General features: G+C 42.2%; 6 protein-coding genes, 1 long non-coding RNA gene and 1 pseudogene across 27 annotated transcripts; 5 read left to right on the plus strand and 3 right to left on the minus strand.

The window, feature by feature from the left end:
* The first annotated feature begins 3,043 nt into the window (after nt 1–3,043).
* Nucleotides 3,044–4,245, plus strand: LOC118388384 (DNA-binding protein inhibitor ID-1-like). Its single transcript, XM_035777405.2, has 2 exons — nt 3,044–3,538; nt 3,739–4,245. The coding sequence occupies exons 1-2, from the start codon at nt 3,182–3,184 to the stop codon at nt 3,772–3,774; spliced, it is 393 nt and encodes a 130-aa protein (XP_035633298.1). The 5' UTR covers nt 3,044–3,181; the 3' UTR covers nt 3,775–4,245.
* A 3,066-nt stretch (nt 4,246–7,311) lies between these two features.
* Nucleotides 7,312–40,395, minus strand: LOC118388385 (nuclear receptor coactivator 3-like). Of its 10 annotated transcripts, none has more exons than XM_052526687.1 (23): nt 40,264–40,337; nt 21,634–21,693; nt 18,715–18,835; nt 17,812–17,916; nt 17,414–17,574; nt 16,137–16,237; nt 15,791–15,962; nt 15,486–15,680; nt 15,194–15,280; nt 14,796–14,939; nt 14,457–14,604; nt 12,722–14,294; nt 12,503–12,626; nt 12,145–12,345; nt 11,697–11,930; nt 11,462–11,579; nt 11,095–11,266; nt 10,620–10,976; nt 10,371–10,472; nt 9,920–10,145; nt 9,499–9,679; nt 9,238–9,409; nt 7,312–9,107 (listed from the first exon to the last, which is right to left on the minus strand). In XM_052526687.1, the coding sequence occupies exons 4-23, from the start codon at nt 17,895–17,897 to the stop codon at nt 9,096–9,098; spliced, it is 4,566 nt and encodes a 1,521-aa protein (XP_052382647.1). In that variant the 5' UTR covers nt 17,898–17,916; nt 18,715–18,835; nt 21,634–21,693; nt 40,264–40,337; the 3' UTR covers nt 7,312–9,095. The 10 variants fall into 10 exon arrangements, with proteins under 10 accessions (XP_052382647.1, XP_052382648.1, XP_052382651.1 ...); XM_052526688.1 differs by lacking the exon at nt 21,634–21,693 and adding an exon at nt 40,042–40,149 and having other exon boundaries at nt 40,264–40,331; XM_052526691.1 differs by lacking the exon at nt 21,634–21,693 and having other exon boundaries at nt 11,697–11,927; nt 40,264–40,395.
* A 10,849-nt stretch (nt 40,396–51,244) lies between these two features.
* On the plus strand, nt 51,245–77,619 carry LOC118388386 (protein kinase C-binding protein 1-like). Of its 8 annotated transcripts, XM_035777416.2 has the most exons (23): nt 56,606–56,759; nt 56,872–56,919; nt 57,354–57,498; nt 63,755–63,825; nt 64,182–64,333; nt 65,142–65,363; nt 65,658–65,771; nt 66,909–66,974; nt 67,307–67,399; nt 67,495–67,582; nt 67,677–67,732; nt 67,816–67,893; nt 68,167–68,282; nt 68,406–68,917; nt 71,462–71,599; nt 71,806–71,964; nt 72,089–72,622; nt 72,726–73,220; nt 75,092–75,291; nt 75,578–75,658; nt 75,768–75,846; nt 76,007–76,246; nt 76,369–77,619. In XM_035777416.2, the coding sequence occupies exons 4-23, from the start codon at nt 63,801–63,803 to the stop codon at nt 76,536–76,538; spliced, it is 3,618 nt and encodes a 1,205-aa protein (XP_035633309.1). In that variant the 5' UTR covers nt 56,606–56,759; nt 56,872–56,919; nt 57,354–57,498; nt 63,755–63,800; the 3' UTR covers nt 76,539–77,619. The 8 variants fall into 8 exon arrangements, with proteins under 8 accessions (XP_035633310.1, XP_035633309.1, XP_035633308.1 ...); XM_035777415.2 differs by lacking the exon at nt 57,354–57,498; XM_035777417.2 differs by lacking the exons at nt 56,606–56,759; nt 56,872–56,919; nt 57,354–57,498 and adding an exon at nt 51,245–51,385.
* Nucleotides 77,620–79,060: 1,441 nt separating this feature from the next.
* Nucleotides 79,061–107,536, plus strand: LOC118388388 (death-inducer obliterator 1-like). Of its 5 annotated transcripts, none has more exons than XM_052526694.1 (17): nt 79,061–79,272; nt 87,061–87,181; nt 88,394–88,512; nt 88,789–89,770; nt 90,471–90,804; nt 91,128–91,352; nt 95,072–95,282; nt 97,868–98,399; nt 98,600–98,759; nt 99,059–99,175; nt 99,344–99,499; nt 99,919–100,072; nt 100,237–100,880; nt 101,147–101,236; nt 101,333–101,528; nt 103,025–106,182; nt 106,327–107,536. In XM_052526694.1, the coding sequence occupies exons 3-17, from the start codon at nt 88,431–88,433 to the stop codon at nt 106,987–106,989; spliced, it is 7,704 nt and encodes a 2,567-aa protein (XP_052382654.1). In that variant the 5' UTR covers nt 79,061–79,272; nt 87,061–87,181; nt 88,394–88,430; the 3' UTR covers nt 106,990–107,536. The 5 variants fall into 5 exon arrangements, with proteins under 5 accessions (XP_052382654.1, XP_052382653.1, XP_035633313.2 ...); XM_052526693.1 differs by having other exon boundaries at nt 79,062–79,272; nt 103,025–106,230; XM_035777420.2 differs by having other exon boundaries at nt 79,062–79,272; nt 103,025–107,536.
* Nucleotides 107,537–108,904: 1,368 nt separating this feature from the next.
* On the minus strand, nt 108,905–143,791 carry LOC118389641 (opioid growth factor receptor-like; annotated as a pseudogene).
* Nucleotides 143,792–172,959: 29,168 nt separating this feature from the next.
* Nucleotides 172,960–184,097, minus strand: LOC118388147 (opioid growth factor receptor-like). Its single transcript, XM_052526047.1, is given in 9 exon segments — nt 172,960–173,095; nt 173,097–173,336; nt 173,726–173,874; nt 174,032–174,098; nt 174,209–174,287; nt 175,511–175,571; nt 178,728–178,872; nt 183,544–183,861; nt 184,054–184,097. Coding segments are annotated over 9 exon segments (1,239 nt in total).
* Nucleotides 184,098–202,613: 18,516 nt separating this feature from the next.
* On the plus strand, nt 202,614–206,515 carry LOC118388389 (potassium channel subfamily K member 15-like). Its single transcript, XM_035777424.2, has 2 exons — nt 202,614–202,912; nt 203,259–206,515. The coding sequence occupies exons 1-2, from the start codon at nt 202,630–202,632 to the stop codon at nt 204,242–204,244; spliced, it is 1,269 nt and encodes a 422-aa protein (XP_035633317.1). The 5' UTR covers nt 202,614–202,629; the 3' UTR covers nt 204,245–206,515.
* Nucleotides 206,516–212,736: 6,221 nt separating this feature from the next.
* On the plus strand, nt 212,737–216,829 carry LOC127932169 (uncharacterized). Its single transcript, XR_008144411.1, has 2 exons — nt 212,737–213,559; nt 213,838–216,829. It is a non-coding gene; the product is annotated as an uncharacterized LOC127932169 (long non-coding RNA).
* The last annotated feature ends 71,529 nt before the right edge of the window (nt 216,830–288,358 follow it).

Here is a 288,358-nt window from a genome sequence, read left to right on the forward strand (position 1 = left end):
GCCTTTTTGATAGTAATAATAATTTATTTGTAAAACACAAACAAAATTCAGCAACAATACATTAAAAAGTAGAAAAAACAAGGTCAGCAGCAGAATTTAAAATGTGATCCTGTATTGAACAGGAAGCCAATGGAGGTTGAATAAAACAGGGGTGCTGTGAGTTGTTTGTGTAGTTTGTGAGAGCATCCTGGCAGCTTAGTTCTGGATCATCTGGAGTTGAGACAGAAGCCTTACTGCGATTTCTGTCAGCTGTGCACTACAATAGTCAAGCTGAGATGTTACCAGGGCATGGACAAGCTTCTCAGCATCCGCAGTGGACAATAATATCCTGATTCAAGCAATGTTATACAGGTGGAACATTTTAGAAAGTGCTCATCTTACTCTGTGCACTCTTAGAGCCAAAGGGCACAAGCTCTGTTTTGCTGCAATTAAGTTTTAGGAAGTTCAACTGCATGCATCTCTTGGTTGCATCTAGACAGTTCTGTCAGTTTGGTTGTTACAATCTCAGTGTCCCCTTTTGTTCTCAAATATATTTCTGGGTCAACAGCATAAAAATGAAAGTTTACTCCAAATCTTTGGATTAGTATATCAAGTGGCAGCATGTATATAGTTAACAGGAGTGGCCCCAGAACAGAGCCCTGTGGGACCCCTTGGGTGACTGTGGCAGGGTTGGGTTCATAATTTCCAAGTGTCACAAATTCTTGTCTATCAGTCAGATAGGAGCAAAACCACTGGAGTGCTGTGCCAGAGAATCCCAAAAAGTTCTTAAGTCTGCTGATGAGAATCTCATGATTCACTGTGTCAAAGGCTGCTGTCTTGTCCAGAAAGAAGTTTAAAGGATGCTAGTGTCTCCGTCATCAGCTGCCATCATCAAGTAATCTGATTGCATGTGTTGACATTGATACATACAGAATACAATGTACAAAGATGAAATACAATGTGGGATCACATTTTTACCACAAATCATTATAATTCATTGGTGCAATTACATGTCAGTTTGCATTCCAGCATTAACTACAATGAATAACTGGCCATGGAAGAGGGAATTGTGGATGGGTGGGTGATGGTGGGAGGCATTGCTATTCTGTCAGTTAAAATCAGGAGTTAATATGTTTCACCTTTCTTTTCCCTCCTCTGCCTCTTCCCTCTCTCTTCCATTGCCTTGATGTGCTGCAAACAGGCTGAAAAGGGCCCAGCTGTGTGGAGTTATTGTTGGTGTCAGTAGGAAGTGCTGATAGCTTTTGCAGCTGAACAAAAGCTGGATAAGGGGGATGGAGGGGCGCTCCAGACACTGTGGCTCCAGTCTAGATTCTCTCCCACAATCCCTGCACCGCACTCCCATTGTTCTTGCTGCCCCCCCCTTCTCCCTCTGCCATGTCATCTGCGACCTGGGACAGAGGGCAATATATATATATATATTTTTAGTTTTAGGGGCTACTGCAGCAAGTAAAAAAAAAAAAGGTTCCTTGTTAACTATTATTTCTGGTAAAAACAAAGTTAAGTCATCATTTTTGCTTGTGAGGCTGGTTGCTTACTCATATGGGTAATTTATTTGGATCCTTATAACAATAGGTTTAGTTTATAAATGTAATATTTAAAAACAATTGCAATTATATACATAAGCAAATTAACCTACATATCACCAGAAAAACTGGGGGAACATTTTTTTTTAAACAGAAAATATTACCTTTAGTTATTTTCGCATATGGTCTTAAAATGTTGCATGACATATAATTGCACTAGAAAACACTGTTTGCAATCAATAGCTTTGTTAATGAATACATCACTTTTTCTTGGACATTGCAGCTTTGAGAAAAGCTGCATATTTCATATAACACATTTTGCTGGTTGCTAGTGTGTTCATGTGATGAGACATCCACAGAGAGACAGACTCCTGCATATAGACATATTTCCATGTGAAGGAATGCTGCCACAACTTATCCTATCAACTTGGTAAAAATGCGGTACAAATGCATGCTTTCACTTGACAGCTCTCCATTTTTAGCTTTCTTTCCCTAAATAGTCTTCGAGTAAACTGGCAACAACGGCCGTTTGCAGGTGCGTGGGGCGGTAATATCATCAGTGACTTAAGGTGATAAATGAATGATGATCACCGCAGCCAGTTTGTTCTCAGGGTTTGCGCGCTATGCAGGTGAATGAGGGAATGAGAGCCTGTTGTTTGAGGTCTCCATAGCGACCGCCCGCTCGGCGCCAGGCTGACAGGCGTCAAGGCTCGGATGAATGGGTGACGTCACGGCGCTGGCGCCTGCCAGTCTGCCTCGGCTTGTTTGGACAATCTGGGGGAAGATTCAGAGCAATGCAATCTCAATGTGCATACAAGGCTGAGCACACACGGAGAACATGTGAAGGAATTCGTGAAGTTGATCACAGGAACTTCACTTCACGAGAGGAAAAAAGAGTCTGTACTAAAAAGTGCAGTTTGTAAGTAGCCAATAAAGAGACAACAGATTCTCTGCCATCTATGTTAACAGGAGAAAGTGCACCAAAGACAGACATGTATAAATAAACCGTTATAATAAAGAAGTACTGCTAGACTCAATTGTGAATGTGCGTGTTAGGCCTATAGATCTATAGTCTAGGTAGGTATACGTTTATGGCACCTTAATAACATGGTCATATCTGTGGTGCACTCTAACAGTTATTGGGGGAGAAAAATCTCAAGCGCTATGGTTATTACCATCAGCCATCCAATCAATTCCATCCCACACACATTCACAAATACAGCACACATACCCAACACCACACCTTGAGTGTCCCCAGGAACTTTACACCTGCAGAGTCCCTAAACTATGGAGAGCTGGATTCCCACATCTCACCCGTAAAAAGACAGAAATTTGTTTCAATTTGTAACGGCATCCCTCAAACAGAATGTAAATCCCTATAACCAGCGCGCGCTCCCATTGGCCAAGAACGCATTTGTGAACCGTCCTTCTAGCGCTAAAACGGCGGTGCTATTGGCCCTCGCTCTGCAAACAGGAGAGTTGTGGGCGCCCCCAAATAGTCTACTATAAATTCAAAGCTGTACACTCGTGCGTTGTTGAGAACTGTCAACATCACTGAGACAACATTCACAAGACTACTAACAAGACTTTTGTAGCCTTCGCTAATCTATTTACGCACCATATTTTCATTATCCTTGGAAACTACAACATCAGCCAATATGAAGGTTGTCGGACCTACCTGCGCACTGAAGAGCAAGGTTGGAGGCAAGGACATGGTGCGGTGCCTATCCGACCAGAGCCTTTCCATCTCCAAATGTAAGATCCCGCTGCTGGACGAGCAGATGACCGTGTTTCTGCAGGACATGAACAGCTGTTATAGCAAGCTGAAGGAGCTGGTCCCCACTCTGCCTACCAACAAGAAGGCCAGCAAGGTGGAGATCCTCCAACACGTCATTGACTACATATGGGACCTGCAGGTTGAACTGGACGAGCCGGAAAAGAACCGTCAGCAGAGCAGCGTGCCCCGCACACCTCTGACAACCCTGAACGCAGAGCTGGCCAGCATCACTGTCGAGGTAAATATCACTCTGACACGTCTTTATTAGTTTTTACAAGAGCTACCTAGTGTCTCCCTTCTGACCTAACTGTAAGTAGTAATAAGAATAGTATAACTGCGTACATTGGTTTGTTTATAACTGCGTAAAGTTCAGTTTCAGTAGGCAAGTAATTTCACTGCAAACACTGACTTAAACGTTTTTATTTTCTCTATTTCCAGAATGGATTCTCGGATGACAGAATCACGTGCCGCTAGACCTCTCGGCGTAATGCCCCATCATTCCAGAGCGACCACCACGATGAATGAACAAGGTTACATTATGTGACATTTTATCACTACCAAACCTTGAGCCAAGTAGGAAAGTTGCAAACTCCCATGCTAGAAAATACTTTCGATGGACATTCTAAAGAAGCGAGGAACTGTCACTCAAGGCATTCGATCCATTTCGAGATCTCATAGAGACGATTGGGTCCGAATAGACTGTGTTTGCCAGGGGACCATGGCAGTTACTGCAAACAGCTTTGCCTGTTGTGTAGTTGCTCAAGAAGTTGTGTGAAACATGTAGAAATTCAACATTTTATAAAGAAAAGTACATTTTCTCAGATTCCTGAGCGACAAACTGTATTGTATATTACAATGTCACATTATGTGAAACAAATGTTTATTTTTGTATACAATGTACCTTAAATGGTGTTTTTATTAAAACAAAACTATTTTTTAAACATGGCTTTTATGGTATGTGTGTCACAGATAATTCCCATTCCACATCACATTCAGTTAGGCATAATACATTCATATAGTGTTCATATGTGCACAGGCTTGGAGAGAGGGAGACAAACATTCCCTGAACTGTAGTTCAGGAATAGCATCAGTTTGTGTAAAATGTAAGTCTTACTTCTTAAAATATCATTCAACCTTAAACTATTCAAAATACTTTTTTTTACTATCAGAATTAAGTCATTTCAGGAGCTGAGGCAGTTATCAGTTAACGAGTCCTACAACAGCAAATTACAAGTTAGCATACAGTATAAATAATATGGAGAAGTCTTGAGTGTTGAGTCAAGAGGTCGTTACGGATATTGACAATGATATCTAGTAGAAAATATTTTCAAACAGACTAGCAGAGTAATAGGGAAGCATTTGGTCTAATCAGTAATTAATAAACATCTATTCATTTAAAAAAAATGTAATAGTAATTTGGAACATGCTAAAAGTAAATTGTGTTTTAGTTGAGGATCCTCTACACTAGCATTTTCTATTTCAGCAGAGCAGGGGTTAAATTGTTTTTGGAAAGGCAATTCGTTGTAAGATTTATTCTGTCTCCCTGGTGCAATGTTTTCCCATTTCCCTGCATTGCGATGCGCACAGCTGCAGCCCCTGCGTTCTGAGACACGGCCAGTATGGGATTGTGTGTGTTATAGCTTTGTGAAAAGGGCAGGGGCGGGCGGTTGGGCCCAGACCGAGAGGCGCCTCGGCACACCTGGGGAAGTTCAGGTTAAATAGCTCCACATTCCTCAACACAGCTGATTGAAACATTAACAAACAGTAATCCACGAACCAGGCCGCAGATGGGTGGGGTGCTCTACCAAGAAAGAGACTCACTGTTATAGATTCTATTCCCACACAGAGACAAAGTATATAGTAATAGCAAGTTTATACTGTAACATAAGTACTCTAAATAATTTAGACTATCTTAAATTAAATCTGCGTAAAATATGCCTAGCCTAGTTGTGGATGAAATAAGCCACGTTTTCTGTTATTTTTCCAATAATACATTCCTGTTTGTATGATTGAAAAGTCAGTTCATTTTGTCAGAGGAAAGTTAAAGAGCCCTCTTACAGGCTACAGACATCAATTCAACGTCGGTTCAACATACTTTCATTAAAATGAGGTGGAAACAGTGTTGATTGAACCAGTCTTGTGGGTTCTGACTGGGAAGGTTTTGTAGGCTACAGATGGGGTCTAGTTTACACAGTAATATATGCTTAACATTTGTTTGCCTTAATGCCAAACAATCACAAAACAGCAAAATTATATTGTATCTTTCCTGAATACTTTAGGCATGCATGCGTATTGTAGCCTGTTTGTCTATGTTTTTTTGGAATACCTTATAATATACCGCACCCATGTGGCCACTTGGTAGACTGCAGTCCACCGAAAATCATCAGGCCCTAATCTGGGAATACAGATATACATCTGTTGGTCACAAATATCTTTAAAAAAGGTAGGGGTGGGGATAAGAAAACCAGTCAGTATCTGGTGTGACCACCACTTGCCTCATGCAGCGTGACATCTTTCGCATAGTTGATCAGGCTGTTGATTGTGGCCTGTGGAATGTTGTCCCACTCCTTTTCAATGGCTTTGCTTAGTTGCTGGAAATTGGAGGGAACTGGAACACGCTGATCCAGAGCTTCCCAAACATGATTAACATGTGACATTTCTGGTGAGTATACAAGCCATAGAAGAACTGGGACATTTTCACCAGGAATTGTGTACAGATCCTTGCGACATGGGGCCATGCATAATGCTGAAACATCAGGTGATGGTGGGGGATGAATGGGACGACAATGGGCCTCAGTATCTCATCACAGTATATATCTGTACATTCAAATGACCATAGATGAAATTCAATTCTGTTTGTTGTCCGTAGCTTATGCCTGCCCATACAATAACCCCACCATGGGGCACTCTGTTCACGTCGACATCAGCAAACTGCACGCCCATGACGCCATACATGTGGTCTGCGGTTGTGAGGCTGTTTGTATGTACTGCTAAATTCTCTAAAACTACGTGGGAGGCAGCTTAGGGTAGGGAAAATAACTATTTTATCTGTCAATAGCTCTGCTCTGGTGGATATTCCTGCAGTCAGCATGCCAATTGCACGCTCCCTCAAAACTTGACACATCTATGACATTGTGTTGCGTAACAAACCTGCTCATTTTAGTGGCCCTTTATTGTCCCCAGCACAAGGTGACCTGTGTAATGATCATGCTGTTTAATCAGCTTCTTGATATGTCATACTTGTCAGGTGGATGGATTATCTTGGCAAAGGAGAAATGCTCACTAACAGGGATGTAAACACATTGTTGCACAACATGAGAAATACGCTGTGTGTGTGGAACAATTCTGGGACCCTTTATTTCAGCCCATGAAAGCAACACTTTACATGTTGCGTTTATATATTTTTGTTCAGCACACACTCTACCTGGGTTGCACCTGTGAAATACGCCAGTGAATGCAAATTGAAGCAGTATATATATATATATATATATATATATATATATATATAAATAAAATCATGGGCCCCCAGATAAGTAATAATAGTATTAGGCTTGAGGTGGAGTGTCAAGAGCGCCACCCTCTGGTGTTATTGCGCCATGAGAAGGACAAAGCAATTTGACCCTGATTTGAACCTTGGTGCACGTGTTATAATGCCAGCACGATTCTGATTTTTAAAAATTCACCAATTGGTATTTTCACCCATCAGATCAGCTCTGAAAAAGATCTGATGTTAAAGGATCAAAAGACCAAATCGTGGAAGATTTTTTAAAACCAGGATTTGGCTGCTTATCTAAACGCAGCCTAAATGAGGCATTACTTACATATGCTCATCAATCCATTGGTAGAGTAGGCCAATATTAACCTCCATTGCTGTCTTTTCCAGCTTGTTCCACCCTATGAAAAGTTATTGGTATCCTGTCTCAAGATCCAGAGATGAGCCATGCCTCAGACAACCCTCAATTCTTCTTGATTAATAAATTGTGGACAAAAGACAACTGTTGGAGCCATGAGTGTTTAAATAGAAAATTTGTATTTACATCAATATCAACATCAGTTAATGCTAGCCAGGTTCCTTTGGGATGTCACTAACCATAACCATTAAAAAAAAAGTGTTAACTTAGAGATGTCCCAAGGATCCAGGATAGCATGGCCCTATCAACATAGAGAAAAAGAAACGTCAGAATATACATCCTGTAGAACAAAGGAAAACTACAAAAATTAACATAACCAGGTGAATCCTTTGTTTGACTTAAGTAATTTCATTATGTAAAAATGCAATTAAGTCATTAAACTGGACAAAACAGAATGTTATTTTTAGAAGAAAAAAAAAGTAAGAGGTTGATATGCCTTTCATTCTGTTGCATGCCACTGCAAAGGTTTCGCCAGTCACTGAATCACCCATCCACATATTACTGCTACTGTTAGCTACTGAACAACAGTACTCAGTCCCCTATGCTATCAGTCCAATATCATATGATGATATGTACCTAGTTACTGTCTGCATATACAAAGCATAGATAAAAATGTACACTGTCAAAAACCATACAAAGAACTGGAAAAATATCTTTGGATTGCGCAAGATTTAAAGGTACATTTCTTGGAGTCAAGAGTAACAGTCAAAGGACATAAAACACTAGTGAGAGCGAGGACAGAAAGGAAGAACTACTTTATAAACAGTCCCTAGTCAATAACGCCACCCTACCTCTTTCCTATAATACTCAGACACGCCAAAACAGCAGCTTGACAGGAAGCTCTGCTCATTTGAGACTGTCCTTTCTTCATTCACTGCAATTTCAAAGCTCCAAACTGTCAATGCACCATATCCAAATAAAAGTGTTTCTAAAAAGAAACACATGGCTGTTATCACTTAGAAGAAACATGTTCAGAGGATAATGACAAAGTTGAAAGTGGGAAACCCTCACTCATCAGTCCAAAACGTTAAAATAAACTTCAAACTAAAATGGTATTGACCTTGTAGACAAATACACAAGTTAGAATTTGACCAAGTCGCATACTCTGTGCAAAAAAAGTTATCTATAAAAAGCATGTAGGATACTTTTGTAGCATATTTACATTTCATATTCACATAGAATAAATTGTGACATTAATACTGCAGTACCGTTTGCTTGAGTTTTACACTCCGTTTCCATCTGAAGAAAGTTGTATTGCTTGAATCTGCATAATATAGAAATAATCTGCGCTAACAGCTCCCCAATTTTTTTAATTAAAAAAATAATAATTAAATAGAGGGGCATATCCAAAGGATAAAAGAAAAAGAAACCAATGCTGTGAATGCATTGAATCTAGTAAGGCTGTAATGACTAAGAAATATTGCAACAATCCTTTTACATAGAAGCCCTCTGGTAAAGTGCAGCCATAGCTAGTTGTACCGTATCCCATTCTGTATCAAATAGATTCTGTTTCCCAGCACACATACTATGCGGCCTCCTCTGGTGTAGCAGACACTCCCATAGGAAGAACAAGCAGGGCCTCTTCTTGAACTAAGTCATACACACGCCACCCAGAGAGGGGCAAGCCTACAACGGGTGGCTGCATTAGGTATGAGGTGTATCTTTATTCCAGAGTCTCTCACTGTGTAGTTGGTTTGTTTTCACTGTGGCTTATTATGAGTGTCCTCCACGCGCAAACTGGAGAACAGTGGAGGGATAAGATCTTGGGGCTGTGTCCGGTGACCCCTAGCCATCCCTTCTCCCACCCACACTGCAGACACATAGGTGGGGCACTGCAGTCTTTGCTGACCTCCTGGTGAGGGCTCTTATAGATTACATACGTTTTCAGCAATATTTCTGTAAATGACAAATTGGATGGACAGATGTTACAATAAATCCACACTGTTCAGGCTGAGCTATCAAACCACTACCAGGAAGTTATTACCTTTAACTATATTAATGTATTAACACATTTCAAACCATCTACCTGTTCAGGTCCCATTGGCATCCGGCCCATTCCCATGGAGTTCATGCCCATCTGTGCTCCACCAGCACCACTGACCGGGCCTGGCCCACCCATGGAGCCATTCATCATCATGGGCCCCCCAAACTGGCCTGGGTTCCCCTGCTGGGTGAACTGATGATGCTGGGGGTATGAGCTGAAACACAGAAAGAACAGAGTAGAGAAGATCGAGAGAACAGGAAATTATGTTTTTTCCCCACATTATAATTAGCTTATCAGACATACTTGTTCCGTGGAATTCCACCCTGTGGCCAGCCTTTCATGTCTGCTGACTGGTACATGGGGCTGCTGTGGGGGTGGTGTTGCATCATGGGATTCTGAGGCCCTCCCACACAACCTGGCATCATGTTGCTGGGCGGGCTGCTGCCTGCACCTACAAACGAGTGGTCCCCCTGCTGGCTCATTCCTGTAATGACAGCCAGGTCTTAGAATGAACAATGCATACTTGTAATGATGCGTTAGAAATAGCAGTTAGAAAGAGGACAGTTAATATTACAACCCCTTTGAATGGGCAAACTCCTCATCAGGAAGGTATGAATGGGAAAGGGAGTAGGGACAGGAGTATAGAGCCCTCTATTTTAGAGAATAGACAATGGAGGAGATGCTTCAAGGCTAATAAATAAATAGAAATGTATCCTGGTCAGACCATAGTTCCCGCCGTATTTGAACTGCTGCTGTCCTGGCTGGTTCATGGGGGGTCCTGCCATTGGGTTGTCCATGCCTGCAGGGGCTGTGATGTTAGGTGGGGGGCTGAAGCCTCCTGCTGCAGCCTGTTGCTGCTGCATTAGCATCATCATCCTCTGTCTCCTCATCTGTAGTGTCATCATCTCTCTGCTGCGCTGAGCCATCATCTGAGCATTCAGGAATCCAGGCTGCCCAAGCAGACAGGGGAAAACACTGATATGACTACAAGCATTTCACTACTCTCGCAATAACAGGTGCTAATCATATGTATGTGACCAATAAAATGTGATTTCCGACATGGCAACGGGATGGGTTTAATCAGTGTGTGTGTGTGTGTGTGTGAGAGAGGGGTGGTCTGCCCTACCAGATGTTGATTTTATGGAACATGACATGGGAGGGGTTTGACTACCTACCTGACTCCCCATACTGGGCTGCATCCCAGGCCGCAACGCAGGGTTTCCTGTAGGGGTATTCTCCACCTTGATGCCCATACCCTGACGGGTCTGGTTCATGAACTGCAGAGGGAGAGAATAAAGTTAGTCACATTTGCCATCCATATAGGTGATCCACCTGCCTGCGTTCAAGTACCTCTACATCTAGACATCACAATCAAATATAGCATTTTCTGCAACTTTGAAGTGGCGTGTGCCATATGCTCATACCTGCTGGCCCTGTAACCTCTGCACCAGCTGCTGTCTAAGGGGCTTGATGGCACTCATCATGCGGGGTCTCATGTTGGCGCGGGGGTGGCCCATATCCCCCATGCCAGGGAAGCCCCCTGAGCCTTGCTGGCCCCCCATCTGGTTCATCATGTGGTTGAAACCAGCAGGGGACTGGCCCTGCATGGGGTTACCCCCATAGGCTGACTGCATGCCCATAGAGGGGGGTCCTGGGTACCCCTGGCTATACATGGGCTTCTGCTCCATCCCCATGGAGGTGTCTGGTCCTGGGCCAGCGAAGGGCTCTGATGGGGGCCTCCGCCCCGGACCTGGCTGTGGCTGCTGCTCTGGACCATGAGTCTGGGAAGGAGAGAGGTTAGACATGGTCAATATAACAGTATGATTCTTGTCACATGGTTTAAAGGCACTGTAAATAAAAGACTCAGCTCCATGTTATCTGGAAGTCCTCATAAGGTACCTGTCCTACGAGGTCGGGGATGCCCAGGGCCCGGTCGATTTCCTCCAGGGCAATAACATCAGTGTTGTTGAGCAGAGAGTCCAGCTGGTCCAGCAGCGCCAGCTCATCACTCTGCCCCTGGCTGGTGGAGGGCGGAACCAGGAGCTCATCCAGGGGGTTCCCAAACTGACGCCTGGTACACAACAAGGAAGGGGGGTTAGTACAGTACAGGCAACAGTTGTACTGTATACAGAGGAGCCAACACAGACCAGACCAAGTGCTAATTATGTTTGGGTTAACAGGAGAGAGCAAAGAGATGAGGGGGGAACAATGAGGCAGACAGCGAGTGTGTATAAATGTGTGCTTGTTTATGATGATGGTTTTTCACCTATTTGTGTTAGTGGGTGGTCTGTCCATTCCCATGGCACTGTCAGGCCAGGAGGGGGAGTGAGGTGGAGGACCCTGCCCACTGAAGGGACTCATCCCCATATTCACCTCATTGGAAGCTACAGAGAGTAGAATTCAGCATGAACCAAATCATATACAAACACGCATACAGTTGGTCATAAATACTCAACCAAACTACATGTAATATTCACTCACCCCGCCCACACACTACATACCCATTTCCATGAGTTGCTGCTTCAGCATAGACCTGGTGTTGCCAGGTAAACTATTGGATCGGTTGACCAAGGGGCCTCTCATTATGCCCTTGGAGTTGAAGTCCATCCCTGGCCGTCCCATTGAGGCGTGTCCTGGTGCCCCCACAGGACTGCCACTGGACCTTGGCATCCCCCAGTCACCTTGCCCTGCCATGGAGGGCCGCTGTGACATCCCCATAGCCCTGTTCATACCTCCTAGGGAACAGTCTTGTTAACGTCCATTAATTAAATACATCTAACTGTAGTACTGAACAGCAGTGCTGTCATTGGAGTGTAGTAAGGAGAGGCCAGAAAGGTCAATAGATTGAGAGGTTAAGGGGCAAAATCTACATGCTGAAACCAATCAACCCAACGTAAGTGAGCAAGTACATTTTTTGGGGGGCGGCACCACCCTGTGGTGGACACATACCCATGCCTCCAGGTCCTGGAAAACCGTTGGTTATGCCTGGCCGGATAGGGGCCTCCATGTTCTCCAGTTTGATGAGGGTGGGGCAGGGGACGTTCCTCCTCCCTGCCAGGCCTCCACCACCATCCAGGGGCCTAGCGTCCAATGACAGAGCCCTTTGGAGGGGACCACGCTGGGCAGACATCATGGCTCCTCTCCCCCCATCTGGAACACACAGAGGAAGGGTCAATACAGGCTAAGGACAAACACTATACATATGGTAAGGATGTGTGGTTTGCTGCATAAGTCATTTAAAATGGGCAACATATTAGCACTTCTGGAATTATCTATTCAGAATTAGCAGAAACTCATGCTAGTTTACCATGCAAACTGTCTGGGCCACCTCCCCGCTGGTTTCCCCCTTTTCCTGCTCTGGAGTCGGGCTCGGGATAAAACCCAGAGCTGGCGTTCCTGCAGCCTCCAAGAATTGTCTCCAGGGTTTCCAACTGGGAAGGAAAACAAAGAAATGTTACTGTTAACAAGCTGCTCTTTGCTGAATAAATATAAATCAATTAACCATAGGCACAACGTCTCTCCCTACCTCATCAGGTGGTTCAGTCTTGACCTTCCCCACCATGGGGTTGGGTTCAGAGGTTGTGACCCCTGAGGCTCCCCTCCCCTCTAGCTCATCCAGCTTTGGCTTGACATCACTCCTTGCCCCTTCAGAGTCATCCTTGTTGAGGAGGTAGTGGAGGAGGGCATGGGTCTTCTCCTTCTTGGGGCTGTGCTGCTCTTGCTTCATCTCAGCCCCCCTTGCTCCTGGCCCCAATCCTGGACCTCCTGGCCCAGCCTCTGGAACACCATCAGCAACCTTTCCCGTGGCCTCAGCTGTGATACGGGCCACCTCATCTGGGGTGTTGCCATTCTGCAGCAGCTTGTGGAGTATCTTGTGCTTCTCCTGCAGGGACTGGTTGGCAAAGTGTGCTGCTGCAGCTCCTGTTCCTAGGCCTTGCTGTCCCACTGCAGCAGTGGAGGACGACACACCCGTGGAGGGGCTGGGCATACCCTGCATGTCGTCCTTGGCCTCAGAGCCCATGGGGGTTTTGCCAGGGCCAGCCTGGGGGTTATGGGGCACCAGCTCCTCTGTAGGGGAGGTGAGGAGCTGCAGGAGCTTCTTATGGCCCCCCTTGTTGTCAGGGACCCGTCGGTTGGCTTCTCCCCAGGCTGGGCCATCCCTGTTGGCCTGGCTGTCTGGCTTGTCTGAGGTCCCCTCTGTGGTGGGGGTGTGTTGCTGCTGCTCCCCTCCACTGGCCAGTAAGCTACTCGGGCTCTTGGAGTCTGAACTGCCTGGTTTACAGACCGCGCCCTGCCACTGGCTTTGTCCCTGCTGGGTAGAGTTGACGCTTGGAGAGCTGTCAGGCTTGTGTGCGGGGGGAGAGGTGAGTGCAGGTATAGAGGTGCCCACCCCCTCACTGATGGCCTGGAGGGCATTTAGGGAGCTGCTGGAGAAGCCAGTGCTAACTCCAGACCCCCCTGGGTGACCCGAGCTCATGGGAGAGTGCATACCTCCTGGGGAGAAGGGGCTAGCGCACATTTTGGGGCTCCCCCTTACTCTAGGGGAGCCCATGATGTTCTGCTGGGGGGCATTCATACCTGGACTGCCCTGAGGGGGGCTAGTCATGGCCCCCATGCTGTACCCCGCTCCATGGAACGGGGCCTGCTGCTGCTGAGGATGCTGTAGATGCTGCTGATGCATTACAGGGAGGCTCATCTGACTCCTCTGGTTCATCCGATTTATCTGGTTCATCTGACTCATAGAATTAATCTGGTTCATGGAATTCATCTGAGAGCTCATTGGATGCATGGAGTTTGTTTGATTAATGGAATTCATCGGACTCATATTGTTCATTGAATTCATTTGAGAGTTCATTTGATGCATCGAAGGGTTAATTTGATTAATCGAGTTAGTCTGATTAATACAGTTCATCCTGTTGCCAGCTGCATACGGGGGCCCGGCTCTTTGACCCATGTGCCCCTGCTCTGCCCCCGTGCCGAAGCCCCTATTCATGCCACCCATGCCCACTCCAGGAGCCATGTTCATCTGGGTGTTGGGGAGGCCCATGCCCTGGTGCCTCATCACACCCCCCTGGTTGGTTTGGAAGCCATTCTGCTCCCTGGCAGGGAGAAGGAGAGGTCAGGAGTGGAAAACACTATCTACAATACAGTAAAAACCTCAATCTGGCCTACTACAACTGGACAAAGAAAACAGTCAAATCCTACACTGAGTGGGTGATGGTGATGCCATGGTTCTGAGCGCACCAAGCTGACATACTAACCTCTGTAGCAGGTGGGTAGAAAGGAAGGTGGGTGGCTCATTGGAGGTGTGGTTACGACACAGTTCGCTCCTGGTTTGAGCAGTGACCGGGGTGCCGTCGGAGAGAGAGAACCGGTAAGATGGCGTCTCGGCACGGCCATGCAGAAAGGCTGGAGAGAACCATGAAAACAGAAAATGAGACTGATCAACCAACATGCTTATCACCTAATAGTAGTCTGTTATAAATTAGGAGCAGAGATGCTTTGTCGTTGTGCATGTATTGCTCAGTATCAAGGTGAGACATTGAGAAGTCATGGTTATATTGCAGGGAGCCAGAAGAGAATAGCAGAGAGAGACGTACCCTCCTGGTAGTGACGTTTGTAGGACCAGGGCTGGCCCTCGCTGCGATGGAGGAACATTTGCATGCAGCGCCTCACCAGGTCCTCCCAGCCTGGATGCATGGTAGTGTGGAGAGAACTCTGCTGTTCGATCTCTATCAATTTACCTATCAGACAACACAATCAAAGGGCATGGGTCACATACATTGCAACTGTATTCTTATTTCGTTCTGAAAAACAAATGTTCTGTGTGTCCCAGACTCAAATTCATGTTCTAAAACGGTACAGTTCTCAATATATGCAGATCAATAGACATTCCCAACGGTTCGAGAGCGTGTTCGGTTACTCAGATTGAACGAATGGCGCGAGCATTTGAATAGAGAATGAACACGTGACTGTAGTGCGTTTACAGTAGTCTCACCTGAGAGCTCATGACGGGTGCTGAACCTCTCGGTCCTCTCCACTGCATTGACGCGACGGGCCACGCAGATCATACACGACTGCAGGTCTGGACATACACAGCCACAGCCCAGTCAGTATACACAATCATTCTCAAATAAACCTAGATCAAGCTCTACAACACTTCTGTCCCAGTTCCCATAATACATTTACAGAAAGTCAATGTGAGAAGTACAGCAGGTCTGCGTCATAAATAGAAAATACACATTTAACTGTTACACATGATTGAGGATATCCTGCCCCTAGTCCGCTACCTTCTTCCTCCATCATGGCACGGGGCTGGGTCAGGGCGAAGCACTGCATGGTCTCGTAGCGCTGCCTGTTGGGACCCTCAGACTGCCCATGGTTCTGATGGTTCTGTCCGTGACCGTATTTCACCAGCATACGGCAGTTAAAGGTGTGGCTCTTCTGCCGCAGTGCCTCTCCTCCCCATGACCCACCATTGGGTGCTGGATGAGATAAAGGGACACAATAATTACTTTCATGCCATTCTGCAGTGCCACTAAAAAAAAGTGAAATGGCATATGTTCAAGTTTTATTGGGACTGTGTGTCTCGCACTGTTCTTGGGCAGGTTCTTGTGCAGCTGCTCCCGGTCATCCTCATGGAGGATGTTGTAGACAGAGGTATTGATGAGCTCCTCCTGTTTGTACTGTAGGTACTGGGTCACGTTGTCAGACACAAACACGACACTGCCCTCCCGGTTCACCACAAACAGAAACCCATCCAGGGCCTGAGGCAGAGGAGAGAGGGGGAGATAATTGTGTTTGTCAATAACTATCAATACTAAATGTTTATGACCAGCTGCACATAAGAGCTATTCACAGTCTTGTATGTCACCGATTCAACATAAGGAGGTGAACCTAATTCCACTGCCCTTTGACCCCCACCCTGTCCACAGGCTAACCTGTAGTAGCAGCGGTCCCAGATGGTCCTTGTCAATGACCCCTTGACCAGTGGAAGACACATCTGCCTTCTGGACATCGTCATCGCTGCATGAACTCTTCCCTGCAGAGGGACAAGGATCCACAGTCACTTCACATTAGATAAGGTAAATCAAGTTATTATAGTGCAACATTGCAGGACATAACTCTAAACAAGCAGCTTGATATCAATTGTGGAATTGTGATGATAAATTAGAAACATAACTGCAAAAGAGATTTGCAGGAGACCGAAATTAGCCTACAGACACCAGTTATCCAGCCAACCATGTCACAGTAGAAATTACCAACTGTCAACCACCAGAAGGCAATATTAACTAAATTTATACACTTCTAAAAATACTATTAGAATAAATCATGATATAGTTCAGTGTTCAACATATTCTGATTCGAAGAGAAATTCACTTGGACGGAAGGGAGAGCTTGAACAATAGATTTTCGTTCTTAATTTAGAGTCACAAGGCTAACAGTAATGTGAGGGAAGAGATGAAAGAGTATAACTAAATTAGACAGGAGTAAATGAATTGGAGAAAGAGGGCAAGAGATGTGTGGTTAAAAGGTAACAGAAAAAGAGGGCCTTCATCATTCACTGCCTGTAACTATGGCAACTTGGCTGTACAAAGTTCCAAGCAGCAGCAGCCAGCTGTGGCCCTGGGGTGGATACAAATCCAATAACTTTCCTTCCTTCTCACCTTCCTCACTGGTCTAATCCGAGTGGATTGCATCGGTATAAACTGCACATAATTTACCTGAAGGCTAGGTGGAGCTAATACCATACTGCTTACATGATCCAACCACTTCAGAGCCACAAAGGACAAAGGGGGGGTTTATGGTGCTGGAATCTCTCGCTTGTCTTGAGAGCCCTCCCCTTTCACCCTGCTCTCCAGTCCCATCCGTCTCCCAGGCTGGGTCTGCCACTCCAGTGCAAACAGACACATGAGCCTGGAGCACCATGGCCTTGAGCCATCACGACTCAATTACAGGTGTTAATTTCTCCCAAACACAAACACTGAGTCCAGGCGAGGCAGCCACCACCTAACAGCTTCATCACTGACAGTCTCTACAGCCCAGTTTGACACAGCATCCTCCTAATCATAAAACCATGCACTGAGCAAATACTACAGCAATGATTTATGAATAACTTACCATGTTCTCCCGACCTTTTTTTGTTAAGCTAAAATCAAAAACATGCTGATATTAAGAGCACACTAGTGGCATCAGTAGATCATTGGGGAGCTGGTACCTTGCTCTTTGATTTGCCTAATCTGCCGGACGGTTTCCTTGAGGATGGCACATTTGTCTGGCTTCACGTTGAAGCTGACCATGTTGCTGAGGTTGGCAGAGATCAGCTCGGCCAGCTCCTCGATGTATTTACTCTCCTGCTCCCTTCTGCGCTTGTCACACCTGCAGGGTGGGGGAGGGTACGGTCAAACGTCACCATGACAACCACACCTATCCCTCCATAATGAACAGAAATCCATGGGAATGAAAAATAAATATTGAAGCCAAGGAAAGGGGCATTTCACAAAGGCTAGTGAGCAAAGAAAACTCTTTGCTTGTAAACACACTAAGACAGGTACACACAAAAAGAGAGAAAGGAAGGAGATGCAGACGGAGGCACAGCTCCCAACAGTGACTCGCCCAAGGCCTGGTGTATCACAGGTGGAGATCTTGCGTTTCCGTTCGGAGCACATGGGCGCCATGGAGTTGTCTGCCACGCCACTCATCCTCAGCACATATCAGCACCTGGGGAGACAAGACAGATCTGAGACGCAGACACTGACTGACATGTGACCCGTGCTACTGACTGGCTTATTGTACTTCATTCCGCTCTGATTTATGCATTAGAGGAAGGGTTTCCAGACACTTTTACTCAGGCCCCACTTCCAGCATTGGGGATCATCTCATCTATTTCTATGGGCACATGCACTGTTAATGTCACACACAAGTTATAAATAGCTACGGTATGCAATGACTGATATGACAAGAGGAAAACTGATGTACTAGCCAATTTCGAAATTGCACCTTGTGCATTCTACTATTACAACTTTTAAGATTAAGTTGAAAGCCGTTCTGAGCCCCCCCACTGCGTTAGGCCTCTTCTTCGGGCACCTTGTTCAAGAGGTTTGTCCTTTACTACTATTATTCCATATACTAACTACCAAAATCCCTTTGCTATTTCTTTTGAATTGACATATTAACAAAGGCGATTCAGACAGTAAGCCGAGTTAGCTAGTAGCTATACAAGTCTCCCTACATAGCATTTGATAGGAGGAAAATCACATCTGTTCCAGTGTGAGGGACTGATGATGTGATTTAAAGCCTCTGGAGAAATGGGTCATCCTGCGTTCAGCCTGCTGCTGCCTGCTCTACTCCTCCTTCTCTAGCAGTACAGTAGTCAAACACCAGCACAGGGACAAGCTGAATTGTGTTCATGGAAAGTAATAGAAATGTTGGTCCTGAGATTAGACTATACTGCATTCACATTTCCAACAGCCCCTGCCTCCACTACACACCTCTTCCCTTCATGTCCACTTCTCTTACCCCGGATCCTCCCTCTACAGCTGCTGTTCCCTTCTTCGTAGACACTGCCCTTGTTTTCCTCCCCTGGACGGGCCTTGACCCACTCAGGGTTCACACCAGAGGAAGACGGCCACTACTTTCCCTTTCCCGCACAACAAAGAAAGAAAAAATACAAGTTCATTGTTCCAGCGCTTGAGAGGTAGGCTACGACACACACACACACAGAAACTGAAATGGGCAGGCAAGCACACTGGCACACAGACATACTGTCTTTCACACAATCGTACACACACACCCGCTATGAGCTCATCATTCTGTAGTGGAAAACTGCAGAATGGATGAGAGCCGTTATGCAACCTCAGTCCAAAACTGCAGGCTTGGACATGTAGAGCACCACCTCTGACACTCCTAGGGGGTTTCTCAATATACATACTACCGTGCTCCACACGCTCATGCTCCAAGTGCATTCTCCGAAAACGTTTTTGCGAAGATCAGATAGTGTGGAGAACACACAAAACATTTGAGAAGCACCCCCCTACTGTATTACCTCATGCTGCTAACCCCATTCACTGAACCTTCTTCCAGCCAGGACAATGGCAACAATAGTTACAGTAGCTAGCTGATGGTTATGGAGTATGTGAGAATCATAATATAACCAGATGGCAAAAATGACTAACTAATGTTAATGCAGATGTTAATTCTTCATGGGTAGCTAGCTAAATTATTTGTGGCTAAATTTGGCTTGCTAACTAATAGAAGTTGCTAGCCTGTTAGCGCTATTGACTGAAAGGGTATAACAAAAATATTTTAAAAAAACACTAGGCAAGTCAGTTAAGAACAAATTCTTATTTACAATGACAGCCTACCACTGCCAAACCTGGGCCAATTGCGCGCCGCCCTATGAGACACCCAATCATGTCCGGATGTGATACAGCCTGGAATCGAACCAGGGACTGCAGTGACACCTCAGATGCAGTGCCGTAGACCGCTGCACCACTCGGGAACCCGGACTTACGACCTACGCACACTACAGTGGGTATTGGGGCGGCAGGTAGCCTAGTGGTTAGAGCATTGGACTAGTAACCGAAAGGTTGCAAGATCGAATCCCCGAGTTCTGCCCCTGAACAAGGCAGTTAACCCACTGTTAACTAGGCCGTCATTGAAAATAAGAATTTGTTCTTAACTGACTTGCCTAGTAAAATTATTTTAAATTAAAACATTGTAGGCAGGTAGAAAAAGAATATGCCCAAATTACATGTATTTATTCACTTATCAAGATGAAATATTGTAGCCAGGCAACATACAGTATGTGATGTGATTGGGCAAGATTATAATCTTGAAGTCAGTTTATTTTCTCTCGCTTCAGCTCAAACAATGGCCGCTATTGATTTCAAGAAAATGTGCATAATTTTTTACTTGGTTGCGTATATATATATATATATATATATATATATATATATATATATATATATATATATATATATACAAATATATATATAATAATAATATATATATATATATACGCAACCAAGTAAAAAAAAAAAAAATATATATATATATATATATTTCTGTGCATACTTTGTTGAATCTTCAAAATATGCATAAACGGAGTATGCATTTGATTTCTGCTTCTCCTTCGCATACTTTGATCTGGACTCTTACACCGACGCTGCCATGCTAGGAGCACAGTAGTATGCATTGAGAAACACTCCTAGTCTCCTGTAGAGTGCCACCGCGGACACACTCCTCGTCTCTAAGCCATACGTCTCCACTTCATGCTCCCTGTTCAATCTCCTTTTCACCATCCCTCTAAAATCTCTTTCCCTCATCCCCCCCCACACCTTAGAGCAGAGTCCCGCTTGTCGGTACTGAAAGAAAAAGGTCAAGCTATATAGCTTGACTGTATACAAGATATAGGGGGAAAAGAACAAGAAAGTGGTTGTATAGGAGACTGCAGTGAAATGTTTTATTTCCTTGTACAAATCTTTCCGTTGCACAATATCATAAGGTGGTACTGGTAAAGCATATGAATATTGGTTTCCTCAAATATTTTGACAACCATGCTGCCCAGTGGCATCAAACTGAATATATTTGCATACATGCACAAAACATTAAGAACACTTTCCTAATATTGAGTCACACCCCTTTTTGACTTCAGAACACTCCATTTGTTGGGGAATTGACTCAACAAGGTGTCAAAAGCATTCCATAGGGATGCTGGCCCATGTTGACTCCAAAGTGTCCCACAGTTGTGTCAATTTGGCTGGATGTCTTTTGGGTGGTGGACCATTCTTGAAACACAGGAAACTGTTGTGTGAAAAACCCAGCAACGCTGCAGTTCTTGATACTCATTCAAAGGCACTTAAATCTTTGGTCTTGCCCATTCACTCTCTGAATGGCACGCATACACAATTCATGTCCCAATTGTTTCACAGCTTAAACATTATTTAACTTGTCTTCTCCCCTTCAGCTACACTGATTGAAGTGGATTAACAGGTGACGTTAATTAATAAGAAATCAGATTGACATGGTGAATCCAGGTGAAAGCTAGGTCATTCCATTTGTTGTTCGCTTTTACTTCAACTTTTCGACAGACCTATACTCTGAAAAGGAAGGAAACAAATGTACAACAGATAGATATACCCTTTCTATTTCAGAGAGTCGTCTCGTCTGAACAGAAGCCCACCATGAACAAGTCACAACACGCCTGGCATTATGTAAATTATCCTGAATCAGCCACTTCTGACAATGTGAAACTTGCCCAGAGATTGGGAGATGTTTGTTCCAGGTACGGGGCAGGTTTTAAAGTGATAGGAATTGAAAGCGGTTAACGGTTTTATAAGACAGCATAGGTCTACAAAGTTTGTTGAACTAGATTGAGAATCTGGAGAATGAGGTGCAGTGTAAATGGCATGGACTCCACTGCACATGTTCACACACCTTCACCTGATTGTGTCCAATCCCAATCCATTCAGTCTATGACCTCTGTCTCAGCACAGCCTGTTATGAGAGAAGAGACCAGTTCACACACTGTACACTGGCAGGTCTAAAGCATGTTCTCTGACCCCCCCAAAAAACTGAGCAGTAAAAGGTCAATGGATGCTACCAGTCAGTCTGACAGATAAAAGGTGAGAGTTGGTGAACAGAATTAACCAAGCCCAATGTGGCTCCTGAAAATTGTAACGTAACAAACTGCAAGATAATTTGGCTATTTTGAGTTTGTTCACCAACTTGCTTTTATTAGAAATGTTTTAATGTGGACTATGTCCCGCCTTCTAGGCACTACAGTAATGAACGACCCCATTGGCTGGCTGATACTATTTCGAACAGAACCCACACGCTTCTACTCCCTGTTAACTTCTAGGTGACAGGGGGCAGTAATTTTCATGTCCGGATGAAATGCATGCCCAAATTCAACTGCCTGCTACTCATCCCCAGAAGATATGCATACTATTAGTAGATTTGGATAGACAACACTGAAGTTTCTAAAACTGTTTGAATCATATCTGAGTATACCTGAACTTATGTAGCAGGTGAAACCCAGAGGAAAAACCATTCAGATTTTTTTTAGGTCACTCTTTTCAATGGGAATCCAGATTCCTAAGGGACCTTCTTGCAGTTCTTATCGCTTCCACTGGATGTCAGTCTTTAGAAATTGGTTGAGGTTATTCCTTTGTGTAATGAAGAAGTACAGCCATCTTGAACGAGGGTCACTTGAAGTGTACTGTTAGATAGAGGCGCGTGACCAGACAGCATGCTTCAGTTTGTTTTCTTCCTGTATTGAACACAGATCATCCAGTCTTCAATTGTATCGATTATTTACGGAAAAAAATACCTAAAGTTGTATTACAAAAGTAGTTTGAAATGTTTTGGCAAAGTTTACGGGTAACTTTTGAGATATTTTGTCGTCATGTTGAGCAAGTTGGAACCTGTGTTTTTCTGGATCAAACGCGCCAAATCAATGGACATTTTGGATATATATATCGACGGAATTAATCGAACAAAAGGACCATTTGTGATGTTTATGGGACATATGAGTGCCAACAAAAGAAGCTTGTCAAAGGTAAGGCATGAATTATATTTTTATTTCTGAGTTGTCGCGCCTGCAGGGTTGAAACATGGTTTCTCTTTGTTTACGGAGGTGCTATCCTCAGATAATAGCGTCGTATGCTTTCGCCAAAAAGCCTTTGGAATCTGACATGTTCGCTGGATTCACAACAAGTGTAGCTTTAATTTGCTATCTTGCATATGTGATTCAACGAAAGTGTGATTTTTAATAGTAATTTATTTGAATTTGGCGCTAGCGTCCCACATATCCCAGAGGTTAATTAAAATGTTTAGTATGGTAGAACTTCATGGGAACATCGATTCTAAAAAGAAACAGGAAGCCACAGAAGATAGCATCCTGTTTGCATCCTCTCATCGTCCCCTGTATCATCACTTCCTGGATGTGGCCACCGATCCACAACATTTACATATTCTGTGCATCTGTCCCTTTCTTGCTCCATCTGCATCTTTAATACCCTCAGTACCAAGCAACGGTAAGCTTTCCCCTGTCCGTTTTCTTGGTAACCTAGTCACTTAATTTCCCCATCATCCCCTAGCCCCAATTGGAGGGGTCACCTGCATTATTCATAGGTCAACTTCCTGCCGACACACGAGAAAGTAGGCACTGCTAGCATGGAAACTGTGTGCCTATGGGATCTTCCACGTAGATCACATCCTAAGGGTCTCCCACAGCAACTGAGATAAAAAGGTACAGCTGAAGGCAGCTGAATATGATGGGGGAGGTGCAGTAGAAGGGAGGAAGAGAGGAAAAGGAGGTATATTAAGGAGAGGAAGAGCGTTGGGCTGAGCTCTAGAGCTGCAGTGTCCCTGGGTCAGGACCAGAATAGCGAGGAGCCGGGGACATTCCAGCAGAGCCTGAAATCAAGGCTGTAATCTGAGCTCTGTGAGATGCAGGCTAAATAACAAACATGTCCCACCCAAAACAAAGAAAACACAAACGGCTTACCATACCACAGCTTTCACACTCACAGCTACGCGCAAATGTATACATAACCACAACATACTAAGCCGACAAGCCATCAACCAATGATGATACCATCCTGAGAGTGGGATCAATCAGTCTTTTGTCTTCAAATATAAAAATTGTGGCAGAAACATTTGGAGCCTTTCTTTAACCATGTATAGCTACCCCCCTCACCCACCTACTAGACACACCCTTCCTCTTCCACACAGTCTTACACAAACAAAGGCATCTAATGGATTTTAGGACAAGTGCAAAAGGAAACAGAATTACTTCCTGTTTTTCTTCAAAGACCAGCCCCACCTCGGGAGCATGCTTAAGAGTTCTCACACTAGCTACAATAGCTGCTGCTCACACTGCTGGAGCTTTTCTCCCGTGTCAATCCAGTGGCATATCCATTTTATACAATTGAACTAGACAGACTTGTGCACATCGACAAATTATGTGTTTTCACAACCATGTACAGAGACTTCAGAAAGTATTCATACTTATTCCACATTTTGCGGTGTTACAGACTGAATTCAAAATGGTTTAAATATATTCTCACCCACCTACACACACACACACACAAAATACTCCATAATGACAAAGTGAAAACATGTTTAGACATTTTAGCCAATGTATTGAAAATGAAATACAGTGACAAATATTCCCATCCCTGAGACAATTCATGTTACAATCACCATTGGCAGTGATTACAGCTGTGAGTCTCTGGGTAAGTCAAAGAGCCTTGCACACCTGGATTGTACAATACTTTGGATAGTGTATTTATGCACTATCCAAAGTGTAATAAATAACCTCACCATGCTCAATGACTGCTTTTTTTTCTCCAATAGGTGCCCTTCTTTGCAAGGCATTGGAAAACCTCCCTGGTCTTTGTGGTTGAATCCGTTTGAAATTCCCTGCTCAACTGAGGGACCTTACAGAAAATTGTTTGCATGTGTGAGGTACAGAGATGAGGTAGTCATTAAAATGCATGTTAAACACTAGTGTTGCAACTGATTACAAGACTTAAGCACATGTTAACTCTTGAACTTGAAAGGGGTTGAATACTTTTTGACTGAAGACTTTTTATTTTACCTTTATTTAAACTAGGCAAGTCCATTAAGAACAACATTCTTATTTTCAATGACGGCCTAGGAACAGTGGTTTTAACGGCCTTGTTCAGGGGCAGAACAATAGATTTTTACCTTTGGGTTAGTAGTCCAGCGCTCTAACCACTAGGCTACCTGCCACCCAGGCAGGCTTTCTATTTTTTTATTCAATATGTTAAAAGTCTAAAAATAGAACTCCACTTCGACATTGTGCGCGCACGCGTGGCAGTGACCCAAAAGACTAAAATGAAATCCATTTTAAATTCTGATTGTAAAACTAAAAGGTGTTAAAAAGTCAAGAGTGTGAATACTCTGAAGGCACTGTAAATGTGCCAGAGTTCACCACAGAATCCTAACAACCGTTTCATCCATTTGTGAAAACGCATACAATTCTCATGAAAACAGAGCGAGTGAGCCAGAAAACTGACTTGAGATAAAGTCAAAGAAATACGATGCACAATGGGACTAAAGTGCAGCGAAGCAGACAAATGCCAAGTGTGTGTACATGTGCAGACTTCTAAAAACTCTAGGAAAGCCTCTATTATGAAGTACACTGGCAGCTCCAAATTCCAGTCAAACCCTGACGCAAGAAAAGCATGGGGGAAAACTAACTGTTCCTCATCTGCACTTCAGAGCAGGACAGTCTGGAGTTAAATCTGGTTGCTCTCTCCTCCTCTGTCTATCCCAAGAGCCGTAACACACACCCCACATGTAAAGTTTGTCCCATGTTTAATGAGCAGAAATAAAAGATTCCAGTAATTTTCCACACGCACAAAGATTATTTCTCTACAATGTGTATGCATCCCTGTTAATGAGCATTTCTCCTTTACCAAGATAATCCATCCATCTGACAGGTGTGGAATATCAAGAAGCTGATTAAACAGCATGCTCATTACACAGGTGCACGTTGTGCTGGGGACAATAAAAAGCCACTAAAATGTGCAGTATTGTCACAACACAATGCCACGGATGTCTCAAGTTGAGGCCGCATGCAATTGGCATGCTAATTGCAGGAATGTCCGCTAGAGCTGTTGCCAGATAATTAAATGTTAATTTCTTGCATAAGCCGACAACGTCATTATAGAGAACTTGGCAGTACGTCCAACCGGCTTCACAACCGCAGACCATGTGTAACCACACCAGCCCATCCGGCTTCTTCATCTACGGGATCGTCTGAGACTAGCCACCCGGGTAGCTGATGAAACGGAGTATTTCTGTCTGTAATAAAGTCATTTTCTCGGGAAAAACTCATTCCGATTGGCCGGGCCTGTCTCACAAGTGGGTGGGCCTACACCCTCCCAGGCCAACCCAAGGCTGCGCACCTGCCCAGTTCATAGATGAAATCCATAGATTAAGACCTAATTAATTTATTCATTTTTAACAGTTCATAAGGAAATCAGTCAATTTTAAATAAATTAGATTTCCTTATATTAATATAAAATAACTGAAATTGTTGCATGTTGTGTTAAAATGCTAATGAGCACATAACAAACATTTTGTACAGTTTGACCTAAACTATACAAGTAACTAAAAATACTCATTGATCTCTTGATCCAGGAGGGGATTATTTGCTGTTACCAAGTAAAATGCTTGATTTTGGAAGTAGCTAACATGCAAACCAAAAATGCACAATTGTAGAGCATTTAACACATTTTAGAGAGTTACCTTAATTTATTTTTATTTTACTAGGCAAGTCAGTTAAGAACAAATTCTTATTTTCAATGACGGCCTAGGAACAGTGGGTTAACTGCCTGTTCAGGGGCAGAACGACAGTTTTGTACCTTGTAGCCGGAAGGTTGCAAGTTCGAATCCTCGAGCTGACTAGTCCAACGCTCAAACCACTAGGCTACCCTAGTTGTGAATTACATACCGTAATTAGATCACCTGAAGCATGCTGCACAACAGTGAGTGACACAGAAGGCTCTGGACTCTCATTGTGTGCTTGTAAACAAACATGACTGGGAACTACCATAAACGCCATAATAATGTGACAGGTGAAATGAAGAACGCAATGTTCTTTATCTACAAACGTATTGCACAAGTTGACTGCAGTTATTTACTTAAAAGGTTTCTACGAACATAGAATTGTGTTGCACAGTATACCAGTACCACGGTAATATCACAGTACAAAAACATGATACTGACATTGTAGAATACCGTAGTACAGTTTCATATGATACTACAGACTTCAGCCCTACCGATCTAAAGAATTTGCTGGCGCCAGTTATAAAATGTTTACCAAGTTTTGTTTATAAACTCAGTTGAATTGAAGCAACAGCCTCTAGTCTCTTGTACAGGCATGTCAATAATATCCACTTCACTTCATGTACATATCACGTGTGGCAGCTGGAATCAGCCAGCCTCATCCCCTACCAGCCATCACTCACCTGTTTCTCTCCATCCACTCCTCTTGTGTGTCTATTCCTCTGTCAGTTAAAATATATCTGGCCGTGATGGCAACCAGGGATGCAGACCCAGACAAGTCTTCTGTTAGATTTATTACATTGGAACAGCGCGCAGAGGGCAATGTTGATGCATTGTGTAATTTCATTACCTGTTATACCCAAGAGCACATACCAGTCTGAGTAGACTTTGAAAGTTCACGGTCATGCATCCTCAGTGTCAGAGGGAAAATGGAGCACAGCTTGGCGACAGGCATGCAGCTTCACAGCGGAGAAACAGCTCGTCTCCAGCCTAAACAGTCAAATATTAACCATATTACGAGATGCCTTCCTGGATTCACAGGCATTTCAGACATTTCACAAACCATGTCGCTAATTATTGGTTTGACAGCACACATTGTTCAGTCGTGTTGTCATCTAGCTAGCTAACAACCTGGTAAGTTGACAGTTGGTTTAGGCAAATTTGATCGGCACTGCCAGAAAGGAAAAGGGTCTGCAACGCATGAGATGTGCTTCAAAAATGGTAGGACTCAAAGGCCTAAACTATATGAAAAATATTTTCTTCTGGTGCTCCTTAAATTCTGTTTTGTGCCTAACGTTTTAAAAGTTGGAAGCAATGTGTTTGAGAGGGAGAGAGCGAGTGTGTGTTAACTGAAGAGTGAAGGTTTCATGCCGTTTCCCTTATTGACAATGACATGCATGTACATTCCTTCCTCCCACTCCTCCAGCCAAATCATAGGTAGGCTTTTGCAAATGAGCAAATCAGTCATTCTATGCAGTATTTGATTATACTCAGAACAGTGTGAAGCTAAATTCAATATGTTGTATTAAGTAGAAGTGTGAATTTCAATGACAGGTGTTTGGAGAATGTTTAGAAAACATGAACAACCATCCGAGAGACGGGGCAAACAGGATGCTAAGCCACCAATTTTTTTCCACCCTGGTATCATGACACTACGCCTGGTATCGTCTGCAAAAATGTTATATTGTGACATTTGAAAAATGTATTTAAAGAATTACTTAAAATAAACGGTTATGATAAATCATCCCGTGGCTTTTTATAAATACCCCAGTACATGTTATCCTACCCCAGACAATGAACACAATTGCATTTTATTGATGGCAACTTGAAAGCACCGAGATACTGATGTACCATTCAGCCACTGCCATCCCCTCATGTTTCAGAATGATAATGCACAGCCCCATGTCCCAAGGATCTGTACACAATTCCTGGATAGGGCTGTTACTGTGAACGTATTCACACCGGCGGTCACGAGTCATGACGGCAGTCAAATTCCACGTGACAGTTAAGTCACGCTAATCAGGCTTCTCCAAGCTCTGATGTTGCTGATGGTCATTAGTAGCCTACCAAACTTGATAACTGCCTGGTACTCAGCACTAATCACACTGACATCAATGCAAAAGTAAACAAAAATCTAATCAAACACTTCATGAGTGTATGAGCTTGTGTTGCGCAACATTTCTATAGGCTATGCAATTGCATGAGAAAACAGAGTGATGACCTTTATTAAAAAGAGGATCCCATCAGCTTTCTATAGGCTAGGCCTAATATATTTATCAACTTCCCTAATGTCAAGCACGTTGCTTCTCTTTACAACAGGAGTAAAGCCTATCTGACTGGCATGAAAATGAACCACGGGGGCAAAACTATAATTCTCCATTCGCTATTTAAGTGCGTAGATTACATGCATGTTTTCCCCTGCCCGTTTCGAGGTGCATAAGGGTCCATTCTAAATCAAATTTCACACATTATTTAGTATATGTAAAGATTAAATAAAGAAGTCTGATAAGTGATGGGCTAAAATTGTCACCTGTGAATCACACCCAGCTTGTGTGCAGTAAGGCAAGAAACAGTGCATGCCTTTTTTTCAACTTAAAAAAATCAGTCATACACACAACATGTAGCATAGCCCGTAGGCCTATATGTTTTGATAAGGTTTGTATCACAAGTGGCTAAATAACTTAAAATTAATCCACTTTACAACGGGTGTAGAGCTTAACTGGCATACATATACAGTGCGTTTCAATTTGGGGGAAGAATTTATCATAAAAAAAATGCAGATTTATAATACAATCATTAAATACATGGTCACATCTGCAGTGACTTGAGAATAGTGTTTTCCCGCTAATTGATTGCATTTTGGAACATTCGTGCTTATAGCCTACTGCCGAGTGCACATTGCTGCGCTTATGTGAAGAAATATCCTTTATCAACATTAAGCTAAATTCTCTGGTCTGTTGCGTCAGCCTCATTGCTTAAACATTTGAGGCTAGTGGTTGTAATACTTTGGGATCTATCGCGTCACACAACGGTCCCAGACTGTTTGGAATATTTTGTTCTTACACAGAATAGGTCAACTTTTGTACTACGGGGGAATGGTAGCTCATAGGCCAGTGTTTTCGCTGTTCGTTAGGCCTATATCTTGTTGGCTAACGAAATGTGGACAGTCCCAGTATCTTCAATATGCGCCTCAGAATTGGATAAGGCTCAAAGTTGCGTCCCCGATGTGTCTGATCACGTGACGGACATTGGCTAATAAGAATTGAGCTATCAGCGAGCTATGTGAGTGAGAGGCACTTCGGAGCATGCAGCCGGGAGAAGGGAATTATAAATATTATATCTAGCCTAAGGGCACAACGTTCACTGGATGCAAAAGGCAATACAGAGTAGCCGCATGTGCGCTCTCCCTCAAATCATTGAGAAAATATATTTTATTCAGCTACTGTATGTTCAATTGTATTCTTCATACTATAAAATAATGCCACTGAATGCTAATCTTATCCACTAAATGAGCTAGCGTAGCCCACAGCCATAGCCAGATCAGGGCCTAACATAAGGACAACTCAAGAGTATTGTAATCAATAAATTGACTTATCGTGGTGTATGCTATATTACATGGATTTAGACTTATTTAAATTGTAGATGTTCCAAAAAAGTCTGCATCAGTGGCTTGTAGGCTACGCCTGGATGCTAAATGTGTTTGTTAATTACCGTGAGATCAGCAGTTATTTGCTTGACAATCACCAAATTACAACATTTCATGGCCGCCACAGCCCTATTCCTCAGACATGTCACCCATTGAGCATGTTTGGGATGCTCTGGATCACTGTGTATGATGGCATGTTAAAGATCACGCCAATAGCCAGCAACTTCGCACATTCCTCGGGCCACAAATCAACTCTATACAAAACACCAATGTCACACTGCATAAGGCAAATAGTGGTCACACCAGATACTGATTGGTTTACTGATCTGTGACCAAAAGATGCATAGCTGCATTCCCAGTCATGTGACATCCATAGATTAGGTCCTAATTGATTTAAAATAAAATCTTTGAAATTGTTGAGTCCGTTTCTTTTTAAAATTCAGATCAAAACCAGCCTCATAGCGCTGTTGATAGCCACACTCCTATCAACAGGAGGCAAGGACTGAAAGGAAGGGGGGGGGCAGAGATTCTACACAAGAAAACCATACCTGTACTTCCTTGTTTACAGCATAGCGTAAGAAAAGGGAACAATTCGTAGACTAACCTCCAATGGCTTATTCAGAGAGTTGCAACAATTAAGGGATATTCAACTAATCACAACCCCACTACATAGCACCAACAGTGAAGGTGCGTCTTCTCTGCATGTTTTTTCTGAAGAGGTGAGTGTGCACACATTAACATTGAAGAGTGAATTATTGGTGCTGCAGTGCAGGTAGTTCAAAGCTGAAAGGAGCAGACATTCAAAGCACAGCAGCTTTTCCTCGAGAAGGCACTCCCCCCTCCATCCCCAGAGCCACAGTAGCACAACGCACACATTTTCCTGCTTTAATTTTGAGTGGAGGAAAAACAGGGGGATATAAATGAAGGTGAAGACAAAGAGAAGAGATTAATCTCACTGTGTGTGTGTGTGTGTGTGTGTGTGTGTGTGTGTGTGTGTGTGTGTGTGTGTGTGTGTGTGTGTGTATATATATATATACAGCAGAGGGAGAGACAAAGAGAAGTCCTGCAGGAACATCTCTTCCATCATTAAAATAGACAAAGAGCGTCAAGGAGACTGGACACGAGCACACTACACAAACACCAAATGAAAGTGTACCATAATATCATAATCCCCTATATTAACTTCCTTAGGGCATTACTACAGTCTCTGAACGTGCTAGTTAATAACCTAACTACTACCCCATCCCCCCCATACACACACCATCTTGCAACCAATAGAACACAGACCATGGCTAAACATGATCACAGGGCTAATATTATGCTAATGAGATAATTAATCAATGGCCAGAGACTTATCTGACAGCACAGAGTCAAGCCTGCAATGCCCCCATTCTGCCTTTGAGATAACATATCAGCATCCTCTCAGTCTCCTATTGAAGAGGCTATGGAGAGGGAAGCACACGGTACCTTAACCATATTTTCAAAAGATATCCATAAATCTATACCACCAAGTTTCAACTCTTGAATTGAGGGTAAATGATATGAACAATAAAAATGTAGAGAAGAGTGCTAATGTTATACCCCCACCAACCAGGCAGCAGCAGTGTGGTGCTCAGTGTGGTGCTCAGCTGAAAAGTCAACATTCATTTCAGACCGCAGCTCAGCAGATTTCCTCCTTACTCGCTCCTCCCTCCATGAATCGGTGGAGTAAACACAGGAAGAGAACAGTCTCTGTTCCACACCAGAGCTGGGCGTTCCTGCAGGGTCAAAAGTTTAGCATAGTTTTAATTTCACCTTTCCTCAGCCAATTGCAGCAGCTGAACTATGACCCCTGCAAAGAATTATACTCAAATGGTCTGATGCCAGTTTCACCACTCATTTTTTATTTACTGAATCTTGTATTTTTTTGTGTGATTTAAAAATTAAAAAAATACACTCGGCCAGATAGCATCAAATAAGTTCAATTTCTCTCCATAACATCTCCACTGGAAGTGGGAACCACAATTCTACACAAGTGGAGGTTAAAGAATAAAACCTCTAACATTTATTTATAGGACCATTTATGTCAAGCCATCTCAATAGTTATCATTGGAGCTGAACGGTCAATTTTTCATTTGCAATTCTGGGTCAGACATGTGATGTTTTTACTAAATTTCTTGTATTAGATCAACAGTAAAGTCCTGAATCAAAGTACAGCATAATAGTGAACCCAATTAGCCCACAATTTATACTCACGCCAATCTCACTCCCCTCCTTCTGTCCAGCACTGGGTCAACACCACATGCTGCACAGAGTCAGATTAACACTATTAAAAAGTAGAGGTCGACCGATTAATTAGGGCCGATTTCAAGTTCATAACAATCGGAAATCGGTAATTTTGGACGCCGATTTTGCAGATAAAGGTGTACATTTTTATTAATTTTATTTAATCTTTATTTAACTAGGCAAGTCAGTTAAGAACACATTCTTATTTTAATGACGGCCTAGGAACGGTGGGTTAACTGCCTTGTTCAGGGGCAGAACGACAGATTTTTACCTTGTCAGCTCGGGGACTTGATCTTGCAACCTTTCGGTTAACTAGTCAACGCTCTAACCACCTGCCTCTGCCTCACGAGGAGCCCGCCTGTTACGCGAATGCAGTAAGAAGCCAAGTTACTAGCGAGCATTAAACTTAATCAATCATAATCACTAGTTATAAATACACGTGGTTGATGATATTACCAGTTTATCTAGCGTGTCCTGCGTTGCATATAAATCGATGCAGTGCGCATTCGCGAAAAAGTACTGTCGTTGCTCCAACATGTACCTCACCATGAACATCAATGCCTTTCTTAAAATCAATATACAGAAGTATATATTTTTAAACCTGCATATTTAGCTAAAAGAAATCCAGGTTAGCAGGCAATATTAACCAGGTGAAATTGTGTCACTTCTCTTGCATTCATTGCACACAGAGTCCGTGTATATGCAACAGTTTGGGCAGCCTGGCTCATTGCGAACTAATTTGCCAGAATTTTACATAATCATGACATAACATTGAAGGTTGTGCAATGTAACAGGAATATTTAGACTTATGGATGCCACCCGTTAGATAAAATACCGAACGGTTCCGTATTCCACTGAAATAATAAATGTTTTGTTTTCGAGATGAGTTTCCGGATTCAACCATATTAATGACCTACTTCTGTTTGTTATGTTATAATTAAGTCTGATTTGATAGAACAGTCTGAGCAATGGTGGGCACCAGCAGGCTCATAAGCATTCATTCAAACAGCACTTTTGTGCGTTTTGCCAGCAGCTCTTCTGTTTATGAATTCAAGCCTATCAACTCCCGAGATTAGGCTGGTGTAACGATGTGATGTGAAATGGCTACCTAGTTAGCGGGGTGCGCTCTAATAGCGTTTCAAATGTCACTCGCTCTGAGACTTGGAGTAGTTGTTCCCCTTGCTCTGCATGGGTAACACTGCTTCGAGTGTGGCTGTTGTCAATGTGTTCCTGGTTCGAGGCCAGGTAGGAGCGAGGAGAGGGACAGAAACTTTACTGTTACGCTGGCAATACTAAAGTGCCTATAAGAACATCCAATAGTCAAAGGTATATGAAATACAAATGGTAGAGAGAAAAATAGTCCTATAATAACTACAACTTCTTACCTGGGAATATTGAAGACTCCTGTTAAAAAGAACCACCAGCTTTCATATGTTCTCATGTTCTGAGCAAGGAACTCAAACGTTAGCTTTTTTACATGGCACATATTGCACTTTTACTTCTCCAACACTTTGTTTTTGCATTATTTAAACCAAATTGAACATGTCTAATTTATTTGAGGCTAAATTGATTTTATTGAGGTATTAAGTTAAGTGTTCATTCAGTATTGTTGTAATTGTCATTAATACAAATAAATATAAAATTAAAATCTGCCGATTAATCGGTATTGGCTTTTTTTTTTTTGGTCCACCAGTAATCGGTATCGGTGTTGAGAAATCATAAAAATCGGTCTAATTCAACCTCTAATTAAGTGTGTTTAAATGACTTGAGGATAGGGTGGATACAGGGGTCAGAAGGACCAAGCTTTTTAAAGGAGGGAGGGGGCCATACGTTGGGTATTAGAACACTCAGATTCAAAGATCAACTCATAAACCCACCCGGCTGAGCAGTCATCTACTGACAACCCAAACGTGGTTGTTTTTGACTCAACGGCACCACGCTCTACTCCATCTGTTAAGTCAAGCCTTTACAGCTAATCACAGCTCTCATAGGTCAAAACACCACAAATTATATGACTGTGAAAAAGTATAACATATACATTCTACCATGGTGGTTCTCTGTTCTAGCACAGAACGACCCAAACACTGGACTCTGAATCTTGTCCCCTGAATATCTGTATAAAAGCCCTGTGGCAGGGTGAGCGAATGTTCTTCAAAAGGCAGCAGAGAAACATTCAGCTTTCAAACCATTTGGACGAGTGAAGCGGTAAACAACATTTGTTTTGTACTTTGAAAGATAACCTCTGACCTCAACCCAGGTCAGAGGTTGTCTCCACATGTTAATGGCATTTCATTAGGTAATATAAAGCATGAGGGTGGAGCCTCAATGTTGGGTGCCTCTTTTACGCACAAGGAAAGACTAGCTTAAATTGCCAGGCTAGTAACAATATGGGAAAGAGAAAATAAAATCTGATCAAACAGGAGTTTATTCTTTTGCAATTGGGTTCCCATCTGCACATTATTAATCTCTTCTGACCACAGGGACCTATCAAAGCAGTGGTAGAGTACTGACTTTTGGTAGTGCCCATCAGTTGAGGTGCATAAATGCAGAGCCAAGACTCAAACACCATATTCAGAATCAAAATGGATTTACTTGTGTGTCACCCCATTGCTCTGAGTATTGTGAAAATGACAGCAGTGCTGAACTGCTCTTAAAACAGGGATTGGCAGGTATCGGAAAGCAATCCTTGGATTGGGTGTAAGCTTAACGAAAAACCATATAAAACAAGTGCAACATCATGGTAACAAACGGGCATAAGTGACAGCTAAGAGAATATGTTAATCTATTCCGCAATAGTCCCCCCCACCATCACACCCCAACCTCAAGTCAATTAACACTATTTAGCTGCAGAAAAACATTACAATAAATATATTATCATGCTTTGGTGTTAACACAGTGTAGTAAATCTGCAGTCTGCTCGCTGATCGACCCAGAATAGCAGAGGCATCTCACTTCAGGGTGGAAGACTTAACTCTCCTCCGAGCTGTGGAGGGGCAGAGACTGGGCAGAATCAAAGCAAGGTGGCCGTGTAGCAGTTGAGAAGTTCATCCAGAACTGACACGCTCTCTCCTCACTGCCTGCCTGACGGAGAAAGCATCTGGTAACATTTATCTCACAAACCTAACTTTTTTTCCTATTCCTCTTTTTCCCCCCCAGACTTTATAAAAGGGGGCCCTAAACAAAACACAAATAGTCTCACTAACATTTTACAATAGTAACAAAACCAGGGCAGGGAGCTACCCTCCCATTGGCTTGTTCAGGTGAACCAGTTTAACGAGCATTCTTCAGCCAAGGGAGAGAAAGTAAAGACTGGTGGAGAAAAAAAAGAGCTGTGCCCCCCCTCTCTTCCTCATAAGCTATTCCCTCTGTCGCCCAACCAGCAGTGACTACAGAGTACTAACTGTTCCAACGCCTTAGTGGTTATAAATTGGAATTGGGTGCAATGATTACTTCAGGCTGCACATTTGGCTTTCATAAATGTGCATGGCTCAGGCTCACATATGGCAGAATTACTCCGGCATTTGGGTATTACCTCAGAGTTGAACGAGAGGGGAATGCATGACTACGAAGTGATACTAGCGGAGCCACACTGCAATCTGTATGAAATTATTGAGAGCAGGGTTTGGTGTCATTGAAGGGGAAACCTCTGTTTTAGTTGCTCTACAGTTCCTACTCTTCTGGGCTTTAACACACCATCTGAGAAGTCAGTCCTAAATATTTAATCAGCAGGAACTAAAGTCTCTACTCCAGTTCTATCTTGGGCTCTTTCCTGTCAGGGGAGAGAGAAGAGTTTTGCTTTAGTTGATTCAACAAACTAACCTGTTGCAGGTATTTGTGAAGCGTGGGGCTTTGAGGCCCCTCGGGTATGTCACGTGCATGTCAGCTGACATGCACAGAGAGTTTACCGTCACCAAATTAATGACCTTGAGGTTGTCATTTGGGCTTGTCTTCTTGGAAATTTAACTTTATAGCGCTCTCTCCAACAAAAACATTCAATGCTGTAAAAAAACAAAACCGTTTTTACTTACTATTACAGATGTGGTTGTCATACCTAGTTACCTAAAGATGGACGCACTTCACTGTAAGTCTCTGGATAAGTGTCTACTAAATTACTAAAATGTAAATGTGTAAACTTTGTAGCCCAAGTGTGATTTAAACCAAAAAAGAAAATTGCACACAGAAATCATTCAACTTAAAACTGCACAAGGGAAAGGTCTACTTATAACAGGGTAATAAGGACCACTTATGCTTTCATTTCAAACCCAGCGCCTCACCATCACCCACAAAAAAGGTACAAAGGCCAAGGAATCAAATTTCAATTAGGGAAACAATCAGGCTTTCCTTACAGCTCAGTGGGTCTCCAAGAGCCCTCCCATAGCCACTGCTCTTCTCTCCCCATTAACAAGATTCATTCTACACACAACCTCACCTTTACCTTCTTTTTTTTAACATTTCTCCCTTAGTCACAACCTTGACGACAAACAAAAACAAAGCAATCTATTCAAACATCAATGGAGCAGAAATGCAGCTTGACAAAGAGAGTGGAGGCAGTTATCATAAAGTACCTCTCCACCACACAAAAGGTGAGGCATTTGCTTATTTCCCCACTCATTCTTTCTGCTTTAAGTCAAAATACCTACAACCTGATTTTAAATAACTGAATACTTTCAGAAGTGACAAGGACGAAGACAGTTGTCTGAGCAAAAACAATATGACAGTTAAATATTAGGCCAAGTTTGCATCATCAAACCCTAAAGTCTTACTGCTGACAAATGCCAATGCACAAACAGTAACAATATCCACTCAATATGACATGGAAATCAAGGGATTGGTTAATCTGCTACGAAGCTCTGACACCAGAGAGATGTTCCTGCGCCCATGAGATGAAGCGATAAGTTAATGACTTATTGAGAACACAGTAGTAAACGGACAAAGAAAAAGCCATGCATCAAAGTCACTTCTTCAACCCATCTGCAGTTAAAGAATCTCCCAGAAGATTGATTCATTGTTAACGCAGCCTGACACCCTGTGTGAGAGAAAGGGAGAGATAAAGAGAAGGGGGGGGGCTCAATTTGCAAAGAATCTGAGTAGCAGCAGCAGCTCATTGGGTAGTTCCACACAGCGGCCACTGTTCCCTTCCTACAAACATATACACTGATAGAGAATACGGAGACAATGTAGATGTGCATTAAAAAGTATTCATGATAAATAAAATATGCCTAATCCTAAAATGAGACCATGAAGACAATTCGCTAGTCAGGATAGCTCAGTGGCCTAATTCTTACTCCACACACATAGCTCAGACACCATACATACACTACATGGCCAAAAGTATCAGGATGTATGTTAACACCTGCTCAATCATTTCATTCTAAAATCATGGGCATTAATATGGAGTTGGTCCACCCTTTGCTGCTCTAACAGCCTCCACTCTTCCGGGAAAGCTTTTCACTAGATGTTGGAACAGGGGACTTGCTTCCATACAGCGACAAGAGTATGATTAAGGTCGGGCACTGGTGTTGGGTGATTAGGCCTGGCTCAGTCTGCTTTTCAATTCCTCCCAAAGGTGTTCGATGGGGTTGGGGTCAGGGCTCTGTGCAGGCTAATCAAGTTCTTGCACACCGATCTCAACAAACCATTTCTGTATGGACCTCGCTTTGTGCACAGGAATTGTCATGCTGAAACAGGAAAGGGCCTTCCCCAAACTTGCCACAAAGTTGGAAGTGCTGAATTGTCTAGAATGTCATTGTATACTGTAGCATTAAGATTTCCCTTCACTGGGACTAAGGGGCCTAGCCCAAACCATAAATGACTGCCCCAGACCATTATTCCTCCTCCACCAAACTTGACCCTGTCCATTATGCAGTTGGGCAGGTAGCATTCTCCTGGCATCCGCCAAACCCATATGTTTGTCTGACTTCCAGATGGTGAAGCGTGATTCATGACACCAGAGTGCATTTCTACCGCTCCAGAGTCCAATGACGACAAGCTTTGCCCCATTCCAGCCGACAATTGGTCTTGCGCATGGTTAACTTAGGCTTGTGTGTGGCTGCTCAGCCATGGAAACCCATTTCATGAATCTCCCGACGAACAGTGCTGACATTGCATCTACAGGCAGTTTGTAACTCGGTAGTGAGTGTTGCAACCGAGGACAGAACAATGTATTTTTTTCTTCTCTCTCTCTCCTTGCTTCAGCACACATCGGACCCATTTTGTGGCCTACCACTTCGCGGCTAGACGTTGTTGCTCCTAGACGTTACCACTTCCCAATAACAGCACTTACAGTTGACCGGACAGCTCTAGCAGGCCAGAAATTTGACATACTGACTTGTTGGAAAGGTGAATCCACTAATTTGTAGGTGTGTCCACACAGTTCTCTCCAGATTTACATGCCACGTGTATGGTTGGTAGAAACCCATCTTCAATAACACCCAAAACTTGATTGTTATTTAATAATTATTCTCGGGCAAATTCAATTAATTTACCCTTAAAAATGTCTTAAACCAGACGGAGCATTGAGTCTTGCATGTTGGGATGAGTAGGTCCTCCTCCTGCACATGTGTGGGTATCAGAAAGGTTTCTTGTGATTCACGTGGTTTGCCCCCAAGCAAAGACTGCACACCTAGACCTTTAAATTCAAGCGAAATTACTCACTCTCCATTGTCTGTCGAGAATCCATGAGCAAGCTGTCGAAGAATGCTCCCTTATTGCCTCAAAGTAAATGCTCAGCATACAAACTCATCAGTAGTTCGTTTTGTTGCCATTTTTTCAAAACAAAAATTCGGTCGAGTCGCTTAAATGAGCCCTCTCTCTCGCACACACACGTGAATGAACACGAACATTATCCTCACCATGCCCTGCAGTAAATTAAATGTATGTGAACTTGAGACATATGGTATCATAAATAGCCTTTTCTGTACCAATGTTGCATGTCGCCTACGAGAGGGTTGAGCCGGTGGCCTGACGTACGTATCCAATCCTACGGCGTGGTGGTAGGTCATTAACTTCACCGTTATGATCACAGATAGCTACTTAACCTAGCAAAGGTGAACCATAAATAACAGCAAATGTGCGGATTTTTTCAATGGCCCGGGCTACTAATTTTAACACTAGCTGCATTTCAATCGTAGCTGACCATTAGGCTACGTCATGTTGAGGTTGAGTCACTTTGCCAATGTTCATTTTCTTTTTCAACTGTCACAATCATTACGAAGTAGCAGATTGATGAAAACAGTTATTCCTTGTAACCATTAATACCATAAAGAACTACACTGAACCTCGGAATCTAGGCTGTAGATTCAGCTTTAGGCCAATGTTATCAAACTATGGATATTTGATCTTAATTTTAAAGAGTATCAAAACGGAGCCTAAATATTTGGGCAAACTAGTACTTAAAAAAAATGTACTTCGACTTTAACAGAACCGTTGCAATACCAAACAGGTATCTTGCCTACAAAATAGAAGAGTTAACTCACAGTCGAGATGGAATAGTTTCTGAATGCAATGTTATCAATTTGCCCCTCTGATAAACTTTGTAACAAAGATGAGCATAAAATCCTCCACGAGGAATGCAAATATTTTAAACAGCCAATAGACAAAAATGGACTTACATCATCAGGGAGAGAGAGCACTCTTCATGTTGCCAACAATTCCAAAATAAACGGACAAACTCAGAACTACAAGGTAGGTTGGTTGTAGACTACGGGTGAACCCTCTGCCTATTCCAAGAAAAGCGTTTAAACTACATCAGGTCAACTGGAAAATGTGCCACATGTTTTAAAACCCTATCAGTGTTTTCAACAAAACACCGGCTACTAGCAGGAAAAACTCACCCGCTTCAACGCATTCATTGAGTAGGCTACACCAGTTTCTTTCTTGTCCCTATTAACTCTCCGCCATCTTCACCACTGTGTTTGTTTAAATGGGAAACACTCCCAAAGCGCAAGAAGCCAGCTTGCAAAAGAGCAATAGGGCTTCTGGGTAGAGTAGTTGTCTTCCTCCTCTTTCATAATTAAGATGTATGGATGTTTCTGAACATGGACTACACGTAGACTAGAAATAAGTATATAGATGAGACGGGCAGCAATACCGATGCTATTATATTAGGGGAAATACATCAACATGCATTTATTTATAGCTCACCAAAATAGCCCATGGAGATTTATGTGAGCGTGGACGTTGTGACGTGCTATTATCCATTAGTAAATAAGTGACAGTCCCTAGAGGGAATCTCTTTAATTGAAATATTTTCTAAATATAGCCATAATTCTGATGCCTCAAATACTAATATTGACAAATTAAGTGTTTAGATCTGCAATTATAACATAAGCCTGCATATTCTTCTGAGATTGTTTGATGTACATTTTTCAACATTATCTGTTACACTCATCATTGCTGGTTCCCAATTATGCATTTTCAAAGAGTCATAGGCTAAATGGGTTTAGTTTACCTTTTTATATAATCCTCTCCAAAAGATTAACAAAAATACAAAATCAACAGAATTCAAATTGAGCAGTAACATGGAGAAGGATAAATAGACATGATACAAAATGTGTGCTTCCTCAGCCTCCTTACAATTGCACAGTGACTGGCAGTCAAGCTCAAGTATGCACTCACACAGAACCCTCAGACTTTCATACATGTTATCCATCTGTTCACTAACACAAGAACAGGCCAATATCCATATGCCACATGGGGAATGGGGAACAGCGGTATTCAGGGTACAATTTGCAATTGTGTAGCACACACTATGAAGTGCAATCGCCCTATGGGAGACTGACGGGGCTAAGGAGGCCCAACTGCCCTCCGGAGAAGAGTCACGGAAGATAGTGCCGAATCTGTCTCCATGGTGATCTCTCAGGCACACCAGCAGTAGAATTTCAACTGTTGGGAAGGGAGTCAGGGCTAAAGATGGAGGGGGGGGATATATACTGGAAAAAATACCCAACCTGAAATACAGTGTGGCGATGCATCTTTGATGTTACTTTCAAAGGGGTGTTGTTAAAAAAATCTGTGAAGTTCATAGCCTCAGCTGTGTCCCAAGTTTCAAGCACACAGAGATTTATGCAGTCCAGTCACTTTTATACCGATTTTAACTTCTAAAATACCTATTTGCTTCAGGCAGTTGATATGCATATTTAAGCTCATGAACTCAAAACACAAATGGAAGTATTATTTGTCACTTGATAACGACAGATGTATTAGTCTTAACAGAGAACGTTTGATATGGATCCTTTCCTATAAAATTATGTTGCTGGAGTTCACTTGTATTTGATAAACAGGATTCAACTGAGATGATGTGTTTATAACAGAGATCACCACAGCCATAAAGCTAACACTGCTATCATGAATCATCTGTTTGCCTGGTTGGGTGCTTGTGTGTTAAAGAGTGAGCCTCAGTTACATTCCACAGAGTCCTTAAGGGGGGCCCATGGTCCTCTGTTTGTGCCCCCTCCCCCACAACACACCACAAACTGACCTCCCCCTCTGTCAGTGAGTGTGAGACGATACATCCCAACCCCCTTCCCACTCTGCCTTTCCAGTATGAAAGGACAGGAGATAGCCCCTAATAATTCATGTATTTCAGATTGCTTTACCTGCAACAACCAATCTGGTGCCTCTGCTCCTCACCCCTCGATTTCCCCCACTTCATTTGAATTGCACTCAGGTTCAAGGCTTTAGGATCATGATGAAGACAAACAGATATATATTCCAGTTTGGGCCAAGATGATACCAGTATCACGATACTCGTTGGTATCATGCAAAGGAAACAAAACATGAAGCAGATTGAACTTCTTTTGGAAAAAAGCCCTAATGTTGGAAACAATCATCATTATGTTGTCATCCAGAGGCACATTTTTTTATTTTCCAAGCTATAGCACACAACATTTTACATACAGCATGTTTGTAAAGGACCAAAGAGTTTGGTTTGAAATGCTGGTATCGTCACAGCCCTAATTACAGTACATGTGCACAATTTATTAATTAAATTATACAACAAATTGTGAAATGCATAGATAAAGCAATCACACACGAAAAGGGCAGAGAATGTTCAATATTTAATGAATTTGTTATTTTCAATAGGAAGAGTGAGTTAACGTAGAAAAAAGAGAGAGCGATAGAGAGAGCGAGAGAGCGAGAGCAAGAGACAGACAGAACCAATTTGAGAAGTGTCTTTTTATCCACCTGATATAGAGGTAGTCATATAAACATTTCAGAATGATAGGTGTTTGATGGTTTGCTCTAGAGCCCTCGTCAGTGAAACTCAAACGCAAGTATTTAATCATTGCCAAGTTAATGATTGCTGAGCGTATCTCATGGGTCGCCTACATAACAACAAAACACTCACCTGACATTTTACTGTGTGGGTTTCCTTTTTTTTCATTCTCCTTCTTTCAAAAACCTTTTACTTCAGTGAGAATACAGTAAGTCTGCTTTTAGGCTTCATCATTGCATGAAATAAAACTACAGAAGTAATGAAAACACTTAAATACAAGTATATTAATTAAACAAGGAGACACACATCCAGTGTAGATTAAGTGGGAAATGATCCCTATATGATCAATATTTCCTTAAATATATGCCAAGATTTTCCATAGAGAAAATAATACAACTCTTCAACTGAATTATCACTGGAGAAAAGTTTGAGAAGCATCCATGTCAAATTTTCCCCACATAGAACCTTTTCCCATGAACTACATATGGATGAAGTCAGATATTTCTCATTTCAGATCTGTAGATGGCTTATACTAGTCCTGCACAGCGCTTCTATTGCATGGGATTAGGCCGTGTATAATATTTTATATAGAGCAAAGGTGATGACCATGTATCTACACCCCTGACCTGCGTCTATATAGAGATAAAGTGGATCATGGCCATAATATTGTGAGTTCTACTTCTAGCACGGGGAAAGGGGGATTTGAATGCTGCAATAGCACTGGGCTTTCTTTCTTGACAGTTCAGAGAAAGCGGCTTTTATAGTTAACTCCGCATGCACTTCTTGTCACCTGGACAATTTATCTCAAATTGATAACTGCTTTTAGAGGGTGAGCCATTCCTCTGTAGTTATGGGATGATATCCAATAGGGTTGGATTGGTGAGATGTAGATTGTAGATTGGTAAAGAAGGCTACATACAGTGTGATTGGAAAAAAAACATGCACTCGTCAACCAGTGCTCTTCAATGATCAATAGTATACATTAATAACTGATAATGTTCCTCCTTTTCCTTAAGAGCATTGGATGTTTTTTCTGTCCTTTACACAAGAAAGCTTTTCCCGGGCATTATGCGATTGTTGTGATTTATTAATGCAGCAAGGGGTCCATAGCAAAACTGTCAAAATACAGTATCTAATATGAGGCAAGCTGGAGGGTGACATCTAGTGGAGTGCTTTCTAACAGACACGTAGCCTTATACCATTATAGTAGTGGTACGCGGTCAGCTGTTTGTTCACCTGCCTACAGTTGCTAATAACCCATCTGCAACCGCACGACTATAGGCAATGTGATAAAGTGAAAATCTGAGGCTGGCATCGGACCCGTTAATAATATGGAAAATGCGTTGTCGTCAGAGACTGCGGAAAGATTTTTTCACAGGTATGCAGAATGTTTTAGATATGTTTCTGTTTGGTAGGCTATTTATTTCTTAACTTGTCTATAATTAGATACAGGCAGTTTATCTCCTGCCATTATGTTGCCATAGAAGACTAAATTAACCATTGCTCACCAAAATAATGTCATACATCGATAGAATGAATCGTTCAATCTGGTTGACATTGGTCAAATTCTGTCATATTTACTTCTTTCGCGGAGTAAAGAAGTTTACCACCCAATATGTTTCTGATAAAATGTCAGTTCACCTTGGATGCATATTTGACGTGGTTGAAATACTCTCAGATTATAGCCTATGATGCTGATGAATATACCCCTACAGATGGTATCTAACTGTGCATTTGTATTCTCTCAAGATGTTAAAGAAATAAATCATATTTCTCCACTCCTGTTCCCCAGTCAAAATGTAGGGAGAGCTGGGACGAAAGTAACAAGGGGAAAAAGTAACACGGTGATTTTTTTCAGAAAACACAAAAGCTAGAATGACAGTGAAGTCACCGTGTTCCTAATGTGGAGGATGACCTCCCTGCAGAAAACAGACCAGACTGACCATGTTTCGCAAAGTTATTATCAACCAAAAGTGTTTTTGAGTGATGTATGTCAAACAAAACAGGGTGTTTTTCGGTTATAACGTTGCATTAGAGAAGAAGAGGTAAAGAGAGAGGCCCAACTCTCTCTTTACCTCTACACCTCTTGACCCACCAAGCAAAGAGTTTTTGTATGGATGTCAATGAGTGTCGATTTTGGTCAATAAAAAAATGTATGGCTTATTTGCTACATGAGGTTTATTTGATTGAATAGAAGTTTCTTAATGCTTAGGTTGTTACGAGAGTATACTGACATCCTGCAACAACAACAAAAAACAACTTTATATCGGAGTTGTCTTGAGATGGTTATGTATATTCATGGCTTGAGGCTAGTAGTATAGCATCTCTCAATTGAATACAGGCGGTTGCTGTCAACACCCCTAATCGAATATCCCCAAAAGTATTAAAATCATGAGATATATCCACCAATCCAAAGAAAGGATAGGCAGGACCGAGATCGCCCGCAGTGCCACTTTGTGGACAACGACTCTCATTGTCAGGGCGGAGAGACAAGTATCGTGTCTGTATATCGATAATCTTTGGTTGCGTTTAGTTGTTGAAGGTTCCAAGCATATGTAATTTTCTAAACCCATCTAGTGACTAAATGACAGCACAAGTTTCAAGTATCATGCTAACTAGTATTGGGTAAGTTACAGGAGAGATTGGTGGGACGAAAGTAACCAAATGTAAAATGATGAACTTTTAAGCATTGTCTACTCTAGTTCATAGTGCTTTTATAACGTTAGAAAAGTATCAACAAGTGACTGAGTGTTTGAAAATTATATATGACATCGTTAGAATTATGCCCTGGATCAGCTTCTCACAAACTTTTATCAAAAGGTTAGTGGTTAAAAATATATATCTTTATGATTCTGGTCGTCAATTACCTTATGTCAATTCATGGAAATGTGATGAGCATGATGAGTTTGCCGTTTGTTATTTGTTATATCAAGACACAAGGAGCGCGCATGACAAGGATAACATTGTCAAATTTATTTATAAAGCAGATGTCACAAAGTCCTGTACAGAAACCCGGCCTTAAACCCTAAACAGCAAGCAATGCAGATGTAGAAGCACAGTGGCTAGGAAAAACTCCCTAGAAAGGCAGGAACCTAGGAAAAAACCTAGAGAGGAACTTGGCTCTAAAGTGTGGCCAGTCCTCTTCTGGCTGTGCCAGGTGGAGATTATAGGAGTACATGGTAATTTAAGGCCAGACTGATATTCAAGATGTTCAAACATCCAGCAGGGTCAAATAATAATCACAGTGGTTGTAGAGGGTGCAACAGGTCAGTACCTCAAGAGTAAATGTCATTTCGGTTTTCATAGCCAAGCATTCAGTGGTCGAGACAGCAGGTAAAGAGAGAGAGTTGAAAACAGCAGGATAGATATTGTGCACTTCTCACCAGCTGTTACTTCCGTCCCAAGGCTGTGTTACACCCGCCCCATAGGCAGGTGCAAAATTAACATTGCGGTAGATCTCTTCTATTTATTTAAACTCATTTACACTAGAAATAAAATTACTAGTAGAGGACATGTATAAGATATTTGTCATAAAATATGGTGTCTCTAGCTCTATCGATCTCTGAGTAATTAGGGGAAAAATAGTTACTTTCATCCCAGTTCTCCCCGATGACAAGCATACTCATAACATGATGCAGCCACCACCATGCTTGAAAATAATTCAAATCAAAATGTATTGGTCACATACACATATTTAGCAGATGTTATTGCGGGTGTAGCGAAATGTTTGTGAAGAACTGTCCTCAGTGATGTGTTTTATTGGATTTTCCCCAAACATAACGCTTTGTATTCAGGACAAAAAGTTAATTTCATTGACACATTTTTGGCGTATTACTTTAGTGCCTTATTGCAAACCGGATGCATGTTTTGGAATATTTTTATTCTGTACAAGCATCCTTATTTTCACTCTGTCATTTATGTTAGTATTGCGGAGTAACTACAATCTTGTTGATCCATTCTTAGTTATCGCCTATCACAGCCATTAAACTCTGTAACTGTTTTAAAATCACCCTGAGTATGTCCCTTCCTCAACGGCAGCTGAGTTAGGAAGGGCGCCTGTATTTTTGTAGTGCCTGGGTGTATTGATACACCATCCAAAATGTAATTAAAAACTAACTCCATGCTCAAAGGGATATTCAATGGCTGCTTTTTAAAAAAACAATCTACCAATAGGTGCCCATCTTTGCGAACCTTTGGCAAACGTCCCTGGTCTTTGTGATTGAATCTTTGCTTGAAATTCACTGCTGGAGTAGACATTTAAAAATCATGTTAAACACTATTATTGCGCACAGAGTGAGTCCATGCAACTTATGTGACTTGTTAAGCACTTTTTTATTCCTCAACTTATTTAGGCTTGCCATAACAAAAGTGTTGAATACTTATTGACTCAAGACATTTCAGTTTTACATTTTTTATTTGTTTGTAAAAATGTATCAAAACATAATTGCACTTCGACATTATGGGGTATTTATTGTGTGTAGATCAGTGACACACAATCTCAATTTAATACATTTTAAATGCAGGCTGTAACACAACAAAATGTGGCAAAAGTCAAGGATTGTGAATACTTTCTGAAGGCACTGTACCTATTGAAGAAAATTCATGTCAAGGCTGCATCTCACACACACACACACACACACACACACACACACACACACACACACACACACACACACACACACACACACACACACACACACACACACACATACACACACACACACACACACACACACACACACACACACACACACACACACACACACACACACACACACTTGACATTTACATTTTAGCAGGTACTCTTATCCAGACCGACTTACAGAAGTGATTGCATACAACTCTGTAGTTCTACATACTGGTCCCCTGTGGGAAATGAACCCACAACCCACTCAATGCTGCTGTTCTGTTATACATTGTGAATTCGGAAAGCGTGGGACATCATAAACACTGGGACAGCTTAATCCTGATGCATTTATTTCTTGGTCTGACAAGAGAAAATCTCAACTATTGTCACTAAGCCCTTGCAGAGAAACCACATAATCAAAATCACATCACTTCATTGGTATGACATCATAGAGGTGGGCAGAGCAATATTCCAACAGGTTGCTCACCCCCCAAAGTACATGGTAAGATCAGTGACATAGCTTTTTTTTCTGTTTTAATGTTAAGGTTATAAAGCCATGTCATAAATAATGCACAGTGCCACATTGTGATTGTAACGTGCGTTGTTTGAAGGAGACCAAGGCGCAGAATAATTTGTGGTCATCATATTTATTAAATGAGAACCAGCAGCAAAATAACAAAGTGAAACCAAAACGACCGTACCGTTCCGTAGGCTACAAGAGCTGTACAAAAACAAGATCCCACAACATAGGTGGGGAAAAAGGCTACCTAAGTATGATTCCCAATCAGACAGCGATAGACAGCTGCCTCTGATTGGAAACCACACTTGGCCAAACACAAAGAAATACAAAACATAGAATGCCCACCCCACATCACACCGTGACCTCACCAAATAGAGAAATGAAACGTCTCTCTAAGGTCAGGGCGTGACAGTGATGTAAATGTGCATACTATGTACTGGTTACTCAAAATACATGAAAAAGTTGCCAATTTTATATCTACATTTTAGAATTTTGTCATTTTTTTAGTTGTCCTGCGTTCCCAACCATAGCTACAGTAGCTAAAGTAGGACAACATGAAGTAGATACATTGGGACAGTGTTATAGGCTTTTCCAATGGAGGTAAGAGATCCTGTACGTTGGTTAGGCAAGGCTCTGGTTCTTGAAGTACTATATCTTGTCAAATGTTTTTATTGTGGTACTGTTATTAGTACTGGTATTTGAGTGAATTCAGAAGTGGGACACTTTTTTCATTGCTGTCTTCTGTAACTTCTTCCGGCATCTATCCAAAATATTAGCCAACACATTATACATGTCTGAAATCCTCACTGTTTTCTATTCACACAAAATGTAATTGTCATTAGGGTACAATTAGAACTACACTACCGGTCAAATGTTTTGGAACACCTACTCATTCAAGGGTTTTTCTTTAATTTTACAATTTTCTACATTGTAGAATAATAGTGAAGACATCAACACTATGAAATAACACATATGGAATCATGTAGTAACCAGAAATATGTGTTCAACAAATCAAAATATATTTTACATTTGAGATTCTTCAAATTGCCACCCTTTGCACACTCTTGGCATTCTCTCAACCAACTTCATGAGGTAGTCACCTGGAATACAATTACCAAGTTAATTTGTGGAATTTCTTTCCTTCTTAATGTGTTTGAGCCAATCAGTTGTGTTGTGACAAGGTTGGGGGGGTATACAGAAGATAGCCCTATTTGGTAAAAGACCATATTATGTCAAGAACAGCTCAAATAAGCAAAGAGAAACAACAGTCCATCATTACTTTATGACATGAGGTCAGTCACTAAGAAAATTTTCAAAAACGTTTAGTTTCTTCAAGTGCAGTCGCAAAAACCATCAAGCGCTACGATGAAACTGGCTCTCATGAGGACCGCCACAGGAATGGAAGACTCAGAGTTACCTTTGCTGCAGAGGATAAGTTCATTACAGTTACCAGCCTCAGAAATTGCATTCCAAATAAAGGCTTCACAGAGTTCAAGTAACAGACACATCTCAACATCAACTGTTCAGAGGAGACTGTGTGAATTAGGCCTTCATGGTCAATTTGCTGCAAAGAAACCACTACTAAAGGACACCACAATAATAAGAAGAGACTTGCTTGGGCCAAGAAACACGAGCAATGAACATTAGACCGGTGTAAATCTGTTCTTTGGTCTGGAGTCCAAATAGGAGATTTTTGGTTCCAATCACCATGTCTTTGTGATACGCGGTGTGGGTGAACGGATGATCTCCGCACGTGTATTTCCCACTGTAAGAATGGAGGAGGAGGTGTTATGGTTCGGGGATGGTGACACTGTCTGTGATTTATTTAGAATTCCAGGCACACTTAACCAGCATGGTTACCACAGCATTCTGCAGCGATACACCATCTCATCTTGTTTAGGCTTAGTGGGACTGTCATTTGTTATTCTACAATGTGGAAAATAGTAAAAATAAAGAAAAAACCTTGAATGAGTTGGTGTTCTTAAACTTTTGACCGGTAGTGTATAATAATGGTGTCCCAGTTTCTCTAACCTGCTGTCCCAGTCTACCAAATGTGAACTGAAAACATGGGTTTGACTCAGCGTACACAAATGTGTCATCTGTGAATATATCAACATGTTGTTTTTATGATTAGGAAACATGTTAAGGATTTCAGAAATGTATCTTGTGTTGGCTAATATGTTGCATAGATTTCCAAAGAGGTTACAGAAGCTGGAAATGCAAAAAGTGGCCCACTTAAACCGAATTCACCCTACTATTTGTTCAACTGCCTTTAGACACTTTATATTTGAAAGTCATACTTGACATAGCATATAAGCATTTTACTGCATCTTTTATACCTGATGTAAACTGTACTTGACAAAAAAATATTTGATACATACTTTTAAATATTCAATTAGTCATTTCATCATGTTCAACGTGATATTGGCATCAGTAACTGAGTTGTTAGGCTTCAGCATGCTTCACTTCGGCTGGCGAACCGAGCGAGAGTGCTCGCATGAAAATAACTTAGCTTGAAAAACGATTTAAAAAACGGCAATAGTGCTGCTTGTCCATTTTAAGACGCGGTAGCCAGTATACACGTCCAAAAACAGACTGAATTAATCTGATAACTAAATAAATATTTCATTGATTTTTACGTTTTTGCCGAGGAGATTTTAGTCGCGCAATTTTATATCGAACTAACATGTTTGGTTCAGTATTTATCAAGGAAAAAAGACGAGTCGTCTCTCGTTAAAGAGGAAGGCTTGCGCTATGGGGGCGAGCACATGCGCAGATCAAATACACCATTAAACTGTTTACATGTCCTAATAATTCGAAAGATCGATTAAAACACCTGGTTTTCTAAGCAACCTATGCTTACTTCGATTTTGACTTAAGGCCGATTAAGATAAGCAGATCACGGTGTTTACATAACCATTTCCATACTCGGCCTATAGCCATCAACAGTTTAATATCGAATTATTAGTTCTGTTGATAAAAAGATATTAGAAGGGTGAGCCGGTTAAGGATCGATTCAGACAAGGTGTTAAAATTGTACGACAAGCGACAGTTTATTCCGAGTGAGAATATCTGGTACACGTAAATACAGCTCTCCCATTCGCTCGCACAGAACAGCAGGAAAAGAGAAAGAGTGAACCGGTACAATACAATTTATACAAAACAGAAAGTAGGTTGATCCTGGAAGTTCGATTCTTCGGATTGGTTCACACTGGAGGTAGTCTTCTTGCATTGGCTCAGCTGGGCCGTCCGTCACTCTAGAATCCCGCCGTCACACAATGTTCAGCTAAAGGGGGAAATTTGGTGTGTGCGCTGGCCTAGCAGTTATGGGTGTGTGTGCGTGAGTTATCCTGTAGGGGACCCCACAGGCTTTACTGTGAGTTGTAGCCATGTATTTAGCAGTAGGCTGATCACTTGCATAAGAAAATAGCAATTCTTTACAGTGTGCATGTGAAATCTAGCTCAGACAGCCCATAGCATAGTGCAGATCTAGCGCCCATGAACTATCGGTTGCCTAGGCTAGTTCAAATTATATTCAAATGTTGGTCGAATAGTAGGCATAGCCCAGTCTAATTTCAAGTGAGACTTTTGGTGAGTATTTTTTTCATATCGCCAGCGATACTTATGAAAAGCTTTTTCAGCAGTTTAATTATTCTCATAACTGGCCAAGTAAGATTTCAGTTAATTATTTTTTACCTGGCAATTAGCCTACTGCTAACGTTACCACTTGAACTAATTAGCTTGGCCTAGTGTGGCTAGATATCCACGTGTGTGTGTGTGTGTATATATATATATATATATATATATATATATATATATATATATATATATTCAGCAAAAAAAGAAACGTCCTCTCACTGTCAACTGCGTTTATTTTCAGCAAACTCAACATGTGTAAATATTTGTATGAACATAAGATTCAACAACAGAGACATAAACTGAACAAGTTCCATAGACATGTGACTAACAGAAATTGAATAATGTGTCCCTGACCAAGGGTGGGTCAAAAGTAAGTCAGTATCTGGTGTGGCCACCAGCTGCATTAAGTACTGCAGTGCATCTCCTCCTCATGGACTGCACCAGATTTGCCAGTTCTTGCTGTGAGATGTTACCGACTCTTCCACCAAGGCACCTGCAAGTTCACAGATATTTTCAGACTTGCTCAATGGGATTGAGATCAGGGCTCTTCGCTGGCCATGGCAGAACACAACATTCCTGTCTTGCAGGAAATCACGCACAGAACGAGCAGTATGGCTGGTAGCATTGTCATGCTGGAGGGTCATGTCATGATGAGCTTGCAAGAAGGGTGCCACATGAGGGAGGAGGCTGTCTTCCCTGTAACGCACAGAGTTGAAATTGCCTGCAATGACAACAAGCTCAGTCTGATGATACTGTGACACACCGCCCCAGACCATGACGGACCCTCCACCTCCAAATCGATCCCGCTCCAGAGTACAGGCCTCTGTGTAACGGTCATTCCTTTGACGATAAACGCGAATCCGACCATCACCCATGGTTAGACAAAACCGCAACTCATCAGTGAAGAGCACTTTTTGCCAGTCCTGTCTGGTCCAGCAACGGTGGGTTTGTGCCCATAGGTGACGTTGTTGCCGGTGATGTCTGATGAGGACCTGCCTTACAACAGGCCTACAAGCCCTCAGTCCAGCCTCTCTCAGCCTATTGTAGGCAGTCTGAGCACTGATGGAGAGATTGTGCGTTTCTGGTGTAACTCGGGCAGTTGTTGTTGCCATCCTGTACCTGTCCTGCAAGTGTGATTTTCGGATGTACTGATCCTGTGCAGGTGTTGTTACACATGGTCTGCCACTGTGAGCATGATCAGCTGTCCGTGTAGCGCTGTCTTAGGCATCTCACAGTACGGACATTAAAATCTATTGCCCTGGCCACATCTGCAGTCCTCATGCCTCCTTGCAGTATGCCTAAGGCACGTTCACGCAGATGATCAGGGACCCTTGGCATCTTTCTTTTGGTGTTTTCTAGAGTCAGTAGAAAGGCCTCTTTAGTGTCCTAAGTTTTCATAACCGTGATCTTATTGTCTACCGTCTGCAAGCTGTTAGTGTCTTAATGACCGTTCCACAGGTGCATGTTCATTAATTGTTTATGGTTAATTGAAGCATGGGAAACAGTGTTTAAACTCTTTACGATGAAGATCTGTGAAGTTATTTGGATTTTTACGAATTATCTTTGAAAGACAGGGTCCTAAAAAAGGGACGTTTCTTTTTGCTGAGTTTATATACTGTCCCAGTCAAAAGATTGGACACATCTACTCATTCAAGGGTTTTTCTTGATTTTTTACTATTTTCTACATTGTAGAAGACATCAAACCTATGAAATGAGACATATAGGATCAGGTAGTAACCAAAAATGTGTTAAACAAATCTAATAATATTTTATATTCTTCAAAGTAGCCACCCTTTGCCTTGATGACAGCTGTGCACACTCTTCATTCTCTCAACCAGCTTCACCTGGAATAGTTTTCCAACAGTCTTGAAGGAGTACCCACATATGCCTAGCACTTGTTGGCTGCTTTTCTTTCACTCTGCGGTCCAACTCATCCCAAACCATCTCAATTGGGTTGAGGTCGGGTGATTGTGGAGGCCAGGTCATCTGATGCAGCACTCCATCCCTCTCCTCTTGGTCAAATAGCCCTTACACAGCCTGTAGGTGTGTTGGGTCTTTGTCCTGTTGAAAAACAAATGATAGTCCCACTAAGCACAAACCAGATGGGATGGCGCATCACTGCAGTAAATAATTATCTGTTCTTAGATGGCTTGCCTAGTTGAATAAAGGTTAAATAAAAAAGTTGTGGTTTCTTTGCAGCAATTCGACCGTGAAGGCCTGATTCACGCAGTCTCCTCTGAACAGTTGATGTTGAGATGTGTCTGTTACTTGAACTCTGTGAGTCATTTATTTAGGATGCAATCTGAGGTGCAGTTAACGCTAATGAAATTGTCCTCTGCAGCAGAGGTAACGCTGGGTCTTCCTTTCCTCATTAGAGCCAGTTTCATCATAGTTCTTGATGGTTTTTGCGACTGCACTTGAAGAAACCTGAAAAGTTCTTGACATTTTCCACATTGACTGACCTTCCTGTCTAAGTAATGATGGATTGTGGTTTCTCTTTGTTAATTTGAGCTGTTCTTGCCTTAATATGGACTTGGTCTTTTACCAAATAAGGCTTTCTTCTGTATTCCACCCCTACCTTGTCACAACACAACTGATTGGCTGAAATATGTTAAGAAGGAAAGAAATTACACTATTTTGCTTTGAACAAGACACACCTGTTAATTGAAATGTATTCCAGGTGACTACCTCATGAAGCTGGTTGAGAGAATGCTAAGACTTGAATAATCTCATGAAATATATTTTGGTTTGTTGAACACTTGTTTGGTTACTACATGATTCCATATGTGTTATTTAATAGTTTTGATGTCTTCACTATTATTCTACAACATAGAAAATAGTACAAATTAAGAAAAACCCTTGAAGTAGTAGGTGTGTCCAAACGTTTGACTTATAATATATATACAGCTGACTAAATTGTTAATAGCCTTTGTCGTTTCAAAGAAGTAGGACTTTTAATGGAAATGCATTTTTCAGTTGCAACTCGCTAAGAGGTCAGGGAGGGGTGACATCATGCAATGCCCTTTCACATTTGGCTCCACAAGAGGTCACTGTTCTCTTTCAGGTTCGGCAGAACTACAGCTCTTGGCTACACCTATTAATATATATACACTGCTCAAAAAATAAAGAGAACACTAAAATAACACATCCTAGATCTGAATGAATGAAATATTCTTATTAAATACTTTTTTCTTTACATTGTTGAATGTGCTGACAACAAAATCACACAAATTATCAATGGAAATCAAATTTATCAACCCATGGAGGTCTGGATTTGGAGTCACACTCAAAATCAAAGTGGAAAACCATACTACAGTTGGATCCAACTTTGATGTAATGTCCTTAAAACAAGTCTAAATGAGTCTCAGTAGTGTGTGTGGCCTCCACGTGCCTGTATGACCTCCCTACAACACCTGGGCATGCTCCTGACAGTCTGTGGTGCAACGTGGCGTTGGTGGATGGAGCGAGACATGATGGCCCAGATGTGCTCAATTGGATTCAAGTCTAGAGAACGGGCGGGCCAGTCTATAGCATCAATGCCTTCATCTTGCAGGAACTGCTGACACACTCCAGCCACATGAGGTCTAGCATTGTCTTGCATTAGGAGGAACCCAGGGCCAACCGCACCAGCATATGGTCTCACAAGGGGTCTGAGGATCTCATCTCGGTACCTAATGGCAGTCAGGCTACCTCTGGCGAGCACATGGAGGGCTGTGCGGCCCCCCAAAGAAATGCCACCCCACACCATGACTGACCCACCGCCAAACCGGTCATGCTGGAGGATGTTGCAGGCAGCAGAACATTCTCCACGGCGTCTCCAGACTCTGTCACGTCTGTCACATGTGCTCAGTGTGAACCTGCTTTCATCTGTGAAGAGCACAGGGCGCCAGTGGTGAATTTGCCAATCTTGGTGTTCTCTGGCAAATGCCAAACGTCCTGCACGGTGTTGGGCTGTAAGCACCTGTGGATGTCAGTCCCTCATACCACCCTCATGGAGTCTGTTTCTGACCGTTTGAGCAGACACATGCACATTTGTGGCCTGCTGGAGGTCATTTTGCAGGGCTCTGGCAGTGCTCCTCCTTGCACAAAGGCGGAGGTAGTGGTCCTGCTGCTGGGTTGTTGCCCTCCTACGGCCTCCTCCACGTCTCCTGATGTACTGGCCTGTCTCCTGGTAGCGCCTCCATGCTCTAGACACTACACTGACAGACACAGAAAACCTTCTTGCCACAGCTCGCATTGATGTGCCATCCTGGATGAGCTGCACTACCTGAGCCACTTGTGTGGGTTGTAGACTCTGTCTCATGCTACCACTAGAGTGAATGCACCGCCAGCATTCAAAAGTGACCAAAACATCAGCCAGGAAGCATAGGAACTGAGAAGTGGTCTGTGGTCACCACCTGCAGAACCACTCCTTTATTGGGGGTGTCTTGCTAATTGCCTATCATTTCCACCTGTTGTCTATTCCATTTGCACAACAGCATGTGAAATTTATTGTCAATCAGTGTTGCTTCCTAAGTAGACAGTTTGATTTCACAGAAGTGTGATTGGCTTGGAGTTACATTGTGTTGTTTAAGTGTTCCCTTTATTTTTTTGAGCAGTGTGTGTATGTATGTATGTATATATATATATATGTATCACAGCCAGATGTGATACATCTGATACACATTATATATATATAATATGTTTTACAGTCCATGGTCTACAAAGTGCCAACAATGAACAATGGAGCTGTCTATTTAGGCAAAAGGGACGAGGCAAAATGTCTCACGGTGAATAAACTGGTACCCTGTGTAGTTTCAACAAATGCAATGTGCCATTCAGTGTACCGATGAGGGCAAAAATGAAATGTTATCGGCACAGGGACCTAGGCACTACTGTACATTGTCAAACTGCAGAGAGGAATACCCTACATTTAAACATTTAATTTCATTTGATTTCTCCTTTCTGCTATAGGCTCCCGAGTGACACAGCAGTCTAAGGCATTGCATCACTACAGTCCCTGGTTTGAATCCCAGCTGTATCACATCTCGCTGTGATTGGGAGGTCCATAGGGCAGTTTACAATTGGCCCAGCTTCGTCTGGGTTTGGCCGGAGTAGGCCGACATTGTAAATAAGAATGTGTTCTTAAGTGACTTGCCTAGTTAAATAAAGGTAAAGAAAAAAAATAGGCCACAGTTTAGTCTGTTTCTTTAAAGAAAATGTCCCTTAGGAAAGCAGACAAACCACAATTATAGTATTGTGTTAGTGAGGTAATAACATTGGAGTATTGGCCTACTGTACAGGTTTGAAAACCTGATTAGTCAGACTTGCCAAAGAAACATAATTGGTAAATACCCATAGCATCACATAAAAAGTTCCTGCAATTATGTATTTATTTTATTAGATAAAATCATCACTTATCTGTTCATAAAAAGTATATGTTTATGTGACCACTTTAGAATGGGATGGCGTATAAGAACTTGGTGTTAACTTCTGTCTTCAAAATAGTAAGTCATCTACATTTTTTTTCTCTGTTTGCACTGTTATGTAATGTGTTGATGTTCAGTTGGCTTTTGGACAAGTTCATCTCAGTTACAAGAGGAGGAAACTTTGCAGATCGACCTCACTGACTGTCTCACTGTTTGTTTGCTCTCATGTATTTGTGCAACACTTTTTCACTGCGGAGGATTTTAGCTTGCGGGTGGGATCTATGAAACAGGCCTTTTCTGAAACATGTGGCCTTGGGCCTTTCCAGTATTCATGCCCCTGTTGCTGGAATTTGTGAAATACAACCAAATGTCCTTGTGATATAGACGGGTCAAGCACGGATTGCAGCACCATGTGGTTTTATTGGAAGTTCTGTGCTGTGAAATGGTTTATTTTGTGATTTGGGCCTTGTTTCTCCCTCTGTCCACAACGCTTCTCCTGCCTGCCTGTGCAGAACAAAAGATTAGCAGTCAGGAAATGCCCCAGCCAATCAGCTGCAGCCTTACATCCTGCCAGTGAGAGCAGGCCACTCACAGCTTGGTATCTATCCTAGCAGCCGATCGGCCAGCCTGGAGAGCCGTGGCTGTGCTCTGAGCAGGGTGAGGACAGAGGGCTGTCCTCCATGTTTTAATAAGCATTGACATAAAACACTGTGTTTTTTAGCCATGCATCCACAGAGGTAAGCTTGCTTTTCATTATTTCACTTTAATAAGCTACCAGCTACTGTGTATGTTCTGTGCCTTGGGAATATAGGTTTGTCTCAGGGAGAGAGGGGGAAGAGTCCCCACAGCACAGTAGTGGAGCCTGGCAGGAGAGCAGAGTACAGCACAGCAGGCTGCCTCTGCTGGTTATGTCTCTGATCACATACGGGTCAGCCTGTTTTACTACCTTTTTACAGAATATAGCATGGCAAGAGGAATATATTCCTGTTGGAATAAGGAACAGGATTGATCTGTTTGGCTTGGCTGTCAGGTCGTAAGGGTTTATGACTGTCACAGGCCTGTACAGTCAAAATGGAAGGTGTGGGGAGGTGAGAGCTGTAACATTCAAGATGGGATCCCAGTGGATTTAACAGATGGTAAAGAGACAGCTCAGCAATGACAGCACAGCAAGAATGATTTAGGCCTTAGTGGTATTAGAGCAGGGCACTGCTTTTAATCATATGCCCTTTTAAGCAGGAAAGCAATCTTTATCTTTACAAGAGCAACTATTAAAAAGGCATATTCTCATGGCTGTACAGTCTTTTTCCAGACTACTGTTTATATCTACAGGTTTTAGCATGTTTAATTATTGAACGGGATTTCTATATTGAACAACTAACTAAAATCTCTCTGAATGTTAGATTATATTCCTCAAAGGTTTAGTATCTGGTGAGAAAATCTGCCTAATGGTCTTTTTCAGTTCACTGCTTTCTCTTTGCTGTGAGTGGCAGCCATTTCAGAGAGCTTCCCCTTTCTGTGCCTTGGCTCTTGGCACTCTGGGTGATATCATGTGAAGCCTGACGAACGGAAGCAGGGCTGTTTCAGACAACCTTGGACATAAAAATATCATTATCCCAAGAAGGATATAAGAATATTTAATTCTGTAGTGGAACTCATATAATTCACACACATAGACCAACGCTGTATGTCGGCAGATGTTTTGTCAACAACCATGCAAACTATCATATTATTCCTTTATTTCTGGCATGTAACGCCAATTGCCTCTAATTCATGGAGTCAAAACACATGACTTTTTACCGTACAATGGTTCTTCTTAATGAATTGAATGGAGAGCAAACCTTTTCATCCAGTCCCTTTTTGTGAATGGTCTTTGGTAATTCCCATAATCTCATTAATTCCTGTCTGGTGTGAGGATTTGAGGTGCTGCCACCTACTTAACCCATTGATAGACGCTAAGTACCTTTAGCGCCCATTGATCAATGTATCATCTTCTTGGCGGACTTTTGTTAACTTTTACAGCAAGGTCAGGTATAACAGTTGTTTTGGAAACATAAGAAACATATATTTCATATCAGCGAGAAATACTTTTCTAAACACAAAAGGTTCAATTAATACACACCTTTTATTAGTATTCCCACACGGCCATTTCGCCATGTTACAGGGCTTTTTAAGGAAGACCGACAGAAAACAAAGGTGACCACCTGTGCTAAATAGCTATCTACCGTGCATCTGTGTGTCAGCATAACTGGAGAGGAAGTGTAGTTAGTCAACTGGAGGCACACAGTGTATGGATCTGTGAAAATCTGATAACGTTACAGTAAGTGTATCTTTTTTATTTGAAAGATGCTTTATCACTGATATGAAAGATAAGGGCCGTATGTTTTCGAAAACCACTTAGCAAGCAATGATTATTGATGTTTCTAATACGGCGTCAGAATTGTAGTGGCCAGCAGTGGGTGAAGCTAACAGCTGAAAACCCTACGGAGAGAAGGGTTTTCTAGAGCTACGACCAACTGTGCTTTGTAATAATGGTCCAAACAAGAAAACCAATTCATGCTGCCACTTTTGCTTTTATTCACCGCACCTGTGTTGTCTGACCTTTTCTAACGACCTTCATGTCATTCAGATTTGTTCTCCATATCATAATCTTTTTAATGGCAGCATTAGTATTTATTTAACTACAAATAGAAAGTATGGTTCAAAGAGGCACTGGCAGAATAAAATAAGTAATAGCAATACCACTGTTGGTTACAAGTATAGACACATTGTAAAGGTCCAGAAGAAAAGTCAGTAGGAAAGTGTTGGACTGGGAAGAAAAGGGTGTTGGCAGCATGTTCTCCAGTCTTAACCATAGCCGACCATTTTGATTTTGAGGCCTGTGACATTTTCAGCCCTGTCTTTGTGCTCAGTGTAAGGCCCTTCCTGCATTCCTGTGAGCCGGTCTACTGGTAAGCTGTGTGTGATCTCTACAGCAGCTCGTCTCGACTGGAGCTGTGTGTGCAGTGTTCTCAGCAGGCAGGCAATGAGGGAATGTCTTCAAAATGGACGCCACACACACTGCCTCATAACTGTGGAGTGAGATTGGAGGGAATCTGATACGCTCCCTTTTTGCCTGTGTAACTGCATCCCCCATGTTTTAGAAAATGCACACAACCAGTGAGGACTATGGGCTTTGAGGGAGTGAGGGACTTGGTTCCAGAGGTTTTGTGATAGTGATGAGAAATCCTCTCTGCATTGCAGCACTGTGTCTGAGGAGATAGGGGAGAAGAGAGCCTGTGTGGCACTCTGAGCCAGGCGCCCAATCAGGCACCTCCGTGTGGCGCTCAAACCAATCGGCAGTCCACAGCTGAGGTTAAAGATTGACAATCGCAGAGAGAGCAGCAGGGAGAGCAAGGCCCTTCTGGGAAATTCTGCACCAATCTTTGCCTCATCCCCCACCGGCCTCAAAAAAATACAAATAAGAAAGAATAACAATTAAAAAAGGCTGAAGAATCTGTATTCTGTGCGTAAAGAGAGAAAAAAGGTATGCTGTCAATTTCCTACATTGAAGCATGGGTGTTCTGTCAGAGAGGGTGTGGGAGGGATTATATCACTATATTAATGAAAATAATGTATTTTCGGAAATGTTTTAATTACAAGAAGGGTGTTTGAGGCATTGGTTTAGTGTGTTTTCACTGTCTCTTGCTCTGCGTATCTGACCGGATGAGAAGGGGATGTTGCTGAGGCAGACTCTGTCTGTGCTGAAAGCCTTTATCAGAGGTGGAGGCCAGTAAAGCCAGTGCTCTGCTCTGTCTCTGTAATTTTCTGCCCCCGAGATGGAGGAGAGAGAGACAGAGAGGGCTGATAAAGAAATGGTGGAAAAGGGGCTACATTTGCTTCTCTAACAGGGAGCTGCTTTCTTTGTATCCCACACTTTCGCATTCTAATTATGCGCTCTCTCCAAGAGCTAAATAAAAATCTGGTGAAATTGAACCCATCTGAGCTGTGAGACAGTAGCTTGTGCCGTGGCGTAATTTTTGTGTGTGTCTGAAACAAGGGTATCGACACATTGGTGTCTGAAGAAACAAGGATGTTCATGTTGAGCTGATACTGCGTAAAACCTGTTTGACCGTTTTCTTATGAAGCAGTGGCTTTCCCACAAGAAAGTACCTTTTTTAAATTCAAGGAAGTGTGCATTTAAATGATGTGTCCATAGGGCTGGGGCTGTGTTTGTTCAAGACAATGAAACAGTAATGTTTAAGTTGCTTCTCTCTTGACTTGAGGGATATAAAACGCATGAGACTGGGGTAGTCCCATTTTAGAGGGAAATGACTATGGCATTGTAGTCACCATGCAGTTTTAGAGCTGATGGTTCTCCATTGCCCCTGGCCTCAGTTTAGCCTTGACCTGTCTCAGTAGGTATTGGGGCCCAATGGTTGTGGGCTCAGGATTCATGACTGATGCGAACAGTTGAGTGTGATATCATTTTTAGATTACCAACAGGTTTGTCAAACTATTCTATGATTTATTGAAAAAGTGTTTAAACAATTGTTATTTTTTTAAGCTTTAACATTTATCTAAAAAGGCATAAACTCAAAATTTGAAACCCTATTTTACATTATCTGAAGTGTTTGTTCTGCCCACCATTGGTTGAGACATAGCATTTTCTTTAATGCAGGGTGAGTGTCATTTCAACCATAGAAATAGTGGATCTATCCCTTCAGACCCCTGCATCCCGACATCTCATTCCAAAATCAGGTCCATTAATATGGAGTTGGTCCCCCCTTTGCTGCTATAACAGCCTCCACTCTTCTGGGAAGGCTTTCCATTAGATGTTGGAACATTGCTGTGGGGACTTGCTTCTATTTAGCCAAAGGTATTAGTGAGGTTGGGCACTGATGTTGGGCGATTAGGCCTGGCTCGCAGTCAGTGTTCCAATTCATCCCAAAGGTGTTTGATGGGGTTTAGATGGTCTGTGCAGATCAGTCAAGTTCTTCCACACCGATCTCGACAAACCTTTTCTGTATTGACCTCGCTTTGTGCACGGGAATTGTCATGCTGAAACAGGAAGGTCCTTCCCCAAACTGTTGGCAAGACATTGGAGGCACAGAATCGTCAATAATGTAATTGTATGCTCTAGTGTTAAGATTTCCCTTCATTGGAACTAAGGGGCCCGAACCATGAAAAACAGCCCCAGACCATTATTCCTCCTCCAGCAAACTTTAAAGTTGGCACTGCATTCGGGCAGGTAGCGTTCTCCTGGCATCTGCCAAACCCAGATTTCTCCGTCGGATTGCCAGATGGTGAAGCATGATTCATCACTCCAGAGAATGTATTTCCACTGCTCCAGTCCAATGGAGGTGAGTTTTACACCACTCCAGCCGACGCTTGGCATCGATTTTTACGCGCTTCAGCACTCTGCGGTCCCGTTCTGTGAGCATGTGTGGCCTACCACTTTGCAGCTGAGTTGTTGTTGCTCCTAGACATTTCCACTTCACAGTAACAGCACTTATAGTTGACTGGGGCAGCTCTAGCAAGGCAGAAATTTTACAAACTGACTTGTTGGAAAGACAGGCATCCTATGACGGTGCCATGTTGAAAGTCACTTCTGTACGGTTCATTCTACTGACAATGTTTGTCTATGGAGATCGCATGGCGGCGTGCTCGATTTTATACATGTGTCAGCAATGGGTGTGGCTGAAATAGCCAAATCCACTAATTAGAAGGGGTGTCCACATACGTTTGTTTTTGGGTAATTGATGCTAAAGCTGAAAATTAGTTTTTATTTAAAACATTTTTAAAAACATGTTCAATCATAAAATAGTTTCACAACCCTGTTTGTAAACTTTCAAATTATATCAAACTCAAACGTTTATCTTTTTTAGGGAAGACACGGATGTCTCATGGTAGAATGGGGTATGCAAAATGGGTCTTCTTTGAGCCCCTCTCGCTCCTGAATGTTTTAGTGTTCAGGTTCAAAAAGGCTCTTTCTACCATGGGCAAACATGTATGGAAGGTTTTGTTCAAATCAAAAGAGGTGCAATCAGAGTAATTGAAATCATATGGAATGACCCCATGTTGAGTTTGAAACTAGAACGCATTTGGCCGTTAGTTAATAATAGTTAGTTACATAACATCCATACCCAGTCAATTCCAGTACATGTGTCTGTGTGTAATTTGTCCATTTGAGAAATCCACTTTTGACATCAATGCATGATTTATTGGTTTGAGTTCATGCGTAGATAGGATTCAACTCCATGTTATGAAATGCATGGCTCCAGAAAAGCACATCTAATCCCTGGGACATTGTTCTGAGGCACTGACAGATGATTGTTGACCTTCAACCTAATCACATTCTGTCAGTTTCACACTCTGGAACTCTGAACATTAGAACACTGCTTTACTAGACATTGTCCTTCTCCCAATAAGAGAGGGACTCTTGCTGGCCATAGCCTGTAGATTTATGATACCTCTGCACCAAAGCGAACAGTGTGTGTCTGTGTCCAGTCAGGATTGGTTTAGACAGAGTTTGCCTCCGGGCCAAATGGACTCTCACTCTAAGAATAACCCCATTGTACTGAGACTGAGAGAGTAGGTCAGTGTTGAAGCAGACCTTTACAGCCAGACAGGATTGTCTTTCCTCTGAAAATGATACTAGATCCACACAAATCAGATTTGTGAGACTTTGGTTTCACATTTACACACAAGTATTTCAGCAGATGCTTTTATACAGTGTGATTTATGATTGTTACTTAGTAGATGGTGTTGCGAAACCATGTGCAAACTGAACATACTGTAGATGAAGCAATGTCTGGTGTAAACATTGTGCGAGTCAAACTGTGAAAAGGCATTGGATGAATTGATTTATGTTGGGAGTCTTTCTGTAGGTATTGTCATAATAGGGCTTTAATAGTACATCTCTTTTCTCTGCCAGTTTGGCTGAGGAGGAGGTGAAGACTGAGTCGGATGCAGTAGAGGGGATGGAGATATCTACACGATCCAAAGGTGAGAAACACTGAAAGCTGAGCTGTACTTTCACCTATTTATGCCTATGCCTATGCCTACAGGCAGTATGTGGGGGTGTTGAAAGGCTTTATTTAATTGCTCCCATGTTGAGTGTAGGCTACTGTATGTATGTGTCTGGTACAGAGCTGAATCACACACGGTACAAGATGGAGGCTAATGTGCTGCTTCTGTTCATATCGCTGTCATGTCTTATCACTATGGTAACCGGTTTTTATCTTCTGTACTGTATGAAAACAATGAACATCTACTATTCTATGGCCAGAACATGCACTTTCTTCTGGGAAATAATACATCTGTCATGTTGGCTTGCCTGACACTTGACCCCCTCCCTGCAGTTTCGGACCCTGGGTCAGTGGAGCGGGCGGCCCAGAAACGCAAGGTGCCCAGCCCCCCTCACTCGTCTAATGGTCACTCCCCGGCTGAAACCTCCCCCAGTCCGGTCAAAAAGAAGAAGAAACCAGGAGCGGTCAGCAGCAGTAAAGACCAGGTGCGACCTCCCCCTGCACTCTCCTCTGTACTTACACTGTTGTGCTTTCAGAGGCTGCTGGGTTTCTGTTACACTGAAATATATCCTACTAAAAAACCTGTGTATAACATTTTCTGTTCCGGTTGTCTTTTGGTATACCATGGGACTATTTTATGTTTGACACCATGAGGTTGATCTTTTCTTATAGTGTTACAGTAAGCCTATATGGCCTAATACTAATGTAATAAGATGTATCTAAATAATTGTTCCATTAATGTGTTTGAATGCTTGTTTTTGCTAATTCTGCCTACTGAAATCAAGTGATTGGTGATGCTTCGGTTGTTGCTCACTCACACTGAGACTATTAATGATTAGCACTTATCTTTATAAATGGTAAATTACAATAGCAACCTGGGCTTAAAAGCCATGGATCAAAGCTTGTCTCAATGCAAAAAAAGTAACAGGTGTGGACCAAAACACAGACTGCTTATCAGATCCAATCTGTATGCGATACTAAAGGCTAGTTTCTGAAACGTATCCTATTCACTGTCTTGACCTTTGAAAGGGGATTTGTAATATAATCTACAGTAATGATTCTCTTCCAGTCTGATACCAGGAACGGTCAATTAATCAATGTTTTAATGCCTTATGTCGCAATACAGGGTTCTAAGCAGTCTGTTTTGGACAGTTACTATGTAGATTGTCTTTTTTGAAAAACATATTTGTAATTGTTTTTTTGTTTTTTTTTCAAGTCTGCAATGCTGCTCATGTAATCTCACACCTGATTTTTGAAACCCCAAACGTTCTCTTTCTCTTGCCTGCATTTCAGTCAGAACTAAGACATGGTCCCTTTTACTATGTGAAGCAGCCAGCACTCACCACAGACCCTGTTGATGTTGTGCCGCAGGACGGCAGGAATGACTTCTACTGCTGGCTGTGCCACCGCGAGGGCCAGGTGCTATGCTGTGAGCTCTGCCCGAGGGTGTACCACGCCAAGTGCCTAAAACTACCCGCAGAGCCCGAGGGTGACTGGTTCTGCCCTGAATGTGAGGTACTCGCTTGTGGGTGGGACCGAAAACCAGTTGTCTACCAGGAAGACAACTTTAGAACCTTAAAATGCATGGGAGGCAGGGGCTTGAGGCTGGACCATGATGACAGACATCCCTATTTTATGGAATTTACTGAGTTGAGAAAAATCTTGGAGTTACAAGAAATTCTGACCATGTTGGTATAAGATGTGGTCAAGGTAGTAAAATGAGGCTTGATACTGGGAATACCCTTTGAAATGGGAATATACATTTGAAGCTAACATCGTGCTAACAAAATATTATTTCTTTTCTTTCAGAAAATAACAGTTGCAGAGTGCATAGAGACTCAGAGTAAAGCAATGACGATGCTAACAATAGACCAGCTGTCTTACCTGCTAAAGTTTTCACTCCAGAAGATGAAACAGCCAGGTGTAAGTGCACTGACCTCCCTCCAACTGACTGATCAGTAACATTCTAAATCAACTGTATATAGGACACATATTCCAAAGGCTTGTGCTTCTGCTTTTACCCTCACCACATTGTCATGGAAGAAATACTTATTTCTACCTTTTCTAACTGTTGTTATTGACTTATTGTTTTGACAGTAGATATTGAACTGTTGAAGAATAGAGAGATCAGCATTAGTAAAATTCATATACACTGAGTGTACAAAACTTTAGGAACATCTGCACTTTCAATTGCAGGTAAATCCAGGTGAAAGTTATGATCCCTTATTGATGTCACCTGTTAAATAATATCCACTTCAGCTTAAATGAAGGGGAGGAGACAGTTTAAAGAAGGATTTTTAAGCCTTGAGACAACTGACACATGGATTTTGTATGTGTGCCATTGAGGGTGAATGGCCAAGACAAAAGATTGTTGTGCTTTTGAACAGGGTATTGTAGTTGGTGCCAGGCACACCAGTTTGAGTGTGACATGAACTGCATCTCTCCTGGGTTTTTCACGCTCAACACATTCCTGTGTTTATAAAAAATTGCCCACCACCCAAAGGACATCCAGCCAACTTGACACAACTGTGGGAAGCATTGAAGTGAACATGGGCCAGCATCCCTGTTGGACACTTGACACCTTGTAGTCCATGCCCCGATGAATTGAGGCTGTTCTGAGGGCAAAGAGGCATGCAACTCAATATTAGGAATGTGTTCCTAATATTTTGTACACTCAGTGTAATTCCAATGTGAGTGAACAGAACTATTTCACACAAACACAATAGAATGGTTGTGTGCTTGTTTATATGATCTGATTTTAAGACTGCTCAATGATTTCTCCTGATTTTGTGTTCCATCAGTGAGGTCCATTGCCCCTTCCCCAATACACTGTGAACTTATTTACTATACTCAAAGTCTGAAGTATCCTTTGCTGTTCTGGTTACAAAATGGTAAGCCATAAGTAAGTGTGTTCTAATAACACTAAACCACCCAAGCCTGTTTTTAGCCAGTCCTCTTCTTTACAATGACATAAAGAGCAAAGGAACCATTGAACCAAGGGTCCATTTTGGAAAGCGGTGTTGTGGTGAGGATACAGTTGCCCCTCTTACTCTTTTTCAGGACCAACCACGCTCGTCATCTCACTCCCCCCATGCAGGCGCCACGCAGAGAAAGGCTTTTAATTGGGTAATCAAACACAAAAAAAAGACCTAATCATATTTCCCCCGTTATTTTCCTCCTGTTTGGAGTGTTTTTGTGTCTGTTTTTAGTTGCTGTTGTCTGTCCTGGGGTGGTAGTGTTTGTAGGGGTTGTGGTGGTGGAGGTCATGCAATGAAGGCTTAATCCTAAATTGAGATGCAAGTGAAATCTTAAATCCTAAATTAATTGCAATTATATATTTACATTAAAGTTTTAGCTATGAGTGTGTCTCAAGTTAGGATTTGGTCTAAGTGTGGCCTATTTGGAATTTGAATATGAAGGTTAATTCACTGTGCACGTCTCTTTTGTCTCTTCTCCAGACTGAACCCTTCCAAAAGCCAGTATCTCTGGAACAGCATCCAGACTACGCAGAGTATATATTTCACGCCATGGATCTCTGTACATTGGAGAAGGTTAGAAAATGTACTCTTCTTTCTTTGAGGTTAGAACTACAATCCCAAACCTCACCAGTGGTTGATCACTGACCTTTTCTGTTTTATTTTTCCAGAATACAAAAAAGAAAATGTATGGCTGCACTGAAGCTTTCTTGGCAGATGTGAAATGGATTTTACACAACTGCATAATTTATAATGGAGGTCTGTGTCCCTGTTTTGATTGCAATGGATTTTTACTGGTTATCAATAACTGGTTTGTAATGATTACTCACTGTGACCTTCCTTCTTATTTTAGGCAATCATAAGCTCACTGCCACAGCTAAAGTCATAGTGAAAATCTGTGAACATGAGGTAAGTATGGGTATGCGGTCAAAGATTCTTTCAGGCCTTCAGAAGAGATTATTCTTCCACGTACAATGATTCTTCTCTTTCAGATGAATGAGATTGAGGTCTGTCCGGAGTGCTATCTGTCAGCTTGCCAAAAGAGAGACAACTGGTTCTGTGAGCCATGCGTGAGTTCAAAGCTTGTGCTAAACAAGTCATACATTTGAATTGTAGTACCTTGTGTATACTGAATGTGGTCTGTATAATAATATATAATAATAATAATAATATATGCCATTTAGCAGACGCTTTTATCCAAAGCGACTTACAGTCATGTGTGCATACATTCTACGTATGGGTGGTCCCGGGAATCGAACCCACTACCCTGGCGTTACAAGCGCCATGCTCTACCAACTGAGCTACAGAATATGATAACTAGTCTACCTGTTTACTTTGCTCAGAGTAATCCTCACCCTCTCGTGTGGGCCAAGCTGAAGGGGTTTCCATTCTGGCCTGCCAAAGCACTGCGGGACAAAGACGGGCAGGTGGATGCTCGTTTTTTCGGGCAGCACGACAGGTACTTTTGGTACTTAACTATGTCACTTATACTCATCATTACATTTGGTATTTCACAGCTCTCCGTCTCTATCCTCTGTGTCTATTCAGCTGTTGCGTTGTATTATTATTCTTCACCTTCCAGGGCGTGGGTCCCCTTAAACAACTGCTACCTCATGTCCAGGGAGATTCCCTTTTCTGTGAAGAAGACTAAGAGCATCTTCAACAGTGCCATGCAGGAGATGGAGGTCTACGTGGAGAACATGAGGAAGAAGTTTGGAGTGTTCAACTATGCCCCCTTCCGGACACCCTACACCCCTGATAACCAGTACCAAATGCTGCTGGATCCTGCCAACCCCTCGTCTGGCTCGGTCCGACCCGAGAAGCAGGAGAAGATCAAGTTCAACTTTGACATGACGGCATCTCCCAAGATGCCCTTGGCCAGGAGCATGCTATCTGACGGGGGCGGGGGCATGGGTGGAGTTGGAGGGAGTACAGGCCGGAGGATCTCCCTGACAGATATGCCCCGCTCGCCCATGAGCACCAACTCCTCTGCTCACACAGGCTCTGATGGAGAGCAGGATACACCAGACAAGGGCCCGGTTAGAGCCCCAGTCAGCCACTACAGTGCTGGGGAGGAGTCCATGGACTGCACAGGTAGGTACTGCACACTGCCTCTCTGATAGTCTGGAGTCCTAGAGGAATATTAAATATCCTGTAACAAATCAAAATCAAATCTAATGTATTTATATAGCCCTTCGTTCATCAGCTGATATCTCAAAGTGCTGTACAGAAACCCAGCCTAAAACCCCAAACAGCAAGCAATGCAGGTGTAGAAGCACGGTGGCTAGGAAAAACTCCCTAGAAAGGCCAAAACCTAGGAAGAAACCTAGAGAGGAACCAGGCTATGTGGGGTGGCCAGTCCTCTTCTGGCTGTGCCGGGTGGAGGTTATAACAGAACATGGCCAAGATGTTCAAATGTTCATAAATGACCAGCATGGTCAAATAATAATAAGGCAGAACATTTGAAATTGGAGCAGCAGCACGGCCAGGTGGACTGGGGACAGCAAGGAGTCATCATGTCAGGTAGTCCTGAGGCATGGTCCTAGGGCTCAGGTCCTCCGAGAGAGAGAAAGAAAGAGAGAGAGAGAATTAGAGAGAGCACACTTAAATTCACACAGGACACCGAATAGGACAGGAGAAGTACTCCAGATATAACAAACTGACCCTAGCCCCCCGACACAAACTACTGAAGCATAAATACTGGAGGCTGAGACAGGAGGGGTCAGGAGACGCTGTGGCCCCATCCGAGGACACCCCCGGACAGGGCCAAACAGGAAGGATATAGTCCCACTCACTTTGCCAAAGCACAGCCCCCACACCACTAGAGGGATATCTTCAACCACCAACTTACCATCCTGAGACAAGGCCGAGTATAGCCCACAAAGATCTCCGCCACGGCACAACCCGGGGCGCCAACCCAGACAGGAAGTTCACATCAACCCACTCAGGTGACGCACCCCCTCCAGGGACGGCATGAGAGAGCCCCAGTAATCCAGTGACTCAGCCCCTGTAATGGGGTTAGAGGCAGAGAATCCCAGTGGAAAGAGGGGAACCGGCCAGGCAGAGACAGCAAGGGCGGTTCGTTGCTCCAGAGCCTTTCCGTTCACCTTCCCAATCCTGGGCCAGACTATACTCAATCATATGACCCACTGAAGAGATCAGTCAACAGTGACCTAGACTCTGGTTTTCGGTATAAATAACAACCAAATCCAGAAAAACGCATGTTAAAAATGTTCTAAATTGATTTTCATTTTAATGAGGGAAATGAGTATTTGACCCCCTCAATCAGAAAGATTTCTGGCTCCCAGGTGTCTTTTATACAGATAACGAGCTGCGCACTCTTAATCTCAGCTTGTTACCTGTATAAAAGACACCTGTCCACAGAAGCAATCAATCAATCAGATTCCAAACTCTCCACCATGGCAAAGACTAAAGAGCCCTTCAAGGATGTCAGGGACAAGATTGTAGACTGGAATGGGCTGGAATGGGCTACAAGACCATCGCCAAGCAGCTTGGTGAGAAGGTGACAACAGTTGGTGTGATTATTTGCAAATGGAAGAAACACAAAAGAACGGTCAATCTCCCTTGGCCTGGGGCTCCATGCAAGATCTCACCTCGTGGAGTTGATCATGAGGAATCAGCCCAGAACTACACGGGAGGATCTTGTCAATGATCTCAAGGCAGCTGGGACCATAGTCACCAAGAAAACAATTGGTAACACACTATGCCGTGAAGGACTGAAATCCTGCAACGCCCGCCTGCTCAAGAAAGCACATATACATGCCCGTCTGAAGTTTGCCAATGAACATCTGAATGATTCAGAGGAGAACTGGGTGAAAGTGTTGTGGCCAGATGAGACCAAAATGGAGCTCTTTGGCATCAACTCAACTCGTCGTGTTTGGAGGAGGAGGAATACTGCCTATGACCCCAAGAACACCATCCCCACCGTCAAACATGGAGGTGGAAACATTATGCTTTGGGGGGGGTTCTGCTAAGGGGACAGGACAACTTCACAGCATCAAAGGGACGATGGACAGGGCCATGTACCGTCAAAGCTTGGGTGAGAACCTCCTTCCCTCATCCAGGGCATTGAAAATGGGTCGTGGATGGGTATTCCAGCATGACAATGACCCAAAACACACGGCCAAGGCAACAAAGGAGTGGCTCAAGAAGAAGCACATTAAGATCCTGGAGTGGCCTAGCCAGTCTCCAGACCTTAATCCCATAGAAAATCTGTGGAGGGAGCTGAAGGTTCGAGTTGCCAAACGTCAGCCTCAAAACCTTAATGACTTGGAGAAGATCTGCAAAGAGGAGTGGGACAAAATCCCTCCTGAGATGTGTGCAAACCTGGTGGCCAACTACAAGAAACGTCTGACCTCTGATTGCCAACAAGGGTTTTGCCACCAAGTACGAAGTCATGTTTTGCAGAGGGGTCAAATTCTCATTTCCCTCATTAAAATGCAAATCAATTTACAACGTTTTTCAGGATTGTTTTGTTGTTATTCTGTCTCTCACTGTTCAAATAAACCTACCATTAAAATTATAGACAGATCATTTATTTGTCAGTTGGCAAATGTACGAAATCAGCAGGGGATCTAATACTTTTTTCCCCTCACTGTATCTGTGCACTCTCCACAGCATCACCTGCTTCCACTCGACCTGGTCCTGCCTCTGGTGCCAATGACAGCCCTAAACCGTTCCACTCCCAGGGTCCTGCTCTAGTCCCCAAGCAGGAGAAAGCAACTCTCACAGGGAGCATCCTTAACCTCAACCTGGGTGAGCTGCCACACACCTGCCCTCAGTCACACCACAATCATCTTCAAAGCTCACCTTTTTAGCACACCTCGGAAAGGCTTCATGACAGCAAAACCATATCCATAAACCTTAACCATGTGTTGAGGCATTCCTACTTGGTCTAGTGATTGGAGTGGATTTCAACCAGTCAATAACATTGTTTGTGATATTGTGTGCTGGCCTGTCAGACCGTAGCAAAGCCGAGATGGACCTAAAGGAGTTGAGTGAGACTGTACAGCAGCAACAGCAGGGGACCCCACCAGTCCTCACCTCACCCAAGAGACAGATCAGGAGCCGCTTCCAGCTCAACCTGGACAAAACCATTGAGAGCTGCAAGGCCCAGCTGGGTGAGTGAACTCGCCACACCGCTAGTAAAGCGGCACCAGTCAACTACTTTGTTTTCAGTTAGTCCATTTGTATGAAAACAACCAAGTAATACGTTTACCCCAATTTCCCCTCTGCTGTGTACAGGTATAGATGAGATCTCTGAGGATGTGTATAAGGGAGTAGAACACAGCGACTCAGAAGACTCTGATAAATCAGATTCGAGTGACAGTGACGCCAGCGACGAGGAACAGAAACCTAAGGCAGGCAAACACACAAAGGCCAATGACAAGGGCGAGAAGGACCCTTCCAAGAGGGGATCCAAAGACCCCCTACCCCCCAGCCTAAATGAGGTCAAAACAAAGGGGCCAGCAACTGCCATGGTAACCATGGGGGATGCGGGGGCATCATCTACCCTCTCTGAATCCTCATCTAAAGAGAATCAGGGTGTACACTCGGACAAAGAGCCCCCAGAGGAAGCAAAAGCAGCCCCAGTGTCCCCGGCATCCAGAGAGAAGCCCCAGGTGAAGCAGGAGGCTAGGCAGCCCTCTGTGATGGATGACTCCGACTCTGAGAGGGAGCTGGTGATTGACCTGGGGGAGGACCAGGGGGGCAGAGACAGGAAGAAGAATAGGAAAGATTCACGCACCACCAAAAATCCACCAGCCAATAAGACAGAGGGTGAGAGTCCTCCTGTTCTCTATCACTAGTTGATCAAATATGAAAGCGAGAAAAAAGTTTAACCAAAACAGATGCTGTTATTAATATTTTCTTTCCATTGTAGGTAAAGCCCTGTCAAGTTCACTTACTCCATCTCAAAACAACACAGCCCATTTCTTAACCCCCAGTATGAAAGATTCATCACATTCTCCACTAGCCATTCCTCTAAACATGGTGTCCTTCACTACTGCTTCTTCCACCACCATCGCCCCCACCACACTCCCCAATGCCACACTACCGATGGCCCCCATCACATCCTCCTCTGCCACCACAGCAGTGAAGAAACAGCGCCCTCTGCTGCCCAGGGAGACTGTCCCGGTGGTGCAGCGGGCGGTGGTGTGGAACCCCACCAACAAGTTCCAGACTTCCTCCCAGAAGTGGCACATGCAGAAGGTGCAGCGGCAGCAACAGAATCAGCAACCAGATACGCCTCAGCTGCAGGCAGCATCACCAGGCCAGCCACAGACAATGCCGCAAACGCCAGCATCTGCAACATCTTCATCCTTGCCTCAGCAACCTTCCCAAAGCACGCGGTACCAGACCAGGCAATCTGTCAAAGGTACACCACAGTATTAGTTGAAAATTAAATTAGCACACTACAGAGAAAATGGACACAACAAAAAAACGAGTTGAGGTTCAACTGCAGGCCTAAAAAACATTGCTGTGATGTTTTATTGTTATTGAACCTTTATTTAACTGGGCAAGTCATTTAAGAACAAATGATTTCCAATGACTGCCTACTCAAAGGCAAAAGACCTGCGGGGACGGAGATTGGCGTTTTTTAAAAATATAATTAAAAATAAATAAAATATTGGACAAAACACATCACGACAAGAGACAACACCACATAAAGAGAGAAGACAACACCATAACTTGGCAGCAACACATGACAACACAACATGGTAGCAACAGAAAATTACAACAACATGGTAGCAACAGAACATGGCAGCAGCACAACATGGTACAAACATTATTGGGAACAAACAAAAGCACAAAGGGCAAGAAGATAGAGACAACAATACATCACGCAAAGCAGCCACAACTGTCAGTAAGAGTGTCCATGATTGAATGAAGAGATTGAGAGAGAACTGTCCAGTTTGAGTGTTTGTTGACTCTCATTCCAGTCTCTAGCTGCAGCAAACTGAAAGGACGAGCAACCCAGGAATGTGTGTGCTTTCGGGACCTTTTAACAGAATGTGACTGGCAGAATGGGTGTTGTATGTGGAGGATGAGGTCTGAAGTAGATATCTCAGATGGGGGGAGTGAGGCCTAAGAGGATTTTATAAATAAGCATCAACCAGTGGGTCTTGCGACGGGTATACAGAGATGACCAGTTTACAGAGGAGTATAGGGTGAAGTGATGTGTCCTATAAGGAGCATTGGTGGCAAATCTGATGGCCAAATGGTAAAGAACATCTAGCCGCTCGAGAGCACCCTTCCCTGCCGATCTATAAATTACGTCTCCGTAATGTAGCATGGGTAGGATGGTCATCTGAATCAGGGTTAGTTTGGCAGTTGAGGTGAAAGAGGAGCCATTACGATAGAGGAAACCAAGTCAATATTTAACTTTAGCCTGAAGCTTTGACATGTGCTGAGAGAAGGACAGTGTACCATCTAGCCATACTCCCAAGTACTTGTATGAGGTGACTACCTCAAGCTCTAAACCCTTAGAGGTAGTAATCACACCTATGGGGAAAGGGGCATTCTTTTTACCAAATCACATGACCTTCGTTTTGGAGGTATTCAGGACAAGGTTATTAAAGGCAGAGAAAGTTGTTGGACACTAATTAAGCTTTGTTGTAGAGTGTTTAACACCAATTCTGGTGAGGGGCCAGCTGAGTATAAGACTATCATCTGCATATAAATGGATGAGAGAGCTTCCTACTGCCTGAGCTATGTTGTTGATGTAAATTGAGAAGAGCGTAGGGCCTAGGGTTGATCCTTGGGGTACTCCCTTGGTGACAGGCTATGCCTGAGACAGCAGATTTTCTGACTTTATACACTGCACTCTTTGAGAGAGGTAGTTCGCAAACCAGACCCACAAGAATGGAATGGTCTACCGTATCAAAAGCTTTGGGCAAGTCAATAGAAATAGCAGCACAACATTGGAATCAAGGGCAACGGTGACATCATTGAGGACCTTTAAGGTTGCAGTGACACATCCATAACCTGAGCAGAAACCAGATTGCATACCAGGAGAATACTGTAGACATCAAGAAAGCCAGTCAGTTGATTGACAAGTTTTTGATAAACAGGGCAAAATAGAAATGGGCCTATAACAGTTAGGGTCAGCTTGATCTCCCCTTTAAATAATGGACGAACTATGGCTGCCTTCCAAGCAACGGGAACCTCCCCAGAGAGGAGAGACAGGTTAAAATGGGGGTCTAAACATGTCACTGATTTAGTCTTGGTTCTTGTTGTTTACTCTAGCTGTCCAGCAGAAAGACCCTCCACTCAGTACGTCCACGTCGTCTGTTACCCTGGTGACCAGTACCCCACCCTCTGTGGCCATGATAGCAGCCCCTGGATTTGGTAGTGGCCCCTCCACCACATCTTCCATGGCAGGGGACTTCCAGATCCCCACCGCATCAGCAGACGTAGCAGCTGACATTGCGAAGTACACTAATAAAGTAAGTATGCGAGGCTTGGATCGATGGCCAGAGTAAGCAAGCTGAAGGCTGTACACTATCAGTATTATGGTTTGGAGGAAGGCTTATTGAAGCATACACACTTTTGGGGGACAATTTTACATATGGCAGATAACAAAAAATATATATATTTAATCTATCTTTTATTTAAGGTATGAATAGTCATTGGCCTCTTGGGTATTCAAGAGTGTGATGGGTCTGCATTCAAAGAGATTGCATAAAGCTTACTTCCGAAAAGTTTTTGCTTCAGGTCTCCTTTATCCCTCAGATAATGGATACAATCAAAGGGACTGTGACTGAGCTGTATACAGACCTTTCCAAAAACACTTCAGGGAACACATTAGCAGAGGTAGGTATCTGCTGGTTGCCCTCAGAGGGACTGAATACCACCATGCCTATGATAGTTAGCTGTATGACTCTGGGGAGTCTGAGTGTATGTCCTTGTCTCTGCCACACAGATTAGACGATTGAGAATTGAAATAGAAAAACTGCAGTGGCTTCATCAACAGGAGCTGTCAGAAATGAAGCACAATCTAGGTAAGGACCTTTGCATTACTCTAGTTTAAACTGCAGATGACCTTGGCAAATCTGGGTCAAGGACTGTCTGTCAGTATAACAATGAATGTCATTGACGAGGGTGAAGTAATCACATTCTACAGAAAAGGTTATGTTATTGTCTGTGTGTGTGCATGTGCAGAGTTAACCATGGCGGAGATGAGGCAAAGTCTGGAGCAGGAGAGGGAGCGACTGATGGCGGAGGTGAAGAAGCAGATGGAGGTGGAGAAACAACAGGCAGTAGACGAGACCAAGAAGAAGCAGTGGTGTGCCAACTGCAAGAAGGAGGCCATATTCTACTGCTGCTGGAACACCAGCTACTGTGACTATCCCTGCCAGCAAGCCCACTGGCCAGAACACATGAAGTCCTGCACACAATCAGGTAACGCACCAGCCATATTCAAAGTTGAATTGATATTAGTTAAAGAATATTGAATCCATCTGACTGACTACAGTTATCAAGTGTCTTACAATTGCATAGTTATTTCTGTTCTCCTTTTGTAGCGACAGCCTCACAGCAAGAGCCTGAATCGGGGTCCACGGCAGACGGCCCAAACAAAGCCTCAGGACAGTCAAGTGGTCAAACCTCTCCCAGAGGAACGACATCCGCCCCCACAGACAAAGACTCTAACGTGGAGAAAGGCAAGGACAATGTCACTGTCAGCCTTTCCTAACACTGAGCCCTTGCCCCAACCATTGAGTTATTGCACTTGAACCTGTAACATAAAACTATCGACACTTTATATTTTCAAGCTGCTGCTCTGGAGTAATCCAAAGGCTCTTTTTTTGTTAATGACCGGAATTTTATCTTTTCCAAAAATCTACAATCATCCTTATTCATCTCAAGTATACTTACTGTATTTCCAGGAGATGAATGTCCAATGCCCTGTGGGACAAGTAACCACTAGAGGGCACCACCTGTTCTCACAATCACTGTCAGCAACAGGCAGTACATTACACTCCCTTTGCAAGCTCACAGAGAAGCAGCTTTATGGCCAAATTTGAGGAGTAGGTGTGTGAGTAAGATGCATAGAAAGTTTATCTATTATTATCTGTAATATTAATAAACATTTATTGGGAGTGCATGATAAGTTTTGGTACTGGACAGTTTGGTCAATGATCACCCAGATGCCTAAACTCAATATGAACGGACAAGAATGGAACATGGCTTCAGATGAGTGTTAACACAAATGTATTGTTTTCTTTCTACAATTGTGTATGTTAATTTATTTATACCAGAATGTTGCCTACAGTTTATTGCAGAGATAATGTTAATATACTGCCTGTTGAATTAAGATGTGGTTTAAAGATAGGCTTTTCCATTTCGGAATGTTTTTCTTTCCTCCCTTGGGTCTCATGTTCATCATAATGCTGCCATTTGTCCTAAATTCATATTTCTGTGTTATACGCATGTTGTCACTGAGAAATACACCATAGTTATGTCAAACACAGGCCTAGTTTGAGGTAACAGAATACACCACTACATTTAAGGCTGTTACATTTTTCAATGTGTCTGCCACATAATTGGTTGAAAATTATAAACTACAGCGAACAAGTCTGTCAGGTTTGAGCGCTCTACACCTTATTCACTCATCTGAGAGCAGGAAATGTCATTTGATTTTCAAACTATTTTCCTACTTCAATCTACTGTAATAGAATCATTCCTCCCTGTATAGAGAAGTGACTAAATCAACTCTGTTGTATTTAATGTCTTGTTTGTTTACATTCTGTAAATAAATAAAGTATGTTCTGAAACTGTTTGACCATTATTATGGCAGTTGGGATAAATATCTAATATCTAACACACACAAATCTAAGTAAAGGAATGGAATAAGAATATATAAATACATGGATGGGCAATGACAGAGCAGCATAGGCAAGATGCAATAGATGGTATAAAATACAGTATATGTGTATGAGATGAGTAAGATATGTAAACAAAATGGCATTATTAAAGTGTCTAATGATTCATTTATTAAAGTGGCCAATGATTTCAAGTCTATGTAGGTAGCAGCCTCTGTTAGTGATGGCTGTTTAGCAGTCTGATGGCCTTGAGAAAGAAGCTGTTTTTCAGTCTCTCGGTCCCAGCTTTGATGTACCTGTACTGACCGCGCCTTCTGGATGGTAGTGGGGTGAATAGGCAGTGGCTCGGGTGGTTGTTGTTCTTGACGATCTTTTGGCTTACCTGTGACATTGCGTGCTGTAGGTGTCCTGGAGGGCAGGTACTAGGCCCCCGGTGATGCGTTGTGCAGAACGCACCACCCTCTGGAGAGCCCTGTGGTTGTGGGCGGTGCAGTTGTCGTACCAGGTGGTGATACAGTCCGACTGGATGCTCTCAATTGTGCATCTGTGAAGGTTTGTGAGGGTTTTTGGTGACAAGCAACATTTCTTCAGCCTCCTTAATGATAAACTTGGAGGGTTCTATGGTGTTGAATGCTGAGCTACAGTCAATGAACAGCATTCTTACATAGGTATTCCTCTTGTCCAGATAGGTTAGGGCAGTGTGATGGCGATTGCATTAAAGTGGGTCTAGGGTGACAGGTAAGATGGAGGTGATATGATCCTTGACTAATCTCTCAAAGTACTTTATGATGACAGGTGAGTGCTATGGGCGATAGTCATTAAGTTCAGTTACCTTTGCATTCTTGGGTACAGGATCAATGGTGGCCATCTTGTAGCATGTAGGGACAGCAGACTGCGATAGGGAGAGATTGAGTATGTCTGTAAACACACCAGCCAGCTGGTCTGCGCATGCCCTGAGGACGCACTAGGGATGCGTCTCGGCCGGCAGCCTTGAGAGGGTTAACGTGTTTAAATGTCTCACTCACGTTGGCCACGGAGGAGAGCCCACAGTCCTTGGTAGCAGGCCAAATGTCACTGTATTGTCCTCAAAGCGGGCAAAGTATGTGTTTAGTTTGCAGCTCACTTCCCGTCAGATAGGTAGCAGCATGGCTTCATTGTTGTACTGTGTGACCTCGAATTTTGATTTGGAGCACAAGTGCGCCTAGAAAAATCTAACGGGAAGTGAGCTGCAATGGCATCAAATCCTAGATGCCATACCCTGGCGTTGTGCCCTTGAGTTTAACAGCTCCCCGGTTTAAAATCGGAAGCAATATTTCGGTTGGACCTTGTGTGCAATTGACCAACACAGTGATCGCATAATCTATATTATTCTATTGTAGATTGAATGACAATGCCCTGGTTTCCATGGGGGTTTGTTTTGGCATCAGAATCTGGCTTTCCACCCCTGGCCTGAATTAGCGCTGTAGTAACAACTGAGCAAAATAGCTCTCCTCTAGCTGACAATCAGTCAGCGCCATTCTGCATTGCCAGCCAACCAACACGAAATGAAAATGGAGGACTAAACGGAGACTGTGCAAGAACGTAAAATATCGTCAATGTTTACAAGTGGGTCGAATTGCAACGTATTATATACCCAAACTATACTTGTGTGGCATTCTTTGTCAATTACTAGATACGTTTGAATGCTGTTTATATTTTAAAGTATCTTGCTAGTTGTAAGCAGCAAGCTAGCTAGCTAGTCGAAGCGTGGTGGTGGCCTAGCTAACGTTCCGCGATTTGTAACGTAATTTGCGGGTAATACATCACGCTAATTGTATATTCGTAAACTAACATTATTTGTCTTTAAACGAGTCCCTATCTATGTGTGCATTAACGCATGTTGTCTGGTGGAATGAATTCATGTTGAGGTCACTGCATGGGGATCGCTACATAGTTTACTACATTAAAGTGGTGGGTGTGTGATCCTTCTCGAGCTTCTACTTCAGTACTTTTTTCTAGTACATTTGCAAAACATCAAGTACTTGGCTAGTTGTGGCTTATATTTAGCCACCCAACATAAATATCATTGTTATCTAGCTAACGACCGTGTCGGATTTCTCAGTGGACGCAGACGCCTTGCATTTGCGATCTACTGCTACGTTAACGGTACCACGATAAGCGGTTCGTGGCAATGATTGTTTCTTCCGTGTCATTCAGATACTTCTTTGCCAGCCACCCGAGTATGACTGTCGGGATTATAATTTGTATGGTCCAAAAGACAAAATCGAGCATGTGATGCGTTTCTACAACGGTTGTCAATATCTAGCTTAGATGGTTCGCAGTGTTCTGTTAGGCCTGGACTGAGAGCTATCTAGCTAGCAAAGTAACGTCAGGCATTAGTATGCGATCACTGTCACTTACCCACGATTTAGTTTAGAATAACATTGTAACTCGCTAACAATGTTGCAGTGACCACCCCTTCCCCCAACATGCCAATTGGGATGGGTCTCTAGGAGTGGTTTTCTCACGTGTGTCGTGACCATGATCGGGGAACAATCCGTGGTGCACCCCTCTCATCCCAGCATCGTGGTTCTCTTGCTAGTATTTTTTTTCTTCCGTTGAATTGCTGTAAATTCAAATGCAGACATTTCAAATTCCTTTGCATTTTGTGGGTGAGGCTATTTACTTAATTACTATGTTTTAAAGGAGGGGAATACATGTCAATAGGCCTACCATTCTGCCTTTGAATGGGGACTCAACTCTTGCCAATTCACTTCACCTATTTTGTGGGCCGAGTCCCTTTTCATACACATTGCTATGTTTAGCAAGGAACCAATATATCTTTCCAATATGCACTCTGGGTTTTTACAAAGTGCAGGACAAGCCATTCAATCAGAATGTTTTATGAAGGCCGCTATATATACCTACATACATTTTGGAAGCTAATATATTGCATGTAATTAAAATGTAATTGTAATCAGAATATACTGTTAACATGTACATTTTATTGATAACAGAATAAATGGCAATAGAATAAATGCAATTGTACACCGAAAAGGGCAGTTTTCCCAGACATCTAGCAGTATTTCAATGTTCTCGATGGAGAAGTGTGGATTAAGGTAAAATTTGGAGTACAGTGACATATCCCATCCCTGCATTCAGGTACGTTTTTTTTTGCCCCCGAGTGTAACGGTAGGGTCTGTATCTTTTGGCAAGTGCTTCATCTATTGCTGAGTTGTAGAAATGTGGTTACTTTGTGTTGCATTTGCCCATTAATACCATCAATATGGTCTTTTGGCATACAATAACCATTTATATTCAGTGGTGTACCCTCCCCAACAGTAAATCAGGGATGAGAAATGCATTTGAGAATAATCAGACCAATGTAAATGGGATATTGAATCTTAACATGTGAAAGTAAATGTCAATGTTTCACTGCATGTGTGTTTGTCAGTCATTGAAACATACAATGGGGTGCACATTTTACAACTTTGTGTATTAGGCAACTTCTATTCAGCCAAAGCCATTCCCAGAGCTGTGCCAATGTCATTTTGATGTCAAGTTGTTGGTCTGAAGTGTTTATTTAGTGACAGTTTAATGTTTTTACAACCCAGTTAAGTTGTATTATTATGATGCAGATGTTCTGTCAATTAATGCACCAATTCAGAGATAAATATGACTGACTTGAATCCCAGGCACACCCCAAAAACTGCAGAAATGGTCTTGTCTCTCTTTTCTTGCTGCATTTGTATATCCCCCATCACCAATGACCTTTCTCATTGAGATATTATCAAATTGTAGTTGTCACATGCTTCGTTAACAGCTGTAGACTAACAGTGAAATGCTTACGGCCCTTCCCAACAATGCAGAATACAATAGTAGTAATAATAAATATTAACATGAGGAATAAATGCACAATGATTAACGATAACTTGGCTATAGACATGAGGACAATGAGGTAGATATGTACATACAGGTAAAAGTGACTAGGCAACAGGGTGTAACTGACAAATGTGTGAGTGTGTGGATATAGAATGAAAAATAGTTAGTCCGGGTGGCTATTTGGTTTAACTATTTAGTGGCTTGAGGTTAGAAGCTGTTCAGGAGCCTTTTGGTCCCAAAGGGTTCGGTACCGGTTGCCGTGCAGTAGCCGACAGAACAGTATGACTTGGGTGGCTGGAGTCTTTGACAATTTTGTGGGCCTTCCTCTGACAACACTTGGTATAGAGGTCCTGGATGGCAGTGAGTTCGACCACCGTGATGTACTGGGCCGTACGACTGCCCTCTTTAGCACCTTACGGTCAGATGACGAGCAGTTGCCATACCAAGCAGTGATGCAGCCAGTCAAGATGCTCTCAATAGTGCAGCTGTACAACTTTTTGAGGATCAGAGGGGCCAATGCTGAAACTTTTAAACCTCCTGAGGGGGAAGAGCCATTGTCGTGCCCTAGGGCTTGGCGATATATCCAACTATTAATTATAATTTATGTTACAGGCAGTTGGAACATCGCGCTATATCGCTAGAATCGAGACTAGGTTTTGTCATATTTTCAGTTTTTATGAGTGTTCCGTCTCCTTCACAACTTCCCACTCAGACACCAAGCCCCTCCCCCAGCCTACTCGCAAGACGAAATGTAATTTATTCTCTGACAAGCAATTTAAACTCGCTATTTGACGTTTGGTCCTACAGAATCGGTGATATGGATACTGAAACGCTTAGATAGATTTTTTTTTTTACTGTAGCAGACGACAACATAACCTTTCTAACGATACCCTTTTTATGTCTCGACTCTCAAAATGTAGAGTAGAGCAGACCCTACTAAAACGAGAGTATCAATGAACATGATTGTGGAAAATTAATGCCCTGTTTATGTCGCTCCCGGCTTTACCACATACCGCTAGCAGCATTGTAAACGTCAGCAGTCTAGTCTGTGTTTTCTAATTGTGCAATGAGCATTAAAATACGCGTTTATATAAGGGATTGGTAACTAATTTCCATTCTGAGAAATAAGCATCTTATCCAGGTAGGCCACTTGATTTCAATATCTAAATAAAGTGAACATTCTAGAGGGTCTATTAATCACAGTTCAACTGTACCACTTTGTTAGCAAGCAAATAGATCCAAGTAGGCTAGACTTGAAATATAAAGTTATCTTGGCTACTCACTAGCATGCGGGCTTGTGCTTGATGGATTTGTCTGAGACCTGTGTTAATTTTCTATAATGCCTGCTACAAGAAGTTGTTCATTATTAGAGGATGTGCATGATTCTGGCAAAATGTATAACAAAAAGGGCATTTTCATAGACCGACTTGACGTTTTCCACATTTTATTACATTACAACCTTTTTCTAAAATAGATTAAATTATCCATTATCAAAATGGATTCAATTATCAATTACCCAAATAATGAAAAGAGCGAAAAGTTATTTTAAGAAATGTTTTGAAAATAAATAAGAAACAGGTACCTTTATTTACGTAAGTATTCAGATCCTTTGCTATGAGACTTGAAATTGAGTTCTGGTGCATCCTGTTTGATCATCTTTGAGATGTTTCTACAACTTGATTGGAGTCCACCTGTTGTAAAATTCAATTGATCGGACATGTTTTGATATTGCACACACCTGTCTATATAAGGTCCCACAGTTGACAGTGCATGTCTGAGCAAAAAGGAATTGTCCGTAGAGCTCCGAGACAGGATTGTGCCGAGGCACAAACCAAAACGTTTCTGCTGTGTTGAAGGTCCCCAAGAACACAGTGGCCTCCATCATTCTCAAATGGAAGGAGTTTGGAACCACGAAAACTCTAAATAGAGCTGGCTGCCTGGCCAAACTGTGCAATCAGGGGGAAAGGGCCTTGGTCAGGGAGGTGACCAAGAACCTCATGGTCACTCGCTCCAGAGTTCCTCTGTGGAGATGGGAGAACCTTCCAGAAGGACAACCATCTCTGCAGCACTCCACCAATCAGGCCTTTATGTCAGAGTGGCCAGGCAGAAGCCACTCCTCGATAAAAGGCACATGACAGCCCACTTGGAGTTTGCCAAAACAAAGGACTCAGACCATGAGAAACAAGATTCTCTGGTCTGATGAAACCAAGATTGAACTCTTTGGCTTGAATGCCAAGAGTCACGCCTGGAGAAAACCTGGCACCATCCCTACGGTGAAGCATGATCTTGGCACCATCCCTACGGTGAAGCATGATGTTGGCAGCATCATGCTGTGGGGCTGTTTTTCAGCGGCAGGGACTTGCAGATTAGTTAGGATCAAGGGAAAGATGAACAGAGCAAAGTACTGAGAGATCCTTGATGAAAATACTCCAGAGCGCTCAGGACCTCAGACTGGGTCGAAGGTTCACCTTCCACCTGAACAACTACCCTAAACACACAGCCAAGACAACGCAGGAGTGGCTTTGGGACAAGTCTATGAATGTCCTTGAGTGGCCAGCCGGAGCCTGGACTTGAACCCTATCGAATATCTCTGGAGTCACCTGAAAATAGCTGTGCAACGACACTCCCCATCCAACATGACAGAGTTTGAGGGGATTTGCAGAGAAAAATGGGAGAAACTCCCCAAATACAGGTGTGCCGAGTAGAGGTCGACCGATTACGATTTTTCAACGCCGATACCAATTTATTGGAGGACCAAAAAAAGCCGATACCGATTAATCGGATGATTTTTATGTATTATTGTAATAATGACAATTACAACAATACTGAATTAACACTTTTATTTTAACTTAATATAATACATAAATAAAATCTATTTAGTCTCTAAATAATGAAACATCCTCAATTTGCTTTAAATATGTCAAAAACACAGTGTTGGGGAAGAAAGTGCAATATGTGCCATTTGAAAAAGCTAACGTTTAATTTCCTTGCTCAGAACATGAGAACATATGAAAGCTGGTGGTTCAATATTCCTAGTTCTTCACTATTTCCAGTTAAGAAGTTTTAGGTTGTAGTTATTATAGGAATTATGATGCATTGACTATTTCTCTCTATGCCATTAGTATTTCATATAACTTTGACTATCGGATGTTCTAATAGTCACTTTAGTATTGCCAGCCTCTTAGGAGTTGATAGGCTTGAAGTCATAAACAGCGCTGTGAATCAAGCATTGCTAAGTACTGCTGGCAAACGCTGTAATGTTTGAATGAATACTTATGACCCTGCTTCCGCCTACCACTGCTCAGTCAGACTGCTCTATCAAATCATATACTTAATTATAATATAATAAACACAGAAATATGAGCCTTAGGTCATTAATATGGTAAAATCCGGAAATATAATTTCGAAAACAAAGCGTTTATTCTTTCAGTGAAATACCGAACGGGTGGCAACCCTAGGTCTAAATATTGCTGTTACATTGCACAACCTTCAATGTTATGTCATAATTATGGAAAATTCTGGCAAATTTGTTTGCAACGAGCCAGGCGGCCCAAACTGTTGCATATACCCTGACTCTGCGTGCAATGAACGCAAGAGAAGTGACACAATTTCCCTAGTTAATATTGCCTGCTAACATTAATTTATTTTAACTAAATATGCAGTCGAAAAAAAAATACACTTCTGTGTATTGATTTTAAGAAAGACATTGATGTTTATGGTTAGGTACATTCGTGCAACGATTGTGCTTTTTTTGTGAATGTGCATTTGTTAAATCATCCCCCGTTTGGCGAAGTAGTCTGTGATTTGATGATAAATTAACAGGCACCGCGTTGATTATATACAATGCAGGACAAGCTAGTTAACCTAGTAAAATCATCAACCATGTGTAGTTAACTAGTGATTATGTGAAGATTGATTGTTTTTTTTATAAGATACGTTTAATGCTAGCTAGGAACTTACCTTGGCTCCTTGCTGCACTCGCGTAACAGGTGGTCAGCATGCCAGGCCGTTTCCTCGTGGAATGCAATGTAATCGGCATCCAAAAATGCAGATTACCGATTGTTATGAAAATTTGATATCGCCCCTAATTAATCGGCCGACCTCTAGTGCCAAGCTTATAGCATCATACCAAAGAAGACTCGAGGCTGTAATCGCTGCCAAAGAAGACTCGAGGCTGTAATCGAGGTGCTTCAACAAAGTACTGAGTAAAGGGTCTGAATACTTATCTAAATGTGATATTTCAGTTTTATATATTTGCAAAATAAATCGAAAAACCTGTTTTGTGCTATGTCATTATGGTAATTATGTGTAGATTGATGAGGAAAAACAACAATTTAATCAATTTTAGAATAAGGCTGTAACGTATCAAAATGTGGAAGAAGTCAAGAGGTCTGAATACATTCCGAATGCACTGTATATTGTAAATCATCCTTAGGTAAAAAATATATATAAAAAATAATCCAGATCAGATTTTTTTTAGGCCATATCGCCATCCCTATCATGTCCTCTTCACTACTATGTTGCTGTGTTTGGACCATGATAGGTCTTGATGATTAATTTGAGTCACTCACATCATTGTTGTAGGATAGTGTCCATGCTTCGAATGTGTAAATATACAATTTCAACATGGTTGGTTCTATTTGTTCTACACCTGTTTCTCAGACATGTTTGAGGTGGAAATGATTTGGAGGTCCTCATGCTTATGGTATTGTCAGTGGAATGTTCAGGCCAGACTGATCTGAACCTTATTTTGCAAGTTTAACAAGGTGCTTTGATTGTGGAGAATATATTCCCTTTTCTTCAAATGTCTTTGTTGATCAAATAGTTAAAATATTTTAACTTAAATTACTTGTACTATTATGAATATTTTATTGAGTAATCTGTGGTTTGGCACTTTTGCTAAGGGCTATTGTTTATCATGCTACAGAGAGGGATGCTTTAAAAATACATTATCATCTAAATGCTACCTGTCCAGGTTTAATTATCTATTTTCAGTTCCAACTGTTTGGGAGGGAGCATTGTTTATAACATGTCAGCCTATTTGTTGTGTTTTGATAATGATAACTACAAAGTGGGATTTAGGTTTGTTTAGTCATCAGTTGTGATTGGGACATCTGAATTAAATTAGGTGGGGCTGAATGATTATCTACCGGTGTGTCTTTATTACGAAAAATATTTGTCTGTACCCTACACACTGAACCTTTTTGGCAGTAGTCACTATTCTATTATGTTGCAACCTTTTATTTCAATAGGTCTAGATGAAGTGAATTATTGTTGCTAATGTGTGTTATCATGACACTAAAGGAAGTGGGTCTCATGTCGGAGAACAACCTCTGTTTCAGCAGTGTCTTGAATTTGGAATCCGTGACGTTGTATGACCTGAAGTCCCTGAAAGTGTCCCACACATTGAAAAAAAGTTAGGAGTTGGATGGGTGCCAACCTGTTGTGCTGCATTATGCCTGTCAAGGCTGTATACTGTTGCAATTTCCATACCCTCAAATGCTTAACGGATGTTTTCTGACTTATCTACAGGTCCAAGATCCCAGTTCCAGACCTGTGATGAGTACTGATCAGAACCTGCTGTGAGTGGAAAAGGAGCATTTTTCTCATCAGAGAAGCACTTTATCAGTGCCCTATCACTACAGAGCAGCAGGTAGGCTCGTGTTTTATTCTGTCAAAGAACGGATGCCATGCACTCATTTGTTTGATTTGTGGTGGTTCCATTTCTTTTGCAAACCATAGGAATCGTGTATATTTACAATTTCAACAGACTAGGCTTGTCCCAGTAGTGGTGTTCTATATAGATTTTATGAACTGGGTGGTTCGAGCCCTGAATGCTGATTTGCTGACAGCTGTGGTATATTTAAGCAATAATGCCTGAGGTGTGGTATATGGCCCATATACCATGGCTAAGGGCTGTTAGGCACAACGCAACACGGATTGCCTGGACACAGCCCTTAGCCGTGGTATATTTGCCATATATCACAAACCCCCAAGGTGCCTTATTTTTATGAGAAACTGGTTACCAATGTAATTAGAGCTGTAAAAATAAATGTCTTGGTATATGGTCTGATATACCACGGCTGTCAGCCAATCAGCATTCTGGGCTCGATCCACCCAGTTTGTAACAGAACATATACCATGGGTATGACAAAACATTTATTTTTACTGCTCTAATTACATTGATAACCAGTTTCTAATAGCAATAAAGCACGTCTGTGGTTTGTGATATAGGGCAAATATACCACGGCTAAGGGCTGTATCCAGGCAATCTGCAATGCGTCGTGCGTAAGAACGGCCCTTGGCCACATACCACACCTCCTCGGGCCTTATTGCTTAATTGTACGAATTTGACAATATGGAAGAATTTGCTCATATCTTCTGTCTTTCCAATATCATTTTCAATATCAAATATTTTAAGAGGTAAACTGTTTTATCTGAAGATGTACAAATATTGTTCTGTAGGAGGGGTTTTAAAATACTCATAACTTTGTTTAATCAAAAATTATTCTACTGCTGTTTTGTAATTTTACCATGGTTGTGGTGTAACAAGATCTAGGCTAAAAGGGATAAATTCACTGTTCAGCTACGGGTAGAGTTATCATTATAACTACAGCAGCCAACCTGCTGTAGCCATTTTGTGGAAAGGAGGAAAATTGATGGTATGAAAAGACGACAGCAATGGCTGACAAAAAGAAATTCGGATAATTTTGGGAAAAGGGTTCTGTTGATATGAAGAAAGTAGTTGAACATTGACAAAGTGCTGCTCCACCCACCCTCCCCAAAACAACCACACTCTTCAGTTAAATGGAGTTGCAGAGTAGCTATCTCAAGCTCGTCTCTTGTGCTCTTCTCTTAACTGTAGACGTTCTGTTTGAAAGTAGTGAGTGACTCCATCATCTATGGAGGAGAATGTGAGCCCTGAGCTCTATCTAGCTCTCGAGCCAGAGCAGAGCCAGGACCCTATGGATAGCAGCTCTCAAGGTACCTTGGACTAGCTTCCTTTCCCTTGTCAATGAGGGGGGCATCTTGTTTGTCTAACTTTAATAATGGGCACTGCACTGCTGGATTCTCTGTAATTACTCGTTGTAAGGTGTTGATTAGTGTGTAGGGTCAGGAGTACTAGAATCACAATGGATTTCACTATTCCTATATATGCTTTCAAGATTAGCTTAGTAAATCAGTCTTTTGATTGGCAAAATCTGCTACTTCACGTATACACATTATTTGTGGCCCTTAATGTGTCTATACCATCAACAGCTATCCCAGAGGACGATAAGGTCCAGAAGGACAGAGTAGATAAAGAAGACCAAGAGCACGGTGACAATGCTACTGAGGAAAAGCTAGAGGAGACGGAGCAATCTGCTAAGACAACAAGCGAGTTCAAGAAGACCTGGGGATTCCGCCGGACCACCATAGCCAAGAGAGAAATGCCAGGAGACACGACTGCTGAGAGCCAGGATGGCCAAATAGGGCCTGTGCGCCGCAGCGGGAGGCAGGCCAAACGCACTGACAAGTTGGAGGAGTTCCTGCTCACCACCAAGAGAGTGCGTACAGTGGGGAGGAGAAGTGCACCTGGCAGCGTAGAGGGTGGGGACCCTCCCTCCCAGACCCATACAGATGCGGAGACTGCCTCTGAGGCCAGCTTTGACGGCAACACAGAGGCCAAGTCTGTGGAGGGTAAACCAGATTCACCAGTGAGAAAGACGGGCAGGAAGAGGACAACTCGGAAGGCTAAAGGCCGTGGCAGCTGCAGAGGTGGCTCGGTCAGTGACGATGGAAGCTCTGACAATGAAGAGAAGGGTAGTGGAGATGCACCCAAAGAGCCCCAGCCCCAGGAGGAGAAGGAGGAGGACAAGAAGACAATCATCCCTGAAAAGAAAGAGGAGGAGGATATAGTGCAGCCGCAGCCAGAGCAGGACTCTGTGAAGAAAGAAGTGTCAGAAAAAGAAGAGGAGGACGACGAGAAGGAGGAAAATGAAAAAGAGGAGAGCGAGGGAAAGCCCGTGGAGACCAGTGGGAGGCATGCCTCCAGGTCCAGCAGTCCTGCCAAGGTGGCAAGTAGGGGCACCAACCCAAACAAGAGAGACACCAAGTCCAGAGGGGCAAAAACCCACAAAGAGGAAGATAATGAGGATGATGATGAATACCCGTCATCCTCATCATCCAGTGACTCGGGCGACGCTGAAGGATATGACCCTAATGCATTGTACTGCATCTGTCGACAGAAACACAACAAAAGGTAAACATTTGGATGTTATTTTGCATTTCAATTGGAAATCTGATGCCTCTAGTACTTACAAATGCTTTGTCTGATCCTTCATGGATTACAGATTGTGATCAAAATAGCCTCCCATTTCCCACCTACAAGGGGATGAATAGTTAGTGATTAGTTAACCTGAGTGATGTCCTTGACTTGTGAACTATTATCACGATACTTTGCAGCCAATAGGATATCTATTGCGATTCTCACGATTCTATATGTATTGCGATTCGATACTGGTATTTTACTGCGATTCAATGTTTCATATTGCTCACCACATGGTCGCTGGACCAGAGAGAAAGCCACGAGAAACACATTTTGATCAGTCAGGAAAATAAATGTGCTCAAAACAAATTGGCTCCCTTTTTAAAAGATGGAGAACAAGCTGTGAAGGTAAAATACTGGAGTTTTGGTGCAGGTACAGCCAACTAGTGCAAAATTATAGAAATACTGGAGTTTTGGTGCAGGTACAGCCAACTAGTGCAAAATTATAGAAATACTGGAGTTTTGGTGCAGGTTCAGCCAACTAGTGCAAAATTATAGCGACATTGTCAAAACAATGTGATATGAATTGTCAAAAATAATTTATAAAAATAAAATATCACAATATGTAACCCTCCCATTGCTGCTGTTTGTATAGTAGTCTCTATGCTCTGCTAAGTGCTCTGTGTGCACCCAGGTTCATGATCTGCTGCGACCGCTGTGAGGAGTGGTTCCATGGAGACTGTGTGGGCATCACTGAGGCTCGTGGACGTCTGATGGAGAGGAATGGGGAGGACTACGTCTGCCCCAACTGTACCACCAAGAAGAGCCAGACAGCCAAGCCCAATGGCAAACTCAAAGCAGCTGTCCCTGGAGCCCGCAAGGCCGAGCAAAGCCCCTCTGTGGCAGCTTCCTCACCTACAGCTGCTGCTGGTGCAGATGAGAAGGGTGGTGATGACTTGGGTATTAAAGGGAGAATAGAGAAAACAACAAACCCCAGTGGAAAAAAGAAGATCAAGATTTTTCAGGCAGTAGGTTTTCTATTACTTTTCTCATAGCTCCAGTGGATGAACCCAACAAAAAACTGTTCAAGTGTGTCATGCCAATAATAGCTTTCTGAAAGGCATCTGAGAGCTCCACATTAGGGATGGGTGTGAATACTTGATTGAAGTTTTCTATTTTATTACTAATAATTGAATAAAAGCACTCAATGTGTAAACAATGGCAACATATCAAACTCTGAGATTTGTTTGTAGTGAAAGTAGGTTTTCTTTTTCAGTTGTATCAGGACAGCCTGTATTTGGAACAACCGTGTTGCACTGTGCACCTGTGTGACCTGTTTGACTTTCAACAGGCGGCAGAGGAGTCTAATCTGCCCAAATGTATCGGGCCAGGCTGTGAGAAGAACGCCCTGAAGGACTCTGTTTACTGCGGCAGTGAGTGTATCCTGAGACACGCCGCCGCAGCCATGGCAGCCAAGTCCATCTCCGAGCCCAAGCAGAAAGATGAACCTAAGCAGAAAGACCAAGACAAGGCCAAGGGACAGAAGAAAACACCTGGTACCAGGGCAACGCCCAAGGTAAACATGGGGTTCATAAGATACTGAAGATGTTTACATTTTTACCTACTGAAACTGGTTAGTAATATATTGTGTGGAGCCCAAATTAAGCATAGGCCTCATACATTCCAATGTTTTGAAATACGTTCTCTAAATCAAGCCAAAAAGGTACGCCAATTTTGAGTGTGAAATTGAGTGTGAATATCTCATTACCAGCTGGTTATACAACTTTTTTTCAGAAATATCTGAGTAATTACAGTGACCTGAAATAATGTTTATTGGTTACTTGCTAGATTGTTATTTTTTCTGAGTCATTGGTAGCAAACATAAGGTTGGTGATTGATTGCATCAGGGGTGGCAGCGTAGCCTAGTGGTTAGTGTTGGACTAGTAACCGGAAGGTTGCAAGTTCAAACCCCCGAGCTGACAAGGTACAATCTGTCATTCTGCCCCTGAACAGGCAGTTAACCCACCGTTCCTAGGCCGTAATTGAAAATAAGAATTTGTTCTTAATTAACTGACTTGCCTAGTTAAATAAAGGTAAAATAAAAAAATTCAGTAGGAACTACAGAACACAATTCTGGTCTGAGGAACATCTTGTGGAGGAGAGACAGGAGAAATATATTTGCCGTCATTTGATTGTTATTCAATAGCTATTTCATTTATTTAGCTGTGTCTAATAAAATACAGACAACTGTCATATGATTTACTAAATTGTTCTTTTTTCCCCAACATAATGAATTGGCAGCAGTTTACAGTTGTATATACAGTACCAGTCAAAAGTTTGGACACCTATTCATTCAAGGGTTTTTCTTTATTTTTTACTGTTTTCTACATTGTAGAATAATAATTAAGACATCAAAACTGTGAAATAACACATGGTATCATGTAGTAACCAAACAAGCGTATTTTATATGTGAGATTCTTCAAATATAAACTGATGCCGTGACAGCTTTGCACACGCTTGGCATTTTCTCAACCAGCTTCATGAGGTAGTCACCTGATATGCTTTTCCAACAGTCTTGAAGGAGTTCCCACATATGCTGGGCACTTGTTGGCTGTTTTTCCTTCATTCTGCAGTCCAACTCATCCCAAACCATGTCAATTGGGTTGAGGTTGAGTGATTGTGGAGGCCAGGTCATCTGATGCAGCATTCCATCACTCTCCTTCTTGGTCAAATAGCCCTTACACAGACTGGAGGTGTGTTTTGGGTGATTGTCCTGTTGAAAAATGAATGATAGTCCCACTAAGCACAAACCAGATGGGGTGTCATATCGCTGCAAAATGCTGTGGTAGCCATGCTGGTTAAGTGTGCCTTGAATTCTAAATAAATCAGACAGTGTCACCAGCAAAGCCCCATCACACATGCGGAGATCATCGGTTCACCTACTCTGCGTCTCACAAAGACACGACGGTTAGAACCAAAAATCTAAACTTTGGACTCATCAGTCTAATTAATGTCCATTGCTTGTGTTTTTTGGCCCAAGCACATCTCTTCTTCTTATTGGTGTCCTTTAGTAGTGATTTATTTGCAGAAATTTGACCACGAAGACCGTATTCATGCAGTCTCCTCTGAACAGTTGATGTTGACATTAGAGGTCGACCGATTAATCGGAATGGCCGATTAATTAGGGACGATTTCAAGTTTTCACAACAATCGCAAATCGTTTTTTTTTTGGACACTGATTTGGTCTTTTTCTTCTTCTTTTTTTACACCTTTATTTAATCTTTATTTAACTAGGCAAGTCAGTTAAGAACACATTCTTATATTCAATGACGGCCAAGGAACGTTGGGTTAACTGCCTCGTTCAGGGGCAGAACGACAGATTTTTACCTTGTCAGCTCAGGGGATTCAATCTTACAGTTAACTAGTCCAACGCTCTAACCATTGAACTCCACGAGGAGCCTGCCTGTTACGCGAATGCAGTAAGCGAAGGTAAGTTACTAGCTATCATTAAACTTATCTTATAAAAACAATCAATCAATCATAATCACTAGTTAACTACACATGGTTGATGATATTACTAGTTTATCTAGCGTGTTCGCCGTTGCATATAATCGATGCGGTTCGTATCATTGCTCCAATGTGTACCTAACCATAAACATCAATGCCTTTCTTAAAATCAATACACAGAAGTATATATTTTTTAATATGCATATTTAGCTAAAATAAATCCAGGTTAGCAGTCAATATTAACCAGGTGAAATTGTGTCACTTCGCTTGCGTTCATTGCACGCAGAGTCCGTGTATATGCAACAGTTTGGGCCGCCTAATTTGCCAGAATTTTACGTAATTATGACATAACATTGAAGGTTGTGCAATGTAACAGGAATATTTAGACTTATGGATGCCACCCGTTAGATAAAATACGGAACGGTTCCGTATTTCACTGAAAGAATAAACATCTTGTTTTCTAGATGATAGTTTCCGGATTCTACCATATTAATGACCTACGGCTCGTATTTCTGTGTGTTATCATGTTATAACTAAGTCTATGATTTGATAGAGCAGTCTGACTGAGCGATGGTAGGCAGCAGCAGTCTCGTAAGCATTCATTCAAACAGCACTTTTGTGCGTTTGCCAGCAGCTGTTTATGACTTCAAGCCTATCAACTCCCGAGATTAGGCTCGTGTAACCAATGTGAAATGGCTAGCTTGTTAGCGGGGTCCGCGCTAATAGCGTTTCAAACGTCACTCGCTCTGAGACTTGGAGTGGTTGTTCCCCTTGCTCTCCAAGGGCTGCGGCTTTTGTGGAACGATGGGTAACGCTGCTTCAAGGGTGGCTGTTGTCGTTGTGTTCCTGGTTCGAGCCCAGGTAGGAGCGAGGGGAGGGACGGAAGCTATACTGTTACACTGGCAATACTAAAGTGCCTATAAGAACATCAATAGTCAAAGGTTAATGAAATACAAATGGTATAGAGAGAAATAGTCTGAGCAAGGAACTCAAACGTTAGCTTTCTTGCATGGCACATATTGCACTTTTACTTTCTTCTCCAACACTTTGTTTTTGCATTATGTAAACCAAATTGAACATGTTTCATTATTTATTTGAGGCTAAATTGATTTTATTGATGTATTATATTAAGTTAAAATAAGTGTTCATTCAGTATTGTTGTAATTGTCATTATAGCAAATACATTTGTAAAAATCGGCCGATTATGCGGTATCGTTTTTTTTTGTCCTCCAATAATCGGTATCGGCGTTGAAAAATCATGATCGGTTGACATGTTTCTGTTAATTGTGAAACATTTTTTGGGGCTGCAATTTCTGAGGCTGGTAACTTTAACTTCATCATCTGCAGCAGAGATAACTCTAGGTCTTCCTTTCCTGTGGCGGCCCTCATAAGTGCCAGTTTCATCATAGCGCTTGATGGTTTTTGCGACTAAGGCCTTCATGTCTTAAAGTAATGATGGACTGTCATTTATCTTTGCTTATTTGAGCTGATCTTGCCATAATATGGACTTGGTTGTCTTCTGAATACCAACCCAACCTTTTCACACACAACTGATTGGCTGAAACGCATAAAGAAGGAAAGAAATTCCACAAATTCAATTTTTACAAGGCACACCTGTTAACTGAAATGCATTCCAGGTGACTACCTTATGAAGCCGGTTGAGAGAATGCCAAGAGTGTGCAAAGTTGCCATCAATTACATACATAACACCATAACTTTCAATATTTTGCTATGAAACCCTTCCTGTGCACGTTACTGATTTGAGTGAATGTCTGTCTGTCCATCCAGAAGAATTCCACCACTGGGAGGAAGACCAGCAAGAAGTCCACAGAGGAGGAAGAGTCTGACGGTGAGGCCGATGAGGATGGTGATGAAGAGTCACACGAAGAGCATCCACCGCCACCCGCCATGTCGTCCTGGTCCAGCGACCATAATTACAATGCAGTAACGCCAGAAAAGACTACACCCATAGCACCACCAACAGTGTTAAACAAAACGTGTATGTATCTCTTTGAAGGTCTTAATAATCCACTCTTAACGGTTTATCTTCTCACACTATAGGGGTTGTCAAGTGAGCCAGTTGAATGTATGATATGCATTGATCTATTACTGGTTCTTTGAAAAACCACGCTGTTTGCCCATTATAAATGTTGTTGTTATCATGGTGACGTAATGGCTTAGCTGAATGACCCATATCTGTGGGGAAAATTGTAATGACAATGGGTCCCCGAATGTATTCTGTGTTATGTTGCCAGGGCATGGTTACTTAGTCAGGTATGCAGAGTGGGTAAGTACACATTGCAATGAATGGATACAAAGGTAAGTATTTTAGGATTTCTTTTGAAAACTCTATTGTTAAAAAGAAAATCAGGAACCATGAACAAAACAATGGTTGGGGATTACTTTTGTAGATTCATATAAATCCTAGGTTACTGTATGCTGTTTGTGTGTTGGCACCCATGTGGTGCATATGAGTATCTCCATGTGCTCCTCTTGCTGTCCATCTGAAGGCAGTCCCTCCCTCTTCTCTCCAGCAGGTAGGTCTGTGATTTTTTTCATCCCTGGATTTATACAGTGGACTATACAGAAATACAGCTCACTGCTGATTTAATTAAGCCTTAAGTTTCTTCAGCGCAGCCAAGGAAGTATTCACTATTAGTTTTGTAAATAACGTGCTGGGTTTTAAAATAGTTTGCATTATTCATATTGAATGTCATGCATCCAAACTCCCTCTGCGACACTGGCAATAAAATAAAAGGTGTTAAGACAGATTTTGGATGCCTTGATTGATTATGGGAGAGGTCTTGGATTACTGGGGATGTCCTGGCCAGTTGCTCTGACAGCATGTGCTACAGATCTACACCATGCCAGGAGGAAGTGCAAGTCTGAAGCGGACAGACTGGGGAACAGCTGGGACAGGAAATCTATAGCTTCTTCTGCTGAGACAAGACCAGCTGAAGACACAGAAGCACAGAAGTATTAGAATGACTGCACAAGAAGAGTGGAAGACCACAGTCGTCATAAACTACATAAAGAGTAGGGAGGCAGACTGTCACCTAAAAGTTATGCCACACTTCTGATTTACTGATATGAAAATATATGAAAGATATATTTAGGGACAATTGAGTATATTTTTCACTATGAGGAACTCTGCTTTGGTTCCTAGCTTTATCCAGGTTACTTAAGAAGGCAGATATTACAGGTTGTGGATTTTTTGGAGTGTGAGGGCAGTCGCAAGGTATTTTGCAGTTCATGCTCTCAGGAGTCATCTTATCCACCATAATACCAGCTGTCTGTTACTCTCGACCTACATGGATGTCATATGTGATTCACTCAACCTGCTCGCATGTCTATATCTTCTGATCTGTAATATCTTATTTTGCAGACATACAAGTTCTGATTATGACATTTTGATTGTTTGACAACGAGATCTATATTTTTTGGTACAAATCAGTCGACTTAAAATTGTCTCTCTTTGTATCACAGAGCAATTGTGTAGCTGGTGATGGCAGTAACATGTTCTCTTGATGGCACTCTGGTATTGCCGTTTTGCATGTACATCCCAAATTCTCATACTTTGGTAATGAGCAACACAGACATGGCAGAAAAGCTTCATGTGCTTTAACAAAGCTAAAAACTAATATAGATGGTCATACAAATGTAATCTGTGCTAGTATGCACAACCCATGTCTGTTGAAGATGTTGCATTGATCTTAAATAGTTTTTAGTGAATTGTTGAGGTTGGTAATATTCCTTGACAATACATATTTAGTCTTTGTTGAATTCTCATTAAATGTGTGTACCCCTGAAGGTAGATGGTGTTAGGACATCACTACACTGTTTTGTGTGCTAGCTTCACAGCTCTACTGTTTTGTTTGCTAGCTTCACAGCTCTACTTTCAGTGGTGAACATATCCAATTGTAGGTGGTTAGTATGAAGATATATAATGTTCAGGCATTATCTTCCTTGACATGGTAAGTTCCAAGTTCAGTTGAACTTTTGGGAAACAGTTTTTTTCTTTCGGGCCACTTGATAGAGTGAGTCAACTGGTGGGATCTTCAAAGACCAAACAAAGGGAGAAACCAATAGAATTTTAGTTTTGTGGAGAAATCTCTGTACCCAGGATTGAAATTGTAGAATTGAAATTGCAACGCCAACATGATGGCGATACATTTTTGCCAGAGAATAATGGAGATTTCTAAGTTCTAACTTTCTGTTTATATTTATTCAACCCATTGTTGTATGTGTGCATATTGTTGGCTTTTTCAGTGTGTGGAAATATGTATTTAACCAGGTTTATTTTGTTTCTAATGTCAAGGTATTTATTTCTACATCCAACAAAGAGAGGAGGTCCTGTCTTCAAATCACCAATGTTTAGTGTTTTTTGTATGCATTCTGGTCAGATGCTGTCTGACAGTCGGTCATTAAGTGAATCTAAGTGGGGATATCTTATACCACCCCAAGATCACATTGAATATTCATACATGTCCTAAATTCTGAATTCTATTTACTTGACATTATGTTTATGATGGTTCACATACTGTTTGTACTTAAGTTTAAAAGAAGTTGTTTTATCCTCCGCAGCTCCTGAAAAGGAGAGTGAAGAGGACCAGAGTGAGAAGGAACCAACCCCTCCTGAGAAGAAGTCTCCTGCTTCCACAGCACCGCTCAAAGGAGGAAAGAAGTCTCCTGGCCCCAAAGTATTAAAGCTATACACCAGACGCAATAAACCAGCAACTCCAGTCAGCAGTGCTAAGGCACCAAAGAAACAACCATATCCCACTCCTAGCAAAACAACTAAATCCAAGAAACCACCACCACCCCCTGCTGTCCTGACCCCTTCTGCCCCTGGCTCTCTAGACACCCCACGACATCATGTCACAGGGGCCCTGAGGGTCGGCAAGTCCAGCTTTACCATCCCTAAGAAGCAGGCCCAGCCCCAGCAGAGAGACTCCTTAGGCCGCAGTCCCTCCAGAATCCCGTCTTCACCAGCCCCCTCCTCCCGACGCCCTGAGCCAGCCACTTTAGCACCTTCCATGATGTGCCCGACGGCTCCGCCAAACAACCAGATGAGACAGAACATCCGCCGCTCGCTCACAGACATCCTATACAAGAGGTGTGTACCCCATAAGTTTATTGGAGAGAATAGTTTGTATTGTTTTGTGAACTTCATGCTACCTAAGGTCATTCATCTGAATGTTTATATTTCTAAAAGAATAAGACTGTTGTAGGCCAATGGGAAATGGATTTGCCTGAAATCTTTATTTATTTATTTTTTAGCTCTAAATGTGAGTTGTAATCTCATTGTCCCACCAGGGTGAGTGACAGTGATGATTTGAATATGTCTGAGAACGAGGTGGGAAAACTGGCTGTCAACATTGAGAAAGAGATGTTCAACCTCTGCTTGTGCACGGACAGCAAGTACAAGAACAAGTACAGGGGCCTCATGTTCAACCTGAAGGACCCCAAAAACAAGGTCAGTCCACAGAAACACTGACTTGGGCTCTTTTGGGTCTGCAGAAGAGACTAGTCAAGTGATAAGTTGTGTATGCTAAACCAAATATGCTGAATGTTGGAAAGCCATGTACATTTTAATGACAAACTGTCTTTCTATATTATAGTAATGCGTTGTTTTTATGTGGGTAAATTCACTTACAACATGAATTTGATTTAAATTAATCTGCTGAATATTGGAAGTTATGCTCACTCCAACCCAGATGCGCAGCCTACCAGACCTAGAATTATGTGAATGACAGTGTGTTGTGCTTGTCTCAGGGCCTTTTCTACAGGGTGGTCTGGGGAGAGGTCAGCCCCTTCAGGTTGGTGAGGCTGAGTGCAGATGAGCTGCTCTCCAAAGAGATCTCAGAGTGGAGGAAGCCTGACACTACTGAGGTAAGAGAACATGATAATGGAAACCAATAATTCTATGAACAGAGCAATACTTGGAATTTCATTGATTGTGCAACTAAATATCACTACTAAAGAGACCATATCATTAGCCTTATATTCCCATATATTTGCTACAGACACTAAGTTGATGACCTATGTTGTATCCCATAGGCTCCCAGCGCTAGATCCCAGACAGGGCAGTCCAAATCGAGCCATAGGCAGGATGCTGGCCCCCCTGATGTGGACATGGAGGATGCTCCTCCAATGTCTGATGGGGATGTATGTATCTCTGGCACCTCCCCATCTCCTCACATGGCATCTGCTGCAGTAAGTGGTGGTTTTGTCTTTCATCTTTATTTTCCCTGCGTAAAACTGAAAACATGCTATGCTGGGTGGCTAACATTTGGGTAATATATTGTGGTTTTACAGTTGAATTATCTTGTCAACCTGTCCTATCCTTCTTTAAACTGTCCCTTTGTCCTACTGAAGCTCATTGTCATCTGCCCCACACCCTTGCATCACTCAAATCACACCCACTGTGCATGAATGTAGCTATTGTTTTACAGTTGATCTAATGATTCATGTATCAGAACTTTATTGCCATGCAACAAATGGTTGTTGAGAATAATTTTGGTATTCAGGCACTCATCAGATTTGGCTATGGGTTATGTGCTATTTTGAGAATCCATTGAAGGTCATTTTGTAGATTTGACTGTCTCTCTGGTCTCCTTTTCCAATGTGTTCAGGAACAATATGAAGCTGGCTCCACTCCCTTCTCTGGCTCAGTTCAGGCTGGGGTGAAGAGTGGCAGTGCCCTGCCAGATATCTTCAGCATGATGCGGGACACCACGGCCGAACACAGGGCCCATCTCTTTGACCTCAACTGCAAAATCTGTACAGGTAATAATGCATGAAAAGAATGAGAGGGTGAAGTGTTTTGATGGTATGTAAGAAACGGTGGCATATGTCCCTCAAAGATCTGAGGAAATATCTTAATTCCTATTACTCCATGCTTCACTTAGTGGATTTGAAGGTTTAAGCAGCCTCTGTCTCCTCTCTTCCAGGCCAGAAGTCTGCAGATGATGAACCAGCAGCCAAGAAGGCCAAACTCTCCAAGAAGCCCGAGGTGAGGCAAGAGGTGAGACGCTTGCCCAGGTCCTCCTCATGTGAAGGTGCCCCGGTCAATTATCCCGGCAGTGAGGCACCAGTCCCTGAGCCCCTGCCCTACCATGAAGACGCAAGCATCATGTTGCCTCCACCCCAGACCCCAGCCCCTGTCACTGTACCAGCCGTCTCCTCTGTCAGCATCACCCGCAGAGATCCCCGCATGGCAAGACACAGCTCTGGAGTGACGGTCACCCACTCAGCTCCAGACACCTCCATGGTGGCACCAATCTCAACAGATACCTATTCAAGACCCATTCCAACAGAGTCCTATTCAAGACCTATCCCAGCAGAGCCCGCTCCGGTTGTAGTGATGGAGGTGGTGCCCAAGGGGCCCCTCCCCATGCCCCCGGCTCCTCCACCCTCCATCCCCAGGCCTGTCATGCAAAAAGCTGCCTCGTCAGAGCCTCCCCCAGAGGGTGAGACCGCCATCTTCCTCCATAGTCAGGAGATGATGTGGAAAGGATTCGTCAACATGCACACCGTGGCTAAGTTTGTCACTAAAGCGTACCTGGTCTCAGGAACCTTTGAGCACCTGAAAGAGGTTGGTTATTCATTTGTTTGAAAAAAACTTAGGTCAAGGGTAGGTTTTTTTACGTGAGCTAAGAAAAAACACATCGTAGAACTAATAATAACTATATAATAACTCAGAGACTGACAACATGCCAGCTGTTATATTTTAATCATAGTGAAACTTGAACTCAATTTTGACCAGAATACATGTATTACTTGTTTCATCTGGTTGTGAATAGGTGTGGTAATAATGTCATCAGAGTTCAACACAAAGGTGACATTGTTAATCCTGTACAGGATCTACCTGACACCATCCACATCGGAGGCCGAATCTCCCCCAGCACCGTGTGGGACTATGTGGGGAAACTAAAAACGTCACTGTCCAAGGTAAAGCTGTTCACCATGAGATATTTATAAACAACCTACTTCCTGGTTGAGGACCCTAAGGTCATACCTCTCTCTTTGGGTTTGCCCTGTCCCCAGGAGCTGTGTCTGATCCGGTTCCATCCAGCCACAGAGGAGGAGGAGGTGGCCTATGTCTCTCTCTTCTCTTATTTCAGTAGCAGGAAGCGCTTTGGAGTGGTCGCCAACAACAACCGCCGCATCAAAGACCTATACCTCATCCCCCTGAGCTCCAAGGACCCTCTGCCCTCCAAACTGTTACCCTTCGATGGGCCAGGTAAGCATCTGCAGGGAGACACAGAGGCCTCTGATAACCCACACACTGGTTCCAATATGATGTGTCAATATACCTGAACATAATTAAGTTAGGAAAGATGTCAGTCTATAGTTTATTTCTGAGTGGTAAGTATCTTCAGGGTTTAGTTAGTTAGTTTTCTTCTGTGTGAAATGAGAGCTTGTTTCATGAAGTTGATTTATGATATACACTGTAGGGGGCGATCATGCACTTTTTCTGTTGCCTTCCTCCATGAACATCCCTCTGTACTTTTTCTGTACTTTGTGTATATTATCTTGTATCACATGTCTGTCTTAAATAAAGGATGTTGTGCATCACAGGTTGGTGCCACCTTAGATGTCAGTCTCAGCCTGTTGTTTTTAAGGCTCACCTTTTATTCTGCACTGTAGATACTCCAGTGAAAAATGTTTGGGTAATGATGTTGTTTCTGAAAATGACATCTGCCACAGTATGTTACATTTAAAGTGTTCTACACTGCAACTTGGTGTACTGCATTAGTGGATCTCCAGTACTTACATGTCATAACTGAAGCGGCAGCACCTGACCTGCACCTAGCCCATCCCATACCACAAACTGAATGCCTGGGGAGCCATGGTAAGTTGTCCTGAGAGAGGTCCAGCTCAGTGAGCCTTGGACAGAGATTGGCCCACTTATGTTGCTGTTTTCAAGAAGACTAAGGACAAGAATAATCTATGGCTTTCAACCACATGTCAGACTGAATTTACGAATCAAGAAACACACATCCATTTAGTTTGTCAGCAGAGGTTGGGTTGGTATGTGTCATTAAAAACGTAAGCTGAGTGCAATGCACTGTACAACAAATATGTTGTATTTTTTATATGGCATCTTAAAGAATATGTGTAAATGCCCACTTATTTACTGACTTCATGAGAATGCATACTAATGACAATCTAGGAAGAAGAAAAGCTTTTTCAAACTGGTGAATGTGAGTGTTTGTGTAATTTTGAAGGGTGATGAAGTTGTTTGATGATCAAACAGGAACATGTCGTTTAATGCAGTGCACAGACAGTCATATTTCTCAAAGTATTATGGGAAGTTTGACTGCTCAGCATTGTGATGATTCTTACTAATTTTATAAAGGTTGTCTGTGTTCTACAATTGTTTTTTTGTATTCTTTTGACACATTCATATTACATTTAATGGTTATCATTTACCTGATTATACAGGTGGCATTGTTTGCTCATGTTATTGATTGTCTGAACAATTGAAAATGGAAAGTGAAGACCACAGCTTGACTTTAAATCAACACTTGTTTGTGAACTGTTTTTGAAATCCTATGTTGCTGTCATATTAGGGGGTGTTTGAAATAAGCTATCGTTTCACTTCAAACACATCTGTATCTCTGGAAATGTTTCTTCTTCTAGTTGAGATATGCAGTATACAAGTATGTGAGTGGATACATATGTTCTAGAATGTTTTTTATTCCATTTTCATTATTTTACCTTTCTGTCTTGTAGGTCTTGAGCCAGCGCGCCCTAACCTCCTCCTCGGCTTGGTGATCTGTCAGAAGGAGAAGAAGCGTGCTGTAGCCTCCTTTGAGACTGAAGAGAAGCGTTCCATGACCCAAATCAGAGACCTAGATGACACAGGCCTTCCAAAACCAACCTCAGCCATCAAGGCTGAAGTGAAAGCAGAGAAAGCCTTGCGGTACACCCAAGATCTTCCCTTCAACACATCCCCCCCAGGTACACCTCCCCCTCTCAGCTCCTCAGAGACCTCATCCATCTCCATGGCAGCCTCATCAGTGCTGTCCTTCCTGTCTTCTGTCAAAGCCCCTGCTACAGGCAGAGAGTCACCTTCCTCCAGCTCTGCTGCATCCTCTGCTACCAATGCCACCCCCCTTCAGACCATCCTGAAGACTTTGTTTGGGAACAAGATGCATGACTCTGAGGCCTCCATGTCCCCTTCTGAACATGGTGCTGTTGACGTCTCAGCTGGCCCCGCTACTCTGCTTGATCCCATCGTTCAGCAGTTTGGACAGATTTCTAAGAAGAAGCAGGTGGAGGAGGATGAGGATGACCGACCATATGACCCAGAGGAAGAGTATGACCCAGGTATGGGCTATGGAGCACCCCAGAAGTTAGTTAAAGAACCTGAGGTCATCAAGCAGCCAGAGGCTACGGATCTGGACGATGTGGCCTATGATCCGGAGGATGACACCATCTTTGAGGAGGTCAGGACTGATGTCCCTGGTCAAGCCAGGGCCGCACCAGGAGGTCTGACCGAACAGCAGAAAATGCTGGAGGATCTCAACAAACAGATTGAGGAGCAGAAACGTCAGCTTGAGGAGCAGGAGGAATCGATCTACCAACCAGGGTCAACCACAGGGACATCAGCTGCCTCGTTCTCAGTCATTGACAGCTTGATCTCTCAGCCATCCCTACTGGCCAACAGTCAGCTTCTGCAGCTGGGAAAAAAGGTTGATGAGTTGATGAAATCCTCCTCTGCTGCCACTCCTTTGATTAACCAGAGAAGGGACCCAAGGCAGAGCAGGGACCCCAGGCCGAGCAGAGACCCCAGGAGGCTAACCTCAGACTCGATAGAAAAAGAAGAGACAACTCTTCCTGCTCCTGTCACAGCCACCACGCAACCACCACAGACTGATGTCCAAGAACCAGAAACACCACTGTCCCAAGAAGAGGTTATAACAGAATCTCTTCCCTTCCTGGAATCAGACACAACAGGGGAGTCCATTCCCCTGTTAGGTGAGAGTGTAGAACCTGATATGGAGGTCAATTACGTGGAGAAACTAACTGTGGAATCGGAGGAAGTTGACCCAACCAAGAGTGACTTTGACAAATACAGTATTTGGCCAAATGCAGCCAGCGTTTTAAAAACAGGAGAGATTTCTAATTCGGAGCAGAACAGTCAAGAGTCAACGTCCTCTGGCTACTTCAAGATGTCCGCAAACAGCTCCTCAGCTTCACCTACAATTAATGTACTGTCTCAGAATGTCACCCAGGATAGCTCCACCCTGATGGACACCCAATCCTCCCACATGTTACACATGGAAACATCAGGCTACATGGACTATGGAGCTCCTCCTGACGTTGCTCCAACAGCCACCTTCCCACCCCACCTTGGACCCCCACCGATGCAGGGTCCACCTCCAATGCTTGGGCCACCACCCATGCAGAGTATTCCTTCCTTGTCAGGCTCTCTTCCTATGCAGAGACCTCTACCCATACCGGTTCCTTCACCCATGCAAGTGGAGAGTGACCAGTCTCAGTACTCTCAGTATGGGCCAACTCCTGCTGCTTACCCTCCCTATCAGAACCAGTGGGGTGGCTCTCAGCAGCAGTATGAGGCACCCCTTGGACCTCCACTCCAGACCGTGATGCAACCCAGAGGACCCCCTCCATTCCAACCGATGGGCCAGAGAGCTCCACCTCCCCAGATGTTCAATGCACCCATGGGTTCCCTGGCTCCACGGCACATGGGGCAACAAGGCCCACCTCCAGGCCAGTTCATGGAGGGCCATGGCCTTCCCCCACCTCCTACTTTTGATGGGCAAAATGGTTTAGCTCCAACAAGGTTCACTGGACCCCCTCCTCCATTCAACTTCCCTGGACCCAGAGGCCCCCCTCCTCCCTTCACAGGTCCTCCCCCAGGCCACTTTGACAACAGAGGACCCCCTCCATTGCACTTCCCCGGACCCAGAGGTCCTCCACCTTCTCATTTTGGCGATCATGGGTCCCAAGTACCCATGATCGACCCACCAAGAGGCCCTGTAGACCAGTACAACAATGCCAGTGTTGGTTCCTACCAGCAGAGCATGGACCATCACCAGGGTCAGACCCCTCCACACATGTACAAAGACAACCAGGCTCCCCCACCAGGCCCCTCTTACAGAGGACCTCCACACTACCAGTATGAGGGGCGGAGAGGCGCGCCTCCCAGTGGAGATGTGGGTGAACAGCATTTCCATCCACCTAACCAGTTTCGGGGATCTAGAGCACCCTCCCCACCACCACACAGGGGATCTTATGATGACCAAAGACAAGACCACCAGGGGGGCCCACCTCAGCATTTCGGAGGACCTGACCGGTTTCGCCTTGACAATCCAGTAGACTTAAGACCAACCCGCCACAGTGGGCCACTGCTCCCGACCCCTCCAGAGGGCCCCATACCTCTACCAAACCGCATGAGGGGCCACAGCCCAGAGTCCCACAGGGATGACCACTGGCGACGACACTCGCCTGACATGAGAAGGAGCAGCTCCACCAGAGAGGGCTCAGAGCCCCGCGGTGGAGACAGTGCCAGTCGGTTTGAGGGTGGCCACAAAGACCGGGAGCCAATCCCTGTTTCCTCTGGGCTGTCGGAAAGGCAGAAGGATCTGTCTGAGGACCGCAGGAGGGAGAGGGACCGTGAGGGGCCCCATGGGGCCAGGCCATGGGACAGGAGCCAGAGCAAGCGCTGGAGCCGGGAGAGGGACAGAGGCAGGGAGAGAGACCGAGGAGAGAGGGAACGCAGCCGGGAGAGAGACCGCAGCAGAGGGAGGGCGGGAGAGCGGCACAGGGCTACAGAGGGAGACGGGCACAGGGCTCCAGAGGGAGACGGGCACAGGGCTCCAGAGGGAGACGGGCACAGGGCTCCAGAGGGAGACGGGCACAGGGCTCCAGAGGGAGAGCGGCACAGGGCTCCAGAGGGAGACGGGCACAGGGTTCCAGAGGGAGAGCGGCACAGGGCTCCAGAGGGAGAGCGGCACAGGGCTCCAGAGGAAGAGCGGCACAGGGCTCCAGAGGGAGAGCGGCACAAGGCTCCAGAGGGAGAGCGGCACAGGGCTCCAGAGGGAGAGCGGCACAGGGCTCCAGAGGGAGAGCGGCACAGGGCTCCAGAGGGAGAGCGGCACAGGGCTCCAGAGGGAGAGCGGCACAGGGCTCCAGGGGGAGAGCGGCACAGGGCTCCAGAGGGAGACGGGCACAGGGCTCCAGAGGGAGACGGGCACAGGGCTCCAGAGGGAGAGCGGCACAGGGCTCCAGAGGGAGAGCGGCACAGGGCTCCAGAGGGAGAGCGGCACAGGGCTCCAGAGGGAGACGGGCACAGGGCTCCAGAGACAGACAAGAGGAAGGACAAGGAGAGAGACCGTGACCGAGAAAGGGACAGAGTTAGGGGGAGAGAGCCTGACAGGAGAGACTACGACCGAGAGAGAGCCAGGAACAGAGACCGAGAGAGAGACAGAGAAAGGAAAAGAGACGGGACCAGGAGCAGAGACCGGGACAGAGGCAGGGAGAGAGAGCCTGACAGGAGAGAAAACGACAGAGACAGAGCACGGGACCGAGAAAGGGACAAAGACCGAGACCGCCGGGACAGGAGCAAGAGCAAAGAAAAGAGAGAAGACAAAAAAGAATCAAACAAATCTTATGTCCCAAAGGAGAATGATAAACCTGCAGAGGTGGAAAGTGATAAAAACACATCATAATGTCTTACTTCTGTAGACCACTTTTCTCTGTAGTAACTCAATCACCCTGTGACTTTCACTTTCAGCATCATAACTGTACATGTAAATAGACATTATTGTGAATGCTCTTGTAGTTGAAAGGTCTACACATTTTGTATTCCTTTTGCCATTTTATACATTTTAACACATTTAAAGGAACTAATTGTGTGGTCTTAAGTATGATCCCATCTACCTATCTCCTGTCAAAGTACCTTCACATGGTACAATAATCACATGAAAGTAACTCCCTTCCTTGTAATGTAGATATGAATGTATTTGTGTATATACTGGTATGTTTTTAATCACATTTTTCTAAGTAGAGAAATTATAAGCCATATATCTGGAGTGGATAATGTGAGAATTGAGGAAACACATTGATTCCTATAGTCTAACGTATATGACAGTATGTGCTTATATGTTCATCAGTCAAGAACTGAAGGGTTGTATCTACAGTATTGCTAATTACAGTTAACAGTTGAAATGTCCTGATTTTGTTTAAACTTGGCCAATTAAACCTACTTTGACTACATATCTCTTTGTCATTAATGGGTATTGTCTAACAGATTCTTTTATTGATTTGAGTTGCATGTAAATCAATGTCCGGTACATCCACTTCAGGACAATTGCCCTGAGCTTTGGCTTGCTACCTGCTATTCACACCAAACTGAGTCCGATCCAATCCAACATTTGGATGCACATGTGTGATCTGGAGGCATGTAACCAAAAGCAGTTTTCATGTAATCAGACAAACAAAAGCAATGTAGATTGGCCAATGATTGACTTAGTGAACAGAGAATGTACAGAATGTACATTATGCCTATTACATTTTCCTAAATATTTTTAGAGGATTCCAGTATAATTCTTCCAGAATATTGAGAACAGGAAGATGTCTGATTTACACCTCACCTCAGAGGCTGAAAAGAGAGATTTCGAACATATGGGCTCAGTTTATACATCATTCACAATTCTAAAATGGCAGGCACATACTTTTTTAAGGCACCTGCAGCCTATTTTAAACAGAATATATGTGATATCTCTTAAAGGGCAATTCTGACACTTTTCAACCTTATCTCCATCGTCTACAGTGCATTTCTATGGTATGTGGTTAAAAAAGTGATTTGAAAAACCCGCATAAGAGTTTCCAGCCCATGGGAGGGTATTTTCTTGCTCCCTACGTCACCGCAAATGTCATAGTGTTTGAAAACCAGTTTTTAAAATGTTTTAACTTTTCATGTCATCGGATAGGGCCTGGTTTCCCGATAGCGATTTAATTTAGGTTTACAAGTGTTTTAATGCTGTATCTTGCCTACAACGGACAAAGATGCATCACACGTTTCCCAAAACCCCATGCAGTAAGAACGTTTGCAGAAAGAACGTTCGCTAGTGGTCTTTGGAGCATGTGTCGATACTGATAGGATCGAAAGAAAGGCAGCGCTCTTTTTATACGTTGCTTGTGTGTTAATTGCAAAAACATTGACAACGTTGTATTTGTAGTCAACTTTGTTCTGAAATTGACGGATAAACCATTTGTTTCTATGTTTAGTGGAGATCTCTGTATAAATTGACGCGGGAGGGTGAAAAAGCATCTAGCGACGCACTTAACGTTAGCTGTTCTACGGGTGGTCTGAGGCAGACGTTAGATTACAACCGTTTTTAAGTGCAACATTAATTAATAACAATGGTTTTGGGAAACAGCTCTGAGATTTAACGATGGTCCTACCCTGGGATGGGTCTTTAGGACATGGGTCTATGGCCTCAGCCTTAAAATGCTTTTGTGAAACCGGGCCCAGATCACACAGTTCTACCAAGATAGTTACCGTAATAAAATATATATCTATTGTTAGGGTTGCGTAAATTCGAATCTGGTATCAGGATAAATATAACAATGAGTCACCGATTGTATACTATGTATTTTTTATTAGCTAAGTAATAAATGGCAAATGCAACTTTCGTATGTAAGGGCTCACTGTAATACCACGCAGGGCAGAACAGAGAACTGACAAGATGTATGTAAAACAGTATTCTTTATACTGTGATAGACAGTTCCAACCCGTCTGTCGGCCTATCACAGTAGGGGATGGGCGTGGTTTAAACTTGCTCAGCCTATTGCAGGCGGGTCTCCGCCTCTTGGCGCTTATGTTGATAGATGTAACTGTTGCTGTGAAGAACATCCATGCGCTCATGCTCCATACGGTTATTGGCTGCTGTTATCTAACAAAAGACCGCTTGTTCTGCAACCCAACGCTCTGAATGTGCCCCCAACTCATTGCGTCTTCTGTATTTTTCCATCGTGAGAAAGGCCCATGGACCTGTTGCTTTTAACAATGTTTCAAGTCAGCCATGTTGTATAACACATACATACATCCACACAAGCCAACAGCAGATAATATTCAATCATATATATGGTAATGGCTATAATGTAAAACACAGGATCCAACACTATATAACAAATTAGCTGTCGTTTTTTATAAACTGTTAAATGGTTATGCTATTTATACCTACACTAAACAGTGGTTTATATAGTACCCAATTGTCATACTTGAGTAAAGGTAAAGATGTCTTAATAGAAAATGACTCAAGTAAAAGTCAAATCAGTAAAATACTACTTGAGTAAAATTCTTAAAGTATTTGGTTTTTAATATACTCAAGTATCAGAAGTAAATGTAATTGCAAAAATATATAACAAATACTTTCAAATTCCTTATATTAAGCAAACCAGACAGAACCATTACATGTTTGTCTGTTTTTATTTACGGATAGCCAGGTGCACATGTAACAGTATACTTTTAAACCCACCCCTCGCCCATACCCGGGCGCGAACCAGGGACCTTCTGCGCACAACGACAACAGTCACCCTCGAAGCATCGTTACCCATCGCTCCACAAAAGCCGCGGCCCTTGCAGAGCAAGGGGAATTACTACTTCAAGGTCTCAGAGCAAGTGACGTAACCGATTGAAACGCTATTTAGCGCACACCGCTAACTAAGCTAGCCGTTTCACATCCGTTACACACACTCCAACACTCAAACATAATTCACAAACGAAGCATGTGTGTTTAGTGAGTCAGAGGCAGTAGGGATGACCAGGGATGTTCTCTTGATAAGTGCGTGAATTCGACCATTTTCCTGTCCGGCTAAGCATTCCAAATGTAACGAGTCCTTTTGGGTGTCATAGAAAATATATGGAGTAAAAAGTACATTATTTTCTTTAGGAATGTAGTGGAGTAAAAATGTAGTGGAGTAAAAACATAAATTGTAAAATAAAGTACAGATACTCCAAAAAACGACTTAAGTATTACTTTGAAGTTTGTTTACTTAAGTACTATACATCACTGATACTAAGTATACATAACAGTCAATTATAATTTCATTATACTTTATTAAAATATCAAAATCTTCCCCTTCCCATTGGTACCTTATGAGGAGATAGCTCTATGGTTGGACTCTCAGTGGTCTGAACCTGGCTCTGGGATGAGTCTTTAGGACATGGGTCTATGGCTGGACCCTCAGTGGTCTTATCCGGGCTCTGGGATGGGTCTTTAGGACATGGGTCTATGGCTGGACCCTCAGTGGTCTTATCCGGGCTCTGGGATACCTCTTGAGTAGATTGCTCAATTGCTGAGCATTCGATCTTTAACTGACTCCGTGAAACCTCTTTATTAAGTGGCTCTTTCACTCAATTGTTCTTGCCTTCTGAATGTTTAGTGGGTGCACTCTCTATTTTGTAATTTCCCTGATTATTTAAAACATCTTTGGTGGGGGAACGAGTCTTTACATTTACCTTGGACAGTATGTGAGTGCCCTGTAGAGTGAGTAGTTACACACTTTGGAACATCTTCATAATGCCTAATTGATGCACGCTCAGGGGCCAAATCATAATTTTTGAGGGAAACCAATCTTGGAAGAGGGTGCTGAATGGAATCAGCTGTGCTAACAATAGCATTGCGAGGAATGGACAGGTTGTCACTGACATCTCTGTCATCTAAGTAGTTACCATGCTGGTAATGGCCTGCCATTGTTTGGTTTGCCTACTATCTGATAATTCTTCTCCATTTGAGAAAATCATCTGGATCTTCTTAGGGCACCACACAAACTCATGTTTGGGCTCATAGTGCTTGTAGGCATACTTAACTAATTCCCTGCGTTGTTGCTTATCAATAACAGCAAAGATGAAGTAGTTGAGCACGCTCTCCTTCACATTGTACAGGTTGCCTTTGACAAGAGTTTCCTCCAGGAAGAAGTGGACAAGTGGGGCCTGGTAGTGGGGGAACCCCAGAGTGCCCAGGCACTTCAGGATGCGGGTGATGCGCAGGTTGTTGTGTGTATTTCTATCATGAATGAAAACACAAGAACAACAAAAATACAAGGATACTGTTATTCTCAGAAGGTTAATTTGAAAAAAAAACTGAAATTGTAGCTATTATGTATCGCAATCACTATAAAATAACAGTTAAATGACCCAATGAAGAAATTGCTAACCTGTCCAGGTTGTCAAATCTGTCACGCCAGTTATTAGCGCGTCGCACTTCCCTGTTGAGTCATTTGACAGCTGGATGCCGTAGAAGTCCAGCATGAGCTTGTACGACTTGACCAGCCTCTTCTTCGCAGTTTCATCTTGAAGGAAAGCCTGAGGAAGAAGTAGATTGTCATTCAGAACAATTATGAACAAATTATATTTTCATTCATTTCTATACCCACCAGTCAATAGATGACATACAGGTAACTGACAAAATAAAGCAAATACCAGCATAGTTTTTTTGGTACATAGTGTCTCTGCCATAATTTCCTATGACTGAAAACAGCTTCTGGACATCAGAACAGCGATCACTAACCTCAATTTGGATGAACATTTCTACTTCAACGAGTCGGCAGCTCTGGATGTTCTGCTTCCTCCGGACTAGGCCCTAATCTCCGGGACTCGAAAGAAGAAGTCGACGAGTATATCGAAGAGCTAATAAACCACCTGTACTCTCCGTTCTATTGGTGAACGTACAGTCACGAGAGAACAAACTGGACAAGCTCCATTCGAGACTATTCTATCAACAGGACCTGGAAAACGGTAATATTCTATGGTTCTTAGAGTTATGGCTGAATGGGGACAAGGATAATATACAGTGGGGCAAAAAAGTATTTAGTCAGCCACCAATTGTGCAAGTTCTCCCACTTAAAAAGATGAGAGAGGCCTGTCATTTTCATCATAGGTACACTTCAACTATGACAAACAAAATGAGAAAAAAAATCCAGAAAATCACACTGTACATCTCTCTAGTTTTTCTATGCATCGTCAAGACTGGATAGCAGCCTCGGGTAAGACGAAGGGAGGAGGGGTGTGTCCATTTGTCAACAACAATTGGTGTGCAATCTCTAATGTTAAGGAAGCATCACGTTTTTGCTCGCCTGAGTTACAATAACTCATGATAAAATGCAGACCATACTATTTACCATACAATTCTTTTGTAGCTGTCTATTTACCACCACAAACCGATGTTGGCACTAAGACCATATTCAAACTGTATAGGGCCATAAGGAAACCAGAAAATGCACATCCAGAGGCGGCGCTTCTCCTGGCCAATGATTTTAATGTAGGGAAACTGAAATCCCTTTTACCAGCATGTCACATTGCAACTAGAGGCGACAAAACTCAAGATCACCTTTACTCCACACACAGAATCGCATGACAATACGTACAGACCCCAACCAGAAGCCATGGATTACAGGCAATATCCGCTAGAGCTGCAACTTTCAAGGAGTGGGACACTAATCCAGGCGTTTATAAGAAATCCCGCTACGACCTCCAATGAGCCATCAAACATACAAAGCGCCAACACAGGACTAAGATCAAATCCTACTACGCCAGTTCTGGCAGTTCTGATGTTGCAGGGCTTGCAAACTATCACAGATTTCAAAGGGAAACCCACCCGAACTGCCCAGTGAAATGAGCCGACCAGACGAGCTAAATCCCTTCTATGCTCGTTTCGAGGCAAGCAACACTGAATCAGCCAAAATTGAACGGGTCTATTTATATAATGAATATGAATTTGGAGGGCAGAAATGATTAAATATTAAAGCATTAGACCTCTCACTAAAGGCATCAGTCTTACAAAAGTTATACTTAAATCCAAACGGGTTCTCTAGCAGATTAGTAACAATGTCTCACATCATGTTCAAGAATGGCTTTTTTCCCTTTATTTAGATTACAAGCTCTTTTGGTTACTTGAAAATGAAACAAGCCATAGAAAGTTGGTTGCAATTTCAGTTTAATAAAACTAATATTATGGTTAAACTCAAATATACTCATTGATAAAAACGATAATCTTTGTAAATTATATCATAAATAGGACTGGTGGAGTTATGTCACACATTCAGCTAACAAAAATATATGGGAATGTCTGCTTGACCCACAATTACAACCAACTAATTGCAGCATTACCGCAAAAATGGAAGAGACAAGTGGAAGGCGGGGAAAGTAGGGAACTTGTCTGTCGGCCCTGCATTAAAGACCAAAATTGGTTAAAGGTGTGATAAATGACAAGTATACCAGCTGCATTTAAGGACCAATAAATTGACAGCTGTGCCATATAGATTGCAAAATAATATGTTTCAAGCAGATCACCACAGTTCCTGTGCCCAAGTACACCAAGGAAACCTGTCAAAATGACTATCGTCCCGTGGCACTCACATCTGTAGCCATGAAATGCTTTGAAAGGCTGGTCATGGCTCACATCAACACCATCACCCCAGACACCTTGGACCCACTTGTAACTTATTTTGTACATAATGTTGCTGCTACGGTCTCTTATTACTGAAAATAACTTCTGGACATCAGAACAGAGATTACTCACCACGAACTGGAAGAAGCTTTTTTCTTTAACGAGTCCGACGAGAAGGATACACTGCTTTCCCGGGAACAGGCCCAAATCCCCGTCATTTGTGTGAAGAAAAGACGGAGGAAAAGTGGGCGCAAGTCGGGCTGCCTTTGGATAATTCGTTGGCAAGCGAGTAATTCTACTTGCTAACATGCAATCATTGGAAAATAAAATTGAGGACCTACGATTACGATTATCCTACCAACAGGGCATTAAAAACTGTAATATCTTATGTTTCACCGAGTCGTGGCTGAACGATGACAAAATAGAGCTGGGGGTATTTTCCATGCCGGCAGAACATAGAAAAACTCAACCAACTCCATAAGGCCATAAGCAAACAAGAAAATGCTCATCCAGAAGCAGCCGGTGCCTTTAATGCAGGCAAACTTAAATTAACATTTTTACCAGCATGTCACATGTGCAACCAGAGGAAAAAAAACTCAAGACCACCTTTACTCCACACACAGAGATGCATACAAAGCTCTCCCCCTCCCTCCATTTGGCAAATATGACCATAATTCTATCCTCCCAATTCCTGCTTACAAGCAAAAACATAAGCAGGAAGTACCAGTGACTCGCTCAATACGGAAGTGGTCAGATGACTCGGATGCTACGCTACAGGACTGTTTTGCTAGCACCGACTGGAATATGTGCCGGGATTCATTGAATGGCTCCAATGAAGTCATCGTCTTCATCAATAAGCGCATTGACGATGTCGTCCCCACAGTGACTGTACATACATATCCCAACCAGAAGCCATGGATTACAGCCAACATCCGCATCGAGCTAAAGGCTAGAGCTGCCTCTTTCAAGGAGCGGTACACTAATCCGGATGCTTATAAGAAATCCTGCTATGTCCGCAGACGAACCATCAAACAAGCAAAGCGACAATACAAGATTATGATTGAATCCTACTACACTGGCTCTGACGCTCGTCGGATGTGGCAGGGCTTGAAAACTATTACGGACGACAAAGGGAAACCCAGATGCGAGCTGCCCTGTGACGCGAGCCTACCAGACGAGCTAAATGCCTTTTATGGTTGCTTCGAGGCAAGCAACACTGAAGCATGCACGAGACACCAGCTGTTCTGGATGACTGTGTGATAACGCTCTCGGTAGCCGATGTGAGCAAGACCTTTAAACAGGTCAACATTCACATTGAACGCTGAGCTGTAGTAAATTAACAGTATTCTCACATAAAGTATTCAACGACCATGGCATTTTTCCTATTTTGTTGCCTTACAACCTGTAATTAAAATATATTTTTGGGGGGGGGGGGTTGTATCACTTGATTTACATAACATACCTACCACTTTGAAGATGCAAAACATTTTTTATTGTGAAACAAACAAGAAATAAGACAAAAAAAACAGAAAACTTGAGCGTGCATAACTATTCAACCCCCCAAAGTCAATACTTTGTAGAGACACCTTTTTCAGCAATTACAGCTGCAAGTCTCTTGGGGTATGTCTCTATAAACTTGGCACATCTAGCTACTGGGATTATTGCCAATTCTTCATGGCAAAACTGCTCCAGCTCCTTCAAGTTGGATGGGTTCCTTGCTGGTGTACAGCAATATTTAAGTCATACCACAGATTCTCAATTGGATTGAGCCCTGGGCTTTGACTAGGCTATTCCAAGACATGTAAATGTTTCCCTTAAACCATTTGAGTGTTGCTTTAGCATTATGCTTAGGGTCATTGTCCTGCTGGAAGGTGAACCTCTGTCCCAGTCTCAAATCTCTGGAAGACTGAAACAGGTTTCCCTCAAGAATTTCCCTGTATTTAGCGCCATCCATTATTCCTTCAATTCTGACCAGTTTCCCAGTCCCTGCTGATTAAAAACATCTCCACAGCATGATGCTGCCACCACCATACTTCACTGTGGGGATGGTGTTCTTGGAGTGATAAGAGGTGTTGGGTTTGTGCCAGACATAGCGTTTTCCTTGATGGCCAAAAAGCTACATTTTAATCTCATCTGACCAGAGTACCTTCTTCCATATGTTTGGGGAGTCTCCCACATGCCTTTTGGCGAACACCAAACATGTTTGCTTATTTTTTTCTTTAAGCAATGGCTTTTTTCTGGCCACTCTTCCGAAAAGCACAGCTCTGTGGAGTGTATGGCTTCAAGTGGTACGGATACTCCAATCTCCGCTGTGGAGCTTTGCAGCTCCTTCAGGGTTATCTTTGGTCTCTTTGTTGCCTCTCTGATTAATGCCCTCCTTGTCTGGTACGTGAGTTTTGGTGGGCGGCCCTCTCTTGGCAGGTTTGTTGTTTCATATTCTTTCCATTTCATTGTGCTACGTGGGATGTTCAAAGTTTCTGATATTTTTTTAGAACCCAACCCTGATCTGTACTTCTCCACAACTTGTTTGGAGAGGTCCTTGGTCTCCATGGTGCGGCTTGCTTGGTGATGCCCCTTGCTTGGTGATGCCCCTTGCTTAGTGGTGTTGCAGACTCTAGGGCCTTTCAGAACAGGTGTATATACACTGAAATCATGTGACAGATCATGTGAAACTTAGATTGCACACAGGTGGACTTTATTTATTTAATTATGTGACTTCTGAAGGAAATTGGTTGCACCAGATCTGATTTAGGGGCTTCATAACAAAAAGGGTGAATACATATACACACACCGCTTTTCCTTTTGTTATTTTTAAAAATTGTTTTGGAACAAGTATTTTTTAAATTTCACTTCACCAATTTGGACTATTTTGTATGTGTCCATTACATGAAATCCAAATACAATTCTATTTAAATTACATGTTGTAATGTAACAAAATAGGAAAAACGGCAAGGGGGTTGAATACTTTTTCAAGGCACTGTAGTTGTGAATGTCAATTGAACACTGAGCTGTAGTCAATGAACAGCATTCTCACATAGGTGTTCCTTTTGTCCAGGTGGGAAAGGGCAGTGTGGAGTGCGATTGAGATTTTTTCATCTGTGGATCTGTTTGCGCGGTATGCAACTGGTTCCTTGATGGCCGCCCAAGGTGGTAGGGGTAGGCAACAACACGTCTGCCATGCTGATCCTCAACTCTGGGGACCCTCAGGGGTGTGTACTTAGTCCCCCCTCCTGTACTCCCTGTTCACCCACGACTGTGTGGCCAAACACGACTCCAACACCATCATTAAGTTTTCTGACAATACAACAGTGGTTGGCCTGATCACCGACAACGATGAGACAGCCTATAGGGAGAAGGTCAGAGAACTGGCAGTGTGGTGCCAGGAAAACAACCTCTCCCTCATTGTGAGAAAGACAAAGGAGCTGATCATGGACTACAGTGGGGCTGTAGTGGAGCGGGTTGAGAGTTTCAAGTTCCTTGGTGTCCACATCACCAATGAACTATCATGGTCCAAACACCCCAAGACAGAAAATATTTGGCATGGGCCCTTAGATCATCAAAACGTTCTACATTGAGAGAATCTTGACTGGCTACATCAACACTTGGTATGGCAACTGCTCCACATCCAACCACAAGGCGCTACAGTGTGTAATGCATACGGCCAAGAACATCACTGGGGCCGAGCTCCCTACCATCTCGGACCTCTATACCAGGCGGTGTCAGAGGAAGGCCCTAAAAATTGTCAAAGACTCCAGCCACCCAATTCATAGACTGTTCTCTCTGCTACCGCATGGCAAGGAGTACCGATGTACCAAGTCTGGAACCAACAGGACCCTGAACCGATTCCGCACCCAAGCCATAAGACTGCTAAATAGTGAACCACATAGCTTCTGGACTATCGGCATTGACTCCTTTTTGCACTCACACATACTTACACCGACACTCCAACACATACACACACTCACTCACATATAACATGTACAGTTGAAGTCAGAAGTTTACATATGCTTAGGTTGGAGTCACTAAAACTTGTTTTTCAACAACTCCACAAATTTCTTGCTGACAAACTATAGTTTTGACAAGTCGGTTAGGACATCTACTTTGTGCATGTCACAAGTAATATTTCCAACAATTGTTTACAGACAGATTATTTAACTTATAACAAACTCACTGTATCAAAATTCCAGTGGGTCAGAAGTTTACATTCACTAAGTTGACTGTGCCTTTAAACAGCTTGGAAAATTCCAGAAAACTATGTCATGGCTTTAGAAGCTTCTGATAGGCTAATTGACATCATTTTAGCCAATTGGAGGTGCACCTTTGGATATATTTCAAGGCCTACCGTCAAACTCTGTGCCTCTTTGCTTGACGTCATTTGGAAAATCAAAAGAAATCAGCCAAGACCTCAAAAATAAATTGCATACGTCCACAAATCTGGTTCATTCTTGGGAGCAATTTCCAAATGCCTGAAGGTACCACGTTCACCTGTACAAACAATGGTACGCAAGTATAAACACCATAGGACCACGCAGCCGTCAAACCGCTCAGGAATGAGACGCTTTCTTTCTCCTAGAGATGAGCGTACTTCGGTGTGATAAATGCAAATCAATCCCAGAACAACAGCAAAGGACCTTGTGGAGAAACAGGTACAAAAGTATCTATATCCACAGTTAAACGAGTCCGATATCGACATAACCTGAAAGGCCGCTCAGCAAGGAAGAAGCCACTGCTCCATAACCTCCATATAATAGCCAGAATACGGTTTGCAACTGCACATGGGGACAAAGATCGTACTTTTTGAAGAAATGTCCTCTGGTCTGATGAAACAGAAATAGAACTGTTTGGCCATAATGACCATCGTTATGTTTGGAGGAAAAAGGGGGTGGCTTGCAAATCGAAGAACACCATCCCAACCGTGAAGCACGGGGGTGGCAGCATCATGTTGTGGGGGTGCTTTGCTGGACTGGTGCACTTCACAAAATAGATGGCATCATGAGAGAGGAAAATTATGTGGATATATTGAAGCAACATCTCAAGACATCAGTCAGGAAGTTAAAGCTTGCTCTCAAATGGGTCTTCCATATGGACCATGACCCCAAGCATACTTCCAAAGTTGTGGCAAAATGGCTTAAGTACAACAAAGTCAAGGTATTGGAGTGGCCATCACAAAGCCCTGACCTCAATCCTATAGAACATTTGTGGGCAGAACTGAAAAAGTGTGTGCGAGCAAGGAGGCCTACAAACCTGACTCAGTTACACCAGCTCTGTCAGGAGGAATGGGCCAAAATTCACCCAACTTATAGTGGGAAGCTTGTGGAAGGCTACCCGAAATGTTTGACCCAAGTTAAACAATTTAAAGGCAATGCTACCAAATACTAATTGAGTGAATGTAAACTTCTGACCCATTGGTAATGAGATGAAAGAAATAAAAGCTGAAATAAATAATTCTCTCTACTATTATTTTGAGATGTCACATTCTTAAAATAAAGTGGTGATCCTAACTGACCTAAGACAGGGAATTTTTACTAGGATTAAATGTCAGGAATTGTGAAAAACTGAGTTTAAATGTATTTGGCTAAGGTGTATGTAAACTTCCGAATTCAACTGTACACACAGGCATACTGTCGCCACACATACACTTCCATACTAATCACATACGCTGTTGCTACTGTTTATTATCTATCCTGTTGCCTAGTCACTTTACCTCTACTTTTATGTACATATCTAACTCAATGCCCTCATACCACTGCACATCGACTCTGTACTTGCACCCCCTGTATATAGCACCCCCTGTATATTTATTTCTTGTGTTAACATTTTTCTATCATTATTTTAATCTCATCTTGTCCCAGCATTGTTGGGAAGGGCCCGTAAGCATTTCAGTGTTAGTCTACACCTGTTGTTCATGAAGCATGTGACAAGTAACATTTGATTAGATTTGATTGGGCGTTGGGCCACCACGAGCCGCCATAACATCTTCAATGTTCCTTTGCATAGATTTCACATGTGTCTGGAACTATATTGGAGGGATGCGACACCATTCTTCTATGAAACATTCCGTCATTTGGTGTTTTGTTGATGGTGGTGGAAAATGCTTTCTCAGGCGCCACTCCAGAATTTCCCATAAGTGCTAAATTGGGTTAAGATCTGGTGACACACACACACTTTAAACCTCCTATTCTCCTTCGAGACCCCTCTTTCAAAGTCACTGAGATCTCTTTTAGCCACAATAATGGGCAACTGGGCATTTTTATACATGACCCTAAGCATGATGGGATGTTAATTGAGATGGCCGCCTCACTTCGCGTTCCTAGGAAACTATGCAGTTTTTTTTTTTTTTTACGTGTTATTTCTTACATTAGTACCCCAGGTCATAGGTTTCATTACATACAGTCGAGAAGAACTACTGAATATAGGATCAGCGTCAACTCACCATCAGTACGACCAAGAATATGATTTTCGCGACGTGGATCTTGTGTTCTGCCTTTCAACCAGGACAATGGAATGGATCCCATGCGGCGACCCAAAAAAACGACTCCGTAAAAGAGGGAAACGAGGCGGTCTTCTGGTCAGACTCCGGAGACGGGCACATCGTGCACCACTCCCTAGCATTCTTCTCGCCAATGTCCAGTCTCTTGACAACAAGGTTGATGAAATCCGAGCAAGGGTAGTGTGACAAGAGATTAAAAGAATCTGCCCACTCCATCAAGCAATGGGTACAACAACACAGGGCATTCACGGGACCTCATGGAACCACGGACCGCACCTGCAGAAACTGGACAACAGGGAGAAGCAGAGGAGATACCTATATCATAGACTTCTCCCAGCTGACGCTTGACATACCACCTACGCCACCTCCAGTGGTAGAAACAACCAGCTGGTATGATTGAGTGGAATCAGCCAACAGTAACACGGAAGCAGCAATGTGAGAGTCAGTAGTGCATGACCTTAAAGGGTAATAATAGGAAGCTTCCGTTTAACACACAGGCCTAAGATTACGTAGGTCTACAGCCCCAGTGGGAACTTCCCCTTTAAAAAGATATATAAAGAGAACAGAGATCATAAGACAGCATGATCCTCGTTAACATGTGAGACAGACTTCATATGGAGGATCATCACAGGTAAATTTACTATTGCACTATACACTTTTTGTTAGACTATAACAATATTAGAAAATTGGATTATTTTGTCTATGTACTTATTGGATCACTATCTGAATATACTTGGTTGAATTTGGTGACCCCGAGACTGAGTCTACGAAAAACAGAGGTCTAAACACCTCTTGAATACAGACAAAGTGGCGGTCACTCAATGAGACATCAGGTACAGATGTGATTGGCAATACAAGGAAACAGCAAAATACCAGTTACAATATATTGAGTCTATACACAGAGTTGGAAGTGAATAGTGTTAGGATATATGCTTTTTGTTAGACTATAACAATATTAGAGAATTGGATTATTTTGTCTATGTACTTATTGGATCACTATCTGAATATACTTGGTTGAACTTGGTGACCCCGAGACTGAGTCTAAGAAAAACAGAGGTCTAACCACCTCTTGAATACAGACAAAGTGGCGGTCACTCAGTGAGACATCAGGTACAGATGTGATTGGCAATACAAGGAAACAGCAAAATACCAGTTACAATATATTGCGTCTATACACAGAGTTGTAAGTTACTAGTATTAGGATATACACTTTTTGTTGAACTAGAACAATATTAGAGGATTGGATTATTTTGCCTATATACTTATTGGATCACGATCTGAATATACTTGGTTGAACTTGGTGACCCCGAGACTGAGTCTAAGAAAAACAGATGTCTAACCACCTCTTGAATACAGACAAAGTGGCGGTCACTCAATGAGACATCAGGTACAGATGTGATTGGCAATACAAGGAAACAGCAAAATACCAGTTACAATATATTGAGTCCATACACAGAGTTGTGAGTGTATTAAGATATTAGAATTGGGAATCTAGCGCTGTAGCTGCGAGAATACCGATTACGGGAAAGTGACCAAGGGACTGAGCATTTAAGGTAATTGAACTATTTTCGCTATTTAGTCAATATGGTTAGAAGTGTTAATGCATTTAAAGTTTTGCAATATTATTTGGCATAGCTTAAAGCATTAAGGATTGATTGAGCATTATTGTTGTGTTGAGAAACTGTATAACCATTGAATTGTAATGATGTGTATAAGACAAAAAACAGAGTGACTTAATAAAAGCTTGAAACTTTGACAACTAGGCCAGATTAACGATCTGGAGAGCAAACGCCTTTGACACTCTCACTGAACAGAAAGTGACCCTGGTTATAGGTTAAAGTGATTGCACTAAAGAATATTTCATTGTGTGGACAATAATATATTTTTAAGGAAGTCAAAACATATACCAATACTAGTTTCCGAGTGACTACTAGCTGACGAGCATAATAACTACTAGGAGTTGTTATTAGGTATTGATATATACATAGGTAAAGATAACTTGAGGGTAAGGAAATATAGGAGGAACCCATAACGCTTAATAATATTTAAATCGGAGTATGTCTATCCAAGGCCTCATACTAGACCGGACAATAAGGGAGTGACAACGTGAACGAAGGAACAAACCCAACTCACGCGAAGGGCCATTACGAATAAATAGAAGGGTTGGTAGGGCCGCACGGCAAGGCCCTTGTTACACCGAAGTAACTAAAGTCCCAAAGTACTCTGCCCAGCCAGAGGACGGGGTAGAGGCTTTTGCTGCAGGCATTGGGCAAAAGTCAGCACCGTGACACTTGGCGCCCAACGTGGGGCACCGATAGTAATAATACTCTGAAAACTAAATAAGTTAAGGACCTATATACCCAGAGAAAGAAAACCATGGCAACTACCATAGATACTACGGCAGCTCATGAGGAGCAAAGTAGGGTAGAAAATAATGGTACAGAACAGGAAATGATATGCAGGCAAAGGGCAGGTCTACTCAGCACTAGGCTCGCAATGTGCGTACCAGGAATACCCTGGGGCCGCTCACCAAGAGGGAACAGACGGCCCCTCCAATAACAGGATTAGGCAAATAGCCCTTAATCCTAAGAATTTCCCGTGAAGACTGATCAACTTCACTAGAAATTGTTGGAACAGGTGGAAATTAAGAAACACCAGTCTCTATTCAAAGTGTATAACTACTTTGAAATTGTATTATTTCCTTGGGAAAGTAAAGCTAACAGTGCGTAAGTGTCACTATGGGCGTTGTATGAGGAAAAATCCCTGAGAAATAAGAAAGTACTATAGAGTTTATAACTAAATAGGAAATCTAAATACAATCTCAAGGTAAAGAGCAATGGCGAGTTAGAGTCTACTCTTTGAGGGAAAATCCCTGAGAAATAAGAAAGTACTATAGGGTTTATAACTAAATAGGAAATCTAAATACAATCTCAAGGTAAAGAGCAATGGCGAGTTAGAGTCTATTCTTTGAGGGAAAATCCCTGAGAAATAAGAAAGTACTAAAGAGTTTATAACTAAATAGGAAATCTAAATACAATCTCAAGGTAAAGAGCAATGGCGAGTTAGAGTCTACTCTTTGAGGGAAAATCCCTGAGAAATAAGAAAGTACTATAGAGTTTATAACTAAATAGGACATTTATACAAACCTCAAGTTGAAGAAATGGCAACAGGAGAGAATTATTTTCAACGCCGTCAAGGCAGGCAGACCTCGTAGTAATAGGAAATTGGGTTCTAATAAAAGTAATCCCAGAAGAAGAAGGGGGGCCAGAGGATGTAAGTGTGTATTGTGGCAAAGTAGCCTTCTATGCACAGCCCTGGTACCCCATGGCAATGGCCCTGCTACAAGACGGGACTTCAACGAATCTAGGAGACACTAGTGTAATGTTGAGAGCCATGCAGGAAGACTTATGTTAAATATTTAGGATATATTTCAAGCCAACAGGGCAGAGAAAAGATGAAGGTAGAAAAAGAGTGATTTAATAAGCCTTAAATGTCATTTTGAAAATAAATATGTTGCAGTTCTTAGGGATAATAAAGTACTGTAGGTAATGGATCCCATACTATGCAATATATATAAAATTATTGATGAGACTGAGTTAAGATTAACCCAGGTTATTGTTAGATAAAATACAGTGGACTCCCGAAAGAGAGATTTCATTAGTACAGAAAACATATGCTATGTTTAGCAGCGTTTTGGCCTTATCTAATCATTTGAAGGTTTGTCTTCAAATAGTAGAAAGATGGCAAGAATATATGGCATCTGTTGTGACCCAGAGTCATTGAGAGTATCGGGTGAATTAAGTTGAACTATATAATTATTTTATAGATTACTACATAGAAATGTTGAGTTCTATAAATGTCATTCGTGTAAACAGGGAGACAGTGAGACAGTCAGTCAATATTTGGAAACAGAGACCATATCTGGTACTGTCAGTAGTTGCGGCAACAGGAAGCAGATGCGGAAGCGAAAAAGGAGTGGACACCTCAAGGTACAATTTCAGGATGGACTTTAAAAAATATATGAAAATAATAAACCACTTAGGGATAAATATGCTACAAGGAGAAGAAAATCTCCTCAGCTTATTGGACGCTAAATAATTATAAGTAAGGGGAGTCATAAATATGAACCATATTTTGTTCCAGACCAAATAGAGAGAGTCAGAACACACATCAAATAATTGGAGGAGTACATAAGCCAGGGAAGCAATGCAAAATAGCCAGACACAAAAGAGGCCTTAAACAAGTGGAATACTGCAGGCAGGAAACTGAATCTGACAAAATGCCAGATAGGCAGGAAGGAAGTCAGCTTTCTCGGTTTCACAATCAGCAATTGCGAGTAAAGGATAAAAAGTGAAAGAGAATGGAGAAGTGCAGAGAATGGAGAAGCCACAAACAGTGATTGAGATGCAGAAATGCCTAGGTAAGTCAGGGTATATTAGTAACCACATACCGGGCTATAGCAGGGTAGCTAAGCATTGCTATAAAGGCATTACTAGACGAAATGACCAACTAGAGCTGTCACATAAGCAATATGGGAAAGAGCCCATAATTTGAACAAAATGACTGAATCATGGATAAAGTTAAAAAAGATGGCAGCTGTAGCCCAGACTAATGAGCCAAGAAACTCCGATCTGCCCCTATGGATATTTGTAAAGTTAGAAGGGGAGGACATAGATAGGGACGGGTTCATATGAGTGGCCAATGAAGGATCGGAGAGAACAGTGAAGTGCTACAGTAAACACTTAAAGGAACCAGTGTTAAAATATACGTCTGAAGGAGCCAAGATGGCCCGATTAGAAATATATTGGAACAAGATAGTATCACTGACTCAGGGTCAACAAATTATAATAAAAAACCAGGAGCTAAACAGGCTATGGGCAGACAACCACACACAAAAAATGCTAGAGGTGACAACCACCACCTGGGACAAATGGAGAAATGTAGTAGGAACCAAGGGAGTACTCTTTGTAGCAGACAAAGGTTGGGAACAAGAAGATGAACCTCCTAAAGCAAGGCAAAGGAAGCATAAAACACCAAAAGAAAAATGCAGTGATATAGTGGTGTTTACGGATGGAAGCGAGAAATCAGAAAAAAAACAGATGGGGCTTTATAGAGAAAAATAAAGCTACAGGAGATACTCTGACCAAACAGAGTCAAACAATAACAGGGACAGCCCAAAAAACAGAGGTAATGGCAATGCTGGAGGCACTGTTACACTGTATAGGGTCTAATCTGAAAAGGATAGAAATAGTGACCGACAGTTATTACTGTGCGCGAGCTATGGCCTCAGATAAAAAGATTTGGCAGAATAACGGGTACAGAGGTACCAAAAATAAGCCAATTCAATATGAGGGTGAGTGGAGGAAAATCCATGAGTTAATGGATAAAATGGACATAGTGGTAAGTCATTAAAAGGCTCACACTGCCAAGTCAGTAAGTGCAGAAGCAGACTTTAACCAACTAGGCAATAAATAGGTAGATTAACTAGTTCAAATGGGAAGAATAGTTCTCTATAAACGAGAAAAAGACAAACTGAGAGCACTCCATGAGGATTGGGGCCACTTGGGGTCCCGAATATTCATGAAAAGGCTAACAAACGAGGGCATTTTCTATACTAGAGAAGAAGTATTAGAAATATGCAAGAAATGCATCATATGCCAAGAACAAAAGGTTAGTAACCTAGGCAGGATAGCAGGTCAACACATTAAGTGCAACACACCATGGAAGCAGATATCATTAGATACTATGGGTCCTATGAAGATTGCAACCTCCTTAGGGCACAGGTACGCTATAGTAGCGGTGTGTATGGCTACAGGATACTCAATAGTGCTCACATCAAATCCATCCAATGCGGTGCCAGTGTTGCAAATGCTTAACCTTCTAACCCTTGCTCTAGGTCCTTTCCCATCCATTAGAACCGATACTGGAAGACAGTATAAGAATAAGAAGGTGGAGGAGTAGTGTGTGGACCATGGGGTCGCACACATATACTGTGTGTGCCGAGAGGACCATAGGGAAATTAAAGACGACCCCAGGGTTATGGAAGGCAGAGAAAGATTGGGGACCTAAGTTGGCACAGGCCTGTGTGGAAATTAACTTAACTCCAACAGACACAGGGCCTAGCCCAAGAGAATTGATGGGACTACCCAACATCAGCACAGTGGTGGAAATAGCTAATGCGTAGCCTCCCCCTCTACCTTGTGTGTTACAGGTGGGAGACTGGATTAGGATTAAGACCAGGAGCTGACACGGGGAATAGAGTCCCAACAAAACAAAAACAAACAAACAACAAAAAGATGGAAAAAGACCACAGGTAATTGCCGTGATCAGTGCAAACACGATCAAAGTAGACGGTGATATAATGGTAGACGTTGCACAACTTAAAAAGGTATGTCCACCAGAGTAGTTAATCCAGAGTGGCTGCACATGTTGACCTGCAGGTCAGGAATACAGGTGAGACGCTCAGATGACGCAGTATGGATAACCACTCATCTAAGACACGAACAACTGGCGAAAGCAGGAGTGGTAGTTCGGGGGAATACCAGGGCTGTGTGGCACAAAAGCAGGTGCACAGATTCAGGACAGAAAGGTTATATGAACATAGCCCCATGTGAGGTATGCGGAGAACCCACAGGGGAGGTGCAGTATGAAGGCCCGGCCAAGATGAGCATAAGGCAGATAGCCACAGGAAGTGACTGTGGTAAGAGAGGTGGTAGGCAAAGAGTAGGAAGGGTTCTCTGGTGCAAGAGATGTGATAGGGACGTATTTCCAAACTGCATGGTAGGAGTACAGGAAGTGACATCAGAGAGATGTGATAGGGACGTATTTCCAAACTGCATGGTAGGAGTACAGGAAGTGACATCAGAGAGATGTGATAGGGACGTATTTCCAAACTGCATGGTAGGAGTACAGGTAGTGACATCAGGATGGGATCCGAAGCAGTGCACATGTGTATGGACACACAGAGGTGTGTTGGTCCAGAAGAACTGTGTGGAGTGCAGACCTCAGAAACTGAGAGGGGGGAATGACCTGTTAAGAGGTAGCTTACTCACTCCTGTGAGAAGGGAGGAAGGCCTATGGCCTGTGGAAGCAGGGCCCTTCAGATTGGCTGGAGGAATAAGTACCTACAAAAATTGTGAACAGTGGCTGGAAGAAAGGAAAAGTGACCCAGTCCCAGTGACAGGATATGGAACACAACCAGGAGAACCAGAATGTTGGATGAGGGTAGGCGGGAATTTTTCCCTATGGAACCCTAGGACTTACCTAAGTCAGATGTTGACAAACAGACATGACTGGGAACAAGATGATGAATATGAATTAGACAATAACCATGAGAGAAACGACCACCATGGGGTAATGAGAAGATGCTGGTGGGAAGGAACATGTAAGCCAGTGAGAGAATATCACTGGGGCAGGTTAATGAGGAAAGAGAAGACAATGTGCTGTGTCTCCAAGCTTATGGCCATAGAGGATACAGAACCGGTAAGGGGTGACAAAAGAGAAAGGCACATGGTGAAATTGGGCTGGCAAATATACATTGCCCAGGACCCCAAAACCAAATTGGACTGTGTATACTCGTGCCACATGTTGGTGGACAGGAAAGCAGCTCCTGGAGAGGGAAGAGGTAGAAAAGAAGCTGCTCTACCTGATCCACAAGGAAAAATGAGAAGGTTGATTAACCTAATAAAAAGAAAACTAACCTCAGACACACAAGACCTTGGAGAGGGCACATCTAGACAAAGGGACACAGGCCATACTAGGTCCGCCATTTGTAAAAAATAAATAAAAAAATAAAAAGGAAACAAAACTAACTAGAATGTCTCCCTCTGTTTCCACAGGGAAATGAGGCTGGGAGAATATAGAACCAGGCATAGGGAATGCAAGGTGGGATGGTTCTGGTGGGTAAGTATCCTTTCCACCATAATATTAGTACCCACCGCCATAATAATAGGACTAAACCTAGGGATAGTGTATGAAAAACAAGAGAGAGAATTAGTACAGGGACTAGAGATACTCCAAGAAAAATGTGCCAACTCTATACCAACCTATAGAGCATTTACAAAGAGATGGGGCACACCAGTACAATGCACCATAACAAATGACTCACTGTGTCCAGGACACCCTTCAGTCAAGTTAAAACAGAGATATAATATTACGAAATGGGATCTGACCTGGGACCATAATGATACCATAGTGGTGTTGTGGAAATTAGTGACCAGTAACACACTCCAAGGGTATATAGTAAATATAACTAAAGGACCAGTACTGGTTAATCAGACATTTGAGAATGGACAATATATGAATTCATATAAAGGTGGCCAGTGGAGGGGACAGCTGGGTGATGCAGAGAATATAACGGAGATCAAATTTATCTATGATCAAAGTACGGCCAGTTCACCTTGGGAAAGTGTTGAGTGCCACAGTTTAACGACTGCTTCCAACACCTCGGCCAGGCCTAGGAGGACGAAACCAACGCGTTGGCCTCGGATGAGCAAAAATAGCATGACCACAAGTCATGCATCAGCAAGTCATGCATCAGCAAGTCATGCATCTGCAAGTTCAGCAATAACGACATCCCGTGAACCAGGCGAAAACAATATTAGCACCCTAGAGCGAGCTAAAAGGGAAGTGGCCCCCCTGACCACACTGGCGCACGACAAAACAGAACTTAACCTAACACACCCTGAGGGCCTAAAACAGGGTATAGATCAAGGGGGCTTAAATATATTATGTCTGAAAGAGAATAGCTACAGGTACCGAGTAAGGCGCAGCACGCAGAGGCGAATTACAGGACCAAGCCCTGAAGCTAAATGGTTGAATGATATAGTGTTATACCTACACCCTGGAAATTCCTCCTCGTGGGATAATAGAATACTGGGAGGAAGGAAGGGTATTATTTTACCATATGCAAAAAATAGGACCTATAAGTATCCAGGATTTACTAGTGGCCCATTAGATAGATTCCACCGGATGGAATATGGAGTGTGGGGACATGACATTCCCCACTCCGCCAGGCCAGGAGAAAAACCAATAAAGTATTCCACCTCAGGATGGGTATGCCTTACGACACAGAATAATACAAACCCAGGGTTGGCCTATCCCAGGTCAACCCCATGGACAACACTGGACCTTAGGAGTTTGAAAGAAAATTATCAACAGAGCCTTGAGATGGCCCAAAGAATGTGTGCTAAAGCCCCATTATGGAACTGGGGACAACAACCAAATAACCCGTTCTATAAGAAAAGAGGGAAGGCCGCCCAACAGTATTATGACCAATGGGTTAGACCCCCTGCAAATAAAACTGAGGCCTGGGCACGATACCATTGCATCTCAGCCCATGGCATATTGAAAGAATCAGGAATCCCCCACTTCCATAGATGGTCAGGGGGACATTATCCTTCACCTGGAATGCTGGGGGTAGCTCCGGCCTTCTCAGGCAGGAATGAGAACGCAAACCAAAAATTGGCAGACATGGTAAACGCACGGGGCGCTTGCCACTCCAGAGTATTGGCTGGCGGAGGTATTTTAAAACATATAAGAACACAGGACAAAATGGAACATGTGCATCAATTTGGATACAGTTTCCCTCCAATAGGAAGATTGAACACTGATACCCTTATATGGATGCAGGGATTAATGCTACAGAAATGGAATACAACCATGGGAAAAATGATTAGGAATGCATTAATGATGAAAGAAACGGTCATTAAAAACTTTGAAGCCAGCACTAGTATGAAGAGTACCACGGTGTCCAAAACATTTGACCCAATAGCAATGGGATGGGATAAACGCCCGTTAGACCCCACTCCGTTAACCGGAGGATACGTACAATTAGCATGCTATGGAGGCATTAAATTCCATGTAAACCAAGGGGATATAGCTGGCACCAGGGATCAGACCCTTCGAACAGATCCCTCTCTAGCAGATTGGGCTAGATATACACTTGAACCCGTGACCACACGGTGGCTGATGGGAGGGTATAAGGAATGGGCCATAAAGCTAATGTGGCCACAACAGGATGAACCATGGGGAGACCTATGGGGGAAAGGGTCAGACTGGGATAAGAATATGACCCTGACTTGGAATATGTCCACGTGTAAACAGTTATTTGACAATGGTACAGTATCAGAAGGGTGCAGTATAATTAAACGAAACTTAGAACTGTTAAAAACTATGGGGCAGAAAAACTACTGTAACATATTGAAGAGAAGGTTCTGGGACGAAGGAGCAGATGGCATAACGTGGTATCGAGATGAGGACACCACTATGAGTAATGCTTTAGGAGTCAACTGGTTAACTAGAGCATGGGGAGGTTTTACCACAGGGATGGCTAAAATGGCAAATTATACCTGCCGAGATGGCAACCGCAAACATACACTGCTCTAAGAAAAGGAAGTAGGCAGTGCATGACAAGGGGAGGGGGCACTGGCTGAAGGTGAATAAAGGGGAGCTGTTTCTGCACAATAAGGCACAAACGACTTAAGCAGCCTGAGTGCAACACAATAAAAAAAGCTCCTAAACCATAGAAACTACCAACAACCTTCTAAGAAAATGGCGTCCAACTCCTCCAACCAATCCGACTTTGAGGACAGGGACCTGACTCAAAGCGACCCCCAGGAGGAGGTAGCTATAACATTGTGTCAACTACTACAGATTATGATTTGGGGAATGTTGGGTTGGAAAAATAGGCAGGGTCAGGGGGTTATAACGTTTTTAGCAACATTACTTACTACCCGAGTGGCAGTGATTAGGTTTGGTTTATCCAAAGGACGGACTGTAATGTTGTCTATGGTACCAGTGGTGGTAATACAACAAGTGGCACCAGTACTGGGGAAACATTATGGGTTGATACAATTCGGAGAAACTATGGCAGCAGTCTTCGGGGCAATAGGCCCGATAGGAGGCTTTAAAGTAAACATGACAGATACCACAGGGCTATGTGAACAATTGAAGGGATTTGCATAAGCTGGATGGGTAATGGAAGGGCTAACTTTGGTAATAATAATAATGCAGTTGTGGAAAGAACTACAAAAACTGAAAAATAAAAGAAACCAAATTAGGAGACAGGTTTTAGGAAAAGCACTACCCATGGTAATATGGGTAGTTATAGCTATGGCCCTTAATGCCGTGCACAATTTTCACAGGAAATGGAATGAACAAAGGCAATTATGGGTTTTGTGCTTACCAATCTTTTCTCCCCCTCATATCCTTAGGAAAACCCCACGAAGTGTGACAGGGTAAGACCTGGGTATTACGTAAACCAAGACGGGGAGAGGGAGGAAAGGGTGGGAAAAAAGGTAGGATAGTTAGAGTAGAAGAGAGTAGGCGGCTATGGTGTAAGGGAGCTGAGGACAGAGTCATGATAAATTGTGGGCGATGTGGGAGATTGGCCCCCGGAGAATTGGAGCAGGAAGACATACATGGGGTAGTCCTATCTGGAACCACATGGCTATGCGAGGATTGTTATGAACCTCATGAGGCGTATTTGATAGAATAGGTGAGGAGGAGTACTTTGGCGCAGTTACATCCTGGGGATTCGGGGTTAACATAAAAGCCACAGCAGGAAGGCGTAGAGTGGCGATAGGAAGGAAAGAGAATAAAATAGTAGACTTCAAAGATAGTAGTAAATGCCCATGTCAGCCAGCGAATTGGAAATATGGATCACCACCTCTGGTGATGAAAAATTTAAGGACAACAATGGAAAGAGATACAAGGAGAGAGCCCCAAGTTATGCTCGGGGACTTGGAGAAATGTTGGACCAAAGAGGACTTAGACGTCCTAGAGAAACATCAGAGCTACATGAGTCGGGATAAGGCCGGGGCGGAGTGGCACGAGAGTACAGTCAGGAGGTTTGGCCTTAAGTGGAAGATGTTGGATTGCAACATAGGGGCTTGCATGACCGACAACAGATGGGTAGAAATTATGTTAGGAGATATCCATGGGCCAAGAGCTAGTAAACATGGAGTGCGGAGGAGATTAACTGAGGAAGAGGTAAGGGCCCAGAAAAAGGTACAGGGGCAAGGAAAATAACCGGTTTTCCTTATAGAAGAAAGTAAGGAAGAACATGGAGAGGGACCAGGTTTGAAGATAAGGAGTCTAAGAAGGTATACCCCAAGGCACAGACAGGATAATCAGAGATCAAGGAAAGAAAAGGAGGAAAGACAGAAAGAGAGAGGTAGGCAGCTAGTGAAAGGATGATTTGGGTGTGGCTCAAAAGACAATGGCTCTAGTGGGCTGCTAGACGCAGAAGTTAGGAGGCAGACGGCACAGGGGCCAGCCTGGAGACCTATCTGGGCACTAAAGGCAACAGAGGAAAGACAAGGTAAGACCATACAAGGAGATGGACCAGAGCAGAAAGGCGAGGGCTGTTCTAGCATAACCAGAGGAAAAATAATTAGAGATACCAGACGTGGGTATAGGTCTTTTACACACGTTTGTAAAGCTTGCTTTTGTAGTGCAACAAGTAATAAGTATAAGTACTGTACATATGCAGAAGATGAAACAGAGGACTGGCCCAAAGATGGGTCATATGTAAACATTCTATTGTACGGCAGAATAACTGCTAGATCCGTAACGGAGGACAGTCAGTACCTCAAGAGTAGGTATTGGTTGAAGATGGAAGACGGGCAGGAGGTTAGCTATGGCATGATACAGAGAATAGATGGGCTAATGTTAGGGGTACGCTATGATGGGGGAATAATGAGGCGAGGAACTAAGATAAAGGAGTGTTCAGATGCTGGAGAGGGTGTGACAAGAGACCTTTTAGGGAGTTTTATTCCTCTGCTGGTAGCGTGGCTACAGCTCAAGCTCATTACCATAACGCACAATGCGCAAAAATATTCCTAAAAATATTTAACCTCCACACATTAACAAGTAAAATAGCTCAAATGAAAGATAAACAAGTTGTTTATCTAGCCAGCAAGTCAGATTTCTAAAATGTTTTACGGCGAAAACATAGCACATATTTATGTCAAACCACCACCGCAGACATAGCTCATTAGCATAGCCAAGTAGGAAAAAATATGCAATCAACAAACGCAGGATTAAAAGAAAAATCATTTCACTAACCTTTTGAAATCTTCATCAGATGACAGTAATATAACATGTTACACAGTACATTCATTTTTTTCAATAATATGCTATATATATCCATAAATCTCTGTTTACAATGATGCATCGTTCAAAAAATGCTACCCAAATGTCCTGAGAAATGACGATAGCCCCGGCAGATAACGTCAGCTAACAAGGAATACACATCATAAACTTTGACTAAATATGCATGTTTTACATATGTATAGCAAGATACACTTCTTCTAAATGCAATTGCATTGTTACATTTAATTTTAACGTTACATTTTGCGTTCACTAGACTATAATATGGAGTCGGCGCTCCCACAGTAGCATAATGACTCCTCTATCTTGAGTCGACAGAAACCCAAAATTAATACATTAAATATTCCCTTACCTTTGTTATTCTTCCATCAAACGACCTGTAAGGGATTATACTCACCAAATTAGCGTTCAGTTTTCAAGTCTGCGTCTTTCGGTTCTCAAAATAGCCTGATTTTGGTAAAAATGTAGTCAAAATTGAAGTGGTTGCGCACCAAAACTTCGAAAGTATATATAATATGTCGAGTAAACTTGTCAAACTAACTTCATAATCAAGCTTTAACATGTTATAAAGGTGTACAGCAATTTTGAGAACAAACAGAAACACAGGCACCGTTCAATCGATCTTGGAAAAGAGAGAGGACTTGACCATTGCGCACAGGTTTTTTTGAGTGACTGAGAGCTTACCGTGTGCTCAAACTCTCGCGAGAGCGGGCGATTCTCACAATGAGAAGCCCCATTGAAAGCTGAGATCACGCTGAACACGTGGAGACTGTTCCTGGTGCTGTAACTGTTTGGGGAGGGTGTTTGCGATGAGGTCAAAGGTGACCCAACTTTTCAGATGAGAAGAGATAGTTTGGGAAAATGCAGATTTTGAGAGTTCTGCTTTACAAAGAGACATAATTTAAACGGTTTTAAAAGCTTTAGAGTGTTTTCTATTCGATAATATTTTTTATTTGCATATATTAGCAACTTTTGACAAAAATGTATCATGTTTTATATGGGTACCCAAATCCTCCAGAAGGGGCAGTAAACCGTGGTATCCTGAACAGGTTAAAAGAATCTGCCCACTCCATCAAGCAATGGGTACAACAACACAGGGCATTCACGGGACCTCATGGAACCACGGACCGCACCTGCAGAAACTGGACAACAGGGAGAAGCAGAGGAGATACCTATATCATAGACTTCTCCCAGCTGACGCTTGACATACCACCTACGCCACCTCCAGTGGTAGAAACAACCAGCTGGTATGATTGAGTGGAATCAGCCAACAGTAACACGGAAGCAGCAATGTGAGAGTCAGTAGTGCATGACCTTAAAGGGTAATAATAGGAAGCTTCCGTTTAACACACAGGCCTAAGATTACGTAGGTCTACAGCCCCAGTGGGAACTTCCCCTTTAAAAAGATATATAAAGAGAACAGAGATCATAAGACAGCATGATCCTCGTTAACATGTGAGACAGACTTCATATGGAGGATCATCACAGGTAAATTTACTATTGCACTATACGCTTTTTGTTAGACTATAACAATATTAGAGAATTGGATTATTTTGTCTATGTACTTATTGGATCACGATCTGAATATACTTGGTTGAACTTGGTGACCCCGAGACTGAGTCTAAGAAAAACAGATGTCTAACCACCTCTTGAATACAGACAAAGTGGCGGTCACTCAGTGAGACATCAGGTACAGATGTGATTGGCAATACAAGGAAACAGCAAAATACCAGTTACAATATATTGAGTCCATACACAGAGTTGTACGTGTATTAAGATATTAGAATTGGGAATCTAGCGCTGTAGCTGCGAGAATACCGATTACGGGAAAGTGACCAAGGGACTGAGCATTTAAGGTAATTGAACTATTTTCGCTATTTAGTCAATATGGTTAGAAGTGTTAATGCATTTAAAGTTTTGCAATATTATTTGGCATAGCTTAAAGCATTAAGGATTGATTGAGCATTATTGTTGTGTTGAGAAACTGTATAACCATTGAATTGTAATGATGTGTATAAGACAAAAAACAGAGTGACTTAATAAAAGCTTGAAACTTTGACAACTAGGCCAGATTAACGATCTGGAAAGCAAACGCCTTTGACACTCTCACTGAACAGAAAGTGACCCTGGTTATAGGTTAAAGTGATTGCACTAAAGAATATTTCATTGTGTGGACAATAATATATTTTTAAGGAAGTCAAAACATATACCAATACTAGTTTCCGAGTGACTACTAGCTGACGAGCATAATAACTACTAGGAGTTGTTATTAGGTATTGATATATACATAGGTAAAGATAACTTGAGGGTAAGGAAATATAGGAGGAACCCATAACGCTTAATAATATTTAAATCGGAGTATGTCTATCCAAGGCCTCATACTAGACCGGACAATAAGGGAGTGACAACGTGAACAAAGGAACAAACCCAACTCACGCGAAGGGCCATTACGAATAAATAGAAGGGTTGGTAGGGCCGCACGGCAAGGCCCTTGTTACACCGAAGTAACTAAAGTCCCAATGTACTCTGCCCAGCCAGAGGACGGGGTAGAGGCTTTTGCTGCAGGCATTGGGCAAAAGTCATCACCGTGACACTAGCATTCCAGAGGGACATCAGAGACTGTAACGATCTTTGCTTCACGGAAACATCGCTCATTGGAGAGACGCTATCGGAGGCGGTGCAGCCAGCGGGTTTCTCCACGCATCGCGCCGACAGAAACAAACATCTTTCTGGTAAGAAGAGGGGCGGGGGCGTATGCCTTATGGCTAACGAGACATGGTGTGATGGAAGAAACATACAGGAACTCAAATCCTTCTGTTCACCCGATTTAGAATTCCTCACAATCAAATGTCGACCACATTATCTACCAAGAGAATTCTCTTCGATTATAATCACAGCCGTATATATCCCCCCCCAAGCAGACACATCGATGGCTCTGAACAAACTTTATTTGACTCTTTGCAAACTGGAATCCATTTATCCGGAGGCTGCATTAATTGTAGCTGGGGATTTTAACAAGGCTAATCTAAAAAGAAGACTCCCTAAATTTTATCAGCATATCGATTGCGCAACCAGGGGTGGAAAAACCTTGGATCATTGTTACTCTAACTTCCGCGACGCATATAAGGCCCTGCCCCGCCCTCCTTTCGGAAAAGCTGACCACGACTCCATTTTGTTGATACCTGCCTACAGACAGAAACTAAAAGAAAAAGCTCCCCCGCTGAGGTCTGTCAAACGCTGGTCCGACCAAGCTGACTCCACACTCCAAGACTGCTTCCATCACGTGGACTGGGATATGTTTCGTATTGCGTCAGATAACAACATTGACAAATACGCTGATTCGGTGTGCGAGTTCATTAGAACGTGCGTTGAAGATGTCGTTCCCCATAGCAACGATTAAAACATTCCCTAACCAGAAACCGTGGATTGATGGCAGCATTCGCGTGAAACTGAAAGCGTGAACCACTGCTTTTAATCAGGGCAAGGTGACTGGTAACATGACCGAATACAAACAGTGCAGCTATTCCCTCCGCAAGGCTATCAAACAAGCTAAGCGTCAGTAGAGACAAAGTAGAATCTCAATTCAACGGCTCAGACACAAGAGGCATGTGGCAGGGTCTACAGTCAATCACGGACTACAGGAAGAAAACCAGCCCAGTCACGGACCAGGATGTCTTGCTCCCAGACAGACAAAATAACCTTTTTGCCCGCTTTGAGGACAATACAGTGCCACTGACACGGCCTGCAACGAAAACATGCGGACTCTCCTTCACTGCAGCCGAGGTGAGTAAGACATTTAAACGTGTTAACCCTCGCAGGGCTGCAGGCCCAGACGGCATCCCCAGCCGCGCCCTCAGAGCATGCGCAGACCAGCTGGCCGGTGTGTTTACGGACATATTCAATCAATCCCTATACCAGTCTGCTGTTCCCACATGCTTCAAGAGGGCCACCATTGTTCCTGTTCCCAAGAAAGCTAAGGTAACTGAGCTAAACGACTACCGCCCCGTAGCACTCACTTCCGTCATCATGAAGTGCTTTGAGAGACTAGTCAAGGACCATATCACCTCCACCCTACCTGACACCCTAGACCCACTCCAATTTGCTTACCGCCCAAATAGGTCCACAGACGATGCAATCTCAACCACACTGCACACTGCCCTAACCCATCTGGACAAGGGGAATACCTATGTGAGAATGCTGTTCATCGACGACAGCTCGGCATTCAACACCATAGTACCCTCCAAGCTCATCATCAAGCTCGAGACCCTGGGTCTCGACCCCGCCCTGTGCAACTGGGTACTGGACTTCCTGACGGGCCGCCCCCAGGTGGTGAGGGTAGGCAACAACATCTCCACCCCGCTGATCCTCAACACTGGGGCCCCACAAGGGTGCGTTCTGAGCCCTCTCCTGTACTCCCTGTTCACCCACGACTGCGTGGCCACGCACGCCTCCAACTCAATCATCAAGTTTGCGGACGACACAACAGTGGTAGGCTTGATTACCAGCAACGACGAGACGGCCTACAGGGAGGAGGTGAGGGCCCTCGGAGTGTGGTGTCAGGAAAATAACCTCACACTCAACGTCAACAAAACTAAGGAGATGATTGTGGACTTCAGGAAACAGCAGAGGGAACACCCCCCTATCCACATCGATGGAACAGTAGTGGAGAGGGTAGCAAGTTTTAAGTTCCTCAGTATACACATCACAGACAAACTGAATTGGTCCACTCACATAGACAGCATCGTGAAGAAGGCGCAGGAGGCTGAAGAAATTTGGCTTGTCACCAATAGCACTCACAAACTTCTACAGATGCACAATCGAGAGTATCCTGGCGGGCTGTATCACCGCCTGGTACGGCAACTGCTCCGCCCACACCCGTAAGGCTCTCCAGAGGGTAGTGAGGTCTGCACAACGCATCACCGGGGGCAAACTACCTGCCCTCCAGGACACCTACACCACCCGATGTTACAGGAAGGCCATAAAGATCATGAAGGACAACAACCACCCGAGCCACTGCCTGTTCACCCCGCTATCATCCAGAAGGCGAGGTCAGTACAGGTGCATCAAAGCTGGGACCGAGAGACTGAAAAACAGCTTCTATCTCAAGGCCATCAGACTGTTAAACAGCCACCACTAACATTGAGTGGCTGCTGCCAACACACTGACACTGACACTGACTCAACTCCAGCCACTTTAATAATGGGAATTGATGGTAAATGATGTAAAATATATCAATAGCCACTTTAAATAATGCGACCTAATATAATGTTACATACCCTACATTATTAATCTCATATGCATACGTATATACTGTACTCTATATCATCTACTGCATCCTTATGTAATACATGTATCACTAGCCACTTTAACTATGCCACTTTGTTTACATACTCATTTCATATGTATATACTGTACTCGATACCATCTACTGTATCTTGCCTATGCTGCTCTGTACCATCACTCATTCATATATCTTTATGTACATATTCTTTATCCCCTTACACTGTGTATAAGACAGTAGTTTTGGAATTGTTAGTTAGATTACTTGTTGGTTATTACTGCATTGTCGGAACTAGAAGCACAAGCATTTCGGTACACTCGCATTAACATCTGCTAACCAACCATGTGTATCTGACAAATAAAATTGGATTTGATTTGATTTGATTGAATTGCTTAATTAACTCAGGAACGTCACCTTTGTAAAAGCACCTGCTTTCAATATACTTTGTATCCCCCATTTACTCTTGTATTTGCTTTATTTTTGTAGTTGCCTCTATGTAAATGCAGTATGTAGAGAACATTTCCTTGCTCAAAGAAACTAGAAGTACCTCAATTTCCTTTTTGGTGAGTTCCTTGGCTTGATAATTCATTCCTGGTTCTTGAAGAGGGAACAACCTAAATGAAATGTTTGTTTAAAAAATATATACATATACAGTATATATATATATATATATATATATATATATATATATATATATATATATATACACACACACACACACACACACACACACACACACACACACACACACACACACACACACACACACACACACACACACACACACACACACACACACACACACACACACATTTTAAAGAATTGTATTATAACAATTAATATTCAAAATAAAAATAATTGAAAGCCCATGTAAATGTAAAGGAAACTAACCATTGGATGTATGAGTGAACTCTTTCCAGTTTTAAATATTGCCTGTTCCATTTCTTGTGAAAGTCCTCAATGAAGACACCTAATCAGAGCAAAGGTTACAGTAAAAAAGTATTGTCAAATCTAAACTGCACTCAAAGAAACAGTAAATACATTACCATCAGGGGAGGAGGGTATTTGTTCACGGTAGAACTGTAAATTAGGCATATCTTCCTGAGGGGGAAAGAGCAATGCAAATTCAGAAATGGGGATATTTCTCAGAGAGTTGTATCAAAACACTACAAGAATTATAGAGGAATTAGATAGTGAAATTATTATTTAAATCATTCAGTTTGTATTACACAAGGGAATGAGAACTTATTTACTTGTTGTTGCCAGCCGAAGTACAAGTTTGATCTATGCTCCTGTGGAAACAAGAATCAAGTGCTAAAGACTATACCAGCTACTGACTACACTCTTAGAAAAACGGGTTCACAAAGAGTTATTTGCGGAGGGATAGGGTTCCACCAAGAACTGTTTCATCTAAAGAACCCTTTTAGGAAGACGAGGGTTCTTTGTAAGGTAAAGTGTTCTACCTAGAAACTTTAACATCCTAAGAACCGTTTTTGGAAGAAAGGGTTCTTTGATGGTTACTTGGAAGGCAAGAAGGCTTCTGTCAATTAGGTTAGTAATTGTGGAGTAACTAAAACGTTGTTGATCCATCCTCAGTTTTCTCCCATCACAGCCATTACACTATGTAACTGTTTAAAAGCCACCATTGGTCTCATGGTGAAATCCCTGAGCGGTTTCCTTCCTCTCCAGCAACTGAGTTAGGGAAGACACCTGTATCTTTGTAGTGACTGGGTGTATTGATACACCATCCAAAGCATTATTAATAACTTTACCATGATCAAAGGGATATTCAATGTTTGCTTTTTATTTTATTTTACCCCATCTACCAATAGGTGCCCTTCTTTGTGAGGTGTTGGAAAACCTCCCTGGTCTTTGTGGTTGAATCTAATTTTGAAATTCACTGCTCGACTGAGGGATCTTACAGATAATTGCATGTGTGGGGTACAGAGATGCGGTAGTCAATGAAAATCGCGTTGAACACTATTATTGCACAAAATGTCCATACAACTTATTATGTGACACATTTTTGCTCTTGAACTTATTTAGACTTGCCATATCAAAGGGTTTGAAAACGTATTGACTCAAAACATATCAGCTTTTCATTTTAATTATATATATTATTTTACATAATTCCACTTTGACATTATGGGGTATTGTGTGTAGGCCAGTGAACAAAAAAATCAAAATTTAATCCATTTAAAATTGAGGGTGTAAAAAGTGAAGGGGTTTGAATACTTTCTGTATTGCACCTGTTACTGAGATGGCTGTTCCAGTTTAGATTATTTAAGTAGTCTCACCTATCAATTGTCCCTACCCTGGCAATCATTCTGAAAGCATGTTTTGGTTGATTACAATTAAAATGGTTAGATATACTCACTCTGGCTGGATTCAAATAGGAATTACATATCACTTTGCAAGACAGCCTGATGTGACTTGCAGCCTGATGTGGTCTGCAAACCAGGAGTTTCCCAACACCACTTGTGTTAGTGTATAACTAGGCCCTCAAAGAAAGGCCTTGTGTTAGTTACTGTATTGATTGTCATAAAGAGTTTAATTGTAAAGCCTAATACGGCTGGATGAACCATTCATTGAAGGCTCTAGGAATAACCTTCAGATGATAAAAGGGTTCTTGGTAGAACTATTTAGTAGCTTTGAGGTAGGTAAATGGTGGCTTATTCCCTGTCTTCTCTCTGGCAGTGGCGAGAATGATGGAGAACTACAGAATACGTGTGTGGACTGCGGAGGCCTGTCGGACGCTTGACCACTTTGGCCAATCAGAACGTAGAAAAAAACAATCTAATCTCATGCTGTGTCAGCCTCGAAGTTCAGAAAACTCCACGGACCCCCTTTGCACAGTGGAACACAGAACGATATGTGACCACTTGGTTACGGCGACACTGTTCTGCCAAGGACACATAAACCAGAGTGGCCACCGCAAAGCCCAAGGAGCCTGACCCTCTCTGGCAGTTGCTTTAGCCCTCCTTGGGTTATTTAGCCTCTATTGGCTATTGAGACACTGGGCCCATTGTGGCTTGGTATGCCAGGGTGGGAAATTGGAAATGTGAATTGGGCCATGTTAGAGGTAATAATGCATGTAGGTTATAGTGTATTGAGATGTATGAATACACCACACCAAAAGCTTGATTTTATGACCGTTTAAACATAAATGTCCTACAATTCTACGTGGTAATGTTTTATGTTCACTACTTGGTCATTCTAACCCTAATCTAGCACACATGATTCTAATAATTAGCTGGTTTATAACATGAATCATGTGCTCCCTCACCTAAAATAATTGCACTACACCACTAAGAATCCTATGTGATTCCACTCAGCACCTTTTTTTCTAAGAGTGTATGATTAACAGCAATAGAACTGCATTAGGATTGATAATGCAGCCTGCGGCACACCATCATTATCTGGTGGATGTATATGAAATAGCATAAATTGTGTAAGATTGTGTGAAGAGAATAATGACTTACTGGATAATCATGCCTGTACTTTTGCATATCCTTTGCTGCACTTTTGAATCTGTTAAACCTGGGTGACTAAAAACACATTCACTTCATGAGTTCATAAAATGGCAGTTATGGAAACACCTGACAACAATACTGACAGGCCCACATGTTTGAGCTCATGCAGTATGTACAGTGAAACAAAAACTTTCACTAGCTGGATAGGCCGGCAATCATTCTACTTGGCTACTGACATAGGCCTATAGCAGACTTTATCAGTCATATCCATTTTATGTTTCTAGAAGTTAAAGATAGAGATCTTCACATAGACAGACATAATACATCAGTATTCCTAACCCCTTGGCGGAGCTTTGATTGGTGAACAATAGCTTTAGGCTACTCAATATGAGATGCAATGTCATACAAATGCAATAATGGTTAAATAAATATAATATATTATATATCTTATATTAAAATATATTATACATGTTGTCCCAAAACTCAGATTCTCAATGTATCAGAACATAACACTTACTTGTTGCGACCAACCGGTGTACTGGTGTACCCACTCCTGAGGAAATACAACAGTGAGAAGGAGGTACAAAGAACAGTAGTGAACAACAGTAGTGAATCATAATCTGCTGAGGTCTTAAAATGATCTGAAGATTTGGGCATATGACAGAGCACATGTATAAGCCATTGAGCCAAGCATTTTAAATTATTTTTGTCTGAAAATTCTAAAGGATTAGTTATTAATATTCTGTTACCATTATTCTAGGCCTACATTGGTTAAAATATTTTAAATGTAAATTTTGCTTTGGAAAATTAAATATTTAATCTGTATTTTATGGGGCCAATAAAATACTTTTAATGATAGGCTACAGCCCTCAAATCTGGACCATTTTTCCAATGTTCCTTTCGAATCAGGGACTGACTTAGACCTGGGACACCAGGTGGCTGCAGTTAATTATCAGGTAGAACAGAAATCCGGCAGGTTCCGGACCTCATAGGAGAAGAGTTGAATACCCCTGGGCTACAGTATTCTAAAACTCATCTGCTGAGAATCCACAAAAAAAATGTGATTAGGGCCCAGGGGCCTGTGTACTTACATGTTGGGACTTTTGACGACTGGTTTCTTTGTTTGGAGGATCCTCCCATGTTGAGTCGTACTCGCAGTAGTACTCATCCGTGTCTTCAACATCGTATGACCTAGCTGACATGACAACCCGAAGCTTGACTTCTCCACTGAGAAGGGTTTCTGGCCTCTCCACTGCTCCACTGAGAAGGGTTTCTGGATTCTCCACTTCTTCACTAAAAAGGGATACTGGACTCCCCACTCCTCCACTGGGAAGGGATTCTGGACTCCCCACTCCTTCACTGGGAAGGGGTTCTAGACTCTCCACTCCTTCACTGGGAAGGGATACTGGACTCCTCACTCCTCCACTGGGAAGGGATACTGGACTCCCCACTCCTCCACTGGGAAGGGGTTCTAGACTCTCCACTCCTTCATTAAAAGGGATTCTGGACTCCCCACTCCTCCACTGGGAAGGGATTCTGGACTCCCCACTCCTTCACTGGGAAGGGGTTCTAGACTCTCCACTTCAGGAATAGGAAGGGATTCTGGACTCCTCACTCCTTCACTTAGAAGGGATTCTGGACTTCCCACTCCTTCACCGGAAAGGGATTCTGGACTCCCCACTCCTTCACCGGAAAGGGATTCTGGACTGTCAGGATCATTTGGCAAGATACATCTCCCTGTGCGTTCCAAAAACCTTGCAAAATAATTTCCCACGATCGATCTCCAGGGTAAGTAGGAGAGAACTGGAACCAGGAAAAATGGACACAGCCATTCAATCCTGCGACGCATCCTAAAAAGTTGTCGTCTCAATTTAGTAAACAATTTTACTACTTACTGCTCGGACCAGTTCTCTTCCTATTATCATTGGATGCCCACTAACTCTGCCTTGCCCTTGCCCTAATAACAAAATAATGTACTCTGTAGCCTATTGAAAATGTTCTAAAGTTTAACAAAGATTGGTTTATGATTGACTAATCCACGAGAGCCACCACGATATCTTGCATTCGGATTCGGAGAATGTCTGTACAGTTTCACTTTTGTTCCTCCACCAGCATTTCCAAGAAGTCATAAACACCAGCCAATCCAGTTTACAGCTGAGTGATGTGGGTTTGGTACCAGCCAATCCAGTTTACAGCTGAGTGATATGGGTTTAGTACGCTATCCTTGATACAATGAAAATAGTAAAGAAAAATAGAATAATGAAGTAAGCTTAATGCAACATCTTTTTGAGTGCAAACCCATTACACCGTTTTGTTGATATGGGTTTGGTCAAATGACTCACTGGAGTCATGTAAGCCTAGCTATTTGTAAAGTGAAACATACCTAACAGTTGTAACTATTTTACCAGACTTGATCTGGTTTTGTTCTATTTTCCCCCTCACTTAAATTATAGGCCAAACATTTTCAGGAAAAAAAATGATGCCTTTAATGGGCCATATTGTAGGCCTACCACCTACATGATTATTGCTCTGTGTTGAACATCAGCTCCATCTATAGGCCTAACCCACTTTTCAACATAAAACTGAAAAGATGGCAGTATATTCAAAATAATTTGAGTTAGTGCACACTTTTACAGGGGTACAGATCCAGCCGCCTTCTCACACTATCAGTATGTAATGATAACACATTCTGGTGTTGTTTCCTCTATGTCATTCTGTTGACATGGACTGCAGAGACAGCATTAAACAGATGTGAACATGATACAAGAGTTAACCTTAGTCCTAAATTATCAGAAGGCCTACAAATACTGTAGTAGGCAGGGAGATCATGACAGAGACAGGAGAAGGGACAGGTCCTGGAGCAGAGAGAGGGACAAAGACAGAGACCGCCGGGACAGGAGTAAGAGCAAAGAAAAGATAGAAGACAAAAAATAAATAAACAAATCTGATGTCCCGAAGAATGATAAACCTGCAGAGGTGGAAAGTGATAAAAACACATCATAATGTCTTACTTTTGTGGACCACTTTTCTCTGTAGTAACTGACTCACCCTGTGACTTTCAACTGTAAATGTAAATAGATATTATTGGGAATGTTTTTCAACATGACTGTAACGATCTTCTTCATCTGAGGAGGAGTATGAAAGACCGGACCAAAATGCAGAGTGGTAAGTGTCCATTTTATTGAAATATAACTGAACACTGAAATACAAAATAACCAAAGTGAAACAATGAAAATCGAAACAGTTCTGTATGGTGAAACACAGACACAGAAAACAACTACCCACAACCCATAGTGGGAAAACAGGCTGCATAAGTATGGTTCTCAATCAGAGACAATGATTGACAACTGCCTCTGACTGGGAACCATACCAGGCTAAACACATAGAAATCTAACACACAGAACAAAACATAGAATGCCCACCCCAACTCACGCCCCGATCAAACTAAAATAGAGACATAAAAAAGGAACTAAGGTCAGGACATGACAATGACAAAGGATCTTATGGTTAAATGTTCTTGTAGAGGTCTAACCATTTTTTAAATTACTTTTTCCCCCTATATTTCTTTTTCCTTTAGCCACATCATATTTTATGAATTTGTCACATTTGAAGAAACTCATTTTGAGGTCATTTAAATTCAACTGACTTTATGATACCATGTAATTGATATATTATAATATAATAATATATTTGTACCTTTCTTCTGTCAAAGTAGCTTCACACGGTACAAGAATCACATGAAAGTAACTGATTCATTTCCTTCCTTGTAATGTAGATATGAATGTATTTGTGTATACGCTTGTATGTTTTTAATCCATTTTTTCTAAGTAGAGAAATTATAGGCCAGATATCTGGAATGGATAAATTGAGAATTGAGGAAACACCTTGATTGCTATAGCCTGAAGCCACTGAACAGTATGAACGCTTGTATCTATAGTATTGTTAATTACAGTTGACAATTGAAACATGGTCTGATTTTGATTCAACTTGTCCAATTAAACCTAATTTGACTATATTTCTCTTTGTCAGTAATGGGTAGTATCTTTTGATCAGTTCTTTATTGATTTGAGTTGCATGTAAATTAATGTCAGTGTGAACCACCTCACCACAATTGTCCTGAGGCTTGTTGTGAGGAGCAGCCAGGTAGCAATGTAAGGGATCTCGTCCTCCTCTTTTGAGGAGGAGAAGCGAGAAGGATCGGAAGACCAAAACGCAGCGTGGTAAGTGTCCATAATGTTTATTTTAAAACATAAACTGAACACTACGAAATACAAAACAATAAACATGAAATGACAAACACTGACACGGAAGACAAACACCCACCCCCCAAAACTGAAACCCCGGCTACCTAAGTATGATTCTCAATCAGGGACAACAATTGACAGCTGCCTCTGATTGAGAACCATACTAGGTCGAACTCAAAAACCAACATAGAAATACAAACATAGACTGCCCACACAACTCACGCCCGCAAAGGTGCAGACTCCGTCAGTAAAAGGGGAGGGTCTGGGTGGGTGTCTGTCTGCGGTTGCGGCTCTGGCGCGGGATGTGGACCCCACTCAACCATAGTCCTTCTCCGCCTCGCTTTTAAGTGGGAGAACTGGTGGCTGGCTAAATACTTTTTTGCCCCACTGTATATATATTCCCGCGACCCCTTAAAATCCTCCCGTGACCACCAGTATTTGCAAGAAGTCACGTGGCCAGTGTTGAGGTAAATCATTGATATAAGCCTAATGATATGATCGTGTAGAATATATTTGTAGTTGTAAACAGTTTGGAAGTGTGTAGGCCTAACTAATGAGTGGTGAACATGAAATAGTAATCTGTAGTTGTAAACACATTCTCAAACATGTAACTGATGTATTGTGAACATGAAAAAAACTAATGTGTGGTTTTAATCGCATTGGCAATCTTGCAATTTAATATTTGCAAGCAATAATTGCATCTGCTCACCTGCTCATTTGAATTTTGTGCTCTCAGACTTTTGGCAGCGCCCTACTGTGACAAAAATATTTATTTATGTGGAAACAAAGATTTGCAAGCAAGGAGACTATGAGAACACCCCATACAACAGCAATCAGATGAAATAATTGAGAATATCAAACAGTGAGGCGCCACCTAACCCTCTGTTCAGAAGGTTAAATCAAGATTTAATTTTGTGATGTAGATGTACTGTATTGACAATGAAACAGCATGGCCGACAACCAGACCGCCGTTGTCCGCCATGGGAAGCAAAATGGTAATTAAGAAATAATAAGTGAGCATTGCATTTGCAACTCATAAATTAATACAATAACTTAAACATACTTTTAAAAGTAATCTCTGAACACTCTTGGCCCAGCTGGCTAATTTGACTGACATTGCTAGCCCGCTGGCACGTTGCAGGTCTACACACTTGTGCGTTCAAGGTGGACTTCATTGTGTCTGCTTCTTAACTCATGGGTGTATTACAAAGCTTGGATAGTTACCATAACAGATGAGCATAATTGGGTCACATTATTTGATGATTTATTGGCCTCTACTTTAAAAACAAAATAATAATCCCAAATCACTTTTGCAGGGCTGACTAACTCTGTTCCTGGAGAGCTAACATCCTGTAGGTTTTTGCCTCAAACACAGTAGTAACTAACATGATTCAGCTTATCAGCCAGTTCGTTAGGTGTGCTAGATAATATTTGAACAAAAAACTTCACTTTTGTCAGACTTCCAACACGATTCAATGATACAAGATTTGAAGGATATGTTAAACACCTATCCAAGCGTTGTGAGATCTGCAATGTAGTCAGGCAGGAATTGCAACCCATTCGAACTAATGCCCGACTGCACAGTCGATGACCTGGCATACAAATGACATGCTATGCAACTATTGGTTGATGCAATGCATTGTCTGCAATTTGGTCAGGGCCTGGAACACTAAGAACGCTAAGGTAACCTGCATAAATGACTATCGACCCGTAGCACTCACATCTGTAGCCATGAAGTGCTTTGAAAGGCTGGTCATGGCTCACATCAACACCATTATCACAGAAACCCTAGATAGACCCACTCCAATTTGCATACAGATACACAGATGATACAATCTCTATTGCACTCCACACTGCTCTTTCCCACTTGGACAAAAGGAACACCTATGTGAGAATGCTATTAATTTGACTGCAGCTCAGCGTTCAACACCATAGTGCCCTCAAAGCTCATCAATAAGTTAATGACCCTGGGGCTAAACACCTGCCTCTGCAACTGGATCCTGGACTTCCTGACGGGCCGCCCTCAGGTGGTAAGAGTAGGTAACAACACTTCAGCCACGCTGATCCTCAACACAGGGGCCCCTCAGGGGTGCGTGCTCAGTCCCCTCCTGTACTCCCTGTTCACTCATGACTGCACGGCCAGGCATCATTAAGTTTTCCGATGACACAACAGTGGTAGGCCTGATAACCGACAATGACGAGACAGCCTATAGGGAGGAGGTCAGAGACTTGGTCGTGTGGTACCAGGACAACCTCTCCCTCAACGTGATCAAGACAAAGGAGATGATTGTGGACTACAGGAAAAAGAGGACCGAGCACACCCCCATTCTCATCGACGGGGCTGCAGTGGAGCAGGTTGAGAGCTTCAAGTTGCTTGGTGTCCACATCACCAACAAACTAACATGGTTCAAGCACACCAAGACAGTCGTGAAGAGGGCACAACAAAACCTATTCCCCCTCAGGAGACTGAAAATATTTGACATGAGTCCTCAGATCTTAGAAAGGTACTACAGCTGTACCATTGAGAGCATCCTGACTGGTTGCATCACTGCCTGGTATGGCAACTGCTCGGCCTCTGACCGCAAGGCACTACAGAGGGTAGTGTGTACGGCCCAGTACATCGCTGGGGCCAGGCTTCCTGCCATCCAGGACCACTATACCAGGCGGTGTCAGAGGAAGGTCCTAAAAATTGTCAAAGAGTCCAGCCACCCTAGTCATAGACTGTTCTCTCTGCTACCACACAGCAAGCAGTACCGGAGCGCCAAGTCTAGGTCCAAGAGGCTTCTAAACAGATTCTACCCCCAAGCCATAAGACTCCTGAACATCTAATCAAATGGCTACACATACTATTTGCATTTTATACTGCTGTTGTTATCATCTATGCTTAGTCCCTTTCATAACTCTACCTACATTACCTCAAATAACCGGAGACCCAGCACATTGACTCTGTACCGGTATCCCCCTGTATATCGTCTCGCTATTGTTATTTTACTGCTGCTCTTTAATTACTTGTTACTTTTATTTCTTATTCTTATCCATCTTTTTTAAACTGCATTGTTGGTGAGTTAGATAGCTAGATAATGTGAGCCTGCTGGGCTACATCTAGGCTTATTGAACTTCAACCGTCTCAGGCCAGTGGTACAACATATTCATTTATGGTTAGATAAGAATCTCCCTCATAGTCATTGGCCTGTACAGATAATTAAGTCAAAACCACAAGTCCAAATCTCCATCTCCATCCATGGTTTAGGAAAGGGCCGATTTAACTGGCTAGCTACTGCAGGACATCAACACAAGCTGTCCATAAACATACACGTTTTTCTGAAAATGATGTTTTGCTTAGGAAGTGATTTGATTGGTCTGAAGCCAAATCCAAACTGGCCTCCCTTGAGGGGCGTTTCCCTGCGCCAGGACAACCCACAGATGAGTTCAGCTCAACGCTGATTGGCTAATTATTTTAGGGACGCCAAATTCTTGTTGTTGTAATAACAAGGCTATATATGGGGTACCGGTACCGAGTCAATGTGGGGGCACTACACCACCGTATGCCTCATAATATAAGGTAAACTGCCCAGGTTTCAAACAATTTATGGAACAGGAAAAATATAGCGATGCTAATAATAGTGTCACGCCTTGGTCATGGTATTTTGTGTTTTTGTTATATGGTTGGGTAGGCCAGGGTGTGACATGGGTTTATATGTTGTGTTTCGTATTGGGGTTTGTATTATTTGGGATCGCGGCTGATTAGGGGTGTTGTATAGGCTTGGCTGCCTGAGGCGATTCTCAATCAGTCAGGTGATCTTCGTTGTCTCTGATTGGGAACCGTATTTAGGCAGCCTGAGTTTCGCTTTGTATTTCGTGGGTGTTTGTACCTGTCTCTGTGTTGTAGTCACCAGATAGGCTGTAATTAGTTTCATGTTCCGTTTGTTGTTTTCGTCTTTCAGTTATTTCATGTACCGCGATTCTTTCATTAAAGTCATGAGTAACCAACACGCTGCATTTCGGTCCGACTCTCTTCTTTCAACAGACGAACGCCGTTACAAATAGGTCTAACCGTTTTCTGGTAGAGAGGCTTTTCCAAAAACCTTTTAACCTTTTAACATATTAACTAGCTACAAAGTAGCCTAGAATGATGATTATTTGCATCAATCCAGTGGCCATTTGTTTTGAAAACTCCATCTCATGTGCACTACAGAAACCTATGGATAACCTCCTATCAGCCTAATTACTCATGCTAGTGCGGCACAGAGAGATGAGAGATAAATTATTATATCATTTTTATTGGTCAAATATTGTGGAGCGCCTGGCCTCCCTTGGCATACATGAATACATGCTACTGATGCACACAGGATGGTAGATCTCCAGGAAGAGGGTTAGGTAGCACTGTTGTAACCTATGTAAGTACTAGCTCGTATTCATTGGTGCGGACCATAGCAAAATTCCCTTTTGCAATGGAAAACTAGGTAATCCCTTGCAGTTTCAGTCCATTTTCATTCTGTTTGGTGCCTAATGAATACGACCCTGTACTGTCTCCAGCCAAGTCCCAGGCTTTTGTGGGCACACTGCCTCACGACGGCTCATTTGCACTTTTATAGTTTCAGTTTTGTTTTCATGTGTAGAGAGCAGTCTTGCGCATTGACCGTTGACCAATGGCCGACTCAAAGAATAATGTGAAGGACTGGTCGTGGTCTCCCATCTCATTTAGCTGTAGTGTCTTTCGATTCTAATAAAAAATGTAACCTGTATTTAACTAGGCAAGTCAGTTAAGAACAAATTCTTATTCACAATGACGGCCTCCACTGGCCAAACCCGGACAACGCTGGGCCAATTGTGCAGCGCCCTATGGGACTCCCAATCACGGCATGTTGTGATACAGCCTGGATTCAAACCAGGGTGTATCACAACACATGACAGGTGCCTGTCTAATGTTTTTCTGGCTTTTTCTGAAATAAATATTTGACACACATGGTCTGGAAAATTCTCAATAACTTTAACAGAGAAGTCAGATATTTTGGAAGCTTGTGCAGCAAAGCTTTGTAAACAAAAAGGAATGTAGTGAATTTAGAAAGGTCCAGCCAACCTTCTGATAAAGGATGCAGTAATAAGTATTCAAACCTGTCACATGATAAAGTGAAGTGCACTATGGTACACTGCATCCAAAGGTTTTAGAGTAGAGACTGATAAATAAATGTAACCATAATCAAGAGCTGGCAGGAAAGTTTAATGTACAATTGCTTCCTTGATAGGTCTATAAATATGGCAGCACAGTGATTCCTATGATCTAAGCAATTTAACACATAATTGAAGACAAGTGTAGCTGCTGAGACGTTGCTCAGTCCAGGCCTAAAACCAGACTGGTGCGCACTAGTTAAGAATATCATTTGAAGTACAAAAGTTTGCCAGTGATTCTAATATTTCTACAAGGCAAGATAGTTTAGAAATTGGGCAGTAGTTATCTAGGTCAGGAGGATCCCCAACTTTGTGAAGGGGGAGGACATGTGCCACCTTTTAGATCTTAGGTATAGCAGTGTAACGTGTGCCCTAAGAGTCGGGGAGCAAGTTCAGGGAGTGAGTGTTTTAATAAATAAATGTGACATAATACAAAACAAGAAACAACAAACAACGCACAAACATGACATTAGAACAGAAACAAGAAGGCCTGGGGAAGGAACCATACTCTTTTTATTTCACCTTTATTTAACCAGGTAGACCAGATGAGAACAAGTTCTCATTTACAACTGCGACCTGGCCAAGATAAAGCAAAGCAGTGTGACAAAAACAACAACACGGTTACACATAAACAAACGTGCAGTCATTAACACAATAGAAAAATCTCTTAAGGCAATAAAAGGCCATGGAGGCTAAATAATTACAATTTAGCATTAATAGTGGAGTGATAGATGTGCAGATGATGATGTGCAAGTGGAGATACTGGGGTGCAAAAGAGCAAGAAGATAAGTAACAATATCGGGATGAGGTAGTTGGGTGTGCTATTTACAGATTGGCTGTGTACAGGTACAGTGATCAGTAAGCTGCTCTGACAGCTGATGCTTAAAGTTAGAGAGGGAGATATACGACTCCAGCTTCAGTGATTTTTGCAATACGTTCCAGTCATTGGCAGCAGATAACTGGAAGGAAAGGGACCAGAGGCTGTCATAATCCACTGGGGAAATGGGGGGGTGGAGTTTTGTTTCAAAGATTTGACCACTTTCCAGAATATAGATCGATTTCCAACATTCTCAGATACAAAATTCAAGAAGTATGTTGACTTTGCTTTTCTAATCTATTTCTCAAATGTCTAAAGGACTGCTAGTCAGAGGTAGAATCAGTCAATCTAGCCTTAGCCCAAGCTAAGTTTCCTTCAGGAAAACTTTCAGGTAATTCATGCATGAACCATGAGTTAGAGCTGTCCTTTACCCTTAATCAGAGATAGAGGACACAGCCTTCCAATCATACAACCCCAGGTCATACAGGAAATGCTGCTCATTGAAAGTTCTAAAATGTCTCTTTGTAATAATGTGTGGATGTGATTTAGGTTGCTTAGTATCTCTAATGCAGCCAATGGGACAATGGTGATAGAGGAATTCTAAATTCCTATATGTTTTGTAGCCAAAACCAAATTCACACTCTTATCTATTTCATGATAAGTTGTAAGTTTATCATTTTGCATGAATTAGCAAGAGACCAGTCTTAAAAACAAGTTCAGCATTTATTATTGATGAGTACTAACCACATACACATATTTCCACAGGTTATAAACTGAAAATGACATCATCAGTTTCCCACACTCTCTCCGATTCCCACAATAGCCCAATGTTTTCAGGTCCGTAGATGTCTTCTACTCTCCTCATAAACCAGACATTCCAATCTGTCTAAAAGATATCTTCTCCTCCACAAATGGTACATCAAGGACCATTCTTATCTGTCAGAAAAGATACATCATCCCTCTCCGTTAAACCTCCCGCGAGGTACAGACAATTAATTTGTTTTAATAGTATTAGAATAAATGGTATCTAAATAAATGTATACATAATTAATCATTTCAACTATAATTTCCTCTAACAATGGTCACTGACCGGACAATGGTCACTGACTGGAGAGACTATGACAGCGACAGAGAAAAGGGACAAATCCAGGAGCAGAGACAGGGACAGAGTAGTCTGGCTAACACCTAAATCGAAGTCTTTGCGTCGGCCAAGCTAGGGAGAGGGAGCCTAACAGAATAAATATTACTGACTCGAGCACAAGACTGGGACTGAGACAGGGAGAGAGTTAGAGAGGGACAAACACAGAGACCGCTGGGACAGGAGCAAGAGCAAAGAATTTACAAAAAATAATGTCCCGAAGGAGAGTGCTAAAACTGCAGAAGTGGAAACTGACAAAAATACATTGCAATAACCAGGTCCAACCTTTTTATGGGAATAAAGAGTAAAGTACATGTCGGATAAAACACGTCATGACAGGCCTGATGGAAAAATAAAGATTTTCGTGTAAACTTTTCAAATGTCGACAAAACAAATACACTACACAAGGTTGGATCTTTTTGTGTCTGTAAAATGAATTACGTGAGAAATGTCAATGGAAATGCTTTTATGTGTGCAAATATTGATATCAATTATGATGAACTTCACAGGGTGGTGAAATTGCAAGATCCTACAGCTTGATCCTCCTTTCCAAAATATTGAGGATCTTATTCTGGTGACATGTTAAACGATGGTTGGCTGCCACCTGACAAATAATCTCGCTCCTTTGTCCATAATAATAATCTCATCATGTAGGCTATACGTGCGCTCTAGTCAAGAAGGCGCAGATAGCACATGCCAATATCAGACTATATAAATCAAACATCAGTAGAGTTGAAATTGTGAGGGAAACTAATTTACATTAAAAAAAAATATTTGGTGCATGGGAATTTAAACACAAAATGTATTTTTTATGCGCAGTACGTCATCACGCACAACCTTTTATCTGCAACAAGTCAATTTGACGGAAACACATATCTGGTGGGAAAATGGGAATATTGTTTTTATGCAGATTTGAGAATACTGGCATGAAAATCTGCACATATTGTTTTTATACAGCTTTTAGAATACTGGCATGAACATCTGCACATATTGTTTTTATACAGCTTTTAGAATACTGGCATGAACATCTGCACATATTGTTTTTATACAGCTTTTAGAATACTGGCATGAACATCTGCACATATTGTTTTTATACAGCTTTTAGAATACTGGCATGAAAATCTGCACATATTGTTTTTATACAGCTTTTAGAATACTGGCATGAAAATCTGCACATATTGTTTTTATACAGCTTTTAGAATACTGGCATGAACATCTGCACATATTGTTTTTATACAGCTTTTAGAATACTGGCATGAACATCTGCACATATTGTTTTTATACAGCTTTTAGAATACTGGCATGAACATCTGCACATATTGTTTTTATACAGCTTTTAGAATACTGGCATGAAAATCTGCACATATTGTTTTTATACAGCTTTTATAATACTGGCATGAACATCTGCACATATTGTTTTTATACAGCTTTTAGAATACTGGCATGAACATCTGCACATATTGTTTTTATACAGCTTTTAGAATACTGGCATGAAAATCTGCACATATTGTTTTTATACAGCTTTTAGAATACTGGCATGAACATCTGCACATATTGTTTTTATACAGCTTTTAGAATACTGGCATTAACATCTGCACATATTGTTTTTATACAGCTTTTAGAATACTGGCATGAAAATCTGCACATATTGTTTTTATACAGCTTTTAGAATACTGGCATGAAAATCTGCACATATTGTTTTTATACAGCTTTTAGAATACTGGCATGAACATCTGCACATATTGTTTTTATACAGCTTTTAGAATACTGGCATAAAAATCTGCACATATTGTTTTTATACAGCTTTTATAATACTGGCATGAACATCTGCACATATTGTTTTTATACAGCTTTTAGAATACTGGCATGAACATCTGCACATATTGTTTTTATACAGCTTTTAGAATACTGGCATGAAAATCTGCACATATTGTTTTTATACAGCTTTTAGAATACTGGCATGAACATCTGCACATATTGTTTTTATACAGCTTTTAGAATACTGGCATGAAAATCTGCACATATTGTTTTTATACAGCTTTTAGAATACTGGCATGAACATCTGCACATATTGTTTTTATACAGCTTTTAGAATACTGGCATGAACATCTGCACATATTGTTTTTATACAGCTTTTAGAATACTGGCATGAACATCTGCACATATTGTTTTTATACAGCTTTTAGAATACTGGCATGAAAATCTGCACATATTGTTTTTATACAGCTTTTAGAATACTGGCATGAAAATCTGCACATATTGTTTTTATACAGCTTTTAGAATACTGGCATGAACATCTGCACATATTGTTTTTATACAGCTTTTAGAATACTGGCATGAAAATCTGCACATATTGTTTTTATACAGCTTTTAGAATACTGGCATGAACATCTGCACATATTGTTTTTATACAGCTTTTAGAATACTGGCATGAAAATCTGCACATATTGTTTTTATACAGCTTTTAGAATACTGGCATGAAAATCTGCACATATTGTTTTTATACAGCTTTTAGAATACTGGCATGAACATCTGCACATATTGTTTTTATACAGCTTTTAGAATACTGGCATGAAAATCTGCACATATTGTTTTTATACAGCTTTTAGAATACTGGCATGAACATCTGCACATATTGTTTTATACAGCTTTTAGAATACTGGCATGAAAATCTGCACATATTGTTTTTATACAGCTTTTAGAATACTGGCATGAACATCTGCACATATTGTTTTTATACAGCTTTTAGAATACTGGCATGAAAATCTGCACATATTGTTTTTATACAGCTTTTAGAATACTGGCATGAAAATCTGCACATATTGTTTTTATACAGCTTTTAGAATACTGGCATGAAAATCTGCACATATTGTTTTTATACAGCTTTTAGAATACTGGCATGAACATCTGCACATATTGTTTTTATACAGCTTTTAGAATACTGGCATGAAAATCTGCACAAATTTTTTTTATACAGCTTTTAGAATACTGGCATGAACATCTGCACATATTGTTTTTATACAGCTTTTAGAATACTGGCAAGAAAATCTGCACATATTGTTTTTATACAGCTTTTAGAATACTGGCATGAACATCTGCACATATTGTTTTTATACAGCTTTTAGAATACTGGCATGAACATCTGCACATATTGTTTTTATACAGCTTTTAGAATACTGGCATGAAAATCTGCACATATTGTTTTTATACAGCTTTTAGAATACTGGCATGAACATCTGCACATATTGTTTTTATACAGCTTTTAGAATACTGGCATAAAAATCTGCACATATTGTTTTTATACAGCTTTTATAATACTGGCATGAACATCTGCACATATTGTTTTTATACAGCTTTTAGAATACTGGCATGAACATCTGCACATATTGTTTTTATACAGCTTTTAGAATACTGGCATGAAAATCTGCACATATTGTTTTTATACAGCTTTTAGAATACTGGCATGAACATCTGCACATATTGTTTTTATACAGCTTTTAGAATACTGGCATGAAAATCTGCACATATTGTTTTTATACAGCTTTTAGAATACTGGCATGAACATCTGCACATATTGTTTTTATACAGCTTTTAGAATACTGGCATGAACATCTGCACATATTGTTTTTATACAGCTTTTAGAATACTGGCATGAACATCTGCACATATTGTTTTTATACAGCTTTTAGAATACTGGCATGAAAATCTGCACATATTGTTTTTATACAGCTTTTAGAATACTGGCATGAAAATCTGCACATATTGTTTTTATACAGCTTTTAGAATACTGGCATGAACATCTGCACATATTGTTTTTATACAGCTTTTAGAATACTGGCATGAAAATCTGCACATATTGTTTTTATACAGCTTTTAGAATACTGGCATGAACATCTGCACATATTGTTTTTATACAGCTTTAGAATACTGGCATGAAAATCTGCACATATTGTTTTTATACAGCTTTTAGAATACTGGCATGAAAATCTGCACATATTGTTTTTATACAGCTTTTAGAATACTGGCATGAACATCTGCACATATTGTTTTTATACAGCTTTTAGAATACTGGCATGAAAATCTGCACAAATTTTTTTATACAGCTTTTAGAATACTGGCATGAACATCTGCACATATTGTTTTTATACAGCTTTTAGAATACTGGCAAGAAAATCTGCACATATTGTTTTTATACAGCTTTTAGAATACTGGCATGAACATCTGCACATATTGTTTTTATACAGCTTTTAGAATACTGGCATGAACATCTGCACATATTGTTTTTATACAGCTTTTAGAATACTGGCATGAAAATCTGCACATATTGTTTTTATACAGCTTTTAGAATACTGGCATGAACATCTGCACATATTGTTTTTATACAGCTTTTAGAATACTGGCATAAAAATCTGCACATATTGTTTTTATACAGCTTTTATAATACTGGCATGAACATCTGCACATATTGTTTTTATACAGCTTTTAGAATACTGGCATGAACATCTGCACATATTGTTTTTATACAGCTTTTAGAATACTGGCATGAAAATCTGCACATATTGTTTTTATACAGCTTTTAGAATACTGGCATGAACATCTGCACATATTGTTTTTATACAGCTTTTAGAATACTGGCATGAAAATCTGCACATATTGTTTTTATACAGCTTTTAGAATACTGGCATGAACATCTGCACATATTGTTTTTATACAGCTTTTAGAATACTGGCATGAACATCTGCACATATTGTTTTTATACAGCTTTTAGAATACTGGCATGAAAATCTGCACATATTGTTTTTATACAGCTTTTAGAATACTGGCATGAAAATCTGCACATATTGTTTTTATACAGCTTTTAGAATACTGGCATGAACATCTGCACATATTGTTTTTATACAGCTTTTAGAATACTGGCATGAAAATCTGCACATATTGTTTTTATACAGCTTTTAGAATACTGGCATGAACATCTGCACATATTGTTTTTATACAGCTTTTAGAATACTGGCATGAAAATCTGCACATATTGTTTTTATACAGCTTTTAGAATACTGGCATGAAAATCTGCACATATTGTTTTTATACAGCTTTTAGAATACTGGCATGAACATCTGCACATATTGTTTTTATACAGCTTTTAGAATACTGGCATGAAAATCTGCACATATTGTTTTTATACAGCTTTTAGAATACTGGCATGAACATCTGCACATATTGTTTTTATACAGCTTTTAGAATACTGGCATGAAAATCTGCACATATTGTTTTTATACAGCTTTTAGAATACTGGCATGAACATCTGCACATATTGTTTTTATACAGCTTTTAGAATACTGGCATGAACATCTGCACATATTGTTTTTATACAGCTTTTAGAATACTGGCATGAAAATCTGCACATATTGTTTTTATACAGCTTTTAGAATACTGGCATGAAAATCTGCACATATTGTTTTTATACAGCTTTTAGAATACTGGCATGAAAATCTGCACATATTGTTTTTATACAGCTTTTAGAATACTGGCATGAACATCTGCACATATTGTTTTTATACAGCTTTTAGAATACTGGCATGAAAATCTGCACATATTGTTTTTATACAGCTTTTAGAATACTGGCATGAACATCTGCACATATTGTTTTTATACAGCTTTTAGAATACTGGCATGAAAATCTGCACATATTGTTTTTATACAGCTTTTAGAATACTGGCATGAACATCTGCACATATTGTTTTTATACAGCTTTTAGAATACTGGCATGAACATCTGCACATATTGTTTTTATACAGCTTTTAGAATACTGGCATGAAAATCTGCACATATTGTTTTTATACAGCTTTTAGAATACTGGCATGAACATCTGCACATATTGTTTTTATGCAGATTTGAGAATACTGGCATGAACATCTACACATATTGTTTTTATACAGCTTTTAGAATACTGGCATGAAAATCTACACATTGTTTTTATGCAGATTTGAGAATACTGGCATGAAAATCTGCACATATTGTTTTTATACAGCTTTTAGAATACTGGCATGAACATCTGCACATATTGTTTTTAATGCAGATTTGAGAATAATGGCATGAAAATCTGCACATATTGTTTTTATGCAGATTTGAGAATACTGGCATGAAACTCTGCACATATTGTTTTTATACAGCTTTTAGAATACTGGCATGAACATCTGCACATATTGTTTTTATGCAGATTTGAGAATACTGGCATGAAAATCTGCACATATTGTTTTTATGCAGATTTGAGAATACTGGCATGAAAATCTGCACATATTGTTTTTATACAGCTTTTAGAATACTGGCATGAACATCTGCACATATTGTTTTTATACAGCTTTTAGAATACTGGCATGAAAATCTGCACATATTGTTTTTATACAGCTTTTAGAATACTGGCATGAAAATCTACACATTGTTTTTATGCAGATTTGAGAATACTGGCATGAAAATCTGCACATATTGTTTTTATACAGCTTTTAGAATACTGGCATGAAAATCTACACATTGTTTTTATGCAGATTTGAGAATACTGGCATGAAAATCTGCACATATTGTTTTTATACAGCTTTTAGAATACTGGCATGAACATCTGCACATATTGTTTTTAATGCAGATTTGAGAATAATGGCATGAAAATCTGCACATATTGTTTTTATGCAGATTTGAGAATACTGGCATGAAACTCTGCACATATTGTTTTTATACAGCTTTTAGAATACTGGCATGAACATCTGCACATATTGTTTTTAAACAGCTTTTAGAATACTGGCATGAAAATCTGCACATATTGTTTTTATACAGCTTTTAGAATACTGGCATGAACATCTGCACATATTGTTTTTATACAGCTTTTAGAATACTGGCATGAACATCTGCACATATTGTTTTTATACAGCTTTTAGAATACTGGCATGAAAATCTGCACATATTGTTTTATACAGCTTTTAGAATACTGGCATGAACATCTGCACATATTGTTTTTATACAGCTTTTAGAATACTGGCATGAAAATCTGCACATATTGTTTTTATACAGCTTTTAGAATACTGGCATGAACATCTGCACATATTGTTTTTATACAGCTTTTAGAATACTGGCATGAACATCTGCACATATTGTTTTTATACAGCTTTTAGAATACTGGGATGAACATCTGCACATATTGTTTTTATACAGCTTTTAGAATACTGGCATGAAAATCTGCACATATTGTTTTTATACAGCTTTTAGAATACTGGCATGAAAATCTGCACATATTGTTTTTATACAGCTTTTAGAATACTGGCATGAACATCTGCACATATTGTTTTTATACAGCTTTTAGAATACTGGCATGAAAATCTGCACATATTGTTTTTATACAGCTTTTAGAATACTGGCATGAACATCTGCACATATTGTTTTTATACAGCTTTTAGAATACTGGCATGAAAATCTGCACATATTGTTTTTATACAGCTTTTAGAATACTGGCATGAAAATCTGCACATATTGTTTTTATACAGCTTTTAGAATACTGGCATGAACATCTGCACATATTGTTTTTATACAGCTTTTAGAATACTGGCATGAAAATCTGCACATATTGTTTTTATACAGCTTTTAGAATACTGGCATGAACATCTGCACATATTGTTTTTATACAGCTTTTAGAATACTGGCATGAAAATCTGCACATATTGTTTTTATACAGCTTTTAGAATACTGGCATGAACATCTGCACATATTGTTTTTATACAGCTTTTAGAATACTGGCATGAAAATCTGCACATATTGTTTTTATACAGCTTTTAGAATACTGGCATGAAAATCTGCACATATTGTTTTTATACAGCTTTTAGAATACTGGCATGAAAATCTGCACATATTGTTTTTATACAGCTTTTAGAATACTGGCATGAACATCTGCACATATTGTTTTTATACAGCTTTTAGAATACTGGCATGAAAATCTGCACAAATTTTTTTATACAGCTTTTAGAATACTGGCATGAACATCTGCACATATTGTTTTTATACAGCTTTTAGAATACTGGCAAGAAAATCTGCACATATTGTTTTTATACAGCTTTTAGAATACTGGCATGAACATCTGCACATATTGTTTTTATACAGCTTTTAGAATACTGGCATGAACATCTGCACATATTGTTTTTATACAGCTTTTAGAATACTGGCATGAAAATCTGCACATATTGTTTTTATACAGCTTTTAGAATACTGGCATGAACATCTGCACATATTGTTTTTATGCAGATTTGAGAATACTGGCATGAACATCTACACATATTGTTTTTATACAGCTTTTAGAATACTGGCATGAAAATCTACACATTGTTTTTATGCAGATTTGAGAATACTGGCATGAAAATCTGCACATATTGTTTTTATACAGCTTTTAGAATACTGGCATGAACATCTGCACATATTGTTTTTAATGCAGATTTGAGAATAATGGCATGAAAATCTGCACATATTGTTTTTATGCAGATTTGAGAATACTGGCATGAAACTCTGCACATATTGTTTTTATACAGCTTTTAGAATACTGGCATGAACATCTGCACATATTGTTTTTATGCAGATTTGAGAATACTGGCATGAAAATCTGCACATATTGTTTTTATGCAGATTTGAGAATACTGGCATGAAAATCTACACATATTGTTTTTATGCCGATTTGAGAATACTGGCATGAAAATCTGCACATATTGTTTTTATACAGCTTTTAGAATACTGGCATGAACATCTGCACATATTGTTTTTATACAGCTTTTAGAATACTGGCATGAAAATCTACACATATTGTTTTTATGCAGATTTGAGAATACTGGCATGAAAATCTGCACATATTGTTTTTATGCAGATTTGAGAATACTGGCATGAACATCTGCACATATTGTTTTTATGCAGATTTGAGAATACTGGCATGAACAACTGCACATATTGTTTTTATACAGCTTTTAGAATACTGGCATGAAAATCTACACATATTGTTTTTATGCAGATTTGAGAATACTGGCATGAAAATCTGCACATATTGTTTTTATACAGCTTTTAGAATACTGGCATGAACATCTGCACATATTGTTTTTATACAGCTTTTAGAATACTGGCATGAAAATCTGCACATATTGTTTTTATACAGCTTTTAGAATACTGGCATGAACATCTGCACATATTGTTTTTATACAGCTTTTAGAATACTGGCATGAAAATCTACACATATTGTTTTTATGCAGATTTGAGAATACTGGCATGAAAATCTGCACATATTGTTTTTATGCAGATTTGAGAATACTGGCATGAACATCTGCACATATTGTTTTTATACAGCTTTTAGAATACTGGCATGAAAATCTACACATATTGTTTTTATGCAGATTTGAGAATACTGGCATGAAAATCTGCACATATTGTTTTTATACAGCTTTTAGAATACTGGCATGAACATCTGCACATATTGTTTTTATACAGCTTTTAGAATACTGGCATGAAAATCTACACATATTGTTTTTATGCAGATTTGAGAATACTGGCATGAAAATCTGCACATATTGTTTTTATGCAGATTTGAGAATACTGGCATGAACATCTGCACATATTGTTTTTATGCAGATTTGAGAATACTGGCATGAACAACTGCACATATTGTTTTTATACAGCTTTTAGAATACTGGCATGAAAATCTACACATATTGTTTTTATGCAGATTTGAGAATACTGGCATGAAAATCTGCACATATTGTTTTTATACAGCTTTTAGAATACTGGCATGAACATCTGCACATATTGTTTTTATACAGCTTTTAGAATACTGGCATGAAAATCTGCACATATTGTTTTTATACAGCTTTTAGAATACTGGCATGAACATCTGCACATATTGTTTTTATACAGCTTTTAGAATACTGGCATGAAAATCTACACATATTGTTTTTATGCAGATTTGAGAATACTGGCATGAAAATCTGCACATATTGTTTTTATGCAGATTTGAGAATACTGGCATGAACATCTGCACATATTGTTTTTATACAGCTTTTAGAACACTGGCATGAAAATCTACACATATTGTTTTTATGCAGATTTGAGAATACTGGCATGAAAATCTGCACATATTGTTTTTATACAGCTTTTAGAATACTGGCATGAACATCTGCACATATTGTTTTTATACAGCTTTTAGAATACTGGCATGAAAATCTGCACATATTGTTTTTATACAGCTTTTAGAATACTGGCATGAACATCTGCACATATTGTTTTTATACAGCTTTTAGAATACTGGCATGAAAATCTACACATATTATTTTTATGCAGATTTGAGAATACTGGCATGAAAATCTGCACATATTGTTTTTATGCAGATTTGAGAATACTGGCATGAACATCTGCACATATTGTTTTTATGCAGATTTGAGAATACTGGCATGAACATCTGCACATATTGTTTTTATACAGCTTTTAGAATACTGGCATGAAAATCTACACATATTGTTTTTATGCAGATTTGAGAATACTGGCATGAAAATCTGCACATATTGTTTTTATACAGCTTTTAGAATACTGGCATGAAAATCTACACATATTGTTTTTATGCAGATTTGAGAATACTGGCATGAAAATCTGCACATATTGTTTTTATGCAGATTTGAGAATACTGGCATGAACATCTGCACATATTGTTTTTATACAGCTTTTAGAATACTGGCATGAAAATCTACACATATTGTTTTTATGCAGATTTGAGAATACTGGCATGAAAATCTGCACATATTGTTTTTATACAGCTTTTAGAATACTGGCATGAACATCTGCACATATTGTTTTTATACAGCTTTTAGAATACTGGCATGAAAATCTGCACATATTGTTTTTATACAGCTTTTAGAATACTGGCATGAACATCTGCACATATTGTTTTTATACAGCTTTTAGAATACTGGCATGAAAATCTACACATATTGTTTTTATGCAGATTTGAGAATACTGGCATGAAAATCTGCACATATTGTTTTTATACAGCTTTTAGAATACTGGCATGAACATCTGCACATATTGTTTTTATACAGCTTTTAGAATACTGGCATGAAAATCTGCACATATTGTTTTTATACAGCTTTTAGAATACTGGCATGAACATCTGCACATATTGTTTTTATACAGCTTTTAGAATACTGGCATGAAAATCTACACATATTGTTTTTATGCAGATTTGAGAATACTGGCATGAAAATCTGCACATATTGTTTTTATGCAGATTTGAGAATACTGGCATGAACATCTGCACATATTGTTTTTATACAGCTTTTAGAATACTGGCATGAAAATCTACACATATTGTTTTTATGCAGATTTGAGAATACTGGCATGAAAATCTGCACATATTGTTTTTATACAGCTTTTAGAATACTGGCATGAACATCTGCACATATTGTTTTTATACAGCTTTTAGAATACTGGCATGAAAATCTGCACATATTGTTTTTATACAGCTTTTAGAATACTGGCATGAACATCTGCACATATTGTTTTTATACAGCTTTTAGAATACTGGCATGAAAATCTACACATATTGTTTTTATGCAGATTTGAGAATACTGGCATGAAAATCTGCACATATTGTTTTTATGCAGATTTGAGAATACTGGCATGAACATCTGCACATATTGTTTTATACAGCTTTTAGAATACTGGCATGAAAATCTGCACATATTGTTTTTATACAGCTTTTAGAATACTGGCATGAACATCTGCACATATTGTTTTTATACAGCTTTTAGAATACTGGCATGAAAATCTACACATATTGTTTTTATGCAGATTTGAGAATACTGGCATGAAAATCTGCACATATTGTTTTTATACAGCTTTTAGAATACTGGCATGAAAATCTACACATATTGTTTTTATGCAGATTTGAGAATACTGGCATGAAAATCTGCACATATTGTTTTTATGCAGATTTGAGAATACTGGCATGAACATCTGCACATATTGTTTTTATACAGCTTTTAGAATACTGGCATGAAAATCTACACATATTGTTTTTATGCAGATTTGAGAATACTGGCATGAAAATCTGCACATATTGTTTTTATACAGCTTTTAGAATACTGGCATGAAAATCTACACATATTGTTTTTATGCAGATTTGAAAATACTGGCATGAAAATCTGCACATATTGTTTTTATACAGCTTTTAGAATACTGGCATGAACATCTGCACATATTGTTTTTATACAGCTTTTAGAATACTGGCATGAAAATCTGCACATATTGTTTTTATACAGCTTTTAGAATACTGGCATGAACATCTGCACATATTGTTTTTATACAGCTTTTAGAATACTGGCATGAAAATCTACACATATTGTTTTTATGCAGATTTGAGAATACTGGCATGAAAATCTGCACATATTGTTTTTATACAGCTTTTAGAATACTGGCATGAACATCTGCACATATTGTTTTTATACAGCTTTTAGAATACTGGCATGAAAATCTGCACATATTGTTTTTATACAGCTTTTAGAATACTGGCATGAACATCTGCACATATTGTTTTTATACAGCTTTTAGAATACTGGCATGAAAATCTACACATATTGTTTTTATGCAGATTTGAGAATACTGGCATGAAAATCTGCACATATTGTTTTTATGCAGATTTGAGAATACTGGCATGAACATCTGCACATATTGTTTTTATACAGCTTTTAGAATACTGGCATGAAAATCTACACATATTGTTTTTATGCAGATTTGAGAATACTGGCATGAAAATCTGCACATATTGTTTTTATACAGCTTTTAGAATACTGGCATGAACATCTGCACATATTGTTTTTATACAGCTTTTAGAATACTGGCATGAAAATCTGCACATATTGTTTTTATACAGCTTTTAGAATACTGGCATGAACATCTGCACATATTGTTTTTATACAGCTTTTAGAATACTGGCATGAAAATCTACACATATTGTTTTTATGCAGATTTGAGAATACTGGCATGAAAATCTGCACATATTGTTTTTATGCAGATTTGAGAATACTGGCATGAACATCTGCACATATTGTTTTATACAGCTTTTAGAATACTGGCATGAAAATCTGCACATATTGTTTTTATACAGCTTTTAGAATACTGGCATGAACATCTGCACATATTGTTTTTATACAGCTTTTAGAATACTGGCATGAACATCTGCACATATTGTTTTTATGCAGATTTGAGAATACTGGCATGAAAATCTGCACATATTGTTTTTATACAGCTTTTAGAATACTGGCATGAAAATCTACACATATTGTTTTTATGCAGATTTGAGAATACTGGCATGAAAATCTGCACATATTGTTTTTATACAGCTTTTAGAATACTGGCATGAACATCTGCACATATTGTTTTTAATGCAGATTTGAGGATACTGGCATGAAAATCTGCACATATTGTTTTTATACAGCTTTTAGAATACTGGCATGAACATCTGCACATATTGTTTTTAATGCAGATTTGAGAATCCTGGCATGAAAATCTGCACATATTGTTTTTATGCAGATTTGAGAATACTGGCATGAAAATCTGCACATATTGTTTTTATGCAGATTTGAGAATACTGGCATGAAAATCTACACATATTGTTTTTATGCAGATTTGAGAATACTGGCATGAAAATCTGCACATATTGTTTTTATACAGCTTTTAGAATACTGGCATGAACATCTGCACATATTGTTTTTAATGCAGATTTGAGGATACTGGCATGAAAATCTGCACATATTGTTTTTATACAGCTTTTAGAATACTGGCATGAACATCTGCACATATTGTTTTTAATGCAGATTTGAGAATACTGGCATGAAAATCTGCACATATTGTTTTTATGCAGATTTGAGAATACTGGCATGAAAATCTGCACATATTGTTTTTATGCAGATTTGAGAATACTGGCATGAACATCTGCACATATTGTTTTATACAGCTTTTAGAATACTGGCATGAAAATCTGCACATATTGTTTTTATACAGCTTTTAGAATACTGGCATGAACATCTGCACATATTGTTTTTATACAGCTTTTAGAATACTGGCATGAACATCTGCACATATTGTTTTTATGCAGATTTGAGAATACTGGCATGAAAATCTGCACATATTGTTTTTATACAGCTTTTAGAATACTGGCATGAAAATCTACACATATTGTTTTTATGCAGATTTGAGAATACTGGCATGAAAATCTGCACATATTGTTTTTATACAGCTTTTAGAATACTGGCATGAACATCTGCACATATTGTTTTTAATGCAGATTTGAGGATACTGGCATGAAAATCTGCACATATTGTTTTTATACAGCTTTTAGAATACTGGCATGAACATCTGCACATATTGTTTTTAATGCAGATTTGAGAATCCTGGCATGAAAATCTGCACATATTGTTTTTATGCAGATTTGAGAATACTGGCATGAAAATCTGCACATATTGTTTTTATGCAGATTTGAGAATACTGGCATGAAAATCTACACATATTGTTTTTATGCAGATTTGAGAATACTGGCATGAAAATCTGCACATATTGTTTTTATACAGCTTTTAGAATACTGGCATGAACATCTGCACATATTGTTTTTAATGCAGATTTGAGGATACTGGCATGAAAATCTGCACATATTGTTTTTATACAGCTTTTAGAATACTGGCATGAACATCTGCACATATTGTTTTTAATGCAGATTTGAGAATACTGGCATGAAAATCTGCACATATTGTTTTTATGCAGATTTGAGAATACTGGCATGAAAATCTGCACATATTGTTTTTATGCAGATTTGAGAATACTGGCATGAAAATCTGCACATATTGTTTTTATGCAGATTTGAGAATACTGGCATGAAAATCTGCACGTATTGTTTTTATGCAGATTTGAGAATACTGGCATGAACATCTGCACATATCGTTTTTAATGCAGATTTGAGAATACTGGCATGAAAATATACACATATTGTTTTTATGCAGATTTGAAAATACTGGCATGAAAATCTGCACATATTGTTTTTATGCAGATTTGAGAATATTGGCATGAAAATTTACACATATTGTTTTTATGCAGATTTGAGAATACTGGCATGAAAATCTGCACATATTGTTTTTATGCAGATTTGAGAATACTGGCATGAAAATCTGCACATATTGTTTTTATGCAGATTTGAGAATACTGGCATGAACATCTGCACATATCGTTTTTAATGCAGATTTGAGAATACTGGCATGAACATCTGCACATATTGTTTTTATACAGCTTTTAGAATACTGGCATGAACATCTGCACATATTGTTTTTATACAGCTTTTAGAATACTGGCATGAACATCTGCACATATTGTTTTTATGCAGATTTGAGAATACTGGCATGAAAATCTGCACATATTGTTTTTATACAGCTTTTAGAATACTGGCATGAAAATCTACACATATTGTTTTTATGCAGATTTGAGAATACTGGCATGAAAATCTGCACATATTGTTTTTATACAGCTTTTAGAATACTGGCATGAACATCTGCACATATTGTTTTTAATGCAGATTTGAGGATACTGGCATGAAAATCTGCACATATTGTTTTTATACAGCTTTTAGAATACTGGCATGAACATCTGCACATATTGTTTTTAATGCAGATTTGAGAATCCTGGCATGAAAATCTGCACATATTGTTTTTATGCAGATTTGAGAATACTGGCATGAAAATCTGCACATATTGTTTTTATGCAGATTTGAGAATACTGGCATGAAAATCTACACATATTGTTTTTATGCAGATTTGAGAATACTGGCATGAAAATCTGCACATATTGTTTTTATACAGCTTTTAGAATACTGGCATGAACATCTGCACATATTGTTTTTAATGCAGATTTGAGGATACTGGCATGAAAATCTGCACATATTGTTTTTATACAGCTTTTAGAATACTGGCATGAACATCTGCACATATTGTTTTTAATGCAGATTTGAGAATACTGGCATGAAAATCTGCACATATTGTTTTTATGCAGATTTGAGAATACTGGCATGAAAATCTGCACATATTGTTTTTATGCAGATTTGAGAATACTGGCATGAAAATCTGCACATATTGTTTTTATGCAGATTTGAGAATACTGGCATGAAAATCTGCACGTATTGTTTTTATGCAGATTTGAGAATACTGGCATGAACATCTGCACATATCGTTTTTAATGCAGATTTGAGAATACTGGCATGAAAATATACACATATTGTTTTTATGCAGATTTGAAAATACTGGCATGAAAATCTGCACATATTGTTTTTATGCAGATTTGAGAATATTGGCATGAAAATTTACACATATTGTTTTTATGCAGATTTGAGAATACTGGCATGAAAATCTGCACATATTGTTTTTATGCAGATTTGAGAATACTGGCATGAAAATCTGCACATATTGTTTTTATGCAGATTTGAGAATACTGGCATGAACATCTGCACATATCGTTTTTAATGCAGATTTGAGAATACTGGCATGAAAATATGCACATATTGTTTTTATGCGGATTTGAAAATACTGGCATGAAAATCTGCACATATTGTTTTTATGCAGATTTGAGAATATTGGCATGAAAATTTACACATATTGTTTTTATGCAGATTTGAGAATACTGGCATGAAAATCTGCACATATTGTTTTTATGCAGATTTGAGAATACTGGCATGAACATCTACACATATTGTTTTTATGCAGATATGAGAATACTGGCATGAAAATCTGCACATATTGTTTTTATGCAGATTTGAGAATACTGGCATGAACATCTACACATATTGTTTTTATGCAGATATGAGAATACTGGCATGAAAATCTGCACATATTGTTTTTATGCAGATTTGAGAATACTGGCATGAAAATCTGCACATATTGTTTTTTTGCAGATATGAGAATACTGGCATGAAAATCTGCACATATTGTTTTTATGCAGATTTGAGAATACTGGCATGAAAATCTGCACATATTGTTTTTATGCAGATTTGAGAATACTGGCATGAACATCTGCACATATTGTTTTTATGCAGATATGAGAATACTGGCATGAACATCTGCACATATTGTTTTTATGCAGATTTGAGAATACTGGCATGAAAATCTGCACATATTGTTTTTATGCAGATATGAGAATACTGGCATGAACATCTGCACATATTGTTTTTATGCAGATTTGAGAATACTGGCATGAACATCTGCACATATTGTTTTTATGCGGATTTCAGAATACTGGCATGAAAATCTTCAAATATTGTTTTTATGCAGATTTGAGAATAGTGGCATGAAAATCTGCACATATTGTTTTTATGCAGATTTTAGAATACTCACATGATAATTTGTCACCAATTGGATGGAAACCTAGCTACTGTTTTTCTTTTGTTGACAACTTTTCACTGTAGTAAATTAATCACACTGTGACTTTCACTTTCAGCATCATAACTGTATGCAAATAGATGTTATTGGGAATTAAGGATTTGAAGGTACTTGTACTCTTGTAGTTGAAAGTTCTGAACATCTTTGTAGTCATTTTGCCACTTCATATTTTATGATTCTTGTCACATTTGAAAAAACTGATTGAGGTAATTTAAATTCAACTTTTATGTTTATGATTGAGTTTATGATACCATGTAATTTATATATTACGTATACTTTTCTTCTGTCTAAGCATCACATGCAAGTAACACCTTCCTTGGTACATAAATATGAATGTATTTTTAAAAAAGTAGAGGAATAATAAGCCATATATCTGGAATGGATATTGTGAGAATTTTAAACACATTGATTGCTATAGTATGAAGTCATTGGAAACAGTATGTGATTGTATGTTCAGCAGTAAAGCACTGATTGGTTGTCTCTATCAGGTTGGGGTCAATTCCATTTTAATTCCAGTTAATATTATTCAGAAGTAAACCAAATTCCAATTCCAAATCCAAATTTTCCTCATTTATAAGCGTTGAAAATAATTGGAATTTCAGTGTACTTCTCGAGTTGACTGGAATTAAAATGGAATTGACTCCAACCCTGGTATCTATAGTATTGCTAATTGCAGTTGACAATAGTAATTGAAACATAAAAGAAAATAAGTAAATCCACATGTATTTTCTTGTCACGCCTTCTCCTGCTCAAAAGCACCAGGCTCCCCAGCATTACTCACTCCTGCCACCATCAGTACGCACAACTGCCTTCCCCGTCACACGCATCAGCAATTATTGGACTCACCTGGACTCAATCACCTGGGTCATTACCTTCCCTATATCTGTCTGTTCCCAAGCTTTGTTGCCTGCTTCAGGATTCATGTTTGTTTGTCTTTGCATACCAGGTTCTGACGCTGTCTCTGTCCTGTTTGATGTCTGTTCCATATTAAATGTTCTACTCCCCGTACCTGCTTCTCTTCTCCAGCGCGGGTCCTACAGAATCCTGAAGCCATCATATGAAGCATCGTGGAGTGCTGGCTTTCTGGTTGGTGGTGACGTTGGGTCCGGGGGCCGCCGCTGATGGAATCGGGGGTGCCTAAGTCAGCTCGTCGGGCTTCCACGCCCTAGCTGGCTCGAGAGGTTTTCTTGTCCTGATTGGCTCAGGAGGCGCCCATCCCACGTCAGTCCTCAGCTGGTTCGCCGGGCTCCCACGCCCCCAGCTGGTTCGCCGGGCTCCCACTCCCCCGCCGGTTCATGTCATACTTGTTATTTCTCCCTTCATTAGTGCAGGGCATGGGTGAATACTCTAATCAATATTCACATTATCTCAAACACTCAATCTTTCCCTGGAGTAACTGTTCCTTTGCTGGGCATGGCAGTTTCTCTCCAGGTTTCTTACTCAATTAACTTTCACTGGACATAATAATATTGTCCTCTGAAACCTCTCTGCTTGATTCACTCTCTTCTTGCTTTTCTGCAGCTCCCTTATTGTTTCTATCATCATCATCTTTATTAGTCTTTGCCTCTGAAGCTCTTCTATGTTTAAGGTTATGCTCTGTTTGCTTATGTCTAGCTCGCTTTCTCCGATCATCTGTAATTGTCTCTGAAACTACACCACTAGGTCCACATTCGGATTGCTTAATAGCTGCAGCTATTATTTTCAGAGAATCAGTAGTGGGGCGCTAGAGTAGGTGGATAGTTAAAGAGCTCCCGTTACCAAAAACTCCATAACTGGACTGAGCAGAATCCTTTTGCATAATTGGTCGACACTCAGAGGATGAATCAGCACTGGTGTTTTGATTCCTTCCACTAGTAGTCTTTGAGGCCTGACTGGTACCTTTGTTTCTCTAAGTGTAACTAGTCGCTAGACCACGCAAGCTATCATGAGGTATGGATACCCGTGTCAACCATACATTGTTTGGCGTCCCCAATCGCACTAAGTCACTAACATAATTTCCCATTACACTCCTATCCGTTGGCTTACCCTTGTTAACATAGTGAGACAGACTAATGACTGGTAGTGTTGTCATCACTGTCATCTGAGTATATGCCATTCTGTTTCGGATCTGGTTTCAGATCAATTGGGTTCTTATTATGTGGGAATGTCCCTTCCCTAAATGTACTCTTGATCTTCTTAGGGCACGACAAACTGATGTTTGACCTCATAGAGCTTATAACCATACTCAACTAATTCCTTGCGTTGTTGCTGAACAATGACAGCGGAAATGAAGTAGTTGAGCACGCTCTCCTTCACATTGTACAGGTTGCCTTTCACAATAGTTTCCTCCAGGAAGAAGTGGACAAGTGGGGCCTGGTAGTGGGGGAACCCCAGAATGCCCAGGCACTTCAGGATGCGGGTGATGCGCAGGTTGTTGTGTGTATGTCTACCATGCACAAAAACACAAGGCCAACAAAAATACAAGGGTATTGTTAACCTCAGCACTGTTATTCACAGAAGGTTCATTTTAAAACTGAAATTGTAGTATTTAAAAAAAAAAGGTATTCATTTTTTTTAACCTTCATTTAACTAGGCAAGTCAGTTAAGAACAAATTCTTATTTACAATGACGGCCTACCCCGGCCAAACGCGGACGACGCTGGGCCAATTGTGCGCCGCCCTATGGCCCTACTCCAAATCACGGCCGGATGTGATTCAGCCTGGATTCAAACCTGGGACTGTAGTGACACCTCTTGCACTGAGATGCAGTGCCTTAGACTGCTACAATGATTAGAAAATAATAAGAGTTAAATGACCAAATGTAGAACTTGCTAACCTGTCCATGTTGTCAAATCTGTCACGCCAGTTATTAGCACGTCGTACTTCCCCTGTTGAGTCATTTGACAGCTGGATGCCGTAGAAGTCCAGCATGAGCTTGTACGACTTGACCAGCCTCTTCTTTGCAGTTTCATCTTCAAGAAAAGCCTGAGAAGAAGCGGATTGTCAGTCAGGACAATAATGGACACAATATATTTTCATTCATTTCTATGCCCCCAGTCAATAGATAAGACTTATTTAAATGTAGAGAACACTTTCTTTCCTCAAAGAAACTACTATATTTTTTGCCTATGCAACAAAGTACCTCAATTTCCTTCTTGGTGATTTCTTTGGCTTGATTATTCATTCCTCGTTCTTGAAGAGGGAACAACCTAAATCAAATGTTTGTTTAAAAAATATCTATATTTTAAAGAAAATAAGTGAATTATAACAAATTATTAAAAAAGAATTAAAAGCCCATATAAATGTTAAGGAAACTGACCATTGTATGTATGAGTGAACTCTTTCCAGTTTTGAATATTTCCCATACCAGTTATTGTGAAAGTCCTCAATGTAGATACCTTATCAGAGAAAAGGTTGCAGTTACAAATGCCCATGAATTGGAGTCTTGTCAAATCTACACGGCATTCAATAAACAGTATACAGTGCATCCAGAAAGTATTCAGACCCCTTGACTTTTTTACAGCCCTATTCTAGAATTGATTCAATTGTTTTTTCCCCTCAATCTACACACAATACTAATAATTACCAAAGTGAAAACAGGATTTTAGAAATGTATGCTAATACAATTAATGCTTTATACAATTAAAATAACGTAAATATTACATTTACATAAGCATTCAGACCCTTTACTCAGTACTTTGTTGAAGCACCTTTGGCAGCGGTTACAGCCAAGAGTCTTCTTGGGTATGACGCTACAAGCTTGGCACAACTGTATTTGAGGAGTTTCTCCCATTGTTCTCTACAGATCCCCACAAGCTCTGTCAGGTTGGATGGGGATCGTTAGCCGTACAGCTATTTTCAGTTCTCCCCAGAGATGTTTGATCGGGTTCAAGTCCGGACTCTGGCTGGCCACTCAACGACATTCAGAGACTTGTCCCGAAGCCACTCCTGCATTGTCTTGGCTGTGTGCTTAGGGTCATTGTCCTGTTGGAAGGAAAACCTTCACCCCAGTCTTAGTCCAGAGCGCTCTCGAGCAGGTTTTCATCTCTGTACTTTGCTCCATTCATCTTTCCCTCAATCCTGACTAACTAGTCTCCCAGTCCCTGCCGCCGAAAAACATCCCCACAGCATGATGCTGCCACCACCATGATTCCCTGTAGGGATGGTGCCAGGTTTCCTCCAGAAGCGACGCTTGGCATTCAGGCCAAAGAGTTCAATCTTGGTTTCATCAGACCAAACAATCCTGTCTCGAAGCTATACGGTCAATGCCTTCAACCTCATGGCTTGGTTTTTGCTCAGACATGCACTGTCAACTGTGGGGCCTTATATAGACAGGTATGTGCCTTTCCAAATCATGTCCAATCATTTGAATTTACCACAGGTGGACTCCAATCAAGTCGTAGAAACATCTCAAGGATGATCAATGGAAACAGGATGCACCTGAGCTCAATTTCGAGTCTCATAGCAAAGGGTCTGACTACTTATGTAAATAAGGTATTTCTGTTTTCGCTTTGTCATTATGGGGTACTGTGTATATATTTCAGAGGATTTATATTTATTTAACCCATTTTAGAATATGACTGTAACCTAAAAAGTCAAGGGGTCTGACACTGTAGATTACCATCAGGGGAGGAGGCCCTCTGTCCAAGGTAGAACTGTAAATTAGGCATACGCCTATCATCCTGAAAAGAAGATGCAATTCAAATTCAGAATAGGGAAATGTCTTAGTTAGATGCCTGAATTTCAACAGTACAGGATTCATATCAGAGATTTTGTGAAGAGAATGAGGACTTTGCATATCCCTTGCTGCATTTCTGAAATTGTTAAACCTGTATGACTGAAAACACATTTTCTGAACTCACTCCATGAGTTGAGAAAATGGCAGATACTGGAAATACCTGACCTGAACAATACTGATAGGCCCACGAGTCTGGTTGGGTACGACAGTTGAACTAAGCTCACAAATCATTTCTAAGTTATATTCTTCAAGAATCAATGGGTACATATCAATATATCAATATCATATTAATTTATAAGTACAAATATGAATGTAGCAACTGCTGCTAGCCCCTTCAAGCAATGTGAAGTGGAGCAAAATGACAGTATTGAAACATAATGATACATATGTATAACAATGCTATACAGACTTGGGGCTATGAGAGGGTACAAGAGGTGGAGCCTTGGATCAAGCATTTCATATAGGCCTAATTCAATAAACACACACAGATCTTCAACATCACAGAAAACCAATGATTCTAAACTCCAATTTACAGCCTAATTAGCCTCATCATGTCATTATGGTTATTTACATTTAACAAATATTTCATATGTAAATGTTTCTTTGGAATATTACATTTATTTATTCCCAGCTGTATTTTATGGTGGAACCTAGGCCTACTGTATCATCATCATTCTCTGAAACTTTACAAACTCATCAGCTGAGACCACATGCACCAACGTATCGTCAGAGCCAAGGGGCCTGAATACTTACATTGTTGGTTCTCTTACGACTTGTTTCTTCACTTGTTGGATCCTCCCATGTTGAGTCGTACTCGCAGTAGTGCTCGTTGGTGTCCTAGATGAGTTCTGGATGATCAGGAGGACAATTTGGGATGATCAATCTCCAGGCATGTATGGGGAGTATAGTTAAACGCCAGAAGGCGCGTTTAAGCAGAGTAGAGCAATAGAATCCGTTTAGCCATAACCAAAACCGTTCAATCCTGGGACACATCCTACATTTTCATCTCAGCTCAGCAAACAATTTGACTATCGCTGGCAGCGTTCTCCCTGTTTGAATAGCCATAGACATAGAATGGATTATATTCTATGGGATATCTCACTGGTCACCCACAAAGCCAATTCCTACTTTGGTCGCCTTTCCTTACAGCTCTCTGCTGCCAATGACTGGAACGAACTGCAAAAATCACTGAAGCTGGAGACTCATATCTCCTTCACTAGTTTTAAGCACCAGCTGTCAGAGCAGCACACAGATCACTGCACCTGTACATAGCCCAAATGTAAACAGCCCATCTATCTATCTCATCCCCTTACTGTATTTATTTTATTTATCTTGCTCCTTTGCACCCCAGTATCTCTACTTGCACACTCATCTTCTACACATCTATCACTCCAGTGTTTAATTGCTATATTGTAATTACTTCGCCACCATGGCCTATTTATTGCCTTTCCTCCCTTATCTTACCTCATTTGCACTCACTGTATATAGACTTTTTGTTTTCTTTTTTTCTACTGTATTATTGACTGTATGTTTTGTTTATTCCATGTGTAACTCTGTGTTGTTGTATGTGTCAAATTGCTATGATTTATCTTGGCCAGGTGGCAGTTGCAAATGAGAACTTGTTCTCAACTAGCCTACCAGGTTAAATAAAGGTGAAATAAAAAATAAATAAAAATAAATAAATAGAAGTCTGGAATTCTCTGGATTTATGGTGCTTTCAAGACAAGTGGAAACTCTGTTGAATCATGTAGATGGCAGTGATCGTCAGGTCATAGCTCTAGAAAGAGGCCCGAGTTCCGGATTTACAATTCCCAGTTGACTGAAAGTTCAAAACTTATGTTCCCAGTTCAGTGTTAACAGTTGTTTTGAATGCAGCACAAATCATGCTTAATTGACAGCATGGCCAATGTTGAATTGTGTTTAAATTTAAACAATGTTTAATTTTAAACTAGGAAAAGAGACCCTTAATTTAGACTTGGGACCACACAGCCAATGAATAGCAGGCTAATGATTGCTTTGGAATGCTTGCAGTGATTCCTTTCAAACCACTCATAGTTGAATTTGCACTTTCCAACTTGTTGTGTAATGTTTATGTTCAATGGCCTATGAGCACCGATCCATTTTATCTATAATTTCTCTTCATATGACAAGGATTAACAAGGATTTTCCAGTAGATTGTCGACTTGATTCATGATGATGACTGCTAGCTAAGATTTTGAAAGTATGATCAGTCCAATCAAAGCTACTGTAGATATAATGTGATTTGATGTCATTTTATCTGTCGCCAATGACCTTGAGCCTTCTTGGATGGGCGCTTCTAATGTAACTCTATGGCATTGTCTAGCTCTACCCTTAGACTCGGCGGTGACGTAGTGACAGAACACTGAGCCAATCACGGCGCAAAGCTCAGTATTTTCTGATCGCTTCCCCCACCACCACAGAAAGCACTGAGCTAGACTGAAACACCTGCGTTTTGTAGCTGCTTTACTCAAGAAAACAAAACATAGACCATGTTTGTATGTTGCTTTATTAACTCAATGATATATATATATTTTTTTTTTACATTGTTTTCAAACTGATATGTGAAATGTATTAATGCCAAAATAACATGCAAAACAGTCAAGGCCCCCAAAAATGTGGGGCTCAAAAATGTGGGGCTAAAAACAGGTGGGGCTCAAAAACCTGCCCTGAATGATTGGTCGCCACTGGACCACCCACAAAAACAACAACTTTGAAACAAATGCATCCAATGACATTTTCTCAGCAGGTTCCCTTAGAATGACTGCTTAGAGTGTTTTTCAGAGGGTGGAATCAAACTCAGACTGTTTGCGGCTGTCAAATACTTTTTTCTGACTGGATGTCCTTCTCACTGCATAGAAAAACAAAATATACATCTGCACACAGGTACACAGCTGTTTGCATAGTGGATGTAGATAGTACCTTCCCGATTGTGCCTGAATGACCTGCAATCGTCCACTGTTGCCATGCCGACCAGGAAATCAGCTTCCGAGAGGATGGACTCAATGGTGCCACCGTCTGCTTCGTAATGCCCCTCTCCCTGCACCTCCCTCTGTACTGAGGAGTTAATTACTGTCTCTACCTGGTAGCTGGTCCCTTGGCAGGCCTGGATGAAGAACCGTTTGGGTTTTACTGCCAGAGCTGGGCATTGCTCTCTAAAGAAGGGGGGTTTGAGGGAGCAGATGGGCACCTGTACCCCATCTGGCCCAAACACACACCCCTTCCCCCTGTGGGATAAAAGACACCACTTGGAACAAGATAGAGGAATAGATATTGACTGAATTCTAAATTGTGTGTCTAAACCGATTTATATTACCAATATGGTAGGGTTACAAGAGCTCCATCATGTCATTTTCACCACATTGATTACACATCTTGTTATTTAAAATCCACACGTGTGTCTACAGTAGAGCAGGGTTAGGCAAATCCAGTTCTCAGAGAGTACAGTGTGCTAGTTCTCTTCTACTTTTGGCACTACACTTTAAAAGTCTAAACCCTGGGGACTAAACTTTTGGGAAAAAAAGACTGAAAAAAACCCTACTTTATTTATATCGGAGTTCTACCTGTTGTCATAGAGATAGATAGAGGACTCATCATGCTAACCAGTTTTAGCGTGGACATAGCCATTGACCGCTTCCACCAGGGTTGGGGTCAATTCCATTTAAATTCCAGTCAATTTAGGAAGTACTCTAAAATTCAAATTCAAATGATCCTCAATGCTTATTTAATTAGGAACAATTTAGATTTGAATTGGATTCACTTTTTGAATTGACTGGAATTTAAATAGAATTGACGCCAATCCTGGCTTCAAGCATTTATAGTTGTCAACTAGGTGGGGATTCCTATGAGTTGGGCCCAAACATCCAATGAAGAAGGTGTTCTACTTTAAACTGGAAATAGCCTCAATGGCACTGCCAATGCTGTCACAGACACTGTAACGCACAGATACAAAGATGAGTCCTCTATCTCTATGGCCTGTTGTTCACACGGGTATCCTCCCTCTCATCGGCTAGAAGGGTCCAGCCTGATCTCACCTCCACCACCCACCTTCCATCTTTGAGGACATGCTTTTCCATTGTTAGAGCGGTCACATCTATCTTGTCCATATAATAGACAATCTTTGGTTTGGTTTATTTCAATCTGCCCATATGCCCACAGGTGGCAGCACCCAATTACTCATCAATTCAATACCTGGTTAGACTGTTTCAAGTTATCTAGACGGTTGAGTGGCTGTAACTGTGTAATGTTTTGGCAGAGTGAAAGTACAAATGCTTCCCATGTTTGAACACACACACACAAGAGGCACCCACACCAAATCACGTTCTCAGTCACATGAGGAGAATTGAAACCGAGGCTAAATCAGGAAGTTTAGCACCCCTTTAATGTAGACCTATTAAGAAGCATCTATATTTACTTACAATGAAAGGGATTCCAAAATGACCATTCAGTTCATAATGGGAAAAACATAATCCCCTAACACAACCAAAACAAATTGCAAATGCATCCAACAAGTTTGTAGAATCACAAGCTTGATTTAGTCATTGTGTGCTAGGAATATGTGACCAAATACTTTTTGACACCTTTGTCACACTCTTATCTGTTTCACCTGTCCTTATGCTTGTCTCCACCCCCTCCAGGTGTCACCCATCTTCCCCATTATTCCCTTGGTATTAATACCTGTGTTTTTTGTCTGTCTGTGTCAGTTCAGCTTGTTTTTTCAAGTCAACCAGTGTGTTACTCTGTGCGCCTGCTTTTTTCCCCTCCCCTTTTCTCTGTTTTTGCTAGTCCTCCCGGTTTTGACCCTTTGACCCGACTCTGAACCGCCTGCCTGACCTTGAGCCTACCTGCCACTCTGTACCTCCTGGACTCTGACCTTGTTATGATCTTTTTGCCTGTCCACGACCATTCTCTTGCCTGTCCCTTGGATACTAATACGTATCAGAGACTCAAACCATCTGCCTCCCGTGTCTGCATCTGAGTCTCGCCCTGTGCCCTTATAATTATACGTGAATTTGTCCAAATACTTATGACTTGTACAAATGGGGGGACTAGATACATGAAGTGCTTTCATTTATGAACTATAAAACAGACATGTATGAAAATTCCCTCAAATAAAAGGTGACATTATGTACTGTCGCCTCATATGAAACATTTTATCTCAAATCCAAAATGCTGGAGTATCAAAATGTTAGCTTCACTGTCCAAATACATACAGAGGGAAGTGTATAAGCAATTGAGCCAAGCATTTTATATAATGAAGTTATATCTGAACATTCAGAAAGATTGAGTAATTAACATTCTGTTAACGTTATTCTACATTGAAAAAATGTAAATCTTTATTTGGAAAATGAAATATCCCAGCTGTATTTATATGGTGCAAATAACAGACTTTTGATCTTTGGTTACAGTAATTTAAAACTCATCTGCTGAGATACTGCAAAAAAGGGGCCAGGGGCCTGCATACGTAACGTACATGTTAGGTGCTTCTTTCACAACTAGTTTCTTCGTTTTGAGGATCCTCCCATGTCCCCTGATCCTCCACTTAGAAGGGATTCTGGACTTCCCACTCCTTCAGTGGAAAGGGATTATGGACTTTCCATTTCTCTGGGAAGGGATTCTGGACAGTCAGGATCACTTGGCATGATATACACTATATACTGTATACAAAGTTTGTGGGCACCCCTCCAAATTAGTGGATTTTTCAGCCAGACCCTTGGCTGACAGGTGTATAAAATTGAGCACACAGCCATACAATCTCCATAGACATTCATTGGCAGTAGAAAGGACTTACTGAAGAGCTCAGTGACTTTCAACACGGCACCGTCATAGGATGCCACCTTTCCAACAAGTCAGTTCGTAACATTTCTGCCCTGCTAGAGATGCCCTGGTCAACTGTAAGTGCTGTTATTATGAAGTGGAGAGGTCTAGGAGAATGGGACCGGCGAGTGCTGAAGTGCGTAAAAATCGCATGTCCTCGGTTGCAACACTACAGACCTCCATACTGCTTCTGGAAGCAACATCCGCACAATAACTGTTCGTTGGGAGCTTCATGAAATGGGTTTCCATGGCTGAGCAGCCGCACACAATCATAAGATCACCGTGCGTAATGCTAAGCGTCGGCTGGAGTGCTGTAAAGCTTGCCTCCACTGGACTCAGGAACAAAATTAAGGCAGTTATACAATTTTTTAAACATAAAAATACATTCACAACAGATTTAACAACACATTAAGTGTGTGCCCTCAGGCCGCTACTCCACTACCACATATCTACAACACAAAATCCATGTCTACTTGTGTGTACAGTCGTGGACAAAAGATTTGAGAATGACACAAATATTAATTTCCACAAAGTTTGCTGCTTCAGTGTCTTTAAATATGTTTGTCAGATGTTACTATGGAATACTTTAGTATAATTACAAGCATTTCATAAGTGTCAAAGGCTTTTATTGACAATTACATGAAGTTGATGAAAATAATCAATATTTGAAGTGTTGACCCTTCTTTTTCAAGACCTCTGCAATCCGCACTGGCATGCTGTCAATTAACTTCTGGGCCACATTCTGACTGATGGCAGCCCATTCTTGCATAATCAATGCTTGGAGTTTGTCAGAATTTGTGGGTTTTTGTTTGTCCACCCGCCTCTTGAGGATTGACCACAAGTTCTCAATGGGATTAAGGTCTGGGGAGTTTCTTGGCCATGGATCCAAAATATCAATGTTTTGTTCCCGAGCCACTTAGTTATCACTTTTGCCTTATGGCAAGGCGCTCCATCATGCTGGAAAAGGCATTGTTCCTCACCAAACTGGTCCTGGATGGTTGGGAGAAGTTGCTCTCGGAGGATGTGATGGTACCATTCTTTATTCATGTCTGTGTTCTTAGGCAAAATTGTGAGTGAGCCTTCTCTGGACAAGCTTTTTTCCAGATGCCCCAAACAATTGGAAAGGGGATTCATCAGAGAAAATGACTTTACCCCGGTCCTCAGCAGTCCAATCCCTGTACCTTTTGCAGAATATCAGTCTGTCTCTGTTGTTTTACCTGGAGAGAATTGGCTTCTTTGCTGCCCTTCTTGACACCAGGTCATCCTCCAAAAGTCTTTGGCTCACTGTGCGTGCAGATGCACTCACACCTGCCTGCTGCGGTCGTGGAGCTTGCTGGACTTTCTTGGGCGCCCTGAAGCCTTCTTCACAACAATTGAACCGCTCTCCTTGAAGTTCTTGATGATCCGATAAATGGTTGATTTAGGTGCAATCTTACTGGCAGCAATATCCTTGCCTGTGAATCCCTTCTTGTGCAAAGCAATGATGATGGCACGTGTTTCCTTGCAGGTCACCATGGATGACAGAGGAAGAACAATGATTCCAAGCACCACCCTCCTTTTCAAGCTTCCAGTCTGTTATTCAAACTCAATCAGCATGACAGAGTGGTCTCCAGCCTTGTCCTTGTCAACAATCACACCTGTGTTAATGAGAGAATCACCGACATGATGTAAGCCGGTCTTTTTGTGGCAGGGCTGAAATGCAGTGGAAATGTTTTTTTGGGATTCAGTTCATTTGCATGGCAAAGAGGGACTTTGCATGTAAAGCGTCTGTGTGTAGCTAGTGAGATGAGTCAGGCGCAGGACAGCAGATATGAGTAATAAAAGCAATTTTACTCAAACATATCACAATACACGTCGTAATAAATACAAGGCCACCAATGCGGACCACAATACAATAAACAATTATTCACAAACAAACATGGGGGAACAGAGGGTTAAATAATGAACAAGTAATTGGGGGATTGAAACCAGGTGTGTAAGACAAAGACAAAACAAATGGAAAATGAAAAATGGATTGACGATGGCTAGAATGCCGGTGATGTCGACCGCCGAACGCCGCCCGAACAAGGAGAGGGACCGACTTCGGCGGAAGTCGTGACAGTACTCCCCCCTTGATGTGTGGCTCCAGCAGCTCGCCGACACCGACCTCGGAGACGACCCGGAGGACGAGGCGCAGGGTGATCCGGATAGAGACGGTGGATATCCCGCAGCAACGAAGGGTCCAAGACGTCCTCCAATGGCACCCAGCATCTCTTCTCTGGACCGTACCCCTCCCACTCCACGAGGTACTGAAGGCCCCTCGCCTGACGCCTCGAGTCCAGGATGGCTCGAACAGCATACGCCAGGGCCCCCTTGATGTCGAGGGGTCGGTGGAAACTCCCGGACCAGCCACCACCGGCCTGAGGAGAGACACATGGAACGAGGGATTAATACGGTAACCTGGGGGAAGCTGTACCATATCTCGTTCAGTCTCCTCAGGACTTTGAATGGCCCCACAAACCGCGGAACCAGCTTCCGGCAGGGCAGGCAGAGGGGCAGGTTTTGGGTCGAGAGCCAGACCCGGTCCCCCGGTGCGAACACCGGGGCCTCACTGCGGTGGCGGTCGGCGCTCGCCGTCTACCGCCTCACGGCCCATTGCAGGTGCACATGGGCAGCGTCCCAGGTCTCCTCCGAGTGCTTAACCTCACTAGGGTATGTGGGACGCTAGTGTCCCACATGGCCAACATCCAGTGCGCCAAATTCAAATACAGAAACAATCATTATAAAAATTCAGAAAACATACAAGTATTTTACATAGGTTTAAAGATGAACTTCTTGTGAATCCAACCACGGTGTCAGATTTCAAAAAGGCTTCACGGTGAAAGCATACCTTAAGATTGTTTGAGAACATCGGCCAGCAGACAATTCATTACGAACAGTAACCAGCCAAGTAGAAGAGTTACTCAAGTCAGAAATAGAGGTACAATTAATCACTTTGATCTTCATATGGTTGCACTCAGAAGACATTAATTTACTCAATAAATGTTCATTTTGTTCGATAAAACCTCCATTTTGTTTGCATGTTTTCTTCAGTAATCCACAAGCTCAAACGCAGTCACAACAGGCAGACAAAAAAATTCAAATTGTATACGTAAAGTTCATAGAAACATGTCAAATGATGTTTATATTTCTACCCTCAGGTTGTTTTTAGCCTAAATAATCAATAATATTTCAACCGGACAATAACGTTGTCAATATAAAAGGTAAACAAGAAAGGCACTCCTTCGGTCGTGCGCATGAAAAAGCTCTGTGACACTGCAGGGTCCACTCATTCAGACTGCTCTTACTCCCTCATTTTTTAGAATACAAGCCTGAAACCATTTCTAAAGACTGTTGACCTCTAGTGGAAGGCATAGGAACTACAATTTGAGTCCTAAGTCAATGGATACTGTAATGGCATTGAATAGAAAACTACAAAACAAAAACAATCCTACTTCCTGGATGGATTTTTCTCAGGTTTTCGCCTGCCAAATCAGTTCTGTTATACTCACAGACACTATTTTAATAGTTCTGGAAACTTTAGTGTGTCTTCTATCCACATCTACCAATTATATACATATCCTATCTTCTGGGTCCGAGTAGCAGGCAGTTTAATTTGGGCACGCTTCTCATCCAAAATTCAGAATGCTGCCCCCTACCCTAGAGAAGTTAAACCATTCGTACACCGCAGGAACAGACACATGTACATTGACTTCAATACAAAACCTAGGAGGCACATGGTTCTAACCCCCTTCCATAGTCTAACACAGTAAGTATGACTTCCGGAGGACGTCCTCCAACCTATCAGAGGTCTTACAGTATGAACTGACATGTTGTTTAGCCAATCAAAGGATCAATGAACAAATATAGTACTGTTATGACGTGGCCCTTTTTGGGTATAGATCATGGCACCCCCCTCGCTCTCTCTCACTCTCTGAATGAGTACATTTCTCAATAATGAGTTTTGTATCTAATTCTTGTATAAAATGAATGAGCAAAGATTAAACTATTTGTAAAATGATGTAATGTGATGTTAAACCTTTAATGTGAGAGAATTATATTCCCTTTAAAGTTTAACTAAGTCATTGGCCCGCCCCCGTGAGCACAGATATGATCTGGCGTCATAGAACAGCCCTTTCTACAGTTACAAATAAAACATCAGCTGTTGAACATCAGCTCTATCTATAGGCCATCTAAGTTACTTTTCAATAGAAAAGTGAAAAGATGTCATTATGGTAGTATATTTAAAATTATTTGAGTGAGTCCACACTTCCACCGGGGTACACATCCAGCTGCCTTCTCCCACTAGAAGTATGTAATGATAACACATTCGGTGGTGTTTCCCCTACGTCATTCCGTTGACATGTTTTGCATAGACATTAAACAGAGACGTACATGATACAAGAGTTAACCTTAGTCCTAAATTATCAGTAGGCCTACAAATACTGTAGTACAGTTAAAAGTATTTCAGTATATATATATATATATATATATATATATATATATATATATATATATATATATATATATATATATATATATATATATATATATATATATTTTATTTTTAAAATAGCCAGACCCCTTTCATCTTTACATAAGTCTCATCTGATATATTAAGACCTTTACCCTGGTTTCCAGGGCAACCAGCTGCAGACCTGAGCCAGGTTAACGTCACCTACAGTACATCTTCACCAGGCAACATCAGAGCCTAAAACTCCATCTGGTGGCTGGCTGGCTGGTTGGCTGGCAGACAGCAGGTAGGCCTGGGTACAGAGAGACTCCCTCTGGTGGCTGGCTGGCTGGTTGGCTGGCTGGCAGACAGCAGGTAGGCCTGGGTACAGAGAGACTCCCTCTGGCTCCAGCTCCATCCATGGTTCATTATAGGCCACACACAGACAGTCCTTTGGTGAGGCTATTTGTGGAGGAAATGTACATTTACAAGAGACCAGATTAAAGAGGAGGGAATGCTGATTTGTTGCAAAAATCAAAAGAACACAATTTAGAGTGAGATTTAAATTCAATAAGTTGCATGTTTACAGGAAATGTATGCTTTATTTGAATAATAGAATTGAATGATTGTGTGGTTGGTTAGTTATTGTTAGTTTCAACAGAATCTTTTCACGAGAATATTGTGAATACTGACAATAAGTAGGCTAATATTGACATGATGAAACCCTTTTACTGATCACATCCATGTTCCTTGCTATTGCCAAATATCCTACAAAACACTGTTCTAATTTCAGCCATAGCCTTCCCCACCCTTCCTCCCATAGTATCATAGGAAGTGCACTCCAATGATAAGTAACAATTAGCAGCCATGACTCAGGGCATCTGCACAGGCAGCTTGCAGTTGCACTGGTAGGGAGTTGTGGAGTTCAAGGGCTGACTTTATAGGGCACTTGTTAATAGAATTCTAAATAAAATAAATGTATCTATTATCTATTATTATCTATTATTTATTCCATCTGCAGTCTCCAAGGAAAGAAATGGGGCATATTAAAAACTATAATATAAATTAATAGCATTTAAAATATAACCTACATTCCATATTCACTGCTTGTTTCATGTCTATTCATAATTTAGACCAGATAAATGATTTTGTGGTGTGATTTTTTTGTTGTTGAATACTTGGTCACAGTCATACCTTGTCACAGTCATCAGGTGCTGTCCCAGAGGATTGAACGGTCCGTCAGGGCTCCCTAAAGGTGCTGTCGAGAGGATTGAACGGTCCGTCAGGGCTCCCTAAAGGTGCTGTCCCAGAGGATTGAACGGTCCGTCAGGGCTCCCTAAAGGTGCTGCCCAGAGGATTGAACGGTCCGTCAGGGCTCCCTAAAGGTGCTGTCCCAGAGGATTGAACGGTCCGTCAGGGCTCCCTAAAGGTGCTGTCCCAGAGGATTGAATGGTCCGTCAGGGCTCCCTAAAGGTGCTGCCCAGAGGATTGAACGGTCCGTCAGGGCTCCCTAAAGGTGCTGTCCCAGAGGATTGAACGGTCCGTCAGGGCTCCCTAAAGGTGCTGCCCAGAGGATTGAACGGTCCGTCAGGGCTCCCTAAAGGTGCTGTCCCAGAGGATTGAACGGTCCGTCAGGGCTCCCTAAAGGTGCTGTCCCAGAGGATTGAATGGTCCGTCAGGGCTCCCTAAAGGTGCTGCCCAGAGGATTGAACGGTCCGTCAGGGCTCCCTAAAGGTGCTGTCCCAGAGGTTTGAATGGTCCGTCAGGGCTCCCTAAAGGTGCTGTCCCAGAGGTTTGAATGGTCCGTCAGGGCTCCCTAAAGGTGCTGTCCCAGAGGATTGAACGGTCCGTCAGGGCTCCCTAAAGGTGCTGTCCCAGAGGTTTGAATGGTCCGTCAGGGCTCCCTAAAGGTGCTGTCCCAGAGGTTTGAATGGTCCGTCAGGGCTCCCTAAAGGTGCTGTCCCAGAGGTTTGAATGGTCCGTCAGGGCTCCCTAAAGGTGCTGTCCCAGAGGATTGAACGGTCCGTCAGGGCTCCCTAAAGGTGCTGTCCCAGAGGTTTGATTGGTCCGTCAGGGCTCCCTAAAGGTGCTGTCCCAGAGGATTGAACGGTCCGTCAGGGCTCCCTAAAGGTGCTGTCCCAGAGGTTTGAACGGTCCGTCAGGGCTCCCTAAAGGTGCTGTCCCAGAGGATTGAACGGTCCGTCAGGGCTCCCTAAAGGTGCTGTCCCAGAGGTTTGAATGGTCCGTCAGGGCTCCCTAAAGGTGCTGTCCCAGAGGTTTGAATGGTCCGTCAGGGCTCCCTAAAGGTGCTGTCCCAGAGGATTGAACGGTCCGTCAGGGCTCCCTAAAGGTGCTGTCCCAGAGGATTGAACGGTCCGTCAGGGCTCCCTAAAGGTGCTGTCCCAGAGGATTGAACGGTCCGTCAGGGCTCCCTAAAGGTGCTGTCCCAGAGGATTGAACGGTCCGTCAGGGCTCCCTAAAGGTGCTGTCCCAGAGGTTTGAACGGTCCGTCAGGGCTCCCTAAAGGTGCTGCCCAGAGGATTGAACGGTCCGTCAGGGCTCCCTAAAGGTGCTGTCCCAGAGGATTGAACGGTCCGTCAGGGCTCCCTAAAGGTGCTGTCCCAGAGGATTGAACGGTCCGTCAGGGCTCCCTAAAGGTGCTGTCCCAGAGGTTTGAACGGTCCGTCAGGGCTCCCTAAAGGTGCTGCCCAGAGGATTGAACGGTCCGTCAGGGCTCCCTAAAGGTGCTGTCCCAGAGGATTGAACGGTCCGTCAGGGCTCCCTAAAGGTGCTGTCCCAGAGGATTGAACGGTCCGTCAGGGCTCCCTAAAGGTGCTGTCCCAGAGGTTTGAACGGTCCGTCAGGGCTCCCTAAAGGTGCTGCCCAGAGGATTGAACGGTCCGTCAGGGCTCCCTAAAGGTGCTGTCCCAGAGGATTGAACGGTCCGTCAGGGCTCCCTAAAGGTGCTGTCCCAGAGGATTGAACGGTCCGTCAGGGCTCCCTAAAGGTGCTGTCCCAGAGGTTTGAACGGTCCGTCAGGGCTCCCTAAAGGTGCTGTCCCAGAGGATTGAACGGTCCGTCAGGGCTCCCTAAAGGTGCTGTCCCAGAGGATTGAACGGTCCGTCAGGGCTCCCTAAAGGTGCTGTCCCAGAGGTTTGAACGGTCCGTCAGGGCTCCCTAAAGGTGCTGCCCAGAGGATTGAACGGTCCGTCAGGGCTCCCTAAAGGTGCTGTCCCAGAGGATTGAACGGTCCGTCAGGGCTCCCTAAAGGTGCTGTCCCAGAGGATTGAACGGTCCGTCAGGGCTCCCTAAAGGTGCTGTCCCAGAGGTTTGAACGGTCCGTCAGGGCTCCCTAAAGGTGCTGCCCAGAGGATTGAACGGTCCGTCAGGGCTCCCTAAAGGTGCTGTCCCAGAGGATTGAACGGTCCGTCAGGGCTCCCTAAAGGTGCTGTCCCAGAGGATTGAACGGTCCGTCAGGGCTCCCTAAAGGTGCTGTCCCAGAGGTTTGAACGGTCCGTCAGGGCTCCCTAAAGGTGCTGTCCCAGAGGATTGAACGGTCCGTCAGGGCTCCCTAAAGGTGCTGTCCCAGAGGATTGAACGGTCCGTCAGGGCTCCCTAAAGGTGCTGTCCCAGAGGATTGAACGGTCCGTCAGGGCTCCCTAAAGGTGCTGTCCCAGAGGATTGAACGGTCCGTCAGGGCTCCCTAAAGGTGCTATTCCAGAGGTTTGAACGGTCCGTCAGGGCTCCCTAAAGGTGCTGTCCTGTCCCAGAGGTTTGAAAGGTCCACCAGGCCTCCCTAAAGGTACTGTCGAGAGGATTGAAAGTTCCACCAGGCCTCCGTAAAGGTGCTGTCAAGAGGAATGAAAGTTCCACCAGGCCTCCCTAAAGGTGCTGTCCCAGAGGATTGAAAGTTCCACCAGATAAAGTTCCACCAGATAAAGGTCCACCAGGCCTCCCTAAAGGTACTGTCGAGAGGATTGAAAGTTCCACCAGGCCTCCCTAAAGGTACTGTCGAGAGGATTGAAAGTTCCACCAGGCCTCCGTAAAGGTGCTGTCCCAGAGGGTTGAAAGGTCCACCAGGCCTCCATAAAGGTAATGTCGAGAGGATTGAAAGTTCCACCAGGCCTCTCTAAAGGTGCTGTCCCAGAGGATTGAAAGTTCCACCAGATAAAGTTCCACCAGATAAAGGTCCACCAGGCCTCCCTAAAGGTACTGTCGAGAGGATTGAAAGTTCCACCAGGCCTCCGTAAAGGTGGTGTCCCAGAGGGTTGAAAGGTCCACCAGATAAAGGTACTGTCCCAGATGATTGAAAGTTCCACCAGATAAAGGTACTGTCCCAGATGATTGAAAGTTCCACCAGGCCTCCCTATAACTGCTCTGCCCTAACAACCATACACACTTCATCAACAGTGAAACAACAGTAGGTCGGCCACCTCCGTAGCCGAAAACATCAAATGTTTTTAGGCTGTTTTGATGTACATTAGTCACTGTGTTTTAAACATATTTCTGTTTTGTTTACTTGTTGGTCCATTTAATGTACTATTTACGTTGTTTGTCAGGTAGCTGGCTAAGTTAGCTTTGCACGAGGCTAATCGCTAATGCTAAGTAGCTAGCGAGCTAACATCCCCGAACATGAGTTCACTAAGCTACTCCACTCCTGCTGAAGAAGAGGGGGTCTGCTGGACGGAGAAAGAAGAAGAGGCTGTCACAGTTAAACAAGAAGTAGAGGATGAGGCTGTTACAGTTAAACAAGAAGTAGAGGATGAGGCTGTTACAGTGAAAGAAGAAGAGAAAGAAGTTACTGTGACAGAAGAGAAAGAAGCTTTCGAAGTAAAAGAGGAGGAGGAGATTACTGTCACGTTGAAAGAGGAGGAGGAAGGAGAGGAAGAGGGGCATATTACTTTCATGTTGAAAGAAGATGAGGAAGAGGGGCAGATTACTTATACGTTGGAAGAGGAGGAAGAAGAGGAAGAGGGGCAGATTACTTTCACGTTGAAAGAGGAGGAAGAGGAGGGGCAGATTACTTTCACGTTGAAAGAGGAGGAAGGAGAGGAAGAGGAGACGGGAGATCTAAGTAAAACCAGTAAGTAGTGTCTTAAAAACGGGGCACAAACTCTACAGTCCATGAAGATTGCTAGATCACATGTTTGAAAACGAGGTATTGAAATGTAAAAGTTTCAAATATTTATTTAAAAATGTGTAAGTGCTTTATTGGAAAACCATAGGGTGAACGATCCTATGGGAAAACCTACCCTGTGAACAATAATGTGCAACACTGGACCATTGAAATTAGGTTTCTAAATCAAGTGGTGAAAGAGGTGATTCTCATAAAGTGTCTGTGGACATATTTCTCATTACCGTAACACTTGTTCAAGTTGCTGTAAAAACTCCACTATTTGTTTTTACAAAGTTTTATTCCCCCATGATGCATCATCTAGTGGAGTATTCATGAGATAAGCACAAGATATTTAAAATGTTTCACTTATATGCATTCAGAATAGAGATCTTATTCTCACACCCTCCCCTTTTATGACACTTGACCATGTCAATACAAAAATGACAAAAAAGCTCAAATTTGAGAAAAACTTAGAGACCCATTACCTTACCAACATGGAGGCATGAATGGGCTTTAGTGATGCGGTAAACACTTAGGGACCCATTACCTTACCAACATGGAGACATGAATGGGCTTTAGTGATGTGGTCAATAGTTTGCTGACTCATAAGGTCTGTCTCCTGTTACTTCCAGATGAAGCTGAGGGCCTCTCATTACCAAAACACACATTTATCATTACCGCAACATTTTAAGGCTCGTTTCGGTAATGAGAACCTTCATTTCGGTAATGATAATAAGTTAATTCTAATGTATCGTCAGTGGGTGTGCTGTGCTGGTAACTTTCATTATTTACTAGGACCACCTATTGTATAGGTGAAAGCAGTAGGGGTTAAGTAGGGCTTGTCAATAAACATGGGTCTATAAACCCCATTTAATTAACATAAAGCCACAATCTGGAGTTTGTGTTATAGCAAAGAGCAACCCCACCACTTAAAGAAGAATATCCCCCTATTTTTGACATGAGCACCTGTTATAACACCTGTAGTGTTGTTAGATATCCTACCTGTTATAATACCTGTAGTGTTGTTAGATATCCTACCTGTTATAACACCTGTAGTGTTGTTAGATATCCCACCTGTTATAACACCTACCTATAGTGTTGTTAGATATCCTACCTGTTATAACACCTGTAGTGTTGTTAGATATCCCACCTGTTATAACACCTGTAGTGTTGTTAGATATCCCACCTGTTATAACACCTGTAGTGTTGTTAGATATCCTACCTGTTATAACACCTGTAGTGTTGTTAGATATCCAACCTGTTATAACACCTGTAGTGTTGTTAGATATCCTACCTGTTATAACACCTGTAGTGTTGTTAGATATCCTACCTGTTATAACACCTGTAGTGTTGTTAGATATCCCACCTGTTATAATACCTGTCGTGTTGTTAGATATCCTACCTGTTATAACACCTGTAGTGTTGTTAGATATCCTACCTGTTATAACACCTACCTATAGTGTTGTTAGATATCCTAGCTGTTATAACACCTACCTGTAGTGTTGTTAGATATCCTACCTGTTATAACACCTACCTATAGTGTTGTTAGATATCCTACCTGTTATAACACCTACCTAAAGTGTTGTTAGATATCCTACCTGTTATAACACCTGTAGTGTTGTTAGATATCCTACCTGTTATAACACCTACCTATAGTGTTGTTAGATGTTCCGGTTCCGGTTGGAGCGAGCGGTCGCATTCGCACTTCGCTCTGCAGGTTGTATAACTTTTTATAACTTTTTCATTACATTTCATTATAGTACAACGGTTGATTTGTCTAATCTTAGCAATTCTTCTTAGCTAGCTACATAGCCGTCCTTGTATCAGAGATAATTGCATAATTATCGTATTTCGTCGCCCTAACGTAGCCTTCACTGCTATTCGCCCAGGAGCTAGCTAACGCACACAGATTAGCATCACTGTAGTGCTATTCACTCAACTGTACGACTTGATTAGTTCAGTGTTAGCTAGCTACATAGCTGTCTTTGTTTCCAAGATAATTGTGTAGTTTAGTGTGTGTAGCCTTGGAGTGATTATCTTAATTCACTGAGGTTCGCTAGCCAGCTATTTGTCGTCCTTAACGTAGGAGACTCTGCTAGCTAGCCAACAGCTAACTGCTAACAGCTAGCCAACGTCTGCTGTTTTGAATTCAACAACCCGGTCAGGTGGTTTCACATTTTCGTTTCGTTTCATTGCAGTGCAGCGGTTTGATTTGTTTGATCGTGGCTAGCTGCATAGCCGTCTTTGTTTCAAAGATAATTGTGTAGTCTAGACCGATTTCCTAGGTTAGCTAGCCAGCTATTGTCGTTCTTTTAACTCAACGTAACGTAAACAACACTGCTAGCTAGCCAGCTAGCCCCGAATAGCAGCACTGTAGAATTATTACACTCAACGGAACGACTTGATTAGTGTAGTGTCAACAACGCAGCTACTGCCAGCTAGCCTACTTCAGCAGTACTGTATCATTTTAATCATTTTAGTCAATAAGATTCTTGCTACGTAAGCTTAACTTTCTGAACATTCGAGACGTGTAGTCCGCTTGTCATTCCAATTTCCTTGCATTAGCGTAGCCTTTTCTGTAGCCTGTCAACTATGTGTCTGTCTATCCCTGTTCTCTCCTCTCTGCACAGACCATACAAACGCTCCACATCCGCGTGGCCGCGACCACCCTAACCTGGTGGTCCCAGCGCGTACGACCCACGTGGAGTTCCAGGTCTCTGGTAGCCTCTGGAACTGCCAATCTGTGGCCAACAAGGCAGAGTTCATCTCAGCCTATGCCTCCCTCCAGTCCCTTGACTTCTTGGCACTGACGGAAACATGGATCACCACAGATAACACTGCTACTCCTACTGCTCTCTCCTCGTCCGCCCACGTGTTCTCGCACACCCCGAGAGCTTCTGGTCAGCGGGGTGGTGGCACCGGGATCCTCATCTCTCCCAAGTGGTCTTTCTCTCTTTCTCCCCTTACCCATCTGTCTATTGCCTCCTTTGAATTCCATGCTGTCACAGTTACCAGCCCTTTCAAGCTTAACATCCTTATCATTTATCGCCCTCCAGGTTCCCTCGGAGAGTTCATCAATGAGCTTGATGCCTTGATAAGCTCCTTTCCTGAGGACGGCTCACCTCTCACAGTTCTGGGCGACTTTAACCTCCCCACGTCTACCTTTGACTCATTCCTCTCTGCCTCCTTCTTTCCACTCCTCTCCTCTTTGACCTCACCCTCTCACCCTCCCCCCTACTCACAAGGCAGGCAATACGCTTGACCTCATCTTTACTAGATGCTGTTCTTCCACTAACCTCATTGCAACTCCCCTCCAAGTCTCCGACCACTACCTTGTATCCTTTTCCCTCTCGCTCTCATCCAACACTTCCCACACTGCCCCTACTCGGATGGTATCGCGCCGTCCCAATCTTCGCTCTCTCTCCCCCGCTACTCTCTCCTCTTCCATCCTATCTTCTTCCCTCTGCTCAAACTTTCTCCAACCTATCTCCTGATTCTGCCTCCTCAACCCTCCTCTCCTCCCTTACTGCATCCTTTGACTCCCTATGTCCCCTATCCTCCAGGCCGGCTCGGTCCTCCCCTCCCGCTCCGTGGCTCGACGACTCATTGCGAGCTCACAGAACAGGGCTCCGGGCAGCCGAGCGGAAATGGAGGAAAACTCGCCTCCCTGCGGACCTGGCATCCTTTCACTCCCTCCTCTCTACATTTTCCTCCTCTGTCTCTGCTGCTAAAGCCACTTTCTACCATTCTAAATTCCAAGCATCTGCCTCTAACCCTTGGAAGCTCTTTGCCACCTTCTCCTCCCTCCTGAATCCCCCCTCCCTCCTCCCTCTCTGCAGATGACTTCGTCAACCATTTTGAAAAGAAGGTCGATGACATCCGATCCTCGTTTGCTAAGTCAAACGACACCGCTGGTTCTGCTCACACTGCCCTACCCTATGCTCTGACCTCTTTCTCCCTCTCTCTCCAGATGAAATCTCGCGTCTTGTGACGGCCGGCCGCCCAACAACCTGCCCGCTTGACCCTATCCCCTCCTCTCTTCTCCAGACCATTTCCGGAGACCTTCTCCCTTACCTCACCTCGCTCATCAACTCATCCCTGACCGCTGGCTACGTCCCTCCCGTCTTCAAGAGAGCGAGAGTTGCACCCCTTCTGAAAAAACCTACACTCGATCCCTCCGATGTCAACAACTACAGACCAGTATCCCTTCTCTCTTTTCTCTCCAAAACTCTTGAGCGTGCCGTCCTTGGCCAGCTCTACCGCTATCTCTCTCAGAATGACCTTCTTGATCCAAATCAGTCAGGTTTCAAGACTAGTCATTCAACTGAGACTGCTCTTCTCTGTATCACGGAGGCGCTCCGCACTGCTAAAGCTAACTCTCTCCTCTGCTCTCATCCTTCTAGACCTATCGGCTGCCTTCGATACTGTGAACCATCAGATCCTCCTCTCCACCCTCTCCGAGTTGGGCATCTCCGGCGCGGCCCACGCTTGGATTGCGTCCTACCTGACAGGTCGCTCCTACCAGGTGGCGTGGCGAGAATCTGTCTCCTCACCACGCGCTCTCACCACTGGTGTCCCCAGGGCTCTGTTCTAGGCCCTCTCTTATTCTCGCTATACACCAAGTCACTTGGCTCTGTCATAACCTCACATGGTCTCTCCTATCATTGCTATGCAGACGACACACAATTAATCTTCTCCTTTCCCCCTTCTGATGACCAGGTGGCGAATCGCATCTCTGCATGTCTGGCAGACATATCAGTGTGGATGACGGATCACCACCTCAAGCTGAACCTCAGCAAGACGGAGCTCCTCTTCCTCCCGGGAAGGACTGCCCGTTCCATGATCTCGCCATCACGGTTGACAACTCCATTGTGTCCTCCTCCCAGAGCGCTAAGAACCTTGGCGTGATCCTGACAACACCCTGACGTTCTCAACTAACATCAAGGCGGTGTCCCGTTCCTGTAGGTTCATGCTCTACAACATCCGCAGAGTACGACCCTGCCTCACACAGGAAGCGGCGCAGGTCCTAATCCAGGCACTTGTCATCTCCCGTCTTGATTACTGCAACTCGCTGTTGGCTGGGCTCCCTGCCTGTGCCATTAAACCCCTACAACTCATCCAGAACGCCGCAGCCCGTCTGGTGTTCAACCTTCCCAAGTTCTCTCACGTCACCCCGCTCCTCCGCTCTCTCCACTGGCTTCCAGTTGAAGCTCGCATCCGCTACAAGACCATGGTGCTCGCCACGGAGCTGTGAGGGGAACGGCACCTCAGTACCTCCAGGCTCTGATCAGGCCCTACACCCAAACAAGGGCACTGCGTTCATCCACCTCTGGCCTGCTCGCCTCCCTACCACTGAGGAAGTACAGTTCCCGCTCAGCCCAGTCAAAACTGTTCGCTGCTCTGGCCCCCAATGGTGGAACAAACTCCCTCACGACGCCAGGACAGCGGAGTCAATCACCACCTTCCGGAGACACCTGAAACCCCACCTCTTCAAGGAATACCTAGGATAGGGTAAGTAAGGGTAAGTAATCCTTCTCACCCCCTTCTCCCCCAACAAGATTTAGATGCAAGTGGCTGTTCCACTGGTTGTCATAAGGTGTATGCACCAATTTGTAAGTCGCTCTGGATAAGAGCGTCTGCTAAATGACTTAAATGTAAATGTAAATGTAATATCCTAGCTGTTATAACACCTACCTGTAGTGTTGTTAGATATCCTACCTGTTATAACACCTACCTATAGTGTTGTTAGATATCCTACCTGTTATAACACCTACCTAAAGTGTTGTTAGATATCCTACCTGTTATAACACCTGTAGTGTTGTTAGATATCCTACCTGTTATAACACCTACCTATAGTGTTGTTAGATATCCCAGTTGTTATAACACCTACCTATAGTGTTGTTAGATATCCTACCTGTTATAACACCTACCTATAGTGTTGTTAGATATCCTACCTGTTATAACACCTACCTATAGTGTTGTTAGATATCCTACCTGTTATAACACCTATAGTGTTGTTAGATATCCTACCTGTTATAACACCTGTAGTGTTGTTAGATATCCTACCTGTTATAACACCTACCTGTAGTGTTGTTAGATATCCTACCTGTTATAACACCTGTAGTGTTGTTAGATATCCTACCTGTTATAACACCTACCTGTAGTATTGTTAGATATCCAACCTGTTATAACACCTACCTATAGTGTTGTTAGATATCCCACCTGTTATAACACCTGTAGTGTTGTTAGATATCCTACCTGTTATAACACCTGTAGTGTTGTTAGATATCCTACCTGTTATAACACCTGTAGTGTTGTTAGATATCCCACCTGTTATAACACCTGTAGTGTTGTTAGATATCCAACCTGTTATAACACCTACCTGTAGTGTTGTTAGATATCCTACCTGTTATAACACCTACCTGTAGTGTTGTTAGATGTCCTACCTGTTATAACACCTACCTGTAGTGTTGTTAGATATCCTACCTGTTATAACACCTACCTGTAGTGTTGTTAGATATCCAACCTGTTATAACACCTACCTGTAGTGTTGTTAGATATCCTACCTGTTATAACACCTACCTGTAGTGTTGTTAGATGTCCTACCTGTTATAACACCTACCTGTAGTGTTGTTAGATATCCTACCTGTTATAACACCTATAGTGTTGTTAGATATCCCACCTGTTATACCACCTATAGTGTTGTTAGATATCCAACCTGTTATAACACCTACCTGTAGTGTTGTTAGATATCCTACCTGTTATAACACCTACCTGTAGTGTTGTTAGATATCCTACCTGTTATAATACCTACCTGTAGTGTTGTTAGATATCCTACCTGTTATAACACCTACCTGTAGTGTTCCTTCTGTAGCTCAGTTGGTAGAGCGTGGCGCTTGTAACGCCAGGGTAGTGGGTTCAATTCCCAGGACCACCCATACGTAGAATGTATGCACACATGACTGTAAGTCGCTTTGGATAAAAGCGTCTGCTAAATGGCATATATTATTATTATTATTATTATTATATTGATGCCACATGGACTGGAAAGGAGGATTGAAAGGTCCGTCAGGCCTCCCTAAAGATGCTGAAAGGTTTGAAAGGTCTGTCATTCTGCCCTTTTGGTTAATAAGCCTCAAAGCACTACTCACATTAGCTGTAAAGTTCAAGTCAGTGTATCCCTCTGGGGAAAAGAGCCAGTGCCTTTGACATTTCACCTTTATTTTACTAGGCAAGACAGTTAAGAACAAATTCTTATTTTCAATGATGGCCTAGGAACAGTGGGTTAACTGCCTGTTCAGGGGCAGAATGACAGTTTTGTACCTTGTCAGCTTGGGGGTTTGAACTTGCAACCTTCCGGTTACTAGTCCAACGCTCTAACCCCTAGGCTACCCTGCCGCCCTAGGCTACCCTGCCGCCCTAGGCTACCCTGCCGCCCTAGGCTACCCTGCCGACATAAGCACAAGTAGACAGCTGAAATCCACCATTCACAGTGATCTGGATTCGGATATGAAAGTCAGTGGGTACTTTTTACCATCATCCAAACCCCTACATCTTATGCATCCCACTTTACTCTTAATAATTCAGTATAAAAGTTGTATTATGTGAACATGAAAGTCTCGGTACACTAAACAAACAACGCATCAGTTCTGCTACTGTGCAGTGACTTCTATCTTAATCATTTTCTATGCTGACATTTAGTAGTCTCTGTTATCAGTGTAAAGACAGCATCATGTTATTGGTTATATCATGGCTCATCTTCTATCGAAGGATGGAACATAGGCAGATGACTGGCCTGGTGCTTGATATCCTGGTCTTAATGTCTTCCTGTGAGAGTTAGCTTAGAGGCTGAGTCAAGCCGAACCAGAGCGGGATAGGAGCTTAGCAAATCAGATAAAACACTATAAATACTCCTTTGGCATCAGCAGCACAAAGCTATTAGAAGGGTTGGGGACTAATGCTCAAAGATCCTTTTCTGTTTTTATAGAGAATCACAAACCAATATATTTCTCAATGCATATTTTTCTTGTGAAACTTAAAAAACCTTTGTTTGATTGCATTATTTGTGTCTGACTTTAAAGCTGCTGTTGTATAACTGCTCTGCCCTAACAACCACGCATATTGACTGGAAAGGACTTTGGACATTGGCTATTAACTTCTCTTTCAAGGATATAATCCATTTAAATAGTAATGATTGTTCTTTTTTTCAGTAAAGAAAACAGCCACTCTCACTCTCTGCACTCTTACCATCTGGGTGGTAATGGATTTTGTTGGCACTGAGTAAAGCACAATATGGTTTTTACTGTACTTCATATAGGACATAATAGAAGGAGACAAACAATACATGTAGATTGTAATAACAGAGTGATCATGCTCTCGGTGGAGAAGAGGTAATAACCCTTCAGAATTTAGAGGGACTCTACCTCTCTTTCTCCCCTCCCTCTTTGCTCTTGCTTTCTCTCGCTCTCTCTCACCCCCCACACACACGATACAGCCTTTAGCAATGATTCATTAACTTTATTATTAATGATGTTTATATTAATATAATTGAATATGGAAATGTAACCTGGTATGCACAAAATCAATACAATAATACTAAACTTGTTACAAAATGACCAATTGACATTTTTATCACTGGTCTCTGTGTCTAATCAGACCCATGTAAATGTACCTCATGTCCTAGTCTGAGTATTTGAGAGCAATCCTGACATTTAAGACTTGATGCTTTGGGGGTAATAAAATACTCACATGGTTGGCTACCTTTATTTTCTCTCTCTCTCTGATTTAGTTAATGATAAAGGATCTATTGGTCCGTCTGGGACTAAGTGTGCTTTATAAAGGTCAACTCCACCACCAGCCCATGCTTCATCAGTCAGAGTAATACATTACCCAAGCGTTTTGTGAATACTTCGCACATGTACGCTTCGCAAAGCAAAGTAATCAAGAGAGTAGATTTTGAAGAGGCCAGCTGTTTCTACAGTGCAGCCCTCTCTCTTAAAAAAAAACAAAAGAACAATAGTCTCTTTCACCAACTGAAGCCGTCCAATTGACCATCTCTCACTGATTACAAACCAGTGTTCAGCACCATGGACAGGTCCAGCTCGCTGCACACAGTGGGGTATGACTTTTGATCAAGGCCACCAGTTTATTTCCCCCATTTAGATTCAAATAAATGTTTATTTGAAATGATCTACATTGGGCTTACATAAGAAGTTGGATCGGTTAAAGATGGATGAGAGCAATGGCTAGTGGATCAAAAAGGCTACAGACCAAAAAAGTCCAAGTGTGTCCTTCTTGGCCATTCGTTGTAAAAACTGTCTAAGATACCGGCCATCATTAGAGCTGAGGTTTAACCCAGTGTGTACCATGAAAAAACAGTTTGGCTAGCCAGGTCCAGGTCAGGAAATTCTCCTAGTCTGGTCCTATCCATAAACTGTCATTTGACCGCAATGTGCTTTAGTTCCAATGTGTGAGAGAGCATCATTATTAAAGACTCGGATGAACACCAGTAAATCATTGCCATTCAGACTATAAGCTATGCCTGCACACCGGAACGCATACTGTAATGAGAACACATACCCTAAAGCCTATGGAATGTGCATGCAGTGCCAGTGTAAAAAATATGACAGGTACAATTACCTCCACCGTAATACTACACTGCTCAAAAAAATAAAGGGAACACTTAAACAACACAATGTAACTCCAAGTAAATCACACTTCTGTGAAAGAAAACTGTCCACTTAGGAAGCAACACTGATTGACAATAAATTTCACATGCTGTTGTGCAAATGGAATATACAACAGGTGGAAATTATAGGCAATTAGCAAGACACCCCCAATAAAGGAGTGGTTCTGCAGGTGGTGACCACAGACCACTTCTCAGTTCCTATGCTTCCTGGATGATGTTTTGGTCACTTTTGAATGCTGGCGGTGCTTTCACTCTAGTGGTAGCATGAGACGGAGTCTACAACCCACACAAGTGGCTCAGGTAGTGCAGCTCATCCAGGATGGCACATCAATGTGAGCTGTGGCAAGAAGGTTTGCTGTGTCTGTCAGGGTAGTGTCCAGAGCATGGAGGTGCTACCAGGAGATAGGCCAGAACATCAGGAGACGTGGAGGAGGCCGTAGGAGGGCAACAACCCAGCAGCAGGACCGCTACCTCCGCCTTTGTGCAAGGAGGAGCACTGCCAGAGCCCTGCAAAATGACCTCCAGCAGGCCACAAATGTGCATTGGTCTGCTCAAACGGTCAGAAACAGACTCCATGAGGGTGGTATGAGGGCCCGATGTCCACAGGTGGGGGTTGTGCTTACAGCCCAACACCGTGCAGGACGTTTGGCATTTGCCAGAGAACACCAAGATTGGCAAATTCGCCACTGGCGCCCTGTGCTCTTCACAGATGAAAGCAGGTTCACACTGAGCACGTGACAGACGTGACAGAGTCTGGAGACGCCGTGGAGAACGTTCTGCTGCCTGCAACATCCTCCAGCATGACCGGTTTGGCGGTGGGTCAGTCATGGTGTGGGGTGGGATTTCTTTGGGGGGCTGCACAGCCCTCCATGTGCTCGCCAGATGTAGCCTGACTGCCATTAGGTACCGAGATGAGATCCTCAGACCCCTTGTGAGACCATATGCTGGTACGGTTGGCCCTGGGTTCCTCCTAATGCAAGACAATGATAGACCTCATGTGGCTGGAGTGTGTGAGCAGTTCCTGAAAGAGGAAGGCATTGATGCTATGGACTGGCCCGCCCGTTCCCCAGACCTTTATCCAATTGAGCACATCTGGGACATCATGTCTCGCTCCATCCATCAATGCCACGTTGCACCACAGACTGTCCAGGAGTTGACGGATGCTTTAGTCCAGGTCTGGGAGGAGATCCCTCAGGAGACCATCCGCCACCTCATCAGGAGCATGCCCAGGCATTGTAGGGAGGTCACACAGGCACGTGGAGGCCACACACACAACTGAGCCTCATTTGACTTGTATTAAAAGGACATTACATCAAAGTTGGATCAGCCTGCAGTGTGGTTTTCCACTTTAATTTTGAGTGTGACTCCAAATCCAGACCTCCATGGGTTGATACATTTGATTTCCATTGATAATTTTTGTGTGATTTTGTTGTCAGCACATTCAACTATGAAAATAAAAAAGTATTTAATAAGAATATTTCATTCCTTCAGATCTAGGATGTGTTATTTTAGTGTTCCCTTTATTTTTTTGAGCAGTGTATATAGGCCTAGGACACTGATGAGTTATATCAATCAACTATGTAGCCCAGGCCCCATAACTGTTATGTGAATGGGGTGAATGTGGGCGCTTTGTTCAAATAGGGGAAAATTATGCACAAAAAAAAACTGTCTGTTTAATCACCTGTAGGGCCTAGCACTTTTCTTCAAGTAGCCTAAGATAATAACAGAGGGACAACAAGCAGTAAAACAGGTGTAGGATCGTTCTTCATATAATTAGCAGGGCTGTGTTGGTCAAGGCTTGTATGACAACTTGCGCGTACCCCTGCTGTCTCTCTTCCTTAACACACACCCTCCCACCTCTCAGTGCCCACTCGAGTTCTCTCGGAGTGAGGATGAAGGCGCAGAACATTCGGACCCTTTCGCTCATCCTGTGTATGCTATCCTACCTGCTTGTGGGAGCCGCGGTGTTCGACGCCCTCGAATCAGAGACCGAGAACTCGAGGAAGAAGATCCTGGAACAGAAACGCAATGAGCTGAAGAAGAAGTACGGATTTACCGATGACGACTACCGGGAGATCGAGAGAGTGGTTCTTCAGTCGGAGCCCCATCGCGCGGGGAGACAGTGGAAATTCGCGGGATCCTTTTACTTTGCTATCACCGTCCTCACAACGATAGGTAACTAATTTTGCTATGCCTTTTAGAAATATGTCCCAAGCAAGTATTGGACTCTTTGTTTATGTGGTTTCTTTGCTCTGCAAGTGAAATCATCCATGCATGAATCATCCATGCATCCATACAACAAATCTGTTTGAACATGTCCTCTACTCTCATGGCGCTTACCATGGTGCTGAAGCTGAACTCTTGTTGAAATTATTAGTGAAACCGGCAGTTATGATAATGTAGTTATGGGAATTGTGTTAAGGAGACTACTGTTCTTTGGGTTGTTTAAAAAAATGTACTGTGTGTGTGTTAATGTACACATATGATGTGTCTATAACTTTGATATGATTCTGTTCTGCAGGTTATGGTCACGCTGCTCCAAGCACTGATGCTGGAAAGGTATTCTGCATGTTCTATGCTGTTCTGGGTATCCCTCTGACACTGGTCATGTTCCAGAGCATGGGGGAAAGGATCAACACGTTTGTCCGCTACCTCCTCTGCAGGCTCAAGCGATGCATGGGCTTACGGAAGACTGATGTGTCCATGGGGAACATGGTGCTGGTGGGCCTCCTGTCCTGCATGAGCACCCTCTGTGTCGGGGCAGCAGCCTTCTCCCACTTTGAGGGCTGGACTTTCTTCAATGCCTACTACTACTGTTTCATCACGCTCACCACCATCGGCTTCGGGGACTTTGTGGCCCTGCAGAAGAAGGAGGCCCTCCAGAGGAGGACTCCCTATGTGGCCTTTAGCTTCATGTACATCCTGGTGGGGCTGGCAGTGATCGGGGCTTTCCTGAACCTGGTGGTGCTACGCTTCCTCACCTACAGCACAGAGGAGGCAACCAGGAGCCTGGAGGTGGAGTGGGAGGAGCAAAAGCCAGCAGCGCCTAAGATGACAGGGGGTGGGGAGGTGGAGGCAGATGTGGAAGCATCAGTGTGGGACAGAGCTGATGGGATAGAACGGTTTGGAGCTGAGGATGGTAACAGTAGCCACTGTAACCTCTCCCTGCCCATGGAGGGAGGCACCAGTCGTACCAATCTCATCCCCTCTCCATCTGAGGAGCGTAGAGAGACCCCTGGGGTCAGGGACTCTGCTAAGCATCCTGAGTCCCGCATCAGCGCCCTCTGCTCCTGTATGTGCTTCAGGTTGGTTGCCTGTGACAGCCCCTCTCCGGCCCACTGTGAGCACTCAGGCTGCCACAGCAACCCTGTCTTCTACAACTCCATCTCCTACAGGGTGGATGGAGCCTCCTGCAGCTCCAGGGGCACCTCAACCCAGTCCTTCCCCAGCAGCGATGCCCTTTTTCTGGGGATGAGCAGCCCTTACACACGGAGGAAGTCAATATAGCTGCTTGGATTGTTGGGACTCACGCTGAACTAAAGTGGTCTTTGTTCTTATCTACACTACAGCCAGAGATGTTACTCTGATTCTCTGCAGGTGGAACAAATTGTGTATGCTTTACCAAAAAGGTCACCTTTACATATTTTAGGTTGTGCTTCTACACTATATATACAAAGTATGTGGACATCCCTTCAAATAAGTGGATTCAACTATTTCAACAATACCTGTTGCTGACAGGTGTATAAAATCGAGCACACACCCATGCATTCTCCATAGACAAACACGGGCAGTAGAATGGCCTTACTGAAGAGCTCAGTGCCTTGAACATGGCACCGTAATAGGATGCCACCTTTCCAACAAGTCAGTTTGTCAAATATCTGCCTTGCTAGAGCTGCCCTGGTCAACTGTAAGTGCTGTTATAGTGAAGTGGAAACATCTAGTAGCAACAACGGTTCAGCCGTGAAGTGATAGGCCACACAGGCTCACAAAAAGGGACTGCAGTGTTGAAACGCATGCAGTGGTTCCTCCTTTAAAAGTTTGTACCGCGGGACTTAGAGGTACCCTGCGTCACGGCTTCACTGCTCCAGACCACCGCAAGGGGGAGTTAGAGCACTCATTACATTGTAGAATAATAGTGAAGACATCACAAGTATGGAATAACACATGTGGAATCAGTTAAGAACAAATTCTTATTTACAAGGACAGCATACTCCTTCCTCCCTGTTGGGGAATTGAACCCCGGTCTCCCGCGTGCCCTTCCCGCACGACACAGGGTTTCTTTAGCAAAATAGCCCAGTACTGTACTGCCGACGTCACGTTGTACAGTTTCCTTTTTTGTTTTTCTCCGAATATAAACACCATAATATTAATCAAATTAATTAAGACAAATTTCTTAAAATCAATCCCATATACTATGCTATTACAAAAAAAGGTTTTAAATTCTCTGGTAATGCCAATATCGAAGACTATCAAATGCTTCTCAAAGATGCCTTCTGGTGGTCAAACTAGCACTAACTTGCATTAACAGAACAAATGGCTTACAATTTGATAACGTGCCACAGAATGTTGCAGCAGTCTGTAAGGAGTGCTGCAGTGTGACACAACTTTTAACGGAGGAACCACTGTAGAGGGTAAAAATCGCCTGTCCTTGATTGCAACACAAGAACTGTTTGTCGGGAGCTTCATGTAATGGGTTTCCATGTCCGAGCAGCTGCACACACGCCTAAGATAACCATGCACAATGCCAAGCATCGGCTGGAGTGGTGTAAAGCTTTCCGCTATTGGACTCAGGAGCAGTGGAAACACATTCTCTGGAGTGATTAATCGCGCTTCACCATCTGGCAGTCCGATGGAAGAATCTGGGTTTGGAAGATGCTAGGAGAACGCAACCCAATGCATAATAACAACTGTAAAGTTTGGTGGAATAATTGTGAGCGTCTGCTAAATGGCATATATTATTATTATTATTGTCTGGGGCTGTTTTTTATGGTTTGGGCTAGGCCCCTTAGTTCCAGTGAAGTGAAATCTTAATGCTTCAGCATACATACATATTCTACACAATTCTGTGCTTCCAATTTTGTAACAACAGTTTGTGGAAGGCCCTTTCCTATTTCAGTATGACAATGCCCCCATGCACAAAGCAAGGTCCATACAGAAATGGTTTGTCGAGATCGGTGTGGAAGAACTTGACTGGCTTGCACAGAGCCCTGATCTTTGGGATGAATTGGAACACCGACTGTGAGCCAGGCCTAATTGCCCAACATCAGTGCCCGACCTCACTAATTATCTGGTGGCTGAATGGAAGCAAGTCCCCGCAGCAATGTTTCAACATCTAGTGGAAAGCCTTCCTAGAAGATTGGAGGCTGTTATAGCAGCAACGCGGAGACCAACTTCATATTAATGCCCATGATTTTGGAATGAGATGTTTGACGAACAGGTGTCCACATTCTTTTGACCATGTAGTTTGTTAATTTTTTCCCAGTCAATATGTAGCTTTTACAGATATCCTATTCTGCATTATATTTTTCAATTGCATTGTTTTCGATGACACAGATAAATCAATTATTTACTCAGGTATAGCGGTCTAAGGTACTGGTTCGATTCCAGGCTGTATCACATCAGGCCGTGATTGGGAGTCATATAGGGCGGCCCCCAGCGTCGTCCGGGTTTGCCCAGGGAAAGCCGTCATTGTAAATAAGAATTTGTTCTTAACTGACTTGCCTAGTTAAATAAAGGTTAAATACAAAATAAAGTAAAAAAGTTATGAAATAAAATGTACTACATCGTCAAACTGTTTCTTTTCTCTAAAGAAGCTCACCGCTTGTAGTATATGATTTCTTGACGAATGCACAAATGTTTAAAATATGGGCATTATGATGGAGGAAATGTTTTCCATACAAGAGGAAAACTTATGCCCCCCAGACCTGCAATCATTTGCTATTAAGCAATAGCTTACATTGCATGTAAATTATAAAACAAATTGTTCAGTTTTGTATGAATAGACTTATCACCATCTGTACATTTCATCCCCATAGTTTTGGAACTCTAGGTATAGACCACATCATGAGGATAGGAAACTAACGAGGGAGAGAGAGAGACAGACACAGGTGGGCCCAATGAACGTCTCAGACATTCCTCTATGATGTCACCTGTGGCTTGCAGCTTATTTCCAGTCTGTTATCATCAGCTGATTTGCACTCTCAGCTTAGGCTGATTCACTTGGTAACGTGTCCATCCATAGCTCTCTGCAGTGGCAAATGTGCTGGAGAGGAACAGTGGGAGGAAGCTGAGATGTGAAAAGTATTGACTGATCATTTCTGTATTGACTCTCTTGCATCTCTGACCAACTACACCAACTACATTTTAACAAAAATAACTGCCACAACACATGAAGTATGCTGGCTGATAAGATCCCTTTCTTCAAAACATATGGCCATAGTTTCTGCTCCAACTAGTGCAGATTCATGAGATGATCACAGGGCATCTAGTGGCAGCAGGCTTTAATGGCATTTAGCAGACAACCACAGTTGTTTTGGTGGTGTTGGGAGGTGGAACTGTGATAGAGCTGTCAAATGAGTCCTGGCATTATACCTAAATTGGCCATTGCCATTGGCTGGAATGTGAGATGTAATCTACACCTCGATTAGGTTGCTTAGTCCTATTGTTATGTAGTCATAGTGTTCTTAGTTAAAATTTGTGTTACTGTTCTTGTCCATTAGTGTTCTGTATTTTGTCTTGTTCTGTTTTGTGTGGACCGCAGGAAGAATCACTGCTGCTTCAACAGCTAATGGAGATCAGAATTAGTCATAAATCATAGAAATACTAATTATTTCATTTGATTTCAATTTGAGAATAATTAGTTCTATCTAGCCTACACTTTCTCGTTCTGAACTTCCGCAACTGGGATGGGTGTGGTTTTGTGGCAATGATCAAGAGTAGCTGCTCACCGATTTGACAGCTCCAACGCAGTTACACCTCTGACACCGCCAAAACATTAGCTACAGTATGCGGGTATCGCCAGTTAAAGCTTACTGTATGCTTCCCAGTCGAAACAGTTTGCACATTTGACAACATTCTGCAATGTTTTGGTTAGTTTTGATCTTCATAATTTTTTCCCCCCTGGCTGTTCGTGCACAATTTTTTCTTCAAGCAAGTCGAAGTTCGGCAGCCAAAGTCTACACCCCTTCATTAGTGATTGGTCATCAGTACTACTCCCAGTGGGAGTGGGAACATGAAGTGTTTGTTGGTATTCAAGGAGAGATGACCAGTAACCCCCCACATCAAAGGGACAGGAGTGGAGTAGGTGGCGAGTTTAAGTTCCTCCAAACTGAAATGGTCCACCCACACAAACAGTGTGGTGAAGAAGGCGCAACAGTGCCTCTTCAACCTCAGGAGGCTGAAGAAATTAGTCTTGACACCCAAAACCGTGACAAACATTTACAGATGCACAATCGAGAGCATCCTGTAGGGCTGTTTCATAACCTGGTATGGCAACTGCACCGCCCTCAACCGCAAGGCTCTCCAGAGAGTGGTGCGGCCTGCACAACGCATCACCGGGTGCAAACTACCTGCCCTCCATGACACCTACAGCATCCAATGTCACAGGAAGGCCAAAAAGATCATCAAGGATATCAACCACACAAGCCACTGCCTGTTCACACAGCTACCATCCAGAAGGTAAGGTCAGTACAAGTGCATCAAAGCTGAGACGGAGACTGAAAAACAGCTTCTCTTAAGGCCATCAGAATGCTAATGTAACAGGGTTATATTGGTGATTCCCCTTGCCACTTTATTGTTAAGCCAATGGGTTTTTGGTTTGAGTTTGTCTTGCCTTCACCTACTCAACATGGCATCTTATTGGCTGGTTTGCGTAGCTTGCTTACGAGGGGGATGTTCCAGTTAGAATCGTCCCAGTGAACAAGCACCAAACCAGCGGTAAGTTGTTGGTTGCAAAGCACTTCACATCAAAAGTGATTTTTATACTCTCAAGTGATGATTTAAATGTACAATTTATATCAAATTGTTTGTAAATGTTATTCGAACATCACACATAAGATGCAGCGGTTTTTGGAGAATATTTGTTGTGCATTTTGTTGTAAAGAATCCCCGCCAGTACTAGCTAGCAACTTAATGTGTCTGGGGGGGTTCATATATTTTGTACAGTGCGTGAGTGCAGAGTTGGATGGTGAGACGTGCAATTTTGTGCTGTTCCTAACAGAATACATCTACATGACTGGTGCTACATGTTGGAGTTCCGTGTCGATGACGGATTGTACACAACGCAAGAAGAGTACTGTTACACTTAACAGCAACCACTAACTCAGAAAGACTGCTGCCTACATTGAGACCCAATCACTAGCCACGTTAATAAATGGATCACTAGTCACTTCAATAATGTTTACATATCTTACATTACTCAGATCACATGTATATACTGCATTTTATACCATCTATTGCACCTTGCCTATGCTGCTCGGCCATTGCTCATCCATATACTTACATATTCTGATTCACCCCTTTAGATTTGTGTATTAGGTAGTTGGTGGGGATTGTTAGATTACTTGTTAGATATTACTGCACTGTCAGAACTTGAATCACAAGCATTTCGCTACACTCGCGTTAACATCTGCTAACCACGTGTATGTGACAAATAAGATTTGATTTTGGGCTCTGGGTCTTGCTGTATCCCGTGGGGAATAAAACTGAGCTCCCTCCGTTATCGCTGGTACTGCACACAACTACACAGGAGTAACCTCCCTTGTGTGCTGCCATTCTGGCAGCTTTATGGGACTCATCCAGCTGGTGAGCAATCAACCCCTTGATTACTCACAAACCACAATCAGCCCCAATTAGTCCTGGCTGAAGAGCCCGTCGAGACCTGTAGTGTGATGTAGATTCCGTATGTTACCAGACCTCGATGAGTCTCCCCCTGGTGGCTAACCTGCTGTATGCCACACTAGATAAAGTAATTCTCGGCAAAAACATCAACAAAAATGAATCTAAAGATTTTTTGATTTCTTGAGGAAGTGTTTCTGGCTATGCTTTTGCTACAGTGTCTCAAGGACAAACAACCGTAATATTGTCTATTTTTTTGTAGTTTTTCAAGCAAATGTCTTTAAGGGCAGGGAGTCTTAAACTTTTTCAGTCTGTGACCCAGAAATAGAAATGCTGTATTTTCCTGGGACCCAAGTTTATGAAAACATGCAACTATATGTAAATATCGGTACATTTTATTGCCCTTATGCCTAAAACAAATGCAATATAGAAAAAAATAAAAAACAATGAAATATCCATAAATATCTTTTAATGTTAATTTTTCCACATTAATACATATCTGTCTAGGTTGGAACTGTTAAAATACAATAACTTAATTTATTCTGAACTGGAATAAACTGACTGATCACACAGATGTATAACAGAACTACAGGAGGCTGCTGAGGGGAGGAAGGTTCATAATAATGGCTGGAATATAGCGAATGGAATGACATCAAACACCTGGAAACCATGTGTTTGATGCCATTCCGCTAACTGCGCTCCATGAGCCTCTCCTCCCCAATTAAGGTGCCACCAACCTCCTGTGAACAGAACACACACACACACTGGGCTCAGTTTTTGACAGCACAACCCTGAGGTCATGCTCAGCATTGACACTGTTCTGTACTTGTTTTTTTTAAGTACGCCAGAGTTGAGAACCCTGACTCGCATAGGTGCCAAACTATGCCATCTACTGCTTTCTCAGCCAGGCAGGATAACTCTTCCTGCTGTGGATGAGCAACCCAGAACTGTGTGAGTGTGTTAAAAAGCATCTTGCTGCCAATGCTTGCTTGTAGTGTCACTAAGGCCTCCATCTCTGGCAGAATTAGTCCTTTTTTTTGTAATTATTATTTTTTTTTACCTTTATTTAACCAGGCAAGTCAGTTAAGAACATATTCTTATTTTCAATGACAGCCTTAACAGCAGGTTAACTGCCTGTTCAGGGGCAGAACAACAGCTCGGGGGCTTGAACTCGCAACCTTCCGGTTACTAGTCGGGCAGAACAACAGATATAATATTGTACCTTGTCAGCTCGGGGGCTTGAACTCGCAACCTTCCGGTTACTAGTCCAACGCTCTAACCACTAGGCTACGCTGCCACCCCTAGGTCTGATGAGGACACTGCTTGCAAGGGATACCTCACCCATTGAAGTTTTTGAGATCTGTGGGTTAGAAAAGTACTGGTCAAAGTTCTGCTGCAGGCTGGCCATGTGCTCAGCCATATCCTTCTTCACAGCTTCACTGTCACGCCCTGACCTTAGTTATCTATGTTTTATGTATTATTTTGGTCAGGTCGTGGTGTGACGAGGGTGGGTATGTGTTTTTGTCCTGTCTAGGGTTTTTGTATATCTATGGGTTTTTTCTATGTCTAGGTAAAGTAGGTCTATGGTGGCCTGAATTGGTTCTCAATCAGAGGCAGCTGTTTATCGTTGTCTCTGATTGGGGATCCTATTTCAGTTTCCATTTTCCATTTTGTGGATTATTGTCTATGTGTAGTTGCATGTCAGCACTTGTTATATATAGCGTCACGGTCATTTTGTTAGTATGTTTAGTGATCTTTCTTTATTAAGAGGAATGTATTCATATCACGCTGTGCCTTGGTCTCATTACGATGACCGTGACATTCACATATGGGGGAAATCTATCTGCTGCATGTGAGCTGACAGAACATGGAACATGCCATATGCTCCAGCCTTCAGCTGTGACTGCCACAATCCCAGGCTTGTAGTGAATCCTCTGATGCCATCTTCAGGCTCCAAAATGGTTGATTCCTTGCCCTGGAGGCTTGTGTTTAGCTCATTGAGCTTTCTGAAAATGTCAACCAGATAAGCCAGCCTAGCCAACCACAGTTTGTTACGGAAGAGGTCTGCAAGGTCGCTGTCCTCTTTCTCCAGATAGACCAGAACCTCCTCAGTTCCCACAGCCTCTGCAGGACCCTCCCCCTGGACAACCACCTAACCTCACAATGAAAGAGCAGGTGCTCATGGTCTGCTCCCATCTCCTTGCAAAGATCTCTGAACAGCCTTGTTTGAAGAGGTCTCTTGTTGCTCAGATTCACCACCTTTACCACATGAGTAAAAAACAGCCCCTAGGTTAGGTTGTAATGCTTTGCTGGCTAAAGACTCCCTGTGCAGAATACAATGTGTCAGATTCACGTTGGGCACCACTCTGCAGACATGAGCTATGAATCCGGAGTTGCACCCAGTCATGCATCTTGCACCATCAGTGCAAATCCCCAAACAATTTGCCCAGTCAATTTGTAAGTCTTTCAAATGAGTGTCTACCACCCTAAAAATGTAATCTCCCTTTGTTGATGTTTGTAGATGGTCACAGAAAATGAAATCCTTCTGGATATCATCACCAAATACGTATCTGTTAGGTGAGAATTATCGGTTAATTGAATGATTTGAATATTCCGCCTTGAAACATATAATTGTATGGAAGTGATTAGAATGTATAACATAATCAATACATGTGTCGTCCTAGTCAGAATTAGGGTAAAGACATGTCTTTATGGTATTATAAACACAGACTGTCTGAGCTTGGTGTCAACCTAGCTAGAGATTTGGGAGAAGAACAGGGAGTAGGTCTCAAGAACAAGGTCACTAATCACTGGCGGCTGGGTAGCAGGACATGTGTGTGCGTCTGTTTGTGTGTATGGTTGTGTGAATGTGTGGGCGTGAGAAGTCAGTATAAAATGAATTGTTTTGTATTCTTGACGGGAGAACGTTCCGTGAATAAACCTTTTTGACTATTTAGCTGGGCCTCCGTCTGTTTCATTCGACCAGGATCTTACAAATTTTGGTTTGCAGACGGAGTAATATAATTAAATTGGGTTATGAATCTGGAGAACAAAATTATCTTATCAATATCTTGCACATACCATCATCTGTTGATTCCCAGCCACATCTAATGACTCATTAATTGTAGAGAGAATTTCTTGTGCCGTTTCATCTTTTCTATCACAGATGCTTGTATGCAAACTGACATATGTTTTATTATTTTGCCCACTGTCATTGGAAAGTAGGACTGAGTCCACCTTTTTTGCTGCCTCCTCACCCAAAAGAGATACAGACATCCCTCAGGCAGGCAGGCTTTGATGAGCTCCTCTCCTATACTGTGGGGATTCTTTGCCGTGGCTATATTTAGGCTCACTTGGTATGAAGCTTTGAGGATAGCTCTGTTCCCTTTGAATGCATGTTTGTGGGCAGAGAAAGCCTTTTGTAAAAAAACCCCCACCTACAATGAACTGTAGCTCCCTTCAGTAACCACGAGCACAACCGTTCCTTGATTTTAACTGGCGGCTTTATTCTGTTTTAGTCAGAATTATCACCTTCCGTGAGAACTATAAAGTAAATGAAAAATACAGTTAAGCACACTCTTACAACTTTATCTTACGAGTGACTTATTAGCTTGGTATAACTCTGAAGTGCTTACATACATAACAGTTTAACCGGCGTTATAACGGGTTCAGATTAAACACATGAATAAAGGAAAAAATACCTCATTGGCTGCTTATTACAGAAGGGAGGAAATCAAACTTCACACTTATTATTCCTGGCATGAATTCACACTTCATCCTAACATACACTCTTCAACCTTTATGAACTACACCCGATGACATGAAAACTTAGCTAATGCAGCGCAGGATTGCCTTCCCTCCAAAAGTGTGTTGCTACAATAAGGATCCCCGTTACAACAGTATTAGCTACGTAGTTCCGCTTGTATTATCATTTCCCCCGCACAGCGGACACATAAACAATTCAAACAAAAGACAACGACATAACCTGTAAGTCTAACTGTCAGTTACATGAACTATCATCTAATTTAAAAAAAATCTAAATATGATCTACTCTTGATTTATCTTATCAGCGGTGTGTGTGTGTGTGTGTTAATATGTTATGGTTTATATCTGTGTGATGTGTTGAATCATTTTATTTAGAATAAAACAGATTACTTGTATTTTAACAGCAACAGTTCCCACCTAGATTTGTTTTCAACAATCATTTCTACAGTAAGATGTACAGTAGGCTTACATTTTTCATCTTTATCTGTTCTGTTACTTAGGGTAACGTTAGTTATTAGCCGAGTACGAGGGGATTGTTTGAAAGAGAAACTCACATCTACTTCTATGAGAGATGGTGCTCCCTTATTTCTGCTCATCACCTGTTATAAAATGACAGCAATGCCTTGCTAGCTGAATTACTCTTCCGCCGTCGAAGCATTCTGCCCTGTTCTGAAAGAACTCCCTGGGTGTAACGTTACCGTCAGCCTGTGGATGTTAAAGTCAGGACGTGTCGTTTTAATTTGTTCGTTTTGAGAGACTCATTCCTAAGCACAAAACACATCGAGGGCGATCCTCGTTATTTCTCAAAATGTATACAAAACCAAGAGAGAGAAACTCATCGCTGTTTTTGCGTTTCATGACGATTGAGCTCAGTCAGAACCTGTGGCTGGCTTGAGTCCATTTGATGGCAGCTGAAAGTGATGGCGAGTTGGAACGACAAGTCAGTGGCTGACAGCACATCATCTGCTACTGAACAACAGAGCTGCAGCGCGAGGGTCGCGGAGTGATCTTCAAGAAAACTGCAGAAAAAAAGATCCAGTAAACGACGAAGCACCACAGGCTAGTGATGGACATTCCGGCTCTTTTGAGTGACCCGGTTCGCTCTGCTCAGCTCACCAAAAAGAGACGTCTCTTTGGCTCTCAAACGGCTCTTTAAAATATATGTGTTTTGTGTTTTTTAAAGTCAAACAGTTTGCGATAGTTTGACTAGGATTGGTGTTAAAACAATTCCAATTAAATTATTAAATGAAATCATACTCTACCTTTACCACAATGTATTTAAAAATGCATTGGTTTGTTATGAAAAATAATGCTATTAAACATTTGCATTTAAAGTACAACTTTTTAATGTATATAAACAAAGTGCATATAAATCTAACACACTCAAAACGAATATAATCTGAACAGCATAATAGAATACTGCACCATATGAAATAAAAATAAATAACAATTTGCAAAACTGCAGCATCCCACAATTTGAAATAAATGTAAAAAAAGATGGATACTATTACACATGTCCATTTAAAGTATAACTTTTTTAATGTATATAAACAAAGTGCATATAAATGTAACAATTCAAAACAAATGCAATTTGAACAACGTAATATATATAGAATATTGCACCATATCAAAGAAAAATAAATAACAATGTGCAAAACTGCAGTATCCCACTTAAAACATTAAACTGGTCCCTCTTTTCTCTCTCTTCTTTATTGCCATGTTATAACCAACAGCACACAGCAATACTGACCAGATTGAGCTTTTATGAGAGATTTGCATTCAGAAATGCAAGCTGCCTCACTTTCGAGGGGCTGATGCGGTTTCGTCTCTCAGTAATTATTTGTCCCGTTTTCGGGAAGACCCTCTCAGAGGGAACAGATTTGGCCACTATTCAGAGTCTCCCTGTCATGACTTTAGTAAGCCGTGGGTAGACAGAGTCCTTGTTCTTCCAACAGCTCAGAGGATCTGCAGATCTTAGGAGGACTTTCTGTTGGACACCCTGTGTTCAGATAAATTAGTCCTGACTGAAGAGCCCGTCGAGACCTGGCACATCCAGCAGAGGGTGTCCATCAACTCTGTCCTGTGGTTACATTTGCTTCTCTCTGGCAGCTGGCTGTGATTCGCTGCAGACCCTTACACAGGAGTATCATTTTTGAGGCTGTCACATAGCTGAAAAGAGAGAACAGTAACTTATTAGTCCAGTTTCATGTTTTGTCTACTGACACTACATTCTAATATACTGCTCATATACATATATAATACTGGATTAAATAATGATGTAGTAATAACTGCTTACTGTACCTCTCTCCACTGATCTGGACTCTGCACACCTCCCCCACCACCTCCCATTCCTCTTGGGTCAGAGCATCAACAGGTGCATTAAGAATGGCCAGGGTAGAGATGATGGCATCCTTTGACTCAAGAAACCACTTCAACATTTAACATGTTGAATTCAACCTTGTAGTGCAGCCTTGTTTAGGCCTCAGCTCAGGCATCCCCATCTGACGTTGTGTAGACTTTAGTTTTTCGGCACCTTCTGTGCTCCTGTGGAAGTATTCCACAGCTACTTTCACTTTGTCCACGGTGGGCTTCATCACCTTCAGAACATCTCTTACAATCAGGTTGATTGTGTGTGCAAGACATGGCTCTTAGACCCGACTCGTTTGCGACCGACCCATCACTAACACAGGCATCTTTCTCCCACTCTCGCTGCTGCCAAACTGAGCTGAGATACCGCTGCTAAACAGTGAGCGCAGTTGCACTTGTCCAAATCAATTCCAGTAAATAATTTGTTTATTATACATTTACACTTCGCAACCCACCATTAACAGGTCCGTCGCGACCTATACTTTAAGAAAGGCTACTTTAGGAAGTATGAGAGCACAGACGGTCGCTTCGCCTATCCGAGTTTAGCTAGGAGCAAACCGAACCTATGTATGAGGCTGCCTTAACATTGGAGCTGATAGAGTACTATCTAATACCCATAAAATCTAGTGGTCAAACAAGTAAATGTTTCCAGTAATTTTTCCACTATTCATAGGAGATTTTAGAAACACTTAAAATAAGGGCTGAGTTTAGTGTATGCTTACCCTAGCATGACGTTTTGATAAACGTGTAAATCTCTCTAGGGCAAGGTGACTTTTATCAATATATTCGCCTGTATTCACACTGTCACGACTTCTATTGAAGTCGGTTCCTCTCCTTGTTCGGGTGGGGTTCGGCGGTCGACGTCACCGATCTTCTAGCCATCGCCGATCCATTTGTCATTTTCCATTGTGTTGGAAAGTGTTGTCTTGTTTTCCCACACACCTGTTTTTCATTCCCTCATTGCATGTTGTGTATTTAACCCTCTGTTCCCCCCATGTCTTGTGTGGTATTGTTTGTTGTAAGTGCTTGTGCACATGCTGACTGGTGCGGGCCGGGTTTTGTACCCATGTTGTTATTTTCTTGATGCCGTTGGTTTTGGTATTAAACTGTTCTGGCTATTACCTAGTTCTGCTTTCCTGCGTCTGACTTCCCTGCCACCAGTTACGCACCCCTTACACACACACCCCCAAAATCAAATGCAAATTAGCTGCTAATGTGGCTTCATAAAGTACTATAATTGACATGAAGATCTGGATGAGACTTCCAAATCTAGGCAAAGGTAAGAATATCTGGATTAACTATCTAATGTTAGCAGTGGTGTACTAAGTACTAATTAAGTCTTTTTTTGTGTATCTGTACTTTACTATTTACATTTTTGACATCTTTACACTATACTTCACTACATTCCTAAAGAAAATAATGTACTTTTTACTCCATACATTTTCCATGAGACTCGAAAGTACACGTTACATTTAGAATGTTTACAGGACAGGACATGGGTCCAATTCACACACGAGAACATCCCTACTGCCTCTGATATAGCGGACTCACTAAACACAAAAGCTTCATTTGTAAATTATGTCTAAGTGTTGGAGTTTTCCGCATGCTATCCGTTCATTAAAAAAACAAGAAAATGGTGCAATCTGGGTTGCTTAATATAAGTAATTTGAAATTATTTATACTTTGACTTTTGATACTTAAGGATATTTTAGCAATTCAATTTTACTTGAGTCATTTTCTATTAAGGTATATTTACTTTTACTCAAGTATGACAATTGGGTACTTTTTCCACGACTGAATGTTAGCTAAATTTAGTAATGAATAAATTAGCTAATTTTCTTTCAATTGACAATTCTGTTGACCACAAAGGGAAACCCAGCCGCGAGCTGCCCAGTGATGCGAGCCTACCAGACGAGCTAAATGTGTTTTATGCTCACTTCGCGGCAAGCAACACTGAGAGCACCAGCTGTTCTAGTGTGTGATCACGCTCTCTTTGGCTGGTGTGAGCAAAACCTTTAAACAGGTCAACATTCAATTAGTGTCTTCAATTACATTTTCAACCTCTCCCTGACCGAATACCTACATGTTTCAAGCAGACTACCATAGTCCCTGTAACCAAGAAAGCGAAGGTAACCTGCCTAAATGATTACTGCCTTGTAGCACTCATGTTTATTTTTTTTATTTTTATTTCACCTTTATTTAACCAGGTAGGCTAGTTGAGAACAAGTTCTCATTTGCAACTGCGACCTGGCCAAGATAAAGCATAGCAGTGTGAACAGACAACACAGAGTTACACATGGAGTAAACAATTAGCAAGTCAATAACACAGTAGAAAAAAATGGGCAGTCTATATACAATGTGTGCAAAAGGCATGAGGAGGTAGGCGAATAATACAATTTTGCAGATTAACACTGGAGTGATAAATGATCAGATGGGCATGTACAGGTAGAGATATTGGTGTGCAAAAGAGCAGAAAAGTAAATAAATAAAAACAGTATAAAAACAGTATGGGAATGAGGTAGGTGAAAAAGGGTGAGCTATTTACCTATAGACTATGTACAGCTGCAGCGATCGGTTAGCTGCTCGGATAGCTGATGTTTGAAGTTGGTGAGGAGATAAAAGTCTCCAACTTCAGCGATTTTTGCAATTCGTTCCAGTCACAGGCAGCAGAGTACTGGAACGAAAGGCGGCCAAATGAGGTGTTGGCTTTAGGGATGATCAGTGAGATACACCTGCTGGAGCGCGTGCTACGGATGGGTGTTGCCATCGTGACCAGTGAACTGAGATAAGGCGGAGCTTTACCTAGCATGGACTTGTAAATGACCTGGAGCCAGTGGGTCTGGCGACGAATATGTAGTGAGGGCCAGCCGACTAGAGCATACAGGTCGCAGTGGTGGGTGGTATAAGGTGCTTTAGTGACAAAACGGATGGCACTGTGATAGACTGCATCCAGTTTGCTGAGTAGAGTGTTGGAAGCCATTTTGTAGATGACATCGCCGAAGTCGAGGATCGGTAGGATAGTCAGTTTTACTAGGGTAAGCTTGGCAGCGTGAGTGAAGGAGGCTTTGTTGCGGAATAGAAAGCCGACTCTGGATTTGATTTTTGATTGGAGATGTTTGATGTGAGTCTGGAAGGAGAGTTTGCAGTCTAGCCAGACACCTAGGTACTTATAGATGTCCACATATTCAAGGTTGGAACCATCCAGGGTGGTGATGCTAGTCGGGCATGCGGGTGCAGGCAGCGATCGGTTGAAAAGCATGCATTTGGTTTGTCGGTAGCCATGGAGTACTTTGAAAGGCTGGTCATGGCTCACATCAACACCATCATCCCGGAAAACCTAGACTCACTCTAATTTGCATATCGCCCCAACAGGTCCACAGATGACGCAAACTCAATCGCATTCCACACTGTTCTCACCTGGACAAAAGGAACACCTATGTGAGAATGCTGTTCATTGACTACACCTCAGAGTTCATAAACATAGTGCCCACAAAGCTCATCACTAAGCTAACGACCCTCGGACTAAACACTTCCCTCTGCAACTGGATCTTGGACTTCCTGATGGGCCATCCCCAGATGGTAAGGGTAGGCAACAACATATATGCCACACTGATCCTCAACACTGGGGCCCCTCAGGGGTGCGTGCTTAGTCCTGTACTCCCTGTTCACCCACGAAGTGTGGTGCCAGGACAAAAACCTCTCCCTCAATGTGAGAAAGACAAAGGAGCTGATCGTGGACTACAGGAAAAGGCATGCCGAACAGGCCCCCATTATTATCGACAGAGCTGTAGTGGAAAGTTTCAAGTTCCTTGGTGTCCACATCACCAACAAACTATCATGGTCTAAACACACCAAGACAGTTGTGAAGACGGAACAGCAACACCTTTTCCCCCTCAGGAGACTGAAAATATTTGGAATGGGTCCCCAGATCCTCAAAAAGTTCTACAACTGTACCATCAAGAGCATCCTGACTGGTTGCATCACTGCCTGGTATGGCAACTGCTCGGCATCTGACAGAAAGTTTCTACAGAGGGTAATGCGTACGGCCCAGTACATCACTGGGGCCAAGCCTCCTGCCATCCAGGACCTATATTCTAGGCGGTGTCAAAGGAAGGCCCACAAAATTGTCAAAGACTCCAGTCACCCTATTTATAGACTGTTCTCTTTGCTACCGCACAGCAAGCGGTACCAGAGTGCCAAGTCTAGGACAAAAAGGCTCCTTATAACAGCTTCTAGCCCCAAGCCAAAAGACTGGTGAACAGTTCATCAAATGGCCACCTGGACTATTTACATTGACCCCCCCCTTTGTTTTTACACTGCTGCTACTCTGTGTTTATTATCTATGCATCGTCACTTTACCCCTACTGTACCTACATGTACAAATCACCTCAACTAACCTGTACCCCTGTATATAGCCGCATCATTGTTATTTTACTATTACTTTTTTAAATTAATATATTTTTTAAACTTAAGTTTATTTAATTAATATTTTTTAAACTCTATTTCTTTGAGCTGCATTGTTGATTAACTAAGCATTTCACGGTGAGATCTATACCTATTGTATTCGGTGCATGTGACAAATAACATTTGACTGTCTTGTGCAAGTTTTAAAATGACACAGTACCTGTTAGCAAAGGTGTCAGCTAGACATGACGGGCAGGAGCATGCAGGGATTTGTCGTCTTGCATGATGTCTACTTTGCTAATTATCATTTTCGAAACTGAGAGTAAATAGAGCTGAATATATTGATAAAAGTCACCTTGTCCGAGAGAGAGTTACTTGGTTATCAAAACTTCATGCCAGGGTAAGCCTACATGAAACATAGCCCTTATTTTAAGTGTTTCTAAAATTCCCTATGGGAAAAACGAATGGTGTAAAAACGATTGGAACCATTTCCCTGTTTGAACGTTAGGTTTTATGAGTGTTATGACACCTCCGGTGTGGGGCTCTATTGAATCTAGGCCTAAATACCAAATGAACCTTTGCTTGTTCATTTTTCTAACACTAGAGGGCAACATTGGTCTAAAGATCAAGATTATGTCTTTTAATGGTACAATGCTGCGTTCTGAAATGTTCTGTACCGTGGACAAGGAGATGTAAGGTTGAAGTAAATTATTCTACACAAATCTTACAGAGCAATACAGGTAACACTACATCAACCTAGATGCTTTAATCTAGTTCCCAATGGGATCCCCCACTTTCCCCTCCCCTCTAATTCCTGTTGGTTTTCCTGAAACTGAGATATAACATAATTAATGAAATAAATTGTGAAATGTGAACCTTTGACCCTACAGAGTATAACTCTGTTGTGCATTGACCAGACATTACTAATGCGCTGGCCACGGCGCTAAACCCAAGTGTGTATTGTTACTGTAATTTCATGATTATAGGCTTGTTATGGTGATTGCATGACATAAACTACTGTTACAATTGAGAGTGCAATTACAAACTTTAACACCAAAATTATACAACTGAATTCATTTTCAGTAATGTGATTGTTTGGAGCAGACAATGACTGCAACAGTAATAAATACACAGTGAAAGGTCGCTGCTGATCATTTGATGTGAATGGGTACGAGACAGTGTCATTCATTAATAAATGAACTGGAGTTAAAGATTTACAATTCAATCAAGCTTTCAGAGTGCCTCTGAATCAATCCCTATTATTTATTTATTTAACACAAATTTAGGTAGATATTTGCAAACAAACAGAATATGCCAGGCTAGACAATGAGAAAGGAAGATCAATATATCTGCATCTGTGTGTGGCATAACAAGATAAGTGTTTTGTAACTGATGAAAGCAATTAGCTCATTTACATAATGACTCAGTTAATATTGCAGATGCAGGTAACTGCCCAAAATAAAGGAAACACCAACATAAAGTGTCTTAATAGGGAGTTGGGTCACCATGAGCCAGAAGAGCTTCAGTGTACCCTGGCATAGATTCTACAAGTGTCTGGAACTCTATTGGAGGGATACCGTTCTTCCACGAGAAATTACATCATTTGTTAATTGCTTAATTAGTGTTTCCTTTATTTAGTCAGTGACCTGTTAAACTGTCAGTGACCTGTTAAACTGTCAGTGACTTGTTAAACTGTCAGTGACTTGTTAAACTGTCAGTGACTTGTTAAACTGTCAGTGACTTGTTAAACTGTCAGTGACTTGTTAAACTGTCAGTGACTTGTTAAACTGTCAGTGACTTGTTAAACTGTCAGTGACTTGTTAAACTGTTAAACTGTCAGTGACTTGTTAAACTGTCAGTGACTTGTTAAACTGTCAGTGACTTGTTAAACTGTCAGTGACTTGTTAAACTGTCAGTGACTTGTTAAACTGTCAGTGACTTGTTAAATTGGTGTTCACTCCTATTCCTTGTGTCACTATTTATATCTTTTAATGACATTTGATCTTATATTTAACTCTGCATTGTTGGAAAAGGACCCATAAGTATGCCATTCGCTGTTAGTCTATACATGTTGTCTATGAAGCATGTAACCAATACAATTTTATTTTATGCATCTGGTGCCTCCTCACATTCATTGCTGTCTGTGTTCATGGCGGTTAGCTCAAAGGGATGGCACATATTTACATGGGCCAGTGAACAAATGCCTTAAAAGAACAGAAGGGTAATGGAAAGATCAAAAGGGTAATGATGAGTCAAAATGAGGTTGTCATGCAGTAGGAGTCTCTTAACTACTCAAAGACACAACTTTGCATGAAGACTGTGTGCTTGTTTTGTCATTGTGTGATTGATTGTTACTGAGTATCCCGTCCAGTGAGTGAGAGTCAGAGAGATAACACTGATCGTTATTGAATGACGAGGTTTCATGTCAGATTTGCTACTGCATGGTGTGTTCTTCTTATAATACATCATGGCCTTCAACACTTCAGGTGGGGCTGATTACTCGGTCTCTGGTGCACATCACATCATACCATTATTCTGTTCCCAATAATGTTTTATAAGGTTACACACCTCAGCCAGGCATAAATGCTTCATCGGTTTGCCATCAAGTTAGTGTTAAAACTTGTACAAATGCATATTTATTGTAACAAGGGAAATTGGGTGCTGATACACAGCCTAGACATCATTACCACCACACTCCAAAATGGTCCAGAAGACAGTGGATCCTATTGGTCCTATTTATCCATGTTTATACCTGGTGCTATCATGTGTGTCACGACTTCTGCCGAAGTCGATGCCTCTCCTTGTTCGGGTGGTTCTCGGCGGTCGACGTCACCGGTCTTCTAGCCATCATTGATCAATTTTTCATTTTCCATTGGTTTTGTCTTGTCTTCCAACACACCTGGTTTCAATCCCATTCATTACCTGTTGTGTATTTTACCCTCTGTTTCCCATCATGTCTTTGTCAGAGATTGTTTTATGTTAAATTCGTGTTGTTTTGTATTTGGTGCACGACGGGTCCTCGTACCCAATTTGTTTCATTTGTATTTATGGTTTTGGATTTATGTTTTGATTTATTAAATTACTCCATTTTACAAATTGAATTCTCCTGTGCCTGACTTCCCTGCCACCTATACACACAATTGTGACAATGTGTCTATATTCTGATTGTGCCCACATTTTTTTAGACAGGTGTAGACATTTAAAAGGCACATTGTGATTTGATTGTGATCAGATCTTATAAGTGTAAATAGACAAAATCAGGACAAGATCAGTACAAGATCAGAACAAAGAATGCATGTTAGAGGCAGCTATAAAAGGGGATTGAGACTGCAGGAAATATCCAACCAAACAACTCAATATTTAACACTCTCTGATTCTATTGCTATTGTATCAAAGGACTGTTTTGTGTCTTGCTTGTTATTTTAATATAACACAGTAGATCTGGAGTGGCTTAAAGAGAAGGTGCATAATGGATTGTATTGCTTGATTTCACTTTGTGATTACAGAGAAAGAACCCTGTTCTCCACAGTCAGCCCTGTGACGCCTGCTCTACATTGAAGGCTTTTATATAACTGGGTGATATTGGGGATTTAATGAGAGGGAATGGGAAACAGAGGTTCAACTAGAGTGCACCATGATTCTTTCTCAGGGTTAGAAGTTTGAGGGCTTTAATATTGCAAAAGGCAGAGTCGTGTTAAAGAGGCAGCATGCAAATAAACTCCACATGAAAACACAAACAAATTGAGCCAATGAGAGCGGTAATGCTTTGTTTATGGAGGAATATCCATTTGCTGCTTACACAATGCATGCCTTGTGTACACATACTTAAGTATTTACAAGGAGACAAACTCCATAGCGGGATATTACAACATATTTTATGTCCAACTGATTATGTAATTTATGCAACCTTTCTATAACCAGGCCTGTCAACTGGGAATATGTTCTCACTACATTGATGGCTTGGCCAAGAGGCTTCGAAGTACATCTGCATTTGGATGTGGCTCAGAAACATGCTCAGTTGGTTATTTGTTAAATATCTATGAATTATTGATATTATAGATGACTCAGACTGATACTGTGATCTGTGGATTTCAGTCTTTATTTCACCTTAACCTATAACTCTCAGAGTTACCTATATACAGTATGAGTTATGGTTTATTTACTAAACCCAGTCATACAACATCAGGGAAAGATGTCTTATCTAATTGCCATCAGGCTCTTTATGAAGGAATGAGAAAACCTGAAATATTAATGAACTAAATAAATGTTGACTTGTACTTATTCAGACTGATTAAATGAAAAACATCAGGATTCAGGAAGAGAGGAGAGCTAGGAAAAAACAGATGTTAGCACAAGTTCATTAGTGGGCTAATTGCTCATTAGTTTTAATTTCCAGCCAATTGTTTCTGTACAGCAGCATGCAGTAGTGTTTTTACTGGGAGGATGTCTCCTTCAATCAGACGCAGCATTTCAATCACTCAAAAATATCACTTGGGTTTGGCTAATTGTAAAGAATTAAATTCAGTTCTCCAAAGAGAGTAAGAATTACTCTGTAAACAATGTGCCCATGGTGCATAAGCTGTGACGCAGATATTTTGTTGATTGAGAAATTGTATGAGAGGAATAATCTCAAGCTGACAACTGAGTTAATTTATCCTAAGCAATAATATCACCAATTGCTGTGTCATAATATTCTATCATATCGAACAGATTTTTTTATATTACAGCAATTTAGGACATTTTGGAATGAGTATTTTGTTATTAACTGTTTCAACAGTGCTACTTTTCTGTAAAATAATAACGAATATACTATGTGAATAGAAACAGGTATGCCATTAATTTGCTAAAGGCATTCATTTAAATATTTAATCTGAATGTTCTGAACATTAACAAAGCATTTCAGATAATGGAACATTTGAGCTACAGGTGTAGGATCTTAATTGGATTACCCTGTTGTTGTCCCTTTAAATTGGGTGTCATTTTTACTTATTGTGTTCTAAAGTTATTTTCAATTGGACATTACATTTAGTACAGTGCTTGAACTGACGGTTTGATGCAGGAAGTTTAAAAAGGCTTCTAAATTTGGTCATTTCCACTTAAAAATGTCAGATTTGATTTGCCCTAACGAAAAAATGTATCAACCTCTGCAAAAATGTACATTTATAATCCATACAATAATACACATTTCCTGATTATTTTCCTGCTGTGAAAAACTGGTGAAATGAAGATCCTACCACAAGTGTACAGACTTAAGGGGTTGGGTTAAATGCAAAAGACACATTTCAGTTGAATACATTGTTGGACAACTGACTAGGTATCCCCCTTTTCCTTTACGATTGTACAGGACGTGTTTCTACTGCTGCTGATAAGCAGGGATAAATACAAGGCTTCCAAGCAAATCATTCTGCACGCATTCCTCTATCCTGTGGGAGAGCATACATGGACACACGCTGAGGAGGTGAAATGAGAGGGCTTGCTGTATATCCCTCACCTCCTCAGGTCCGCTGCTCCGCATTTAGCCAGCCTCAGCACACAGAATTCAGCACAGCAGCCCAACGTCTCACATCTCTGCAGAGAATGGGAAAAGATGGAGGGAATGAATCATAAACAACAGCCGTATCATGAATATTGTTGTGAGGGAAACTTTCAGCTTTGGCCTTGGATGTTTGTGTGGCCAATGGAAGGCATCTGTCCTATGGGAGATTAATAAGGATCTGACCCTTTTGTTTTTCAATTTTCGCCCAAAATGGCATACCCAAATATAACTGCCTGTAGCTCAGGACCTGAAGCAAGGATATGCATTTTCTTGATACCATTTGAAAGGAAACACTTTGAAGTTTGTGGAAATGTGAAATTAATGTGGAGAATATAACATATTACAGTAGATCTGGTAAAAGATAATACAAATAATTTTATTTTATTTTTTTATTTGTTTTGTTCCATCATCTTGAAATGCAAGAGAAAGTCCATAATGTATTCTTCCAGGTTAGGTGCAATTCAGATTTGTCACCAGATGGCAGCAGTGTATGTGCAAAGTGTTAGACTGATTCAATGCACCATTGCATGTATGTTCAAAATGTTGTATCAAGTCTGCCCAAATGTGCCTAATTGGTTTATTGATACATTTTCAAGTTCACAATTGTGCGCTCTCCGCAAACAATAGCATGGTATTCTTTCACTGTAATAGCTACTGTAAATTGGACAGTGCAGTTAGATTAACAAGGTTCCTATATACAGTAGAGTAGGTATTATAATTACAGGGGTGTCATGAAAAACCGGCATAAGCACCGTCAGGGTAATAATGCATCGCAGAGTTGGAGGATCATATCTAGGGAAATGGTTGAAGCAGACCAATGTGTTACTGTATGTAGATAGGGGATGTTGCTCATCATTAAGGCAACAGGGGGGTTTGGGAAAGGTCTACATGAAAACCAAAATAGAGTGGTGGGGTGCATACTGCAAGTGTACAGGATTAACAAACACACATAGGGATGGCCATGTATTGTCAGTGTCATTCCTATTCCCTCTTTGTTGTGTCTGGATTAATAAAATAAGTGTTTGGATGCTATCTTTGTTACATGTTAGATTTTGGTCAACGATGAACAAACAGCAGCACTGTTTGAGTTTAGTATCTTCACCACAGAGGAGGTGACTGAGCTTTGTCCTAATGAACTCAACGCTGACAAAGTAGGACTCGCCTTTCTGTATTACATGATCATGAGCACTATGTTTTATCATTATGTAGTTCTGAGGCCAGTACAAATTATGCTCTTTAAATAAATATGTTTCAACACTTGCTGCTCTGGCAGAATTTGAATGAGAGAGATAAGGACAGCTCACAGAGATAACATTCATTAAACCACAGGCACTCATTCCCAAGGATAACAAATGCATCTCGCTCTTTTAAACATTTTTGAAAAAGAAAGCAGAGGGATGAGGAGAGGGGGACCCACCTAAATAGCAACTGCAGTGGCAGATATGAAAGAAGAATTGTTCATAGCTTTAGTTCACAGAAAAGTTGAAAAAGATTGACAGCAGAGTGATTTGTCGACTCTGTTAATCTTTTTAAACGAGGGAGTAGTCAGATCTTTACTGGGGACTGCGCACTAAATTATTCAGCATACTGCAGTTATGTTTCATTCCATTTATCTCTCTCTCTCCAGCCTCTCACTGTAAACTGTCAGGCTCCCTATTCATCCTGGCTGTAGTCGCTGCTCTGCTACGTTATGATGGCTTCGTTTTTCACAGGCCGATGCTCATTAGCAATAGCACTTTGTGAATAAGGGGGATGACAACAAAGACAAAACAATATCACTATTGATGTCACATCATCCTTTCACAATCATTTAAATGCCACCATCCACTAAAAAAGAGAAAAGATGGAACTAGAAAAGAGGTGCATTTTACTATGAAATACTGTAGATGTGTACATTGCTACAGTAAACTCTTCAATCATTTACAGTACACTGCTGACCAATAACATTGGCATTTCCTTGTCTTTCACTCACTTGTTCTCACGTGTCTTGCCCTGTCCTATGTGGTTAACTGGCTTTAGTATAGGCATGTCTGCACATACTGCCTCTGGTCTCACAACTTCAACCACAGTAGCTAGTTCCTGTAGTGCAAGTTTGGGTTTAGGAAATAATATGTGATTTCCGTTTTAAACAAGATATTACTTATATAGTGTACTATTGTGCAAAGATGTTTCCCGCTTTTGATATCAATCAGAACTCAATCAAGGTTTTTAATTTAAATAATTGAATGTCCAGATGAATAACTGATAAGATTATTCAGAACAGAACAGCCACAGAGACTGATTAGAATACAACAACAGGTCTCCAGCCCCTTGCTTAGTTTGTTCCCCCACAGATATGAAATTATATTTACATTCTGGTGTCCGCTTCCTGCCTGCTCTGCTGAGCAGGAAGAAGAAGTTTACATCAACAACATCAACAACAACACTGCTTGGCATTAATCATCAAAGCTCTCTGCTTATCTGCATCTATTTGTTATGCCAGATGCGACTGCGTACACTGTACCCACAGAGTGCTCGTCTGCATTAGCAAATCATGCATCAATTACTTCACTTGGAGAAAAAACAACATGTTGACAGAAGTTTGTTACCAAGGCTAATATTAAATGTTTTCATACTAAAACAAAATGATGAGAGATTAACAGCTAAGACCGAACAGAGATGGAGTTTGCTAAGGAATAATAACCTAAGGAGTTGACCAATTTATTCTTTGAGATTACTATTCAGAGATGAAAAGGATCATCCCACTGGGAAAAAATTGGTTGAATCAACGTTGTTTCCACATCATTTCAACAGAACAATTTAATGTGATGAATTTGAATCAATATGGAAAACTGAATGGATTTGAAAAAAGTAATCAATGTAAGGAAATGCATTTTTTTAACCACATTTTTAACCCAAATCCAATTACATAGTGAACATTTTTGGTGATTTCATGTTGAATTCACATTTGTTGACAACTCAACCAAATGTAAATCAAAACTAGACCTTGAAATTACATATTTGCCCAGTGGAATGTTGTACTGATGCTTCTGCCGAACATCATGATTATTCAACCTCTGTTACAAATATATAAATGTTTCTTGGTTCATGGAGTTTACAAATAAATCCATTTTACCCCATAACATTGGGTAAAATTGGCTTCCTATTTCATTCCTTTGTGTGGTGTTTTATAACAAGACAGTTACTAAAATGGTCTGGGGCGGCAGGTAGCCTAGTGGTTAGAGTATTGGTCCAGTAACCAATATGTTGCTGGATCAAATCACTGAGCTGACAAGGTAAAAACATTTTTATTTTATTTTTTAAATCTATCGTTCTGGCCCTTACCCACTATTCCAATGTAGGGCATCATTGTAAATAAGATTTTGTTCTTACCTGACTTGCCAAGTTAAAAAAAGTTTAAATGAAAAAAACTAACAATAAAGTAGTTGTTGTTATAAAACACCACACAAAGGCTCAGTGTCATGTCAGTACATGAATGAAACAACAAATTACTCACAACTGTCAGGCAGGGCCTATACTCTATGAACAACAAGAAACTTCTTCTGCATGAAACCACCCAGCTATGTGACTCATAATGGATTTGCCAGCTCTGCAATGCCATCCACGTCAGCGTTAAACTAGTTGCAGTTTTCTTGTTTTCTCCCCTACCACAATACCCAGAGACATCTGAATCAAATATCTATCTGTAAGACACCTTCACTCAACATCCTAGTGGAGCCTTCCTACCTGCAGAAAAAAGAAAGCTCCAGTTTCACTGTTTTCCATTAACAAGCCAATTGACTAAAAACATGGCAAACAGTTAAAAATATAGAACACACTTAGGAACTATAATTCTGTAACCTATTTGATAGGTTTGTTTATGCTATTTAAAGCTTCATGGTTGACTCGCAGGTGGCATGTTATTGTCAAAACATTTGATAAAATACCGAACATTTAAATAGGTGACTAAATGTCAGAAAACGTCTGATTCTCGGGTGCTTTGTGGGTTGCACTCTTTATCAGTCTGGTAAACGGTATTTTGTCGACACAGATGCCCACAGCATCTGCCCCGAATTAAAAAGTGTGGATGTGACTTCACATTGGATGATCCTTTGTTCCGATTGGTTGTGCAGCTGTATGCATCATGGATCTTATAGCTTCTGCTTGTTACACTTTGCATTCATAGCAGTGAAACCAACTGCCCTATTTCAAATGGCTGATTGCTGAGTATACATTATGTTGAAATATGATGATAATAAATACTTGGAAATTAATCTTTAGCAAAGCATTGTGATAGACCCTTTGATACTTTATACTTAAACATATACTGTACACTCAGTCCTGCTTTCTGAATAAGTGAACCCTCCTCCTCCACCCATTGTGTTGAAATGTGTCATGCCTGGAGCGGTTCTGGCTCAGTGAAGTTATAGAACCCTCTGAGAGGTGATTAAATAAAGAATTCACAGCCCAGGAGATGTCCCTGCATCAGACTATTAGGATATTTCATTGATATTTCACTGTTACACTCATCTCAGTCTCACCCCCCATAGCTTCGTTCTCAAGTTCAAAATAACGTGTGTTTCTATCAGGGGATTCACTATATCTGTGATACCATCAAAGTGAGAGGAGTGATTGGTGGTACTCTGTCACTGAGGCAATAACATGGTAATTAATAACAGGCTAGTTGATACACCTGGGCTTTAGTTTCAGTAGCGTTTAAAAATGGGAGAGAACAGCTATTTGATTTGATTTTATCAGATTCTATATTTCCCACAGTGGAGCAGAATGCAAGCCACGGCTTTTGCTTATTGCAGGCTTTTCTCTCTGTAACCCCGTTGTGACTTGCAGACTTAGGGACTTCACAGCTCTCCACTGCCAGAGCAGGGAATGATGAATGATTCCATGCTGAACTAAATCATTTCTGGATCTTTCTTATATCTCTCAGATATAGGACAGACACTTCAAAACAAACTTCCTTTAGATTTTTTTAAACTATATATATTTCCATGTATGAATCTGTTCAATGTGTTTCTATGGGCTAATAGCAGTAAGGCCAAACTCAATGTTTCATCAAATACATTTTTTGTATATTTTTTTTATACCTAAAGGGGTGCTAAAATATAATTTTTAGGGGAAGGCACAGTGCATCACACACATAAACAGGAAGCCTAAACATAGGCCCCTTTGCTGTTTGTGCATCAGCAGAGAAGTGATTTATTCAGAGACAGTTTTCCCTACTTGTCTCATTGAGATGGTGCAGATGTCTCTGAAACCGTAATTTCACAGATGATGGATTTCTAGATATGTGCCACACTGGTGATGTCTTGTTTTTCTGTGTTTGTTATGATTGCATTTATCAAAATGACAAAATCTAAATGTTTTGTAATCTGTACATTATGTATTGGTTAGTTGTTGGTTAACATGATTGTACATTTCACACACAATCTGTAAAATGTAATGGAAAAAAATATGCACGATACAATGTACTGTACAGGTAACCGATGCAAACATGTTTTTTAATTTATTTTTATTTCACCTTTATTTAACCAGTTACACCAGTTGAGAACAAGTTATCATTTACAACAGTGACCTGGCCAAGATAAAGCAAAGCAGTGCGACAAAAAACAATAACACGGAGTTACACATGGGATAAACAAAAGTACGGTCAATAACACAATAGAAAAATTATAGACAGTGTGTGCAAATGGAGTAAGGAGGTAAGGCAACAAATAGGCAATAGTAGCGAAGTAATTACAATTTAGCAAATTAACACTGGAGTGATAGATGTGCAGATGATGATGTGCAAGTAGAAATACTGGTGTGCAGAAGAGCAGAAACTAAATAAAAACAATATGGGGATGAGGTAGTTAGTTGGATGGGCTATTTACAGATGGGCTGTGTAGAGCTGCAGTGATCATCAGTAAGCTGCTCAGATACTTCAGCGATTTTTGCAATTCGTTCCAGTCATTGGCAGCAGAGTACTGGAAGGAAAGGCGGCCAAAGTAGGTGTTGGCTTTGGGGATGACCAGTGAGATGCTGGAGCGCGTGCTACGGGTGGGTGATGTTATGGTGACCAGTGAGCTGAGTTAAGGTGGAGCTTTACTAGCAAAGACTTATAGATGACCTGGAACCAGTGGGTCTGGCGACGAATATGTAGCGAGGGCCAGCCGACGAGACCATACAGGTCGCAGTGGTGGGTGGTATATGGGGCTTTCAGGACAAAACGTATGGCACTGTGATAGACTGCATCCAGTTTTCTGAGTAGAGTGTTGGAGGCTATTTTGTAAATGACATCGCCGAAGTCGAGGATCGGTGGATAGTCAGTTTTACAACGGTATGTTTGGCAGCGTGAGTGAAGGAGGCTCTGTTGCGAAATTGGAAGCCGATTCTAGATTTCATTTTTGATTGGAGATGCTTAATATGAGTCTGGAAGGAGAGTTTACAGTCTAACCAGACACCTAGGTATTTGTAGTTGTCCACACATATAAGTCAGAACCGTCCAGAGTAGTGATGCTGGACGGGCGGGCAGTGATATGTTGAAGAGCATGCATTTAGTTTTACTTGCATTTAAGAGCAGTTGGAGGACACGGAATGAGTGTTGTATGGCATTGAAGCTCGTTTGGAGGTTTGTTAACACAGTGTCCAAAGAATGGCCAGATGTATACAGAATGGTGTCGTCTGCGTAGAGGTGATCAAGGAATCACCCGCAGCAAGAGCGACATCGTTGATATCTACAGAGAAAAGAGTCTGACCGAGAATTGAACCCTGTGGTACCCCCATAGAGACTGCCAGAGATCCGGACAACAGGCCCTACGATTTGACACACTGAACTCTATCTGATAAGTCGTTAGTGAACCAGGCGAGGCAGTAATTTGAGATACCAAGGCTGTTGAGTCTGCCGATAAGAATGTGGTGATTGACAGAGTCGAAAGCCTTGGCCAGGTCGATGAATATGGCTGCACAGTACTGTCTTTTATCGATAGTGGACCTTGAGCGTGGCTGAGGTGCACCCATGACCAGCTCAGAAACCGGATTGCACAGCGAAGAAGATACGGTGGGATTCGAAATGGTCAGTGAGCTGTTTGTTAACCTCTCTGCGCACAGAACCCGCTAGCGGGCTGAAATTCCATAACATACGGTGGTCGCTACATAAATAGTCATATTAAACATTCATGAAAATACAAGTGTCTCACCTGTATCAAAAGCCTTGAATCTTGCTAATCCAACTGGGTTGTCAGATTCAAAAAAGGATTTCCTGCGAAAGAATACGATGCGATTATCTGAGCATAGAGCCCCATAAAAAACAACTATTTCAACCAGCACAGGCGCAACAAAATCACAAACTGCAATAAAATAAATTGTTTAACTTTGACGATCTTCGTTTGTTTGCAATTCCAAAGCTCATTGTTACACAATGAATTATCGTTTGTTTGATAAAATCCGTTTTTATAGCCTAACACGAAACATTTTGTGAACCGTTTGTGTAGTGAATTCCGTCTCATTCCATTTTCGACGACACATTCCAGGTAAATAACCCACACAGAACGTGACTTTTCCAGTCATGTTGGGTTTCACTGCAATCAACTGGTTTGTTTGTAACATAATCGAACCTGATGGGCCATTTCGCGGGAGTATTGACTGAAAAAAAAAACGGTTTGAAGACAACTCGTAATGACATCATCATCAATGATTTGCCCGCTGTTTCGTTGATTGACTGTCTTTTAACCCAATGACCACTGATCGTCTTGAAATCTAGCTGGGTAGATAGCCAATGAGCTGAGCTAAACGGCAATACGCCATGTTTATGTGTTGCAAGACCAACCCATGTAGTAAGCTCCAGCGTAAAGAGAGTCATGCAGCTATTGAATTTTCATACCGGAAGAAGCTACGCATTTACGCACTGTATTGTTTGGCGAATGCGCAGATTCAGCTGTTTATATATCAATCATTATGGCGACTAAGTCAGGGAAAGCTAAATCTAAGTCTAGATATACAGATGTACACACAACTTTAGAATACATTGATTGGGAAGGTGAGACAGAGATTGTTGTAGGACGCTTCATTTAGCGATTGTGAGGGAATATTTTTTGAACGGGAGAGGACATCGTTTTGGACTGGTAAGTTCTTATCATGCTAATGCCCTTGTTTGAAATTAATAATATAAAATATTATTTGTGATTTTTTATTTATTTTAGAAGCAATACATAAACTTTTAATGTCATGAAATGTGAGATGCGTGTGTCTGCCGCCCCACCCCAACCCACATGAAATAGCCTATTTGAGGCTGTTGAGGAGAGTGCAGGACCACATCAATGGCCAAAGTGAAATGGAAATAGTAGTTACAGCTGGTCTGTTGTAATATAATAAAGACAGTAATATAATAAAGACAGTAGATCTACCTGATCTGTCATAATACAATAGAGACAGTAGATCTAGCTGAAATGTCATAATATAAAAGAGACAGTAGATCTAGCAGGTAATAATAATATAATAATATATTCAACCTTCAACTCTCTATATATATCTGTTTATTATACCTGTTGATACAGGGCTCATATGTGAAACTATTCTAACTGAACATTTTCTTTCACAGTGACACTGACTCCGAATGGGCGTCTTATCCGGTGTCCTGTGTGAATTTAAGTATGCTCTCTCTAATTCTCTCTTTCTCTCTCTCGGAGGACCTGAGCCCTAGGACCATGCGTCAGGACTACCTGACATGATGACTCCTTGCTGTCCCCAGTCCACCTGGCCTTGCCGCTGTTCCAGTTTCAACTCTTCTTCCTGCGGCTATGGAACCCTAAACTGTTCATTTTTAATATTGAGGTGCTGTCCTGTTGCACACACTACAACCAGTGTGATCTCCTCCTGGCACAGCCAGAAGAGGACTAGCCACCCCTCATAGCCTGGTTCCTCTCTAGGTTTCATCCTAGGTTTTTGCCTCTCTAGGGAGTTTTTCCTAACCACCATGCTTCTACACCTGCATTGCTTGTTGTTTGGGGTTTTATGCTGGGGCTATATAAATAGATTTGATTTGATAGAGACCTTCTCCCTTACCTTACCTCGCTCATCAACTCATCCCTGACCGCTGGCTACGTCCCTCCCGTCTTCAAGAGAGCGAGAGTTGCACCCCTTCTGAAAAAACCTACACTCGATCCCTCCGATGTCAACAACTACAGACCAGTATCCCTTCTCTCTTTTCTCTCCAAAACTCTTGAGCGTGCCGTCCTTGGCCAGCTCTACCGCTATCTCTCTCAGAATGACCTTCTTGATCCAAATCAGTCAGGTTTCAAGACTAGTCATTCAACTGAGACTGCTCTTCTCTGTATCACGGAGGCGCTCCGCACTGCTAAAGCTAACTCTCTCTCCTCTGCTCTCATCCTTCTAGACCTATCGGCTGCCTTCGATACTGTGAACCATCAGATCCTCCTCTCCACCCTCTCCGAGTTGGGCATCTCCGGCGCGGCCCACGCTTGGATTGCGTCCTACCTGACAGGTCGCTCCTACCAGGTGGCGTGGCGAGAATCTGTCTCCTCACCACGCGCTCTCACCACTGGTGTCCCCAGGGCTCTGTTCTAGGCCCCTCTTATTCTCGCTATACACCAAGTCACTTGGCTCTGTCATAACCTCACATGGTCTCTCCTATCATTGCTATGCAGACGACACACAATTAATCTTCTCCTTTCCCCCATCTGATGACCAGGTGGCGAATCGCATCTCTGCATGTCTGGCAGACATATCAGTGTGGATGACGGATCACCACCTCAAGCTGAACCTCAGCAAGACGGAGCTCCTCTTCCTCCCGGGAAGGACTGCCCGTTCCATGATCTCGCCATCACGGTTGACAACTCCATTGTGTCCTCCTCCCAGAGCGCTAAGAACCTTGGCGTGATCCTGGACAACACCCTGACGTTCTCAACTAACATCAAGGCGGTGTCCCGTTCCTGTAGGTTCATGCTCTACAACATCCGCAGAGTACGACCCTGCCTCACACAGGAAGCGGCGCAGGTCCTAATCCAGGCACTTGTCATCTCCCGTCTTGATTACTGCAACTCGCTGTTGGCTGGGCTCCCTGCCTGTGCCATTAAACCCCTACAACTCATCCAGAACGCCGCAGCCCGTCTGGTGTTCAACCTTCCCAAGTTCTCTCACGTCACCCCGCTCCTCCGCTCTCTCCACTGGCTTCCAGTTGAAGCTCGCATCCGCTACAAGACCATGGTGCTCGCCACGGAGCTGTGAGGGGAACGGCACCTCAGTACCTCCAGGCTCTGATCAGGCCCTACACCCAAACAAGGGCACTGCGTTCATCCACCTCTGGCCTGCTCGCCTCCCTACCACTGAGGAAGTACAGTTCCCGCTCAGCCCAGTCAAAACTGTTCGCTGCTCTGGCCCCCAATGGTGGAACAAACTCCCTCACGACGCCAGGACAGCGGAGTCAATCACCACCTTCCGGAGACACCTGAAACCCCACCTCTTCAAGGAATACCTAGGATAGGGTAAGTAAGGGTAAGTAATCCTTCTCACCCCCCTTCTCCCCCAACAAGATTTAGATGCAAGTGGCTGTTCCACTGGTTGTCATAAGGTGTATGCACCAATTTGTAAGTCGCTCTGGATAAGAGCGTCTGCTAAATGACTTAAATGTAAATGTAATAGAGGACTGAGGGTCATACAAATATTGAAATTGTGTAAATAGTTACCCATGTAATTTTGTAAATGTATATATATATATTTCATATTTTTTAATCAATATATATATTTTTTCCATTTATTGATTTATTTTCATTTTTTTTCTAAATGTTTTTTTGGGGGTGTGTGTTAGAATACCATTTTGGCATTTTTGCATATAGTTATTTGTTTCAAAATGTATACCTTCACCAATTTGGCCACTTGGGTACATTTGGGCTACTTGTGTGGGACACCTGGGTGACTTCATGATAAATGTCATGTAGCCCACTCATTTTGGAAGTTATCATTCTGAAACATTGCACAAGTACTGTTGCCCTCTTAGATGTTTCACTGAAATTGTCCCCGTCATCCTATCTGAATGTTTGTTATCTTCTTCATTTTAAAGATGATGATACAAAAAGAAAAAGAAAAAGAAAAACGCATGTTTTCTTTCATTGTTTTATCTAAACCAGACCTATTGTGTGTTATTCTCCTACATTCAATTCACATTTACACAAACTTCAGAGTGTTTTCTTTCAAATGGTACCAAGAATATGCATATCCTTGATTCTGTGCCTCAGCTACAGGCTGTTAGATTTGGGTATGTCTTCAGGCGGAAATTGCACAAAGTAGGGGGGGAGAGGTTAAGAATCCCCCTGTTCTCCACTCATTATCTGTATTAACTGCACCTGTTTGAACTCGTTACCTGTATAAAAGACACCTGTCCACACACTCAATCAAATCGACTCCAACCTCTCCACAATGGCCAAGACCAGAGAGATGTGTAAGGACATCAGGAATAAAATTGTAGACCTGCACAAGGCTGGGATGGGCTACAGAACAATAGGCAAGCAGCTTGGTGAGAAGGCAACAACTGTTGGCGCAATTAATAGAAAATGGAAGAAGTTCAAGATGACGGTCAATCACCCTCGGTCTGGGGCTCCATGCAAGATCTCACCTCGTGGGGCATCAATGATCATGAGGAAGGTGAGGGATCAGCCCAGAACTACACAGCAGGACCTGGTCAATGACCTGAAGAGAGCTGAGACCACAGTCTCAAAGAAAACCATTAGTAACACACTACGCCGTCATGGATTAAAATCCTGCAGCACACACAAGGTCCCCCTGCTCAAGCCAGCGCATGTCCAGGCCCATCTGAAGTTTGTCAATGACCATCTGGATGATCCAGATGAGGAATGGGAGAAGGTCATGTGGTCTGATGAGAGAAAAATATAGGTTTTTGGTCTAAACTCCATTTGCTGTGTTTGAAGGAAGAAGAAGGATGAGTACAACCCCAAGAACCACATCCTAACTGAGAAGCATGGAGGTGGAAACATCATTCTTTGGGGATGATTTTCTGCAAAGGGGACAGGACGACTGCACCGTATTGAGGGGATGTATGTATCGCGAGATCTTGACCAACAACCTCCTTCCCTCAGTAAGAGCATTGAAGATGGGTCGTGGCTGGATCTTCCAACGACCCGAAACACACAGCCAGGGCAACTAAGGAGTGGCTCCGTAAGAAGAATCTCAAGGTCCTGGAGTGGCCTAGCCAGTCTCCAGACCTGAACCCAATAGAAAATCTTTGGAGGGAGCTGAACGTCCGTATTGCCCAGTGACAGCCCAGAAAACCTGAAGGATCTGGAGAACGTCTGTATGGAGGACGTGGCCAAAATCCCTGCTGCGCAAACCTGGTCAAGAACTACAGGAAACATATGATCTCTGTAATTGCAAACAAAGGTTTCTGTACCAAATATTAAGTTCTGCTTTTCTGATGTATCAAATACTTATGTCATGCAATAAAATGCTAATTAATCATACAATGTGATTTTCTGGACTACTGTTTTAGATTCCGTCTCACAGTTGAAGTGTACCTATGATAAAAATTACAGACCTCTACATGCTTTGTAAGTAAAAACCTGCAGAATTGGCAGTGTTTCAAATACTTGTTCTCCCCACTGTAGGTCTGTAACAGTTAATGTCTAGAGTGTCACCCCTTTTTGAAGAGGGGGATCACCGTGTCAGCTTTCCAACATTTAGGAATTGCGGATGATACGAAGGAGAGTTTGAAAAATTTTAGAAAGAGAGGGTCCAGATTTTAGAAAGAGAGGGTTCAGATTCAGGTCGCAATTATAAATGAGAACTTGTTCTCAACTTGCCTACCTGATTAAATAAAGGTGAAATAAATGAAATAAAAGATCGTCTAGCCCAGCTGATTTGTATGGGTCCATGTGCAGCTCTTTCAGAACATCTGCTATCTGGATTTGGGTGAAGGAGCTGGGGAGGCTTGGGCAAGTAGCTGCGGGGGGTGCAGAGTTGTTGGCCGGCGTTGGGGTAGCCAGGAGGAAAGCATGGCCAGCCGTAGAGAAATTCTTGTTGAAATTCTCGATTATCGTGGATTTATCGGTGGTGACAGTGTCTCCTAGCCTCAGTGCAGTGGGCAGCAGGGAGGAGGTGCTCTTATTCTTCATGAACTTAACAGTGTCTCAATCTTTGCATTGCATTAAAACAGACACACTTGCAATTTTGATTTATTTTGTTGGAAGAAAATGTATTTTGTACTATGGGAGGTTTGATTCAGTCCTTGGAAAGTGCACACATGGTTTTCCTTCCAACAGAGAAGGTCTCTCCCCTTGGAGAAACAGAGAGAGAGAGAGAGCTGCCGCTCATGTAATCCCTTTCAGATTGCTAGGAAGCGTTGTGTTTGAACAGAGAGCGCTGAGGCACGGGAGAGCCTCACGGATGGGTCGATCAGATTAAAAGGCCTCAAACGCTGCACTCAGATCTCGCCCTGCCTATCAGGGGGTAATTAATTTACTCAAACAGAGAAATGGGGCGACTGAGATATTAAAGCTGGAAGGATGGGAAGAACTAACAGAAAATAGAAAGTAAAACCTTTTCTTGAGGCTTTCTAGAAATTGAAAGCAGTTGAATTCCCAACAGACCTGGAGTAGGCTAAAGTGGAGATGGTTCAGTCCCATGTCTTGATCAGCCAGCTCACCTGTGTAACAAGTCAGTATTCAATGTCCATGCATGTCTGAGGACGTCGGGAGATGACGTGGAAACCGGCCACTAGGGTCAACAGTGAGCGCTGTTACCTTCAAGTACAGTGCCTTCAAAAAGTATTCACACTTGCATGGGTATGCATGGCTTTACTAAAAGCCAGTGGCATGTCATTAGTAAAGATTGAAAAAAGTAGGGGCCTCGACAGCTGCCCTGGGGAATTCCTGATTCTACCTGGAATTTTTTGGAGAGGCTTCCATTGAATAACTGCTCGACAGGTAACTCTTTATCCACAATATAGCAGGGGGTGTAAAGCCATAACACATACGTTTTTCCAGCAACAGATTATGATCGATAATGGCAAAAGCCACACTGAAGTCTAACAAAACAGCCCCCACAATCTTTTTATCATCAGTTTCTCTCCACCAATCATCAGTCGTTTGTGTAAGTGCTGTGCTTGTTGAATGTCCTTCCATATAAGTGTGCTGAAAGTCTGTTGTCAATTTGTTTATTGTAAAATAGCATTGTACCTGATCAAACACAATTATTCCAAAAGTTTACAAAGGGTTGGTAAGAGGCTGATTGGTCAGCTATTTGAGCACATAAAGGGGTCTTGTTGATAGACAACAATCATTTGTTCACCTCTTCCACACTTAATTTACAGAATTCAAAATTACAATGCTTGTCTTTCATAATTTGGTCGGATATCTTTGATCATAGTCCAGAAAGATCCCATTATGACCCTTTTGGATGTTTTGATAGGAAGCATTTAAAGATGCCGATAGTCTCATGTAATCCTTATTCAGTTCAAGTCATTTGGTCCAATTTTTTATTTCATCATGAAGAGTAATAATCCTTTCTTTAGCTGCATCAAGTTCAATACATTTTTCACAAATGAAGGTACCCATCTGTGACAACTAATGAACATGTTGCAGATTATACACTTAATAGCATGCCGGGCCATCTCACTGCGTATAGGATCTGCCTCTGACTCCAGAGGTTGCAAGTTTGAATCTAGCGATAGAAAGTTGTCTTTGATATTTTTTGTTTTTAGTGAGACTGTGAGAGCTGGTTGGTCTTGGAGGCCTGTATAGAGGAGGCATATGAAATCCATTCATATGAATATGTTTCCACTTCACACTAACACAATACATTCTTAATGATAACAAAATGACTGTATGAAAAAAATTAATGTCATAACGCAAAGGTATTGTAGCCATGTAAATATAATGAATAGAACAGGCTTTGAACATCTAACCCTGTTAAGGGTTAAGGTTAAAGTTAGGTTAGGATTAGGGTTTAGGGACGTCCCAAGGGTCCCAGATAGCACTGAACGTTAACTGATGTGGCTTATGCAATGGAATGCATTTTTTGTAATATCAATTGAGTTCAATCAACACAACACAGCACATATTGATGGGTACACTCCCTGCTTTTACTTTCTGCTTAGCTCCTATGGGTACCCTAACAATGGCCGCCAGTCCACTCGTTATACCAACATTGACTTGAATGGTGACGCCCATTCTATGGTTGTAGTATTCTCTCATTCTGCTGAGCGGTCTGCAATGTCTTATCAGATGGCAGTAGAAGATAAGATAATCACTCTCAAAACTTTACATATACCTGTGAAGGTGTGACAGAATGGCTTTCATCTCAAGTTACTGTACCAGGTACTCTCAGTAAATCTGTACACATGTTGTGGCCCTTCTTACAGGCACAGAGAGCACAGTAATCACAGGAAGGATGCTCCTTTCATGCTCTAACTCTAAACCCCTGTAATCCACAAACCTTTTCACACCACTGACTCTTTCCCAGCTGCGTTTCAGACTAGGCCCTCCACAGTCATCTCCCACAATGAGCTCCCTTTGGACTAATTACTGAACGAGCCAGTCAGACAAAAGGAAGAGCAGAGTAAGAGCCTGGAGGAGATCTATCCTTTCACAGGCCTCCGTCATTACAGGGACATCGATCTTAGCTGCTGGGTTAGAATGCCAAAGCACACAGTAGGGGTGCACATGTGCAAATGTAGTTTACGGTACATGGCCTGGATTGGAAGTGTTAGGAGACAGACATTAACTCACACACATCAGAACCAGTCCCTCTGGACCAGCCCCTATGAAGCCTAGGGAACTGTGTGATAAGAGGGGGAACTTTCGGTAATTGTATACTTTGCATCTCTTCCGTGCATCATTAACGCTCTCATTGTCACACATACATCCTTTCAGTGACTCTACTCTCCCCAGACCAAAGGCCATAAGGCACAGGGTCACTGCTTGGGGGAGGGGGCTTGTTAACGATACAGGCATTGAATTAGATAAAGTAACATCTCCCAATTTGTGTGGAACACTGCCTCCCAGGGCCTACCGTGGTCTCAACTCCATCATCTCTTCATGAATAACGTGAGACATATTTTTCAGCAGTCTGATAACTCATATGAGATATGAAACGACTCATGTTGCTTCCCTTTTTCAATGCAACAGTTGAAATCATGATACATTTTGTGTATGTGTAGTATGTACAAAATGAGAATCTGTTAATTTCCCAAATACGGGAGGCATGCAAACATGCAACACACGCACATGCACGCACGCACGCACACTAACTCACACAAACAAACAAACGCACACGATGGGTCATGTCCTCATGTTTCAGCACAAATCCATTTTGCAAGGATCAGTACACCATTCCTGGAAGCTGAAAATATCCCAGTTCTTCCATGGCCAGCATACTCACCAGACATTGAGCATGTTTGGGATGCTCTGAATCAAAGTGTACGACAGCGTGTTCCAGTTCCTGCTAATATCCAGCAACTTCGGACACAGCCATTGAATAGGAGTGGGACAACATTCCACAATCAACAGGCTGATCAACTCTATGCGAAGGAGATGTGTCGCACCGCATGAGGCTAATGGTGGTAACACGAGATACTGACTGTTTTTTTTATCCATACTTTCTTTTAAGGTATGTGTGACCAACGGATGTGTATCTGTATTCCCAGTCATGTGAAATCCATAGATTAAGGCCTAATTCATTTATTTATTTATATTGACTGATTTCCTTATATGAACTGTAACTGAGTAAAATCCTTCAAATTGTTTAATGTTGTGTTAAAATGTTTCTACCGTGTGTAAACATAACATACATTTACATTGATTTAAGCATAATGTTTAAGGCTCTAGATGGCAGGAAATGTGCCACCTCAGATTTTGGGTTCATGAAGCCCCTGCACGCGCACACACACACACGCACACACACACGCACACACACACGCACACACACACACACACACACACACACACACACACACACACACACACACACACACACACACACACACACACACACACACACACACACACACACACACACACACACACACACACACACACACACACACACACACACACTTGAATGCACACATCTAGGCTATGCGCTGAGGCACACAACGTAACACATTTCCTCCATGGACCTTCACAAGATTGACTGCACAATGCTGCCACCACCCTTGTCTATTGACTCTGGCAAATACAGTATGGCGCACATATGACCCGTGATGGTGCTGGAAAGGCCCATTTTTGCTTGTTTAATCAATCTCTTGTACATTTTCTGTTGGACTTAATTGATAGATTTTCCCCTGGATAGGCAATTCTGTGAACTCCAATGGGAACATTTTCAAAGTACTGTTCACAGGTCCCAATGAATCCTAATCTATTGATCACACTGCTGCGCTGGGAAACCAAATATGGGGCAGCTGCCATGTCAGCATTCGGCCTGCAACTACAGAGAGGGAGCAAGATGCAGGGAAACAAAGGAAACAAAGGAAAGAAGATTTAAAAATAAGAAAAATCTATTAATAAATTCCATTTGAGCATATATTCTGTATTATTGTTATTTTGCCAGCACTTTAATTTTAAGTACGAGATTTTAGGCGTAAGGTTTTGTTTGGAATTTAAGCTTTTATGTTCATTTATGGATGTCATTAATTGATAAATGCTTATAAAGCAATGGCCTGTGTAATATGTTTGTGAAAGTCACTAGTCAGTAACATGCAGGTGTGTACCTCTGATAACACTGTACTGATAATAAAGGCAATCTCATGCTCACTTTATGGCATACAATTAAATGTCACAAACATACAGCAATAACTCATGAGTAGATGAGGGAAATATTTCCACTGTGAGAAGCATCTTAACAGATATGTTATTTACTGTATGCCTCAGGATTGACAGAGCAATCACAAAACTGTCACAACATTAATGTCTGCAGAAAGGAGATATAATGAGAACCTCCTTATAGACAGGAATGTACAATTATACATATACACAATTGAACTCATCAAACTGGTTGCAGTTGTAATTCTCAGTTAATTTGATTGCTTATGTAATATGTTCAAAATTTGATGATGTTATATTGTGGCACATTTTTATACACAGACATTCAATTTCCATACCAATTAAGACAATATAAACATTGGTCTTAATGTGAATGTAGCTACTTGATTATCATCATATTATGAATACCTTTCAGTTGAAAATGGCTGATCTCAATGTTCGTAATTTATGGAGTGAATAGATTGAAGTGTTGTGCGTAGTACAAGGTCTTTGATTAGTTTTGAAAAACATGAGGAGGCTTCAGGGAGACAATAATAAAGTGTGTTTGTGAATGTCTGATTGGTTGTTCGAATATTTGTGTGTTCGAGTGTGGGAGTGCATGCATAGTGCCCAAATAATTTTTCTGAATGAAAGTATTGTTTATTGTCATCTCTCTTTAATAGCAGATGAATGATGATGATTTATTAAGAAAACAACATAAAACCGTGTAAGAGGATTTCCACCTTGAGATGTTATGTTTCATTAGCATTTTAGAAATGCATCGTAACTAATGAATCATAACTATGTATCATAACTTGTAACGAATCCTGAATACACTCATTAGATGGAGAGATTCTCCAATTCTGTATTCATTCAGGGTTCCTTTTTTATGAAGATATAATTTGGCAACCCACATACTCATGAAGATCGGCACTCTCCAGATTATCACTGAGGTCCACAAAGATTAGGAGAAGACATATTAACAGTTGTTCCATGTGAAGGAGCTTGGGGGACCTCTATGTTTTATTAGAGGACACTTGTCATCAGTGATTCAACCAACATCAGTGCTCCAGTGGGACAACTACAGTAGTCTGCAGGCAGACAGGGGTGTTGTGTTAGCTGAACATAGTTGGACAGAGTCCAATCCTATCTAAGAATTGCATTTGCATTATCTGATTTGTGATTATATTAGTGCACGTCGAGAACAATTAGGTAAAATAATCATTTTTGTATCGATCCTGGACATGCGAAAGGGCTGAGTATAAATGCTGGAATGAACGATGACTAATTGATTATGAGTCAAAGGCAGTTGCCTCTAAGATATATTTTCAACATAGACTAGTTTACTCGTCCATGCAACAAGGTTCCACAAAAAATGGGCAGTAAAATCTGCACCACTAAAATGACAAAGTGCTTTTGTAGTATTTCTAATAAGGGAATGTTTAGCTCCCTAAACATTTGAACATTTCAGAGAGATGAAAATCCCCAATACCACCAGCTAAAATGCAATCATTTTGGAGTTTTAACCTCTAAACTGATGGCAGATTAGCTGGTAGTTATGGGGTTTTTCATCTCTTGGCTTATTGGTTTGTTTTTAAACATCCTATGGTGATGTCAATATATTTACCTCAGTTTTTCCTTTACCCTTTACTATTGTATTACAATACCTATTCCCCAAAACAATCAGCAGAATCGGTTCCTTTTCTGCTCAGTGGTGATTTCAGCTTTGTATGCAAGTCAACAGACAAGACCTTTCCCTGGTCAGGCCAGGCAGAGGAAAATCAACTGACTTGCAGTGTCCTGTCAATTCAACAGGGGCATGTGTCAAAAGTGAAAGGTCTGTGTCAGGGCCAAGCACACACACAATTTCATAGAACTGAAGACAGAGAATGTTCTTTCCTGTGTCCTCTGAGCAATGCATCATTCAATGGCACTTAAATGGCTGCCGACTTGTTACAGCTTCAGCTTTAAGCACAAAGTGATTTCATCCATCTGTGAGAAAGTGGTCTTGATTAAATTCTACAAAATGATTTTTATTTTTTCATGTTGGGAGGTTTGAATCCATGTGTGAACATCACAGAGAGATGAAACTCGCATCAATAATTCCGTTCTGAGCCAGAGAATATATATATATATTTTTTATGGACAGGCCAAAACCACAGAGGTCCTATTAAATTACAAGTATTCTAATTCCTAATTATATGGCCAAAACATGCAAGACTTCACTGCCTGTGCTCTTAAAGTCATACTGCCCTAGTTTGCAACCTGAATCACACATTTGCCTATGGAGTCGAAAGGTACGACCTTAGATATTTTGGTGAATTTTTCAGTTTGTTTCTGAACAGTTCACAGGCACTTCTACAACGTAAAAACATACTGTGGCATACCGCAGACAAGCCACCAGGGGGAGACTTGTTGAGGACTAACTGGGGGCTGATTGAGGCTTGTGAGTAATCAATGGGCAAATTGCTCAACCACCATACTGTAACGGCGTTCTTCGTTTGTCGAAAGAGAGTCGGACCGAAATGCAGCGTGGTGGTTACTCATGACTTTAATGAAAAAAGTGACACATGAAATAACTATACAAATACAAAAACAACAAACGGAACGTGAAACCTAATTACAGCCTATCTGGTGAAACTACACAGAGACAGGAACAATCACCCACGAAATACACAGTGAAACCCCGGCTACCTAAATAAGGTTCCTAATCAGAGACATCGAGAATCACTTGACTCTGATTGAGAACCACCTCAGGCAGCCAAGCCTATACAACACCCCTACTCAACGCAATCCCAATAATTACAAAACCCCAAAACGAAATACAACAACATAAACCCATGTCACACCCTGGCCTGACCAAATAATATAACGAAAACACAAAATACAATGACTAAGGCGTGACACATACGGGGCCCATAAAGCTGCCAGGATGGCAGCACATGGGAGTGTTGGAGGTAGTGAGAGGTTGCTACCTTCTGGTCTGCTACAATCAAAGGGCTCTGTGTTCTAGCCCAGAGGAGACAGCATTCCCCGGAGCCCAGAAGGCGGTAACACGGAAGAGGTCTCCTGGAGGAGACCTGTTTCTTTTCTTTTTCTTTAGTGTTTTAAATAAACACTTGAAACTAAGGTATCAAACTTGTGTGTGATCTGTGTAAACTTCTAGATCAAACCCCTTGATCTGCCACAAGTGGTGGAGAATGCAGGAATTTGACAACGTGGTCAGACCAGTGTTGCCATTTACACAGTATCAGCATGGATGAGTTGATAGCGCAGTTTGTTTGGGCCCAACAAGTGCAACAGGACATTCAGGAACGAACCCTGGAGGAACAGCGTCTACAGAAGGTCCGCCTGCTTGAGGAAGTCAGGAAGCTGTGAGGTAAAACACAGACCCGAATCGCATCCCGATCAGTTATTAATCAAGCTAACGGAGGACGACAACATTGAGACCTAATTCTGCACGTTCGAATGGACTGCACTCGGGGAAGGATGTAGACGAGTCGCCTTGGAGTGTGACTCAGACTGTGCGTGTGTGTGAGAACATCTGTCAGGCATATGTGTATAGGTGGCAGGGAAGTCAGGTGCAGGAGAGTCAAACGGAGTGTAAAATGGAGTCTTTTAATAATGTCCTAGTAACATGCTCCATAACACTAAACAGGAAAAGAACATAAACAAAATATGGGTACGAAGACCCGTCGCGCACCTATACAACAAACAACACTACACTGACAATAAACAATCTCTGACAAAGACATGAGGGGAAACAGAGGGTTAAATACACAACAGGTAATGAACGGGATTGAAAACAGGTGTGTGGGAAGACAAGACAAAACCAATGGAAAATGAAAAATGGATCAATGATGGCTAGAAGACCGGTGACGTCGAACGCCGAGCACCGCCCGAACAAGGAGAGGCAACGACTTCGGCAGAAGTCGTGACAACATCTCTGAACACGTGGAAGCAACGAAGAAGAGGACAATGATAATATAATAATGATGTGTTTATCTGACTGTTAATAAGACCTTTGTGCCTCTCCGGAGACCTCAACACTGAACAGGCAGCTAACTACGATGGTCTCGAGGGAGGTACTCAGCCACTATGGGTACAGCCTGGCCCGTTGGTCCCAACTGGTCCACGACTGGAGGTTCGTGGCCGAGGCGACCTACTGCGCATCACCAGAGCATAGCTCCTAAGTGACGTAGCCACCCTCCCTGTGTAGGGAAACGTGGTCATGGATTGCTTCTTACGAACGCTACCTCATGACATGAAGAGGGCAACAAGCCTAAACATGCCCCAGACCTTGGAGGACCACGTGGGAGCCATGGAGACACATCAGAATACCGAGACGTCGGAGGGGACGGAAGGACGACCCCACCACCGTACTCCCCAATCTGACAGTCAGCCAGGTTGAAGGACTGCAGACCCGTGGAGAGACAGCCGGAGAAGAGTTGACATCCCGCCAATGACCACGGGTGGATGAAGACCAAAGAAAATGTTTTGAGTGTGGTGCCCTGGAACACCTTGCATGGAATTTCCTGGAACCAACCTCACCTAGTGAACAACCAGAGGAGGGGCCCATGCTCCCCCTCTTCAGTTGAGGGACTGAGCCCCCTGAGGGGACAGTTCGGGACCGCCAAGCGGGAGGATCCAAACTTCAAAGCCACTGCGGCCCAAATGATAGTGGTGGATGGCCAGCTTCTTCCGGGGATGAGTGACTGGTGACACTCCCATCCCCATGAAGAGGGGGAACTTCGAGAGGTGCCGTTGCTGCCCGCCGGTACGTCAGAACCGTTTTTCAGCTGGCCCACACCCATTTGTTGTTGGTGCAACTGGGAATGGAGAAGACCCGGGAACGGGTCGCTGCCTGGTTCCACTAGCGTGGGATGAGGCAGGCCATAGAAGACTATTGTCACAGCTGCCTGGAGTCACTGCCCCAAAAGCACACTTCTGGATACTTCTGGTTCCCCTACTGATAATCGGAGTGCCGTTTGAACGCATCGCCATGGAAATAGTGGGCCTGTCATGCCAAACAATGTACCCCGGCCAAATGGTGTCCCACTCTGTGTCACAATGGGATTCTCTGAGTTCCCGCTTCTGTTGCTAGGGTTGTTTCTAGAACTTGCAACATTCTGACCGGATTATGTAATGAACCATCCTGTCCGTTGCTATGTTGGTTGCTTGGTTACCTTGTAGCAGTCGCGAAGGAAGAAGGAAGGCTGGGAGAACCTATTCAAGTAAGTAATTACATTTCTAAAATGTAAAAATAAAAATCTATTAGATAACTAGCTACTGTAGCTAACAGTAGTTAGCTATCTAGCCACGTTTACATACTGTAATGATAGTTAGCTAAGTACATTAAATATCACCAGCTACCCAACTTCATATTAGCTAACCATCTTGATGTATTTATCACTATAAAAAAAATCTAAATGCATTTGTAGGTAGCTAGCTAACAGCCATAGAGGAGGGTGAAAGGATAGCACCCCAACTGTCAAAGTGAGAGAGTAGGCTATTCTGTATAGGGCAGGCACCTTTGTGTAGTTCCAATCCCTAGAAGTGAGGATGGAGATATTAGTAACATAATATTTAGTGTAGTCTAATTTGAGTATAATGAAGTCTGTTTCTTGTGAGGTTTTCTGTCCTCAGATAGAGTGCTGTGAAAGCCTGTCTGCAGATGAAGAGGCTCTAATCCTACAGACACCTGTAACTGGAGATTCCTGCCAGAAGTTAGTGTAGGGCACTGCAAGGTAGGGTGACCAGGGCCATCTGGGACTGCGTCCTGGAGGAATTCAGATGTGTGAAGGCTACTTGTGGTCCTGCATAACTTCAAATCAGGTTCACTCCTGATCTGACTGCCCTTGACCAGCACAAAAACATCCTGTGGCGTACTTTTTAGCAGCGAATAGCTCCCGCCATATTGAACTTTTCAGGTAAGTCAGTAACCAATATACACAGACAGTAAGGAAAGCAAAGGCTAGCTTTTTCAAACAGAAATTTGCATCCTGAAGCACTAATTCCAAAATGTTTTGGGACACTGTAAAGTCCATGGAGAATAAGAGCACCGCCTCCCCGCTGCCCACTCCCATGAGGCTAGTAAACACTGTCACCACTGATAAATCTACGAATTTCAATAAGAATATTTCTACGGCTGGCCATGCTTTCCACCTGGCTACCCCTACCCCTGCCAACAGCTCTGCACCCGCCGCAGCAACCTGCTCAAGCAACACCCCCCGATTCTCCTTCACCCAAATCCAGATAGCTGATGTTCTGAAAGAGCTGCAAAATCTGAACCCCTACAATTCAGCTGGGCTAGACGATCTGGACCCTATCTTTCTAAAATTATCCGCTGCCATTGTTGCAACCCCTATTACTAGCCTGTTCAACCTTTCTTTTGTATCGTCTGAGATCCCTAAAGATTGGAAAGCTGCCGCGGTCATCCCCCTCTACTAAGTTGGAGACAATCTTTCTAAAGTCAAGTTAACAAACAGATCACTGACCATTTCGAATCCCACCGTACCTTCTCCTCTCCGGTTTCTGAGCTGGTCATGGGTGCACCTCAGCCACGCTCAAGGTCCAAAACGATATATAACCCCTAACCATGGAAGACAGTACTGTGCAGCCGTCTTCATCGACCTGTCCAAGGCTTCCGACTCTGTCAATCACCGTATTCTTAAAAAAAATATATACATTTTTAGTTTTTTTTATTGCTTAAGCACGATTTTCAAAACAGGGCCCTGTTTTCAAAACACTACACACAATTAGCACAACCACACACCCAATTAGCAAAACACTACAGATCCTTTGCAAAATTAAACACTCTTGTAAAAACTATACACTTCTTTTTAAAAACCACACTTTGTTACCATACCATATGAAACACACCCGTTTCACATTACTATACTCTGTTTGCACGAGTGTGGCAGGAATGAAATAACTCTGTTTTAACACCCAATTAAAATGAAACACTCTGTCAATTCATAAGGATTTGTAAGACACTTATTTTATAGTAATGGACAGAGCCCAGTCTTAAAGTCAAACAGCAGATTTTATTCACAAGAGTACTGAACACGATACAGTTTACCACAGGTTATAAACTGAAAATGATGTCATTAGTTCCAGTACCAACCCGTGCCATCTCCGTTCTAATACAAAGGCTGCATGGTTCTCACATCGTCTCTCCCTATTAAGATAATATACGACCTGAGCTCAGGACAGCTTCTGAAGACAAGCCTTCTGGTGATATAGTTCATTCATTTCTAAATTTCTACCAAGGAACAGACAGTCATTGTTCTAATTCTTGATTATATTTACACTCATTATATTCGGTACATATTCGGTACTAGGATTAAAAAGAAAATTCATACATATATAGTAACATAATAGTATTCTGATTAGTCAGTCCTGATTGAAATGTATACATAATTAGTCATCATGGATTAAAATTCCCTTAACAACGAGTTACACTCTGCTGTGATAAACCTAAAACACTTTTAGCACTTCTACTTCCCTATGATTAGAGTAGGCTACTATCAACAAAGTACAAATATAATGTTGTTATATGTTATAATGACCAATGTTGCAGACTGAAGAAACTCATTTATTTCTCAACACGCCCAAAATGTTGACATGGAGATTCATAATAAACATAACCAAACATCACTTTACGTATTGTAAGTTAAAAATAAATAAAAATAAAATAACTTGACATTGTCTCTTCACCTAGTTGGATCTGGCCAGAGAATTTCATCAACATCGCAGGCAATGTTGTCATTAGCAAGACACCTTGGAAAGAAACGTCTTGAATGACGAATCCATCCTTGCATTGCTGCTACCTGCATCTGGTCACAGGCCTCCTCCATGGCTTGGATGAGGGGTACCTCAGCCTGGAGACGGAGATCATAAACCTTCAACCGCCATGCCGAGAAAAACTATTCTATAGGGTTGACGAATGGAGTGTATGGTGGAAGATATAGGATGGTGAAATGTGGATGTTGCTGAAACCAGTTCTGAACCAGTGCAGAGCGGTGGAAAGACACATTGTCCCAGACAACAATGTATTGCATATGATCGATTTGATTTTCTGCTGTTATGTTGTGCAATTGGTCCAAGAATGTAAGTATGAGTGCTGTGTTGTAAGGGCCCATATGGGCATGGCGGTGGAGGACCCCATTCTGTGTAATGGCTGCACAGAGTGTTATATTACCCCAACGTTGCCCTGGGACCTTGACTATAGCCCTGTGGCCAATGATGTTTCTTCCCCTCCTTCGTGTTCTCGTCAGGTTGAACCCAGCCTCATCTACGTAAATGAACTCATGCTGGATCTCCTCTCCATCCATTCGTAAAACTCTCTGTCAGAGAGTGTCAGGCAAAATTGTGTAGTTCAGTGTAGATCTAGTATACATATTACAGTACAGTAAAAGATTATGAGACAGTATGCAAGATCACACTGCTAAAGTGAATACACACCTCTGCATAATCATGCCGCAGTTGTTTCACCCTTTCGGAATTTGCTTCATTTGAATATGTTTTTTTTTTAGGATGCGTGCCAGTGTTGATGTTGAGACCTGATGGATATCGTTGAAAATGGCGTGGTTATTGACAATGTTAGCTTGGAGCTGCTTGAGTGTTATAGCATTGTTGGCCAAAACCATGTTTACTATCTCCCTCTCTTGCTGTTCTGTGAACATAGGAGGCCTTCCCCCTTGTCGTCCCTGACCCTCAATCCTATGTAGAAAAAAACAGACTTTCGATGACCTTAGAAAGGCAAGGTAGGATAGATATAGGTCTGTAGCAGTTTGGGTCAAGAGTGCCCCCCCCCCCCTTTGAAGAGGGGGATGACCACAGCTGCTTTCCAATCTTTGGGAATCTCAGACGACACGAAAGAGAGGTTGAACAGGCTAGTAATAGGGGTTGCAACAATTTCGGCAGATCATTTTAGAAGGAAAGGGTCTAGATTGTTTAACCCGGCTGATTTGAAGGGGTCCAGATTTTGCAGCTCTTTCAGAACATCAGCTGACTGGATTTGGGAGAAGGAGAAATGGGGAAGGTGCTGTGGGGGGGTACAGTGCAGTTGACCAGGGTAGGGGTAGCCAGGTGGAAAGCATGGTCAGCCGTAGAAAAATGCTTATTGAAATTCTCAATTATAGTGGATTTATCAGTGGTGAAAGAGTTTCCTATCCTCAGTGCAGTGGGCAGCTGGGAGGAGGTGTTCTTATTCTCCATGGACTTTACAGTGTCCCAGAACTTTTTTGAGTTTGTGTTGCAGGAAGCAAATTTCTGTTTGAAAAAGCTAGCCTTGGCTTTTCTAACTGCCTGTGTATATTGGTTTCTAACTTCACTGAAGTTAGAATTAAACTGCAATTAAACTGCTCTGGCTATTACCTAGTTCTGCTCTCCTGCGTCTGACTTCCCTTCCACCACTTACTCACCCCTTACAGAATCCCACACCACTAATATGGAGTCAGCAGGAGCAGGTAGCCTTGGTATAGGGGTCGAGGAGCGCGTCTAGGAGCACGCAGCGATGATCCACCATCTTGGCACTGCCATGGACCTTGTCGTCCAAACCATGGACCGCTGGGAGAGACAGGGAGTTCCTCCAGCGCCTCCACCAGCACAACCAGGGCCTCCACTACTCGCCTCACCTTCACCCGGTCCCAATGGGATTAATCTCGCCCTTCCCCGGGAGTATGACGGGACAGCTGCACGCTGCCAGGGTTTCCTATTGCAGCTAGATCTCTACCTGGCAACCGTCCACCCGGCTCCTATGGGCCATGAGAGGGTGTCTGCCCTCGTCACGTGCCTCTCAGGGAAAGCCCTGGAGATGAAGATGAAGATCAAAGGTAAGTGATTCATTTTAATGCTATTTCTGACTTTTGTGACACTCTCCTTGGCTGGCAAATAGCTGTATGGGCTTCTGTGGCTAGGTGCTGACCTAACTGTCATGCCCTGACCTTAGAGAGCCTTATTATTTATCTATTTGGTTAGGTCGGGGTGTGATTTGGGTGGGCATTCTAGTTTTCCTATTTCTTTGTTTGGCCTGGTATGGTTCCCAATCAGAGGCAACTGTCTATCGTTGTCACTGATTGGGGATCATACTTAGGCAGCCTTTTTCCCCTCTTTTCCCCCTTGATTTTTTATAGGTGCTGTGTAAGCTGCAGAACTTTATGTTCGTTTTGTATTTTGTTGTGATTCGGTGTTCATTTTAAATAAAGTAAGATGTTCACCTATCACGCTACACCTTGGTCTAATTCCAGAAACGATCGTAACACTACTAACATAATTGCAAAGTGTGCTTTCACCTTAAAGCCTTTTTGAAATCTCATTAGTTTTTACCCCCAAGCCATAAGACTCCAAATGGTTACCTGGACTATTTGCATTGTGTGCCTCCCCCAAACCCTCTTTAAAACGCTGCTGCTACTCTCTGTTATCATATATGCATAGTCACTTTAACTATAAATTCATGTACATACTACATAAATGGCCCGACCAACCAGTGCACACGCACATTGGCTAATCGGGCTATCTGCATTGTGTCCCACCACCCGCCAACCCCTCTTTTTACGCTTCTGCTACTCTCTATTCATCATATTAAGCATAGTCACTTTAACGATACCTACATGTACATACTACCTCAGGTGTCTTTATATAGCCTTGCTACTCTTTTTTCAAATGTCTTTTTACTGATGTTTTATTTCTTTACTTACACACACACACACACACACACACACACACACACACACACACACACACACACACACACACACACACACACACACACACACACACACACACACACACACACACACACACACACACACACACACACGTGATTTTGATTTGATTTGATAAACTTTGATTTGAAATCTGACACAGCGGTTGAATTAAGGAGAAGTTTACCTTTATTCATATGTTTAACACTTGTATCGTTTATCAATGTTTATGATGAGTATTTTTGTAATTTGATGTGGCTCTCTGCACTTTCACCGGATGTTTGTTTGAGACAATGCATTTCTGAACACAACGAGCCAATGTAAACTGAGATTTTTTTATATAAATATGAACTTTATCGAACAAAACATACATGTAATGTGTAACATGAAGTCCTATGAGTGCCATCTGATGAAGATCATCAAAGGTTAGTGATTATTTTAATCGCTATTTCTGACATGTGAGCCCTCTCCTTGGCTGGAAAATGGCTATATGGTTTTCTGTGACTAGGTGCTGACCTAACATAATCGCATGGTGTGCTTTCGCAGTAAAGCCTTTTTGAAATCGGACACTGTGGTTGGATTTACAAGAAGTTTATCTTTAAAATGGTGGATAATACTTGTATGTTTGAGGAATTTTAATTATGGGATTTCTGTTGTTTTGAATTTGGCGCCCTGCAATTTCACTGGCTGTTGTAGAGGTGGGACACAAGCGTCCCACTTGTACCAGAGAGGTTAAGGGTTTCCGTTGGTGCTACTATGGTGGAAAAGTCCAGACCAGGTCTCCACCGTGAGCATTCCACCCGAATTTGCCGATTTGCCTCTCGCCTTCTCCAAAAAGAATGCGACTCAATTATCACTCCATCGATGGGGGGGATTGTGTGATAAGTCTCCTGGTAGACGCCGCACTTCCCAGAAGTCACGTGTATCCCCTGTCACAGGTGGAGACGGCGGCTATGGAAACACATGTCTCCGAATCCCTGCGTCAGGGGTACATTCGGTCCTCCACCTCACCCGCATCCTCAAGTTGATTTTTTTGCGAAGAGGAAGGAGGGAGGTCTGCGCCCGTGTATTGACTATCGAGGTCTAAACCAGATCACTGTGAGGTACAGTTACCCGTTACCTCTCATAGCCACAGGGATTGAGTCAATGCACAGGGCGAGCTTCTTCACCAAACTAGATCTCAGGAGCACTTACAACCTGGTGCGTATCCGGGAGGGAGACGAGTGGAAGACGGCTTTCAGTACTACCTCAGGGCATATTGAGTACCTCGTCATGCCGTACGGGTTGAATGCTCCATCAGTCTTCCAAGCCTTTGTAGACAAGATTTTCAGGGACAGGGTGTAGTGGTGTATATTGATGACATTCTGATATACTCCGCTACATGCGCCAAGCATGTGTCCCTGGTGCGCAGGGTGTGTGGTCGTCTGTTGGAGCATGACCTGTATGTCAAGGCTGAGAAATGCCTGTTCTTCCAACAGTCCATCTCCTTCCTTGTATACTGCATTTCCACCTCAGGGGTGGAGATGGAGAGTGACTGCATTTCAGCCATGCATAATTGGCCGACTCCCACCACGGTAAAGGAGGTGCAGCGGTTTCTAGGGTTTGCCAATTACTACTGGAGGTTTAACCAGGGTTTTGATCAGGTAGCGGCTCCCATTACCTCACTGCTGAAGGGGGGACCGGTATGTTTGCAGTGGTCGGCTGAGGCAGACAGGGCCTTTGGTCACCTGAGGGCTCTGTTTACCTCGGCTCCCGTGCTGGCCCACCCGGATCCCTCTTTGGCGTTCATAGTGGAGGTGGACGCATCCGAGGATGGGATAGAAGCCGTGCTCTCTCAGCGCTCGGGTACGCCACCGGAACTATGGCGTGGGGGACCGGGAGCTGTTGGCTGTCGTCAAGGCTTTGAAGGCGTGGAGACATTGGCTTGAGGGGGCTAAGCACCCTTTTCTCATCTGGAATGACCACGGATCCCAGCTCCATACTCCCGGCCTCCCGCCTGGTGGCGCCGGTAGTGTGGGAACTGGACGTGGACATTGAGCAGGCGCTACATGCAGAGCCCACTCCCCTCCAGTGTCCCGCTGGGCTTCTGTACATTCCATCTGCTGTCCGTGACCGGCTGATCTATTGGCCCCACACATCACCCTCCTCTGGTCATTCAGGCATCGGTCGGACGGTGCGCTGACTGAGTGGGATGTACTGGTGGTCCACTTTGGCTAAGGACTTGAGGGTTTATGTTTCCTCCTGCTCGGTGTGCACCTAGTGTAAGGCTCCTAGGCACCTGCCCAGAGGTAAGTGTAGTGGAAATTTCCTGTATTTACCAAATCATGAGAGCAAACCACACACAAGTCAGAGTTATCATAAAGTCCATCTTAAATTATATGAGCTCTATCACAACCCTGTGACTCTCAGATCAATTCAGTGTCTATAAATGAATTCTCTGGGAGTCCTTACACATTGCAACTGAGATCCTTTATAGCAAAGACACACATAGCCAGACAGCATTGGCTATAAATTATCGTTCAGCTTTGTCTCCTAAACTATGTTCTTATCTTGCTCTCAGGACCATAAAACAAAACCTATATCAATAGGCATATATCAAATACACCCCTCCTGGACAAGATCACAGAGACACAGTGACTGGCACACAGACATTGTGGAGCCAAGAAATAAGTGGTTTAAAAGACATGTTTACATCTGAAGACAATCTTGACCTCCCCTCTCTGCGGCCCAAGTAACTGAAACCTTGACAGAGAACAGATAACTGCAACCGGCCAACAGTATTATCCAAAAATAGACATTCTGATGAGAAGTAACTCACAAGCATATAATGAATATAAAACATCTTATCTATGTTACCCAACTAATTCTGATTATTCCCCCACATAAGCTACACCCCTTACCCGTTTCACAACGGCCTTGGTCGCACCTGCCGGTGGATTTCCTTACCGATCTTCCTCCCTCACAGGGCAACACCACGATCCTGGTCGTTGTGGACCATTTTTCTAAGTCCTGCCGTCTCCTCCCTCTGCCCGGTCTCCATACGGCCCTACAGACTGCGGAGGGCATGTTTACTACGGGGTGCCAGAGGACATGTCTGATCGGGGTCCCCAGTTCACTTCGAGGGTCTGGAGGGCGTTCATGGAACGTCTGGGTGTCTCGGTCAGCCTCACCTCGGGTTTTCACCCCGAGAGTAACGGGCAGGTGGAGAGAGTTAACCAGGATGTAGGTAGGTTTCTGAGGTCTTATTGCCAGGACCAGCCGGGGGAGCGGGCCCAGAACTCGCTCAGCCACTCCTCCACTAACCTCTCCCCCTTCCAGTGCGTACTGGGTTATCAGCCGGCTCTGGCTCCTTGGCATCAGAGTCAGACCGCGGCTCCTACGGGGGACGACTGGTTTCGGCGCGTGGAGGAGACATGGGACACTGCTCATGTTCACCTTCAGCGTGCCGTGCTGTGCCAGAAAGCCAGCGCAGACCGTCACCGCAGTGAGTGGTTCTCGACCCGAAACCTGCCCTGCCGGAAGCTGGGTCCGCGGTTTGTGGGTCCATTTAAAGTCCTGAGGAGACTGAACGAGGTGATATCTTCCTCCCGATTAACGTATTAACCCCTCGTACCATGTGTCTCTCCTTAGGCTGGTGGTGGCTAGCTCGCTCCAGGAGTCTGAGGTGCGGGAGGTTCCTCCGCCCCCTCCGGACATCGAGGTGGCCCCGGCGTACTCCGTTCGATCCATACTGGATTCAAAGTCGTCGGGCGAGGGGCCTTCAGTACCTCGTGGACCGGGAGGGGTATGGTCCGGAGGAGAGATTCTGGGTTCTGGTGGAGGATGTGTTGGACCCTTCAATGCTGTGGGAGTTCCACCGTTTCCGTGTGGAACGCCCTGCACCTCGCCCTCCGGGTCATCCCCAAGGCCTGTGTCGGCTCGCTGCTGGAGCAGCGTGTCAAGGAGTGGGTACTGTCATGACTTCCGCAGATGTTGGTTCCGCTCCTTGTTCGGGCGGTGTTCGTGGTTTGGGTGTACCCATGTTTTGTCATTCTTTATGCAGTTGGTTTTTGCAATTGAACTGCTCCGGCTATTACCTAGTTCTGCTCTCATGTGTCTGACTACCCTGTCCACCGGTTACGCACCCCTTACAAGGGGGCCGACTCTTTTCTCTGTAGATATCAATGATGTCGCTCTTGCTGCTGGTGATTCTCTGATCCACCTCTAAGCAGACGACACCATTCTGTATACATCTGGCCCTTCTTTGGACACTGTGTTAACAAACCTCCAAACGAGCTTCAATGTCATACAACACTCCTTCTGTGGCCTCCAACTGCTCTTAAATGCAAGTAAATCTAAATGCATGATATTCAACCGATCGCTGCCTACACTCGCCCGCCCGACTAGCATCTCTACACTGGACGGTTCTGACTTAGAATATACAAATACCTAGGTGTCTGGTGTCTGGTTAGACTCTAAACTCTCATTTCAGACTCACAGTAAGCATCTCCAAGCCAGAATTAAATCTAGAATCTGCTTCCTATTTCGCAACAAAGCTTCCTTCACTCAAGCTGGCAAACATTCCTTCGTAAAACTGACTACCCTACCGATCCTTGATTTCAGCGATGTCATTTACAAAATAGCCTCCAACACTCTACTCAGCAAATTGGATGTAGTCTATCACAGTACCATCCGTTTTGTCACTAAAGCACCATATACTACCCACCACTGCGACCTGTAGGCTCTCGTTGGCTGGCCCGTGTTACATATCCGTCGCCAGACTCACTGGCTCCAGGTTATCTATAAGTCTCTGCTAGGTAAAGCCCCTCCTTATCTCAGCTCACTGGTCACCATAGTAACACCCACCCGTAGTACGCGCTCCAGCAGGTATATTTCACTGGTCATCCCCAAAGCCAACACCTACTTCGCCGCCTTTCCTTCCAGTTCTCTGCTGCCAAGACTGAAACTAATTGTTCACTGAGGTCATCTTGAGTGACCAAGGTCGTGAACTCTGGAACAAGGTAATAAATAACATTACAGGCTATATTCTGTCACCAACTATATAAATTACCAAGTTTATTTACTGATGTGTGATTTTCTTGCTATTGCAAACAGTCTTACTCTCTGCAGAGATGAGGAACCCTCTATGGCACGATACCATCAGAAATCCATGAGAAAACATTTTCTCTTGTTTTCAGACTGGGCACCTGACACCATTTCCCAGTCCCTATTCCAGTCCCCAACCTGGGTCCAGGCCTCCCAAGGTGTCCACACCCTACACAACTGAGGTCAGAGTCCCCTGCTTCTGTCGGGAAATACGTGAGAAAAGGTAAGGAGGTGGCCTGGTGCAGGAGATGCGGCAAGGATTTTCATGTGTCTTGTTTGTCTCGTTGTCAATGTGCGTAAATTTGTCTCGTTGTCAATATGTGTAAATTTCTCTGCCGGTCATCTGTTTTGTCTAATGTTTTTCCCACCCTTGTTTTCACTGCTTGGCTGGCTCCCCACATCAAGACGACAGGTATTTGACTACATTTCATCTTGTTGTATATTGTCTGTTTTTGTAAATAACCTTAATAACCTGATGTAATATTGTTTTAAATTTGTTTTAAATTTGTATAAAGATGTGTTTTTTGTTGTTGCAGACATTGGCTGTGAAGTTGTTTGGTAAGTATATAGCATATGTATCTGTCTGTTATTGCAAGTAACCTTTACAAGCATGTAAATCTTTTTCTATTTGTTTGTTGTAAATATTTGAAACTTGCTCAAATTGGCTGAAAATGTATTCTATTTGCATATTCATTGCAAGTAAAATGTTAAATTGACAGTTCAGTTTACCAGTTAGACATACTGGTCCTTGACCCCTTTTCCATAGCCAGTAATCTTTTGTGTCCAATTCCAAATAACATTTTAGGCCAGGATTGGTATGGAATTGGACATTGGTTTCTAGTTACTGTTTGCATTTCTGTAGGCTCTAGATTTGTGTATGTAATAAGGCAGAAGTGTCCCAGAGTCATTACACAGCAGGGTTAAGTCATCACCATATTGTTACACCTATCCAAGCCCCATCAGGTCAAGCACTACAAAGATAGAGTAGGGTGTTAAAGGCCTTAATTAAAAACAAAATCATTCTCTCGGCCTGTACCTTGACGTGGTGAGACGGCTTCCAACTAAACCAGGCCCATGTTATTGAACCCCTAACTGGCTGCCTGGACAAGTGACAGGGAGAACTAGCCACAGCACCTGATCAAGCATCTCTAGATTCTGCCTCTTTCCTCTCTCCTCATCCTTTAACTCTTTCTCTCCTCTTCCTTCAGATGAAATTCTGCATCTAGTGATGTCTGATTGCCCAACAACCTGCCCACTCATCCCATCCCCTCATTACATCATCTAAAGCTACTGTTATTGTCATGTTGTTATTATCTGCTAATAAAGTTTGCTAGCCTTATCATATTGGCCATATAATATGTGAGATACACAGTACAACTAAAACCACTAGCACTGAAAACACTCAGAACAAAGAGAGCAGCAGTGCCTGGACTTCAGTCTCCCTCTTCAAGTCCCCCTTCCAAGACTGCCTGTTGAGAACAAGTGACAGGCTGAACCTCCCAACCACACAGCACCCACCTCATTATTCCACACACCAGAATTAAGTATTTCATTCTGATTTCCATGTGAGTGTCCCAAAAATAATCTGTGAAAATAAATTAATGACACAACTGTACCAAAAACTATCAAAGCTTATGTATTAAAATCTTACATATTGTCAGGTTGGTTTTCACAGCTGTTTCATAAAGTGTTCATTATTGTATGTTGTAAAGCATCCTTTGATGGTATTTATTTGTTCCACATTATTCATTGTTGTATCATAGGATCTACAATAGATACATATATTCAACCACAGGGGTGTACTAATGAGCTATGCGAGAAATAAAATAAAAATCATAAAAGGAATACTGAAATTATATTATTTCAGTGCAGATAAGCAAATGGCAGGTTACAATAAAACATGACAGTCAGACAAGCCAGTGTATGAATTCAATTGATTTGCATATGAATGGAGTGGAAATTAGCTGACTTCGTGATCTGTAAAAAAGTAACTTTAAAGTGTCAAGCAGATTATACGGTATCTTTGCCATTTCAAGGTACCTAAAAATAGTTATAATGAATGTTTTCATTTTATTAGCTAAACAAACAACATTGTAGTGGAAATCAGCCTTGTTTGCATAGTGATGATGAAAAGAACGTAATTTCAAATCAAATCAAAGTTGATTTGTCACGTGCGCCGAATACAACAGGTGTAGACCTTACAGTGAAATGCTTACTTACAGGCTATAACCAATAGTGTAAAAAATGTATTAGGTGAACAATAGGTAGGTGAAGAAATAAAACAACAGTAAAAAGGCTAAAAAAGAAGCGAGGCGACATACAGACACCGTATAGTCAGGCTGATTGAGGTAATACGCACATGTAGATATGGTTAAAGTGGCAACGCATATATGATGAACAGAGAGTAGCAGTAGCGTAAAAGAGGGGTTGGCGGGTGGTGGGTGGGACACAATGCACATAGCCCGGTTAGCCAATGTGCGCGAGAGCACTGGTTGGTCGGGCCAATTGAGGTAGTATGTCCATGAATGTATAGTTAAAGTGACTATGCATATATGATAAACAGAGAGTAGCAACAGCGCAAAAGAGGGGTTGGGGGGGAACACAATGCAAATAGTCTGGGTAGCCATTTGGTTACCTGTTTAGAAGTCTAATGGCTTGGGGGTTTAAACTGTTGAGAAGCCTTTTTGTCCTAGACTTGGCACTCCGGTACCGCTTGCCATGCGGTAGTAGAGAGAACAGTCTATGACTGGGGTGGCTGGTGTCTTTGACAATTTTTAGGGCCTTCCTCTGACACAGCCTGGTGTAAAGATCCTGGATAAGCCCCAGTGACAGGTTAGCCCCAGTGATGTACTGGGCCATACGCACTAACCTCTGTCGTGCCTTGTGGTCAGAGGCCGAGCAATTGCCATACCAGGCAGTGATGCAACCAGTCAGGATACTCTCGATGTTGCAGCTGTAGGACCGTTTGAGGATCTCAGGACCCATGCCAAATCTTTTTAGTTTCCTGAGGGAGCATAGGCTTTGTCGTGACCTCGTCATTACTGTCTTGGTGTGTTTGGACCATTCTAGTTTGTTGTTGATGTGGACACCAAGGAACTTGAAGCTCTCAACCTGCTCCACTACAGCCACGTCGATGAGAATGGGGGCGTGCTCGGTCCTCCTTTTCCTGTAGTCCACAATCATCTCCTTAGTCTTGGTTATGTTGAGGGATAGGTTGTTATTCTGGCACCACCTGGCCAGGTCTCTGACTTCCTCCCTATAGGCTGTCTCGTCGTTGTCGGTGATCAGGCCTACCACTGTTGTGTCGTCTGCAAACGTAATGATGGTGTTGGAGTCATGCTTGGCCATGCAGTCGTGGGTGAATAGGGAGTACAGGAGGGGACTGAGCACACACCCCTGGGGAGCTCCAGTGTTGAGGATCAGCGTTGCAGATGTGTTTCTACCTACCCTCACCACCTGGGGTTCGGCCCATCAGGAAGTCCAGGATCCAGTTGCAGAGGGAGGTGTTTAGTCCCAGGATGCTTAGCTTAGTGATGAGCTTTGAGGGCACTATGGTGTTGAACGCTGAGCTGTAGTCAATGAATGGCATTCTCACATAAGTCTTCCTTTTGTCCAGGTGGGAAAGGGCAGTGTGGAGTGCAATAGAGATTGCATTATCTGTGGATCTGTTTGGGCGGTATGCAAATTGGAGTGCGTCTATGCTTTCTGGGATAATGGTGTTGATGTGAGCCATTACCAACCTTTCAAAGCATTTCATGGCTACGGACGTGAGTGCTACGGGTCTGTAGTCATTTAGGCAGGATGCTTTTGTGTTCTTGGGCACAGGGACTATGGTGGTCTGGGACATGTTGAAAATGTCAGTGAAGACACCTGCCAGTTGGTCAGCACATGCCCAGAGCACACATCCTGGTAATCCGTCTGGGCCCGCAGCCTTGTGTATTTTGACATGTTTAAAGGTCTTACTCACGTCGGCTACGGAGAGCGTGATCACACAGTCGTCCGGAACAGCTGATGCTCTCATGCATGCCTCAGTGTGGCTTTCCTCGAAGCGAGCATAGAAGTAATTTAGCCCGTCTGGTAGGCTCGTGTCACTGGGCAGCTCACGGCTGTGCTTCCCTTTGTAGTCTGTAATAGATTGCAAGCCCTACCACATAAGACGAGCGTCGGAGCCGGTGTAGTATGATTCAATCTTAGCCCTGTATTAACGCTTTGCCTGTTTGATGGTTTGTCGCAGGACATAGCAAGATTTCTTGTAAGCTTCCAGGTTAGAGTCACACACCTTGAAAGCGGCAGCTCTACCCTTTAGCTCAGTGCAATTGTTGCCTGTAATCCATGGCTTCTGTTTGGGGTATGTACATACAGTCACTGTGGGGACAACGTCCTCGATGCACTTATTGATTAAGCCAATGACTGATTTAGTCTGCAATGATCTCAAAAATTCTGAACATTAGGTCATCACACCGCTAATAGTTTAATAGAATCCCATTGTGACGTAAAGGGGGACACTATTTGACCAGGGGGGCATTATTTGGCATGACAGGCCCCCTGGTAAAAACGACACGGTACATCCTGGTAATAGTAGATTATGCCAACCGATATCCCGAGGCCATTCCCGTACAGGCGGCAGTCTCCAAGGGTATCGCCCAGGAGCTGTTCCACGTCTTCAGTTGGGTGGGCATCCCGAACGAGATCCTGATCAACCAAGGTACCAAGTTCATGTCCCAACTAATGAAAGATTGGTTTGCTCTCCTACAGATAAAGCAGATCTGGACCAATGGCCTCCATTGGTTTTCCCCCTTCTGAACTACGGGAGGAGATTACGTGGCTTACTGGATCTCGTCAAGGAGGTGTTGGAAGCCCAGCCAACCCCCTTAGGCAGCATGGTGGAACACGTAGAGCCAATGAGGGAGTGGATGACAGCCATATAGCCAGTGGTAAGAGAACATATGGAGAAGGCTCAGTGCACCCAAGCAAAGGTCTACAATCGGGGTACCCAGGCCCGAGAGTTGCATGTGGGTGACAAGGTGCTAGTTTTAAACCCTACCACAGAAGGTACGTTCCTGGCAACATGGCATGGGCTGTACGAGGTGACAGAGAATCTGGGACCCGTAAATTACTGCATACGGCAGCCGGGGAGATGGAAACCCCAACAGATTTACCACGTGAACCGAATGAAGAGGTGGCACAGTCTTGGCCGTGTTGTGGTCAAAATCCAGGACGTCTGGTTCCGAGCAATGGGGACATCGGACCGGCCCAGAAGCATCAATCGAAACATTGCCGTGTTTTCAGAGAAGTCGGGCTGAACAACCCCCATTGAACACCATGGAGAAATGGTATGAAAAGGCCATTCCCTGATCCCCGAGGCCCGAAGGAAGGCCGTGAAGCAGGCTGCTGAGGATGGGAGTCATCGAGGAGTATCACAGCACATGTTGCAGCCCCATCGCGTTGGTGCTCAAACCGGGCGATAGTTTGTGTTTCTGCAATGACTTCCGGGGGGTGAACGACATCAGTTTGTTTGGCGCCTGCTCCATGCAGAGGGTGGACGAGCTCATCAGCACTCTGGACTTGACCAAGGGATATTGGCAGGTAGCCTTGACAGCCTCCTCCCAGGAGAAGACGGCATTCCCGACACCGTTCGATCACCATGGAGCCCCACCCTTATTCCAGGGCCTGATAGACCGGGTCCTCCAACCCAACCAACAGTATGCAGCAGCCTATTTGGATGACATGATCATCCACAGCCAAGGTTGGGAAGAGCACCTGACGCGCCTCCAGGCGGTACGGTATGCACTGAGGCAAGCCGGGTTGACCGCGAATACCAAAAAATGCAAGCTGTGGTTCGAGGAGGTGGAGTACCTGGGGTATTTAATCGGACGGGGGAAAGTCAAGCCCCAGGAGAGGAAGTCCTTCCTGGTGCTGGTGGGATACTAAAGCCGGTTTATCCCCAACTTTGCGGTTATAGTCTCCCCCTTTACTGATCTGACTAGGGCCCACCTCAGAAAAATGGTGAAGTGGTCGGATGAGGCCGAAGCTGCGTGCAGGCGACTGAAGGAAGCCCTGTGCTTCCATCTGATTCTCATGACCCACGATTTCCTGGGGGGTGAAGACAGATGCCTGTGACACGGGACTATGGGCCATCCTGTTCCAGGTACACGATGAGGGGGAATACCCCATCATGTTTAAAAGCCTGTTGTTGATACCCTGAGAAAATAAGTACTCAATTGTTGAGAAAGAGAATGTCTAGCTGTGAAGTGGGTGCTACACACTCTTAAGTATTACCTGTTGGGCACCCACTTCACTCTGGTCACAGAACATGCTGTTCTGGATGTCCAGTGGGAAGGACACGAACGATTGAGTCACCAGGTGGTTCTTGTCCATTCAACGTGGATTTATCGCCCTCCAGGTTCCCTTGGAGAGTTCATCAATGAGCTTGATGCCTTGACAAGCTCCTTTCCTGAGGACGGCTCACCTCTCACAGTTCTGGGCGACTTTAACCTCCCCACGTCTACCTTTGACTCATTCCTCTCTGCCTCCTTCTTTCCACTCCTCTCCTCTTTTGACCTCACCCTCTCACCTTCCCCCCCTACTCACAAGGCAGGCAATACGCTCGACCTCATCTTTACTAGATGCTGTTCTTCCACTAACCCCATTGCAACTCCCCTCCAAGTCTCCGACCACTACCTTGTATCCTTTTCCCTCTCGCTCTCATCCAACACTTCCCACACTGCCCCTACTCGGATGGTATCGCGCCGTCCCAACCTTCGCTCTCTCTCCCCACTACTCTCTCCTCTTCCATCCTATCATCTCTTCCCTCTGCTCAAACCTTCTCCAACCTATCTCCTGATTCTGCCTCCTCAACCCTCCTCTCCTCCCTTTCTGCATCCTTTGACTCTCTATGTCCCCTATCCTCCAGGCCGGCTCGGTCCTCCCCTCCCGCTCCGTGGCTCGACGACTCATTGCGAGCTCACAGAACAGGGCTCCGGGCAGCCGAGCGGAAATGGAGGAAAACTCGCCTCCCTGCGGACCTGGCATCCTTTCACTCCCTCCTCTCTACATTTTCCTCCTCTGTCTCTGCTGCTAAAGCCACTTTCTACCACTCTAAATTCCAAGCATCTGCCTCTAACCCTAGGAAGCTCTTTGCCACCTTCTCCTCCCTCCTGAATCCCCCCCCTCCCTCTCTGCAGATGACTTCGTCAACCATTTTGAAAAGAAGGTCGACGACATCCGATCCTCGTTTGCTAAGTCAAACGACACCGCTGGTTCTGCTCACACTGCCCTACCCTGTGCTCTGACCTCTTTCTCCCTCTCTCTCCAGATGAAATCTTGCGTCTTGTGACGGCCGGCCGCCCAACAACCTGCCCGCTTGACCCTATCCCCTCCTCTCTTCTCCAGACCATTTCCGGAGACCTTCTCCCTTACCTCACCTCGCTCATCAACTCATCCCTGACCGCTGGCTACGTCCCTTCCGTCCTCAAGAGAGCGAGAGTTGCACCCCTTCTGAAAAAACCTACACTCGATCCCTCCGATGTCAACAACTACAGACCAGTATCCCTTCTTTCTTTTCTCTCCAAAACTCTTGAACGTGCCGTCCTTGGCCAGCTCTACCGCTATCTCTCTCAGAATGACCTTCTTGATCCAAATCAGTCAGGTTTCAAGACTAGTCACTCAACTGAGACTGCTCTTCTCTGCATCACGGAGGCGCTCCGCACTGCTAAAGCTAACTCTCTCTCCTCTGCTCTCATCCTTCTAGACCTATCGGCTGCCTTCGATACTGTGAACCATCAGATCCTCCTCTCCACCCTCTACGAGTTGGGCATCTCGGCGCGGCCCACGCTTGATTGCGTCCTACCTGACAGGTTGCTCCTACCAGGTGGCGTGGCGAGAATCTGTCTCCTCACCACGCGCTCTCACCACTGGTGTCCCCAGGGCTCTGTTCTAGGCCCTCTCCTATTCTCGCTATACACCAAGTCACTTGGCTCTGTCATAACCTCACATGGTCTCTCCTATCATTGCTATGCAGACGACACACAATGAATCTTCTCCTTTCCCCCTTCTGATGACCAGGTGGCGAATCGCATCTCTGCATGTCTGGCAGACATATCAGTGTGGATGACGGATCACCACCTCAAGCTGAACCTCGGCAAGACGGAGCTGCTCCTTCCTCCCGGGGAAGGACTGCCCGTTCCATGATCTCGCCATCACGGTTGACAACTCCATTGTGTCCTCCTCCCAGAGCGCTAAGAACCTTGGCGTGATCCTGGACAACACCCTGTCGTTCTCAACTAACATCAAGGCGGTGGCCCGTTCCTGTAGGTTCATGCTCTACAACATCCGCAGAGTACGACCCTGCCTCACACAGGAAGCGGCGCAGGTCCTAATCCAGGCACTTGTCATCTCCCGTCTGCAACTCGCTGTTGGCTGGGCTCCCTGCCTGTGCCATTAAACCCCTACAACTCATCCAGAACGCCGCAGCCCGTCTGGTGTTCAACCTTCCCAAGTTCTCTCACGTCACCCCGCTCCTCCGCTCTCTCCACTGGCTTCCAGTTGAAGCTCGCATCCACTACAAGACCATGGTGCTTACCTACGGAGCTGTGAGGGGAACGGCACCTCAGTACCTCCAGGCTCTGATCAGGCCCTACACCCAAACAAGGGCACTGCGTTCATCCACCTCTGGCCTGCTCGCCTCCCTACCACTGAGGAAGTACAGTTCCCGCTCAGCCCAGTCAAAATTGTTCGCTGCTCTGGCCCCCCAATGGTGGAACAAACTCCCTCACGACGCCAGGACAGCGGAGTCAATCACCACCTTCCGGAGACACCTGAAACCCCACCTCTTTAAGGAATACCTAGGATAGGATAAGTAATCCTTCTCACCCCCCCCCCCTAAAAGATTTAGATGCACTATTGTAAAGTGGCTGTTCCACTGGATGTCATAAGGTGAATGCACCAATTTGTAAGTCGCTCTGGATAAGAGCGTCTGCTAAATGACTTAAATGTAATGTAAATGTAACGCTTCTCTATAAGACGTTCCACGGACAAGCCACCAGGGGGAGACTCGTCAAGGCCTGGTGACAGATGGGAGTCTACATCACACAGCTGTGGATCCCTCTGCTGGATGTGCCAGGTCTCAACGGTTCCACCGCCCAGGACTAACTGGGGCTGATTGAGGCTGGTGATTACCCAAGGGGCTGATTGCTCACTAGCCGTAGAGGGCCCATAAAGCTGCCAGGAGGACAGCACTCTGGAGGGTTGGAGGTAGTGAGAGGTTGCTACCGGATAGGTGTCTTTATAGTCTGCTAGAACCAAGGGGCTCGGTGTTCTACCCTAGAGGGTCCCAGAAGGTGGTAACCTCCTCCTGGAGGAGACCTGTTTATTTTCTTTTTCTTTATTGTTTTAAGTAAACACCCTTGAAACTGAGGTATCACACTTGTGTCTAGATCAACCCCCCTGGTCTGCAGCAATATTCAGATCCAATACAAAACTAAATTCCCCAAATTCAGGGAGTTTACATTCAAGTGGTCATTGGCTTTTCACCCCTGACAGACTCCAATCGTATCAATTGTCTCAGAACAAATGTCAGGCTTGTCAGTCCTTTCACATGTTCCCATTCTGTAGAGCAGGGATGGGCAAATTTGATGAGGGTGGGCGGCCACAAAAATCTGAACTGATCTGAGCACCCACATCCATACCCACACATGCACTCTGACACTGGCCTAGCCTTTTGGGGGCCCTAAGCTAAATTTTCTTGGGGTCTCTCAACATTTTGTTGACACCCTGACGAGTTGCTAGTATTTGGCAATTGATCTGCGGGCCTACAAAAGAGGCCTCTTGCCCATCCCTGCTATAGAGAATTGCTGAGTTAACAGGAATGAGTAAGAAGAGTAGAGAGGATGGGTTGAATACTGAGGAGTTTAGGCCCCACAGTGACATTTGAAAGCTTTAATTTGTATCAGCCTCCTAGTTGTTCAGCTGAGAGAAGTCAACAGCTGCTGCACGCTAGTCAATCTAGTCTGACAAATCTGAGTAGATATTTGTCAATACTACAGCAGATCGGAAAAGGAGAGAGAGAACTGGTAAGAAACGAGTGGCTTGAAGCTTAACAAGACCAATCAACCTCACATACAGATAGGGGGGACTTGTGGGGTGCTTGTGAGGTCCCCAGATAAACTGTTGGTAAACCCACAGCTGTAATTACTGTACTAAAATTGTAATTACACAGTAATTGCATCGTTTATTTTAATCACATAAGTGGAATAATGACTGCTCCTTATGGCAACTTTATGTAATGTATTGCCAAACTGTTTTGCAGAGGTTATTGTCCTGCAAGTACATATGTTTCAATTCCCATTTGCTTCTAGGCTCCATGTATGTGAAAGTGTTGATGATCAGTCAGTTATTACTATGCATCATACACTCTAAATAGATTAGTTACCAGGACCTTAGAGCCTTTAAGTCTATCATACCCTCCCACCTCCTTATACCTCCTTTCTCCCTGTCGCCAGAGATGTGCTCATATCCATTACACAGCACCACTCCCATGATAAATATGTCTGTCAGTAAAACATCATAATCAAATTGTTTCAGAGGTCATTTAACATTGCAGAGGAAGGACTTCACTTTAGCCCTGGGAAGATCCGGCTAAAATACAATTAATGTGTCAGAGATGACTTGCGGAACTAAACATTTAAGGAGAAAATGAACTGTCTTGCCGTCTGAAATAGCCTTGTTACGGCCAACTGTGTCACGCTATCTGCAAACTTCCATCAGAGGTATTTACCTGCACCCTTCAGACCTGCACCCTTCAGACAGACATCTCACCACCGCCCACCAATGGTTTGCATACATTAAATAACCCATTAGATTCTAGCTACATAAAAATGAACAGAGCCATTGTGGAAAAGTTTCTAACTCTACAACTCATACGTAGAGAACACTGTGCTTATATCAAACTGAACTCATGTGTGTTTCTAATCATTGTATCGTTTGTATCCTTTTTACATAGGAGACAGAGAGCTTTTTTTTTTACATAGGAGAGAGAGTTAACTAACCATTCTGATAGTGCAACCACACCATGCAGGTTTGTGACCAAATAGGATTGTAATTGTATCCCATGGAAGCAACATGCAAATGACTCCTCCTACAGTTTATCATAATGTGTTTTCTCCCGCAAATGATTCACTGATTTCCTTTAAGAGGTGAATGAAGATTTTCTTTAAAACATAAACACTGGGAACTCTAATTAGTGTAATGGTTCTTCTGCTAATTTCAAAACAACATCAGTGATTATTATGTTTGACTTGAATAAAGAATTAAAATACTCCAAACTAAATTAGTTGAGAGTTCCCATTAATCAAGTAATTTTCAATAAACGTAATGGATTCCTTTTGCTTTGATTTAGAGTGCAATTAGTGTCTGTCACACTGTATAATGATAGGAACACAGGCACAGGAATACGTAATAGTTTTTTTTATTTCTCCACCCAAAATAAAGTATGTCATGAAAACGACAGGGACGAAGCTCAAAACAAACACGTATATATATAACACAGGGATGTAACCCAACCAAAAGAGCGAGGTGTAAACCTCTAAACAATACACGGGACGAGACCGGTAATAACAAGTGCACAATAACATGTAGCACGAAAGCCAATACAACAGAGCACAAGACCAACGGACATGGGGACAATAATCGACAAGGACAATGAGGAACAGAGGGCACATATATACACATACTAATCAGGGGGAATGGGAACCAGGTGTGCGTAATGAGAAAAGACAGTCCGGGGTTGATGGTGATAAATCCAATTCAGTGACGCCTAGAAGGCCGGTGACTAGACCTCTGGAGCTGGTGAACGGAATGAGCAGTAGTAAGGGGGATCTGTGACAGTGTCTTCTTTGCCGAAACTCCCATAACACACCCTGTGTCAGGCTCAGCATAATGAAACATCTAAAAATGCCCCATTAGAATGCTGTCCATTGTCTTGTCTGTTTTGCCCCCCCCCCCACCACCACCACCACCACCACCAAATCAAATTCATATCAAATGTATTTATATAGCCCTTTCTTATCAGCTGATATCTCAAAAGTGCTGTACAGAAACCCAGCTTAAAACCTCAAACAGCAAGAAATGCAGGTGTAGAAGCATCACCCCTCTCTCTTGGGAGGACAACTTTATTTCTATTATCTTTAAGATTATAATCTTTTGAACAACCTTGTGGCATGTAGCCTGCCTAGGGAAACAACTGCAGCACATGAAATTCTCTCTTCACCGCCGCCATGGTCACCAACGTGATTACTCATCTGCCAAGCGGCAAAACCAATAGAAGAAATGGAAGTAAGCCAAGCAAAGAAAATAAGCCAAGCACTCAACAAACTATTATGTTGGACTATTTATTGTCTTGACCAATCAATATGTCGGGTGCGTGTGCCTGAAAATCTTAGAACCTTAGAGATTCAGCTTCTTCCTCTCAAATGGTGGGTGACTGTGTCTTTTTTGCACTAACTCTTTTGACTCATCACATACACTGCTGCTACTGTTTATTATCTATCCTGTTTACTAGTCACTTTATCCTTACTTCTATCTCAAGGCCATCAGACTGTTAAACAGCCATCACTAACATAGAGAAGCTGCTACCAACATACAGACCCAAATCGCTTGCCACTTAATACATGGCTTTAATAAAGGTATCACTAGTCACTTTAATAATAATGCTACTTTAATAATGTTTACATAACCTACATTACTCATCTCATATGTATATATTGTATTTCATACCATCTATTGCATCTATCCTATGCCGCACAACCAATGCTCATCCATATGTTTATGTGTACATATTGTTATTCCATCCCTTTACATTGGTGTGTATACGGTAGTTGTTGTGAATTTTTTAGATTACTTGTTAGATATTACTGCACTGTCGGAACTAGAAGCACAAGCATTTCGCTACACTCACATTAACATCTGCATCTACATCTGCATATGACAAATAACATTTGATTTGATACTATTTTTTTCTTTCTTTGCATTGTTGGGCCCGTAAGTAAGCATTTCACTGTTAGTCTACACCTGTTGTTTATGAAGCATGTGACAAATAATATTTGATTTTGATTTACTTTATGTGGGTTACTTTGAGAACATTTTCCCAACACTAATGCCTGTTTCATACTTGCTCTGAAGTGAAATAAACATTTACAAATGAGTAATTTATCTTATCTGTATTTATGGGGACTGAATGGAAATTATCAATGTTTGTGATTCTTGATAGAGGAATTCTAAATTCCTGTATGTTTTATTGCCAAAACCAATTCGCACTAATTTCTAATTAATTAATGAGTTGTAAGTTCATTAATTATGCATGAAGTAGATTGAGACCAGTCTTAAAAGCCAAAGGTAACAGCGTTTATTACAAGAGAGTACTAAATGCTTACACACATTTCCACAGGTTATAAAATGAAAATGACGTCAGCGTTTTCCAAACGTTCTATTTCACAAGCAGAGGGCCCCTCTAGCTCTTGAGCCTTCGCGTTATCAGCACGAAGTCAAGGCCAGTCAGTATAAATCAACATTCTAGACAATCTGGAGATGGCCCGTTCCCACCACCTGGAGATTTGTACAACTGAATGAACTAAGGAACAGACCTTCATTGTTACTAACTCCTGACTACATTATATACAATTGGGAAAGGGAGCAAGAGAGAAAATTCACATGTAAAGTACATCATAGCATTTGGACTAGTCAGTTCTGATTGGAATGTATACATAATTAGTCATTTCAACCATAATTTCCTCTATCAATCCTCCCTTTGATCAAATATTATACATTCAAATCTACAAAATAAAAATATTATTATAAATGTTTACCCGACTCTTCACCCATCATTAATCAAATCTAACCTTAACTCCAACTGTTTTTAAACCTACATCAGAATCATAACTCCTTTTTCAGGATTTTTGTCACAATCTTTATTAAAAAACAGTTTAATCATTGAAACAAATTACAATCTAATTCCCCTTCATCTCAACACTATTCTCATCAAACATAAATTCCCCACAAATGACAGATTCAGATTCGTCCACTTCCTCTGTAGACATGCCTTCAGTCCTCCACGGGTCAGAACCTGGAATCGGCCCATAACGCCCCATCTGTAGTGTCATTGATCTCTCCAGAGTCCTGGAAACAAGGCCTCGCACACAGGGAATTAGACAACAACCGCATAAAATTAAAACAGTCATGCAGGTGGATGCCGCCCATAACACAGTGATTATAAAATGTTTCCATTTTCCAAACGTACTATCAAACCAATTAGTCATGGAAGTATTCACCCCAGAGTTTTCTGCCAACCCGTGAGCCAGGGTGGTCAAACCAGCTGAGGCTTCGGGCACTGATTCGTCCGGAGCTGTGTTACCCCGGGATGTAAGACATGGTCCTGATTATCACGCCCACTTCCCCCTTTTATCTAATGCAATTCTATTCTGTCAGGTCTTCCAGCTGGTTGCTTCAGTCTGTTCTACAAAACCTTTAATAACACCTTTGGTATTCCTGCTAAAGCGCTGTTGATTATCATAACTATAATTAATCCAGTCCACGCTCTTGTGAGAGTAGAACCCCGGAAATGCTTAACTCTAATCCTGCTAGGATCTGATTTCTTGCTTTGACTCATCTGGCACCTCTCCTGGAACCCCAATGTTATCAATGTATACCTTGTCATCAAATGACCCAGATGAAGTGCTTCTCTTTTCCCTTTTAGATAACTTTATGTCCTGTTGTCTGCGCACATGACCCACACAACCACTAGGTGTCAACACTGGCCCATTTTATTTTATTGAAATCCCCAGAGTTCAACCAGCCTGTCAATTCAGACATGGTCTCATCAGTGGTCATATTCTCTGTCCTATTGCAAGTACTAACTTGGTTCCTGGGGATATAAATAGTGCAAATCAATACAACTGTCATTATCTGGCATTCCTGCTTTCATGAACAGCTTTACCATACCGACCCACACTCCTCTACCCAGAACCGTACTAGGGTGTCGACCAAGACCTGGTCATCTCCCTACCACAACCCTTGACCCTCCTTCATTTCTATTTAAAGAGTTAAGCATTTCCTTATGCCACTCCACTCTACCTTTTTCCATACTGGGTGAGTGGATTCATATAGCCCTCTCTCCCCATGGGGTATGACCTGTGTCCACGATCAATATGGGAACCTGCACCGATATCTCTTCTATTTTGGAACAAAATCCTCACCGTCTAAACCATGGGTCAAATTACCACTCTCCGCATATCTAGTAGGACGTGCTGTATCAGGAACATGTCACCCACGATAAAACAGCTTCAGACGAACAGCTTCCATGTCTTCCCACCCTCTCCCCTAGAACACATCGCTTAGCAAGAGCCAGACACATTTTCACTTCTATGAACAACAGTGAGGAAAGGACAGGCAAGGTATTTTTCATTCGAGAGATGGCCCCCAGAATTCTGTTAATTCCAGTTCTCCTCTCGAACTCTGTTATTGTTCGACAGCATAAATGTGTCTTACCCTCCCGCAGTGCGATATGAATCCGGGTAGCTCTTTCAGCTAGCTGTCACCAGGAGCCCTTGGTATGGTCCCCCCGCCAGGCCTATGGGACTGGATTGAGTGACTTCACCTGTAGTTCACCTGTAGTGCATAAACTCTTGGACATACAGGTTTGGTTAATAAAACAGTTTCTTATTCGTTCTGTTTATTAGCTAAAAAAATTTTTTATTAGTTAATTATCCCGTAGGTCACATCCTATTCTAGAACACTATTTACCCATCCCCCTTTGTTACCTGGCTCTGCCCAGGTAACAACCTTGCCTTATTCTTACACAATGACTTTAGGTAAGATTTAGTGAATTATCCTTATGTCTGACATTATCATTTAGGAGTGTCCCTTTCATTTTCCACATGTCCAATTCTCGCTTTTGTCTCCACTCAGTAACTGTTATCTACACACTATGTTATCTTTGCTCGTCCTGGCTCCCCTTCTAAAACTTCTCTGCTCTCCAACCTTCAAGGTCTCTGCAGTGCGGGGGAGGGCTCTTCTGTCTGCCTGTGGCTCTGTTTTTCACATTCCCAAATTTGAACAACATGCCTCACTGTTTGGCTTTACTAAACTCATGGATTTTCTTTTTGAAAGAACATGTCTATGAGTGGCTTTTCTCTAAAGTCCTTACATTTCCTTAATCAATCTATCTTAATCCTAACAATAATCCTAAATCATCATAGATGTCCTATATTCCTGTTAAATGTAATACTATTTAAAAACTTATAATCTAATAAATGCTAACCATATTAAAAATCCTTCCTACACTAACAAGCCCTCTCCTTGGGGACCCTCAGTATTCTATCTGACAATAACATGGATTTAATATGTGTTGCAAAGTGTGGAATAAAACTTTGGTCATGGAAAACAGAGTAAAGCAGAACAAAGCATTCTTATAACCCATCTGGTCCTCTCAGCTATTCCTATCCTGCACCAGGTGGGCACCATGCCACCCTTCACGACAGGGAGAACAAACATACATGGGTCATCCTCAGTCAGTCTCATCCTCCCCTGAAAGCATGCTTCAGTATCTCCAACTGGAGCATCAAGCAAAGGTATCATGCCTGAAGCCTTCACCACATCTGTAACAGACTTCTTAAAACACGGTATGATGCAAGCAGCACAACACATCAATGACAACAATACAAGAATTAGGGTCAGAAATCCAGTAACCACCATACCAGTATACTTACCAAACCAGGCCAAGACAACAGACTCCTCCACTCCCGCCATGGTCCTCATCTCAACAGATAGTGCATCAAGCCCATTAAGGACCTTAGATATACTACCATCTGGACTGGTGTTATTAGGGATATACGTACAACATTGTTCACCGAACATCTTGCAGATGCCCCCCTGACTAGCAAGAAGCATATCCTAAGCAAATCTATTCTGTATAAATTGTCCCTACCATCAAAACCAGTCTCAGTGCCTAATTGATCAATAGTTGAATAGTCTAACATTAATTACCTGAATGGGATTTTTAACCCAGTAATAGCAGGTTCGGTCCAGGGGTGGTAGAGGAGTGTGTCTTGCCCTGGTTCGTCTGGGACCTCTGATTTTGGCAGTACCTTAATAGAAAACACACCCATCGTGTCTGACACGGTCCTTTGTAGTCCGAGGGTGTAAGTGCCTGCATCAGAGAGCTTAATAGTTTTGATGGTTAGTAGGATTTCATCACCTTTACAAAGTTCAACAGTGCTCCCAGGTTTCCCCCATATCATGGAAAACCTATCCACCTTTGTGGGATCCCCTGTGCTATAAGGATATCCTCTTCTCCAGTCCCAGAACTGTCCCAAGTTGGTTATCATGTAATCCCCATACGGACACCCTCCCCCATTACACAGGTAATGTCCCCCGTCTTTTGACACTCCTGTACACGAGTGTTAAAACCAAACAAAAATCTCTCAATTTCTTCCCTGCCCTGTTGGCTCAAAATATGTTATCTTCCCCTATGTATTCTCAATGATAAATATGACTTTCTCTCTGTTACAATAACAAATCCCTAATAGCCCATTCAAAAAACTTCACAGCTAATGTTGTAAGACAGAATCCTGAACCACTTTCTCATTTGCGGTTCAAACAGTAATTCTAAGCCCTCAACCAAAACTGCTTCATTTCTAATGAATTTACCTTAAAACTAGTAACTCAATATGACCCCATTCATTATACAAATGACTCTCCCCTGAGGCTGATCAGACCTCAGAAGCCAGTCATGATAAGGTCAAAAGGTCATACCATATTAGACATAAAGAACCCTTTATCCTTACAATAGAAATAGTCACCTGTGTAATTAAAACCCATAAAATAACATCTCATAAGGTTCCATATGTGAGAGTGCCTCTTTAAAATACCCTTGCACTAAAACAAATAGTTCTAACAGTTGTTTTATGTGTATAATTTGCAGACCTTTTTCAATTTGGTCGTTTAAAGCTGCTCTCTCCCCCACTCTCCCCAAAATTATAATCCCAGGAGGCCTCTAAAAGTGAGACACCACACACCTAACTATCATTCACTAATGCTACCTCGAATCAGAAACTCAATAAGTGAACTATAACTAAAACCTAATGATAATTCCCCTTTGACTCAACTCATTAATCATAAGTTTTAAACATCGTCTATGGATATGTTTACTTAAATGAACATGCTACCTTTAGATACAATTAACCCGATAACATTATTATCCAATGCATTACTTTTTCTCTCTGCCGCAAATGTTGTACATTTCACAGTGTAAGGAATCCGTAATTTAATCCCCGATATTTAATAAATATGCATTCGCATTCTCTCATGGCTCCTTTTAATTTACTTATTTTTGGGTAACTCCCATCCGTCCCGGAACAAAGAGTTCTACCTAAACCCGCCAGAACACACTGTTTAAGTTTAATCAACCCCTAAAATTGACCATAACCAGTAAACAAATAAACAAAACACTTTTATATCAACTTGTGAAAAGTTACTCGAAACCTCGATACACACACTAACAGCCATACGATTTGCTCCGTTATCCCCAGTCCCTGGTGACAAAAGTGCCTCGCTAGTGACGTCATCATCAAGCGCTCAACCTGCCAATTCGTAGCGACTTCAAATGAATTGTAAATAATTCTTGTTCGATTAACCAAACCTAATTTATCACATGTGTTCAAATCCTGAATTATAATTTACCACCCCAACCAACATCTCTAAATTCGACAATTTTATAAAAGCTTTTCGATGGGTATAAATCATAATTGTCTCTTTGTTATCATTTAGAATCCATTTTTCTCTAAATACCTGTCTCGTCTTTGACTTTTTTATTTTAATTACAACTCTATTCCCAATACGTTATTCACTTGTCTAATTACAAACTCAGACGAGCATTAGTGAGTGTACGCCTTAAAAATGCCTTGTCTCTGGGAACAGGGAAATCCCCTTAACCCAAACTTTTACTCCTACAACGACACCCAATAATTCCGACGATCCCTTCACATCGTTTGTTTTAAATCTCTTGAGGTATCATGTAACTTATTTTTCTATCTTCGAATTGTCGTCCCACAATATTTTTTCCACTGTCATACACTCAAACCACTGTGATTACCGTGCACTGTCCCTTTAAGATAAGACATTTTATTTGTTCCCCGCAATGAGAACGGAAAACAGATCATTTTTAGAATACGTTACTTTTTGTTCAAATTCACTGGCGTTACCTTAACCAAAACTCAATACTCGGAAAAACAATCACAACTTCTTACGATTGAACTATTCTTACCTAATTTATAGTCCAAAGCGTTGCACTATATAGCCCCATTGAGTGTCTAGCAATTCAGTTGCTGGCTATAGCCACAAATCTGCCCGCCTTTGTAAAATATATATTACCTATTCAGATTGAGCTCACTTCCAAATTCTAATCATCAGAGTAAACCCAACCGAACTTCTCAACTTACTATACCCCCTTTTTACGGTTATCTGTATTTGTTACTCCGACATCTAGACAACAGAGAATAGCCCAAATTTAAACGCCCAAAGTTTTCCCTCAGTTCCCTTTCTTTGCTCGATTGTCGCCTCTGACTTCCCCACAGTTAAATTACAACCTGTTGACGATTTTTTTCGTGGAGTGTTACACTCCCGGGCGAAATGTCCAATTTTGTTAGAATTAAAACATCTTGTATTTTTCTTTTGACTCACCTTATTCATTTTTCTCTACTTTATTTCCTTCTCTAACTCCATTATACCTCTCTCAGTTTCCGCGGGATCCACATACTTGGGTGGTAATTTCACTGGTTGCTCCAGCAGCCGTATTGTTATAATCACCAATTCGTCGACTGGATTATCTCTGCATTGTTGGTATAATCGAGGAAGATATAGTTTGTTACCCTCACGCACACCCAATTGGTTAACTTCTCTATCTGCGGGAGCGGTGGGTAGTGCCTCTCGAACCTTGTTAGATTTAATCTCTTTTTCGGCGCGTCCCATTCTCTTTTTTGCTTCCGAAAGCCAAACTCCGGCTGTGTATAACCCCTGTTTATTCTGCTTTTTCACATTATTACCACATTCCTTATGTATCTGTTTTATAAGGGATTCCAGCTTTTCTACATTTAGACGGCCATCAAAATCGTATTTTTTTTCCCATCTTAGACCGAAATCGATGTTTCTCTTGTCTTTCTGTTCCATATAACGCTCGTCTCCCGTTAGTTCTGGGGCTTCTTTCGAGGCATTTCTCCCCATTCTTAATCCTTACCGTTACTAGTAGCTATGGTCTTTAAACACTTATCTATGCCTTTCTATATAATTTTAAATTATATGTGCGTGCAGTTCTATAATTTTGTAATTTACCGTTACTTAGTTACTTCTAGTTATTCTTCTGTCTTAATCTCTCATGATTAAGTTTAGCTCTTTTATGGAAATCTTACCAATAGTTTTGATTTTTGAATCAGATGTTTAGGTCTAACCTAACAACTATAAGCCCAGGGTTTGTAAGGCCCTAGTTAAAATCTTATTTTCCGGTTGTGTCAGTAAAGAACTCTAATAATCGTTATCTCACGCCACTAATTGTTAGATTCCCCTCTCGCATGGAACTATCATGTCTATAGATATGGCTTTTATCTCATTTCTTTAGATTTAAGTTTCCCTCTCCTCCTCATTTGGATATTTTCCGTAGTATTAGTTGAATCGGGACGGTGATCAATACTGCCACTATTTAAATGACCCATCCAGTTATCTTGCGCATTCTTGCCGTCTCTCTACGCCCAGTATTTGTACAAGATCACCGTCCTATCTCCCAGTACCTATTTAATATCCCTTCTTAATCTCGGGTGGGAATGCCTCTCATGATTAAGTTTTAGTTTATTTACGGTAGTGCACATTACCACAGGTTATTTTCAAACCTGCTTCCGTGTATATAGGTTCTACAAAACCCATTGTATGATGATCATACATTCTTGTGGGGATAGCAAAGTTCTCACTATTGACGAATTCTCAGAACATTAATTAAAGAACTCAAATCCCCCCAAAATCAAGAATAAAGGCTACTTTACCTGGCTGCCGGCTGGGAAAAGCACTGTTCGTTTGAATCTAGTCACTCTCTCTGTCCTCTGTGATAATACGCAGGCCTGTTTCAATTTTAACCTCAATTCAGAGGTCAGGTCTTTAGTAAAACGAGTCAAAAACTCGTCCGTGCACGATTTTCCAGCGTACTCCCTCCAGGCACAGGGAGAGGTATTTAGATCCGGCACTCGAAGGACCAAATTGATAGAGGAATTCTAAATTCCTGTATGTTTTATTGCCAAAACCAATTCGCACTCATTTCTAATTCATTAATGAGTTGTAAGTTGTAAGTTAACAGTGTTTATTACAAGAGAGTACTAAATGCTTACACACATTTCCACAGGTTATAAACTGAAAATGACGTCAGCGTTTTCCAAACGTTCTATTTCACAAGCAGAGGGCCCCTCTAGCTCTTGAGCCTTCGCGTTATCAGCACGAAGTCAAGGCCAGTCAGTATAAATCAACATTCTAGACAATCTGGAGATGGCCCGTTCCCACCACCTGGAGATTTGTACAACTGAATGAACTAAGGAACAGACCTTCATTGTTACTAAACTCCTGACTACATTATATACAATTGGGAAAGGGAGCAAGAGAGAAAATTCACATGTACAGTACATTATAGCATTTGGACTAGTCAGTTCTGATTGGAATGTATACATAATTAGTCATTTCAACCATAATTTCCTCTATCAATTCTTCAAAGAGAGGCTTACCTACTGCATAAGTCCCGTGGTTCACTTTCAAGTTTAAAGTTTCACTTTGGCCTCAGGTATATTAGTCCCCTGTGTTTGTACAGTATCTCCTCTCCCATTCTTTGCAAAGACATGAAATCAGAACCTAATGCTTATGAACCGAGACATAAGAAATCAAATCAAATGTAGAGTATGTAAACATTTTTTACATCAATTATTCCAATATTAAAATGGTTGGAGTTGAGTCAGTATGTTAGTGTTAGTGGCTGTTTAACCGTCTGATGGCCTTGAGATAGAAGCTGTTTTTCAGTCTTTCGGTCTCTGCTTTGATGCACCTGTACTGACCTCGCCTTCTGGGTGATAGTGGGGTGAACAGGCAGTGGCTCGGGTGGTTGTTGTCCTTGATGATCTTTATGGCCTTCCTATGACATCGGGTGGTGTAGGTGCCCTGGAGGGCAGGTAGTTTGCCCCCAGTGATGCGTTGTGCAGACCTCACTACCCTCTGGAGAGCCTTACGGTTGTGGGCGGAGCAGTTGCCGTACCAGGCAGTGATGCAGCCCGACAGGATGCTCTCGATTGTGCATCTGTAAAAGTTTGTGAGTGCATTTGGTGACAAGCCAAATTTCTTCAGCCTCCTGAGGTTGAAGAGGCGCTGCTGCGCCTTCTTCACCATGCTGTCTGTGTGAGTGGACCAATTCAGTTTGTCTGTGAATTGTATGCCGAGGAACTTAAAACGTTCTACCCTCTCCACTACTCTCCCATCGATGTGGATAGGGGGGTGCTCCCTCTGCTGTTCCTGAAGTCCACGATCATCTCCTTTGTTTTGTTGACGTTATTTTCCTGACACCACACTCTGAGGTCCCTTACTTCCTCTCTGTAGGCCGTCTCGTCGTTGTTGGTAATCAAGCCGACCACTGTAGTGTTGACAGCAAACTTGATGATTGAGTTGGAGGCATGCATGACAACACAGTCGTGGGTGAACAGGGAGTACAGGAGAGGGCTCAGAACGCACCTTTGTGGGACCCTGTTGTTGAGGATCAGCTGGGTGGAGATGTTGTTACCTACCCTCACAACCTGGGGGTGGCCCGTCAGGAAGTCCAGTACCCAGTTGCACAGGGCGGGGTCGAGACCCAGGGTCTCGAGCTTGATGATGAGTTTGGAGGGTACTATGGTGTTAAATGCTGAGCTGTAGTCGATGAACAGCATTCTCATATAGGTCTTCCTCTTGTTCAGATGGGTTAGGGCAGTGTGCAGTGTGGTTGCGATTGCGTCGTCTGTGGACCTATTGGGGCGGTAAGCAAATTGGAGTGGGTCTAGGGTGTCAGGTAGGCTGGAGGGGATATGGTCCTTGACAAGTCTCTCAAAGCACTTCATGATGACAGAAATGAGTGCTACGGGCTGATGTCGTTTAGCTCAGTTACCTTAGCTTTCTTGGGAACAGGAACAATGGTGGCCCTCTTGAAGCATGTGGAGACAGCAGACTGGGATAAGGATTGATTGAATATGTCCGTAAACACACCAGCCAGCTGGTCTGCGCATGCTCTGAGGATGCGGCTGGGGATGCCGTCTGGGCCTGCAGCCTTGCGAGGGTTAACACGTTTAAATATTTTACTCACGTCGGCTGCAGTGTAGGAGAGTTCGCAGGTTTTGGTAGCGGGCAGTGTCATTAGAACTGTATTGTCCTCAAAGCGAGCAAAGAAGTTATTTAGTCTGTCTGGGAGCAAGACATCCTGGTCCGTGACGGGGCTAGTTTCCTTTTTGTAATCTGTGATTGACTGTAGACCCTGCCACATACCTCTTGTGTCTGAGCTGTTGAATTGTGACTCTACTTTGTCTCTATACTGACGCTTAGCTTGTTTGATTTCCTTGCGGAGGGAATAGCTATACTGTTTGTATTCGGTCATGTTTCCGGTCACCTTGCCCTGGTTAAAGGCAGTGGTTTGCGCTTTAAGTTTCGTGCGAATGCTGCCATCAATCCACGGTTTCTGGAATGGGAATGTTTTAACAGTTGCTGTAGGTACGACATCGCCGATGCACTTGCTAATGAACTCGCTCACCGAATCAGCGTTTTCATCAATGTTGTTGTTTGACGCAATGCGGAAAACATCCCAATCCACGTGATCAAAGCAGTTTTGAAGCGTGGAATCAGATTGGTCAGACCAGCGTTGAACAGACCTGAGCGCTGGAGCTTCCTGTTTTAGTCTCTGTCTATAGGCTGGGAGCAACAAAATGGAGTCGTGGTCAGCTTTTCTGAAAGGAGGGCGGAGCAGAGCCTTATATGCGTCGCGGAAGTGATCCAGAGTTTTACTAGTTCAATTCCCCAGCTACAATGAATGCAGCTTCAGGATATGTGGTTTCCAGTTTACATAGAGTCAAATAAAGTTTGTTCAGGGCCATCGATGTGTCTGCTTGGAGTATATACGGCTATATAATCGAAGAGAATTCTCTTGGTAGATAATGCGGTCGACATTGTGAGGAATTCTAGGTCAGGTGAACAGAAGGAATTGAACAGAAGGACTTGAGTTCCTTATGTTGGTATGATCACACCACGTCTCGTTAACCATAAGGCATACCCCCCCCCGCCCCTCTTCTTACCAGAAATATGCTTGTTTCTGTCGGTGCAATACGTGAAGAAACCAGCTCGCTGTCCCGACTCTGATAGCGTGTCTCGAGTGAGCCATGTTTCCGTGAAGCAAAGAACGTTACAGTCTCTGATGTCTCTCTGGAATGCTACCCTTGCTCAAGTGACTGGACATTGGCGAGTAGTATGCTAGGGAGTTGTGCACGATGTGCCCGTCTCCGGAGCCTGACCTGAAGACCGCTTCGTTTGCCCCTTTTCGGCAAAGTTGTTTTGGTTCGCAGTCTGGGATCCGATCCATTGTCCTGGGTGGTGGGCAAAACACAGCATCCGCTTCGGGAAAGTCGTATTCCTGGTCGTAATGATGGTGAGTTGATGTTGCTCTTATATTCAGTAGTTCCTCCCGACTGTATGTAATGAAATTTAAGATTACCTGGGGTACCAATGTAAGAAATAACACAGAAAGAGGCTTAACTGCATTTTGATATTTCATATTGACATTGCATATTGAGTGTCACTTTTACACTCAGTGTCTTTTCCAGCCACTATTTTTTTCAGCAAACAAACTGCCTATGCAGTGAATTCTCCAGAGTCCTCTCATATTTTGTGACTGTATTTCTGAAGATGGTCAATGTGAGATTAGCCAAAGTTGCTGGCCTCCTGTGGGCTGAGAGCAGGTGAACAGGTATGGAGACCTGATGATGAAAATGTTACCTTTTTAAAGAGATTCGATTCAGTTGCTCGATCCCTCAGGCAAAGCTTAGCTCATGGCGTGACACATCTGTTTGGACACTAATTGGCTTCAGTGGTTACCAAAAGCCTGAACTACAGAGGAGGAGAACAAATCCTGAATAATAATAAATTGAGTGTGGTCTTTTACTAATCGATGGCATCCTGAGGGCAAGACTAACTGGAAACAGGGAACAATGACAGAGACAATAAAACATACTGGAATTAATTTTGTTAAGGGGGGCAGGCATCTACTGACAGGTTGAGAGCTCTGTGGCACAACAGAGACTGGTTACAGGGTCGGACCTGACTACTACCCACTCGTATCAACTAATTTAGGATCAGCCATGTGACTTTACTTATTGTGAGCCAAAACTGTTAATCCAGTTGATTAATCCAGTTGATTAGCATAACGGAGTGCCGACGGATAGGGATACTCTGTATCCAAATTTGCCCAGGCTAAAGTGACAAATATTCATGTACACCAGTGGTGGAAAGAGAACCCAATTGTCACACTTGTGTAAAAGTAAAGATACCTTACTTGAAAGTCATGCAAATACTACTTGAGTAAAAGTCGAAAAGTATTGGGTTATAAATATACTTAATTATCAAAAGTAAATGCAATTGCTAAAATATACTTAAGTTTCAAAAGTCAAAGTAAAAGTATAAATCATTTCAAATTCCTTATATTAAGCAACCCAGACGGCACCATTTTCTAGTTTTTTAAATTTACGGATAGCCAGGGGCACACTCCAACACTTTGACATCATTTACAAATGACGCATTTGTGTTTAGTGAGTCCGCTAGATCAGAGGCAGTAGGGATGTTCTCTTGATAAGTCAGTGAATTGAACCCTTGAGTGTCATGGAAAATTAATGGAGTAAAAAGTACATTATTATCTTTAGGAATGTAAAAGTTGTCAAAAATGTCAATTGTACAGTAAAGTACAGATACAAAAAAAATGACTTAAGTAGTACTTTAAAGTATTTTTTACTTAAGTACTTTACACCACTGATGTGCATGTGCAGTATCTTTTTTATGAAGCCAAGGGCTCAGTGCTCTGTTGCCGCTCCCCCCTCTTTGATCGCCTTTGTCTGGTCACTGGTGCAGCCTACAAACTTCATGATGCACACAAAACTGTTCGAACTATTGCATTCCCTCAGTAGGCTATTAAGCATAACTGTGATATCCTACAAACTTCATGATGCACACAAAACTGTTTAAACTATTGCATTCCCTCAGTAGGCTATTAAGCATAACTGTGATATCCTACAAACTTCATGTTGTACACAAAACTGTTTGAACTATTGCATTCACTCAGTAGGCTATTAAGCGTAACTGTGATATCCTACAAACTTCATGTTGTACACAAAACTGTTTGAACTATTGCACTCCGTGCCTCAGTAAGTATAAATGTAATTTCATGTTCTTTTTTCAGTAGGAGAGTAGGCTATAAATATTTACATATTTACAAAAAATACATCATCGACATGTTTGTACAAACCTGTTGTCAGTATTGCAAACATAAGCACGACACTATTTACTCTCGCCACGATATAGCAGCATATTTGGCTAAACTATAGCATTGGGCGATGCAAAACAAACTCACCCATTGTAAAACTCTTTTTACCAGTTCGGATACACGCTTGGCTGCCCAGAGGTAGAGCAAGACACAGACACGGAGTCTAATTAGCGATTTAATGTCTGGTGGCTTATCCATTGAAAAAGTGTCATCCTCCAAATACCGAGGTGTATGGTTGGATGACAAGTTGTCCTCTTAGGCCGCCCCATCCCGCATGCGGGATCGTGACTACAGCCTCAAGCTCATTACCATAACGCAACATTAGCGATTTCTGAAAATTGCAAAATAAATGAAATAAATATGCCTGTCCTCAAGCTTATCCTTTTCTTAACAATCCTGTCGTCTCAGATTTTCAAAATATGCTTTAGAACCAGAGAAAATCAATAATTTGTGTAAGAGTGGTGATAGCTAGCTTAGCATTTAGCGTTAGCATTTAGCACGCAACATTCACAAAAACCAGCAAAGGGATCAAATAAAATAATTTACCTTTGAAGAACTTCAGATGTTTCAATGAGGAGACTCTCAGTTACATAGCAGATGTCCAGTTTTTCCTGAAAGATGCTTGTGTAGGACACAACGTTCCGTTTTGTTACTATGCATTTGGCTACCGAAACTAACCGAAAATTCAGTCACCTAAACGTCGAACTTTTTTCCGAATTAACTCCATAATATCGAATGAAACATGGAAAACGTTGTTTGAATCAATCCTCAAGGTGTTTTGTCATATATCTCTTCATTGAAATGCCAGTCCTAGAAGCGTGCATTCTTCTCTGATTCGGATGGAAAAATACTGGGACCTGACTTTTGCGCACCAATTTCCACGCAGACACCATGCGGGACACTTGGTAATTGTAGGCTCTTATGGCCAATCTTCCAATGATATGCCTACAAATACGTCACAATGCTGCAGACACCTGGGGAAACGATAGGAAGTGTCCGTTCATTCCTGTCGCATTCACAGCCATATAAGGAGATCATGGAAAACGTGCCTTCAGAAATCCTGTTGATTTCCTGGTCACTCAAACATCTTGGTTTTGCCTGTAGATATTGTTCTATGGCACTCACAGTGAAAATCTTTGCAGTTCTGGAAACGTCAGAGTGTCTTCTTTCCAAAACTATCAATTCCAAGCATAGTCGAGCATCTTTTCGTGACAAAATATTGCGCTAAAAACGGGCACGTCTTTTTATCCAAAAATGAAATACTGCCCCTATAGGTCTAACAGGTTAAAGTTCATATGGATAATCATGTGAGGAAGCTTAAATTAAAATTGGGTTTTTATTTTCGTAATATGGCTTGCTTCCCGCTTATGGCTAGAAAGAAGCTTGTTCAGGACACTTTTCTTCATGTTGACTTGTTGTATATGCATGCAACCTCCTCCATCTCACAGAGATTGGACTCTGTTTATTATGCATCCTTGCGCTTTATTACAAATGCCAAGTCACTCACCCACCATTCCACATTGTACCAAATGGTAGGTTACACCTTACTTTATATGTGCAGAAAGCTATATTCGTATGTATTCATCTACAAAGCCCTTTTGGGTAAACTCCCTCTTCACCACCAGCAGTTACCATACCCAGTCTGCTAGGTGGTTGCTACTTAAAGTCCCCAGGACATTCACAGTATTAGGCCAGACTGCCTTCTCTTCGTATGCACCAGAGGCATGGAATAGTCTACAATCCATGCTTCATCTTGATATGTTAGTGTCAATGAATTAATAAAAAAATATTGATGGGAGACGGAGGAGTGTAAATGCTACTTATTTATTTTTTTACTATTTTCTACATTGTTGAATAACAGTGAAGATATCAAAACTATGAAATAACACATATGGAATCATGTAGTAACCAAAATATTTGAGATTTGAGATTCTTCAAAGTAGCCACCCTTTGCCTTGATGACAGCTTTGCACACTCTTGGCATTCTCTCAACCATATTCACCTGGAATGCTTTTCCCAAAGGCTTGAAGGAGTCCCCACATATGCTGAGTACTTGTTGGTTGCTTTTCCTTCACTCTGCGGTCAAACTCATCCCAAACCATCTCAATTGTTTTGAGGTTGGGTGATTGTGGAGGCCAGGTCATCTGATGCAGCACTCCATCACTCTCTTTTTTGGTCAAATAGCCCTTAAACAGCCTGGAGGTGTGTTGGGTCATTATCCTGTTGAAAAACAAATGATAGTCCCACAGCGCAACTATAAAGCCTCACTACTGTAAATAGCCTCGCTACTGTATATAGCCTCGCTACTGTATATAGCCTCGCTACTGTATATAGCCTCACTACTGTATATATCCTCGCTACTGTATATATCCTCGCTACTGTATATAGCCTCGCTACTGTATATAGCCTCGCTACTTTTTACTGTTGTTTTTTATTTCTTTACTTACTTTACTTCACCTAATACCTTTTTTTGCACTGTTGGTTAGAGCCTGTAAGTAAGCATTTCACTGTTGTATTCGGCGCACGTGACAAATACATTTTGATTTGAAGTGATTTGAAGTCACTGACAGT

Source organism: Oncorhynchus keta, chromosome 10, assembly GCF_023373465.1.
Source record: "Oncorhynchus keta strain PuntledgeMale-10-30-2019 chromosome 10, Oket_V2, whole genome shotgun sequence".
Taxonomy (NCBI): domain Eukaryota; kingdom Metazoa; phylum Chordata; class Actinopteri; order Salmoniformes; family Salmonidae; genus Oncorhynchus; species Oncorhynchus keta.

Coding starts and splice junctions, on each gene's coding strand:
- LOC118388385 (XM_052526686.1), bottom strand. CDS start 17,897: ATGAGTGGCGTGGCAGACAACTCCATGGCGCCCATGTGCTCCGAACGG. Junction 15,281..15,485: donor TGCCATGATGGAGGAAGAAG/GTAGCGGACTAG, acceptor GTGTATGTCCAG/ACCTGCAGTCGTGTATGATC. Junction 10,473..10,619: donor AGAGGTTACAGGGCCAGCAG/GTATGAGCATAT, acceptor CTCCCTCTGCAG/TTCATGAACCAGACCCGTCA.
- LOC118388384 (XM_035777405.2), top strand. CDS start 3,182: ATGAAGGTTGTCGGACCTACCTGCGCACTGAAGAGCAAGGTTGGAGGC. Junction 3,539..3,738: donor TGGCCAGCATCACTGTCGAG/GTAAATATCACT, acceptor CTCTATTTCCAG/AATGGATTCTCGGATGACAG.
- LOC118388388 (XM_035777420.2), top strand. CDS start 88,431: ATGGAGGAGAATGTGAGCCCTGAGCTCTATCTAGCTCTCGAGCCAGAG. Junction 95,283..97,867: donor AACAGTGTTAAACAAAACGT/GTATGTATCTCT, acceptor TATCCTCCGCAG/CTCCTGAAAAGGAGAGTGAA. Junction 98,760..99,058: donor TGAAGGACCCCAAAAACAAG/GTCAGTCCACAG, acceptor TGCTTGTCTCAG/GGCCTTTTCTACAGGGTGGT.
- LOC118388389 (XM_035777424.2), top strand. CDS start 202,630: ATGAAGGCGCAGAACATTCGGACCCTTTCGCTCATCCTGTGTATGCTA. Junction 202,913..203,258: donor CACCGTCCTCACAACGATAG/GTAACTAATTTT, acceptor TCTGTTCTGCAG/GTTATGGTCACGCTGCTCCA.
- LOC118388386 (XM_052526695.1), top strand. Junction 63,826..64,181: donor GATATCTACACGATCCAAAG/GTGAGAAACACT, acceptor CCCTCCCTGCAG/TTTCGGACCCTGGGTCAGTG. Junction 75,847..76,006: donor AGAAATGAAGCACAATCTAG/GTAAGGACCTTT, acceptor GTGCATGTGCAG/AGTTAACCATGGCGGAGATG.